General features: G+C 46.5%; 3 protein-coding genes across 3 annotated transcripts; 2 read left to right on the top strand and 1 right to left on the bottom strand.

Annotated features, from left to right (window-relative positions):
• The first annotated feature begins 18674 nt into the window (after nucleotides 1–18674).
• On the top strand, nucleotides 18675–31025 carry LOC139272758 (transcription factor Ovo-like 2). Its single transcript, XM_070888871.1, has 4 exons — nucleotides 18675–19274; nucleotides 20458–20660; nucleotides 21840–22026; nucleotides 30075–31025. The coding sequence occupies exons 1-4, from the start codon at nucleotides 19175–19177 to the stop codon at nucleotides 30380–30382; spliced, it is 798 nt and encodes a 265-aa protein (XP_070744972.1). The 5' UTR covers nucleotides 18675–19174; the 3' UTR covers nucleotides 30383–31025.
• Nucleotides 31026–59168: 28143 nt separating this feature from the next.
• Nucleotides 59169–101407, bottom strand: mgme1 (mitochondrial genome maintenance exonuclease 1). Its single transcript, XM_070888869.1, has 5 exons — nucleotides 101322–101407; nucleotides 72380–72972; nucleotides 67697–67910; nucleotides 65225–65357; nucleotides 59169–60210 (listed from the first exon to the last, which is right to left on the bottom strand). Exons 2-5 carry the CDS (start codon nucleotides 72936–72938, stop codon nucleotides 60064–60066), a joined length of 1053 nt encoding a protein of 350 aa, XP_070744970.1. The 5' UTR covers nucleotides 72939–72972; nucleotides 101322–101407; the 3' UTR covers nucleotides 59169–60063.
• A 467-nt stretch (nucleotides 101408–101874) lies between these two features.
• Nucleotides 101875–182042, top strand: LOC139272756 (sorting nexin-5-like). Its single transcript, XM_070888868.1, has 14 exons — nucleotides 101875–101892; nucleotides 101989–102027; nucleotides 117373–117471; nucleotides 135154–135264; nucleotides 135858–135979; nucleotides 136417–136540; nucleotides 146101–146196; nucleotides 148936–149041; nucleotides 149189–149264; nucleotides 151105–151144; nucleotides 155937–156023; nucleotides 163512–163671; nucleotides 175381–175466; nucleotides 179889–182042. The coding sequence occupies exons 2-14, from the start codon at nucleotides 101998–102000 to the stop codon at nucleotides 179937–179939; spliced, it is 1188 nt and encodes a 395-aa protein (XP_070744969.1). The 5' UTR covers nucleotides 101875–101892; nucleotides 101989–101997; the 3' UTR covers nucleotides 179940–182042.
• The last annotated feature ends 51677 nt before the right edge of the window (nucleotides 182043–233719 follow it).

The raw sequence follows: 233719 nt of genomic DNA, 5'->3' as shown, positions 1-233719 counted from the left end.
CTGTTATCCTTGAAAGACACCAAATAGACCAGCTATCTCCCCACAGAGAAGTAAAATCTGAGAAGAAGCTGTATATTTATTAGCTTCCCAACTTCAAAATCACCCTCCAACTAGACCTATCAGCAGATCTGGCAAGAGTCGCTCACGAGGAGTGACACTCATTGGCTTATTTTGACAAGAGCTAGTTTCACGATTCTGAAGGTTAATAAAGTCGCATGCATTTTGACAGACTTATAAGTTTCACATCGATTGTGATAAAATTGCTTGGAACAATGTGAAGGGCAGTGTGAGGAATCATTTTGAGTGCCATTGATAGGAGCTAGCCAGCATGCTTTCGGGGCAAGAAGTCATGTTTGACAAATCTATTAGCTGCTTGTGATTAAATAGACCTTTCATTCGTATGGTACCTTTCATGACCTTAGGATGCCCCAAAGCAATGAAGTAATGTAGCAACCAATTTGTGCACAGCAAGCTCCCACTAACAGTGGTGTGATAATGATCAGATAATCCTTTGTGAAGTTGGTTGAAGGATAAAAATTGGGCAGGACACCAGCTCCCTGCTTTTCTTTGAAATAGTACCATGGGATCTTTTATGTCCATTGAAAGACAGCACCTCCAACAGTGCAGCACTCCCACAGTGTACTTGGAGCATTAGCCCAGATTCTGCTTTTAGTCTCTGAAGTGGGACTTGAACCCACAACCTTCTGATGCATAGACGAGAGTGCTACCAGTTGAGCCACAACTGACACTTGACACTAAATTACTAAACCTGTGTGTGAAGATAAGGCAATGGATGCTATTTATTTGGATTTTAAACAGGGACCTGACATGCTCCAAATAAAAAAACTGTCCCAAAGGAAAGGCCCTTGGAATTGCTAAATGTACTGAATTGGCTGAAAGAATGACTAATTGAAAGAAAGCAATGAATTGCAGTAAATGAGAAGACATCTTGTTATGTATGTAACTGTGTAATACTTGCCACCAGAGGGCGCAACATAGAAACATAGAAACATAGAAAATAGGTGCAGGAGCAGGCCATTCAGCCCTTCTAGCCTGCACCGCCATTCAATGAGTTCATGGCTGAACATGAAACTTCAGTACCCCCTTCCTGCTTTCTCGCCATAACCCTTGATCCCCCGAGTAGTAAGGACTTCATCTAACTCCCTTTTGAATATATTTAGTGAATTGGCCTCAACTACTTTCTGTGGTAGAGAATTCCACAGGTTCACCACTCTCTGGGTGAAGAAGTTTCTCCTCATCTCGGTCCTAAATGGCTTACCCTTTATCCTCAGACTGTGACCCCTGGTTCTGGACTTCCCCAACATTGGGAACATTCTTTCTGCATCTAACCTGTCTAAACCCGTCAGAATTTTAAACGTTTCTATGAGGTCCCCTCTCATTCTTCTGAACTCCAGTGAATACAAGCCCAATTGATCCAATCTTTCTTGATAGGTCAGTCCCGCCATCCCGGGAATCAGTCTGGTGAACCTTCGCTGCACTCCCTCAATAGCAAGAATGTCCTTCCTCAAGTTAGGAGACCAAAACTGTACACAATACTCCAGGTGTGGCCTCACCAAGGCCCTGTACAACTGTAGCAACACCTCCCTGCCCCTGTATTCAAATCCCCTCGCTATGAAGGCCAACATGCCATTTGCTTTCTTAACCGCCTGCTGTACCTGCATGCCAACCTTCAATGACTGATGTACCATGGAGTCCTAATGATCACCTGCACACACGTGCAGGGCCAGTATAAAAGGTTGGCTGCAATGTTGTTTAGGCACTCTGGAGTTGTAATAAAGAAGACTAAGGTCACACTAGTTTTAGCTCACAGTACACAGCCTCGTAGAGTTCTTCTATACATAATACATCTGACTGGACACCATTGTTAGTTGCCACAATGCCAATCAAATCTTTGCGTACGGTACTCTAGATGATATCTCAACAAGAGCACGTACAATTTTAAAACGAGATCTTTCAATAGCAACTTGTATTTATATTGTGCCTTTAACGTAGAATACAATGTTCCAAGCTGTTTCACAGGAGCGTAATCAGAACAAAAATTGATGCCTAATAAATGTCTTCTCATTTACTACAAGTCATTGCTTTCTTTCAATTATTTGGGACAGTCTATTATTTTGAGCGTGTCCGTTCCCTGTATAAAATCCAAGTAAATAGTATTCATTGCCTTACCTTTACACACCAGTTCAGTCATTTAGTATCAAGTGTCAGCTGTGATTCAATTGGTGTTGGAACTGCTGCTGGGATTTAAGGAGCTCTGTTTAAAGCTGTCGAAATTTGCATTTGATAGTTGTAAATGTTGAGAACCAGTGTAAACAAATTTGGACGGGTTTGGAGAGACTGAGTGTGCAGGAGGAGAGGGGGAAGGGAGAATAGCAGGTGCAGTTTAATGCAGCTAAATATACTGATGAGATTTGACAAAGGAAAAAGTAACGTGGAATATGCACTCAATGGGTACATGCTGGACATATCCGGGGATTTCCAAATATTAATGTAGCATTTATTAATGCCCAATGTCTAGTCTTCCTCGGTGATGGTAAAGAAAGGAAACAAAACATTGGGATGCACAGTAAAGGATGTAACATGTAACTTGCAAGTTATATTACATTGGTGCCCAGTCCACCAACGACTCAATTATAAGATTCTCATCCTCGTGTTCAAAGCCCTCCATGGCCTCAACCCTCCCTACATTTGTAACCTTCCAAGAACTCTACGTTCCTCCAACTTTGGCCTCTTGTGCACACGTCCTTCTCCCCACCATTGGTGGCTGTGCCTTCAGCTGTTTTAGCATTAGGCTCTAGAATTCCCTCTACAAACCTTTCAACCGGACTCTCCTCCTTTAAGATGCTCCTTAAAACCTACTTCTTTGACCAAGCTTTTGGTCACCATGTCCTAATATCTACTTCTTTGGCTCGGTGTCAATTTTTTGTCTGATTATGCTCCTGTGAAGGTGCTTGGAACATTGTATTCTACGTTAACGGCACTATATAAATACAGGTTGCTGTTGAAGGACCTCATTTTAAAATTGTACATGCTCTTGTTGAGACAACATCTGGAGTAGCACGCACAAAGATTTGCTTGGCATTGTTAGGGTGTTGAAGGGACTGATGTGTTGGAAGCAGATACATTTTTCTGCTGTTATACAGAGTTTCAGAAGAAGGGATAGTAGATTCAAGGTAAGCGAAAATAAATGGACAGTTCGGGAAAAAAATGCTTTAGCAAAAGAATGACCATCCAGTGAAACAAGGTGCCAGTACAGGTGATTGCACAGGAAACTTTTAAGAGATTTTGTAAAGGAAATTGACACGTTCCCAGCATCTGTAAGGAATTGTAGTGATTAGATGTTTGAAATGGCATGGATAGGAAAGGCAGGGACAATTCAATAGGCAAACTAGGTGGACCTGATGATCTACTCCTGCCATTAATAGAACAAATATAAATCCATTGGTTTGCAATGTGTCTCACTCATGGATAACAAATATGACTCCCTATGTTGCCCTGATGTAGACAGCCCAGGGAATTATGGATTTTTTTCATCTTCCTGTGTTGGCATCTCTTAGCCTTACTTCAATACAATTTACACTCCACTTTTAACCACGTAAACATTAATTTGACTTTACAGTGATCCTAATCTATTGTCCTCCTCCAATTCTCCCCTGAGGGAGCTGGCATGTGCCAACGTGGTACAGCTCCACAAGATTCAGCAGCCTTCTGGGAGGCCATCAAGTGGGGTTTCTGCATGAGGCAGCCTAGATGGTGTTGGTAGGCTATTCAACTGTGGGAGGGGCATTACAGCCAAGCTTCATCCTGTCTTTACCCAATACATAATGCTCTACTGCCTGAGATAGCACAACCTCAGGACGTCCCAAAACGCTTTAATTCCAATGAAGTATTTTTGAACTTCTCTGGAATGGGACTTGAATCCACAACTTGTTAACTCAGAGGTGAGCATGCTACAACTGAGCCATAGCTGATACTTGACTCCTTTAATTCTTCTTTTTACTCAGTCCCTTCCCCAATTTTCTGCCTACAGGCCCTTTCAGAAGAGGCCAATATTTACACACCCACATTATCCAGCAGGAGTCACTGAACGGCGATGTGAGCAGGAACCCTGTCTGATTCTGCCCCGTCTGCCCAGCCCTGGGACACCAAGGTCAATTGTACCTGCTTGGCTGAGATCAGCAGAGACCGGGGGTTTAAACCTGGGGCCTTGCCTCAGTAGCACATCACATGGTGACTGTCTACAGAAAAAGTTACAAAATGGAAGTCCAAAAAGAGTGACGCTGCAATTCAATCTAGGAGTACAGAGCCGCCCTGACCTGTGTGAGAACACCACCGCAGGGCAGGGCTATAAATAGAGCTGGAGCGCCGGGCCTTGGAACATCGTGGTGAAGGTGCGGTGAATGAGGGTAAGGGGCCCAGAAGAGCCGAGGGCCCAGGGGCAGCACGGGCCAGCTCACACTGCGATATGTGTGTGCACTAGGTCCGTGCAGCAGAGCAGGTCTCCGGTCATCCTGGTTAATCCTTGCCACTGGATAAAGGCCTAGCTCTGTTAAGCCCGTGTGGTGGCTGATGTGCAACAGTCACCACACGTTAAAAAAATCCCCGCACAGGCATCTTCCACCCCCTCAATTGGAGTTCAGGACTGGAATATCGGGTTCTTCATTGAAACATCTGTGAACTCATGTGGAAGCAAGTCATCCTCGTTCGAGGGACCGCCTATGATGATTACAGTCAACATTCATAAACTACCCGATTTCTCCACTCATGATTTGTGACATCTTTGCACGTTCAATTGAAATTAAATTACAATCTTATGACTCAGTCTTAGACAGCCATTATTCTAAATATTAGGAGTTGCTCCTAGTACTATAGGAATTACAACACCAAAATAGGCCATTGGGCCCCACCAGTCTGTGTGGTGTTTATCCTTCAAGTATGCTGTAATTCTGCCCTGTTCCCACACCCCTTTATCCCCCTTTCCTTCAACCATCGATCTAACCTATTCTTAAATGTTGACATGGTCTCTGCTTCAGTCATTAACTCTGGTTTTGCATTCCACAGACTCACAACTCTCTGTGGAAAATAGTTTCTCCTGCTCTCTGTCCTAAGTCTCATATCCAAGCCCACTGCTATGTATGTAAACACTACCAATGTGTAAGACTTGCCACCAGGGGGCGCACCTGTGGGAGACCCAAGGGTCACCTGCACACCCTGGGCAAGCAGGTATAAAAGGCAGACTACCATGCTGCTTCCTCACTCTGGAGTCACAATAAAGAGACCAAGAGCTTAAGATGTACAGTCTTGTAGAGTTATTCCAAATGTAACAATTGGCGACGAGTAACAGATCACGAGCTTTCATGCAGTTATGGCTGCTGTTGGTATTCTTGAGAGATTTGTTGAGGGTGATGATTGGGAAGCCTTCGTTGAGCGTCTTGACCAGTACTTTGTGGCCAACGAGCTGGAAAAGGAAGAAACTGCGGTCAAGCGCAGAGGGATTCTCCTCACCATTTGCGGGTCCCCGATATACGGCCTCATCAAAAATCTGCTAGCACCGATGAAACCAACGGAGAAGACATATGAAGAGCTGTCTGGTTCGGGAACATGTCAAGCCGAAGGAGAGCATCTTGATGGCCAGGAATTGCTTTTATACGCACCACTGCTCCGAGGGCCAGGACGTGGCGAGCTATGTCGCCCATCTAAGACGCCTTGCAGGACCGTGCGTATTTGCTGGATTTTTGGGGGAAGTGTTGCGGGACTTTTTCGTGCTTGGAATCGGCCACGAGGTCATTCTTCGCAAACTGCTGTCTGCCAAATCCCTAGATCTGAGCAAGGTCATCACGATAACCCAGGCTTTTATGTCCACGAACGATAATACTAAACTGATATCTTCTCAGCATCAAAGCTCACCGGCAAGTACTGTGCATAAAATAACGCCATTAGCAGGCAGAACTGTACATGGCAGGGCCTACACACCCGCAGAGGCCAGACCTAGGATGACTCAGAGCCCATCGTGGGGCGTGAATGCGAATTAATTAGCACCATGTTAGCGCTGAGGGGGTAATCATAGAGCCCATCAATGTCGATTCAAGCACTCCGTGTACAAGGGCTGTGGAACAATGGGGCACCTCCAGCGACTGTGCAGACATGCTGCGACTCACCACATGGCAGAGTCGGCAGAAGATGACCAATCCAGCGCGGATCACGCTGAACGAGTAAGAGAGGCAACTCAACCCGAGGCTGAAGAGGCAGTGTATGGGGTACACACCTTCACCACCATAATGTTAAAGTCAAATTAAACGGCATTCCAGTTTCCATGGAATTGGACACGGGGCGAGTCAGTTAATTATGAGCCAGAAGGCTTTTGAGAAACTGTGGGGCAACAAGGCACAAAGACCAAAACTAAGCCCGATCCACACCAAGCTGCGCACTTACACCAAAGAGCTCATACCAGTCATTGGTAGTGCGGCAGTGAAGATATTGTACGATGGAGCTGTGCATGATTTACCACTATGGATTGTACCAGGCGATGGGCCAACACTGTTCGGCAGAAGCTGGTTAGGAAAGATCCGATGGAACTGGGACGACAAGCGCTGTCTTCAAAGGATGACACCTCGTGCGCCCAAGTGCTAAAAACAATTCCCGTCGTTATTCGAGCCAGGAATCGGCAACTTCACAAGTGCCAAAGTGCAGATCCATCTAGTCCCTGATGCATGACCCATTCATCACAAGGCCCGAGCGATTCCATACATGATGTGAGAGAAAGTCAAGATCGAGCTGGATAGACTTCAACGAGAGAGGATCATATCGCCAATCGAGTTCAACGAGTGGGCCAGTCCAATTGTTCCGGTGTTGATAAGCGATGGAACGGTCAGAATCTGCGGGCACTACAAGGTCGCGATCAACCGAGTGTCGTTACAGGACCAGTACCCACTACCCAAAGCGGATGACCTGTTTGCAACACTAGCAGGGGGGAAGTCATTACCAAGCTGGATCTAACCTCTGCTTACATGACACAGGAGCTGGCTGAACCGTCGGAAAAATTGACGTGCATCAACACGCACAGAGGACTGTTCATATATCACAGGTGCCCCTTTGGGATTCGCTTGGCTGCGGCCATCTTCCAGAGAAACATGGAGAGTCTGCTGAAATCGGTTCCACACACCATGGTGTTCCAAGATGACATCTTGATCACTGGCTGCAACACCACCAAACACTTACACAACCTGGAAGAGGTTCTCAAGCGACTGGACAGAGTGGGACTCATGCTGAAATGCTCCAAGTGTGTTTTCCTGGTGCCAGAGGCAGAATTTCTGGGGAGAAAGATTGCGGCGGACGGCATCAGACCCATGGACTCCAAGACGGAGGCCATTCAAGAATGCACCCAGACCACAGAATGTAACGGAGCTGCGTTCGTTCCTGGGACTCCTCTACTATTTTGGTAACTTTCTACCAGGGTTGAGCACCATTGCATTTATTGCTATGCAAGGGTGACAACTGGTTTGGGGGTAAATCTCAAGAGACAGCCTTTAACAAGGCCAGAAACCTGCTATGTTCTAACATGTTACTTGTATTGTATAACCCGTGTAAACGTTTAGTACTAGCTTGTGATGTATCTTCATACTGGGCCAGTTGTGTGTTATAGCAAGCCAATGGGTCAGGCAAACTGCAACCGGTTGCATATGCATCCAGAAGCTTATCTAAGGCTGAAAGAGCTTACAGTATGGTTGAGAAAGAAGCATTAGCATGCGTGTACGGGGTTAAGAAAATGCACCAATACCTATTTGGGCTCCGGTTCGAGCTCGAAACCGACCACAAGCCGCTCATTTCATTGTTCTCAGAAAGCAAAGATATTAACACCAATGCTTCATCCCGCATCCAAAGATGGGCACTAACGTTATCTGCGTATGACTATGTAATCTGCCACAGACCAGGCACTGAGAACTGTGCCCTCAGTCGGCTACCATTTCCCACCACCGGGGTGGAAATGGTGCAACCCACAGACTTGCTCCTTGTAATGGATGCTTTTGAGAGTGAGGGGTCACCCATCACGGCTCGCCAGATCAGGACCTGGACTAGCCAGGACCCGGTGCTATCACTAGTAAAAAGCTGCGTCCTTAATGGGAGCTGGTCAGCGATCCCAGAGGAAATGCAAGACGAAATTAAGCCGTTCCACTGAGGCAAGAACAAAATGTCCATCCATTTGGACTGCCTCCTACGGGGGAATCGTGTAATTTTGCCAAAAAAAGGCAGGGAAATGTTTATACGCGACCTTCACAGTACCGACCCAGGCATAGTCATGATGAAGGCCATCGCCAGGTTGCATGTTTGGTGGCCCGGTATTGACTCGGAATTGGAGTCATGCATACACCAATGTAACACTTGCTCACAGTTGAGCAACGCACCAAGGGAGGCCCCACTGAGTCTGTGGTCATGACCCTCCAAACTGTGGTCAAGGGTCCATGTAGATTTCGCTGGTCCCTTTCTAGGAAAGATGTTCCTAGTAGCAGTGGACGCTTACTCTAAATGGATTGAATGTATAATAATGTCGTCATGTACATTCACTGTCACCATTGAAAGCCTCCGGGCCATGTTCGCCACCCATGGTTTGCCCAACGTCCTTGTTAGTGACAATGGACCATGCTTCACCAGCTCAGAATTCAACGAGTTCATGATCCGCAATGGCATCAAGCATGTCAGATCTGCACCGTTTAAGCCCGCATCCAATGGTCAAGCAGAACTGGCAGTCCAAACCATCAAGCAGAGCTTGAAACGCATGACGGATGGTTCCCTGCAAACCCGGCTATCATGGGTTCTACTCAGCTACCGCACGTGACCCCACTCGCTTACCGGGGTTCCCCCTGCAGAATTGCTAATGAAGAGAGCACCGGGCTCTCCTTAGTCCACCCAGATCTCAATGATCATGTAGAAACCCGGCATCACCGGCATAACATGTACCATGATCGCGCGGCTGTATCACGTGACATTGAGGTTAATGACTCTGTGAGGTCAATTGTGGTCATGGTCCCAAATGGGCTGCTGGCACTGTGTTAGCCAAGGAAGGGAATAGAGTGCTTGTTGGCAAACTTTTGAATGGACAAATGTGCAGAAAGCACTTGGATCAGACCAAACTGTAGTTCACTGACAATCAAGAGCAGTTTGGAGAGGACATTACCATCAATCATCCACCCACACACACCCACCCAGCAATCGACCTCGCGGTCAACCACGAGGATGAACCCACCATGCCTGACAGTCCGATCAGACCAGCCACACCGCAGTGCAGCAATGATCCGACCGCCAGGACTTCAACTCAGGTGATCAACCCGGGAACACAGAGCCCCGGATCACCTCAACTTGTAAATAACTTGTATCTAAGACTTTGGGGGGGATGATGTTATGTATGTAAACATTACCAATTTGTAAGACTTGCCACAAGGGGGTGCACCTGTGGGAGACCCATGGTCACCTGCACAACCTGGGCAAGCAGGTATAAAAGGCAGTCTACAATGCTGCTTCCTCACTCTGGAGTTACAATAAAGAGACCAAGGTCACAATAGCTTGAGCTTAAGATATATTGTCTTGTGGAGTTATTCCAAACGTAACACCCACTTGTTCTCGACCTCTCAATTACTGGAAACATGTCTGCTTCTATCTACTCTGTCTCATCCCTTCATTATTTTAAATTACCCTATCAAATCACCTCCATACAAGGGAGCACCCCAGTGAACCAATGCTGTGCCCTTTCTATTGTCTCAACATCCCTCCTATTGTGTGGAGGCCAAACCTGCACAGCTGTGGCCTTACTAAGGTCCTAATAGTGAACAAAACATTCTATTTTAGCTCCTCCGACGACTCAGTTGGTGAATTCTTTGCCCAGTGTAGAATTGAATGATAGAGGCCATAAAAATACAAATCCAAGTTGGCTCTCTCAAAAGTGCTCAGTCACTCTGTCCCTAATTATAGGTTATAAATTTTTAAAATTCGTTCCGGGATGTGGGCATCGCTGGCAAGGCCGGCATTTATTGCCCATCCCTAATTGCCCCTTGAGAAGATGGTGGTGAGCTGCCTTCTTGAACCGCTGCAGTCCATGTGATGAAGGTACTCCCACAGTGCCTTTAGGGAGGGAGTTCTAAGATTTTGACCCAGCGACGATGAAGGAACAGTGATATATTTCCAAGTCAGGATGGTGTGTAACTTGGAGGGGAATGTGGAGGTAATGGTGCTGCCATGCAACTGCTGCCCTTGTCTTTCTAGGTGGTAGAGGTTGTGGGTTTAGGAGGTGCTGCCGAAGAAGCCTTGGCGAGTTGCTGCAGTGCATTTTGTAGATGGTACACTTTGCAGCCACGGTGCACCGGTGGTGGAGGGAGTGAATGTTGAAGTTGGTGGATGGGGTGCCAATGTACCCTCTCTATTGCCTCAACATCCCTCCTATTGTGTGGAGGCCAAACTAGCACAGGGTATTCCAACTACCCCACACTAAATGTTAGACTAACAGGTCTATAATATCTTGATTTCTCACTCTAACTTTTGTTAACTAATGGAGTTACATTTGCAATTTTCCAATCTAATGGGACAATTCCTGAATCAAGAGAGCTTTGGATTATGGCTAAAGCATCTGCAATTTCCTCACCCTATTCCTTTAAAACCCTGGGTTGGAAACCATCAGGTCCTGAGGATTTGTCAGTATTTAGTGCCATTACATTTTCTGATATTTTCTTGCTTACATTAATTTTAGTGAGTTCCAATCTTGGATTCATGATTAATTTCCCTGGAATGTCAGGTATATTATTCGCTTCCACTACTGTGAAGACTGACACCAAGTAATTATTCAATAAGTCTGCCATTTCCTTATTTTCATTTGCAATATTACCCACAGCTGTTTTTTAAAGGATCCACATTACCCTTCACTGCCCTTTTTCTTCTGATCTCATTGTAAAAACATTTATATCCCTTGTAAGTTTCTTTTTCTTTTCCTTTTTGCTGCTCTTACTATCTTTTTTGTCTTCCTTTGCTGTTCTTTATATCTCTCCCAGCTCTCTGGATTTGCACTATTCTTTGCACTTTGCTCTTTCCTTTCGTTTTGTGTTATCTCTCAGCTCTTTTGTCGACCATGGCTGTTTAATTTGGTAAGTAGAGCTCTTGTCCCTTAGTTGTATATACTGGTCCTGTACACCTTACACATCCCACTGTTCATCTGTAGTTTTACCCAATAAACAGTTTTCACCAGTTTGCTGTCGTCAGTCTCTGTCTCATCCCGTTAAAGTTAGCCTCACCCAGATCTAGAATCTTGGTAACTGTGTTACGTTGCTCTTTTTCAAACCCAACAATATTCTAACAATAAAGGAACATTTATCTAACAGCGATCATATTAGAATATTAACTAAGTTTGGCCCATTACACATTATTAAATCTAATATGGCCTGTCCTTGTGTTGGTTCTGGAAAATATTGTTCCAGAAAACCATTTTGAATGCACTCAAGAAATTCACTCCCTTTCTGACTTGAGCTACTCTGCTCTTCCCAATCGGCATGAAAATTAAACACTCCCATTAAAGCAACTCTGCTTTTGCTCCAAGCCTCTCCAATCTCTGAAGTAATACATTCTGCCACTTGTTTGCTGCTCTTAGGACAACTCCCATCACAGTTTTAAATCCTCTCATTTTCCTCAGTTCTAACCATAGAGTATCAGCGGATTGCTTTCCCTTACCTATATCCTAGGAACATAATAGGAGCAGGAGTAGGGCATTCGGCCCCTCAAGCCTGCTCCGCCATTCAATAAGACCATGGCTGATCATCGACCTCAATTCCACTTTCCCACTCGATCTCCACATCCCTTGATTCCCATAAGAACATAAGAAATAGGAGCAAAAGTAAGCCATCCTCTCTTACTAATGTTGTAATTGTACCTTTAATCAAGGCTACCCCTTCCCCTCTTCCAGTTTCCCCATCCTTTCTAAATACCTTGTAACCTGGACTATTTAACTCCCACCCATGACCAGCTTGCAGCCATGTCTCAGTAATGGCCGCCATGTCACACCCTCTAAGCTGTATTTGAGTCTCTTATATCCCATGAATTAGTATAAAACTCTTATTTGAGGAAAAGATTCTAACCTGTCCTTCTGCCCAGTTGTTGCCATTCTCACACCGTTTAACTTAACACGTTTCTTATTTGTCGCTCCTGCTGTAACTACTTTGGTTATTTTAATATTCCCTGCTGGAGAATCTGTATCACTGTTTGTGACCTGAACTCTGCTTTTATACTTTTAAAATTCTTTGAAGTATCATTTTTACTATTGTTTCTGAATGAGCCCTCTTCCCAACCATTTATTAGTTTATATTCCTACGTCCCTATCTGAAAGAATCTTCTAATTAATTGCCTACAATACTATCTGGGCAGCATTAGATTACCAAATTCTTTCACAATTTTATATGTTCAGAACAATCATTTCTGAGGCACAAATGAAATCCCAACATATTTGATTTTAGCTGGAACTTGCTGTACACTAACACTGATTAGAAATACTTGCTAATATTGAGGTCCAACTAACAGGGCTGCATTCTGACTATTGGTCCATTTTGCTAGTGTCTTACTATTCAGTAGCTCTGGTATTTCTTAGTCACACTACTAGTCTCTAGAAAAAAGATGGAGGGATGATCTAATTGAGATCTTTAAGATTATGAAAGGGTTTGATAGGATAGACGTAAGCAAGATGTTTCCACTTGCAGGCGAGACCAGAACTTGGGACCATAAATATAAAATAGTTACTTATACATTTAATATGAAATTCAGGAGAAACCTCTTTATCCAGAGAATGTCTATATTAATGATTTGGATGAAGGGACCGGGTGTAATGTAGCCAAATTTGCTGATGATACAAAGATAGGTGGGAAAGCAAATTGTGAGGAGGATGCAAAGAATCTGCAAAAGGATATAGACAGGCTAAGTGAGTGGGCAAAAATCTGGCAGATGGAGTATAATGTGGGAAAATGTAAGGTTATCCACTTTGGTAGAAAAAATAAAAAAGCAAATTATTATTTAAATGGGGAGAGATTACAAAATGCTGAGGTACAGAGGGATCTGGGGGTCCTTGTACATGAAACACAAAATGTTAGCATGCAGGTACAGCAAGTAATTAGGAAGGCAAATGGAATGTTGGTCTTTATTGCAAGGGGGATGGAGCATAAAAGCAGGGAAGTCCTGCTACAACTGTTGGTGAGACCACACCTGGAGAACTTCAAACAATTTTGGTCTTCTTATATACTTGCATTGGAGGCAGTTCAGAGAAGGTTCACTAGGTTAATTCCGGAGATGAAGGGGTTATCTATGAAGAAAGGTTGAGCAAATTGGGCCTATACTCATTGGTGTTTAAAAGAATGAGAGGTGATCTTATTGAAACGTATAAGATTCTGAGGGATCTTGACAGGGTAGATGCAGAGAGGATATTTCCCCTCGTGGGGGAATCTCAAACTAGGGGGCATAGTTTCAGAATAAGGGGCTGCCCATTTAAAACGGAGATGAGGAATTTCTTCTCTTAGAGGGTCGTGAATCTTTAGCATTCTCTACCACAGAGAGCTGTGGCGGCTCGGTTATTGAATTTATATAAGGTGGAGATAGGTAGATTTTTGAACAACATGAATGTCAAGGGTTATGGGGAGCGGGCAGGAAAGTGGAGTTGAGGCCAAGACCAGATCGGCCATGATCTTATTGAATGGCAGGGCAGATTCGAGGGGCCAAATTGCCTACTCCTGCTCCTATTTCTTATGTAATGTGGAACTCACTACCACAAAGAGTAGTTGAGGTAAATGGCGTAGATGCATTTAAGGGGATGCCAGATAAATACACGAAGGAGAAAGGAATAGAAGGATATGTTGATGGCGTTAGATGAAGTAGGGTGGGAGGAGGCTCGTGTGGAAAATAAACACCAGCACAGATCTGTTGGGCCGAATGGCCTGTTTCCATCGTGTAAATACTATGTAATACTATACCTTCAACTAAAATAGCCACAGAACTGATAAAGAATTGATTTCCAATCAATCATTTTATTCATTCTCGGATTTGGGACTTCACTGGCAAGGCCAGCATTTATTGCCCATGCCTAGTTGCCCTTGAGAAGGTGGGGTGAGCTTTCTTCTTGAACCGCTGCAGTCCGTGTGCTGAATGTGCTCCCACAGTGGTGTTAGGGAGGGAGTTCCAGGATTTTGAGCTAGCGACAATGAAGGATCGGCCGATATATGTCGAGATGATGTGTGACTTGGAGGGGAAGTTGGAGGTGCTGGTGTCCTCATGCACCTGCTGCTTTTGTCCATCTAGGTGTTGGAGATTATGGGTTTGGGAGGTGCTGCTGAATCTATTAATCCAACCATCCAGTATAATCACGGTTTGCAGGAACCTTTGGACACACTTCTGGAATTTAAAGATGACTAGTATTGGGGAACAAAATCTGCAGTAACACATTGAATTAGGCAAGGACACCATTTGACACTTCATACATACATGCACAGATGCTTGAGCACTAACGAAATAGTGCAGAGCAAACTACAAAACCATTTTGGCAACCTTTAAGATGGCCAATTAATGTGGAGTCATAAGAGATTGTTTATGGGTACTAGAACAACAACTTATAACGCCTTTAACGTAGTGAAAGATCCCAAGGAGCTTCATAGGCGTATGAGTTTTAAAAAATTGACACTGAGCCGCATAAGTAGAATTTAGCGCAGGTGACCAAAAGCTAGGTCAAAGAGGTATGTTTTAAGAAGCGTCTTGAAGGAGGAAAGAGGTAGAGAGGTGGAGAGGTTTAGGCAGGGTGTTCCAGAGCTTGGAGCCTAGACAACAGAAGGCACGACCACCGATGGTTGAGCGATTATAATCAGGGATGCTCAAGAGGGGCGCAGACATCTCGGGGGAGGATGGGGGGGTTGTGGGTCTGGTGGAGGTATCATCATCATCATAGGCAGTCCCTCAAAATCGAGGAAGACTTGCTTCCACTCTAAAAGTGAGTTCTCAGGGAACTCTACAGTCCAATACGGGGATTACAGTCTCTGTCACAGGTGGGACAGGCAGTGGTTGAAGGAAAGGGTGGGTGGGGAGTCTGGTTTGCTGTACACTCCTTCCGCTGTCTGCGCTTGATTTCTGCATGCTCTCGGCGACCACTGACCACATTCAACCAGCTCCGTTGGGCAGGCCACATTATCCGCATGCCCGACACGGACTCCCAAAGCAAGCGCTCTACTTGGAACTCCTACACGGCAAGCGAGTCCAAGGTGGGCAGAGGAAACATTTCAAGGACACCCTCAAAGCCTCCTTGGTAAAGTACAACATCCCCACCGACACCTGGGAATCCCTGGCCCATGACCGCCCTAAGTGAAGGAAGGGCATCCGGAAGATCGCTGAGCACCTCGAGTCTTGTCACCGAGAGCATGGTGGAGATAACAGAGCTAGGGAGGGGCGAGACCATGGAGGGATTTGAAAATAAGGATGAGAATTTTGAAATCAAGGCGTTGCTTAACCGGAAGCCTGTTATGTATTTAACCCTTTGTAACTTGCATTACACCTGGCCACCAGAGGGCCCACCTGTTGGAGTCCCAAGGGATCCCAGCATCCTTTGGGAGCACAGTATATAAGCAGACCACCCACGAGGTACCTGCACTCTGGAACCTTAATAAAGGAGCTACGGTCGCACTTGCTCATTACACACAGTACTCAGTCTCACCATTTATTATGAGTGTAACAAAGCTAATGTAGGTCAGCGAGCACAGGGGTGATGGGTGAGCGAGACTTGGTGCGATTAGGACACGGGCAGCCGAGTTTTGGATCACCTTCAGTTTACGTAGGGTAGAATGTGGGATGCCAGCCACGAGTGCGTTAGAATAGTCAAGTCTGGAGGTAACAAAGGCATGGATGAGGGCTTCAGCAGCAGATGAGTTGAGGTAGAGGCGGAGACAAGCGATGTTATGGAGGTGGAAAAAGGCGGTCTTAGTTATGCTGTGGATATATGGTCAAAAGCTCATTTCAGGGTCTAATATGACATCAAGGTTGCGAACAGTCTGGTTCAGCCTAAGACAAAAGTTGGGGAGAGGGATGGAATTAGTGGCTAGGGGATGGAGAAATCACTTAGTGGGAATAAAATGGTACATTAGAGTATCATGCACACATCAGTTGTACAGCAGTGGCTCAGTTGATAACACTCAGGACTCTGAGCCAAAGTTTTGGGTTCAAGTCCCACTCCAGAGACTGTCACATAATCAAGGCCAATGCTCCAGGTGAGACAATAAACCGAGGCCCCCTCTGTGCTCTCAGGTGGATGTTTTTTTCCCCAAAAATATACTTTGTTCATATAAAATTTTCATAATATATTGGAAAATAGCTCAGTATCTTGCGGTCAGCAATTCCATACAATTCGTTTGGATGCTGACAGCAGTTCCATACAATGCACTAACAATGCACTCGCGTGCATTTCATTTCAGGGTACAGTTTAGTACAATCCGTAAATCACATTACATGTAGTACTGTGCAAATAAGGGTATTACATGGAGCAGATGAGAACAGGTTTACATTAGATTCCAGGATACATTTCAATACCGATCACGAATCACGTTACATGTAGCACTATGCAGATGAAAGCAGTACATGGAACGGATGAGAATACATTTACATTTCTTTACAAGTTACTAAACGGTGCAGAGACTTTCATTATACATGGCACAACACAGGTGTTTTTCAGTACATGGTGCTCTATGTATACAAGCAGATTAACAAATACAGCCCGAGGGGGGTCTGATTCCATCCCCTAGGTTTACCGTGGCGGAAGGGCCTTAAACTGTGGCTCTTCCCCACCGTGCCTTTGTGGCGGCTGCACCAACCTCTCAGGTGGATGTAAAAGATCCCATTGCATTATTGGAAGTTGATGGGGGAGTTCTCCCCAGTGTCCTGGTCAACAGTTAGTGCTCAACCACCATCATACACAAAAAAAACAGATTATCTGTTCATTATCACATTGCTGCTTGTGGGACCTTGCTGAACACCACAAGTGACTACACGTCAAACATATTTCTTGGGTTGTAAAAGCGCTTCGAGACGTCCTGAAACGCGATATAAATGCAAATGATTTCTTATGGCAGTTTGCTAACCATCGCCTCGCTAGATTTATCACTCAATATCGCCATCGGGTCGAGCATTCTTCAGCAATTCCAATACAGTTTCGAAACATCAGGTTGTAACCCCGTTTACCACTTATCTGTATAGCACATTCCAAGGCTGTCCTTATTTTGCCATGCCAATTCACAACTCCAATCGTGCACTTTGTCAAAAAAAACTTACTTTGGAAGTGCACCAAATAGACGCTTTGTTTTACAACGCGAGAGGGAATTCAGCACACCGATACTGCTTTATACTCGACCCAATAAAATGGGCTTCTTTTCCATTCACTTTTTTAAATCACGAGTTCCAATAAAACTTCTCTGGGAAGACGCTTTCCTGCGCGCGGGAAGATTATTTTATTTGTGTGTTGAACCAAATGCAATGTTGCACTAACGGTTTATGCATTGCATTGTATTATTGTCTGTGTATTCGTTCAACACTTGCAAAAGTCTACCTTAGGTGAGCTATAAGAACAAAAGCCCAGGTCCCCAGCTACCTTTCACCCCGAAACAGATGAACAGCAGTGACGCGAGACAGTTATTGGTTGTCAGTTAGATTAAAAGACAATTCATGTGCAATGGCGTGTTGAAAAAGGAGGTATGCAAGTGGGAATTTTGGAACCCGTTACTAGGTGCTGGCGGTGTGTGGGGGCTATATATATTTTGCCATTAGTATGTCGAAACACCTATCAATCAAAAATGTTGGTGCAAATTTTACTGCACCGATTCAACAAAGAAACAGTTCGATTTTCGGAAATGTAGGGCAGGGGTCAAAAGCACACAGATACAAACTACCCAGCGTTTAGAAAACAATGAATGCACCTGAGTTAATTACAAGGGGAAACACGCCTTCTGCGCCTACAGGTCTGGAACTCGCACAATGCACGAACAAGCCATGTGCTTAGCTCCAGAGGAAGGAGAGCTCTGTTTCAGAGATAGTCTGAAATAAATACACGAGCGTCGACTCATCCTGTCTAACCGACATTTACCCAACACCCCAGCGTCGTGTAAAATGAGCTGCATTAAACGCGTGTATTTTATTCAGACACAAATGCCCACTCTTGAAAGAAAACTTTACACGCGATCCTATGTTTTAGAATTCGTTTTTTGGGAGGTGTATCGCGGGTTTAAGCTGGGGAGGGCTTTACAAACTTCTAATATCGTGTGTAATGGACCGTTTTGCTGCCTCATAGATGGGCCAGCCCTATTACAAGAGGTGATATGATCTCAGATTTCATCTTCACAGGAAGGCTGCAAACCCCTCCGAGGCATTTGTTTTATATCCAGGTATGCATCTCTAACCAGCACTCAACTCCAGTGCAACCCAGCTCTTGAAAATCCCCAGTGTTACCGCAAGTCGGTTAGCGAGCTCGCCTGGATTTGAAATAATTGCAGAGCACTTTATGGGAAAGTCGTGGACAGAGAGAAAGAGAGTGAGAGAACTTTGGAAAAAGGAGGGGAGGGGGGGGGGTGAGTTTAATGATTAATGTTAAGCATTGTGCAGTCGGTTTATGAGAATTCCTGCCCGATTCTGTGTCCGGAGAAGCATATTGTCATCTATATAATATGTGAAAGCAACAATGATCTTTGCAGAATTGGACGTTTCGCAAACATTGGTGTGTGAGAGGGGCAGGGAAGCAAGGCAGAGCTGCTCCAACCGGTCGGACAGGTACAGGGCTTGTTGACACCGTTATTTTCTCAGCACGCATGCGCCCTCCCAAATTTCCTGTTGTATTTTCAATTACTGGAGCAAACTTTTCCTGTTACCGCAAAGGTAGCTCGCCAGGTGAGAGTGGGTCTTCACTAAACACCCTTTCTTCCCTCACCCACCCCTACTAACAACAAAACCCCCAACAACTCGTTTGAGGGACTGAGAAGGTCTTAGCAACAGCCGCCTCTCCCCCAACACCTGGACCTTGGGACCTGGCTGAGGAAGGATCCGGTTTGCATGAAACAACAGGGGTCAGGTGGAATCAGGAGGGAATCCGGCACCTTCATCACCGCCCAGCGCCTCCACCATGCCCAGAGCCTTCCTGGTGAAGAGGAAGGAACCGTACCTGGAAGTCCGCGACTGGAATGAGCTGCCGGACGAGGAGCGAGCCGACACCTACATACCAGGTGAGAGCAAACAGCCAGAGTCTGCAAACCAACGGGTTTGGCCGCGGCTCAGTAGGTAAAGCGCTTGGCGATCTCAGAGGGAGGGAGAGAGGAGAGGGGGAAGAGAAAAAAGGAGGGAGATAGAGGGGGGGAGGGGAAAGGGAGGGAGAGAGAGGGGAGGCGAGAGGTAGGGAAAAAGGGAGGGAGGGAGAGAGAGAGGGAAAAGGGAGGGAGAGAGGGAAAAGGGAGAGAGGGAGGGAGCGAGGGGAGGGGAGAGAGGTAGGGAAAAGGGAGGGAGAGATAGAGAGAAAGAGTGGAGGTGAAAGAGGGAGGGAGAGAGGAGAGTGGGAGGGAGGGAGAGAGTGTGGGAGGGAGAGACGGTGGGAGGAAGCGAGAGTGGGAGGAGAAAATGAGGGGGTGGAAAGAGGAGGGAGCGAGGGAAAAGAGTGGGAGGAAGAGAGAAGGAGGGAGCGAGAGGGGGAGGAAGCGAGACAGTGGGAGGAAGGAGTCGGACAGAGATGGAGAGAGGGAGTGGGGGAGGGCAAAGGAAGGCAAGAAACTGGAACCAGGACCAAACAAAAAGCCCCTCCAATATGGAATGAGGGGGTGGGTTTGGAGTCACCTTTGCAGTTCCTCTCTCTCTCCCTCGAGGACTCGGGGCTTGAATGCAAGGTCCAACACTGCAATGCCACCCTGTGTCACCCTGAGCCAACATTACGGATCAGCCAACGATCCGTCCGCTCTAAACGTAGTCTTTGGGCAGGGGTTTCCTCTCTCTCTCCGGAGGGGAGAACGTCGTTTTTTAAAGGTCGCGTATTTTTAAAAAAAATGCTCCCGGATCCAGGAATCCCGTAATAGGGCAGGCAGTGTTTACATTACAGTGTGTACTCTGCTCTTTGATTCCATCAGTCAGCAACCTGTTGTGGGCAGCGCTGAGGCAGAGCTATACCCCTCCCCACCTTCTCCCTCCAGCTGCATCTTCCCAGTGTAAACATAACGGATCCCGGGAATCCGCTCCCTCCCCACCGCCGATTGCGGGGATCGCGCTGCATTCCTTGCAGTCAGACACTGATGAGAGCTGCAAAGGCAGACACCAGCCAAACCTCAAACCGGCCGGGAGGGGGAATACAAGCCATCGTGTATCTGCTCTAAGACACCAGCGGACCTTGCTGTGTAACAGGCCACTGTCATTTTCTATTTCCAGTCAATCTCAGCTGCCTCCTGAGTTACCAAGAAGAAGCGCAGACTGAGGATCCGGCCCCCGGAACAACTGGTTTGGACAGACTGCTCAACGATTCAGACGAGCGCCGCCTCTCTTACAAGACCGAACCGGACCCGCAGAATGCAGAGGAGCCAGTTCTGGGATCGGAATTCAAAAACCGCAGCGTCTTGCGAACGAAAATCAAGGTGAGCCGCCACCCCAGACTCCGGTTAATCATTACACTGCACTGGGCCGGATCAGCACAGAGACAGAGAGAGGGAAACCTTGGTTGGTGCCCTGAACGAGACCCCGGCACAGACAGGCTGGCTGGGACAGTGAGATGTGAGACAAGCCCCACACATGGAGCTGGAGACTCACACAGTTTAAGATCACCCACCATAAGTGTAGAATAAAGGGAACAGCGACCAGGACAAGGAAAAAGCCAGAAATATCTTCAAGACATTACATAATATTACATTTAATACACGTTACATGATTTCATATTATACATCATATTAAAATGCAACACGCATATTATTTCATATTATACATTAAATCAAATATAATACATTAATATAATAAATATAATACACATTAATATAATGTATAATCTGAAATAATGTGTATCATATTTAATGTATATGAAATAATATAAATATAATGCACATTGTATTGTTTCAGATTATATATTAAATTACATGTAATATATACTATATTATTTCAGATTAGATATTAAATGTAATACACATTATTTCAGTTTATATATTAAATTAAATGTAATACTCATTATTTCACATTATACATGTGCACCATTTGTACCACACCATACATTACAATTTCATATACCATATATATTGTTATACATTATATTTTCATATTCAATTATAAACGGTGTTATGTTACAGTATTATATTATACCAGCTCAACAGGCCCTGTACAATTTGCAATGTCATTGGACACACACTTTTTTGAATGATACAATAAATTAATCCTTTTAAAATGCATCATCAACATTGAAAAAAAAATTCAGATACTGACAACAGGACAAATGTATTTGTAGAAATATAAAAGTTTTTTTGGGGGGTGGGGGGAGGCAGAGAATAATTGATGCCGGACAAAGCTTGCAGCAACACGGCGTGCAGTCAGTCCCTTGTTACTAAAGGTATTGAAATCTAGAAGTGTTTGGTTGGGCATAGTGTGACATCGCCTGTGTACTGGAAGAACTTTACCAAGGTCACCACTGGATTAGTTGTACTGCTCTTTAGTTAGACACTCTTGCATTCATTTGAAACTTGTGGGGAAATGGTGGGGAGGATTTTGCGGTCCTTGTAACGGTGCTGAGATACTGAGACTAACGGTGTGCCTGATTTGTTGCTCTGTATCAGATCACAACGGGTGAGTGCAGCGAGGCCACCTTCCGCTGCCAGGTGTGCAGCAAGGGCTTCCGGCTCCAGCGCATGCTCAACCGGCACCTGAAGTGCCACAGCCAGGTGAAGCGCCACCTGTGCACGTACTGCGGAAAAGGCTTCAACGACACCTTCGACCTCAAGAGGCACGTCAGGACGCACACCGGTACGTCAGCCGTAAAGCCCAGCCACCCGCGGCAAGTCCTGCCTCCCTGTGGTCACAGGGAGCAGCATGGGAGTTGTAGTGCTTGTGCTCAGGTTTGATTGCTGGGGCAAAGCCAGGTTAATGGCGGCGGGCTGGGCTAGAATTCTTGCCACAGGATTGAAATAGCAGCTAGACATGATCAGTCGTGGTGCCAAATAGCGAGGAGAGAACATGCATTGATATAGTGCCATTCAACACCTCAGGCTGCCCAAAAGCACTTTACTGCACTTCAAAAGTACTTCACTGGCTGTAAAGAAAGACTTGCATTTCTGTAGCGCCTTTCATGACCACCAGACATCCCAAAGCGCTTTACAGCCAGTGAAGTATTTTTTTGAAGTGCAGTCACTGTTGTAGGTCTCCAGTCATCTTGGGTAACCCTTGCCACTGGAGCAAGACCTAGCTCTGTCAAGCCCGTGTGGTGGCTGGTGTGCACGTTAAAAAAATCCACGCACAGGCATCTTCCACCCTTCAGTATGTAGTTCGGGATCTGGAGTATTCGGTCCTTCATTGAAACACCTGTGAACTCATCCCTTTTTGGTGTGGAAGCAAGTCATCCTTGCTTCGAGGGACTGCCTATGATGATGATGAGTAGGAAATGCAGCAGCCAATTTGCTCACAGCAAGCTCCCACAAACAGCAATGTGATAACCTGTTTTAGTAATGTTGATTGAGGGATAAATATTTGCCAGTGTAATGCATTTGCTTCATGGGTTCTTTGCTTAAGAATTCATAGCAACACATTGCTATTAAGAACTAGTTGGTTTATTAGCAAAGGTTTAACAATCACACGACACATTACCAGTTCATCCACCGAGCTCACCACCACCTGTCTCATCGTGGATCTCCTGAACCCAACAAGACGTGAGTCTTTTGAACATCACGTGACTAGCTAAGCCACTCACAACTCAACAACTCTAGAAACCTGTGAGCATACATACATGTGCATACATTACATCCAGGACACCGGGGATAACTCCCCTGCTCTTCTTCAAATAGTGCCATAGGATCTTTTATGTCCACCTGAGAGAGCAGATGGGGCCTCGTTTTAACGCGTGATCCAAAAGACGGCACCTCTGACAGTGCAGCACTTCCTCAGCACCAGAGTGTCAGCCTAGAGTTTTGTGCTGAAGTCTCTGGAGTGGGACTTGAATGCACAACCTTCTGACACAGAGGTGAGGGCACTACCCAGTAAGCCACAGCTGACAACGGCTGTAATGTAGGAAAAGCGGCAGCCAATTTGCACACAGCAAGGGAAAAATTGGGCCAGCTTCTGAACCAATCAGCAACCCGTGCTGGAAATGCATGCGCGTGAACATTGCATACGGACGGGATTGGACTGGGCAGTAATGCACACTACTGGCCAACCTCACTTATCAAAGCTAACAAACGAATAATGGGCATAAGGAGTGTCATACCCGAGCCTGGCTTGTACTATGGTAACTGTGCTCCAATAAGGAGTCAACGCCTACAGGAAAGGAAGGGAGAAAATTGGTGAGGGAAAATGAAAAATAAAAACTCTTGGGATGTATATCGGTGATAAGCATGGAGTGTTTTATCAATGATGATGGATGAATATTTTACAGCAGCAGGTGAGTATTTTGTTACTTGGATAACAAGTGTTCCATCGAATTAAACATTTTTAAATTGGTTATATTGTGCCTTAAGGTATTCTTGCACTGTGGTTAAAAGGTGTTTAAAAATGCATGAGTTAATTTTCTAACTTGTTATTATAGTTTCACCCGACAATCCAGTATGCTGAGCTAGCCAGTCTGCCACATTGGCCCAGGCAAAGAATATCCTGTTCAATATTATCTAAATGGCTCCTTATACCAACAACAAGTGAGTTTTGCAGCCATTTGGGCCCTAGTTTACAGTGCCATGGAAATGAAAAACACAAATACAAACAAAAAGTAGCAATTGTACAACACGAGGAAAACTCTTGCAACAAAATTCAATAATACACAATACAAAAGAAAAGGTCGGTAACAAAATTAGCAATCTTATAACGCAAGCCAATTGATCTTCATGATATATTGGTTAGTCTTCATAATATATCAGTTAGACTGAATGGATTGCATTAGCCTGAATTAAATACCGGTCAGGCTGATGTGAATCACCAGTAAGTTTGCAACAAGCTCAAAGAATCAGTGGAAACCAAGTTAGGAGTGTGGTGGAATACTCACCACTCACCAGGATGGGTGCAGCTGTAGCTAGACTCATGCAGTCTGTTTGATCAGTGCCCCTGCTACTGAATGTAATATCCACCAGTGCACCGTGGCTGCAGTGTATACTGTCTACAGGTTGCACTGCCGCAATTCACCAAGCTGACTTTGAAAGACATTTCCAGTCCTGCAACCTCTACCATTGAGGATGAGAGCAGCAATGTTCCAGGAAACTTCAAGTTAAGAAAGAAAGAACTTGCATTTATATAGCACTTTTCATGACCTCAGAATATCTCACAGCACTTCACAGCCAATTAAGTACTTTTGAGGTATATTGTTATGTAGGAAACGTGGCAACCAATATGCGCATAGCAAGGTGCCACAAACAGCAATGTGATAATGAACAGATAACTGTTGGTTGAGGGATAAATAATGGACATAGTTCCATTGACCAGTCGTAGGAATATAGGAATGCCCAGGATCAGTAAAGACCATCTCAGTACAGAGGGATCTGGGGATCCTTGTGCATGAAACTCAAAAAGCTAGCATGCAGGTACAACAAGTAATCAGGAAGGCAAATGGAATGTTGGCATTTATTGCAAGGGGGATGGAGTGTAAAAGTAAGGAAGTCCTGCTACAACTGTACAGGGTATTGGTGAGGCCACACCTAGAGTACTGCTCCTATTTCTTATGTTCTTATCTCAGTCCACTGGGCTAGTCATCGAGTTCTAAAACAAAATACACAGTTCATGACCTGTATCCCTCAGTTGACTTTCTCACCAAATGACTCTCCAACTCGCCGGTCAAAGTACTGAAGTTATTAGCCTTGAGTGTCTCCCTGGGTAGAACATTGCAATCATTTTCCTACTTGTGCAGACAGTAGTTCTGCTTGATTAGCCCATTCACCTTCCGTCTTCTCAGCTTCACCCCACACCCCCTTGTCAGGGTTCAACTTGCCGATTGCTCTTTAGGATCTCAAGCACCTCAAAAAGCTACTCTCTCAGTCTTCCCTTCTCCAGTGCAAACAAACTCCGTTTCTGTAGTCTCTCCTTGGAGCTTAGATGCCAAGCATGAGATGGAGAGCTCTTTGTTCCAACTTTCCCATTGGCACAATGTTCTTTCAATATGGCGATTGGAACTGGCCATATTTCTCCAGGTGGGGATGATCAATGTTCAGTATCACATGCTGTGATTTTTGTTACGTTCTGTGCACTATACAACCCAAAATCCTATTTGTCTCATTTACTCCTGCCACACTGTGCCTGTGGTTTCAATGATCTGTTCATTAATACCCTCAAATCCTTTTCCTGTGCTGTATCTGCCCTTTAGATAAGACGTTAAACCGACGCCCCGTCTTCCCTTTCTGGTGGACGTAAAGGATTCCATGACACTGTTTCGAGGAAGAGCAGGGGAGTTCTCCTCAGTGCCTTGGCCAATATTTATCTCGCAACCTACGTTACTGAAAAGAGATTACCTGTTCATTATCTCATTGCTGGCTGTGCACAAATTGGCTGCTGTGCTTCCTACATTACAACAGTGACTATACTTCAAAAGTACTTCATTGGCTGAGCTGAAAGGCACAATATAAATACAAGTCTTTCTTTCTTATTATCTTGTAGACTGGCTCCATTTAGTTTATGGTTTGAATGTTTACGGTCCTTCTCATCACTTTGCACTTGCTCCATTTGGTGTTTCTCAGCCCAACCTCTCAATCTACCAACCTGCTGCTAACTGCCTTCAACCCCACCTGTCCATTCTTGGTGCCAACGTTTGTCTCTATCCTCACTTCCAAATCATCGCTGGACAACGTGAGTAGCACAGGTCACAGTACTGACCCTCGGGCACACCGACTGGCCACTTCCTGCTACCGGGACACAACTCTATGCATTACCACACTCGTTCTCCTTCGATACAGCCAGTTGTCCATTCATTTCAGTAACTGCCCGGCGGTTCTGTGCTTTTCTAACTTGTGGACCAGCTTCCTACGTGGCTTTGTATCAAAAGCCTTGCTGAAGTCTAGATAAGCAATGTCTCTGGAGTTCGCTATGTCCACAAGCTCCAATACCTCTTCAAAGAATCCTGACAGGTTTACCATGTATGGCCATTTGTCCATGAAGCCGTACTGATTGGCTCCAATGACTTCATACTTCTCTAGGTCTTTCATGACAGCTCACTGGCCTATAATTTCCAAGACAGTGCTAAGTGTTCTATCGCGTAGTCGTGTCAGCAGGTTTTGCTGCCTAGCTCTGGTAAAATATGGAATAGAGGAAAAAAACGGATGAGCACAGCAACAACTTGCATTTATATAGCGCCTTTAAGGTAGCAAAATGTCCCAAGGCACTTCACAGGAGCGATTATCGGACAAAATATGACACGAGCCACATAGTGAGATATTAGAAAAGTAAAATACTGCGGATTCTGGAATCTGGAATAAAAACAGAAAATGCTGGAAATCTCAGTGGGCCAGGCAGCATCTGTGGAGAGAGAAAGAGAGTTAACGTTTCGGGTCGATGACCCTTCATCATATATAATGAGATATTAGGACAGACTTGGTCACAGAGGTAGGTGTAATGTTTGCTCACAGGTTTGTAGAGCTGTTGCATTGTGAGTGGCTTAGCCAGTCACGTGATGTTCACAAGACTCAATAAAACCCCAGAAGATTGGGTCTAGATCATCCACGATGCAGTATGCGGTTGTGAACCTAGTGGATGAACAGGTAATGTGCAGTGTGATTGTTAAACTTTTGTTAATAAACCAACGAGTTCTTAATAGCAATGTGTTGCTATGAATTCTTAAGCAAAGAACCCATGAAGCAAATACATTACAGTAGGTTTTAAGGAGCGACTTAAAGGAGAATAGAGAGATAGAGAAGCAAAGAGGTTTAGGGAGGGAATTCCAGAACTTAGGGCCTAGGCAGCTGAAGGCATTCAGTATGTCACACATTATGCCTGGTATGTTAGAAACATTGAACTCGAAGGTGATGCATATGTGAAGCCAAAATTGAATCTTGTTTTAGAATCTTATTTTATAACTGCCTAGTTCAACCATTTTGAGGGCCATGAAGTAATTCCTGCAGTTTCTGACCTGTTTCTTAACTCCATGCAGATCTACTGATATTTCATTCAGATTAACTAGTATCTCATTCAATGATGTACTACATGTGGGCTGACTTCTTTATATCACAGGATTTTGGGCCTTTATTTGTGTTGTTAACCGTGAGGGTTTATGGGGCGTCCTCCATTTCGGCTGCCCCCAAAAGTTTGTCACCATCCTCCGCCTGCTCCACAATGACATGCAGGCTGTGATCCTGACCAACGGATCCACTACAGACCCAATCCACATCCGGACCGGGGTCAAGCAGGGCTGTGTCATCGCACCAACGCTCTTCTCGATCTTGCTGCAATGCTCCATCTTACACTCAACAAGCTCCCTGCTGGGGTGGAACTAAACTATAGAACCGATGGGAACCTGTTCAACCATCGCCGCCTCCAGGCTAGATCCAAGGTCGTCCCATCCTCTGTCGTCGAGCTACAGTACGCAGACGACACTTGCGTCTGCGCACACTCAGAGGCCGAACTCCAAGCCATCGTCAACATCTTCACCGAGGCGTACGAAAGAATGGGCTTTACACTAAACATCCGTAAAACAAATGTCCTCCACCAACCTGACCCCGCCACACAGCACTGCCTCCCAGTCATCAAAATCCACAGCCCAGCCCTGGACAACATGGACCATTTTCCATACCTCGGGAGCCGACAATCGACGATGAGGTCCAACACTGCCTCCAGTGTGCCAGTGCAGCATTCGGTCGCCTGATAAAGAGTGTGTTTGAAGATTAGGACCTCAAATCTGGCACCAAGCTTATGGTCTACAGGGCAGTAGTGATACCCGCCCTCCTGTATGGCTCAGAGACGTGGACCATATATAGTAAACACCTCAAAGTGCTGGAGAAGTACCACCAATGCTGCCTCTGCAAGATCTTAAAAATCCACTGGGAGGATAGACGCATCAACGGCAGTGTTCTCGCTCAGGCCAACATCCCCAGCATTGAAGCACTGACCACACTCGACCAGCTCCGTTGGGCAGGCCACATCGTCCGCATGTCCGACACAAGACTCCCTAACCAAGCGCTCTACTCAGAACTCCTACACGGCAAGCGAGCCCCAGGTGGGCAGAGGAAATGTTTCAAGGACATCCTCAAAGCCTCCTTGATCAAAGCCTTTGTCACAAAGCCTCTGCACAGAGATGCTCCTTGGAATCACACCTTAAGAAGATCCACGGAGCAACACAGAAGTACAGCTACAAGGAGAGGAGGGCAAAGTTTTATGTCTTTGAAGAATGTGGGTTCACAGCCATGAACCAAGAGGATCTCTACTTTCACATGAAGCAGAATCACCCAGAAAACCCACTGCTTAAGACTTCGAAAATGGAGGAAGAGCATCCGGGAGGGCGCTGAGCACCTCGAGTCTCGTCGCCGAGAGCATGCAGAAAACAAGCGCAGACAGCGGAAGGAGCATGTGGCAAACTAGGCTCTCTACTCACCCTTTCCTTCAACCACTGTCTGTCCCACCTGTGCCAGAGACTGTAAAACCTGTATTGGACTGTACAGCCACCTGAGAACTCACTTTTAGAGTGCAAGCAAGTCTTCCTCGATTTCGAGGGACTGCCTATGATGATGATGACAACATTGCATTTCATTACATAACTGAGTTTTACTGTGCAATATTATTTTTTTTTTCAAGTTTGGCTCAGTGAGGACTATTTGATTTGTACCATTCATATATATTGCTCATGTGGAGATAACACCACACACATACGATGGACTAAATGGCCTATTTCTGAGGTGTAATATTCTAGGATGTTCTTGTTTTATGTTTTTTGTTGCATTTCTCACTTTTTCTGTTTTATAAATCCAAGACAACATCATTTTAAGAGAGCTGGTATTTACATTTATGGGAGAAGTGGATTTGAGTTAAACAGAATTAGACGTACTTAAAAAAAACTAGATGTAGAGTTAAAGAGAATAGAAGTGCTGTCATTTGTTTATAGATTGTCACAGAAAATGTGTCATAATGCATCTTTGCAGCTGGCCAACTATGTCAATGTCAGCTAGCTATAGGTGAGGGATATTACCATTTACCACTCCAAATTATTTTTGTCTCATTTTTATCATTGCTTAATCACTTTTGGATTATAAGATCTTCCCTTTCATGCTCAAAATTATGTTTTTAACATGTTGTGGAATATAATATATTCAGATAGTCAATGAATCTTAAGAATGGAGCATTTTACTATACAGTTCATTGGATATTTTACTGTTGTACACACTCATTACTTTTTTATTATTCATATTTTCCTCAGGTTCATGCTTCACATATGTTCTTCATGAAAATATGTTTCAACATGTATATGAATGACTCAGTTCATAAAAGCATCACAAGGTGTGCTACTGAACCATTCAATGCAGACAATAGCAACCCAGAATTATTCCCTTATGTGGCTCGGTGTCAAATTTTGTTTGATAACGCTTCTGCGAAGTGCCTTGGGACATTTTACTAAGTTAAAGGTGCTATATAAATGCAAGTTGTTGTTGTGGATTTGAGTGAGGCTAGGATTCTTTGTGAAGCTTCCTCAAACAGCCTCGTGCTGCACATTTGCAGACTCAAACACGAAGAGTAGCACTTGCTTGAGATACTGGAGAGGAGGGCCAGTACTTTTTGTACTGCTTGATTAATACTTTCAGGAGGGTAGAGCATATATTTCTGAAGATGGGTCAGGCTTGTAGCATAAGACAATTAGCTAAAACAGCACATTATTAAAAATTGTACTATTTATATTTCTCGTTCAGGAATCCGCCCCTATAAATGCAGCCTTTGTCATAAAGCCTTTACACAGAGATGTTCCTTGGAATCACACCTGAAGAAGATCCACGGAGTGACACAGAAGTACAGCTACAAGGAGAGGAGGGCAAAGCTTTATGTCTGTGAAGAATGTGGGTTCACAGCCATGAACCAAGAGGATCTCTACCTTCACATGAAGCAGAATCACCCAGAAAACCCACTGCTTAAAAAGACTTCCAAGAAAATAGCTGCTGCTTTGCAGAACAAACTCAACTCTGTGCTGAGCAACAGCGATGAAAATAAGGATTCTGATTAGGAGCAAAAAGAGACATTAGTAACTGTGATGAAGTTTTGATCCTTACCCTGCTGTATAACTAAAACTTCTGGTCAGTATCACTGACATAGTAAACACAGCAGAAAGATTCACTTCAACTGCTAATGTAAACCAACTGTATTAGAAACTGTTCGCCAGATAAAGCAATCGGAGGCCAAAGGAAGTTTTCCAATACTGGTCCAGCCTCCTAAAATTAATTCTCGAGATGTGGGCATCGCTGTCAAGCCCAGAATTTATTGCCCATCTCTCGTTACCCTGAGAAGGTGGTGATGGACTGCTATTTTGTATACGATTTGACACAACCGATTGACTTGCTAGGCTGCTTTGGAAGACAGTTAACCAAAGGACTAAGTGTTTCGAAGGGTGTTTTGAGCTTTCCAACATTTCTCGGTAGGTTTTTTCTTTGAAGATACATTTTGCCTGCCAGTTTTCTTGCTCTTTTTTAAAATTTGTTGGTTCTGGGTACATTTTGCTCCACAGTGGAATATATTATATTCAGCTGTAGCCTTCTGAATTTGAAACAAACATGTGTACCAAGGAAAGATATTGTGAATTTCCAAAATTCAGTGCAGATTTTTTATTTTGGAAATATTAAATACAGATAATTTAAGGCATAACATTCCAAAAAGAGTCCTGTGTAAACTTTGTAAAAAAATACTTTATACTAATAAGAGTAATTGAGATTTATGGTCTGTTGTTTTCTATCTGTCCGTTTATTAAAGAAAAACTAGTTCCCTTGAGATTTTAACTTTCTTTTACCAGTTCTTAAGCAGATTTCAGAAATTACTTTGTTTCATGAAACAAAATGAGATTGTTTTATGAAAACTGGCTTGTCTTGCATGTTGCACAGCCTATCATTACAAACACCGCTAAAAATAGATGAGATTCCCACCTAAGTTCGGGCTTTCATTTATTTCTGTGGATGCTGGAGACCATCACTATATCTAACTTTGTAACTGTGCTACTTCTAAGTAGGTTCTGGAGTGGTATGATGGCACAGTGTGTCTTGGAAGTGAAAGAAAAGATGACTTGCATTTATATAGAATGTTTCATGACCTCGGGGTGTCCCAAATTGCTTTACAGCCAATGAAGTACTTTTGATGTGTAGTCACTGTTATTTTTTTTTTTCTTTTTTTTTCCACTGTTATAATGTAGGGAAACACGGCAGAGAATTTGCATACAGCAAGCTCCCATAAACAATGAAGAGATCATGATCAGATAATCTGTTTTAATGATGCTGGTTCTGCTGAGGTCCTGTTGAGCGAGTACCAGGAGTTAGGAACTAAATTTAAAAGCAGGACCTCGAGATTAATAATCTCTGGATTAGTGCCCAAGCCACATGCAAATTTGCATAGAGACAGGCAGATCAGGCGCGTTTACGCATAACTATAAGGCTGGTGTGCGAAAGAGGGGTTCCTTTTCATGGGACACTGGCACCAGTACTGGGACAGGAAAGCGCTGTACCGATGGGACGGGCTCCACCTGAACCGGGATGGGATCAGTGTCCTGGCGGAAAGGGTAAATAGGGAGGAGGCAAAGGCGTTAAACTAGAAAGACAGGGGGGAGGGCTCTACAAGAAATGAAACCAGCCTAAATTTAAACAAAACAGGAAAGGAGAGCATGGGACAGACTAAACTAAGGGAGGACATAAATAGCCAGGGAATAAATAGAATTATCGAACATGAGTGTAAAAACATGAGAGAGAAACCGCCATTAAAAATGAGTTAAACTGTCTGTACAGCAATGCACATATTGCCCGTAATAGAACAGGAGGTATTGGAGGCAATAATACATTGCGAGGAACCGGATATAGTCGGGATTACTGAGGCATGGCTACAAAAAATCAGGACTGGGAATTAAACATTGCAGGGTATAACATATTTAGAAACGATAGAGTGGGAAAAGGGAAGGTCACAAGTAACTACTTATTAGAGATAACATAATGGCAGTAGAAAAAAGTAACACAGCCATCAGTAAGGCAGAAATAGAATGCATGTGGATAGAGATAAGAGATACAAAAGGACCAATTACACTAAAGAAGGACTTGCATTTATATAGCACCCTTCAAGACCACCGGACATCTCAAAGCGCTTTACAGCCAATGAAGTACTTTAGAAGTTTAGTCACTGTTGTAATGTGGGAAATGTGGCAGCCAATTTGCGCACAGCAAGCTCCCACAAACAGCAATGTGATAATGAGCAGATAATCTGTTTTTGTTATGTTGATTGAGGGATAAATATTGACCAGGACACCAGAGAGAACTCCCCTGCTCTTCTTCGAAATAGTGCCATGGGATCTTTAGGTCCATTTCAGAGAGGGCAGACGGTTTAATGTCTCATCTGAAAGACGGCACCTCCGACAGTGCGCACTGTACTGAAGCCTAGATTTTTTGTGCTCTAGTCCCTGGAGTGGGATTTGAACCCACAACTTTCTGACCCAGAGGTGAGAGTGCTACCCACTGAGCCACAGCTGACACTCTCATAAGGATAGTCTACAGACCACCTAATAGTGGAAGGGAGTTGGAGAAAAACATATGCAAACAAATTAGGGAAATGTGTAACAAAAATAAAATAATCATGGGAGATTTCAACTATCCAGATATTAATTGGTCAGAAGAGGTAGGTAAAGGGGATAAGGGAATGGAGTTCCTACAATGTGCACAGAACCCCTTTCTAACCCAGTATATAAGTATCCCAACAAGGGAGGATTTGCTACTGGATCTGATAATGGGGGTTGAAACAAAGCATATAAGAGAAGTAAAATTAGGGGAACATCTTGGAAATAATAAGCATAATATGAAACATTTTAGAATAACAATTGAGAAGGACATAAGCATGGCAAAGACCAGGGTAATAGAATCATAGCATGGTTATAGCATGAAAGGCGGCCATTCGGCCCGTCGAGCTGTGGCGGCTCTATGCTAGAGCACCTCAGCTAATCCCCCCACCCCACTCCACACACTGCCCTTTCCCCGTAGCCCTGTAAATGTTTTTCTTTCAGATACTTATCCAACTCCCTCTTGAAAGTAGTGATTGAGTCTGCCTCCACCACCCTTTCAGGCTGTGTATTCCAGATCCTAACCACTTGCTGCGTAAAAAAGTTTTTTCTGATATTATCTTTGGTTCCTTTGCCAATCACCTTAAATCCGTGTCCTCTGATTCTCGACCCTTCTGCCAATGGAAACAGTTTCTCTCTCTCTACTCTGTCCAGACGCCTCATGATTTTCAACACCTCGGTCAAATCTCCTCTCAATCTTCTCTGCTCTAAGGAGAACAAACCCCAGCTTCTCCAGTCTATCCACATAACTGAAATCTCTCATCCCTGGAATCATTCTTGTAAACCTTTTCTATACCCTCTCTAAGTGTAGCTCCCAGAATTGGACATAATACTCGAGTTGAGGCCGAACCAGTGTTTTATACAGTTTCATCATAATTTCCACACCAAACTCTATACCTCACTTCATGAAGCCCATAAGCTTTTTTAACTGCTTTCTCAATCTGCCCTGCCACCTTCAACGATTTATGCACATATACCCCCAGGTCTCTCTGTTCCTGCACCTCCTTTAGGATTGTACCCTTTATATTGCCTCTCACTTTTCTGCATTAAATTTCATCTGTCACATGTTTGCCCATTCCACCAGCCTATGTTCCTGAAGTCTATCACTATCCTTCCCACCGTTCACTATACTTCCAAGTTTTGTGTCATCAGCAAAATGTGAAATACTGCCCTGTATTCCCAAGTCCAAGTGATTAATCTATATCAAGAAAAGCAGTGGTCCTAGTACCGAGCTTTGGGAAACACCACTGTATACCTTCCTCCAGTCCGAAAAACAACCGTTCACCACTACTCTCTGTTTCCTGTCACTGAGCCAATTTCATATCCATGCTGCCACTGTCCCTTTTATTCCACGGGCTTCAACCTTGCTGGCAAGCCTATTATGTGGCACTTTATCAAACGCCTTTTGGAAATCCATGTACACAACGTCAACTACATTGCCCTCATCAACCCTCATTGTTATCCTCTCAGATTGGAGAAAAGCTAATTTTGAGGGACATAGAATAGAACTTGGGATAATAAAATGGACAACAATATTGGCAAACAATGATATAGAACAACAATGGAAAACATTTAAAACAGTGTTCAACAGAGTCCAGGAAAAATATATTGCACTAAAAAACAAGAACAAACTAAATGTTAATGAGGCACCATGGATGAATAAAGACATAAGGGAAAAATTGAGGGTGAGGAAAGAGGCATACAATAAGTACATGGACAGCAGGGGAGAGCATGACAATGGAGAATACCAAGAGACTAGGAGAGAAGTGTAACGAACTGAGTGTAACGTAGCCAAGTTTGCTGATGATGCAAAGATGGGAGGAAAAGCAATGTGTGAGGAGGACACAAAAAATCTGCAAAAGGACATAGACAGGCTAAGTGAGTGGGCAAAAATTTGGCAGATGGAGTATAATGTTGGAAAGTGTGAGGTCATGCACTTTGGCAGAAAAAAATCAAAGAGCAAGTTATTATTTAAATGGAGAAAGATTGCAAAGTGCTGTAGTACAGCGGGAGCTGGGGGTACTTGTGCATGAAACACAATAGTATGCAGGTACAGCAAGTGAACGCCAATGGAAAGAGGATGGAGTATAAAAGCAGGGAAGTCTTGCTACAGTTGTACAGGGTATTGGCGAGGCCACACCTGGAACACTGCGTGCAGTTTTGGTTTCCATATTTACGAAAGGATATACTTGCTTTGGAGGCAGTTCAGAGAAGGTTCACTCGGTTGATTCCAGAGATGAGGGGGTTGACTTATGAGGAAAGGTTGAGTAGGTTGGGCCTCTACTCATTGGAATTCAGAAGAATGAGAGGTGATCTTATCGAAACGTATAAGATTATGAGGGGGCTTGACTAGGTGGACGCAGAGAGGATGTTTCCACTGATGGAGGTGACTAGAACTAGAGGGCATGATCTTAGAATATGGGGCCGCCCATTTAAAACTGAGATAAGGAGGAATGTCTTCTCTCAAAGGGTTGTGGAATTCACTGACTCAGAGAGCTGTGGAAGCTGGGACATCGAATATATTTAAGACAGAAATAGACAGTTTCTTAAACGATAAAGGGGATAAGGGGTTATGGGGAGCGGCAGGAAAGTGGAGCTGAGTCCATGATCGGATCAGTCATGATCTTATTGAATGGCAGAGCAGGCTCAAGGGGCCGTATTGGCCTACTCCTGCTCCTATTTCTTATGTTCTTATGTAAGTTAAAAAAACAATTAGGAAGGCAAAGAGGAACTATGAAATTAAACTATTAAGGAACATAAAACAAAATAGTAAAATATTCTAGACACACAAATAAAAAGAGGAAAGTTGGATGGGAATAGGGCTACTAAGGGATGGATAGAATAAAATCACAGGCAGCAATAGCAAAATGGCAGAAATATTAAATCATTATTTTGCTTCAGTATTTATCAGGGAGACAGATCAGGGACATGACATTGAACGATGAGATTAGAAGTGATAATGCTGCATTTAAAATACCACAAAATAGACTAATGAATAAGGTCAGAGCATGCTGAATCAGGGGACAAGTAGCAGAATGGATAGCTAGCTGGCTGAAAGACAGAAAGCAGAGAGTAGGGGTGAAGGGTAGCAGTGGCAGAAGGGACCACTGTTGTTCACAATTTATATCAACAATTTAGACTCTGGAATCAAAATTTCTAAATTTGCAGACAACACCAAATTGAGGGGATAGTCAATACTGAGAAGGATGGCAACAAATTACAGGAGGACATTAATAATCTTGAAGAATGGGCATATAATTGGCAAATTAACCAACATACATAAATGTGAGGTATTACATTTTGATAAGAAAATATGGAGGTCACATATCATTTAGAAAATAAGAATCTAAATGGGATAGCGGAGCAAAGGGATCTGGGCGTATAAACACAAATCACTATAAATAGCCACTCAGGTTAATTAGGCCATTAAAAAAAAAAGCAAACCAAGCTCTAAGGTTTATTTCTAAAGGCATAGAATTGAAAAGTAGAGAAGTTATGCAAAACTTGTATCAAACCTTGGTTCAACCACACTTTGAGTACTGCGTACAGTTCTGGTCACCATATTATAAAAAGGATATAGAGGCACGGGAGAGGGTGCAAAAAAGATTTACAAGGATGATACAAGAACTGCGAGGTTATACCTGTTATGGAAGGATGGACAGACCGAGTCTCTTTTCTCTTGAAACGAGAAGGCTGAGGGGGTAACTGAATAGAGGTCTTTAAAATTATGAAAGGTTTTGATAGAGTGGATAGAGAGAGAGAGAGCGAGGATGTTTCCACTTGTGGGGAAGAGCATAACTAGAGGCCATCAATATAAGATAGTCACCAAGAAATCCAATAGGGAATTCAGAAGAAACCTCTTTACCCAGAGAGTAGTGAGAATGTGGAACTTGCCACCACAGGGAGTGGTTGAGGTGAATAGTATCGATGCATTTAAGAGGAGGCTATATAAGCAAACGAGGGAGAAGGGAATAGAGGGTTATGCTGATAGAGTTAGAGGAGGAACCAAGGGAGGAGGCTCGAGTGGAACATAACCGGCACGGCCAAATGCCTGTTTCTGTGCGGTATATTCGGTGTAATTCTGTGCTTAAGGGTTAAATATTGGCCAGGACACTGGGAAGAACTCCCCTGCTGTTCTTTGAATAGTACCATGGGATCTTTTCATCATCATCATCATAAGCAGTCCCTCGGAATCGAGGAAGATTTGCTTCCACTCTTAAAATGAATTCTTAGGTGGCTAACAGTCCCATACGGGAACCACGATCTCCGTCACAGGTGGGACAGACAGTCGTTGAGGGAAAGAGAGGGTGGGACAGGTTTGCCGCACGCTCCTTCCGCTGCCTGCGCTTGATTTCTGCATGCTCTCGGCGATGAGACTTGAGGTGCTCAGTGCCCTCCCGGATGCACTTCCTCCACTAAGGGCAGTCTTTGGCCAGGGAACTTCCAGGTGTCAGTAGGGATGTTGCACTTTATCAGGGAGGCTTTGAGGGTGTCCTTGTAATGTTTTCTCTGCCCACCTTTGGCTCATTTGCCGTGAAGGAGTTCAGAGTAGAGCGCTTGCTTTGAGAGTCTTGTGTCAGGCATGCGAACAACGTGGCCTGCCCAGCGAAGCTGATCAAGTGTGGTCAGTGCTTCAATGCTGGGGATGTTGGCCTGGTCGAGGACGCTAATATTGGTGCGTCGGTCCTCCCAGGGGATTTGTAGGATCTTGCAGAGACATCGTTGGTGGTATTTCTCCAACGACTTGAGGTGTCTACTGTACATGATCCATCTCTCTGAGCCACACAGGAGGGCAGGTATTACTACAGCTCTGAGCTTGGTGGCAGTTTTGAGGGCCTGGTCTTCAAACACTCTTTTCCTCAGGCGGCCGAAGGCTGCACTGGAGGCGGTGTTGAATCTCGTTGTCAATGCCTGCTCTTGTTGATAAGAGGCTCCCGAGGTATGGGAAATGGTCTACGTTGTCCAGGGCCGCACCGTGGATCTTGATGGCTGGGGGGGCAGTGCGGTGCGGCAAGGACAGGCTGGCGGAGGACCTTTGTCTTACGGATGTTTAGTGTAAGGCCTATGCTTCAGTACGCCTCAGCAAATACGTCGACTATGTCCTGGAGTTCAGCCTCTGTATGTGCGCAGACGCAGGTGTCGTCTGTGTACTGTAGGTTGACGACAGAGGTTGGGGTGGTCTTGGACCTGACCTGGAGACGGCGAAGGTTGAACAAGGGATCTTTTACCATGGGATCTTTTACGTCCACCTGAAAGGCCTTGGTTTAACGTCTCATCTGAAAGACGGCACCTCCGACAGTGCAGCGCTTCCTCAGCTGCTCTGGAGTGTCAGCCTAGATTTATGTGCTCCCTGGAGTGAGACTTTATCCCACAACCTTGTGACTCAGAGGTGAGAATGCTGACGTCAGCGGTAACTCACCGACTCAAGCCTGTGATTCACTAGACAGTGAGGGTCCCGATCTTCAGCCCTGCTACTGTGGAAAGGCACTGGGCGGAGGCCAGGTACAGCTAGAGGGAAAATTAACAGCATGGTCACTCTTGGCTGTTCTTGAGTGCTTCCTTGTGTCAAGTATGGAGTGGCAATGTGTTAGAGAAGATCTCCAGCCCGATCCCTTGGCCAGGGGCAATGAATTGTCTGCTAAGGTATTGGGAATATTATAAAACAATAACTTAGAAAACAATCAAATCTTTTCTTGAGCATTCATCTGTCACATTGGAACTTAATCAAAGTAATGTCCCGAACCAATAGGACTGAACAATGACAGAAGACTTCATCAGATTAATAGGTAATGCTAGTGGTCTCGATTTAATCAAGCGATCACTGCCCCACTTCATTCTGTTGAGACACGGGCATTATCATCTCTAGATTTAGTTATTTTGTGGCCCAGAAAAGGCAATAATGTGTTTAAATCAGTGTCAAGCTTCCTATCCCATGGTCTGACGCTTGGATATTCTGTCGGGCTAACTACCTTGTCCCTAATCCCAAGAGTGTGCAGAAATCAAGCGCAGACAGTGGAAAGAGCGTGCGGCAAACCAGTCCCACCCAGCCCTCCCCTCAACAACTATCTGTCCCACCTGTGTCAGAGTCTGTGGCTCTCGTATTGGACTGTTCAGCCACCAAAGAACTCACTTCAGGAGTGGAAGCAAGTCTTCCTCGATTCCGAGGGACGGCCTATGAGGAACTTTGTTGCTGCTGATGAACTGAACCTGACCTCTTCAATTCCAGAGCAGCCACTATCCCAACTGTCTTTACTGTACACCTTGTTCTTTGATGTCCGATATTTGCCATCAAATGTCACCTGCTGTAACGTAATCCTGATTTTAACAACATAGAATTGTACAGCACAGAAGGAGGCCATTCAGCCCATCTACAATAACCAAGCCATGCCTTTCACACTGACCATTAGTGCTGGAGGTTCAGTTATGTCTCACCAGTCACTGCAACTCTCCAAGCGACTTCCAAACGTGCACACAAATGTGTCCAAATCGGCAAAGTGGTGAAAATAAAGATTTTAATGGTTGACAATACATTACCAGAATCTTGCCATTAACATTGACTAAAACACCCAAGTGGCTACAGTTGTGAATCTGCTTGTGTGTCATCTTTCTCTTCTGCCTGCTTCCACGTGGTGCTACCCCTGTGGCTTCAGCAGAGGTAGAGGCAGGCTGCTCACTTCCTTGCTGCGACTGCTTGGACACTCTTGGTGTACGCCCTCTGGGTTTTGGAGCCTGTGATGGACCCGCCAAAGTCTGCTCTTCCTGCGACGGGGCAGACTCTGCCATCGTGATCTAAGGAGCCATCTGGGGCTCTGACTGAGGGGGAGGCAACGGAGGGAGGAGTGTAAGCGCTTTGAGAGGAGCCTACACTTCCATGTCCCCTCTCACCATCATCTCTCTCATGGGCCACCTGCACTTCCCTGCTAGCAAGGAGCTGGAGAGCACCTTGCTGCACAGCAGTGGGGCCATGACGACTAATGTTGATGTGGACATCCCTGCTAGAGAGGAGGTCTATGAGCCTCTGCCATCGATGCTCCATAGATAGCCATTTATTCTCCATAGAGACCATGTGCTCCTGTAAATGGCACATTAGCCTCTCCAAGCAGGTGGCCATCCTTTCCATGGAAGACATACAGTCGCCATCGCCTGCAACACGGTGGTGCTCAAGGGGGATCAAGGGGTATGGCGAGAAAGCAGGAATGGGGTACTGAAGTTGCATGTTCAGCCATGAACTCATTGAATGGCAGTGCAGGCTCGAAGGGCCTACTCCTGCACCTTTTTTCTATGTTTCTATGTTGGAGATGGACTCCTCCATTCTCTGCACATTTGCAGACATCGCGATCACCAATCCCGTCAGAGCTCTCTGCACTTCCAGGATCGCCCTCTTTCTGGTTGGCCCCCAAGGCTCAGCGTCTGCCTGCAGCTGAGCAGAGCTGGGATTGTCCTGTGCTCTCCAGTGAGGAGTTTCCACTGCTGTCCCTGCCTCCACCATCTGCTCTTGCTCACTTGTGACTTGTGACACACCAGATGACAACACTACTCCATCTCACGTTAGAGGAGCTAAAGGCTCTTATTCCTGGATAGCGAGAGGGGAGGGGCTCTTGATGGACCCGTGGGAGAGTAAAAGGAGGAGTTAGATATGCCGTATGAAGAATGGGTACAGATACCATTATGCACATGATGACCATTCAGTGGCTGCTGATATCAGTGCCAATACGGTGACTGATGTACGCCATGTAACTGTATGATATGGTTGCTGAGATGTCCCCGTCTGTCAGTCTCCCACTTCCAGCTGCTCGGTCACTCCCGAGACTACCAACGCAGCCTCCTCTCCTGTTGTGAGGGTCGCAAGTGATGGAGGTCGACCTCCAGTTCTCGCCCTCTTATTGTGTGCTCTGCACTCCTGCAAGGAGGGAAAGAGAAGGTTGAGTGAAAGTGATGGAATGAGTGTAAGGAATGGATGAGTTATATCTTTAGAGGGAGACTATGATGGATTGGGATGGCAATGGCAAGTGGGTGTGTTGTTAGTTGGTATGATTGCATTAGGATGAGTGTGAGGGGTGGCTAGTAAGATGGGGATGTGATAATGTAGATTGGGATGGGTGGATGTGCAAGGTATGTTGGTGTGAGTAAGAATATGCAGGAGTAGGGTTAGGAAGACAGAGTGATGGGGACCTCCCTGCGTGCTCTCACTCCCTCCACAAGGACATGGAGGGAGTCATTGGTCCAAACAGTTGGAGAGGTGGCTCCAATGAAAACCTCCAGTATGCTGCCTGCACACTCCTGGATGACCCTTCAAATGCAATGTGGCCAAGGCACCTTTAAATATACCGGCTGAAAACGTGTCATGGATGATGTAATCAGACTCACACCATTTAATTGGGCTGGGTAACGCGCAGGACGGGCTTAATAGACCCCATTACCAGAAAGTCGTTTTCTGCAGCGGGATGGAAGCAGCAACGGGGTCGCGACCCGACACACCGACCGCCCGCACCCGACCAGGTACAGAAACTACGGGCCAGTAAGACTGAAACCAATCAAATTATTAAGGAAGTGGTAACAGGGCATTTAGAAAATCATAATATGATTAGGCAGAAAAGGAAATTGTGTTTAACAAATTTATTAGAGTTCTTTCAGATTGTAACTAGCAAGGTAGATAAAGGGAACCAGTGGATGTAGTATATTTGGATTTCCAATTGAAACTTGATAAGGTGCCACATAAAAGGTTGTTACATAGAAACATAGAAATTTACAGCACAGAAGGAGGCCATTTTGGCCCATCGTGTCCGCGCCGGCCGACAAAGAGCCGCACAGCCCTTGATCAGCAGCCCTAAAGGTTACATACAAACCCATGAACAATAACGGAAAGGCAAAGAGCACCCAGCCTAACCAGTCCATCCCACACCACTGAACACCCCTTATACTAAAAACATCTACACTCCACCCCAACTGGAGCCATGTGATCTCCTGGGAGAGGCAAAAACCAGATAAAAACCCAGGCCAATTTAGGGAGAAAAAGTCTGGGAAAATTCCTCTCCAACCCATCCAGGCGATCGAAACTAGTCCAGGAAATCACTCTCCCCGTATTCTATTCCCTGCAGTACTTACCATTATATTTGCGCCGACCAACAAAAGGTCATCTAGTCGAATCCCAATTACCAGCTCTAGGTCCGTAACCCTGCAGAAAAGAAACCCAACCTATCCAATCTGTCCTCATAACTAAGATTCTCCATTCCAGGCAGCATCCTAGTAAATCTCCTCTACACCCTCTCTAGTGCAATCACGTTCTTCCCATAATATGGCGACCAGAACTGCACGCAGTACTCCAGCTGTGGGCTAACCAGAGTATTATACAATTTAAGCATAATCTCCCTGCTCTTGTATTCTATGCCTCAGCCAATAAAAGCAAGCATTCCATATGCCTTCTTAACCACCTTATCCACCTGGCCTGCTACTTTCAGGGATCTGTGGACAAGCACTCCAAGGTCCCTTTGTTCATCTACAGTATTAAGTGGCCTACCACTTAATGTGTATACCCTTTCTTTATTAGCCCTCCAAAAGTGCATCACCTCACACTTCTCTGAATTAAAATTCCATTTGCCACTGCTCTGCCTACCTGACCAGTAGATTGATATCCTCCTGCAGCCTATGACTTTCCTCTTCATTATCAAGCACACAGCCAATTTTAGTGTCGTCTGCAAACTTCTTAATCATACTTCCTATATTCAAATCTAAATCGTTGATATATACCACAAAAAGCAAGGGACCCAGTGCTGAGCCCTGCGGAACCCCATTGGAAACATCCTTCCAGTCACAAAAACACCCATCAATCATTACCCTTTGCTTCCTACCTCCAAGCCAATTTTGGATCCAACTTGCCACTTTGCCCTGGATCCCATGGGCTTTAACCTTCATGACCAGTCTACCATGCGGGACCTTATCAAAAGCCTTGCTAAAGTATATATATATATACTACATCATACGCACTACCCTCATCGACCCTCTTGGTTACCTCCTCAAAAAATTAAATCAGGTTAGTCAAACACGATCTTCGCTTAACAAATCCGTGCTGACTGTCCCGAATTAATCCTTGCCTATCCAAATGCAGATATTTCCTGTCTTTCAGGATTTTTTCCAATAATTTTCCCACCACTGACGTTAGGCTGACAGGCCTGTAATTACTCGGCCTATCCCTTTTTCCCTTCTTAAAGAAGGGTACCACATTAGCAGTCCTCCAATCCTCTGGCACCATGCCCATATCCAAAGAGGACTGGAAAATGGTGGTCAAGGCCTCTGCTATTTCCTCTTTTACTTCGCTCAACAACCTGGGATGCATTTCATCCGGGCCTAGGGACTTATCTACTTTCAAAGCAGCTAAACCCCTTAATACTTCCTCTCTCACTATATTTATTTCATCCAGAATATCACACTCCTCCTCTATAGCAGTATCTGCATTGCCCCTTTCCTTTGTGAAAACAGATACAAAGTATTCGTTAAGAACCCTACCAACATCTTCCGCCTCCTCACAAAGATTACCCTCGTGGTCTCTAATAGGCCCTACCCTTTCCTTAGTTAACCCCTTACTCTTAATATATTTATCGAACATCTTAGGGTTTTCCTTAATTTTACTGGCCAAGAATTTCTCGTGCTCTCTCTTAGAATTCCTAATATCCTTTTTAATTTTACCTCTTATCTTTCTATATTCCTCTAAAGATTCTAAAGTATTTAGCCGTTGATATGTGACATAAGCGTCCCTTTTTTTCTTAATCCTCACCTGTAAGTCCTTAGACATCCAGGGGGCTCTAGAATTATTTTTCCCAGCTTTTTTGCTTAAGGTCACGTTTGGCCTGAACCTTTCGGATTTTCTCCTTGAATGCCTCCCACTGTTCCGACACTGATTTACCCACAAGTAGCTGTTTCCAGTCCACTATGGCCAAATCACTCCTTAACTTAGCAAAATTAGCTTTTCCCCAATTACGTAAGATAAGGGCTCATGGGGTTGGGGATAATACATTCGCATGGATAGAGGATTGATTAATGAACAAAAAACAGAGAGTAGGGATAAACGGGTAATTTTCAGATTGGCAGGCTGTAACTAGTGGGGTGCTACAAGGATCAGTGCTTTGATGAGAGGCTGCGTGATTGGGCCTATTCTCTCTGGAGTTTAGAAGAATGAGAGGTGATCTCATTGAAACATATAAGATTCTGCGGAGGGATTGACAGGGTAGATGCTGAGAGGTAGATGCTGAGAGGTTGTTTCCACTGGCTGGAGAGTCTAGAGCTAGGGGGGCACAGTCTCAGGGTAAGGGGTTGACCATTAAATACTGCGATAAGAAGGAATCTCTTCACCAAGAGGGTTGTGAATCTTTGGAATTCTCTACCCAAAAGGGCTCTGGAAGCTGAGTATATTCAAAGCTGAGATAGATTTTTGGACTCTGGGGGAATCAAGGGATATGGAGACCGGGCGGGAAAATGTTGAGGTCGCAGATCAGCCATGAATGGCGGAGTAGGCTCGAGGGGCCGATGCCTGCTCCTAATTCTTATGTTCTTTCAGGCAGTGAATTTCACATCATAACAAATTGCTGCTTATAAAATTTCTCTTCATCTTCCCTCTGGTTCTTTTGCCAATTATCTTAAATCGGTGTCCTCTGGTTACCGACTCCCCTGCCATTGGAATAAGTTTCTCCTTATTTACTCTTTCGAAACCCCTCTTAATTTTGAACATCACTATTAAATCTCCCCTTCACAGGGTTGGGGGTAATATATTAGCATGGATAGAGGATTGGCTAACTAACAGAAAACAGAGAGTTGGGATAAATGGTTCATTCCCGGGTTGGCAAGCAGTAACTAGTGGGGTGCCGCAGGGATCAGTGCTGGGACCCCAATTATTTACAATCTATATTAACGACTTGGAAGAAGGGACCGAGTGTAACGTAGCCAAGTTTGCTGATGATACAAAGATGGGAGGAAAAGCAATGTGCGAGGACACAAAAAAATCTGCAAAAGGACACAGGCAGGATAAGTGAGTGGGCAAAAATTTGGCAGAGGGAGTATAATGTTGGAAAGTGTGAGGTCATGCACTTTGGCAGAAAAAAATGGAAGAGCAAGTTATTATTTAAATGGAAAAAGATTGCAAAGTGCTGCAGTACAGCAGGACCTGGGGGTACTTGTGCATGAAACACAAAAGGTTAGTATGCAGGTATAGCAAGTGATCAGGAAGGTCAATGGAATCTTGGCCTTTATTGCAAAAGGGATGGAGTATAAAAGCAGGGAAGTCTTGCTACAGCTATATAAGGTATTGGTGAGGCCACACCTGGAGTACTGTGTGCAGTTTTGGTTTCCATATTTACGAAAGGATATACTTGCTTTGGAGGCAGTTCAGAGAAGGTTCACTCGGTTGATTACATAGAAACATAGAAAATAAGTGCAGGAGTAGGCCATTCGGCCCTTCGAGCCTACACCGCCATTCAATGAGTTCATGGCTGAACATGCAACTTCAGTACCCCGTTCCTGCTTTCTCGCCATACCCCTTGATCCCCCTAGTAGTAAGGACTACATCTAACTCCTTTTTGAATATATTTAGTGAATTGGCCTCAACAACTTTCTGTGGTAGAGAATTCCACAGGTTCACCACTCTCTGGGTGAAGAAGTTTCTCCTCATCTCGGTCCGAAATGGAGACTGTGACCCCTGGTTCTGGACTTCCCCAACATTGGGAACATTCTTCCTGCATCTAACCTGTCTAAACCTGTCAGAATTTTAAACGTTTCTATGAGATCCCCTCTCATTCTTCTGAACTCCAGTGAATACAAGCCCAGTTGATCCAGTCTTTCTTGATATGTCAGTCCCGTCATCCCGGGAATCAGTCTGGTGAACCTTCGCTGCACTCCCTCAATAGCAAAAATGTCCTTCCTAAAGTTAGGAGACCAAAACTGTACACAATACTCCAGGTGTGGTCTCGTTGCACCTCCCCTTTTCCTAATCTGTCACCATTCAGATAATAGTCTGTCTCTCTGTTTTTACCACCAAAGTGGATAACCTCACATTTATCCACATTATACTTCATCTGCCATGCATTTGCCCACTCACTTAACCTATCCAAGACACTCTGCAGCCTCATAGCATCCTCCCCGCAGCTCACACTGCCACGCAACTTAGTGTCATCCGCAAATTTGGCGATACTACATTTAATCCCCCCGTCCAAATCATTAATGTACAATGTAAACAGCTGGGGCCCCAGCACAGAATCTTGCGGTACCCCACTAGTCACTGCCTGCCATTCTGAAAAGTACCCATTTACTCCTACTCTTTGCTTCCTGTCTGACAACCAGTTCTCAATCCACGTCAGCACACTACCCCCAATCCCATGTGCTTTAACTTTGCACATTAATCTCTTGTGTGGGACCTTGTCGAAAGCCTTCTGAAAGTCCAAATATACCACATCAACTGGTTCTCCCTTGTCCACTCTACTGGAAACATCCTCAAAAAATTCCAGAAGATTTGTCAAGCATGATTTCCCCTTCACAAATCCATGCTGACTTGGACCTATCATGTCACCTCTTTCCAAATGTGCTGCTATGACATCCTTAATAATTGATTCCATCATTTTACCCACTACTGAGGTCAGGCTGACCGGTCTATAATTCCCTGTTTTCTCTCTCCCTCCTTTTTTAAAAAGTGGGGTTACATTGGCTACCCTCCACTCGATAGGAACTGATCCAGAGTCGATAGAATGTTGGAAAATGACTGTCAATGCATCCGCTATTTCCAAGGCCACCTCCTTAATTACTCTGGGATGCAGTCCATCAGGCCCTGGGGATTTATCGGCCTTCAATCCCATCAATTTCCCCAACACAATTTCCCGACTAATAAGGATTCCCCTCAGTTCCTCCTTCTTACTAGACCCTCCGACCCCTTTTATATCCAGAAGGTTGTTTGTATCCTGCTTAGTGAATACCTAACCAAAGTACTTGTTCAATTGGTCTGCCATTTCTTTGTTCCCCATTATGACTTCCCCTGATTCTGACTGCAGGGGACCTACGTTTGTCTTTACTAACCTTTTTCTCTTTACATATCTATAGAAACTTTTGCAGTCCGTCTTAATGTTCCCTGCAAGCTTCCTCTCGTACTCTATTTTCCCTACCCTAATCAAATCCTTTGTCCTCCTCTGCTGAGTTCTAAATTTCTCCCAGTCCCCAGGTTCACTGCTATTTCTGGCCAATTTGTATGCCACTTCCTTGGCTTTAATACTATCCCTGATTTCCCTTGATAGCCACGGTTGAGCCACCTTCCCTTTTTTATTTTTACGCCAGACAGGGATGTACAATTGTTGTAGTTCATCCATGCGGTCTCTAAATGTCTGCCATTGCCCATCCACTGTCAACCCCTTAAGTATCATTCGCCAATCTATCCTAGCCAATTCATACCTCATACCTTCAAAGTTACCCTTCTTTAAGTTCTGGACCATGGTCTCTGAATTAACTGTTTCATTCTCCATCCTAATGTAGAATTCCATCATATTATGGTCAATCTTCCCCAAGGGGCCTCGCACAACGAGATTGCTAATTAATCCTCTCTCATTACACAACACCCAGTCTAAGATGGCCTCCCCCCTAGTTGGATCCTCGACATATTGGTCTAGAAAACCATCCCTTATGCACTCCAGGAAATCGTCCTCCACTGTATTGCTTCCAGTTTTGTTAGCCCAATCTATATGCATATTAAAGTCACCCATGATAACTGCTGCACCTTTATTGCATGCACCCCTAATTTCTGGGGATGAGGGGGTTGACTTATGAGGAAAGGTTGTGTAGGTTGGACCTCTACTCATTGGAATTCAGAAGAATGAGAGGTGATCTTATCGAAATGTATAAGATTATGAGGGGGCTTGACAAGGTGGATGCAGAGATGATGTTTCCACTGATGGGGGAGGCTTAGAACTAGAGGGCATGATCTTAGAATAAGGGGCCGCCCATTTAAAACAGAGATGAGGAGGAATTTCTTCTCTTAAAGGGTTATAAATCTGTGGAATTCGCTGCCTCAGAGAGCTGTGGAAGCTGGGACATTGAATAAATTTAAGACAGAAATAGACAGTTTCTTAAACGATAAGGGGATAAGGAGTTATGGGGAGTGGGGAGGGAAGTGGAGCTGAGTCCATGATCAGATCAGCCATGATCTTATTGAATGGCGGAGCAGGCTTGAGGGGCCGTATGGCCTACTCCTGTTCCTATTTCTTATGTTCTTAATCTTCTCTACTCTAAGGAGAACAACCCCAGCTTCTCCAATTTCTGCCCATAGCTGAAGTCCCTCACGTTACTCCCTGCTGGCAGTGTCCAATCGCAGAATGGTTTGTAGTTTAATAACTTGCATTTATATAGCACCTTTTTCAGAAACGTCCCAAGGTGCTTCACAGGAGCGTTATCAAAGAGGAAACGTTACAAGGACACCCGCAAAGCCTCCCTGATAAAGTGGAACATCCCCACTGATACCTTGGAGTCCCTGGCCAGAGACCGCCCTAAGTGGAGGAAATGCATTTGGGAGGGCGCTGAGCACCGAGTCTCGTCACCGAGAGCATGCAGAAAACAAGCGCAGGCAGTGGAAGGAGGCAAACCAGGCTCCCTGCCCACCCTTCCCCTCAACCACTATCTGTCTCACCTGTGACAGACTGTGGTTCTCGTATTGGACTGTACAGCCACCTAAGAACTCATGCTAAGAGTGGAAGCAAGTCTTCCTCGATTCCGAGGGACTGCCTATGATGATGATGATGAAACAAAATATGGTACCGAGCCACATAAGAAGATATTTGGACAAATGACCAAAAGCTTGGTCAAAGAGCATCTTAAAGGAGGAAAGAGAGGTAGAGAGGCGGAGAGGTTTAGGGAGGGAATTTTCGGAGCCTAGGGCCTAGGCTGCAGAAGGCACTGCCGCCAATGGTGGAGCTATTAAAATCGTGGAAGCGCAAGGGGCCTGAATTGGAGGAGGGTAGAAACCTAGGAGCGTTGCAGGACTGGAGGAGATTACAGAGATATGGAAGGGCGAGGCCATGGAGGGAATTTAAAAACAAGGATGAGAATTAAAAAATTGACGTGTTGCTGAACCGGAAGCCAATGTCGGTCAGCGAGCACAGGGGTAATGGGTGAACGGGACTTGGTGAGTTAGGACATGGGCTGCCGAGTTTTGGATGAGCTCGCTGGCAACGACTCCCGCCACATTTGGCGGGGGCTTAACTGCGTCGCTACCGCTTTGTGCCCCGTTCTCCTGCGCACGGGGATCGTAACGTCATCGCCGCACGCATCGTCCCGGCCCCGAAATTCACTTCCGGCCCCTGCAGCAGCGCCGGGTGAAAACATCGGCAGCCGCAGGAGGCGTGGATTGGGATTGCCGGCCACTACCGGGGCGATGATTAAAGCGAGGTGGCCGGTGGAAATTACAAATAAAACGTGCCTTGGGTTTCCCGCTGCTGTTCCGTTTCCTTCCTTCGTGGGGTCCTGTCCATCGGGCGATGGCTCAGCCCTGCACACTGCTGATCGCGCGGCACCCCCTACTCCATGGCAGTCCAGATAGGTCCCTTTTCCATTCGCAGAGGATGTAGCCTTTCCCTTTAAGGGAGGGAAGAGTCCCTTGCACACGGCAGCGCTGCATGTGCCAGTGTGCATTGCTGCTGAGGCGTCCGTTCCGTTAGTGTTCCAAGAAGGACGTGGTGCACTTGATCCCCTTCCTTCTGGGGGCGATAACCCGAATTTCTGGAGGGGCGGGACTTCCATGCCTGGCGCTAAGTCTCACACCTTCCAACTGTTACCGTCCCCAAAATGGGCGATAATGAATTTCACCCCCCTATGTCTAGGCTTCAGCTAAAGCAGGGATAAAGGTCAGGGTTGACTGAACAAGGCCTTGCAGACATAATTCAGTCCCCATTATAAAGTCAAACACTCAGTTCTTCTTTATATATTTCCACTCTTTTTGGAATAGAAACTGCTGATGAGATCTTGTAAAGCAGTAATGACACCTTCCCACCCATATATCTATATTACTTACAATTGGCTTTCTGAAAAACAATTTTAAAAGCAATTTAAAACTCAGCCCACATATGCATGACTCAATCAATTATAAAGTGATCGTTACCGGTGAAGTCATTACCTGGCAGGTCATGTGACAGCTTGAACCACAATACCTCACAATGATCACATTAAACCTGCAAATACTGACACAATGGTTTCTTTTAAACAAATAAAGTTGTCAGCTGCTAGGATACGCAGCAGTTAAACTTTATATTTGACTGTGAAGCTCGGGTCTAAACAGAAATCTTTCAACAAAATCCTTTAACACATCCAAATAGTTTGGAGTGATCAAAATAGGAAACCTGTCTGCAAGGGACTGACAGCTCTGTGATTTGGGAACTGCTGTTCATAGAAGGAACAAAAGGAACTATTCAAAATGGAACCCGGCCAAATATATAAGCAATTCAGCAAAAGGAAATAAATCAACTAACTAAAGAGACATGTGATATTATGTAAAATGTACAGCACAGAAACAGGCCATCCAGCCCACGCCGCTGTCTCCTCCCACCCCACTTCATTTCATTTAACCCCTTCAGCATAACCTTCTATTTCTTTCTCTCTCATGTGCTTATCTATCTTCCCCTTAAATGCATCTGTGTTATTTGCCCAACTACTCCTTGTGGTAGTGAGTTCCATATTTTCACCACTCTCTGGGTAAAGAAGTTCGATACAGTGAATTGCAGTTGGATTTGTAGAAATTAAAAACGGAACCGATTCATTTCCCCCATCCCCGCTCCCTCAAACAAAGTTACCATTACTTTTGGGGAAAGTCAAGTTTTTAAGAAAAACAACTTTAGTAAAAATATCAATGACACAATCAACAATGAAAAAAAAGTCTGAAGAGAGTCTGAAAAGGATTGGAAACTTTGTGCTGTCCATCAAGGAAAAGAGGAGCTCTGCAATGTAACGTCAGATGTGGTCACAGACAAACATTTAAGGAGACAGTGCGAAGCATTATGAAAATGACGAAGATGACATTGATGGCTGGTACAGTCGCCAACCTTCCAGGATTATCCTCGAGTCTCCAGCAATTGAAGATTAACCTGCAGGTCACTGCTGGAGCAACCAGGAGAAAGGGCAATAATAACAAATCATTTTCTTTCAACATTTTTGTTTATTAGTTAGAAAACTGTTGGAGAAAGAAAAAGACTTGCATTTATATAGCACCTTTCATAACCACCGGATGTCTCACAAGCGCTTTACAACCAATGAAATACTTTTTTGGAGTATAGTCACTGTTGTAATGTGGGAAACGCAGCAGCCAATTTGGGCCCAGCAATGTGATAATGACCAGATAATCTGTTTTTGTTATGTTGTTTGAGGGATAAATATTGGCCAGGACACCGGGGATAACTTCCCTTCTCTTCTTCGAAATAGTGCCATGGGATCTTTTACATCCCCCTGAGAGAGCAGACTGGACCTCTGTTTACCGTCTCATCTGAAAGACAGCATTTTCGACAGTGCAGCACTCCCTCAGCACTGCGCTGGAGTGTCAGCTTCGATTTTTTTGTGTGCTCAAGTTCCTGGAGCAGGATTTGAACCCACAACCTTCTGACTCAGAGGCGAGTGTGCTACCCACTCAACCATGGCTGACACTGAAGTTGAGAAAGAAAAGGCTGTTTGACTGACAGTTGAGAATCATCCAATCGAGTAATGAAGAGCCTGTTCGCTTTCCGATTGGCGTAGGAAGAATGGACATGTTGGACAACCAATGGCAGGAGTGCAGGGGTGTGGGAGGGGATCATGTGATGAAACCTCAAGGATTACATACAGTCAGAGTAGGCAACCCTAATGACTGAGAATGTGTTCTGGCCATTCCTAAGCGAGCCTGTGCTGCCAATACAGTACATGGGCATCCTAGCAACTATCTGTGCACCCTGGAACACAGATAACCTTAACCGAGACTTTGCCTTCAGCACGAGTGTCCTCGACTCCGTCCCGCAGCCTGCTACCCGCCACCATCTCAGCAAAACCCCAGCCCTGCACGAGGTAGAAAAGGCCATCAGGAGCAGATGGAATCCCGCTGAGGCACTAAAGTATGGCGGAGAACCACTATTGGCACAAATGCATGACCCTCTCTCTTATCTGGAAGGAGAAGAGTATGCCGGGAGATCTCAGAGATGCAGTAATCGTGACCATCTTCAAAAAAGGGGACAAGTCTGACTGCGGCAACTACAGAGGAATCTCCCTGCTGTCGGCCACTGGGAAGGTCATTGCTATAATCCTTCTCAACTGTCTTCACCCTGTGGCTGAGAAGCTCCTCCCAGAGTCACAATGCAGATTCCGCCCACTAAGGGGTACAACAGACATGATCTTCATGGCGCGACAACTGCAAGTGAAATGCAGGGAACAGCATCACTCCTTCTACATGACCTTCTTTGACCTCACAAAGGCCTTTGACACGGTCAACCGTGAGGGACTATGGAGTGTCTTCCTCCGTTTCAGTTGTCCTCAAAAGTTTGTCACCATACTCCGCCTGCCCCACGATGATACGCAAGCCGTGATCCTGACCAACGGATCTACGACAGATCCAATCCACGTCCGGACCAGGGTCAATCAGGGCTGCGCCATCGCACCAACGCTCTTCTCGAACTTCCTCGCTGCAATGTTCCATCTCACTACCAACAAGCTCAACTGTTCAACCTATGTCGCCTCCAGGCTAGATCCAAAGTTGTCCCATCCTCTGTCATCGAACTACAGTACGTGGACGACGCTTGCGTCTGCGCACAATCAGAGGCCGAACTCCAAGCCATTGTCAACACCTTCACCGAGGCAAACGAAAGCATGGGCCTTACACTAAACATCCGTAAGACAAAGGTCCTCCACCAACCTGATCCTGCCACACAGCACTGCCGCCCCACCCATGGTTATCCAAATCCATGGTGTGGTCTTGGACAACGTGGATCACTTTCCATACCTCGGGAGCCTATCAGCAAGGGCAAACATCGCTGACGAGGTCCAATACCGCCTCCAGTATACCAGCGCAGCTTTCGGTCGCCTGAGGAATAATGTGTTTGAAGACCAGGACCTCAAACCTGGTACCAAGCTTATGGTCTACAGGGCAGTAGTGATACCCACCCTCCTATATGGCTAAGAGACGTGGACTATATACAGCAGACACCTCAAAGCGCTGGAGAAGTACCACCAGTGCTGCCTCTGCAAGATCCTGAAAATCCACTGGGAGGATAGACGCACCAATGTCAGTGTTCTCGATCAGGCCAACATCCCCAGCATCGAAGCGCTGACCACACTTGACTAGCTCCATTGGGGCGGGCCACATCGTCCGCATGCCCAACACGAGACTCCCTAATTCAAGTGCTCTACTTGGAACTCCTACACGCCAAGCAAGCCCCAGGTGGGCAGAGGAAATGCTTCAAGGACATCCTCAAAGCTTCCTTGATGAAGTGTAACATCCCCACCGGCACCTGGGAAACCCTGGCCCAAGACTGCACAAAGTGGACGAACAGCATCCGGGAGGGCGCTGAGCACCTCGAGTCTCGTCGCCGACAGCATGCAGAAACCAAGCGCAGACAGCGGAAGGAGTGTGCGGCAAACCAGGCTCCCCACCCACCCTTTCCTTTAACCATTGTCAGCCCCATCTGTGACAGAGATTGTAATTCCTGTATTGGACTGTACAGCCACCTGAGGACTCACTTTTAGAGTGGAAGCAAGTCTTCCTCGATTTCGAGGGACTGCCTATGATGACGACAACCCTGGAACAAAGAAAAGAGGAAAACAGGATGGTAGAATTTGTCCTCAAAATTGGAATGGTAGAGTGTGCCATCTTCTCTTTTACCATCCACCCAACAGCAGGGAAAGTTATGGGAATAGGAGGACATCCAATTTTAGTTGATTATCTATGGGAGATTTCAGAGAACCAGTATTCATTTATTGAGCAAACTGTGATTCTCTGCTTTGTCCTGGCACTGAGCAAGACTCCACACTGCTGGTGCTCAGGAAGCACCAATGAAAATAGGAGACACTGAACGTTGACCTGAACCAAGACACAGCTGTCGCTCAATTTCCATACTATTGGTGCATCTTAAGGTTTTGTTGTTACCTTTTTTTGTTTTTCCTTTAGGTCCATGCTGCCTATATAGCATTCTCTGATCCAGAACAAAGGTGGGCAACACGCTCTCTGGTTGCTGGCTCCACCATTCCACCCGGACTATGGTATCTCAATCTCCAATTTATTTCTTACCAGTGGACAAGTGCTCAGGGTGTTGCAATTCTGTGGCAAGACCTGATGGACCAGCTGGTCTTTTTCTTCCCGTCGATTTCATATCTTGTACTTGGCCTCCACCTTCCTCACAGCCCAGTGGAGACTTACTAGGTGAGGAATTATAGGCACAAAGCCGCACCTACCTTTCCTTGGTGCAGTTTGTTGATCCATCAACATACTATGCCACCTTTCTCAGTTAATTCCTATTTTCTTAAATTTTTGTTAAACTTCAGAAACTTGCTCCACAGCACCAGTTACTGATCAGAGTCTGTAACTGCATCATTATAGGCAAGTGTTCAACATTGACATAAAATTGTGACAACAGGAAGTTGGACAGGAAATGCGCACAAACAAAGATGTCCCACGGGGTTGCACACAGTGTCAGAGAATACGGTCTCTCTTACTTGTCTGCGCCGTCTTCTGTCTCACCTCCTCTTCCCTCTCCCGAACTCTTTTTGCTTTTTCTTTTCTTTCAGGTGGGAGCACTTGGGGTGGAGTTGCAGGGAACAAGTGGCCCTCTGCTGCTTCCTTCCCATTTCCTCTAGCACGTCTGCTTCTCCCCGTTCACTCTTATTGTATCCCCTATGTCATGTATATAGACCATGTATACTAACTGTATAGTCAGATAAGGTATACCACCAGAAGGCACTGCGGTGGGAGACCCGAGGGTCACCCGATAGGTGTGCAGGGCCCAGTATAAAAGGTTGCCCACCATGCTTGTGCCTCACTCTGGAGTTACAATAAAGGGGACTAAGGTCACAACACCTCAAGTACAATACTAGACCTCGTGGAGTCATTCAAGACATAACACCCTACCCCTTACCTTTCTCATCCACTTTCGACCATCGCCACTCCCATCCATACCCTTGCATCTCCCACTTTGAACCACCCGCTCAACCTATTCCCCCTTCTCTGTTGTCACCAAACTTACCTGTAGCCCTCCTTTCACTCACTCACTCCAATGGCAGAGGGCAAGATGTCTGAGGGTTCCTTGCTCTCAACATATTTTCCTCCTCCTCATTATATCTGTTTACCCTCAAAGATTGTTTTCAAAATTCAGCTGACATGGGTTTTTAAACAAATCAAATTAGAATGAGGAAAGACACAGCACCAGTTATAGGTTTTAGCAATTAGAATCTGTGTTTCACACGTGTAGGCAATTGGGCAATTTGCAGATGACACAAAGATTAGTGGGAAAGCGGGTTGTGTAGAGGTCACAGAGAGGCTGCAAAGAGATTTAGATAGGTTAAGCGAATGGGCTAAGGTTTGGCAGATGGAATACAATGTTGGAAAATGTGAGGTCATCCACCTTGGGAAAAAAACAGTAAAAGGGAATATTATTTGAATGGGGAGAAATTACAACATGCTGCGGTGCAGAGGGACCTGGGGGTCCTTGTGCATGAATCCCAAAAAGTTAGTTTGCAGGTGCAGCAGGTAATCAGGAAGGTGAATGGAATGTTGGCCTTCATTGCGAGGGGGATGGAATACAAAAGCCAGGAGACCCTGCTGCAACTGTATAGGGTATTGGTGAGGCCGCACCTAGAGTACTGCATGCAGTTTTGGTCACCTTACTTAAGGAAGGATATACTAGCCTTGGAGGGGGTACAGAGACGATTCACTCAGCTGATTCCGGAGATGAGGGGGTTACCTTATGATGATAGATTGAGTAGACTGGGTCTTTACTCGTTGGAGTTCAGTAGGATGAGGGGTGATCTTATAGAAACATTTAAAATAATGAAAGGGATAGACAAGATAGAGGCAGAGAGGTTGTTTCCACTGGTCGGGGAGACTAGAACTAGGAGGCATAGCCTCAAAATACGGGGGAGCCAATTTAAAACCGAGTTGAGAAGGAATTTCTTCTCCCAGAGGGTTGTGAATCTGTGGAATTCTCTGCCCAAGGAAGCAGTTGAGGCTAGCTCATTGAATGTATTCAAGTCACAGATAGATAGATTTTTAACCAATAAGGGAATTAAGGATTACGGGGAGCGGGCGGGTAAGTGGAGCTGAGTCCACGGCCAGATCAGCCATGATCTTGTTGAATGGCGGAGCAGGCTCGAGGGGCTAGATGGCCTACTCCTGTTCCTAATTCTTATGTTCTTATGTTCATTACCTTTTCTAACAGTTAACAAAACATAAGCAAGATCATTAGTTTGTACCTTAATATTATTAAAGTCCCAGATTTGATTCAAAAATATTTAACTGAACACCTAGCACAATCGGCTGGATTTTCTCTTTTCTTCCTTCAGTACCCATTTGGAATGGGGCTCTTAAAGTGGACTAGGCTTTGTGTAACTCTCCTTCTGCAATACCCGGTAAATTGTGAGTACAATGTGGTTTTTAATTAAACACTTCTTCCATATTTCTCCGGAGAATTTCTTTTGGTTCTTTAACTCAAGGCAAGTTTGTTTTAAAAGCAACTCAAAAAGATTAGTTCTTGTTTGAGATGGCATAAGATGAAAGAAGGAATGCCAGATAGATCAGCTAGTACCAGACCATTATTTGTGGATCTTGGCACACGTACCTGCCAATGACCAAGGACAACTACCTCAGCTTGCCCCAGGTCAGCAGGGAGCCAGTTAGGATTGCCACCAACTTACAATATATGGATGGCACTGCCAGTGGTAAAGTCATCACTGTCCTCAACTGTTATGCCTGTGACTCATTACTGGCTAGCACTGCAATATCAGCCAATGCGCTGCTCACATGTTTATCAATGGATGGCTGCTGTGTTGGCTAACATATTCATCTCCTTTCCCACTGGATAGTAACAAAAGACTGCCCACACTGGTGTATTTCCCAAAGTACTGGAGCTCACTGATGGCTGTCATATGTAGCCTGAAGTCCACTCTGGATGTCAGCCAGTGACCATGTCTGTGCTACTACGGCTCAATTGGTGAAGCTCTGGAAGCTTGAATGTGTCCCCTACAACATGGATATGCTTGAGATACAATGATGGCGCTGTTAGGTTGTATGAGGATATTGGCAAGTGTGAACGGTACATACGGAACAGTTTAGGAGAGAATATTTTGCAGCACAAAATCTTGGACCATCTACCAAGTACATAGTAATGTTGGAGTCTTACCTTGCCACGTTCATTAAGACGATCATCTCCAACATCTGTTCTCAGTGTTGAACATGGGCATCATCTCCCTGGTCTGGCGCACTGGCATCTTGTGGTGGGGCAGAGGTCCTGGAATGCCCAACAGGGCACACTTCCTTGCACCCACCTTATGCAGCAGCACTTCCATTTTGCCGGGCACCAAACAGGAGGCCCGGTGCTGCACATCTGCCAAAGCTGGAAGAAGTTTTGCCGACATATGCAGCCGTGTGACTGTGGTTGGTTACATTTTCCAAGCAGTCCACTTGGCATCCAAACATCCTCCCCCTCTCCACCAACGCAAACTCAGGCGAGCTTCATTCACCACATTACCAGTCTACGCGTGAAATGCAGTCACACAGCTGCCACCATCAGCCCCTTGATATAATAGTCTACTTTGTAGATGTCATAGTCTACTGCTTCAATATCTCCTGAGCACCAATCCCACCAAGTTATTGGATACTTACAGATCAATATTATTTTGTGATGCTACTCAGATAAACACATCTGCCACCCAAACTGTTAGGCTTCTGTATATCGATACGTGGGGGCGGCAGGGGGGAAGGAATGGAAAGTGTCAACATCATCCTCTAAGCTTACCTTGACAGTTCTTCATGTTAGATCTTTCTAGCTTACATGAGTGGAAGACATGGCACCCGCTGTTTGAGTAAGTGCCGTTTGCTCCTGCTGATCCTTCAGTTGATAAGTTCGAGAAGATATTTTGTTGTTCCTCCAAATTTCTCCATTAATCTGCCGGGGCTTGTCAGCAATACAACCATCTTATGTTTTCCACGTTCACTCCAGTGATGCTCAACATGGATGCACACTCCATATTTAGATGGCCAATGAACAATTCAATAACATTTATTGTCTCTCCTTTCTGATTAGGCTCCTTGCGTGTGTTAAATGCAACACAGCTGACCTTGCAGGAATTGCACAGAGCAAAGTATGCATTCGTGTGTTGCTAAAAGGGGTCTTTCACTACTTGCACTCAGTGCACTGAAATTCACCACAATTCAACCCCACAGGGCGACAGTGCGCCCCATGCCCACAGATTGGACATTTTAGGCTGTTTTTCAATTCTTGGTGGGGAGTACAATGACCAATGAATGGAGACCGACTAGCATCGACTGGGGGTGGGGAGGGGCACCTACGGTAAGATTGAAAAGTCCTAAATAAACTGAGACAGGCGGCGAGGTGATGCACCACAGTGCAGGAGTTCATAAGAGGGTAGGCACCGTGAACCCCATGTCGGGAGTTCTTCCTGGCACTATATAAATGCAAGATGCCGCTGACTGGGAAGCAGTGAGGCACCTCCCGAGTGACAGAAAATGAAACTGGTGAATTCGGGCTTCTCGTAACATGCTTCCTTCCCAGAGCACCGTCAGAGGAAGTAATAGCAGCTGGCTGCGTGCGCATGTTGTACGGGGAACGATGCACGGAGTCCATAGCACACCCTCGCAAAGATGCCAGTCTTTAATGGTCAGGGGAAAAGGGCACTGGATCAGAGGAACAAGCATTTGCCATTGAGCATTAATTAGTGAAATACAGGAGATCCATTTTCAGTGGACCCGCTTCCAAATTGCTACAATTCCATCCCAGGTGGCAAGATTGCACAGAGGAAAATTATAAAAGTTATTTTAAAAAATTGACACAGACATCTAGTTTATAGGAACGTCATCTACCTAAAACACAGACTTCCCTTCGAGTTTTGGCACAAGGTATGGTTTCTGTACTTGTATTATGAGCCAGTGGATGTAATATTACTGCACAACCAGTGTCACTGTATAGTGGAAAAACCCTGTGGGTCCCAGCAACAAAGTGGGTGAGGGAGCATCAGCTGATCGTAACCGTTCATTTATTAAATGCAAAATACTGGCTTCCAGTAAAAGATCGACTGTACGTGCAGGTAAATGGATACCTCAAATGTTTGGTAAACATCTGAAGAAAAGGAAAGATGCATTCAAAAACAAGAGGTAGCAGTTAAAACACTGTGCGCCTCAGACTGCTAAAACATGATGTCTGGGACGGTTGTAAGTGCCGCTTTGCAGCTACACAATTACAAAGGCTGATTCTACACATTTTTTTCATTTGCACAGGGCAGGTTTTCCACTTAATGGAAGCGCAGACATCAAATTACAGGTTTCCCTGCTTCAGTCAATCATATTCTTTTCAGTTCTTTTGCTGTTTTGACAACAGCTTATTGGGTGGAGCTCCAGTGGGTGGCGTAACTAAGACTTGCACTCCGGGATATCTCCACCAACGACGTTACGACGCCTCACACTTCCCGGGAAACGGTTTCCAAGGATACAGCGATACGAACAATACCGTGGGGAAGCTTTGCCGCTGTTGTAATAACAACATTGTAAACGGATAAAAAAAAAGAACTTGTATTTATATCGCACCTTTCACATCCTCAGGATGTCCCCAAAGCGCTTCTCAGCCAATGAAGTGCTTTGTAATGTGGGAAACGTGGCAGCCGATTTGCGCACAGCAAGCTCCCAAAATGGCAACGTGATAAATGTCCAGATAATACAAAGAACTTGTTTACAATTTTACTATAAACAACAGAGAAATCTTCCTCTTGCCTCTAGGACAGTACCTTTTTCAGAAATAAAAACAGTGATTACAGTCGGTAACCACCAGGAAGATTGTGCCGCGAGGTATTTTGGGGATCTAACCACGATGTGAAGTTTGCCGCAGTGTTCTTTCAGCCACCAGTAACTCTCAGGCTAGTCATGTGGAAGCACCGATCTTCTCCTTGTATTTCTCCAGCCGAAGCAGCCACCTCTGCCAGCAAGTGAGGAACAGGTCGGGGTCCATGAAATGAGCATGTGCAGGCGAGCCATCTCTGTAAGCCACCACGATTAGTCCTTGCTCAACCTGCCGGATTCAAAAAAATACTCTGTCACTTCCGTTCTGAAATCAGGCACAAACTCCAGCAGCAAACAGCACGAAGAAAGGCATTTAAAAAAAAAGAAGTACATTTTTTTAAATTCTTTTCGTTTTATAAATGTCCCCCAAGGGTTAAACGTCACTTCCCAGGTCACTGAATTTATAGAACATCATAGCACAGAGTAGTACTGAGCGAGTGCTGCACTGTCGGAGGTGCCTCCTATCGGATGAGACGTTAAACCGAGACACCGTCTGCTCTCTCAGGTGGATGTATTATTTCGAAGAGATGTGGAGTTCTCCCCAGTGTCCTGGTCAATATTTATCCCTCAACCAACAGCACTAAAACATATTATCTTGTCATTATCGCATTGCTGGGAGCTTACTGTTCTTTATTTATTTCCTCCCTGGTGCAAGGGTCAAGGATGTCTCGGAGCTGGTGCAGGACATTCTGAAAAGGGAGGGTGAACAGCCAGTTGTCGTGGTGCACATAGGTACCAATGATATAGGTAAAATAACGGGATGAGGTCCTACAAGACGAATTTAGGGAGCTAGGAGCTAAATTAAAATGTAGGATCTCAAAAGTAGTAATCTCAGGATGCTACCAGTGCCACGAGCTAGTCAGAGTAGGAATTGCAGGATGGCCCAGATGAATACGTGGCTTGAGGAGTGGTGCAGGCGGGAGGGATTCAAATTCCTGGGACATTGGAACCGGTTCTGGGGGAGGTGGGACCAGTACAAACCGGACGGTCTGCACCTGGGCAGGACCGGAACCAATGTCCTTGGGGGAGTGTTTGCTATTGCTGTTGGGGAGGGTTTAAACTAATATGGCAGGGGGATGGGAACCTATCCAGGGAGACAGAGGGAAGTAGAATGGGGGCAGAAGCAAAAGATAGAAAGGAGAATAGTAAAAGTGGAGGGCAGAGAAACCCAAGGCAAAAAACAAAAAGGGCCACATTACAGCAAAATTCTAAAGGGGCAAAGTGTGTTAAAAAGACAAGCCTGAAGGCTCTGTGCCTCAATGCGAGGAGTATTCTGAATAAGGTGGACGAATTAACTGCGCAAACAGCAATTAGCGGATATGATGTAATTGGCATCACGGAGACATGGCTCCAGGGTGACCATGGCTGGGAACTCAACATGCTGGGGTATTCAACATTTAGGAAGGATAGGCAGAGAGGAAAAGGAGGCGGGTATGGGTGGAGCTGCGGAATACCAAAGGGCAGAAAACGCTAGTGGGAGTTGTGTACAGACCACCAAACAGTAGTAGTGAGGTTGGGGACAGCATCAAACAAGAAATAAGGGATGTGTGCAATAAAGGTACAGCAGTTATCATGGGCAACTTTAATCTACATATTGATTGGGCTAACCAAATTGGTAGCAATGTGGTGGAGGAGGATTTCCTGGAGTGTATTAGGGATAGTTTTCTAGACCAATATGTCAAGGAACCAACTAGAGAGCTGGCCATCCTAGACTGGGTGATGTGTAATGAGAAAGGACTAATTAGCAATCTTGTTGTGCGAGACTCCTTGGGGAAGAGTTACCATAATATGGTAGAATTCTTTATTAAGATGGGGAGTGACAGAGTTAATTCAGAAACTAGGGTCCTGAACTTAAGGAAAGATAACTTTGACGGTATGAGGCGTGAATTGGCTAGAATGGTCTGGCAAAGGATACTTAAAGGGTTGATGGTGGATAAGCAATGGCAAACATTTAAAGATCACATGAATGAACTTCAGCAATTGTACATCCCTGTCTGGAATAAAAATAAAACGGGGAAGGTGGTTCAACCGTGGTTAACAAGGGAAATTAAGGATAGTGTTAAAACCAAGGAAGAGGCATATAAATTGGCTAGAGAAAGTAACAAACCTGAGGACTGGGAGAAATTTAAAATTCAACAGAGGAGGACTAAGGGTTTAATTAAGACGGGGAAAATAGAGTACGAGAGGAAGCTTGCAGGGAACATAAAAACTGACTGCAAAAGCTTCTATTAATATGTGAAGAGAAAACGATTAGTGAAGACAAATGTAGGTCCCTTGCAGTCGGATTCAGGTGAATTTATAATGGGGAACAAAGAAATGGCAGACCAACTGAACAAATACTTCGGTTCTGTCTTCACGAAGGAAGACACGAATAACCTTCCGAATGTACTAGGGGACAGTGGGTCTAGTGAGGAGGAACTGAAAGATATCCTTATTAGGCGTGAAATTTTGTTAGGGAAATTGATGGGATTGAAGGCCGATAAATCCCTGTGGCCTGATAGTCTGCATCCCAGAGTACTTAAGGAAGTGGCCCTAGAAATAGTGGATGCATTGGTGATCATTTTCCAACAGTCTATCGACTCTGGTTCAGTTCCTATGGACTGGAGGGTAGCTAATGTAATACCACTTTTTAAAAAAGAAGGGAGAGAGAAAATGGGTAATTATAGACCGGTTAGCCTGACATCAGTAGTGGGGAAAATGTTGGAATCAATCATTAAGGATGAAATAGCAACATATTTGGAAAGCAGTGACAGGATCGGTCCAAGTCAGCATGGATTTATGAAAGGGAAATCATGCTTGACGAATCTTCTGGAATTTTTTTGAGGTTGTAACTAGCAGAGTGGACAAGGGAGAACCAGTGGATGTGATGTATTTGGACTTTCAAAAGGCTTTTGACAAGATCCCGCACAAGATATTGGTGTGCAAAATCAAAGCGCATGGTATTGGGGGTAATGTACTGACGTGGATAGGGAACTGGTTGGCAGACAGGAAGCAGAGAGTCGGGATAAACGGGTCCTTTTCAGAATGGCAGGCAGTGATTAGTGGAGTGCCGCAGGGCTCAGTGCTGGGACCCCAGCTCTTTACAATATACATTAACGATTTGGATGAAGGAATTGAGTGTATTATCTCCAAGTTTGCAGATGACACTAAACTGGGTGGCGGTGAGAGCTGTGAGAGCTGTGAGGGGGACGCTATAGAGGCTGCAGGGTGACTTGGACAGGTTAGGTGAGTGGGCAAATGTATGGCAGATGCAGTATAATGTGGATAAATGTGAGGTTATCCATTTTGGGGGCAAAAACACGAAGGCAGAATATTATCTGAATGGCGGCAGATTAGGAAAAGGGGAGGTGCAACGAGACCTGGGTGTCATGGTTCATCAGCCATTGAAGGTTGGCATGCAGGTACAGCAGGCAGTGAAGGCAGCAAATGGCCTTCATTGCTAGGGGATTTGAGTATAGGAGCAGAAAGGTCTTACTGCAGTTGTACAGGGCCTTAGTGAGGCCTCACCTGGAATATTGTGTTCATTTTTGGTCTCCTAATCTGACGAAGGATGTTCTTGCTATTGAGGGAGTGCAGCGAAGGTTCACCAGACTGCTTCCAGGGATGGCTGGACTGTCATATGAGAGACTGGATCAACTGGGCCTTTATTCACTGGAGTTGAGAAGGATGAGCGGGGATCTCATAGAAACGTATAAGATTCTGACGGGGCTGGACAGGTTAGATGCGGGAAGAATGTTCCCGATGTTGGGGAAGTCCAGAACCAGGGGACACAGTCTTCGGATAAGGGGTAGGTCATTTAGGACTGAGATGAGGAGAAACTTCTTCACTCAGAGAATTGTTAACCTGTGGAATTCCCTGCCGTAGAAAGTTGTTGATGCCAGTTCATTGGATATATTCAAGAGGGAGTTAGATATGGCCCTTGCGGCTTAGGGGATCAAGGGGTATGGAGGGAAAGCAGGAAAGGGGTACCGAGGGAATGATCAGCCATGATCTTATTGAATGGCGGTGCAGGCTCGAAGGACCGAATGGCCTACTCCTGCACCTATTTTCTATGTTTCTCACACAAACATTTGGCCCATCAAGTCTGTGCTGTGCGGGTGATCTTCTGCAGGAATCACCTAATTTAATCCAATATTCTTCTTTTTTGAAAGCATCTAATTCCCTTTAAAATAATTTATGGACTCTGCTTGAACAACAGCTTGTAGCAGATAAATCCCCATTCTAACCACCTTCTGTGTAGGCATTGCTCTCTACCCTCTCCTTTAATGATTACCGTAACATTCCTGCCCTCTTGTTACCATTATGCCGACTCTGGAAGCTATCTATCACTCTTTGCCTTTTCCTAAGTTCTCAGAATCTTGCAAGATCTCAATTGGATTACCTCTTAGCCTTCTTGGCTCAAATGGAAAAAAAAACCCTAACTTCTCTCGTCGCTCTTCAGAACTGTATCCCCCTCACTCCCAGCAACATCCTAATGGATCAACACTTTCCAACCCTTCAATTACTGGTGCCCTAAGCCTGGACAGTTCTCCATTTGTGGCCTCAACTTCAAACAAGCTCCTGCGCAAGGTCAAAGGTCAGAGTCACCACCTTGCTCTTGTATTCTATGCCTCCAAGTAGAAAGCTAAGGATTGCATTTGCCTTTTTAATATTCTTATCTGCTTGTGCTGTCACCTTTAATGACCGGTGTGCATGACCGAGGTCCCTCTGTTAAAATCTTAGGCCGCACACCTTTTCTTTCTTCCTTTGTACAAGTGCACAAAGAAAAAGACTTGCATTTATATAGCGCCTTTCACGACCTCAAGACGTCCCAAAACACTTTACAGCGAATTAAGTACTTCTGAAGTGTAGTCACTGTTCTAATGTAGGAAATGCAGCAGCCAATATGCGCACAGCAAGCTCCCATAAATAGCAATGTGATAATATCCAGATCATCTGTTTTAATGGTGTTGGTTGAGGGATAAATATTGGCCAGGACACCAGGGAGAGCTCCCCTACTCTTCTTTCAATAGAGCCGTGGGATATTTTACATTTTCCTGAAAGGGCAGATGGGGCCTCGGTTTACCATCTTATCTGAAAGTACCCTTGACAGTGTAGCGTTCCCTCAGTACTGCACTGGAGCTAAATCTTGTGCTCACGTCCGGAGTGGGGCTTGAACCCGCAACCTTCTGACTTGGAGGAGAGCGTGCTGCCCACTGAGCCACAGCTGACATCCAATGGAAAAAGAGATGAAGTTTACTGACCTGAAAGTTATAGTTGTCATCATGGTTAAGGGCACCGGCGTATGCTGCCACCTGCAGCGGGTTATCAAAGGTGTTTCGAAAATAAGGCTTGGGTTTTTCAGAGGTTTTCCAGTCAATAACACACAACTCGCCCCTGCACAAAATATAAGTAAATAAAAGCATCAGGTGGGCTGGTATTAACCCCTCCCCCCTCCCCAAATTGTAGCCCAGAACTCCTTTAGAAAATGCCTGTACATCCGAGAATTCCTCTTGCTGAGGAAAATCCACTTACTTATGGTGAGGGCAAAGTTAGCTCACTGACCCACTGCTTCCCGCAATGCTTCTACAAAGGAATTTACCAGCATCCGCCATTACAACTCCTTGAAAGGTCCAGCCGGACAAATCATTAAAAGAGGCAGCGTCCTTAGTTGGCCAAGACAGCCTGCGACTGAGCGTCATTGATTGCGAGGTCCCAGGTTCAATTCTCCTCCTGCGCCGAGTTAGCTGATGATAGTTAGGGCATCAGGCTGGGCCGTTGCAATTTGCCTCAGCACCCCAAGATTAGAAAAGGGGAAGCCCAGCCAGGGTACTGCTCCCGATTGCTATCCAATGATCCCAGGTAGAAAGTGCACATTGAGCAGGTATAGATCCAGGGCTTGGTTCCTACCATGACCAAGTTGCAAAGAGACAAGCAGCTGTCGCTGAAGCTTTGCACCTCCAACGGATGGAATCCCTGCCGAGGCACTGAAGTATGGCGGAGAGGCGCTGTTGGTGCGGATACATGACCTCATCTCTCTCATCTGGAGGGAGGAGAGCATGCCGGAGGATCTCAGAGATGCTGTAATCGTGACTATCTTTAAAAAAAGGGGACAAGTCCGACTGTGGCAACACAAAGGAATCTCCCAGCTATCAGCCTCTGGGAAAGTAGTCGCTAGAGTCCTCCTCAACCGTCTTCTCCCTGTGGCTGAGGAGCTCCTCCCGGAATCACAGTGCGGATTTCGTCCCCTATGGGGCACAACGGATATGATTTTTACAGCGCGACAGCTGCAGGAAAAATGCAGGGAGCAGCACCAGCCCTTATACATGGCCTTCTTCGACCTTATAAAGGCCTTTGACACTGTCAACCGCAGGAGTCTATGGAGCGTCCGCCTCCGTTTCGGATGCCCCCAAACGTTCTTCAACATCCTTCGCCTGCTCCACGATGACATGCAGGCGGTGATCCTTACCAACAGATCCATCACAGACCCAATCCACGTATGGACCGGGGTCAAACAGGGCTGCATCATCGCCCCAACCCTCTTAATCTTCCTCGCTGCCATGCTCCACCCCACAGTCACAAGCTCCCCGCTGGAGTGGAACTAAACCACAGAACCAGTGGGAACTTGTTCAACCTTCGCCGTTTCCAGGCCAGGCCCAAGACCACCCCAACCTCTGTCGTCGAGCTACAGTACGCGGACGATGCCTGCGTCTGCGCACATAAGAGGCTGAACTTCAGGACATAGTCAACGTATTTACTGAGGTGTATGAAAGCATAGGCCTTACGCTGGACAAAGCTCCTCCACCAGCCTGTCCTCGCTGCAAAGCACTGCCCCCCAGTCATCAAGATCCACGGCGCGGCCCTGGACAATGTGGACCATTTCCCATACCTCGGGAGCCTTTTATTAACAAAAGCAGACATTGATGAGGAGATTCAACACCGCCTCCAGTGCGCCAGCGCAGCCTTTGGCCGCCTGAGGAAAAGTGTTCGAAAATCAGGCCCTCAAATCTACCACCAAGCTCATGGTCTACAGGACTGTAGTGATACCCGCCCTTCTGTATGGCTCAGAGACATAGACCATGTACAGTAGACACCTCAAGTCTGGCCAAAGACTGCCCTAAGTGGAGGGCGCTGAGCACCTCGAGTCTCATCGCCGAGTGCATGCAGAAATCAAGCGCAGGTAGCGGAAGGAGCGTGCGGCAGACCAGTCCCACCCTCCCTTACCCTCAACGACTATCTGTCCCACCTGTGGCAGGGACTGTAGCTCTTGTATTGGACTGTTCAGCCACCTAAGGACTCATTCTAAGAGTGGAAGCAAGTCCTCCTCGATTCCGAGGGACTGCCTATGATGATGATGGTGGTGTGAGCACTGATAGCTGGGGTGCGCTGTGTCCTAGCTGTGGATCGTAATTCACAGAATCGTACACCATAGGAGGTCGTCCATCGAGCTTGTGCCAGCTCTTTCAGCAATTAGACCAACTCCCTTGCTCTTTCACCATAGCCTTGCAAATTTTTCCAAGTATAGATCCAATTCCCTTTGAAAGTTACCATTGAAACTGCAGAGAACAATCCCAGCTTCCGAACTCCCTCATCCCTGGTACCATTCTAGCAAATCTCCTCGGCACCTTCTCCAACAAAACATCCTTTCCACTTTCAATAGGTTTTATGAGCAGAAAAGGTACCGTTTATAATTATACAGCCTGCAATTTAAGTGTTAGATTAGTGGACTATCTTACCGATATTCTGCAACGCAGTCTACTAGCCCCATGTACTGCAATGGCAGATGACTCACAGCACTCTCCAAGACTCGAGTTCCTCCAACGTCTGCCAAGATGTCCTGCACACTGTGCAAGTACCCTGCAGTTTCTTCGTCGTCAGTTTTTGGAATTTGGCCCGAGAGAAGAGTCTCCTCCAAAGCAGAATGGAAGAGCTTTCCTCGATTCAGAATATCTGGAGGAAATATTGAAAGAAAGCCCTTACTTTTACCGTCTAAAGCCACTAGCAGGAATGGTCATGAAAATGGACAGCACATTTAAAACTTGCTCTAGTCACCGGGATTACACAGTCTTCGGCATTGTAGGAACCTCCCATGTGGAGCGAGGGGAAATCCAGATAGTTACTGGTGGACTGCTGTGCTGTCAACCTTGACATGACTGGAATAAAACAGCACCAACAGAAACCTGGGGGCAGACTGGGGGAAGGTAGGTGTGGGTGCGAGAGTGAGTTGGGGGCAGGGTGAGCAAAAGAGAGAGAAGAAAGGGGAAAAAGAAGCAACTTAAAGGCTGCCCAGAGATATAATCATTTCTGTGAGGACCATCTGGTCAGTTGGTCTCCACACAGGTAGTCGGAGGAGCAGCAGCCGGAGGAGGAGCAGCGGTGGCCTATAAAGGCCCAGCGGGAGTCCGGGGGTCGGTGGCAGGTCGGGAGCAGGGCCGGAGGAGGAGCAGCTAGCTGCAGCAGGGTCAAAAGTAAGAAAGAAGTAAAAAGTAATCGAAGGGTGACATCACAGCCAAGAGGGTGAGTAGTTTTCTTTTTCTTTTTTCTTGTTCTTAGCAGTAAGAAACCTTCAGCATTGTTGCCAAATTAAGTAATTTAAGGGTTAAGTCATGGCAGGGAACCCAGACCCGTGTCATGCTCCTCCTGTGCTATGAGAGAAATCGGGGACCCTTCCAGTGTTCCTGACAACTACATGTAGAGGAAGTGTATCCAGCTGCAGCTCCTGACAAACCGCATTGCGGCACTGGAGCTGCGCATGGATTCACTCTGGAGCATCCGCGATGCTGAGGATGTCGTGAATAGCACGTTTAGTGAGTTGGTCACACTGCAGGTAAAGGTTACTCAGGCAGATAGAGAATAGGTGACCATCAGGCAGAGCAGTGGAAGGAAGGTAGCGCAGCGATCCCCTGTGGTCATTCCCCTCCAAAACAGGTACACCACCTTGGGTATTATTGAGGGGGATGACTCATCAGGGGAAGGCAGCAGCAGCCAAGTCGATGGCATTGTGGGTGGCTCTGCTGCACAGGAGGGCAGGAAAAAGAGTGGGAGAGCTATAGTGGTAGGGGATTCTATTGTAAGGGGAATAGATAGACGTTTCTGCGGCCGCAATTGAGACTCCAGGATGGTATATTGTCTCCCTGGTGCAAGGGTCAAGGATGTCTCGGAGCGGCTGCAGGACATTTTGGAGGGGGAGGGTGGACAGCCAGTTGTCGTGGTGCATATAGGTACCAACGATATAGGTAAAAAACGGGATGAGGTCCTACAAGCTGAATTTAGGGAGCTAGGAGTTAAATTAAAAAGCAGGACCTCAAAGGTAGTAATCTCAGGATTGCTACCAGTGCCACGTGCTAGTCAGAGTAGAAATAGCAGGATAGCTAAGATGAATACGTGGCCTGAGGAGTGGTGCAGGAGGGAGGGATTCAAATTCCTGGGACATTGAACCGGTTCTGGGGGAGGTGGAACCAGTACAAACCGGACGGTCTGCACCTGGGCAGGACTGGAACCAATGTCCTAGGGGGGAGTGTTTGCTAGTGCTGTTGGGGAGAGGTTAAACTAATATGGCAGGGGGAGTGCGAACCTATGCAGGGAGACAGAGGGAAGTAAAAATGGGGGCAGAAGCAAAAGATAGAAAGAAGAAAAGTAAAAGTGGAGGGCAGAGAAACTCAAGGCAAAAATCAAAAAGGGCCACATTACAGCAAAATTCCAAAGCGACAAAGTGTGTTAAAAAGACAAACCTGAAGGCTCTGTGCCTCAATGCGAGGAGTATTCGTAATAAGGTGGACGAATTAACTGCGCAGGCAGCTATTAACGAATATGATATAATTGGGATTATGGAGACATGGCTCCAGGGTGATCAAGGCTGGGAACTCAACATCCAGGTGTATTCAAAATTCAGGAAGGATAGACAGAAAGGAAAAGGAGTGGGGTAGCACTGCTGGTTAAAGAGGAAATTAATAGTAAGGAAAGACATTAGCTTGGATGATGTGGAATCTGTATGGGTAGAGCTACGGAATACCAAAGGGCAGAAAACGCTAGTAGGAGTTGTGTACAGACCACCAAACAGTAGCAGTGAGATTGGGGACAGCATAAAATAAGAAATTAGGGATTCGTGCAATAAAGGTACAGCAGTTATCATGGGCGACTTTAATCTACATATAGATTGGTCTAACCAAATTGGTAGCAATACTGTGGAGGAGGATTTCCTGTAGTGTATGTAGTGTATCAAGACCAATATGTTGAGGAACCAACTAGAGAGCTGGCCATCCTCGACTGGGTGATGTGTAATGAGAAAGGACTAATTAGCAATCTTGTTGTGCGAGGCTCCTTGGGGAAGAGTAACCATAATATGGTAGAATTCTTTATTAAGATGGAGAGTGACACAGTTAATTCAGAGACTAGGGTCCTGAGCTTAAGGAAAGGTAACTTCGATGGTTTGAGGCGTGAATTGGCTAGAATAGACTGGCGAATGATACTTAAAGGGTTGACGGTGGATAGGCAATGGCAAACATTTAAAGATCACATGGATGAACTTCAACAATTGTACATCCCTGTCTGGAGTAAAAATAAAACGGGGAAGGTGGCTCAACTGTGGCTAACAAGGGAAATTAGGGATAGTGTTAAATCTAAGGAAGAGGCATATAAATTGGCCAGAAAAAGCAGCAAACCTGAGGACTGGGAGAAATTTAGAATTCAGCAGAGGAGGACAAAGGGTTTAATTAGGAGGGGGAAAATAGAGTGAGGGGAAGCTTGCTGCGAATATAAAAACTAACAGCAAAAGCTTCTATATATATGTGAAGAGAAAAAGATTAGTGAAGATAAATGTTGGTCCCTTGCAGTCAGAATCATGTGAATTTATAATGGGGAACAAAGAAATGGCAGACCAATTGAACAAATACTTTGGTTCTGCTTTCATGAAGGAAGACACAAATAATGTTCCGGAAATACTAGGAGACCGAAAGTCTAGCGAGGAGGATGAACTGAAGGAAATCCTTATTAGTCATGAAAATGTGTTAGGAAAATTGATGGGATTGAAGGCCGATAAATCCCCAGGGCCTGATAGTCTGCATCCCAGAATACTTAAGGAAGTGGCCCTATAAATAGTGGATGCATTGGTGATCATTTTCCAACAGTCTATCGACTCTGGGTCAGTTCCTATGGACTGGAGGATAGCTAATGTAACACCACTTTTTAAAAAAGGAGAGAGAAAATGGGGAATTATTGACCGGTTAGTCTGACATCAGTAGTGGGGAAAATGTTGGAATCAATTATTAAAGATGAAATAGCAGAGCATTTGGAAAGCAGCGACAGAATTCGTCCAAGTCAGCATGGATTTATGAAAGGGAAATCATGCTTGACAAATCTTCTACATTTTTTGAGGATGTAACCAGTAGAGTGGACAAGGGAGAACCAGTGGATGTGGTGTATTTGGACTTTCAAAAGGCTTTTGACAAGGTCCCATACAAGAGATTGATGTGCAAAATTAAAGCACATGGTATTGGGGGTGATGTACTGACGTGGATAGAGAACACGTTGGCAGGCAGGAAGCAGAGAGTCGGGATAAACGGGTCCTTTTCAGAATGGCAGGCAGTGACTAGTGGGGTGCCGCAGGGCTCAGTGCTGGGACCCCAGCTATTTACAATATACATCAATGATTTAGATGAAGGAATTGAGTTAATATCTCCAAATTTTCAGATGTCACTCAGCTGGGTGGCGGTGTGAGCTGTGAGGAGGATGCTAAGAGGCTGCAGGGTGATTTGGACAGGTTAGCTGAATGGGCAAATTGTGGGAGCTTGCTGTGCACAAATTGGCTGCCGCGTTTCCTACATTCCAACAGTGACTACTCCAATAGTACTTTATTGGCTGTTAAGTGCTTTGAGACGTCCAGTGGTCGTGAAAGGTGCTATATAAATCCAAGTCTTTCTTTCTTTTGTGTGATTGATCCTTTTGTATCTCTTATCTCTTATCACATGCATTCTATTTCTGTCTTACTTTTTTCTATAAATCCAAGTTTTTTTGGTCAACAACCACCTGGTTTAAGTAACCGTAGACATAGAGAAGAGGTTTCCAAAACTAGGAGTCATAAACCTAAGCTAGTCATTAATAAATCCAATACGGAATTCAGGAGAACCTTCTTTACCCAAAGAACGGTAAGAACATGGAACTCGGACCCACAGGGAGTGGTTGAGGTGAATAACATAGATGCTTTTAAGGGGAAACTCGATAAGTACAAAGGAGAAAGGAATAGAAGGAGAAGCAGATAGGGTGAGATGAAGTCGGATGGGAGGAGGCTCATGTTGAGCAGAAACACCAGCTGGGCCAAATGGTCTGATCTTGTGTTGTGAATTCTATGTAAACAGGCCAGCCCTGATAGGGGTCAATTAACCACAGGTTTCCTTATATTCAGTCCCACAGAATGCACTTACTTTTAGTGTACTCTTTGAAGCCATCGTGGCCGAGCTCGGTTATCATTCTCCGTTTCCACCTCTCCAAGTAAAATGCTTGCTGCAAACTCATAGTCAGCTGCAGGATGCGTGTCACGCTGGGCAGATTGGCCTTCGACTGGTCCCTCCGTGACGCGATCTGCAGCGGTGGCTTGAGCGTGGGCCCTGACTCGTGGCTGGCATTCCGACGTCCGGAGTTGAGGAGCGGAGCTGGATTCAGGGGGCTTTCGGGTCCCGGCTCTTGGCTGGCCGGCTTCGATCTGATGATCGGCCCATACAAGAGGCCGTCCTCTCCCAGCAGGGTCTCGGGGGTCTGGGGGCCGACCTTTGTCGAGACAACGGAGCGGACCAAGGAGGCATATTTCTCACTGTCTACCTGCTCGTATTTGCTTAGGACCTTTCTCCGGCAATTAAGGGACGGGAAGGTAGAAACTTTGCGACACTGGCAGACCAGCTCTTTACGTACTGTGCCCCAGTGTTGTTCGAAAGAGTTCTTAAGCGCTCTGCAGGTCGTGGGATTCAGCACGCTGAAGTAATTCATTCCCTCGGGAGGCACGGGTCAATTCCTCTTCATTCTGCAACAGAATACATGATGAGCCTTTTTCCTCTTGCTACAATGCTCTGATCATCTCCTCGGCAAGCTGCACACAGTTTCATAAAGGGGAAGGGAACGATCCAACCAGTGAATCATCCCGGCATTATCACCCAGTGTGTAGTATAGAGGTACAATGAAAGAAGAACATGCATTTCTATAGCGCCTTTCAGGACCTGAGGATGTCCCCGAGTGTTTTACAGCCAATTAAGTACTTCTGAAGTGTAATCACTGTTGCAATGTAGAAAATGTGGCAGCCAATTTGCATACAGCAAGCTCCCACAAACAGCAATGTGATAATGAGCAGTTTTTTGATAATTATTTTTTTTAGTGATAGTTGAACGATAAATGTTGGCCACGACACCAGGGAGAACTCCCCTGCTCTTCCCTGAAATAGTGCCTTGGGATGTTTTACGTCCACCTGAGAGAGCAGATGGGGCCTCGATTTAGCGCCTCATCCGAGACTGTGTTCCCTCAGCACTGCACTGTCAGCCTAGATTTTGTGCTCAAGTCTCTGGAGTGGGACTTGAACCCACAACCTTCTGACCCAGAGGTGAGAGTGCCCACCGAGCCACAGCTGACACGAGAAAGATAAAGAAAAACCTTGCATTTATATAGCACCTTCCACAAAGCGCATCCCTTCCAGCTGAGGTTAAACTAAAACTACACCAGATATCAGGGGTTCAGATGAGATATAGATCACTTAACATTGACTCGCACCGTAAATAATATATGCAGCATACATAATATTCTAGTTAAAACTCATGGCATCATCGGAACCCACAATTCAATTTTGGTCCTTAAAATAAAATTTCTATTTAATATAATGGCGATTCTGCAAAGCAACGATGAATACTGAATGAAAAATTACTAATTTTAACATGCGTTATTAATTTTCTGTTGCAGTTTGGTGCATCTTTAATTCCAGTAGCTAAAACAGCATGTGATCATGTGATCCAGTGCACTAGGTAATCTGTTGCAGTGTGCAACCAGTTCATTTAGATAATATATGCAACATACACAAAGAAAAATATTTTGGCAGTCCCCAGATCGGTTGTGGTCCCTTCTTCCTTCTTCACTCACGCACACACAAGCCTCAACTCAACTCAGCATTTTCAGTAGTTTATCCCGAGGACATGTGCTGTTTTCTGAAAGTGAGGTTAATATTGCGTTAGGGGTTGAGTCACCTGCACAGGTGGTTTATAATGAGCGCTATCAATCACATTACCATCAGCCAATCACTGCACCTCTTTTCAGAACATAAGGCACTTTATAGTTCTCCAGAGAGTAGCTAATTTTTGGATGATTTTTACTGTTCAACTCACGAGAGGTAGGCAGCTCTGTAAGTGCACTTTGCACATTAGAAACCGAGGAATTTCTGGTTAACAGCTCACGAGAAAATCACCATTATTAACCATTCATTAAGCTCTATCTCTCTAATTGAGTTACAGTACCACATATCTGCAACAACTTGTATTTATATAGGACTTTTAACATTGTAAATTGTTCCAAGGCCCTTCACAGGAGTGTTATAAAACTAAATTTGACACCAAGCCACACAGGGAGAAATTAGGGCAGGTGACCAAAAGCTTAGTCAGAGGGATAGGTTTTAAGGAGCATCTTAAAGGAGGAAAGAGAGGTAGAGAGGTGGAGAGGTTTAGGGAGGGAATTCCAGAGCTTAGGGCCCAGGCAGCTGAAGGCACGGCCACCAATGGTGGAGCGATTATAATCAGCGATGCTCAAGAGGCCAGAATTAGAGGACCGCACATACCTCGGGGGGTTGTAGGGCTGGAGGAGATTACAGAGATAGGGAGGGGCGAGGCCATGGATGGACTTTGAGAATTTTAAAATCGAGGTGTTGCTTAAATCGGGAACCAATGTAAGTCAGTGTGCGTGAAAGGGACTTGGTGCGAGTTACGACATGGGCATTTATCTCGTATTAGATATGTATGGTGTTTCATAACATGATTATTGGTGGTAAACCTTGATCCAGCAAGAGAGAAGGTGCAGTAGAGTTATCAACACAAGCAGCTAAGGCATAGGGTTCAAAGTTTGCTCACAATATATCAAATAATTGTGCTTTCCCATCGCTACTAGCCATTGGACTTTCAAGCCTAGCATGACATTGGTCAGAAGAATAAAGCAGCTAGAAAAAGAGCAACATCATGAATTGACATGACTGTAGTGTTTAAGCAGATTGTGATTAGCTTAATATCACACATCAAATTAACAAAGACGACAAGATAGTTTCAGTGAAGATAATGAAGGTTACAAGAACACTGTGGTGCATCAAGGATCCCCTGGTCTCCCTGCTCTCAGGGCTCTTGCTGCCTTACATGTATTCATTCCCTCGAGGACAGAAGATTAAGAGGTGATCTAATTGAGGTGTTTAAGATGCTTAAAAGAATTTAATAGGGTAGATAGAGAGAAACTATTTCTTCTGGTGGGATAAGTCCAGAACAAGGGGGCATAACCTTAAAATTAGAGCCAGGCCATTAAGAAGTGATGTCAGAAAGCACTTCTTCACACAAAGGGCAATGGGATTCTGGAAACCTGGAAACCTCTGCCCAAAATGCTGTCGAGGCTAGGTTAATTGAAAATTTCATCGCTGAGGTTGATAGAATATTGATAAGCAAGGATATTAAGGGTTATGGAACTAAGGCGGGTCGGTGGAGTTAGGATACAGATCAGTCATGATCTAATTGAATGGCAGAACAGGCTCAAGCGGCTGAATGGTCTCCTCATGTTCCTTTCTTCCTGTTATTCAATCTTGGGGAGTGGGAAGTAAAGGAAGCAGCCAAGGCTGCGGCTACCCGCATGTTTTCCAGCGCAGAGCACGGGGTAGCGAGCAGCAGCTCGGGCTTGGGTTGGTTTCTCCCCTCTCTACTCCACAGGCACCGGTGGAAATGGGTGCACTTGTAAGTTGTATCACAGTCCCAGCTTCCATCAGCTATCCCAGCACAGAATGCAGCAGGGAGGTGAGCCTAGAATTCTATCATGTTATAGGTCTATGTATCACATCACAACATACTTACCCCACCTGTACTTCATTCAAAGCTACTCCAGTTTATGCGTGGCAGGACCTCAGGCTTGTGTGCGCGAGTGTGAGAACGACAGAGACACACACATCACATGGCAGGTTCAGAGCTGCTCCATACTTTACAACGCTCTAAGCAGCAACATCCTTGCAGCTCAGAGACAACATCTCAGTCTCTGAGCCATACAGACCAGACATGACCCAGTTGGTTGGTCTCAGCCAGGTTGCCAGCAGGAGCGTTACAATCGTCTGCAATGTTATCTGGCTATGGTAGGGGTCGGGGAAATCAACCAGAGGTCCATTACTGGAAGTGGATGAGTGCTGGCGAAGACAACATTGGGTGAGATACGAGCACCTGTGGGAACTTACTGCAGTGAGGAAGTTAAAATCTTCAGAAGAGCAGCGGGGAAAGGGTAGAGAGAGAGAGCGAGGGGAGCAATGAAGGAAGAGAGAAAGGGTGGGCAAGGGAGAGAGGGGAAAGGGAGAGAGAGAGGTGGGAGAAAGGGAGGAGCGACCACATTTTGTTTTAATTTTATTTTTCCAAAGTTTTGATTAAGGAGTATGACCAGACTATATACTGTGGTCCCATTAACGTGTACATAGATCACCAACCCCTGCTGGTAAACTCAACACGTTTTGAGTACATGCGCGAGAGTATCAGCTTTCTCAAAACATTAAATAGACTGCTCAGCAACTTTATAATACACCCATTGAACACTTTTTAAATCCATCTCGACACGGCACTGGAGCGATGCTTCAGGATGACGAGTCCGAGCAATGCAAGGTGGTCGCCCCGAGATGCTCTCTCACCAGTGAGATCCAGAGTAGGTTCGGGACCTGTGCTGACCAAGTGGAAACTGCCTCACAGCACCGTAAGTTGGCACGATAACTGCACCCTTGAATGTACTGCACCACATGTACTACTGGAGTATCTGGTTTCACTTGCTCTACGGTCACAGGCTCAGGTTTACAGGCTGCTGAGTTTACATCACATGCCGCGATGTTGAAAGTCTTTAGCTAAACTGGTCTTAGAAATGCACAAAGCTTCTCACGAGCAATGACATTTGGGGCATGTTATACACACACATTTCTGAAGGCGAGTGAAACGTACGCTGTAAACAAAACAATTTTCTTCTGTGTCTACCATTATAGTTTTTGGCTTTCAAAGTCTGAGCATGTGAAGATTTGAAGTACATACATGGGAGTGAGTATATTGTAGTTCTAGCAAGGGGTTGAGATATTTTATCTTGTCTGAACCCTTTACATAAGAACATAAGAAATAGGAGCAGGAGTAGGCCATTTGGCCCCTCGAGCCTGCTCCACCTTTCAATAAGATCTTGGCTGATCTGATCTTGGCCTCAACTCCATTTCCCCGCCCGCTCCCCATAACCCTTGACTCCCTTATCTTTCAAAAATCTGTCTATCTTAACCTTAAATACATTCAATGACCCAGTCTCCACAGCTCTCTGGCCAAGATCAGATCAGCCAAGATCTTATTGAAAGGTGGAGCAGGCTCGAGGGGCCAAATGGCCTACTCCTGCTCCTATTTCTTATGTTCTTATGTAAAGGGTTCAGACAAGACAAAATATCTCAACCCCTTGCTAGAACTACAATATACTCACTCCCATGTATGTACTTCAAATCTTCACATGCTCAGACTTTGAAAGCCAAAAACTATCATGGCAGACGCAGAAGAAAATTGTTTTGTTTACAGCGTACGTTTCGTAGTAGAGAATTCCAAATATTCACGACCCTCAGAGAAGAAATTCCTCCTTTAACACAAATTATTTCTGTGCATCTATTTAATGTTTTGAGAAAACTGATACTCTCGCGCATTTACTCAAAACACGTTGAGTTTACCAGCAGGGGTTGGTGATCTATGTACACATTAATGGGACCACAGTACATAGTCTGGTTATACTCAATTAATTTTCTATCTGCACATTGTATTTATTCATTTTTAGAAAAGAGAATAACTTTGGCTGTTAACATCCGATTAAGTAAAGGACGTAGCTAGTTGCATTAGAAGAATGCTGTGATTGGGTCTCTGTGATCACATGACCTGATTGCTGATTGGTCTCCTTGGAGGATAAGACACACCCAGCAGTTTCTCTGGAATGTGTAATTAGAACTGCCCTGCCCAAGTTCTCAGTGACTTTGCAAAGTGTAATTCGAGCCATTCTGACTTCGGACCCCCGACAGGATAGAGCTCCCCAACCCAGAAAGGGGGCGGAGTCCAATGCGCGTATGCGCGGAAGGACACACAAAAACCTAGTGCAAATAGTCATTCTGTTAAGTAAATGCTTTTGTTTGGGCTCAGATTACACAACCACCACCCACATTAAATGCTCATCTTCAGCATAGATTCACTGCACGATTTCTCTCATTTTAATAATCACTAAATTACAGCAAGTGAAAATGTACAAGGAGTGACAGTCAGAAACAGCTGACATTTTGGGAAAATCTCCATTACAGTAGCCAAGAAATTGAACAATATGAATCACTGTTCATATTTCACTGCTGTCTTCCAATTGTGAATTCCAAAATGAGTGAGTGAGAAATCAAATATTCACAAACGGAGAACGTGCTAGGAATACACAACTGGTCTGGCCTGTTAGTATCTGGGAAGATAGGTTAAAGAAAGAAGAATTAACTTGAATTTATATATCATGATCTCAGGGCATCCCAAAGCGCTTTACAACCAATGTACTTTTGAAGTGTAGTCACTGTTGTAATGTAGGAAAATGCTGCAGCCAATTTTCACACAGCAAGGTCCCACAAACAGCAATGCAATAAAAGACTAATCTGCTTTAGAGTTGTTGGTTGAGGAATAAACATTGATCAAAACACCAGAGAGAACTCCCCTACTCTTTAAAATAGTGCCATGGGATCTTTGACGTCCACCCGAGAGGGCAGACAAAACCTCGGTTTAATGTCTCATCCGAAAGACGGCACCTCCGACAGTGCAGCACTCCCTCAGGCTCAGCACTGCACTGGGAGTGTCAGCCGAGATTTTTGTGCTCAAGTCTCTGGAGTGTGACTTGAACCCACAACCTTCTGACTCAGAGGCAAGAAGGGTTCCAGGTACAGATCCTTGTTAGAACATGGAGGGGGGGGTCTATAAATAGCTCTTTTTTTTAAAAGAGAGATAAGCTGTGTGTTTTCAACATTTCTGTTTTTATTTAAAGAGTTTGCTGGGTTTTTCCCCTAGCTACTTTTCACAAGAGGAGTTACATTAAAGCGCTGCAGACTTCAAACCCTGCTTGTTACAGTGACGGCTTCACACCGAGGTGCTGATCCCAGGGGGGGTATGTCACACAAATACATCCATCGCTCACAGCTGGGAGGACACACTGCTGCGCTCGGCTGGGTTGACAGGGAGGAAGGCCGATGGAGGCAGAGCAATCCACCCTAGCAAACGAGGATAAAGGAATGAGACCAGAGAGGTGGTCATAGAAAGGAAACTGTGGGGGCTGCAGATTACACCAAAGCAGCAGGGAGCTGTGTGGGGGGGAAAGAGGCAGAATGCTGAGAAAAAGGAGCAAGAGAATGAAAATCAGAAATTTGAAGAGCAAAAAAAAGACTCTTTCTCTAGTTCAAGCGTACTATAGACTCTTCAATAACTTTTAACAAAAATGCACCCAAAACATTAACTTGTCTTTTCTCTTTACAGATGCTGACTGTATTTGCAGCATATTCTGCTCTTTGTTTAAAGGTGATGTGTTCGGTCCATCTACTTCATAATACAAACACTACACCTGGGGAGAGGGTTGATGTCCAGTTATACTTTTGCTTACATGTGAAACAAATAAGGCATCTTTTTTAAAAAATTGTATGGTCCCTTATAGAATAGAACCATAGAAAGAGACATTAATGGCACAGAAGGACTATAAAAAGAATCCATATTCCTCAACTATTAGTCACCATGTGTGATAGAATCTCTGATTCTGATTATGGACTCAACATGAAAACAACCGATGAAACTTTTCCTCCATCTAGAGATATCTTTTGGAAGTGGTTGGTCAGTCCTCCAAGTTTTAAGATGGAAACCTTGCGTGTTTCACATTCAATAGCCACTCTGTTACAGATCCACACGGGAGAGGATGCAAAGAAGATGCGAGGGTATACATATCAGGAAAAGATGAACAGGCTGAGTCTCTTTTCTCTTGAAAAAAGGCTGAGGGGTGACCTAATAGAGGTCTTTAAAATTCTGAAAGGGTTTTGATAGAGTGGACACAGAGAGAATGTTTCCACTTGTGGGGAAGAGCATAACTAGAGGCCATCAATATAAGATAGCCACCAAGAAATCCAATAGGGAATTCAGAAGAAACTTCTTTACCGAAAGAATGGTGAGAATGTGGAACTCACTACCACAGGGAGTGGTTGAAGCAAATAGTATCGATGCATTTAAGGGGAGACAAGACAAACATATGAGGGAGCAGGGAGTAGAGGGTTATGCTGATAGAATTAGATGAGGAATGATGGGAGGCTCGAGTGGAGCATAAACGCCAGCATGGACTGGTTGGGCTGAAAGGATATACAACACAGATATAGACCAATGTAATCCAAGTCTTTCTATAAATGCAAGTTCTTCTTTGAACTATATATCCACTTCCCTTTTGAAGTTACTATTGAATCTGCTTCCACAACCCTTTCAAGTAGTGCATTACAGATCATAACTCGCTGTGTAAAAATATTTCTCATCCCTCCCCCTGGATTTTTTGCCAATTATCATAAATTTGTCTCCTTTGGTTTACATATCTATAATCAAAAAGTATACAAGAGCCCTTGAATATTAAATCATCAATGCAACACTATTTTTTTTCCACACGGTTTACAGGGTCAGTGATCAAACTAAAGATTAAGTGGGCATTTCTGTCTTTGATATAATCATATATACAAGTATATAGTATGCAAGTATTTAGTGCACTAAAGATTAAGTGGGCATTTCAGTCTTTGATATAATCATATATACAAGTATATAGTATACAAGTATTTAGTGTACTAAAGATTAAGTGGGCATTTCAATCTTTGATATAATCATATATACAAGTATTTAGTGATATAATCATATATACATATATACAAATATTTAGTGATATAATCATATATACATATAGAAGTATTTAGTGATATAATCATGTTTATATGTATATAAGTATTTAGTGTACAGGCCCACACAAGTTGACCTTTTACCTTTTACCTTTTCTGTTAATCACCACAGCTTGAATCAATATCACCCTCAGTGCTCCCTGTAATGGAGAAGCTTCAAATCAACAACTGGAGGATTGTCTAGGTCAGTTGTCGAGTGGAGTTTTTTTTTTAAGGAAACACATCTCAACACTATTATTCAGGAAAGCCTAAAAGGATTGAGAGAAAAGCAGTCAGGATCATTTACAGCAACACAACATACACTCTCAGTACACAAAAAAGACTTGGATTTATATAGCGCCTTTCACGACTACTGGATGTCTCAAAGCGCTTTACAGCCGATGAAGTACTTTTGAAGCGTAGTCACTGTTGTAATGTGGGAAACACGGCAGCCAATTTATGCTCAGCAAGCTCCCACAAACAGCAATGTGATAATCTATTTTAGTGATGTTGATTGAGGGATAACTCCCCTGCTCCTCTTCAAAGGGATCTTTTACGCTGACTTGAGAGCAGACGGGGCCTCGGTTTTACGTTTCATCCAAAAGACGGTACCTCAGTCAGTGCAGTGCTCCCTCAGCACTAGAGTGTCAGCCTAGATTTGGTACTCCACTAATGGAGTATGTCAGTGAGCGGAAGATGATGGTTTAAAACAGCTGGGAATGGAGACACTGCGGCCCCAGGAGCAAAATTCTTCAACCAGCCAGAACAAACGTGAGCTTTTGTCCACCCGGAACACAAGGAACAGTGCAGGCAGCCCCTTCTCACACACAGCCCAACCTGCTCAACCTTTCTTCATAGGACAACCCCCTCATCTCAGGAATCAACCTCGTGAATCTTCACTGAACTGCCTCCAATGAAAGTATTAGAGGGAGCAGCGTGCGGCGGCATGCCACTTCAGGGGGCAGCGCGTGCTGCTGCAGGATGGCGATGGTTGATTGCAGTGCGGGCATGTGCGGCAGGAGCGGCGAGGTCGGGGCGAAGGAGCAGCGAGAGATTGTAGAGGGATGTGATCGGGGCCCAGGGGAGGCGAGGGCCCAGGGACAGCACGGGCCAGCCCACACTGCGATATGTGTGCGCACTAGGCCCGTGCAGCAGAGCTGGTCTCCAGTCGTCTTGGGTAATCCTTGCCACTGGACCAAGACCTAGCTCTGTCAAGCCCGTGTGGTGGCTGGTGTGCAACGATCACCCCACGTTAAAAAAATCCACGCACAGGCATCTTCCACCCTTCAGGATGTAGTTCGGGATCCGGAATATCATTGAAACACCGTGGAAGCAAGTCATCCTCGTTTCGAGGGACAGCCTATGATGATGATGATGATGTCTGGAAAACACAGTTACCTGGTCTTTGATGAAACACGCTGAACAAAGTTCTCAACATCTGACAGTGCATTATAAACAAAGACCTTCACTTCCCGAGTCCGCACGAACGACCTCATAGTTGCCAAATGCAACCAGGGCTCCGGCTTGTGTTGGAAGAGGCAGTTGAGATTAAGGCGAGGTATCTTCCGCGAATAGTCGATAGCAGCTTGTTTATCGGGCTACTCTCTCTTCACCTCGTGAGTGGTGTCTTCGTCCGTTGGGGTCTCGGTGCTGAGATCCCCGTCCAGCTCTGCGTAGCTCTCCAAGGACACGTTGACCTCTGGCGGCGCGGGACACCCGGCCTCACCGTGCCTTTGAACCATCCCAGCCTGCCGTTGCTGCACTTCAACTCCTCCTAACCCATCGGCCGTGCGGCCTCGCCGGCTCTGGTGGTTAGGAGCCAGTACCGTTCACCGGCACGGGCCGTCTTTGCACCACCACCAACTGCCTCAGCAAAGGCTGGCTTGTGAGGCGGGCTCCGCAGACACTTCCGGTACCGATCAAACCGAAGGGTTCAAGATCTTCTTCTGTTTTATGATGGTAGAAAGGGCTCACTTCGGCGATGTCCGATTTCCTTGCTGCATCTTTAACGAGAATTTCTAATCTGATTTCAATAAGAACTTGCATTTATTAGCGTCTTTCCCAACCTCAGGACATCCAAAAGCGCTTCACAGCCAATGACGTCCTTTTGAAGAGTCGTCACTGTTGTAATGTGGGAAACGCGGCAGGCAACTTGCACACAGCAAGCTCCCACAAACAGTAATGAGGATAATGACCAGACAATCTGTTTTAGTGACAGATAAACATTGGCCAGGATGCAATGGACAATTTGTGTGCGCGCTGCAAGGCGGAAAGCTCCAATGGTGCAGTGTCGGTGCGTAAATCTCTTGCAGTCCATCACGCTTTACATCCTGCTCATTAGTTCTTTGTCCTGTTACTCTATGTAGTCACGCTCCCCTTAGGAGGTATCCCGTTGTTTCAGACTGCTTTTCCCTCTACTGTTACGACTACTCATGCGTTGCCACAGGTCAGTGCTAAAGCATTTGTGAGATCACATGTAGCTAGGTACTGCAGAGAACAGAGAAGATGTGGTGTCAAAACCTTCAGTACAGGGGATTGGATGACAGTCAGAAGGGGGGAAAGTCCCCTCTCACTTGCCTTGGTCCGTAGCCCTGTAGGTTACAAGTGCACATCCAAGTACTTTTTAAATGTGGGGAGGGTTTCTGTCTCTACTACCCTTTCAGACAGTGAGTTCCAGACCCCCACCACCCTCTGGGTGAAGAAATTTCCCCTCAAATCCCCTCTAAACCTCCTACCAATTACTTTAAATCTATGTCCCCTGGCTGTTGACCCTCTGCTAAGGGAAATAGGCCCTTTCTATCCAGGCCCCTCATAATTTTATACACCTCAATAGGGTCTCCCCTCAGTCTCCTCCGTTCCAAAGAAAACCAACCCCGGCCTATCCAATTTTTCCTCAAAGCTACAATTCTCCAGTTCATACAACATCCTCGTAAATCTCCTCTGTACTCTCTCGAGTGCAATCACATATTTCCTGTAATGTGGTGACCAGAACTGTACTCCAGCTGTGGCCTAGCTAGTGTTTTATATTTGCACTCAGTTTGTTGTGCATGCACAGCCATTGAGTTTCACTTCCACCTTGTCTGTGCAAACTCGATAAACAGTACAGATGGTTTCATTTAGAAGAGTTTGCACTAATGCCAACCCACATAGACTTCTCTGGTGTAAAGTCACCACACGTCATCTTTGGCTATAGAGAAACTCAGTGCCTTTCTGTGACAGGACTTGTACACTATGTTAGTTTTTCTTGCAAAAGAAACAGCGCACAAACTGAATTACTAACTTACAGCTCCTATTTAAACAACATTCATACATTCAGATATTGGAGTCACAGAGCTCAAGTTTCCCCAATGCTGTTTTTTGGCGCACTGCCAGAGTTACACCTGTCCCTTTTGGCCCTGACTACTCAAACAAAACCGAGCAAGTTTCCACGTTCTATTTTTTGAATTTGGCGCCGTCCTTTAGCTTCGGGGGGGAGGGGGGGTCGGGGTGGGGTTGGGGTGTGAAGCCTAATATCTGCACCGAAAAAGTGATTCCCCCCCCCCACCCCGTGAATGCGTGAAAAAAAAGGGACGTATTTGACGTGAACTGCTATGGGTGCGCATGCCCAGTACAGCTCCCGGTCTGAAAAATCGGAGCTGCAATACAAGATGCAACGTGGCTCAAGGACCAAGAGTTTCTTACAGGATGAAGTGGAGGCACTAGTTACTGCGACTGAGGGCAGATGACAGGAGCTGGACACCAGCAGAGGTCACATAAAGGTTTCACCAAAAGAAATGAAGAAACGCTGGAACCAACTTGCAGAAGGGTGGATGGGTCGGAGAGGAATTTTCCCAGATTTTTTCTCCCTAAATTGGCCTGGGTTTTTAATCTGGTTTTTGCCTCTCCCATGGCTCCGGTTGGGGCGGAGTGTAGAATGTTTCAGTATAAAGGGTGTCGCAGTTGTGGGAGGCGGACTGGTTGGGCTGGGTGCTCTTTGCCTTTCCGTCATTGTTCATAGGTTTATCTGAAACTTTTAATGCTGCTGACCAAGGGCCGTGCGGCTCTTTGTCGGCCGGCGAGGACACTATGGGCCGAAATGGCCTCCTTCTGCGTTGTAAATTTCTATGTTTCTAAGATTACTGTGCAGTGGTGACATCCCGGAGGTCTGGAGGCCAGTGCAAAAAGAGGCAGTACGTTGATCAAGTAGTTAGTGTAAGTAATATTTTTGTTTATTCAATGGAATTGCAATTGCAAATGTGACCATCTGTATATGTCCCACCCAGCAAAAAGACACCATAGACATAGAAACATAGAAAATAGGTGCAGGAGTAGGCCATTCGGCCCTTCAATCCTGCACCGCCATTCAATGAGTTCATGGCTGAACATGCAACTTCAGTACCCCATTCCTGCTTTCTCGCCATACCCCTTGATCCCCCGAGTAGTAAGGACTTCATCTAACTCCTTTTTGAATATATTTAGTGAATTGGCCTCAACAACTTTCTGTGGTAGAGAATTCCACAGGTTCACCACTCTCTGGGTGAAGAAGTTTCTCCTCATCTCGGTCCTAAATGGCTTACCCCTTATCCTTAGACTGTGACCCCTGGTTCTGGACTTCCCCAACATTGGGAACATTCTTCCTGCATCTAACCTGTCTGGACCCATCAGAATTTTAAACGTTTCTATGAGGTCCCCTCTCATTCTTCTGAACTCCAGTGAATACAAGCCCAGTTGATCCAGTCTTTCTTGATAGGTCAGTCCCGCCATCCCGGGAATCAGTCTGGTGAACCTTCGCTGTACTCCCTCAATAGCAAGAATGTCCTTCTTCAAGTTAGGAGACCAAAACTGTACACAATACTCCAGGTGTGGCGTCACCAAGGCCCTGTACAACTGTAGCAACACCTCCCTGTCCCTGTACTCAAATCCCCTCGCTATGAAGGCCAACATGCCATTTGCCTTCTTAACCGCCTGCTGTACCTGCATGCCAACCTTCAATGACTGATGTACCATGACACCCAGGTCTCGTTGTACCTCCCTTTTTCCTAATCTGTCACCATTCAGATAATAGTCTGTCTCTCTGTTTTTACCACCAAAGTTCTATTTTCATCTTTGCAGAGGAAGGTGGAACACAACAAAAGGGAAAGAACCCGAACAGGAGGAGGCCCAGCAAATCTGCACCCACTGACACCCTTGGAAGACAGGGTCGCTGCTTTGATGGATCCTGCCTGGAGAAAAGCAACCAACACTGCAGAATCTGGGCCCACACTCGAGGGAGAGGGTAAGTCCTGCAAATTCCACATTCTGGCTTTACTTAAAGTTAAGTACTACGTGGGCTAGCCATGCTTCGGTTCATGGGGATGTCTCCTTCAGCTACGCTTCGGTTGATGCAATGTGCTATCATTCATCGTGGTCCTTCAAATGAGCCTGCTGCCTGCGCTGTGTGAGCCTATTCATGCCACCCTGTCCCCTCTTCTGCTGCTAACCATTTGTCTGTTATATTTTGCAGAACTTGAGGCCAACCCTGACGAGGCAGAAGATTCAGACGCGGACGAGCCTGAAGAGGAGAACCTCTTCCAATCCCACCTTCCAGACTAAGAGCATGGGGGTGAGGGTGAGGGGATGGATGAAGCCCACACTGTTGTACTCATTCCGGAGAAGGTGCAGGTGCTGCCCATTGAGGTGCCAGCCCCTTTCTCACAGTCCGAGGCTGGGGATTCCAGTGGGGTACAGCGAGGCACACCCAGGGCCCCACCGGCCGAGGCTACGGGTCCCAGTGGGGTACAGCGAGGCACACCCAGGGCCCCACCGGCTGAGGCTACGGGTCCCAGTGGGGTACAGCGAGGCACACCCAGGGCCCCACCGGCCGAGGCTACGGGTCCCAGTGGGGTACAGCGAGGCACACCCAGGGCCCCACCGGCCGAGGCTACGGGTCCCAGTGGGGTACAGCGAGGCACACCCAGGGCCCCACCGCCCGAGGCTACGGATCCCAGTGGGATGCAGCGAGGCACACTCAGGGCCCCACCGTCCGAGGCTACGGGTCCCAGTGGGGTGCAGCGAGACACACCCAGAGCCCCACCGTCCAAGGCGGCACGTCCCTGTGAGATGCAGCGAGTCACACCCAGAGCCCCACCGCCCAAGGCGGCAGGTCCCAGTGCGATGCAGCGAGGCGCACCCAGGGCCCTACCATCTGAGGCTGCGGGTCCGAGATCACAGCGCGAGATCGAGTACGAAGGTAAAACAAGGAAGTTAAAAAAAATCGACGTCACAGCCAAGCGGGTAAGTGATTGGCTGGTGGATTGGTGAGTATTTTATCTTTTTCTTTTCTTATCAGTAGGAAACCCTTGGCATTGTTGCCAAATTAAGTTAATTTAAGGGTTAAGTCATGGCAGGAGAGCCCAGACCCGTGTCATGCTCCTCCTGTGCTATGTGGGAAGTCAGGGACGCTTCCAGTGTCCCTGACAACTACATGTGCAGGAAGTGTATCCAGCTGCAGCTCCTGACAGACTGCATTGCGGCACTGGAGCTGCATATGGATTCACTCTGGAGCATCCGCGATGCTGAGGATGTTGTGACTAGCACGTTTAGTGAGTTGGTCACACCGCAGGTAAAGGTTACACAGCCAGATAGGGAATGGGTGACCATTAAGCAGAGCAGTGGAAGGAAGGTAGTGCAGGGGTCCCCTGCGGTCATCTCCCTCCAAAACAGATACACCACCTTGGGTACTGTTGAGGGAGATGGATCATCAGGGGAAGGCAGCAGCAGCCAAGTCGATGGCACCAGGGGTGGCTCTGCTGCACAGGAGGGCAGGAAAAAGAATCGGAGAGCTATAGTGATAGGGGATTCGATTGTAAGGGGAATAGATAGGCGTTTCTGCGGCTGCAAGCGAGACTCCAGGCTAGTATGTTGCCTCCCTGGTGCAAGGGTCAAGGATGTCTCTGAACAATTGCAGCGCATTCTGGAGGGGGAGGGTGAACAGCCAGCTGTCGTGGTACATAGAGGTACCAATGATATAAGTAAAAAAAAAAACAGGATGAGGTCCTACAAGCTGAATTTAGGGAGCTAGGAGTTAAATTAAAAAGTAGGACCTCAAAGGTAGTAATCTCAGGATTGCTACCAGTGCCACATGCTAGTCAGAGTAGGAATTGCAGGATAGCTCAGTTGAATACGTGGCTTGAGGAATGGTGCAGAAGGGAGGGATTCAAATTCCTGGGACATTGGAACCGGTTCTGGGGGAGGTGGGACCAGTACAAACCGGATGGTCTGCACCTGGGCAGGACCGGAACCAATGTCCGAGGTGGAGTGTTTGCTAGTGCTGTTGGGGAGGGTTTAAACTAAAATGGCAGAGGGATGGGAATCTATGCAGGGAGGCAGAGGGAAGTAAAAAGGCTGCAGAAACAAAGAGTAAGAAGGAGAAAAGCAAGATTGGAGGGCAGAGAAATCAAGGGCAAAAATCAAAAAGGGCCACATTACAATATAATTCTAAAAGGACAAAGAGTGTTAAAAAAAACAAGCCTGAAGGCTCTGAGTCTCAATGCGAGGAGCATTCGTAATAAGGTGGATGAATTGACTGCGCAGATAGCTGTTAACGGATATGATGTAATTGGGATTAGGGAGACATGGCTCCAAGGTAACCAAGGCTGGGAACTCAACATCCAGGGATATTCAATATTCAGGAAAGACAGACAGGAAGGAAAAGGAGGTGGTTAAAGAGGAGATTAGCGCAATAGTAAGGAAGGACATTAGCTTGGATGATGTGGGATCTATATGGGTAGAGCTGCGAAATACCAAAGGGCAGAAAACGTTAGTGGGAGTTGTGTACAGACCACCAAACAGTAGTAGGGAGGTTGGGGATGGCATCAAACAGGAAATTAGGGACGCGTGCAATAAAGCTACAGCAGTTATCATGGGTGACTTTAATCGACATATTGATTGGGCTAACTAAACTGGTGGCAAACTGTGGAGCAGGATTTCCTGGAGAATATAAGGGACGGTTTTCGAGACCAATATGTCGAGGAAGCAACTTGAGAGCAGGCCATTCTAGACTGGGTCTTGTGTAATGAGAGAGAATTAATTAGCAATCTGTTCATGCGGGGCCCCTTGGGAAAGAGTGACCATAATATGGTAGAATTCTCCATTAAGATGGAGAGTGACACAGTTAATTCAGAAACTCGAGTCCTGAACTTAAAGAAAGGAAACTTCGACGGTATGAGACGTGAATTGGCTAGGATAGACTGGAGAATGATACTTAAAGGGTTGACGGTGGATAGGCAATGGCAGACATTTAAAGATCACATGGATGAACGACAACAATTGTAAGTCCCTGTGTGGCATAAGAATAAAAAAGGGAAGGTGGCTCAACCGTGGCTAACAAGGGAAATTAGGGACAGTGTTAAGTCCAAGGAAGAGGCATATAAATTGGCCAGAAAAAGCAGCAAACCTGAGGACTGGGAGAAATTTAGAATTCACCAGAGGAGGACTAAGGATTTAATTAGGAGGGGGAAAATAGAGTACGAGAGTAAGCTTGCAGGGAACATAAAAACTGACCGCAAAAGCTTCTATAGATATGTGAAGAGAAAAAAATTAGTGAAGACTAATGTAGGTCCCTTGCAGTCAGAATCCGGTGAATTCATAATGGGGAACAAGGAAATGGCAGACCAATTGAACAAATACTTTGGTTCTGTCTTCACTAAGGAAGACACGAATAACCTCCCGAAATTACTAGGGGACCGAGGGTCTAGCGAGAAGGGGGAACTGAGGGAAATCCTTATTAGTCAGGAAATGGTGTTAGGGAAATTGAAGGGACTGAAGGCCGATAAATCCCCAGGGCCTGATAATCTGCATTCCAGAGTACTTAAGGAAGTGGCCCTAGAAATAGTAGATGCGTGGTGGTCATTTTCCAACATTCCATTGGCTCTGGATCAGTATCTATGGATTGGAGGGTAGCTAATATAACCCCACTTTTTAAAAAAGGAAGGAGAGAGAAAACAGGGAATTATAGACCAGTTAGCCTGACATCGGTGGTGGGGAAAATGCTGGAATCAATTATTAAAGATGAAATAGCAGCGCATTTGGAAAGCAGTGACAGGATCGGTCCAAGTCAGCATGGATTTATGAAAGGGAAATCATGCTTGACAAATCTTCAAGTTTTTTGAGGATGTAACTAGTAGAGTGGATAAGGGAGAACCAGTGGATGTGGTGTATTTGGACTTTGAAAAGGTTTTGACAACATCCCACACAGGAGATTAGTGTGCAAAATTAAAGCACATGGTATTGGGGGTAATGCATTGACGTGGATAGAGAACACGTTGGCAGACAGGAAGCAAAGAGTGGAAATAAACAGGTCCTTTTCAGGATGACAGGCAGTGACTAGTGGGGTACCGCAGGGTTCAGTGCTGGGAGCCCAGCTATTTACAATATACATTAACGATTTAGACAAAGGAAATGAATGTAATATCTCCGATTTGCAGATGGCACTAAGCTGGGTGGCAGTGTGAGCTGTGAGGAGGATGCTAGGAGGCTGCAGGGGGACTTGGGCAGGTTAGGTGAATGGGCAAATGCATGGCAGATACAGTATAATGTGGATAAGTGTGAGGTTATCCACTTTGGTGGCAAAAACAGAAAGGCTGATTATTATCTGAATGGTGACAAATTAGTAAAAGCGGAAGTGCACTGAGACCTGGATAAGGGGTAAGCCATTTAGGACCGAGATGAGGGGAAACTTCTTCACTCAGAGAATTGTGAACCTGTGGAATTCTCTACCACAGAAAGTTGTTGAGGCCAGTTCATTAGATATATTCAAAAGGGAGTTAGATGTGGCCCTTACGGCTAAAGGGATCAAGGGGTATGGAGAGAAAACAGGAATGGGGTACTGAGGTGAAGTGCCCATCCACTAAGCTGGGTGGCGGTGTGAGCTGCGAGGAGGACGCCAAGAGAGTGACTGGACAGGTTAGGTGAGTGGGCAAATGCATGGCAGATGCAGTATAATGTGGATAAATGTGAGGTTATCCACTTTGGTGGAAAAAACATGGGCAGAATATTATCTGAATGGCGGCAGATTAGGAAAAGGGGAGGTGCAACGAGACCTGGGTATCATGGTACATCAGTCATTGAAAGTTGGCATGCAGGTATAGCAGGCGGTGAAGAAGGCAAATGGTATGTTGGCCTTCATGGCTAGGTGATTTGAGTATAGGAGCAGGGAGGTCTTACTACAGTTGTACAGGGCCTTGGTGAGGCCTCACCTGGAATATTGTGTTCATTTTTGGTCTCCTAATCTGAGGAAGGACATTCTTGCTATTGAGGGAATGCAGCGAAGGTTCATCAGACCGATTCCCGGGATGGCAGGACTGACATATGAGGAGAGACTGGATCGACTGGGCCTGTATTCACTGGAGTTTAGAAGGATGAGAGGGGATCTCATAGAAACATATAAGATTCTGACGGGACTGGACAGGTTAGATGCTGGAAGAATGTTCCCGATGTTTGGGAAGTCCAGAACCAGGGGACACAGTCTAAGGATAAGGGGTAAGCCATTTAGGACTGAGATGAGGAGAAACCTCTTCACTCAGAGAGTTGTTAACCTGTGGAATTCTCTACCACAGAGAGTTGTTGATGCCAGTTCATTGGATATATTCAAGAGGGAGTTAGATATGGCCCTTACGGCTAAATGGATCAAGGGGTATGGAGAGAAAGCAGGAAAGGGATACTGAGGTGAATGATCAGCCATGATCTTATTGAACGGTGGTGCAGGCTCGAAGGGTCGAATGGCCGACTCCTGCACCTATTTTCTATGTTTCTATGTTTTATGGGAGTGGTCACATACGCCGTCCCAGGAAAAATGTAAGTTGGCCAAACCTGCATAACTGTGAAAAATCGGCGCAGACGCAAAAAAAAAAACCCTAACCTAAAAAAATCATAACTGAGTTACGCTGGCGCACAATCTTTGGAGAAACTTGGATATTTTAATTTAGGCCAAAAAATGCGGCGCGCGCCAAAAAAATGGCGCAGATCACTGGGGAAAAGTGAGCCAAGAGTCAGTTTATTGTAAACTATCAACCATGACAGTGAAAAAGGAAAGTCTCTTTCCTATTTTTATGATATGGATTCTTTTGGACATAAGAACATAAGAATTAGGAGCAGGAGTAGGCCATTTGACCCTTAAAGCCTGCTCCGCTATTCAATAAGATCTTCAACCTAAACTCCACTTTCCTGCCCGATCCCCATATTCCTTGATTCCCCGAGAGTCCAAAAATCTGTGTCAACCTTGAATATACTCAAACATGAGTATATGAGCATCCACAGCCCTTTGAGGTAGAGAATTCCAAAGATTCACAGCCCTCTGAGTGAAGAAATTTCTCCTCATCTCAGCCTAAAATGGCCTACCCCTATTCTGAGATTGTGACCCCTGGTTCTAGACACTCCAGCCAGGGAAACAACCTCTCGGCATCTACCCTGTCAATCCTCCTCAGGATCTTGTATGTTTCAATGAGATCACCTCTCATTCTTCTAAACTCCAGAGTATAGAAGTTTCTCCAGACAGTTTCAAAATCTTTATCATTCATAAATGATTAGGTCTGCCCACTTGTGGAATATACATCAAATCTCACAGCTCGTCTTCATGTATTTTCTATCGAGCCCCAGTAAGAATCGATGGCCATCTTACAACTTACACCCATTACTAGATAACCAAACTGCTGACACTATTCCTAGATATCTTTGAAAATATGGTGTTTACAGCAATTCCAATGGCTGACCAAGCTTGTTCAACGAGTGGCTGCACCATACAGAGCAGGAAGGTGTTGGGTTCAAACACCGGTCTGTGGTGATTTAGGTAATCAAAGCCAGGGTGCAAGTACAGCTGGTCTCACCACCCCCTAGGTCACAGAGGGAAAATTACCTCGGGTTTTTGTCCAACTGTGGAGGGCAGAATCAGGCTGTGAAGCCCTCCGCAGTCAAAGAACCTGCTGACACAATCAAGGGCGACATACGAACAATATTCAGCAAGAGGGTCAATGACTTCAGACCAGGAGAGAACATCACCAGAGAAAAACTAGCAAGCAAAAATAGAGAGTAGATTTGAAAGGCCCATAATCTCAATTGCTTTTTGGAGAATAAAGCTACGTTGGTGTGGGATTGGAGTCACGTATAGGCCAGACGGCGTAAGGATGGCAGGTTTTCTTCCCTAAAGGGCATTAGTGAACCAGGTGGATTTTTCCGACAATCCAACAGCCTGCTCACATTTTATTGATAGCAGCTTTTTTATTTCCAGCTTTTTAAAACTATATTCAACTTTGCAAACTGCCATGGGGGCATGTGAACTCGCATTGTCTGAATTATCCATCTAGGCCTCTGGATTACTAGAGCAGTAACAAAACCATGACACTATCGTACCCCAAGTGACTGACTGTCGAGGACATCACAGCTCCAACATGTCAGAGGGCAGGATACTCTCTGACCTCACAGCATACCGATGCCCCGATTTTGGAAAAGATTCCTTCAAATAGGCAAAAGATCAATAATCTCGAGTAGGCGGCCAGTCTCTTGGCATATTGGGAGTAAGGGAGGAAATAACGGAGAAAAAATTATATTACTACAGCTGCCCCCCCCCCCCCCATAGAATAGTGGGTTAAAAAAAAAATAGGTCACATCGTTTCACTAAAGCACTCGGATTCAATACTTGGTTTGTGTTGGGTTAGCTGATTCCAGCCGAGGCACAACAGGCCACTATGTGCAGGGAAACCAAAAACGACAGGCGCGGTTCTGTGCTTAATCCAGTGTGTGCGCTTATCTCGGACAAGGACAGGATCATGTCTGACGGTGTTACCATCCCACCCAGCATTCCCCAACCCCTTCCGACGCCCCTCTGTAAAGCAGCTAACGCTCACTGTTCAGAGACACCCATGAAGAAGGCTGGCACCAACTGCGAATATCTCATTTAGTGTATATTCATTTTACAAAGCACCTTGTAATTTCAGGACATTGCAATGTACAAGCGCGTGTAGGAAGAGGTCACTTCAGCAAGAGTTGATGTGGAGCCTCTCAGCTTTTACAGGATGCTTGCGAGGTGCCACAGCAAGACAACTCGACAATTAGTTGCTTAAACACCTGTCGGAATTTAGCATTTGAAATGTGCTTCATTTTAAACTTCATATCTGGGCCTGCACAGAAATACTGAATGATACAACTGAAGAGGAGGCCAGTGTTGAGAGAACAAATCTGCTTCTGGCATCAACTGTTCAGATCTGTTCCCAACAAGAGACGTGATATGGGGGGGACTGACTACAACAGAAAATAAATAAGATTTCTCCTAACGGATAAGAGAAACACTTTGTGATTTTTTAAAAATGACATGGGACAAGTGCTTTACTTTGGCAGTACACTCACTCACTATAATGTTCCTCCTTAATACAACTGACTGTGCAGAAATGCCACGCATGGCAGCAGCACAAGTTTTAGCATGTTCATAAATGCAGGTTACATAAAGGACTGGTTTTAGCTGGTAGTAAGTCACAAAATGAGGCTGTAGTTTAAAACAATTGCCATGACAACGTTGAAGTCAAAATATCAAGTAAAAAGATATTTTGTTTATTTGTTAAAGTTGATTTATAATGGTGATAATATCTTAAAATTAGTGTTCAGTGAGAAGGTAAATTACTTTAAGTTAGAAGAGGTACTATCAGTAAGTACACTTTTTTATTGAAACTGCGGAAAACATTGCAGCCTGTTATCTGTAATCAGTAGAGGAACCTCAATATCCAAGGCAGCAAAAGGTTCTATGGTGCCTGAAATAGCACGAAATAGCACAATGACATCTCCAAAGCCTTTCACCGAAGCTGTGTTCATGGTCACCCCCAGTCTCTCAGTTACCTTTCTGTGCTGCAGCCGTCTCAACATCTCCTCATAACTGAAGCCCCTCATCCCTGACACCATGCTGGTAAACCTCCTCTGCATCCTTTCTAAAGGTCTTTACATCTTTCCTGGTTTGGAGCCCAGAATTGTCCGCAATACTCCAGCTGAGGCCTAACCAGTGATTTATAAAGAGATACACAGGTACTTGAGGATGAGACGGCAATGAGCTGCAGTGGGACATGGAGTTCCCTTCACAAAATTATGCCTCATTTTACTTACAAGTGGAACAAAAAAAGAAAGATTTATATAGTGCCTTTCACAACCACCAGACATCTCAAAGCGCTTTACAGCCAATGATGTACTTTTGAAGTGTGGTCACTGTTGTAATGAGAGAGGATATTTTTCACAGAACACCATTTTATCCAACAGATGACCAATGAGTCTTTAAGGTGTTCCTTTCGTGGGATGAACACAGCATTCTGCCCATACTTCATTTAACCAGCTCGGTGCAATGATGCAAAATTGTTCAGTACTAAATGTAATCACCATGGAATGACCTTTGAACGTTGAGTGCGTGGGGTCAAGGGGCTAGTTATCCAGTATCAGCAGGGTTGGTAATTGCCCATAAAGCTGTCCTGCTCTTGAACAGGGTGATGCGATTGCTGCAGCAAGCACACGTGCTGGAGCAGTTCCATTTCATGGAATGATCGAAACTTACCACACAGGCCATTCGGTCCGTCGTGCCTGTGCCGGCTCTCTGAAACAACAGTCGTGCTTAGTCCCACATCCCCGCTTTTTGTCCATAACCTGTAAGTGCCTCATCCTCAACTACCTGACCAGCTCTCCTTTAAACTTATTTACAGAAGCCGCTTCCACCACCATTTCAGGTCGAGCATTGCAGATCCTGACAACTCTCAGTGAAAACATTTTTCCACATCTCCCCTCTAGATCTCTCGTCAATGATTTTGAGTCTATTACCTCCAGTTATTGATCCACTCATCAGAGGGAATGGTTTTCTCAATCTACTCTATTGAAACCTCTCATCATCTTGAAAACCTCTATTAGGTCACCTCTTACCCTGCTCTGTTCCAAGGAGAACAGTTCTAACTTTCCCGACCTCTCCTCATAACTGGTCCCTCATCCCTGATACCATGCTGGTCAACCTCCTCTGTACCCTTTCTAAAGGTCTTTACATCTTTCCTGGTGTGGAGCCCAGAATTGTCCACAATACTCCAGCTGAGGCCTAACCAGTGATTTATAAAGTTCTAGTAAGATCTCTTCGCTTTTATATTCAATGCCTCTATTTATAAACCCAAGTAACCCATATGCTTTTTAACTACCTCACCAACTTGCCATGCCACCTTTAAGGATTTGAGTATATGGACACCAAGGTCTCTCTGCTCATCTACACTTTACAAAGTCGTGCCATTTATAGCATAAAATTGTGCCATTTACAGCATAAAATGGGCCATTTATAGTATAAATGGGGAGCTTTGGTGATATGACTGGAAGAGATCCTACAACGAAGAATGCACACCTTTCGGAGCCAAGAACCACCCTCCAGTGAACACTGGAGCGGTGGACTGAAGATAGTGGGAACGTGTATCACCTGTGCATCAAACGTAGGAGCGACAGAGGAGAAAACACACTAGCCTCCGGGAAGGTTGGCAAGCTAAGATCGGTTTACGATTCACTTTATTTTATAAATGTAGCCTTAAGGCACCTTAACAATACTTCAGTTTGGGACAGCATCGCAGAGGGGCAATACATAGCACTCGGGTAAATCCATATTCATGCACAGATATGCTTACGATTTACCAGAGAACTGTGCATTGCTATTACGTTTGAGGAGCAGTTATAGGGAAGACAATGTGCAGTAGTGCACAACCACAGAGAATGTGGAAACTCCAGCTGTATGTACAGCTGAGCCCCTCGGCTAAGATCATACACTCAGCCATAGCCCATGTCCTAACTCACACCAAGTCCCGCTCACCCATCATCCCTGTGCTCGCTCACCTACATTGGCTCCCAGTTGAGCAGCGCCTCAATTTCAAAATTCTCATCCTTATTTACAAATCCCTCCATGGCTTCGCCCCCTCCCTATCTCTGTAATCTTCCCATATATTTTCTCCCTAAATTGGCCTGGGTTTTTAATCTGGTTTTTGCCTCTCCCAGGAGATCACATGGCTCCGGTTGGGGTGGAGTGTAGAATGTTTCAGTATAAGGGGTGTCGCAGTTGTGTGAGGCGGACTGGTTGGGCTGGGTGCTCTTTGCCTTTCCGCCACTGTTCATAGGTTTATATGTAACCTTTAGGGTTGCTGACCAAGGGCCGTGCGGCTCTTTGTCGGCCGGAGCGGACACGATGGACCGAGATGACCTGAGCTGTAAATTTCTGTGTTTCTATTTCATCCAGCCAGCCCCCCCCCCCCCCCCCGCCCAGATGTCTGCGCTCCTCTAATTCTGCCCTCCTGAGCATCCCTGATCTTAATCATTCAACCATTGGTGGCTATGCCATCCATTGCCTAGGCCCCAAGCTCTGGAACTCGCTCCCTAAACCTTTCTGCCTCTTTCCTCCTTTAAGACGCTCCTTAAAACCTACCTCTTTGACCAATCTGCTGTAATTTCCCCTTATGTGGCTCGGTGTCAGATCCTTGTTTTATAACACTCCTGTGAAGCGTCCTGGGATGTTTTATTATGTTAAAGGCGCTATATAAATACAAGTTGCTCTTGATGTTGTCTTGTCCACACACACCACAATAGGGGGAATTAGGCATGGCAGAGGGCTCAAAAACCTCACTGCCCAGTGGTCCACTTCCACACAGAGTCGGGCCACAGCGAGGGGTGTCCATCAACAGGGGAAGAGCAGGAACCAGCATGAATAATGAAGATGCCCCTCAGTTCATATAGGGCGAGAGGGTGAAAGAGCAAGCACCCGTCCCATAAATAACCATGGTGCCTGTTGTTGCAAGGCCAGCGACTGATGCAGCATGAGGAGGTACTGGGCCACTTCCATTCCCAGAGTTAGACACTGCCGTACACCTTGGTTCCTCATTCCACTGGGGGAAACCCTTTGAAAACCCTTTGTAAACGCACTTGGTTAGAAGTAGACAGCTATTCATGAAATATACACCGGCAAGCCTGCCTGAAATTATCCAAAAGCTCAGTAATAATTAAACTCCTTAAGTTTCAATTCAAACATGCATGAATACACATGCCAAGCATGTTGGTGCACTATAAATCTCTTGCATCGCAGCTGCCAAAACTCAGGAGTTATGTGGCGAGCAATGCCTTATATTGCATTAGGTACCCTCCCTAATATGTATAGTGTTCATAAAAACAGAATCCAAAATAGTACAATATGCAATATAATCTTTAAAATCTTTTTGTGAACTATAACATTGTACACAAACTTTGGCGGCGGCAACATCATATTCTATGTATCAAATTGAACACGTGAGTTACTGGTAGGCCTTTTATGGTAGTACGGTACACCTGCCATTGCTGCAACATGATTTCCACATTGCAGGATGAGTATAACTTGTCCAAAACTTCCAACAAGCGCACCAACTGCACTATCCAGCGGTACCGCAACTACTGCAAAGTTAACGCGATCATTTCAAGAGTTCATGCTGCCATGTGAACTTCATTTAAACTTCCAATAAGAGGAATGAGCTAGCTACCACGGAATCACACGGCACAGGGACTTTTCACAAAGTGTCCATTGTCGATGGGGAGTCGCTACAAGCAGTTACATTATAGCGGACCCACTGTGTACCGTGTGCTCGCTATATATCCCCATACAGAAGAACAGGAGGCTCTGCCATTCAGTTAGATCATGGTTGGTCTGTACCACTTACCCGTCTCTGCTCCGTATCGCAACACCCTCATCCAACAAAAATATGTCAATCTCAGTCTTGAAAGCTCCAACTGACCTCTAGCATCCACAGCCTTTTTTTTGGGGGGGGGGGCAGGGAAAGAGTGTTCCAGATTTCCACTACCCTTTGTGGGGATAAAGCGCTTTCTGATTTCATGCCTGAATGGCCTGGGTCTAATTTAAAGATTGTGCCCCCTTGTTCTGGATTTCCCCCACCAGAGAAAAGTTTATCAGTATCTACCCTAGTGAATCCCTTTATTATTTCAAACACCTCTAAACTCAAGGGAATACAAGCCTGGTCTATGACAGCGGTTCTCAAACTGGGATCCGTAGAGACTTTCCAGGGGGGTCCACAAAATAACACGAGTACCGAGCAGGGCCGGCCTGACAGGTGGGCGACATGATCAATAGTAAGCAAATGAGCAAGCGGCTGAAGGCTGGCTTGGTGCGCGCTGGGAGGAAGGAGTGGAATGCAGCCACCACATGTGCAGCGCAGTGGGCTGGTTGTCTCACCTCGGAGGGGAGAACGCATGGAGGAATGCTGACATGAAGATCGCCAAGTAGCCCCGTAGTTACCACTGCTGGTGGTGGGTGCCAGGTGAGTGTAGCCTTGTTCAAAAGAGGGGAGTTTAAAAAAAATTACTTCCTGGGATGTGGGCGTCGCTGGCAAGGCCAGAATGTATTGCCCATGAGGAGATGGTGCCAAGCCTCTTTCTTGAACCACCGCTGTAGTCCTTCTGGTGAAGGTACTCCCACAATGCTGTAAGGGAAGGAGTTTTCATGCAGCACTTTCATATTATGTGCATTATATAGTATTATAATATAGATGTGGGGGCCCGTGATTACTAATCCATTTGAAAAGGGGTCCTTCAACCAAAAAAGTTTGAGAACCACTTTTCTCACCTTATCTGAGAATTATCATATTTGCCTTAGAGGCGGTGCAACGAAGGTTCACTAGATTGTTCCTGGGATGAGAGGCTTGTCCTATGAGGAGAGATTGAGTAGATTGGGCCATAACTCTCTGGAATTTAGAAGAATGAGAGGTGATCTCATTGAAACATATAAGATTCTGAGGGGGATTGACAGGATAGGTGCTGAGAGGTTCTTACTCCTGGCTGGTGTGTCTAGAACTGGGGGGGGGGGGGGGGGGGACGGGACACAGTCTGAGGATAAAGGGTCAGCCAGTTAAGACAGAGATGAGAAGGAATTTCTTCACTCAGAAGATTGTGAATCTTTGCAATTCTTTGCCCAAGTGCAGTGGATACTGCGTCGTTGAGCATTTTCAAGATAGAGATTGATAGATTTTTGGAATCTCGGGAAATCAAGGGATATGGGGAGCGGGCAAGAAACTAGAGTTGAGGTAGATCAGCCATGATCTCATTGAATAGTGACAACCCCAGCATTGAAGCACTGGCCACACTCGACCAGCTCCGCTGGACGGGCCACATTGTCCACATGCCCGACACAAGACTCCCTTAGCAAGCACTCTATGCGGAACTCTGACATGGCAAGCGAGCCCCAGGTGGGCAGAGGAAACGTTTCAAGGACACCCTCAAAGCCTCCTTGATAAAGTGCACTGACACCTCGGAGTCCTTGGCCAAAGACCGCACTAAGTGGAGGAAGTGCATCCGGTAGGGCGCTGAGCACCTCGAGCCTCGTCACCGAGAGCATGCAGAAATCAAGTGCAGGCAACGGAAGGAGCGTGCAGCAAACAGTCCCACCCTCCCTTTCCCTCAACCACTGTCTGTCCCACCTGTGACAGAGACTGTAATTCCCATATTGGACTGTTCAGTCACCTGAGTACTCACTTTTAGAGTGGAAGCAAGTCTTCCTCGATTCCGAGGGACTGCCTATGATAGGCTAGGATTATACTCACTGGAATTTAGAAGGATAAGAGGGGATCTCATAGAAACGCATAAGATTCTGACGGGACTGGACAGGTCAGAGGCAGGAAGAATGTTCCCGATGTTGGGGAAGTCCAGAACCAGGGGTCATAGTTTTAGGATAAGGGTTAAGCCATTTAGGACTGAGATGAAGAGAAACTTCTTCACTCAGTGTTGTTAACCTGTGGAATTCCCTGCCGCAGAGAGTTGTTGATGCCAGTTCATTGGATATATTCAAGAGGGAGTTAGATATGGCCCTTACGGCTAAAGAGATCAAGGGGTATGGAGAGAAAGCAGGAAAGGGGTACTGAGGGAATGATCAGCCATGATATTGAATGGTGGTGCAGGCTCGAGGGCCGAAGGGCCGAAGGGCCTCCTGCTCCTCTGTTCTGATACAACTTTCCCTCATCATTGAACCCTTGAGGCCCCGGGCGGACGGCAGGAGTTGCCCTGAGGTGGAGCCGTGTCCGGACACCGGGCTCTGTCCGAAATGCCGCTGTCCCACTGACCGTCAGCCATGAAGCGCCGGTGCAGCCGCTCGCCGCTGAATTGGCCCTGAGGCTGGGGGGCACCGGGCCCTGATGGGAGCCGCCCCCGCTCATGAACTACCAACAGGCCGTACTTACTTCCCAACCGGTGCTGCTCGCCCGCCGGTAACGGTAACCCGGCCGCCAGAAGGCGCGGAGACACCGACTGCCCGCGAGCGGCGAGAGATGGGGGGGAAAGCGGTGCAGGCTGGGAATTGTAGTTCGCGCCACCGCCGCGCGGCATGGACAGACCGGCCCGAGACACTACAACTCCCACAATGCACTGCACGACACAGACACGATAACCCCTCCCACAATGTACGGCGCGGCACGGCCAGAGACACTACAGCCCCCACAATGCATCGCGCGGCACGCCCAGAGACAATACAACCCCCACAATGCACCGCGCGGCACGCCCAGAGACACTACAACCCCCACAATGCACGGCGCCGGCCGAGCGCGGAGCGTGCGCCGTGACGGAACGAGTGTGGGCGGAGCCGCTCCCCATTGTGGATTTTTTTTCGCCCTCTCGGGCACGCTGATTGATTGACAGGCCTCAGGACCAATGGCCGTGCAAGACGGCGGCGAGGCGAGGCCGCCGCACCAATGGGAAGGCGGTAAGGGCGGGACGGCTGAGCAGAGTGCAGCGCAGCGCAGGCAGGCTGTGTGGGTGAGTGGCCGCGCGTTCAGGGCTATAGATAGGAGCTGGGTTTGGGAGAGGGAGCGCGCCGCTTGGTCTAACATTGCTGTGTTTGGTGTTTTGCAGAAGGGAGATATGTCTGATGAGCCGAGTGAGTGTAACAAGGTAAGTGAGCTGTGGTTTACACAGCAGTCTCTGCGCTCCTTCCTGTTTGCTGCAACTTCTGGGGATTGCTGCAATCTGCCCTGGCTCCCCCTAAACCTGGGGCTGTGGGCTATGGGCGGAGGCAGTCCTGTGTCATTGCACTTCTTTTTTTTGCAGTTCTCTTTAAATAATAAAAAAACAACTGGTAAGGAAGGAAGATAGACTTGCATTTATGTAGCGCCTTTCACTGACCACAAACGTCTGAGAGCGCTTTACAGCCAATGAAGTGCTCTTGGAGTGTAGTCACTGTGGGACATTAAGCATCTTTGCAGCAGATACGACGAGCTGTACAAGTGCTGGGTCTGATATGCCTTGTGTTGGAGAACTCTTACTGTGTTTTTAGCAGTGGGGATCTGGCTAATTGTTTTTTGCATTGCTATGCAGGTCGAATCTGGAGTTGCTTTCTGTCTCCTTCCTACACTCCACATTCTCTTCTCCCCTTCATCCCAGTTCACCGGATGATGAGAAAGAATGACTTTCATTTTCTACATTACAACTATGACTACACTTCTAAAAAAAATACTTCATTAGCTGTAAAGAGCTTTGAGATATCTTGAGGTTGTGAAAGTTGCTACCCTGTATATAAATGTAAGCATATCTTTCTTTTATAATGCCTTTCATGACCATCGGATGTCCCAAAGTGCTTCACACACAATTAAGTACTTTTGAAATGTAGTCATTGTTGTAATGTAGGAAATATTGCAAGATGGAGAGCAAACAACGGTTATCAATACTCACATCTTTTGAAAGCAGCTGAGCTCTGCTCATTTGAGTGGTGTGTAGCTGTGCTCAATTCCCTTGACTTTCCCTTTGCTATGGCCTGTAAATAATACAGCAAATAAGTTTGGTCCACTTCTAATTTTGTAAACTCAGAAATGAGTCCCTTTTCTGTGGATGCGCATGCAATAACACCAACTTGCATTTATATAGAGCCTTTAACGTAGTGAAACGCCTCCAAAAAATAAAAATTTAACACCGAGCTGCATAAGTAGAAATTAGTGCAGGTGGCAGAGGTATGTTTTGAGGAGTGTCTTGAAGGTGGAAAGAGAGGTGGGGAGGTTTAGGCAGGAAGTTCCAGAGCTTAGGGCCGAGGTAACAGAAGGCACAGCCACCAATGGTTGAGCGATTACAATCAGGGATGCTTAGGAGGGCAGAATTAGAGGAGTGCAGACATCTCTGGGGGTGGGGGTTATGGGGCTAGAGGAGATTCGAGATGGGGAGGAACGAGGCCATGGAGGCTTTTGAAAATAAAGGTAAGAATTTTAAAATCGAGGCATTGCTTAACCGGGAGCCCATGTCGGTCAGCGAACACAGGGGTGAGTGGGACTTGGTGTGAGTTAGCACATGGGCTGCCGAGTTTTGGATCACCTCTAGTTTATGTAGCGTAGAATGTGGGAGGCCAGCCAGGAGTACATTGGAATAGTCAAGTCTAGAGTAACAAAGGCATGGATGAGGGCTTTATCAGCAGATGAGCTGAAGCAAGGGCAGAGACGGGCGATGTTACCGAGGTGGAAATAGGCGGTCTTAGTTATGCTGCGGATGTGTGGTTGAAAGCTCATTTCAGGGTCTAATATGACACCAAAGTTGCAAACAGTCTGGTTCCACCTCAGATAAGAGTTGGAACGAGGGATGGAGTCAGTGGCTTGGGAACAGAGTTCGTGGCGGGGACAGAAAACGATGACCTTCGGTCTTCCCAATAATTTGGAGAAAATTTCTGCTCATCCAGAACTGGTTATCGGACAAGCAGTCTGACAATTTAGAGATCGTGGAGGGGTCGAGAGAAGTAGTGGTGAGATAGAGCTGGGTGTCGTCAGTGTACATGTGGAAACTGACTGTGTTTTTGGATGTCGCCAAGGGGCAACATGTAGATGAGAAATAGGAGGGGGCCAAGGATAGATCCTTGGGGGATACCAGAGGTAACGATGTGGGGATGGGAAGAGAAGCCTTTGCTGGTGATTCTCTGGCTACGATGAGAGAGATAAGAATGGAACCAGGCGAGTGCAGTCCCACCCAGCTGGACGATGGTGGAGAGGCGTTGGAGGAGGATGGAGTGGTCAACCGTGTCAGAGGCTGCAGACAGGTCCAGAAGGACGATGAGGGATAGCTTGCCTTTGTCACAGACACAAAGGATCTCATTGAGAGATGTTTTGGTACTGTGGCAGGCATGGCAACTGGATTGGAGGGATTCAAACATTGGATTGGAGGGATTCAAACATTGAATTGCAGGAAAGATGGGCACGGATTTGGAAGGTGACAGTAAGTTCAAGGTCTTTGGAGAGAAAAGGGAGGTTATAGATGGGGCGGTAGTTTGCAAGGACAGAGGGGCGAGGGTTGTTTTTTTGAGGAGAGGGGTGATGACGGTAGATTTGAGAGAGAGTGGGACAGTATCTGAGGGGAGAGAACTGTTAACAATGTCAGCTTACGTGGGAGCCAGAAAAGGAAGTTGGGTGGTCAGCAGTTTGGTGGGAATAGGGTCAAGGGAACAGGAAGTGGGCTTCATGGACAGGATGAGCTCGGATAGGTCAAGAGGGGAGATTGGAGAAAGATGTGTGGCCAGGGCTGGGTGGGGGCAGTGTGAGGTCATGCACTTTGGCAGAAAAAAATCAAAGAGCAAGTTATTATTTCAATGGAGTAAGATTGCAAAGTGCTGCAGTACAGTGGGACCTGGAGGTACTTGTGCATGAAACACAAGGATAGAATGCAGCTACAGCAAGTGATCAGGAAGGCCAATGGAATCTTGGCCTTTATTGCAAAGGGGATGGAGTATAAAAGCAGGGAAATCTTGTTACAGTTATACAGGGTATTGGTGAGGCCACACCTGGAATACTGTGTGCAGTTTTGGTTTCCATATTTACGAAAGGATATACTTGCTTTGGAGGCAGTTCAGAGAAGGTTCACTAGGTTGATTTCCGGGGATGAGGGGGTTAATTTATGAGGAAAGGTTGAGTAGGTTGGACCTCTACTCATTGGAATTCAGAAGAATGAGAGGTGATCTTATTGAAACGTATATGAGGGGGCTTGACAAGATGGATGCAGAGAGGATGTTTCCACTGATGGGGGAATGATCTTAGAATAAGGGGTCGCCCATTTGAAACAGATGAGGAGAAATTTCTTCTGAGGGTTGTAAATCTGTGGAATTTGCTGCCTCAGAGCTGTGGAAGCTGGGACATTGAATAAATTTAAGATCGAAATAGACAGTTTCTTAAACAGTAAAGGGTTATGGGGAGCGGGTGGGGAAGTGGACCTGAGTCCATGATCAGATCAGCCATGATCTTATTGATGGCGGAGCAGGCTCGAGGGGCCGTATGGCCTACTCCTGTTACTATTATGTTGTTCAGAGGAAGTTGGGCCCGGTGGGCTAGGGGAAGGAAAGGCAGAGGCAGCTGAACGGATGGTCTCAATCTTGAAGACAAAGAACTCCATGAGCTCCTCACACGTATTGTCAAAGGTGAGAGTGGTTTAAAAAGATAGTTAGTGGTGGAGAATCGGAGCCAGGGTTTATCTTTACATTCCAGAATGATTATGGAATGGTGAGCGATTTTGGCAGACGAGAGCAGGAGCCGATAGTGGTCCAGCCAGATCTGGCGGTGAATGGCTAAACCAGTTGTCCACCACATCCGTTCAATTCTGCGTCCCTTGGACTTAAGGTTGTACCAGGGGGAACAGCCAGGGTGAGAGAGAGTAATGGTCTTAACAGGGACTAGGGCATCAAAGGTGGTGATGAGGGTGTGATTGAGCAGGTCGGTAACTGCAGAAATGTCGTGGTGAATGGAGGGCCAAAGGTTGGACAGTTGGGAGTTGATAAGTGCTGTTGTGATCGAGTCGGGAGAGAGTTTTTTCTAGGGGAGGACACAGAAGTAGGTAGGGGTGGGGGTTGGATGTGGATGGAGAACGATACGAGGAAGTGGGCAGAGATGGCCTTATCTGCGATTGACACGATGGGAGTAGTGAGGCCACGAGAGCTGGCAAGGTCGAAGGGCTTCAGGTATATCTCAGATCTTAAAACTATTTGTAATGAGTGCTTTGTTATGTGACTTTTGTAGTTTTAAAATGCTTTGTAGAATCACAGAATGATGCAGCATAGCATGAGGCCATTTGGCCCACCATGCCTGTGAACTCTTTAAAAGAGCTCTCCAATTAGTCCCACTCCCCCGCTCTCTCCCCAGAGCTCTGCAAATTTTTCTTCTTCAAGTATTTATCCAATTCCTTGTTGAAAGTTACTATTGAATCTGCTCCCACTGCTCTTTCAGGCTGTGCATTCCAGATCACAACAACTCGCTGTTTTTAAGTTTCCTCATGTTGCCTCTGGTTCTTTTGCCAATCATCTTAAATCTATTTCTGGTTTCTGACCCTTCTGCCACTGACATTGAACACTCTTCAAATCTCCTCTTAACATTCTCTGCTGTAAGGAGATCAACCCTGCCTTCTCCAGTCTATCCACATAAGTTCCTCATCCCTGGAACCAATCCAGTAAATCTCTTCTGTACCCTCTCTAGAGCCCTGACATGCTTCCTAAAGTGTGGTGTCTGGAATTGAACACACTAATCTAGCTGAGGCTGAACCAGTATTTTATAAATGTTTAGCATAACTTCCTTGCTTTTGTACTCTATGCCTCTTAAAGCCAATAATCCCCGTTGCTTTTTTTAAGCAGCCTTCTCAACTTGCCCTGCCACCTTCGTAGGTTTGTGTACCTACGCCCCCAGGTCTCTCTGTTCCTGCAACCCCTTTAAAATTGTACTCTTCAGTTTAGATTCCCTCTCCTCATTCTCCCGACCAAAATGTATCACTTCACACTTATCTACGTTAAATTTCTTCTGCCCATTTCACCAGTTTGTTCATGTCCTCCTTAAGTCTGTTTCTATCCTCATTGTTTACGACATTTGAGTTTCGTGTCATCTGAAAACTTTGAAATTATGCCCTGTATGTCCAAGTCTAGGTCATATCAAAAAGAGCAATGGTGTGAATACCAACCCGTGGGAAACACCAGTGTATACTTCCTTCCAGTCACCACTACTCTCGCTGCTTTCTGTCACGTAGCCAATTTTCTATCCAAGCTGCCGCTGGGAGGAAAAACAATGTGTGAGGAGGACACAAAATCTGCAAAAGGACATATACAGGCTCAGTGAGTGGCCAAAAATTTGGCAGATGGAGTATAATGTTGGAAAGTGTGAGGTCATGCACTTTGGCAGAAAGAATCAAAGAGCAAGTTATTATTTAAATGGAGAAAGATTGCAAAGTGCCGCAGTACAGCGGGACCTGGGGTTACTTGTGCATGAAACACAAGGTTAGTATGCAGGTACAGTAAGTGATCAGGAAGGCCAGTGGTATCTTGGCCTTTATTGCAAAGGGGATGGAGTATAAAAGCAGGGAAGTCTTGCTACAGCTATATAAGGTTTTGGTGAGGCCACACCTGGAATACTGCGTGCGGTTTTGGTTTCCATATTTACGAAAGGATATACTTGCTTTGGAGGCAGTTCAGAGAAGGTTCACTAGGTTGATTTCCGGGGATGAGGGGGTTAATTTATGAGGAAAGGTTGAGTAGGTTGGACCTCTACTCATTGGAATTCAGAAGAATGAGAGGTGATCTTATTGAAACGTATATGAGGGGGCTTGACAAGATGGATGCAGAGAGGATGTTTCCACTGATGGGGGAATGATCTTAGAATAAGGGGTCGCCCATTTGAAACAGATGAGGAGAAATTTCTTCTGAGGGTTGTAAATCTGTGGAATTTGCTGCCTCAGAGCTGTGGAAGCTGGGACATTGAATAAATTTAAGACCGAAATAGACAGTTTCTTAAACAGTAAAGGGTTATGGGGAGCGGGTGGGGAAGTGGACCTGAGTCCATGATCAGATCAGCCATGATCTTATTGATGGCGGAGCAGGCTCGAGGGGCCGTATGGCCTACTCCTGTTACTATTATGTTGTTCAGAGGAAGTTGGGCCCGGTGGGCTAGGGGAAGGAAAGGCAGAGGCAGCTGAACGGATGGTCTCAATCTTGGAGACAAAGAACTCCATGAGCTCCTCACACGTATTGTCAAAGGTGAGAGTGGTTTAAAAAGATAGTTAGTGGTGGAGAATCGGAGCCAGGGTTTATCTTTACATTCCAGAATGATTATGGAATGGTGAGCGATTTTGGCAGACGAGAGCAGGAGCCGATAGTGGTCCAGCCAGATCTGGCGGTGAATGGCTAAACCAGTTGTCCACCACATCCGTTCAATTCTGCGTCCCTTGGACTTAAGGTTGTACCAGGGGGAACGGCCAGGGTGAGAGAGAGTAATGGTCTTAACAGGGACTAGGGCATCAAAGGTGGTGATGAGGGTGTGATTGAGCAGGTCGGTAACTGCAGAAATGTCGTGGTGAATGGAGGGTCAAAGGTTGGACAGTTCTGGAGATGAGGAGGTTGACTTATGAGGAAAGGTTGAGTAGGTTGGGCCTCTACTCATTGGAATTCAGAAGAATGAGAGGTGATCTTATCGAAATGTATAAGATTATGAGGGGGCTTGACAAGGTGGATGCAGCGAGGATGTTTCCACTGATGGGGGAGACTAGAACTAGAGAGCATAATCAGACGGTTGTAAATATCTGGAATTTGCTGCCTACGAGAGCAATGGAAGCTGGCACATTGTCTATTTCTGTCTTAAATGTATTCAGTTTCTTAAACGATAAGGGGTTATGGGGAGCGGGCGGGGAAGTGGAGCTGAGTCCATGATCAGATCAGCCATGATCGTATTGAATGGCGAAGCAGGCTCAAGGGTCGGTATGGCTGACTCCTGCTCCTATTTCTTATGTTCTTATGTCCCTTTAATCCCATAGGCTTTTAATTTTGTTAACTAATCTATTATCTGGTACTTTATCAAACACCTTTTTGAAAGTTCATATACACAACATCAACCCTCTCCGTTACTTCAGCGAAGAACTCAATCAAGTTAGTCAAATGTGATTTGCCTTTATCAATTCTGTGCTGGCTTTCATTTACGAACCCATATTTTTCCAAATGCCAATGAATTTTGTCCTGGATTTTTGGGCCCAACTTGCCATGACTTGCATCAATTTTTTTGGAATAAGTTTTTTCTGGTGTAAGTTAGAAAATGCCATTTTCCCCCTAAAAAATGCTCCAGAGTAAGTCAGTTAGGTACGATTTTTTTTAAGGTCAGTTTTTTTTCTTTCCAAAAGGGGGCGTTCCCAGATACTTCTGCCAGTTTTGGCCATTTATGTCACTTTGGTCAGCAAAAACGTACTCCAAATCCACTTAGGTCAGCATATGTAGCCAGCTCTGGAAAAGCCTTGCGGGCAGTGAAGCAAAAGCAGCGTACGTTAGGGGAGGGAAGGGCACTGGAGAGGACCTCAACAACCAAGCACCAAACATTGCAGGGAAAAGCTCAAACCATTAAAATACTAATTAAAAAAAAAAGTAAATCCTACCTTATCTTTAAAGTGTGCCCGGGAAAGGCAGCGAGCGGGCGGGCCTGTGCGTGAGGCCATTCGGCCTGGGATAGGGAGGGAAGACGTGCACCGGAGAAGTCACAGCTGCTGGGCCGGGGCATCTCGGGGAGGGGAGGGGGGTGGGGGGCATGCGCCAAGCAACCAGAGGAATCACAGCTCGTGGGTCTCTCTCCTCCCTCTCGCTCGCTCTTCCTCTTCCTCAAAAGTTTAAAGCACAGCCGCTAATAAAAAAAAAAAATAAAAGCAAAGTCCTTACCTGCCCGGGAACTCAGCAAGCCGGCCGGCCGGAGATAGGCTGCGTCAAGATCGGGGCGTCCCTTCGGCCAAGGATAGGGGCTGCGAGCATCGGGTCCTGCTCGCAGCCCGCAGAACATGCTGGGAGGGCAGGAGCATGCGCGCAGCTTCTGGCAGTGCTTTCTGCACTGGCCTGTTGCTCCGCCCGCCCCACCCCTTCAGCCTCCACACCACGACTCCGGGGACTGTACGCAGCGGCCAGGATGGGGTGAATCTTTTTTTGCCGGCGCCGTTTCCAGCGCGCAAAGTCGGCGCGCTTGAGGTCACTGCGGCAACAAAACTGCTTGGGGGAAATCTAGCCCATTATCTCTCCGTTTCCCTACCACTGACATTAAGCTGACTGGCCTGTTGTTGCCGTGTTTCTCCCTCACCCCCTTTTTTAAACAGGGTGTAATACTTGCAATCCTCCAGTCCTCTGGCACCGCTCCCATATCCAAGGAGGATTGGAAGATTGTGGTGCGAGCCTTGGCAATTTCCACATAATGACCCAGAATTTGTGGTCAGGATGACGATGAACTGGCAATGTTGGCCGTCATTCCGCCGTTGAAACTGACTGCAACTTTGGGATTTGGAAATGCTGAAGTTGTGGTCTGTCACTCACTGCTCTGACCACTGGCTGCACTGTGCCCCCCCACCCCCCCACCAACACCCAGCAATCCGTGTAATCACTCAAATCAGGGAAAGTGACAAACGTCGGCTCCTCGGTAATTACACTGTCCAATTCCGTTAGACCCAAAGGGATTTGGTGTAACTGGGATTTTAAGAGTATTGACTGCTGATCCGAGGTAATGGTCCTGAAAAACTAATTTTAATTTTGTGCAGTGTGAAATTTATCCATTTTAATAAGTTTAAAATTAAGAAACTTATTAAAAATATATATTTTAAGTTTGTTCATTTATTTCAGGTTTGCTGTTTCCCATGTGGGAGCCCCAATCTATGTTTACTCATTTTCTTAAAGTTTGAATTTTATGAGCTTACCCATTTCCTTGTTTGCTGTCTGAGAATTCTGTGTTTTGATTGGCTGCTTAGACAGCCTATTGACGTCACAGCAGCTCGCACTAGGAGATCCCCACTATACTCTGTTGATTTGAAGTGAATGTCAGAAAACCCAAACTTCTCAACACACACAGATCGCGAGATCCTTGTACGAAGCTTCTTCAGGGCCAGGGGCTAACACCTTTTGCTTTGCTGCTGACCTCAAATTGCAGGCTATTGTAGTGAAATGTTACTTTCAATGGTTCTAGTATTAACATTTACTGCAGTGTCTGTGTGAAGTGGTTTTGCTGCAGCAATAGTGTAAAAATGCAGTCTAAATCCAGAGTCAGGCCTCAAAACTGTTGCTATAACTTCAGAGCCTTAACATGGGGTTTACGCAAGACTGCAACAGCTCCGTGTTTGTGCAGAGCCAAAACTGCTTTGCACCAACCCCAACCGTGAAGTGTAAATGAACAATTAGTCACAATTTCATAAATGCTTCTAAAACTGGGAAAATTGAGATGCTCTTTTGGGTCATTTTAAGACTATTTCTCGATAATTAATTGGCTAAAGAACCATATTTTCTAGTTATAGAAATGTGCAGATTCCTTCAGTCCCTCGGACTGCATTCATCATCATAGGCAGTCCCTCGGAATCGAGGAAGACTTGCTTCCACTCTTAAAATGAGTCCTTGGGTGACTGAACAGTCCAATACGAGAACCACAGTTTCTGTCACAGGTGAAACGGACAGTGGTTGAGGGAAGGGGTGGGTGGGACAGGTTTGCCGCACGCTCCTTCCACTGCCTGCGCTTGATTTCTGCATGCTCTCGGCGATGAGACTCGAGGTGCTCAGCGCCCTCCCGGATGCACTTCCTCCACTTAGGGTGGTCTTTGGCCAGGGACTCCCAGGTGTTGGTGGGATGTTGCACTTTATCAGGGAGGCTTTGAGGGTGTCCTTGTAACGCTTCCTCTGCCCACCTTTGGCTCGTTTGCCGTGAAGGAGCTCTGAGTAGAGTGCTTGCCAGTGAGCGAATGTACAGACCAAGAGGATTCCAGGTTTGATTCCAGGTCTGTGCTGACTTCAGCCTGGGTGGTAACAGAAACACGAAGACTGGCCAGAAGGGGTAAATTGGCCAAGGATATCCACTCCTGATCACTGTCGAGCAAACCATCCTGCGGGGAAGGACGGGGTTGGATTTGTCCATGGTGCTCACTGATCCAAAAAATAATTCAAGAGAAACCTAGCACTGAGTGGTGCGAATGTGGATCTCTCATAGCTGCCTTTTGGGGGCAGCTCTAAGTACTTGAGGGAGAAAGGAATGGAAGGATATATTGAAGGAGCTGGATGAAGAGGGGTGGGAGGAGCTTGTGCGGAGCGTAAACACCGGTGTGGACCAGCTGGGACTGTTTCTGTGCTGTAGATTTTATATAACCAAGGGAGGAGGTGCTGTACGATTATGTGCTACTTGTGTGGAGTGTTTTAACTTCACTCTTGCTCTTTTGCCTTGTTCTCCCTCAGGCCCCCCAAATTAACCTTACTCTTAAAGGAATTATTCTAGTTCTGATAAATATTTGAGCTAAATGTCAACTTGGCTCAGTTGGTGAAGTACACATCTCTGAGTCAGAAGGAGGAGGCTGGGTCATCAAATATATTTAAGGTGGAGATAGATTTCTGAACGATAAGGGAGTCCAGGGTGATGGGGAGCGGGCAGGGAAGTGGAGTTGAGGCCAGGATCAGATCAGCCATGATATTGAATGGCGGAGCAGGCTCGAGGGGCCAGGTGGCCGACTCCTGCTCCTATTTCTTATGTTCTTGTGTAAGGCTAGTTTTAAGCCCCACACGATCAAGGTTGACCGTTTAGCACAGTACTGCGGGAGTACTGCATTGTGGGAGATGCCATCTTTTGGATGTGATGTTAACCCCAGGCCCTGTTTGCTTGTTCAGGTGAATGTTTTTAAAAAAAAACCAATGATCCTGTTTGCAGAGGAGCAAGAAGTTCTGTGTTCTGGCCGACATTCATCCTCAACCAACGCCACTATAAATAGATTATCTGTTTATTCATTCATTCACTGAGTGTAGATTATTTACTGTTTGCCTATCGTGACTGGAATTCAAAAGTAATTCACTGGTTGGTTGGTAGAATGCTTTGGGATATCCTGACGATGTGATGTGTTTCTATAAAACTGCTAGTTCATTCTTTTTACAAAGCGGACTTGCGGATCCTGAAACAGCCTCGTGGAGCTGTAGGTTGATTATTCGGGCTACTTCTGCAACATGTTTTTAAAAAAAAAAATAAAATTTTAAAAAAAAATGTACAAAATTAAACTCTGAATTTGTTAATGCAACTTTCAGCCATCATCAGTTCAGTGCATGCTTGACCTCATGGCAAATCATACTACACCTTACCCGGCACTCTCGGGACTTGGCCTGTGCCGGATGAGGGATTTTGCCGGATGAGGGGAAGTCAGCGGCCCGAGGTCTGGGATTGGGGGGGGGTGGAGGGGGGAGGTCGGTGTTCCGGGCAGGCCCGAAGTGTCGGTAGGCCCTTGGCGGGGTCCGAGTGTCTGAGCGGCCCCAAAGTCGGGATGGAGGTCGGTCGGGTTCTGCGCATGCGTCCACTGCCACCGGAATCATTCCGAACGAGGGATGGTGCCGGATAAGGGAGATCCAACCTGTAGTGTTGTTGCTGTGGACTAATAAAAGGAGGGCATTTATAATTAAACTAAATCCAAGTTTTACACAGTCCCCACCACTTAAAACTTCCACGTTTAAAATGAAGAGTCACTTATTTTGGCCTAAGCGCAATAACCATTAGCCATTTGCATTAGTGTTATCGTGCCTTGAGTGCTCAGTTTATTTCGGGCAGAAATGGATGTGCTAACCTGCCTGCGATAGTGAGTGAAATACACATGGAAAACTGATACGTGAAAACACTTCATGCCCAGTAATCTCAGCAGCCAAAAGGTCTCTGCCCTGATGGGTGTTTGGGTGGTTTAAATGGTTGTTCGGTGAAGGAGTTTAATGCTTGGACTGAGGCACGTCACCAGATGAAGTGCCAGCCTTTAGGTGCGTGGGCTGCTGTTAATTCCCACCTGCTCCCGAGTGCGGAGCGTAGTCCAATTTCAGGCTGCATTTATTCTGCAACTGTGGCATCCATGCAAGGCCACTTCACTTCATATCAACGCTCATCAAAAGTTGTAAAACAAACCCAGCCATTGGCTCCGGAGCAAATTGGACTGAGATCTCTTGGGAGGAAGGATCATTGAGATTTGTACGAGAAACCTATTCAAATGAGTAATGTGTTATAGGCAATGTGTTTTGAATGGATTCTCTGCTACTGAGGGAGTTGGAACCGACGTGTAGCATACAGAGTGAAGCATTAAAAGCAGCGGGTGCTTTGCAGCAAATTACATGTTCTTGTTAGTGAGGGAACCATAAAAAATGTGCATTGACTAAATCTTGTTATAACAAGCTCATTTAAAAAAAAAAAAAACGACTTGCATTTATATAGTGCCTTTCCCGACCTTGGGACGTCCCAAAGCACTTGACAGTCAATGAAGTACTTTGAGTGCAGTCACTGTTGTAATGTGGGAAACGCAGCAGCCAATTTGCATCCGAAAGACAGCACCTCTGACAGTGCAGTACCCCCTCAGCATTGCATTGGAGTGTCAGCTTAGATTTTTATGCTCAAGTCCCTGGAGTGGGACTTGAACACACAACCTTTTGACTGACGAGAGCGCAACCCACTCTTGTGTAAGGCTGATTTCAAGCCCCACACGATCTAGGTTGACCGTTTAACACAGTACTGCTTGAGTACTGCATTGTGGGAGATGCCATCTTTTGGATGAGATGTTAACCCCATGAGATGCCTGTTCAAGTGAATGTTTGTTTTTAAAAAGAAAAGAGCAAGACGTTCTCGGTGTCCTGGCCGATATTCATCCTTAACCAACACCACTATAAGCAGATTATCTGGGTCATTCATTCATTTGCTGTTTGTGGGGGCCTTGCTGTGCGTAGATTGGTTACTGTGAGTGTCATCACTGTTGTAATGTAGGAAATACGGCAGCCAATTTGTGCACAGCAAGCTCCCACAAACAGCAGTGTGGTCGTGATCAGATTTAGTGAGGGATAAATATTGGGCAGGACACCGGGGAAAACATCGTCTGTAAGAGGACTGGGGGGGGAGGGGGGGCGGTTGTTTAATGCTGATGAGAATGCAAGCGGACTCCCTCGGTTCTAGAGGCTCGTGAATTCGACTTTGTAATGTTTTATTCCAAAAGATGCACTCGACTATAGGCTGCTGAAGGGGAAAAAAATAGACCTTGTTGGCACTCAAAAACTTCTTTGATGAATCAAGAAGCTTTCTGGAGATGGTGCATTAACCTCATTGACCGATCTCTCAAGTACTTGTACTCTTTAGTACTTTGCCCATCTTTTTGATTGATTCTATGCGTTACTTTGTGTGGATAAACTTTTGTTCTGTGAATGGGTAACTACAGCTGTGCGTGCATTTGAAGGTTTTACCTCCGGGGAATACATGTTGAAGTGGGTTGTTCTTTCTCTTAGATTTCTGGGTTCACATCCAACTGATGGGATTAAAAAGGTAATACATGTGGGGAGGGCTAAAGAGGCAAGGGAATACACATTAAATGGTAGGACACTCAGAAGTGTGGAGGAACAAAGGGACTTTGGCGTGCATGTCCACAGATTCCTGAAGGTAACAGGCCAGCGAGATAAGGTGGTTAAGAAGGCACACGGAATGCTTGCCTTTATTTGCCGAGGCATGGAATACAAGAGCAGGGTGGTTATGCTTGAACTATATAAAACACTCATTGGGCCACAGCTGGAGTACTGCGTGCAGTTCTGGTCACCACATTACAGGAAGGATGTGATTGCACTAGAGGGTACAGAGGAGATTTACCAGGATGCTGCCTGGACTGGAGAATTTTAGCTCGGAGGAAAGATTGGATAGGCTGGGTTTGTTTTCTTTGGAACAGAGGGGAGACCTAATTGAGGTGTATAAAATTATGAGGGGCCTGTATAGAGTGGGATAGCAGAGGTGTCAATAAACAGGGGGCATAGATTTAAAGTAATTGGTAGGAGGTTTCGAGGAAATTTTAAGAGCAATTTCTTCACCCAGAGGGTGGTGGGGGTCTGGAACTCACTGCCTGAAACCGTGGTAGAGGCAGAAACCCTCACTACATTTAAAAAGTACTTGGATGTGCACTTGAAGTGCCGTAACCTACAGGGCTACGGACCCAGAGCTGGAAAATGGGATTGGGCCAGATAGCTCTGTCGGCCGGCACGGACACGATGGGCCGAAATGGCCTCCTTCGGTGCTGCAAATGTCTATGATTCTATGAAAAAGGTTGCCCGTTTCTGGTTGTAAGGATCCTGCATGATTGTAATTTGGTCAGTCTCTCTGCAGTTCCTCATGGGTTAGTTTCCACATCACACAACTTCCCACCATTCAATAAATTCGCACTGAATTGCAATATCACTGTGCCCACATCGTTGGTTGGCTGGTATGTGAGGAGTGGGGAGGGAGCACAGTGCGGGGGCTACAGGATGCTCTGGTCTCTTGTCCAGCCCCTACTCCCTTTGCTTCACCATTGGTGACCCTTCCTGCAACTACTGAGACCCTGAGCTCTGCAATTCTCTCCCTAACTCTCAATCTTTCCTCCTTTTCAGAGATTCCTTCATAGAAACATAGAAAATAGGAGTAGGAGTAGGCCATTCGGCCCTTCGAGCCTGCACCGCCATTCAATGAGTTCATGGCTGATCATGCAACTTAAGTACCCCATTCCTGCTTTCTCGCCATACCCCTTGATCCCCCCAGTAGTAAGGACTTCATCTAACTCCTTTTTGAATATATTTAGTGAATTGGCCTCAACCACTTTCTGTGGTAGAGAATTCCACAGGTTCACCACTCTCTGGGTGAAGAAGTTTCTCCTCATCTCGGTCCTAAATGGCTTACCCCTTATCCTTAGACTGTGACCCCTGGTTCTGGACTTCCCCAACATCGGGAACATTCTTCCTGCATCTAACCTGTCTAAACCCGTCAGAATTTTAAACGTTTCTATTTGGCCACCTGTCCTATTATTGCTATGTGGCTCGGTGTCATTTTGTTAATGGTCCTGTGAAGCGTTGGGACATTTTACGATGCTAAAGGCACTATATAAATGCAAGTTGTGGTGATCTTCTGATATTTGGAGTTGATGCACATTGTTGGAACATAACAGATGTTTCTAACTTGCCCATGCTATACCTGACCCGGGAATGCTTGGTGGTGCTTGATGCAAAGAATATCTTTCCCCATCATCAACCACAGCTCTCATCTTGAAGTAGTTAAGTACAATAGGGAGGATGTGTCACCATTTTCTAATGGTTAAAGCTGTTACTATTGATTCAGTGTGGTTAAAGATTGGAGGACATTTAATATTGCTGTGACCGCAAAAAGTATTTGAATTCTACTTTTCATATGAACGGTGCTGAGCCAATAAATTACCATTTGGTAACCCCGATGGGAGTTATCCTACACTATCATGTATTAACTTGCCTCGTGCTGAACGATGTTTCCTGTTTAATTTCAGCTAGCTTCAGTATCCATGGAGGCTGATCCCGCGCTGGTGGTCGATATTCCCGATGCTCTCAGTGAGAGAGAGAAAGTTAAATTCACAGTTCACACCAAGGTAGGTCTGCCCCTCAGTACAAGATGTCTAGCTTCCACCAATGAAATCATCATAGACAGTTCCTCGGAATCGAGGGAGACTTGCTTCCACTCTTAAAATGAGTCCTTAGGTGGCTGAACAGTCCAGTACGAGAGCCACAGTCCCTGTCACAGGTGGGACAGATAGTGGTTGAAGGAAAGGGAGGGTGGGACTGGTTTGCCGCACGCTCTTTCCGCTGCCTGCGCTTGATTTCTGCATGCTTTCGGTGACGAGACTCTAGGTGCTCTGCGCCCTCCCGGATGCTCTTCCTCCACTTAGGGCGGTCATTGGCCAGGGACTCCCAGGTGTCGGTGGGGATGTTGCACTTTATCAGGGAGGCTTTGAGGGTGTCCTTGTAATGTTTCCTCTGCCCACCTGGGGCTTGTTTGCCGTGTAGGAGTTCCAAGTAGACCAGTGAAAGGCATCGTAATAGCGAGGATTATCGAGGTTAAAAAATAATTGGCTGCACTATGTGTCTAGAACTTTCATGAAGTAAATCTTATTATTTAATTGAGTAGAGAATACAGTTTGCAGTTTGTAACATGTTAATTGTTTTCTGCCCTATGATACTTGGGGGGGGGGGCGATGGGGCGATGGCTCTTTAGTGTTTAGTGGCATTTCCAGTCGGTTTATATGTTCACCCGTCGCACTCAACTCTGTGTCGCACTTCAAAACAACAAAAATAACTTGACACACGAGCCAGAACATCTGTGACCTCACCATTATACTTTTGAAGAAGCAAGCCAGCATGTTGATGTTTGTGATCAAGAGTCTGGAGAGCTGTCAAACTGTGAGCTTGCCTGCTATTTAGGCTGTGCGGCCTTGCGGGGACACTGTTTAGCCTTAGTGGAGGGAACAATACATGGTGCATTACAGAGTATTATGCCATGTCCTGATAGTCATGCACTGGTTAACTTGCTGCGAGCAATGCCAGAGGAAACTGAGAGGTTTTCTATTGGCATTTGGTATGGGGAGAATGGGTAACTCACAGGGCTACTTTGGGATCACCGCACCATTGTTCATTGTGTCTTTAGTTCCTTCACGTGCATTGTGTTGTATACAAGGCATGGTTCCGGCCTGCAAGACCATCAGCAGGCCGGGGCCATTCGAGGGAGCAGCGTGCGGTGGCACACCACTGCAGGGAGCAGCGCGAGCTGCTGCAGGAGGGCGACGGCTGACTGCAGTGGGGCAGGTACAGCAGAAACGGCGAGGTCGGGGCTAAGGAGCAGCAAGAGTTCATAGAGGGATGTGTTCGGGGCCCAGGAGAGGCGAGAGTTCGGGGCCCAGGGGCAGCACGGGCCAGCCACACTGCGCTATGTGTGCGCACTAGGTCCGTGCAGCAGAGCTGGTCTCCAGTTGTCTTGGGTAATCCTTGCCACTGGACCAAGACCTAGCTCTGTCAAGCCCGTGTGGTGGCTGGTGTGCAACGGTCACCCCACGTTAAAAAAAATCCACGCACAGGCATCTTCCACCCTTCAAGATGTAGTTCGGGATCGGCATATTCGGTTCTTCATTGAAACACCTGTGAACTCATCTCTTTGGCGTGGAAGCAAGTCATCCTCGCTTTGAGGGACCGCCTATGATGATTATATACTGAACCTATCCATTGTGCAAATAATTCATTCATAGTCCGTTAATAAAAGTTATCGCTATAGTTTTACTTGTGGCCTTTCCCTACTTTCTGTTACCCGCCAAAATTATTCCAAATTACTTTTCCATTAACACACACAAGCAACGTAAATAAATACAAGTGTGTGATGAGTCTTGCTTTTATATTTCTTTATACCTTATCCTTGCTGCATTCTATCTGGTGTCCAATTCTCTTGAACCTAGTTCTGTTCTCTCTCTGCTGTGTGGAGCTTTTTTGCTCGTCATCTCTACTGCTCAGTTGGTATCTTTGCTAAATTATTTCTCGCAATGTCTGATCTGTTTGCTTAATTTTACTATCCCTTTCTGTCCATTTTGTGTGTGACCACAAACGTGCCTTCCCCCCCCCACCCTCAAAGTAACATTGCAAGTTCTGTTTTTGTCATGTTAAGACAACCAGCTGAATATCTTGATTCAGTATGTGTGAAAAAAACCACAAGACCTGGTGTCGCGATCTCTTTTTGGTTTTGAAAGGGGAGGGGGAAATGAACTGCCACTGCTGCTAATTTCCAGATTTCCTCCCATTTTCTGGCCCTTATCTCGAATCTCAAAAGTGCAGATGCCGACCAAACCCTTCCTTGAAGACAAGTGCTTTCAGCTGTTCTGATAAATGCAGTACAACAAGGGAGTTACAGTACCTTCGTGGCAACGGGTGAAATGCTGACTCGGGCAAAAACTCTGCACATTTTGTAAATGGCTCCAAATGCTTTTGAAAAGTTCCTTGTGATTTTGTTGACGTTTGGGGAAGGTATTGAGAATTAACTTTGGGAAGATGAATATTTGTGATGACTGTGGTAAATATAACTCCAAACCTGTTGATTTCTCCCCCTCCCCCTCCCCCCCTCCATTCACAGTGCAGGATACTAAAGGTTAAAAAACGTGAGTGAGGGTGAGATCAGTAAGAAGTAGTGACTGAAGTGACGCCTAGAGGAAGGGAAGACCAGATTCCCACAGTTTTGCAGTTCTGAGAACTGAGCTCGAGACTTGAGTTGTCATCTCAAATGACGAATGCCGGGAGGAATTCCGGCAGCATATTTGGAGTGAGAGGAAAGATCAGAGGAGCAATGGCCACTGTACAATTCCCTTAGAGACACAAGGTTGTGACTGTGTGAGGACTTGGAGACCAGCAGTGAGAGAACAGAGAAAGACAGATTTGTGTTTATCATCATCATAGGCAGTCCCTTGGAATCGAGGAAGACTTGCTTCCACTCTTGGAATGAGTCCTTAGGTGGCTGAACAGTCCAATACAAGAGCCACAGTCCCTGTCACAGGTGGGACAGACAGTGGTTGAGGGAAGGGGTGGGTGGGACTGGTCTGCCGCAGGCTCTTTCCACTGCCTGTGCTTGATTTCTGCATGCTCTTGGCAACGAGACCCGAGGTGCTCAGCGCCCTCTCGGATGCACTTCCTCCACTTGGGACGGTCTTTGGCCAGGGACTCCCAGGTGTCGGTGGGGATGTTGCACTTTATCAGAGAGGCTTTGAGGGTGTCCCTGTAATGTTTCCTCTGCCCACCTTGGGCTTGTTTGCCATGAAGGAGTTCTGAGTAGAGCGCTTGCTTTGGGAGTCTCGTGTCTGGCATTGGGACAATGTGGCCCGCCCAGCAGAGCTGGTTAAGTGTGTTCAATGCTGGTGATGTTGACCTGGCCAAGGACGCTAACGTTGGTGCGTCTGTCCTCCCAGAGGATTTGTAGGGTCTTGCGGAGACATCGTTGGTGGTATTTCTCCAGCGACTTGGTGTCTGCTGTATACCTTTTTTTTTTATAGTGCCTTTCATGACCACTGGACGTCTGAGTTTGGCAGCCAATGAAGTACTTTTGGAGTGTAGTCACTGTTGTAATGTGGAAATGCAGCAGCCAACTTGCGCACAGCTAGTTCCCACAAACAATGACCAGATAATCTATTTTTTAATGTTGATTTGAGGGATAAATATTGGCCAGGACACCGGGGATAACTCCCCTGTACTTCTTCGAAATAGTGCCATGGGATATTTTACATCCACCTGAGAGAGCAGACGGGGCCTTGGTTTAATGTCTCATCCGAAAGACGGCACCTCCGACTGTAAGGTGTACCCTCAGCACTGCACTGGGAGTGTCAGCCTAGATTTATGTGCTAAGTCCCTGGAGTGGGACTTGAGCCCACAACCTTCTGACTCAGAGGAGAGGGTGCTGCCCACTGAGCCACAGCTTGACCGAAGGATTGGTTAACCGATAAACTGTTTTTTGTATCTGGTTGGAGACGAGGGGGGGCGAGAAGGCGTTCCCAGATCTGGGAGATGTATTCAAGCCTGAGAGTTAGGAGTCTTGGAGGGAGCAATACATTCTTGGCATGAAAGAGGACACGAATGATTTGGAAGTGCATGATGCCAGAGCCTGTCAAGAGCTTTGGGGATGTGGTGATCATAAGAACATAAGAACGTAAGAATTAAGAACAGGAGTAGGCCATCTAGCCCCTCGAGCCTGCTCCGCCATTCAATAAGATCATGGCTGATCTGGTCGTGGACTCAGCTCCACTTACCCGCCCTCTCCCCGTAACCCTTAATTCCCTTATTGGTTAAAAATCTATCTATCTTTGACTTGAAAACATTCAATGAGCTAGCCTCAACTGCTTCCTTGGGCAGAGAATTCCACAGGTTCACAACCCTCTGGGAGAAGAAATTCTTTCTCAACTTGATTTTAAATTGTCTCCTGTATTTTGAGGCTGTGCCCCCTAGTTCTAGTCTCCCTTACCAGTGGAAACAACCTCTCTGCCTCTATCTTGTCTATCCCTTTCATGATTTTAAGTGTTTCTATAAGATCACCCCTCATCCTTCTGAACTCCCAACGAGTAAAGACCCAGTCTACTCAATCTATCATCATAAGGTAACCCCCTCATTTCCGGAATCAGTCTAGTGAATCGTCTCTGTACCCCTTCCAAAGCTAGTATATCCTTCCTTAAGTAAGGTGACCAAAACTGCACGCAGTACTCCAGGTGCGGCCTTACCAATACCCTGTACAGTTGCAGCAAGACCTCCTTGCTTTTGCACTCCATCCCTCTCGCAATGAAGGCCAACATTCCATTCGCTTTCCTGATTACCTGCTGTACCTGCAAACTAACCTTTTGGGATTCATGCACAAGGACCCCCAGGTCCCTCTGCACCACAGCATGTTGTAATTTCTCCCCATTCAAAAAATAATCCCTTTTACTGTTTTTATTCCCAAGGTGGATGACCTCACACTTTCCGACATTGTATTCCGTCTGCCAAACCTTAGCCCATTCGCTTAACCTATCCAAATCTCCTTGCAGCCTCTCTGAGTCCTCTACACAACCCGCTTTCCCGCTAATCTTAGTGTCATCTGCAAATTTTGTTGCACTACACTCTGTCCCCTCTTCTAGGTCATCTATGTATATTGTAAACAGTTGTGGTCCCAGCACTGATCCCTGTGGCACGGCACACCACTAACCACTGATTCCCAACCGGAAAAGGACCCATTTATCCCGACTCTCTGCTTTCTGTTCGCCAGCCAATTCTCTATCCATGCTAATACATTTCCTCTGACTCCGCGCACCTTTATCTTCTGCAGTAATCTTTTGTGTGGCACCTTATCGAATGCCTTTTGGAAATCTAAATACACCACATCCATCGGTACACCTCTATCCACCATGCTCGTTATATCCTCAAAGAATTCCAGTAAGTTAGTTAAACATGATTTCCCTTTCATGAATCCATGCTGCGTCTGTTTGATTGCACTATTCCTATCTAGATGTCCCGCTATTTTTTCCTTAATAGTTTCAAGCATTTTCCCCACTACAGATGTTAAACTAACCGGCCTATAGTTACCTGCCTTTTGCCTGCTCCCTTTTTTTAAACAGAGGCGTTACATTAGCTGCTTTCCAATCCGCTGGTACCTCCCCAGAGTCCAGAGAATTTTGGTAGATTATAACGAATGCATCTGCTATAACTTCCGCCATCTCTTTTAATACCCTGGGATGCATTTCATCAGGACCAGGGGACTTGTCTACCTTGAGTCCCATTCGCCTGTCCAGCACTACCCCACCTAGTGATCGTGATTGTCTCAAGGTCCTCCCTTCCCACATTCCTGTGGCCTGCAAATTTTGGCATGGTTTTTGTGTCTTCCACTGTGAAGACGGAAGCAAAATAATTGTTTAAGGTCTCAGCCATTTCCACATTTCCCATTATTAAATCCCCCTTTTCATCTTCTAAGGGACCAACATTTACTTTAGTCACTCTTTTCCGTTTTATATATCTATAAAAGCTTTTACTATCTGTTTTTATGTTTTGTGCAAGTTTACCTTCGGAACCTATCTTCCCTTTCTTTATTGCTTTTTTAGTCATTCTTTGCTGTTGCTTAAAATTTTCCCAATCCTCTAGTTTCCCTTTAATCTTGGCCACCTTATATGCATTGGTCTTTGATTTGATACTCTCCTTTATTTCCTTGGTTATCCACGGCTGGTTATCCCTTCTTTTGCCGCCCTTTTTCACTGGAATATATTTTTGTTGCGCACTATGAAAGAGCTCCTTAAAAGTCCTCCACTGTTCCTCAATTGTGCCACCGTTTAGTCCTTGTTTCCAGTCTACTTTAGCCAACTCTGCCGTCATCCCACTGTAGTCCCCTTTGTTTAAACATAGTATGCTCGTTTCTGACACAACCTCCTCATCCTCAATCTGTATTACAAATTCAACCATATTGTGATCACTCATTCCGAGAGGATCTTTTACAAGGAGATCGTTTATTTTTCCTGTCTCATTACACAGGACCAGATCTAAGATGGCTTGCTCCCTTGTAGGTTCTGTTGCATACTGTTCTAAGAAACAATCGCGTTTGCATTCCATGAATTCCTCCTCCAGGCTACCCCGTGCGATTTGATTTGACCAATCGATATGTCGGTTAAAATCCCTAAATCGATAAATCACCAACTGCAATGATATAGGGCCCTGGTGAGGCCAAACCTAGAGTATTGAATACAGTTTTGGTATCGTTATCTAAGGAAGAATATACTTGCCATAGAGGGAGTGCAACGAAGGTTCACCAGACTGATTCCTGGGATGGGGGGATTGTCCTATGAGGAGAGAGTGAGTAGACTAGGCCTATATTAAGTTTAGAAGGAGAGGTGATCTCATTGAAATATACAAAATTCTTACAGGGCTTTACCGGGCAGATACAGGGAGGATGTTTCCCCCGGGCTGGGGAGTCTAGAACCAGGGGTCACAGTCTCAGAATAAGGGGTCGGCCATTTAGGACATTGATGAGGAGAAATTTCTTCACTCAGAGGGTAGTGAATGTTTGGAATTCTCTACCCCAGAGGGTTGTGGAGGCTCAGTTGTTGAGTATATTCAAGACAGGGATCGATAGATTTTTGGATATGAAGGGATATGGGGATAATGTGAGAAAGTGGAGTTGGGGTAGAAGATCAGCCATGATATTGAATGGCGGAGCAGACTCGAGGGGCCGAATGGCCTACTCCTGCTCCTAATTCCTATGTCGAGCTGCAGCAATGTCGGCAAGGAGGTCACCAATACAACTGGTGTGGTGTGAACCATACTGGTGATCGTGGCTTAGATAGATAGGTTTTCAAGGTGAAGTATAGCTGCGTTTTTCAGAATTTAGGTTCTGCTCAAAACTCTTGGTGCTGCTCCTGTCTCAGTTGATAGAACCGTTGCCAAACCTGTTTTCCTCCTCGAGGCAACCCACAGGCATCCCTTTCAAAGCCTGCAACTGGACGTGTCGGCAGACAATCCACCTCTGAGCGACCGAGCACGTTATAAGTCACGGAGTCCGCCGATTGGGCTGTACGGAATCAAAATTGCACTCCGTGAAAATTATGGTCTAAAACGCAGCCCTCACCAGGGGTCTCAGCGGGACTCTTCCACTGATGAGCGTCTTCTCTACATTCCAACACCAACAGGGCTCCTCGCTGCAGCTACCGTACCTGTCTGAGCTCTAGGAAGACCCAGTGGAAAACAGGTCTCCCTTGGTGAAATCGCAGCAGACCCGTGTGGCTGATGGCCAAAGGATGTCCGAGTGCCTCGAGAAGGGTGCCAGAACTCCATTCTGATCATTCTGTGTGGCACAATCTTCCAAGGGAGCAGCGTTGAGGAAGAAAGCTCATGCTAGTACCCAAGAAACACACAGCGCAGAAGGAGGCCATTTGGCTCCTTGTACCTGTGCTGGCTCTTTGAAAGGGCAGTCGAGTTAGTCACCCTTCCCCGCTCTTTCCTCATAGCCCTGCAAATTTTTCCTTTTTCAAGGATTAATCCAATTCCTTTTTGAAAGTTACTGTTGGATCTGCTTCCACTGCCCTTACTGGTGAACATTTACCTACGGGTGAGTTTAAAAAAAAATTCATTCGTGGATGTGGCTGTCGCTGGCAAGACCAGCATTTATTGCCCATCCCTAATTGTCCCTTGAGAAGGTGGTGGTGAGCCGCCGCCTTGAACTGCTGCAGTCCGTGTACTCCCACAGTGCTGTTGGGAGGGAGTTCCAGGATTTTGACCCAATGACTGATGGAAGGGCCGATATATTTCCAAGTGGAGGTGGTGGTGTTCCCATGCACCTGCTGCCCTTGTCCTTCTAGGCGGTAGAGGTCATGGGTTTGGGAGGTGCTGCCGAAGAAGCCTTGGCGAGTTGCTGCAGTGACCCTCAGGATGTTGATGGTGAGGGATTCAGCGATGGTAATGCTGTTGAATATCAAGGAGCAGTGGTTAGACTCTCGCTTGTGCAAGATGGTCATTGCTTGGCACTTGTGTGGCATGAATGTTACTTGCCACTTCTCAGCCCCAGCCTGAATGTTGTCCAGTTCTTGCTGTATGCGGGCATGGACTGCTCCATTATCTGAGGAGTTGCGAATGGAACTGAACATCCTCACTTCTGACCTTATAAGAACATGGGGCTAGACTTTCCACTTCACATCGCCCAAAACGGACCTCTCTCGCCCATTTTGTGCAAAAAGTGGAAACTAGGCCCAAAACATCGCCGGAAAAACAGGTGCCTAAGTTTCCACTTTGATTGCCGAGATGATCGCCCACACAAGGCCCATCCCAAGGTTCGGCACCTAGCATGCACTTCGCTGGGCCGATGCAAGGCCCAAGAGTGCTGAGAAATAGTTGCTGTTACTGGGCCGAAGAGAAGGAAATGGGCACTACGGACGCCATTTTGAACTTCAGAAGAAGGGTGGAGTTGAGTTATTTAGAGTTAATTTAAAGATAATTGTACACAGAATATTGGGACAGGGAATATAAATAGGTATTAAGTTATTTTTGGTAAATAGCTTTTATATATTGAAATTATTTTGTAAATAGCTTTTACATAGTGAAGTTATTTACTGATATTGTTGGGGCCTATCAAACTGACTGGTATACAGCGTAGAGAGTACGGAGAGTGCAGAGTGCAGTGATTAGAGAGTATAGAGTATAGAGTAGAGAGATTATTAAAATTGGTGAAAGTAATTATCGATAGTGATATGGGGCCTATGCTTGCCCTGCCTTTAATTGCAACTGCTCACACACTGGTTACTGAAAGGATCAATCAAAGAGGTGGCAGAATAATGTATAGATGGAGACGAAGACAGAGGAGGAGACCGTACAGCCAATGAAGGTACTTGGAAAAGCAATCTTACCTGAACTTGTCTGAAAGCGCTTATCTTAGGAGGCTGCGATTCTGGAAGGAGGTCATCGATGAGATATGTCAACTCGTCATGGATGATCTGCAGCCTTCCAGCACCATCAGAACCACACTGTCCGTTGAGGTGAAGGTTACTGCTGCCCTAGCCTTCTACGCATCGGGATCTTTTCAGGCTTCAGCTGACGACATCTGCCATATCTCTCAGCACGCTACACACTGCTGCATTCGACAGGTGACTGAAGCTCTTTACGCTCGCAGGATGGACTTCATAAGCTTCCCAATGACCAGGGAGGCACAGACCGAGAGGGCTTTGGGTTTCTCAAGAATAGCAGACTTCCCCAAGGTATAGGGAGCAATAGACTGCACGCACATTGCCCTGAAAGCACCCTTAAAGAATGTGGAGGTGTTACGTTAAAGAAAGGGGTTCCACTCACTAAATGTGCAGCTTGTTGTTGACCACAATTAAACAATTATGACAGTAAATGCTACACTTCCTGGCAGTATCCAAGATGCGCACATCCTACGTGAAAGTGCTATCCCTGACCTGTTTGTCAATCAGCCAGAAGGTCACGGTTGGATGCTGGGGGATAAAGGGTATGGCCTTGCAAGTTGGCTGATGATCCCTCTGCGTAATCCCGTCACTGAAGCACAGAAATGTTAGAATGAAAGTCACATAACGACTCGCAACATCGTTGAAAAGACAGTTGGAGTCCTAAAGCAGCGCTTCAGATGCCTGGATCATTCTGGAGGCAGCCTACAGTAGCACCCTGACCAGGTTGAAGAGTTTATTGTGGTGTGTTGCATGCTGCATAACCTAGCTATAAGGAGAGGACAAGTAATGCCAGATCGGGCTGCAGGTCCACCTCCAGAAGGAGGGGAGACAGAAGAACCAGCCGGCGAGGATGAAGAGGCGGAAGAGGACGGGGGCGAGGACATAGGGGAGCTCAATCAGCCTGGCGATCTAGCACTGGTACCACCACACCCCTCCCGAAGACCAGTCGCCAGGGGCAGTTACACGGCCACTAAGCTGTTGTGTCAGCAGCTCATTAATGAACGCTTTGCATGAACTATCATTGTGGATATTCAAATGTTCAATTACAGTTAGGGTTAATCAAAACTTTCATTTGCGTGGGGTTTCCTTGTTGTCTTTCCTGCACTGGCCTATCATCTGAATTAGTTTAAGTAAAGTTAAAAGTACTGGTATAATAACAATAAACAAACATATGCATGAAAAACTGTACGTTTGAAAACTAATGTAAACTGAGAGAAGGCACAAAAGTTGTTGAATGAATAATTTTTTTTTATGAAGAGAATTTTTTTAATAAACTAATTAACAACACCCTCCCTCCAACCCACCCTTCCCTCAAATCCCCAAAACGTTACAACATGAAATTGAACATTTAAGTAACAACATTTATGGACCTATTGAAAAACACTCCTCCCTCCCACCGCCCCCCAACCTGCGGCCACGTTTCCCTCCAGATCCTGTCCCACCCCGTGTTCGCACCCGACCCGCCCGTTCTGGTCTACGCAGTTGTGCAGTCTGTGACCGCAAGATTTCCTGCCGTGGTGGAGGTGACGGAGCGGCAGCAGAAGCCTCAGGCTCTACCTCCGAGTCAAGAGGAACTGTGTCCTCCGTACTCGCTTGTGTGCTTGGGGTCTCTCTGCGAGCGGACACGACATCTTGGGGTGCAGCGCCGTGTCCAGCCAACAACGTGTGCCGTAGGGCATTTGTTGTGGCTGTCTGCAGTCTGACTGTTCAGAAGACCAGCTGGAGAAGCGCGAGCAGAACTCGCTCCAGGTTGTGGAGAACTGGCTCCAATTTGATGAGAAACCCGTGAAACTCTTGGCGATCGCGACCGACTCCCTGCACAGGGATAGTAAACTCTGTCTGGTCCTCCGTGGTAGGCGATTGCATAGCATGCTGACCGGACCTCCGTGGGGTTGGCGTTTGCAATGTCACGCGCCTTGGTGTCACCACCTGCACACCGCTTGGTCCGCTTCCTCCTGCGAAGTTCCTGAAGGGTCAGTGGACGTGCTCCATGGACACTTGTTGATCTTTGAAAGACAAATTAAATTTATAAACAACGTTTAACAATTCAAATCAATACATCTCAATTTTTCAAGAACTCAAAACATTACAATGCTTTCCATTACCCCATATACACAAGGGCTCACCAGGCCGAACATGACCTCATTCGAAGATCAATAGTACATCTCAATTATATATCAGATTACAATATATGTAGTATTTACTATTGATTCACACATTACACGGTTCTCATTACTCATGTGACTCGAGGGTGGGTTTGGCCACACCACGGGTTGTGACCGAACGGCTTTCTGGCCCCAAGGCCACCGCAAGCTCCTTGTAAGCACTTAAAAACTGGAGCATGGCAGAGCCCGTCCTACATTGCTCGCGGTGGTTGATAGATACCTTCTGCTGTAAATGATAAGATAACATTGCACGGCATAAGTAAGTGGATTTGGCAATAAACATTTAAGACTGACAGATTTAAATGTTCAATTAAAAATTTGCATTGCATTGCATCGGAATAAAATATTTCATACTATAAACATTCAACTTTATGTTGGGGTATATAAATTTAATAATTTACTTTTGTTTAAGAATAACATTGCAGATTCTAGTTACAATTTCCATTCATTAAATAATACATATGGATGATTTCAAATATAAATTTCAACTTACTCTGGCAGCTGCCAGCAGTGTGTGCGCTTCATTCGATGCTGACGTGACCACGTCGACAATCTCAGCCCATATTCTCCTATATGCCCACCCCGTGTCAGATCCTCCCACCTCGTGCTGACTATATTCACGAGGGCCTCATTGGCCTCCTCGCTGAAGGGCTTGGCCCTTCGCCTTTCAATTGATCCCTCCATTTTCAAAGAATAAAATGCTGTTAACTTAGAATTTAATTAAAACATTTAACAGTATTTAAAATTTGTTAAAATGCAAAATAATTCAAAATACGTGTAATATTAGCAGATAAATTCAAACAATCCAGAAAATTCATGCTCTCGCTTTCTTCCTCCCTCCCCCCCCCCCAGAGCTTCTGAGCATGTGATGACCCCTGACCCTGCAAATGCGACAAAAAAAAACTCAAGCCACACATGTGCAGTATTGCGTTGCTAGGGAAGCTTTTTTTTTATTTGGGCAATCATGATCGCCGGGATAAGGCCGAGTGGAAAATCGTGAAAAAAATGGGCCTTGTGCCGGTGATCAGCACGAGAGATACATCCCACATCGCTGGAATAAGGCCCATTTTTTGGGGCCTTAGCCACCTAGTGGAAAGTCTAACCCATAAGAAATAGGAGCAGACCATACGGACCCTGAGCCTGCTCCGCCATTCAATTCGATCATGGCTTATCTGACCATGGACTTGGACTCTGACTCGACTCGGCTCCACTTCCCTGCCCTCTCCCCATATCATTTAAGAAACTGTCTCTTTCTGTCTTCAATTTATTCAATGCCCCAGCTTCCACAGCTCTCTGATGCAGCAAATTCTACAGATTTATAACCCTCTGATTATGCCCTGTAGCTCTAGTCTCCCCTATCAGTGGAAACATCCTCTCTGCATCCGCCTCGTCAAGCCCCCTCATCATCTTTTATGTTTTGATAAGATCACCTCTCATTCTTCTGAATTCCAATGAGTAGAAGCCCAACCTACTCAACCTTTTCTCATAAGTCAACCCCCTCATCCCTGGAATCAACCTAGTGAACCTTCTCTGAACTGCCTCCAAAGCAAGTATATCCTTTCATAAATATGGAAACCAAAACTGCACACAGTATTCCAGGTGTGGCCTCACCAATACCTTATAGAGCTGTAGCAAGACTTCCCTGCTTTTATACTCCATCCCCTTTGCATTGGCCTTCCTGATCGCTTCCTGTACCTGCATACAATCCTTTTGTGTTTCATGCACAAGTACCCCCAGGTACTTGGAGGGCAGGTCATTGATGAAGCAGCTGAAAGATGGTTGGGCCTAGGACACTGCCCTGAGGAACTCGTGCAGCGATGTCCTGGGGCCGTGATGATTGACCTCCAACGACCACAACCATCTTCCTTTGTGCTTTGTATGACTCCAGCCAGTGGAGAGTTTTCCCCCTGATTCCCATTGACTTCAGTTTTACTCGGGCTCCTTGATGCCACGCTCAGTCAAATGCTGCCTTGATGTCAAGGGCAGTCACTCTCACCTCACCTCTGGAATTCAGCTCTTTTGTCGATGTTTGGACCAAGGCTGTAATGAGGTTGGGAGCTGAGTGGTCCTGGCAGAACCCAAACTGAGCATCGGTGAGCAGGTTATTGGTGAGTAAGTGCCACTTGATAGCACTGTCAATGACACCTTCCATCACTTTGCTGATGATTGAGAGTAGACTGATGGGGCGGTAATTGGCCGGATTGGATTTGTCCTGCTTTTTGTGGACAGGACATACCTGGGTAGTTTTCCACATTGTCAAGTAGATGCCAGTGTTGTAGCTGTACTGGAACAGCTTGTCTAGAGGCGCGGCTAGTTCTGGAGCACAAATCTTCAGCACAACAGCCAGGATGTTGTCGTGGCCCATAGCCTTTGCTGTATCCAGTGCGCTCAGCCGTTCTTGATATCGCATGGAGTGAATCGAATTGTGTGATGGTGGGGACCTCACAATGTCTTTCCCTCTCCAGAAATGTTTTTGGGCTGGGTCTACTTTATCTGTACAGCTGCAGGAACCAATGGTGGAGTTGCCTCATTGGCTTCAAGCCATCCCGTCTTGTGCAGGGGGATAAGTTGGGTGTGTGAGCGCAACTTGTCTCGAGGTTTCCAGGACAATGGTCAAGATGCTTGAGATTTTTCCACTGCTGGGTGGACTCCATACAGCACGTGCTCTAATTGGTGCAAGCTCCACTCTGGGCCGAATCCACGGATTTGTGATGGGAGGGTAGAGTTTGCCCATGGTAGGGGCAAGGAATGCACCAGCCTCCAATTAACGGTAATAAATGTGCTTTATGGGTAGCTATCCCGTCACCAGTGAGTGACCTAGCAGAAAGGTGTAGAGCTGAGGGGACATCCGTCCTGGTCGTGACCTTTTGTGACATCCCTGATTGGTTTGAGGGGCAAGACCAGAAAGTGAGTACAAGTGTGTGTCATTCTCGCCTGCAAACTTCACACACGCAGGGTCAGAATCTATGAAGCTTGTGCAGGATATTTGATGCAGGGTGAGAGTTGATCCCTGTGTTCAATTGAAGCAGGGCTTCATTTCTAGAATCACTTTGTCCTTTTTTTAGGCCTTCAGTGAGTGCTGTCAATCAGCTCTTTTAATTCTCTGGTAAACTTGAGTAATGGTCGGAAATAAATTGCGACACTATTTAAGCAGTTGAAGCTCGAGACTGGGTTGTGTTATTGAATTCACTACCAGCTGCTAATGCAAAGTCCTGTCACTACTGTACTACAATTGCATTGAGAGCAATGTTACCCGACTCCGGGCGCAGACTTTGTAGGAGAGAATCTCACCAGTTGGTGTTTCTGTAAGATTTCGGGTTTGGGATGATCAGTTCAGGATTGGATCACGGCCACGATCCAGATACATTGCATCGTGGCTGTATTACTATAATCTTGTACTGACGAATCATTCTGTCTCTAGACTTTATCCACTTGTTTTAGTGAACCACATTGGTAGAGGGTCAGAATTTGAAATCGTTGCCCAAAGTTTCTGCTTCTCAATCACCAACCCAGTTTTCCACTCATTCAACTTTGTGCTAAAACTGAGTGCAAAAATGGTCAAAAAATGTGCCTTTTGATCACCCATTTGTTCATTTAATCACAGCTACAGAGTGGATTTCCAAATGATAAAACGATGTCCATAAAGTAATGTAGAACAGATATTGTGATCAATTGTATGACAGTAAATGTGAGTAAGAGTTTGCTAACTGGTCCAATGCAACAGTGTTGATGCCCAGGATTGTAAGAACTGTACTGCCAATCACCAAGGTGTATGCTTTCCACAAAGGGTGATTTATTTATTTTGTTTGTGTGTGTGTGTGTGTGTGTCCCTGTCGCCCTTCATTGAGTTTTGCAGAGGACGTCCCACTGCATTTGCATAGGTGGGGGAAGTCAGTGACTCGTGAAAACTTTCTTCACCACCCAGAGGATGGTGGTGGTCTGGAACTCATTGTCTGAAAGGGTGTTGGAGGCAGAAACCCTCCACACATTTTTAAAAACTACTTGGATGTGCACCTGAAGTTCTGTACCTACACGGCTACGGACCAAGAGCTGCAAAGTGGGATTAGGCTGGATAGCTCTTTGTCGGCTGACGTGGACACGATGGGCCGAAATGGCCTAGAATGGTTACAGTGCAGAAGGAGGCCATTTGGCCTATCAAGCCTGTGCCGGCGCTCTGCAAGAGCACTTCAGCTAGTCTCACCCTTGTCCTTTCCCCATAGCCCTGTAAAACCTATCCAATTACTTTTTGAAAGCCATGGTTGAATCTGCCTCCACCACCCTTTCAGGCAGTACATTCCAGATCTTAACCACTCTCTGCGTAAAAATGTTTTCCCTCATGTCGCCTTTGGTTTTTCTGCCAATCACCTTAACTCTGTGTGCTCTGGTTCTCGACCGTTCCGCCAAAAGGAACAGTTTCTCTATCTGCTGAGTAGATCCTTCATGTTTTGAACACTTATCAGATCTCCTCTTGACTTTCTCTGCTCTAAGAACAACTCCAGCTTCTCCAGTCTATCCACGTAGCTGAAGTCCCTCATCCCTGGAACCATTCTTGTAATACTTTTTAAGCACCCTCTCTAAGGCCTTCACATCCTTCCTAAAGTGCAGTGACAATAATTGTGCGCAATACTCCAGTTGAGGTGGGAGCAGTGTTTTATGAAGGTTCATCGTAACTTCCTTGCTCGCACCCTTCAAGTAATAAGTGACCTCCCTATATTCTTCCTACCAAACTGTAATACCTCATTTATCTGTGTTGAACTTAATTTGCCAATTATATGCCCATTCTGCAAGTTTATTAATGTCCTCCTGTAATTTATTGCAGTCCTCCTCAGTATTGACTATCTCTTTCCAAAATTAGAAATTGTGTTTTTGATTCCAAAGTCTAAAATCATTAATATAAATAGTGAACAACAGAGGTCCCAGCACTGCTCCTTGTGGAACACCACTACCCACCTTCTGCCATTGTTCTTCTGCCACCAGTACTCTCTGCTTTCTGTCTTGAAACCAGCTAGCGATCCATTCTGCTACTTGTCCCCTGGCTCTGCATTCTCTGACCTTGTTCATCAGTCTATTATGGGGTATCTTATCGAAAGCCTTTTGAAAATCTAGATAAATTACAAGTACTGCATTACCATTGTCTACTTTCTCTATTACCTCTTCAGAAAATTCAATATGGTTGGTCAAGCAAGACTTTCCCATTTGAAATCCATGCTGACTATTATATTTTTGGTTTCTAGATGTTTTTCTATTTTCTCCTTTTGGTAGGGATTCCATTATTTTCCCTACCACCGATGCTAAGCTAACTGGTCTATAATTCCCTTGCACCGGGCCCTGGAACATCATGGGCCACCCTGACCAGTGTGAGAACACCACCGCAGGTCTCGGCTATAAATAGAGCTCGAGGGCCCAGGGGCAGCACGGGCCAGCCCACACTGCGATATGTGTGCGCACCAGGTCTGTGCAGCAGAGCAGGTCTCCAGTTGTCTTGGTTAATCCTTGCCACTGGACCAAGACCTAGCTCTGTCAAGCCCGTGTGGTGGCTGGTGTGCAACGGTCACCACACGTTAAAATCCACGCACAGGTATCTTCCACCCCCTCAATTGGAGTTCAGGATCTGGAACATCGGGTCCTTCATTGAAACATCTGTGAACTCTCGTGGAAGCAAGTCATCCTCGTTCGAGGGACCGCCTATGATGATGACTCTGTGCCTCCTATTTCTAAAGCACAGGATTCCGTATGTATTTTTAACCGCTTTAGCAACCTGCCCTTCAATGATTTGTGCACATATACATATACCCCCAGGTCACTCTGTTCATGCAGCCCCTTTAGTTTATATTACCTCTCCTCGTTCTTCCGACCAAAATGTATCATTTCACAGTTACTGAATTAGATTTAATCTGCCACGTGTTTGTCTATTCCACCAGTCTGTGTGTCCTTAGTCTGTCACTGTCCTCCTCATTGTTCACTATACTTGCCCTGTACAGCTAAACCCAAGTCATTAATATCCATCAAGCCTCCTTCCATGATGTAATTTCCTATGATTGTAAAGCAGGGGCACCCCAATCGCTGCTCAGTGCTGGCGGTCACTTAGTTATCGAGGGATGAGCTTGTGCCCGGACTGGAGGTGGGAACGGGGAACGTGTCACTGATATTAGGAGGCATTAATGTTTGACTTCTCACTCAGAGCACCCTGCCTTCCTTCAAGAAATGCGACGTCTCCGTGATCCGTCAGCACGAGGACTTTGTCTGGTTGCACGACACCTTGGTTGAAAACGAGGACTATGCGGGAATTATTGTGAGTAGTCGAAAGCCCGTTCAGCAGTTGCCAACCACAACGGCTGCTTGTTCGGGGCAGAGAATCCATGATTCTGCGGCCTGCGGTGGAATCTGCTGTTTTCTTTAATGGTGCGACAGCCGGGAGCTTTGGAGGAGCTCCAGGTGCACATCACTCAATGCTGGTAGGCAGGTACACCAGCTGATCAAAACAGCCAAAGGAATTGGGAGCCTTTCTCTCCAGGGGGCCACAATAAAAATGGGGGCGGGGAGGAAGCAAGGGTTCAGTTGTATGGAGTCTTGGTCAGACCCCACCTGGAGCACAGCATCCTGGTCTGGGCACCTCCTCTCTGGGTGGGGGGAGCTAAAGGGTACTCGGCCGTGGCTGGATGTTTATTTGGTGGGGGGTGGAATGAGGGGGGAAGGTTACTTGGCTTTGGGTAGACGCGGATTGGGATTGGTGGGGCAGAGGAGAAAAGAGTTTGTGGCTTTGGGTAGATGTGTATTGGCGTGGGGGAGGTGGTAGAGAAAACATGTGATGAAACTCTGGTTTTGTTTAAGTTAACTTTTCAAAAATTCCTTTCCCCACCCCCCACTGCTCCTCCCACCATTTAGATCCCTCCAGCACCTGCCAAACCTGACTTCGACGTGGCGCGAGAGAAAATGCAGAAGCTTGGCGAAGGTGAAGGTTCCATGTCGAAAGAAGAGTTTAATAAGATGAAGCAAGAACTCGAAGCGTAAGCTGATGACCGATTTCCGTCCGCCTTAAACTCCAGCTTGTTGGGGAGGTGGGCTGCGAGTATGGAAGGTGTTGGTTCAAGGAGCACCTTGCGGGAGCTCGGGATGCAGAAGTCGAGCGCGGGTTTTTAAGCTGTTTTAAAGTCAGAACCTACCCAGAATTTGGTGATTTGTGAATTTAATATTTAGGCTTTTTCCGAATGTATTTTGGTTTAGTATATCATTTAATAACACTTGCTGTTGGCATTTACAAACTAATTCGATGCATTAATTACCGGGGGAGGGAACTAATGTTGCACGTGTGACCGAGACATGGTTTTCAGTCACCGTTTAAACATCACCGATTCTGCTCTCTGCATAATACATTCAATAATCTGCAGTAATAAATGAATATCGCTGATAATACTCACATTTCCCTTCCCGTTTTATTGTTTAGGGAGTACCTGGCTGTCTTTAAGAAGACGGTGTCCATCCACGAGGTCTTCCTTCAGCGACTTGCGGTTCACACCGTGTTGGGCAAAGACCACAACTTCCACGTGTTCCTGGAATATGACCAGGATGTAAGGCAATCTTCTTCCTTCCTTAAAAGCTCCCGGGTCGGGGACATTATTGGGTCGGGAGGGGGCTGGTTGGCGGGGTTATTGAGTTGGTCGTGGAAAGGGCTGGGTGGGCGTTATTTGGTTGGGGGGAGGGTGGCATTATTGGGTCGGGGTCAGGGGGGAGGGATGGCTGTTGTTCAGTCAGTGGGGGGGGAGGGGTGGTGGAGGAGGAGGAGGAGGAGGAGGGAGATGGGGGGGTTATTGGGTTGGGGGAGAGATTGGCGGCGTTCATTCGGGGGGGGTGTTATTGGATTGGTTGGGAACAGGACAGGGGTGTTGAGTCTGGGGGGTTGCTTAATTGGGTTGGGCGGGGGGGCGTTAATTGGTCGGGAGTGTAGGGGGAGGAATCGGGACGTTAATGGGTTAGTCAGTGCAGGGGGGATTGAGTTGGTTGGTTGGGAGTGGGGGGGGAGTTTATTGGGTTTGTCAGGCCACTTCCCTGCCCGGCTTCAGGAAATAAAGCCAGTGCTTGCTTTGCCGTTTCCTACTCGTTTATCTCTCCTTGCCTTCGAATGAGGTTAAAAATTCGATGAGCCAAGTTTCATATTGCAAACTTACTCAATCTGAAGGTAATGAAGAGGCTTTAATTTAAACCTGGCATGTTTTTGACCAGTGTGCCGGATTGCTCCTTTTAAACGTTCTTGCTCAATGTGGTCCTTTCCACTTCCTAGCTGCTCCATTAATATCCCTCCTATTCACGGATGTCCCCCTCTCCTCATACAATCTCTGAATAATACAGCACGGAAAGAGGCCGATTGTACCTGTCTTTGAAAGAGCTTTCCAGTTAGTCCCACTCCCCGCTCTTTCTCCATAATGCTGCATATCTTTCTTTTTCAAGTATTTATCCAATTCTTTGTTGAAAGTTACTATTGAATCTGCTTCCACGCACTTTTAGGTCGTGCGTTCCAGATCATCATAACTCACTGCGTTTATATAAAAACATTCTCCTCATCTACCCTCCCGGTTCCTTTTCCAATTGTCTATTCGAAGTCTGTGTTGTGAAAAGTGATATTTTTTGTTGATGCATGTGTAGCTTTTGTTGGGACAGGAGAAGAAACAACATTTAAATCTGCCCACCAGTACAAACTGGCTAGCTCCACTGATGGAGCTAATCCAGCTGATGATCTGGAGTGAAGGGGAACTGGATTACTGCACGAACTAGTGTAAAACTTGAAGTTCTGTGCTTTTCGAGAGGACACTGGACTGTGCATGCAAGCTCCCATCTGTTGGAGTACTTGCGCACGCATCATTTCCTTCACATCACTGTTGCCTTCAGCTGCCTCGGCCCGTAGGTCTGGGATTCTCTCTCTGCTCCCCACTCTCTTTTTTTTTTAAGACGCTCCTTAAAACTCTCTCCTTGAGCAAGCTTTTGGTTACCTCTGCTAATATCTTCCTATATGGCTCAGTGCCAACTGTTTGATAACGCTCCTGTGAAGCGCCTTGGGATGTTTTACTCCGTTAAAGGCACCATATAAATGCAAGTTCTTGTGCGTGGAATTAATGATGGTGTCAAGTCGGGGTGGAGTGGCCCAGGGGCAGCACGGGCCAGCCCACATTGCGATATGTGTGCGCACTAGGTCCGTGCAGCAGAGCTGGTTTCCAGTCGTCTCGGGTAATCCTTGCCATTGGACCAAGACCTGGCTCTTTCAAGCCCGTGTGGTGGCTGGTATGCAACGGTCACCCCACGTTTTTAAAAAAAAAATAAATAAAAATCCACGCAGACACATCTTCCACCCTTCAGGATGTAGTTCGTGTCCTTCATTGAAACACCTGTGAACGTGTCCTTTTTTGGCGTGGAAGCAAGTCATCCTCATTTCGAGGGACCGCCTATGATGACGACTACCTGTGATTGGTCAACACTGAGTGCCAGGCTGCGGTTAAGTGATCCATCCACTCCCAGAAAGGGCCATGGCTTTGGGTGGCTGAGGATGGGGAGAGAGAAACCTGTCAAAAGGCCGATAAGCTAATCCTTGAATTGTTCCACCTCGTCCACCGCCTGCACGCAACGCCAATGAAAGAGCAAGGACCCTCCTCCCAATCCCCTGGCATTCTTCCTCCGCAGCTGGCCCGCTTAAAGAAGTGTGTTAAGAGTTTTGCGTTTGACTTGCATGCCAGGGGAGAACCTCGGTCTGACTGGATAGTTGAGACTAGGATCTTAATGTGTGGTCTATCTCTACGCACCTGTCTGAGACTAGCCTTTATAATCTATCAGACGGGTATCCTCGGCGCTGGGAGGCGAGGAAACATTTATTTGAAGCTTAACCGTAATGAGTGACATTGATGTGGTCGAGTCCTCTGTTGCTGAGCCAATCGCAAAGTAAAGGAGAAGATTGAGAAGCTAGCTAATAATTAAGGCAAAATTAATGAGCAATTACTCTTCACTTGCTGAATCAGCGCCAACTTGGCACAGTGAGTGCAGCTCAGTGAAAGCTGATCGTTTAGCACCACTGCACAGCAAGTGATTGCAACTGTTTAATCCAACAATCAAATGGTATCCGCAAGAGCTTTACACTTGGTGCCAAGAATAGGGTATTACAGCATTTTTTAAATGCTGTTCTCCGGATGTGTGCGATGGCAGCAAGACTAACGTTTACCCATCCCTCATCACTCCTTCAGAAGGTGCTGATGGGTCACCTCCTTCAGCAGTTATATTTTTTTTAGTAACCCAGTGGATCATTGGGTCCCTTTCGGAGAGAAAAAAAACTTGCATTTATATAGCGCCTTTCGCCACCACTGGACGTCTGAAAGCGCTTTAGAGCCAATGAAGTACTTTTAGGGTGTAGTCACTGTTGTAATGTGGGAGAAAAACCAAGCATCATCCATGCAGTGTGGGACAGGGTGTGAGCCAGACCAGGGGTGGGTGGTGAGTCCCATTCCTATGGCTCTGTGGTAGCCGTTTTGCCTCCGAGTCAGACGGTTGCACATAATGCAGGCTGACACTTCAGTAGAGCACTGAGGGAATGCAGCACTGTCTGGGGTGCTGTCTTTCAATTTGAGGCGTTCAACCCGTCTGCTCTTTTCGGTGCATGTAAAAGATCCATCAGGATTATTCTAAGAAGGGCAGGGGAGTTCTCCCGTGGTGTCCAGGCCAATATTTATCCCTCAACCAACATCACTAAAAACAGATTATCTGGTCATTATCTCATTGCTGTTTTGTGGGAGCTTGCTGTGCGCAAATTGGCTGCCGTGTTTCCCACATTACAACAGTGACTACACTCCAAAATTACCTCATTGGTTGAAAAGTGCTTTGGGACGTCCTGAGAGCATGAAAGGCGCTATAGAAATGCAAGTTCTTTCTTTCCCTGATGGATATTTGGGGTCCGACAATACGACAACGTTCCTGGTGCAAACCCATAATTACTGACTTCAGTTTCATAACTTGACTACTGCGAGGTTTGAACTCTTGACCTCTGGGTCACTGGTCCAGGACCATAACCACGACACCACTTGTTACGAGTGGGCTTTTTTTTAAAAACATATCTGCTTGAAACAAAACAATTTAGGAAGGGTGGAGAAAACCAGGGAAATAGAGGGGGAAAAATGTCTGAGATTTGCAGGCAACGTTCCCTGTTTAAAAACAAAATGTTTGCACGCGTGGCCCATTGAAATTTTCGCGCATGCACAGCTATTCCGATTGAAAAGCCAGCGAGGAAGCCCCAAACCACCACACCACCACACTGCCACACAACGTGAACATTGGTCCCAAGATCAGGCTTTTAGAAAGCATTTGACAGAGTGCCACATAATAGACTTGTTGGCAAAATGAAAAAAGCTTGGTATTGAAGGGACAGGGGCAGTATGAATGCAAAATTGGTTAAGGGACAGGAAACAGTGTTGAACGGTTGTTTTTCAGACTGGAAGGAGTGGTGTTCCTCAGAGCTCAGTATTAGGACCACTTTTTTTTAATGTAAATTAATGACCTGGACTTGGTTGTATTGGGCTCAATTTTCCCCAGCGATTTGTGTTTTTTTTTGGCCCGCTTTTTTTTTGGCCTAAGTTTCCCCAATCTTTGTGTGCCAGCGTAACTCAGTTACAATTTTTTAGGTTAGTTTTTTTTTTTTGCGTCCTAGGGTGCGTAACCTGATGGCCAAGGCAGTTTTTCGCATTTATGGAAGTTTGGCCAATTTAAATTTCTCCTCGGACGGCGTATGTGACCACTCCCGAAAAACCTTCTGGGCGCTTAAGAGAAACCAGCGCACATTAAAAAAATCGGTGCAGAAAGACGCCATTGTTTTTAGACAAAGTTTTGGAGTGGGGTTAAGAACACGCACATATCCATAACCAAGCTTAAATTTTTAAAACTTAACGCAGAAAATGGAAGTTTAATGGAATTCTTTAAGTTTTTAACTTTTTAAAAACTGCACCACCACCACCACCACTGAACGTCTCCAAACCGGGCTCGAGGGTCGGAGCGTCAGCAAGCAGAATTCTTCTCTCCCCCGGACATGGGCTCAGGGCTCGGCTTGAAAAGAAGCCCGGGGGGTGGGGGCTGTGGAAGATGAACGGAAGACATGAGAAGCCTACACCATGCTTCAAATGAAGCCCGGGGGGCAGGGGGAGGTTCCTAATCATTGTGCTTGCTCAGACCTGGGTGTGGTCGATACTAGGGTATCGACCTTGGGGAGTAGAACAGAGAACCTTGTCCTGCTTGCCATGTTAAGCTTTTTGCAAAGGTACAATTTAATCATGGGAGCAATACTGACACTGCCATACCTTGTGCAAGCCTTCTGCAGCTCTGATTTTTTTTCCAATGAGAATTGAAGTTCTCATGTACAACTGGATCTTTAACAATGGGCGAATGACTGGGAGTGTACTGGGCATGCTCGTCCATAGCAATCACGTCAAAAACCTCCTTTTTTTTTTTTCCCCTGCGCATGCGCAGAAGAGCATTGTTTTTTCGGTGCAGATATTTGGCCACAGGACAGGCTGCGCGGCACCAGTTCAAAAAATAGAACGGGGAAACTTGCTACTTTTATTTTTTTTGGAGTAATTGGGGCCAAGAAAAACAGGTGTAACTCTGGCAGTACGCCAAAAAACGGCATTGGGGAAAATGGAGCCCAATTATTATTTCAAAGTTTGCAGATGACATGAAACTCTGAAATGTAAGCAACAGTGAGGAGGATAGTAACCGTCTTCAGAAGGAGTTAGACTGGTAAAATGGGCAGGCATATGGCAGATAAAATTTAAAGCACAGAAATGTGATGCATTTTGATAGGAAGAATGAGGAGAGACAATATAAACAAAATGGTACAATGTTTAAAGGGGGGCAGGAACAGACATCTAGGGGATTAGGTACACTTTTTTTGAAGAGGGCAGGGCAAATTACATAACATAAGAAATAGGAGCAGGAGTAGGCCATACGGCCCCTCGAGCCTGCTCCGCCATTCAATATCATGGCTGATCCGATCATGGACTCAGCTCCACTCCCCTGCTGCTCCTCATAACCCCTTATCCCCTTATCGTTTAAGAATCTGTCTATCTCTGACTTAAATTTATTCAATGTCCCAGCTTCCATAGCTCTGAGGCAGCGAATTCCATAGATTTACAATCCTCAGGAAATTCCTCCTCATCTTGATTTTAAATGGGCGACCCCTTATTCTATCATGCCCTCTAGTTCTAGTCTCCCCCATCAGTGGAAACATCCTCTCTGCATCAACCTTGTCAAGCCCCCTCATAATCTTAATACGTTTTGGTAAGATCACCTCTCATTCTTCTGAATTCCAGTGAGTAGAGGCCCAACCTCCTCAACCTTTCCTCATAAGTCAACCTCCTCATCTCCGGAATCAATCTAGTGGACCTTCTCTGAACTGCCTCCAAAGCAAGTATATCCTTTCGTAAATATGGTAACCAAAACTGCACGCAGTATTCCAGGTGTGGCCTCACCAATACCCTGAATAGCTGTAGCAAGACTTCCCTGCTTTTATACTCCATCCCCTTTACAATAAAAGCCAAGATTCCATTGGCCTTCCTGATCACTTGCTGTACCTGCATACTAACCTTTTGTGTTTCATGCACAAGTACCCCCAGGTCCCACTGTACTGCAGCACTTTGCAATCTTTCTCCATTTAAATAATAACCTGCTCTTTGATTTTTTTTTTTCTGCCAAAGTGCATCACCTTACCCTTTCCAACATTTATACTCCATCTGCCAGATTTTTGCCCACTCACCTAGCCTGTCTCTGTCCTTTTGCAGATTTTTTGTGTCCTCCTCACACAGTGCTTTTCCTCCCATCTTTGCATCATCAGCAAACTTGGCTACGTTACACTCTGTCCCTTCCTGAAAGTCGTTAATATCGATTGTAAATAGTTGGAGTCCCAGCACTGATCACTGCGGCACCCCACTAGTTACTGATTGCCAACCTGAGAATGAACCATTTATCCCGACTCTCTGTTTTCTGTTAGCCAATCCACTATCCATGCTAATATATTACCCCCAAACCTGTGAACTTTTATCTTGTGCAGTAACCTTTTATGTGGCACCTTGTCAAATGCCTTCTGGAAATCCAAATACACCACATCCACCGGTTCCCCTTTATCCACCCTGTTCGTTACCTCCTCAAAGAACTCTAGCAAATTTGTCAAACATGACTTCCCCTTCATAAATCCATGCTGACTCTGCCTGACCGAATTTTGCTTTTCCAAATGTCCTGCTACTGCTTCTTTAATAATGGGCTCCAACATTTTCCCAACCACAGATGTTATGCTAACTGGTCTATGGTTTCCTGCTTTTTGTCTGCCTCCTTTTTTAAATAGGGGTGTTACATTTGCAGTTTTCCAATCTGCTGGGACTTTCCCAGAATCCAGGGAATTTTGGTAAATTACAAACAATGCATCCACTATCCCTGCTGCTACTTCTCAAGACCCTAGGATGCAAGCCATCGGGTCCAGGGGATTTATCCGTATTTAGTCCCATTATCTTACTGAGTACCACCTCCTTAGTGATTGTATTAAGTTCCGCCCCCCTATAGCCCCTTAACTGTCCACTGTCGGAATATTGTTAGTGTCCTCTACCGTAAAGACTGATACAAAATATTTGTTCAGAGTTTCTGCCATCTCCATGTTTCCCATTACTAATTCCCTGGTCTCGTCCTCTAAGGGATCAACATTTACTCTAGCCACTTTTTTTTTCCCTTTTTATATACCTATAGAAACTCTTGCTATCTGTTTTTATATTTTGTGCTAGTTTACTTTCATAGTCTATCTTCCCTTTCTTAATCATTTTTTTAGTTAGTCTTTGCTGGCTTTTAAAAGCTTCCCAATCTTCTGTCTTCTCTCTAGTTTTGGCCACTTTGTATCACCTTGTTTTTAATTGGATACCATCCTTTATTTCTTTAGTTAGCCACAGATGGCTATCTTTTCTCTTACACCCTTTCCTCCTCACTGGAATATATTTTTCTTGAGAGTTATGAAATATCTCCTTAAATGTACACCACTGTTCATCAACCGTCCTACACTTTAATCTATTATCTCAGTCCACTTTAGCCAACTCTGCCCTCATACCTTCATAGTCTCCTTTATTTAAGCTTAGTACGCTGGTTAGAGATCCAACTTTCTCATCCTCCATCTGAATTTGAAATTCAACCATGCTATGATCACTCATTCCGAGGGGATCCTTTACTAGGAGATTGTTTATTAATCCTGTCTCATTACACAGGACCAGATCTAAGATAGCCTGCTCCCTTGGTTGGTTCCATTACATACTGGTCCAGGAACCTGTCCCTTATGCACTCTGAATTCTTCCTCCGGGCTACCCAGACCAATTTGATTTGTCCAATCAATATGGAGGTTAAAATCACCCATGATTATTGCTGTTCCCTTTTTACAAGCCCCCACTATTTCCTGGTCTATGCTGCGACAAACAGAGTTGCTACTGTTAGAAGGTCTTATAGACTGCGCCCACCAGTGACTTTTTCCCCTTATTGTTCCTTCTCTCCACCCAAACTGTTTCAACATCCTGATCATTTGAGCCAATATCGTTTCTCTCTGTTGCAGTGATTCCATCCTTTATCAACAGAGCTATCCCACCTCCTTTTCCTTTCTGTCTGTCCTTCCGGATTGTCAAATACCCCTGAATGTTTAATGCCCAGTCCTGGTCACCTTGCAACCACGTCTCTGTTATGGCCATCAGATCATACCATTTGTATCTATTTGTGTCGGCAACTCATCTATTTTGTTACGAATGCTACGTGCATTTAGACATAGTGCCTTTAAATTTGTGTGTTTTTACTGTTTTTGTCACCCTTTTTTTTTCCTGCTTGTTTCCCCTCTCCTTCAAACTTTTTTTTTTGAGAAGGCTGTTGAAGCATATGGGATCCTTGGCTTTATAAATAGAGGCATAGAGCACAAAAACAAGGAAGTTATGCTATATCTTTATAAATCACTGGTTAAACCTCAGCAGGAGTAGTGTGTCCAATTCTGGCCACTCCTTCTTTTAGGAAGGATGTGAAGACCTTGGAGAGGGTGCAGAGGAGATTTACTAGAATGGTACCAGGGATCAGTTACATAGAGAAGCTGGGGTTATTCTCCCGAGTGCAGCGAAGGTTAATGGTCGATAAACCGAAGACGAAGATTTAAGGTGATTGGTAAAAGAACCAGAGGGATGATGAGGAAACTACACACCGTGTGTTATGATCTGGAATGCACGGCCTGAAAGGGCGGTGGGAGTAGATTCGAGAGTAACTTTCAAAAGAGAATTGGATAAATACTTGAAGGGAAAACATTTTATCGGGGCTATGGGGAAAGTGCAGGGAGTGGGACTAATTGGAGAGCTCTTTCAAAGAGCAGGCAGCAGAACGATGGGCCGAATGGCCTCTTTCTGTGCTGTATCATTCTATGAAACTATGGTTGATGCTTTTACTGTTGCTTTCGTGTGGAAAATCATAGAATAATTACAGCACAGAAGGGGGCCACCCAGCCCATCATGTTGTGCCGGCCCTTTGAAAGAGCAATCCAATTAGTCTCCCTCTACCTGTTCTCTTCCCATAGCACTGCAAATTTTTCCTTTTCTGGTATGCATTCAATTCCCTTTTGAAATAACTTGTCCGAGACACGTCCATTTAAAAATGCACTTCAGCACTGGAGTGCACTCCTGCATTAAAGAACTCTAAGTTGAAGGCAGCGTCACTGCCCGTTTATACATTCATGAGTTCGAGCTTTGGGCCTCCCGTTTCTAAGCACAGATATCCTGGCATAAAAGGACACCAGTAATGCCCGGCTCTCCCGGAAGCCAATGACTTCAACTTCCATCATTGGGGGGGGGGGGGGGGGAAAAACAGTAGCGCTCTCGCAAGGAACTCTGCAAAAAGTGGGGGAAATCTCAATCCGCTAGCATGGCAGCCTGACTTAAAGGGGCCAATGTTTCCAAGCACAGGGTCTAACTGAGCAGCGACTGCCTTCTGAGTAGCCTTTAGGAACCGGAGTCAGCCATTCAACCCCTCGAGCCTGTTCTGCCATTCAGCCAGATCCTGGCTGGTCTGTACTTGGTTCAACTGACTGACTGACTATCCTCTGTTTGTTTTTCAGCTAAGTGTCCGAAGGAAGAACACGAAGGAGATGTTTGGCGGGTTTTTGAAGAGCATGATGAAGAGCGCTGATGAAGTGCTCATCTCTGGGGCCAAGGTAATTTAGTCCTTTACATTTTTTTAAAAAATCTCTGGTAAATTGGGCACTAAACACCACATAGATTATGTGCAGTGGTGGAATATTGGAAGTGTTTCAGAGACCTGGGATGGGGGGGTGGGGGGGTTTGTCCTATGGGGAGAGATTGAGTAGATTGGGCCTATATTCTCTCGAATTTAGAAGAATGAGAGGTGATCTCATTGAAACATACAACATTCTCGCAGGGAGGATGTTTCCCCCTGGCTGGGGAGTCCAGAACCAGGGGCCACAGTCTCAGAATCAGGTGTCGGCCATTTAGGACTGAGATGAGGAGAAATGTCTTCACTCTGAGGTTGGTCAATATCTGGAATTCTCTACCCAAGAGGGCTGTGGAGGCTCAGTCCTTGAGTATATTCAAGATGGTGATCGATAAATTTTTGGATAATATGGGGATAGTGCAGTAAAGTGGAGTTGAGGTAGAAGATCAGCCATGATCTTATTGAATGGAGGAGCAGGTTCGAGGGGCCGAATGGCCTACTCCTGCTCCTAATTCTTATGTTCATATGTTGCCCTTGAGAAAGTCCAGTTGCATTGATGTCAAAGGTCGTTGTATCTGGCACCACATGGTCCATGGGTATCACTAAACCTTAATCTTCAGGTCCGAGCGTCTGGAGCCACGGGGCAAAGAGCAGAATGGATAACAAGCTGGCTACAGAACACAAAATACAGAGTAAGGATTGAGGGTAGCTATTCACACTGTCAAAAGGTGGAAATTGGTGTTCCACAAGGATCGGTGCTGGAGCCATTATTGTATCGCAATTTACATAAACAATTTGGACTCTGGAATCTGAAATAAAATGTCAAAATTTGCAGATGAATTGTGGAGTATAGTTAATACTGAGGGGAAACTGCACCAAGAAGGCACCAGAATGGGTGTGTAATTGGCCAATGAATGTAGAGGAGTGTGAGGTGGTGCATTTTGGGAGGAAGAACAAGGAGACCACATACTCTAAATGGTGTCTAAATAGAGGAGCAAAAGGATCTAAGGTTGCAGACACGTCGCTAAATGCAGCGACCTGGGTTAATAACACCATTTCAATCATTTTTTTTTTAAAAAGCGAGCAAAATATTTCTAGAGGGATAGAGCTGAAAAGCAAAGACATGCTAAACTTGTATGGAACCTTGGTTAGACCACACTTGGAGTACTGTGTACAATTATGGCCTCTCATGAAAAGGATATCAAGGCACTGGAGAAGGTGGAAAATCGATTTACCAGGATGATACCAGAATAGAGAGGTTATACTTATCAGGAAAGGATGAACAGGCTCACTTTCTCTCAAAGGCAAGGCTGAGGGGTGACCTGATAGAAGTCTTCAAAATTATGAAGGGGTTTGATGGGGCAGATGTCGGCGAGACCAAAACTCGGGGCCGTAAATACAAGATCGTTACCAATAAATCTTAAAAGGAATTCAGGAGAAACTTCTTTACCCAGAGAGAGGCGAGTGTGGCATTTACTACCACAGGGAGTAGTTGAGACAAATAGCACCGATGCATTTAAGGGTAAACTACATAAACACGCGAGGGAGAAAGGAATGGAAGGATATGGTGATGCGGTGAGATGAAAAGGGGAGGGAGGAGGCTGGTGTGGAACATAAACACCAGCACGGAGCGGTTGGGCTGAATGGCCTGTTTCTGCGCTATAAATGCAATGTAATTTAATCTTGCTTTCGGCTGGGTCGTGATTTGCAGTGATTTGGCGATGAGACTGTGCCAGAGCTGCCTGACACTGGACATCTATGGCAGACTGATGTCCAGTTTGGTTTCTAATGAAGCCCAGTTTCCCAGATCAGCTCTCTGCTTACTGCCTGCATTCCAGGCTGCTAGTTCAGATGTGCGCTGGTTTGGATATGGGTCATGTGAACAGGAGGAGGCCATTCAGTCCCTTGAGCCTGTTCTGCATTCCGTTAGATAATGGCTGATCTGTATCTTCACTCTTGTTACCTACCTTGGTGCCATATCCCTTCATATCTGCGCTCCTCCAATTTGTGCCCTCCTGAGCATTCCTCATTACAATCGCTCAACCATCGGTGGCCATGCCTTCTGTTGCCTCGGCCCCAAGCTCTGGAATTCCTTCTCGACCTCTCTTTCCTCCTTCAAGACGCTCCTTATAACCTACCTCTTTTTGACTAATATTTTGGTCACCTGCCCTAATTTCTACTTGTGTGACTCGGTGCTATTTTTTTGTCTTGCAACACTCCTGTGAAGCACCTTGGGACATTTCACTATGTTGCTGAGACCCTTGTCTAACAAAAGTCGTTTCAATCAAGTTTTGAAATATTAATTGACCTAACCTCAACAACATTTTGGGGAGAGAATTCCAGATTTACTCTACTGTTTCTGAAGAAATGCTTCCCGACATCACCCCTGAATGGCCTAGCTCCAATTTTGACGTCAAAATCTAGTGCCTTAAATATAAGGTGGTCCCGAATTAATCCAACAAGGAATTTCTGAGAAACTCTGATCAGAATGCGGAACACGTTACCACACGGAGCCATTGAGGCGAATGGCATCCTGCATTTAAAGGGGAAAACGAGACACGTACATGAGGGAGAAAGAAATGGAAGGCTATGGGGCTAGGGTGAGATGTAACAAGGTGGGAGGAGGCTTATGGGAGCATAAAACCGACCTGTTGGGCGAATGCCCTGAAACTGTGCTGTACATTCTTTGTATATTTTAAAAAAAACCTCCTTTCTTGTGCAGGATGTTGATGAATTCTTTGAACACGAGAAGACATTCCTTATAGAATATGGCACCAAAATTAAAGACTCTGCAACAAAAGCGGAAAAAATGACTCGAACTCACAAAAGTATGTGCGGATTGGCCTGAGGCACTCGCTGTATAAAGAACTAACGGTGGCTTTTTATATATTTTTTAAAAAGAATTGTAAGTACAAATTTTTGAGCTGACTGCCAAACCTCCTTGTTTTGATGGGCGCCGTCTCTCTTATTTCCAGATGTTTCCGACGATTACATTCATTTATCCACTTCCTTGAATGAGCTTGGGATGGAGGAGTGCGCTCCGCTGAAGAAGTGAGTCCTTGCATCATTGTCTGCGCGGTAACACCCCGCCCGGGGTTGAGCCCTCTGCGTCACGTGTCCCGACGTTGTGGAATTCCCGCAGCGCGTGTGTACAACAACTTTAATAATATAATTCTCTGGTTGTGGGCGCTGCCGACGAGGCCGATGTTTGTTGCCCGTTCCGAGTTGCCCTTCAGGGCGTGATGGTGAGCCTTGAACCGCTGCGCTCTGTCCGTGTGGTGAAGGTGCTCCCACACTGCTGTTGGGGAGGGAGTTCCAGGACTTTGAGCCAGTGATGGTGAAGCAATGGCGATTTATAGAAAGAAAGGCTTGCATTTATATAGCGCCTTTCACGACCACCGGGCGTCTCGAAGCAGTTTACAACTAATTAAGTACTTTTGGAGTGTAGTCACTGTTGTAATGTGGGGAAAAGGTGGCAGCCAATTTGCACACAGCAAGCTCCCACAAACAGCAATGTTATAATGACCAGATAATCTGTTTTTGTGTTATGTTGATTGAGGGATAAATATTGGCCAGGACACCGGGGATAACTTCCCCCCCCCGCTCTTCGAAATAGTGCCGTGGGATCTTTTACGGCCACTTGAGAGAGCAGAAGGAGTCTCAGTTTAACAGCACCTCTGACGGTGCAGCACTCCCTCAGCACTGCATTGGAGTGTCAGCCTAGATTTATTTATTTTTTTGTGCTCAACTCCCTGGAGTGAATTGAACCCACAACCTTCTGACTCCGAGGAAAAAGTGATACCCACGTAGCCAGGGGCTGATACTGTCCAAGTCTGGATAGCACGGGACTTGGGAGCACGTTGACCACCTGGGTGTTGGAGGCTTGGGAGGTGCTGTCGAAGAAGCTTCGGTGAGTTGCTACAGTGCATCCTGTAGATAGTACGCACTGCAGCCATGGTATACTGGTGATGGAGGAGGTGGGTGTGCAAGGTGGTGGATGGGCTGTCAATCAAGCGGACTGCTTGGCCCTAACTAAAACTTGCACTTTATATACAGGTTGAGCATCCAAAATCCCAAACCCTCGGGACAGAGGCCATTCCGGATTCCGTGTTTTTCCAGATTTTCAGTTTTGTTTTCTGACTTCTCGAATCCGGAAACACCTGAGCCTAGGTTCGGGTATTTTCGAATTTCGGAACATTAGAAAGCCCGTTGCGGGGGTGGGGGGGGGGAGGAGAAGAGAGAATTCCCGCAGAAGAACTGTTTGGACTGTCCAGCCCCGCCAAGGAGGTCATCGTCGAGCGAGGGGGCCCCACCAAGGTGGTGTTCGGGCAGGCTGGCGAGCAGGCCCGGAGGTCAGGCAGCGGCGAGGCCCCGAGGTTGGCGGGGTTGTCCGGTCCGGAGTCCGGAACGTTTTATGGATTCATGACGACCCTGCCGTGGATCGTCCCGGAGTCCGGAACTCCAGATTTTTGGATGCTGCACCGATATCTTTTTTTTCAAAAGTGCCTTTTGTGCGACGGGACATCTGGAGGAGCTGCAGAGGCCGGGGGACCTGAGCGGGGAAGAGTGAGCGAGGTTAAGAGGAGGTGTCCCAAATAAATGCATGATGAGGGGTGAGCTGGAGGGTTGAGCATGGCCATTGCAGAGAGCAGGGTGTGGGGGTTGAAAGCTGTGCCCCGATGGTGGGAGGAAGGAGGGGGGAGCGGGGAGATGAGGACACGCTTGGCCAGAGTTGGAAGGATAGAGTCTGCAGTACAGCCGAACCCCCATTTAGTTTCTATGTTTGTCCCCAATACTGCGTCCAGCCCCTGTTCCAAACAAAATCCAGGTTAGGGAAGAGAAGAAGAATGTGTAGTTCTTGAAGATGTGTGACTACTTTTTCTTTTTCCAGCTACTACATCAAACTTTCCGAGATGTTTGAAAAGCTTAGGGTAAGTGTGGATTATTTTACTGCTAAATGAAAAATCCTGGAATGCAGGAAAGTCCTTTTTCAATCAAAGCCAAATTATATCCCGCTATCGGCGAAGATTCATTCAGTGTTGTTCATCTTTGTTAAACATAGAAACATAGAAAATAGGTGCAGGAGTAGGCCATTCGGCCCTTCGAGCCTGCACTGCCATTCAATGAGTTCATTGCTGAACATGCAACTTCAGTACCCCATTCCTGCTTTCTCGCCATACCCCTTGATCCCCGAGTAGTAAGGACTACATCGAACTCCTTTTTGAATATATTTAGTGAATTGGCCTCAACAACTTTCTGTAGTAGAGAATTCCACAGGTTCACCACTCTCTGGGTGAAGAAGTTTCTCCTCATCTCGGTCCTAAATGGCTTACCCCTTATCCTTAGACTGTGACCCCTGGTTCTGGACTTCCCCAACATTAATAACATAAGAACAACAAGATCACGGCTGATCTGGCCGTGGACTCAGCTCCACTTACCCGCCCGCTCCCCAAAACCCTTAATTCCCTTATTGGTTAAAAATCTATCTGAATATATTCAAATCACAGATAATGAGCTAGCCTCAACTGCTTCCTTGGGCAGAGAATTCCACAGATTCACAACCCTCTGGGAGAAGAAATTCCTTCTCAACTCGGTTTTAAATTGGCTCCCCCTTATTTTGAGGCTGTGCCCCCTAGTTCTAGTCTCCCCGACCAGTGGAAACAACCTCTTTGCCTCTATCTTGTCTATCCCTTTCATGATTTTAAATGTTTCTATAAGATCACCCCTCATCCTTCTGAACTCCAAAGAGTAAAGACTCAGTCTACTCAATCTATCATCATAAGGTAACCCCTTATTTATTAAGAACAGATGGAGGCCGTTCAGCCTCTCAAGCCTGTCCCACCATTCAATTAGCTCACGGATGGTCTGTATCTCGATCCCATTTACTGCCCTGGCTCCATATCTATTGATGCCCTTATCTATCTGTCCGTCTACTATATATTGGTACCTTGGATGAAGTCTCCCTCCAGCATCTTGTATGTTTGCTCGGAGCCGATGGAAGTGGGCTGGATGGTGAATCGAAATTGGGCTCACGCATTCATGTCTTTCGCGATCGAGTAACTCCTTCCAGCTAGATCATTTGATACTTGTTTGAATGAAAATCTTACTAAAATTCACCAGGACGCACGCGGAGATTTATATTTAATCTGAACTTGCACATGTGTGATGCCCTTGGGCCGCGTTTTGCTGCAGTAGCTTTTGATTCTCTCAACTAGACCGTTCCATTTAAGTGGGACAGTTTCCTGACCGATGGTTTGAGAGGGTTCATTCTCTGGCTAGCTTACTCCTGTCCCCTTTGCAAGTCAGTGGGCAGTTGCTGCAATGAGGGGGTGTGAGGTGACCTAAAAGAGCCGGAGATACTGAGGTCCTGGAAGGAGAGAGTCAGTTCGCTATCTTCCCCCGCCCCCTTCGCAAGTCAACAAGTAGGAATATCTGAGGGAGCTTCATGGCATCTGGTGAGGGACGCCCAAGGAAATTATTCCCCACAATATGGAAGAGATTGTTGGAAAGTAGATTGCATTTTAAGCTGAAAAGTTTATTACTCCCTGTTACCGTGTGGCTGGTATTGGGAAGGACTGTTGAGGGAATATAAACATGGTCAATGTAGTCTCCGGGACTAGTTTCTATCTCCTGAGGGGACCTGAAGAATTATCCAGATGATTTTTTTTCCCCCTTTAATTATCCTTGCTTTTCAATTGGTTTGTTTTGCCTCTCCCGGGAAGTTACGTCGGCTGCTGGTGGGTAGTGGGGTATCTGTCACGATGCTTCAGGAGTCACGACTCTGTGGGGCAGGCCCCATGGGCTTTTCCTGCCCCTCGTTTTTTTTGTCATTTGAAAGAAAAAGCTTTGGTGTTTCCCGATGGGAAGAAAAACTGAGGAAAAATGCAAAGCAATTGGCCAGAGCCATGGGAGATGGGCCGAGATCGTTCGGAACTTTGATCAGCTGGCTTGAACGCGTGTGGTATTTATCGCACCGTTTTGATCCGGATGCTGTCGAAGCAGGAATTTGGGAGGGAAGGGAAGAAGAGAGTGGAAACCTTAATTTGATGTCCCTCACTAAGTTGCCGATCACCATTAAATGCTGGCACAATCTTCAAGTCAGAACTCTGCCGTTCAGGAGCGAGACCAGGAAATGCAAAGGGTGTCGTGGAAGTTTCTCTCATTTTCTTCCCTTAAAAAGGCTGTGAAACAGAGAAAATAGGTGCAGGAGTAGGCCATTCGGTCCTTCGAGCCTGCACCACCATTCTATATGATCATGGCTGATCATTCACCTCAGTACCCCACCCAGCCTTCTCTCCATACCCCTTGATCCCTTTAGCCGTAAGGGCCACATCTAACTCCCTTTTGAATATATCTAACGAACTGGCCTCAACTACTTTCTATGGTAGAGAATTCCACAGGATCACAATTCTCTGGGTGAAGAAGTTTCTCCTCATCTCGGTCCTAAATGGCTTACCCCTTATCCTTAGACTGTGACCCTTGGTTCTGGACTTCCCCAACATCGGGAACAATCTTCCTGCAACTAACCTGTCCAATCCTGTCAGAATTTTATGTTTCTGAGATCCCCTCTCATTCTTCTAAATTCCAGTGAATATAAGCCTAGTTGATCCAATCTTTCTTCATATGTTAATTCTGCCATCCCGGGAATCAGTCTGGTGAACCTTCGCTGCACTCCCTCAATAGCAAGCACGTCCTTCCTCATATTAGGAGACAAAACTGTACACTATACTCAAGGTACACAATATTCAAGAAATGCTCGGCCAATTTCAAGACTGAGAAAGATGGCTTTTTGTTGGCTAATAATCTTAAGGGACGTGGAGCAAAGACGGGTAGATGGAGTTACGATGCAGATCGACTGGATCTTGTTGACTGGTGTTACAGACTCAAAGGGCTGAATGGCCTCCTCCTTTTCCTGTGTCTTTAATCCAGAGAGGTATTGGCACTTGTATTAAGCATTTTTGTGTAGCCTCGTCTTTTTATCCCCTGCAGTCCCCAACTTAATGTCTTGTATTTCTGGCTCTGGTACACGCAAAGTAGGATAAAGCACCACCTCGTTCTCTGCCCACTTTATGCCCATCACACAATAGTTTTCCTTAACACAAGTGTTGCTTTTCGATGTCTCAAGTTAGACAAATAAAACTCCTGCCCGATGTGTGTAACCCATTCCTTCTCGGGTACACTGGTGTGGAAGTCTGTCTCTCTGTCTCTCTGTCTCTCTGTCTCTCTGTCTCTCTGTCTCTCTGTCTCTCTGTCTCTCTGTCTCTCTGTCTCTCTGTCTCTCTGTCTCTCTGTCTCTCTGTCTCTCTGTCTCTCTGTCTCTCTGTCTCTCTGTCTCTCTGTCTCTCTGTCTCTCTGTCTCTCTGTCTCTCTGGAGAGAGAGAGTGAGTACTGGGCCAAGTTTTTGCGGGGGTGGTGGGTGGGGGTGGAGCTGGCGGTCAGGTCGGTGTGTAGGTGGTTTCCGGGCACGTCCTGATTCGCACTAGTTTCTGGCGCACTCACTGTGTTCCAGATGTTGCGATGGAGTTGACACAACACAATGCAACACATCAGTCAAGTGCTCAGCTGTCGATTTGGGTCAGGATCTGTAGGCAGCACTCCCAAATGGGACAACTATTTTTGCTTGTTGGAGAATTTTTAAAAATGAATTTGTGGGATGTGGGTGTAGCCGGCAGATATTGCACATCCCCATTTGCCCTTGAGAAGGTGGTAGTGGACCTCCTTGAAATGCAACGCGTGTGTTAATGAAAACTATTGTGCGATGGGCATAAACTGGAGAGCGAGGTGGTGCCCCTTCTACTTTGTGTGTACCAGAGCCAGACACGCAAGACATTAAGTTGGGGATTGCAGGGGATAAAAAGCGGCTACACAAACTCTTAAAACACAGGTCAAGATACAAGTGGCAGGTAGCCGAGACCCAATGCAGCCATGGTATACCGGTGTTGGATGTTCAAGCTCATGACCATTGGGTGACTTGAGGTGATCCAAAACTCGGCAGCCTGTGTCCTAACTCGCACCAAGTCCTGCTCGCCCATCACCCCCTGTGCTCGCTGACTGACATTGGCTCCCAGTTAAACAACGCCTCGATTTCAAAATTCTCATCCTTTGTTTATAAATCCCTCCGTGGCCTCGCCCCTCCCTATCTCTGTAATCTCCTGCAGCCCCACAACCCCCCCCCCCCCCCCCAAGATATCTACACTCCTCTAATCTGCCCTTTTGAGCATCCCTGATACTAATTGCTCAACCATTGGTGGCTGTGCCTTCCGTTGCCTGGGCCCCAAGCTCTTGAACTCCCTGCCTCAACCTCTCTGCCTCACTACCTTTCTCCTTTTAAGACGCTCCTTGAAACCTACCTATTTGGCTGAGCCTTTGGTCATCTGCCTTAATTTCTCCTTTTGTGGTTCGGTGTTAAATTTTGTTTTGACTCCTGTGAAGCACCTTACGACGTTTTACTACATTGAAGGTGCTGGATAATTAAAAGTTGTTGGATGAAGTGTTGGTCACGCCACAGTTCGAAGCGAGTGGTGACTTAGAACCTGCTCGTGCTGTGGCCTATACTAGGCAATTCTCCTTGTTGGGAAGTGTTACTATTGCTTGAGAAGACTTTGTATTATAGCAAGTGTTTATACTTCTGGTTAAAATTAACTCAACTGTTGTTGGCTTCATTACAAAGCAGCCTTTCCTTTTACTGATCTCTCTTTTTTTTTTTCCCCTCTACTTCTGCAGAAAGTAGAAGGAAGAGTATCCAGTGATGAAGACCTGAAATTGACTGAACTGTTAAAATACTACATGCGCGATATACAGGCAGCAAAGGTAATGTCACTGAGGCATTTTACTTTCCAATGTTGCCCCTTTCGATTTGCAATCTCGGATGTCGCTGTGAGATTTCGGGATTCACTCATTGGCCTCATTCGGTAAAATTCCATTCAGCCCATTGCAGCTGTGCTGACTCTCAGCTGTCCACTTAGTCCCACAATAAGCACGTAAGAAATAGGAGCAGGAGTAGGCCATACGGCCCCTCGAGCCTGCTCCGTCATTTAATATGATCTTGGCTGATCCGATCATGGACTCGGCTCCAATTCCCTGCTCGCTCCCCATAACCCCTCATCCCTTTATCGTTTAAGAAACTGTCTCTTTCTGTCTTAAATTTATTCAATGTCCCAACTTCCACAGCTCTCTGAGGCAGCGAATTCCACAGATTTACAACCCTCAGAGGAAATTTCTCCATCTCCGTTTTAAACTATTTATTCTAAGGTCATGCCCTCTAGTTCTAGTCTCCCCCATCTGTGGAAACATCCTCTCTGCATCCACCTTGTCCAGCCCCCTAATAATCTTACACGTTGTGATAAGATCACCTCTCATTCTTCTGAATTCCAATGAGTAGAGGCCCAACCTCCTCACCCTTTCCTCATAAGTCAACCCCCTCATCCCTGGAATCAACCGAGTGAACCTTCTCTGAACTGCATCCAAGGCAAGTATATCCTTTCGTAAATATGGAAACCAAAACTGCACGCAGTATTCCAGGTGTGGCCTTCGCATCTAAATAATGCCAGCAGCATCTGTTCAGATCAAATCCATTCACAGTTTCCCCCCAATAAACCAGCCTATCAGGTGTTTCTGGAAACAGACGTCAATGGAGGACTAGCAATTCCAGGATCCTTAAATGGCCCCGATATCCTGGGATTCACAGCCCAAAGATTCCAGGATTGCATTTAAATGAAGCAAGCTGTCTGAATTATATTGGACACCGTAATCCACAAATATCTGCATATCCCTGGGATGTCCCCAAGGCCGATTAAAAGTGCCTTTGGTGCAGGGAGCAGAGAGGAACCTCAGAGCATTCTACACAAGAATGGCTCAAGGGCAAGTCCTCTTGTCACTCAGGTCCCCAAATCTCTGAAAAACAATTGCATGCACGTAGAGTGTTTGACGAGAACAGAGGTTTGTTGTTGTGTAAATGGACCGATGATCGATCAGTTAGGAACAGATAGATGACCACCACTCTATCTCAGAACACAAGAACATAAGAAATAGGAACAGGAGTAGGCCATTCGGCCCCTTGAGCCTGCTCCGCCATTCAATAAAATCATGGCTGATCTTCGACCTCAACTCCACTATCTCCATATCCCTTGATTTCTTCAATATCCAAAAATCTATCGATCTCTGTCTTGAATGTACTCAAAGACTGAGCATCCACAGTCCTCTGGGGTAGAGAATTCCACAGATTTACAACCCTCTGAGTGAAGAAATTTCTTCTCATCTTAGACCTAAATGGCCGACCCCTTATTCTGAGACTCTGACCCCTGGTTCTCGACTTTCCAGCCAGGGAAAACATCCTCCCTGCATCTACCCTGTCAATCCCTCATCTGAGGAAATCGGTCTGATGTACCTTTGTTGCACTCCCTCTTGGGCAAGTATATCCTTCCTTCGGTAAGGAGACTAAAACTGTACACGATACACCAGGGCCCGATATAATTGCAGTAAGACATCTTTACTTTTGTACTCAAATCCTCTTGTAATAAAGGCCAATATACCATTTGCTTTTCTAATTGCTTGCTGTACCTGCATGTTAACTTTCAGTGATGTGTGTACAAGGACACCCAGGTCCCTCTGAACACCAACATTTCCCAATCTCGCAACATTTAAAAAATACTCTACTTTTCTATTTTTCCTACCAATGTGGCTAACTTCACAAAGTTAAAGCACGGGGAGAAGAGCAGATGAATTGATTCTTATTGCATGATTTGGGTTCAGATCAACATCAAATGGTATAATCCAAAAATCAAGACTAGAAGATCATTGGCTAACAATTGTGGAAAGATCAGGACTATAATTACAAAAGGAGTGTCTAGAGCAGGAAGATAAAATTGTCATCCAAATCCCTACCTACAATAACAAACACAACATCTTGCTACAGCCATACGGGGTATTGGTGAGGCCACACCTGGAGTACTGTGTGCAGTTTTGGTTTCCATATTTACGAAAGGATATACTTGCTTTGGAGGCAGTTCAGAGAAGGTTCACTAGGTTGATTCCGGGGATGAGGGAGTTGATTTATGAGGAAAGGTTGAGTAGGTTGGACCTCTACTCATTGGAATTCAGAAGAATGAGAGGTGATCTTACCAAAACGTATAAGATTATGAGGGGGCTTGACAAGGTGGATGCAGAGAGGATGTTTGCACTGATGGAGACTAGAACTCGAGGGCATGATCTTAGAATAAAGGGCCGCCCATTTAAAACAGATGAGAAATTTCCTCAGAGGGTTGTAAATCTGTGGAATTCTCTGTCCAGAGTGCTGTGGAAGCTGGGACATTGAATAAATTTAAGACCGCAATAGACAGTTTCTGAAACGGTAAGGGGTTATGGGAAGCGGGCAGGGAAGTGGAGCTGAGTCCATGATCAGATCAGCCATGATCTTATTGAATGGTGGAGCAGGCTCAAGGGGCCATATGGCCTATTCCTGATCCTAATTCTTATGTTCTCATGTTCTTCTATTTATATATGCCTGAGCATTTCATTCTTTAGTATCAAAGAAATGTTTGTTTTGTTGTTTTTTATGATCAGCTGGTACAAAAATAACCACCAAATAGCCTGGAGCAGGCATGCCCCAGATACTGACTCTGCAGCACACAAGATCTGTTCATCTTTCTCTACGCAAAGTGGACTTTATAACCTACACTGCAGTGCATTGCTCTCTTCCTGTTAGTTACGTATTAAACCAACTCTGGTTTCTGGGAGCCTTGTGACGGCAAACTGGTTCATGTATGTTCTCTCATGAATGTAGTCACAAGATGATATTTTCCCTTCCTTGGTGGTATCTTCACCGAATCATGCAGCATTAGGAGGAGACTGTTCTGCCCATTGTGCCGGCTCTGTGAAAGAGCTATCCAATTAGTCCCATTCTCCGTAGCCCTGCAAATGTTTCCTTTTCAACTACATCTTTGTCTCTAAGATTGAGACCATCCGTTCGGCTGCCTCTGCCACATCCCCTTGCCCACCTCCCCTGTCCTAGCCCTGACCCCTCATCTTTCTCCATTTTCTCTCCGATCTCCCCTTGTGCTCTCCGCTCTCATCTTGCTCGTGAGACCCACTTCCTGCTCCCTTGACCCTATTCCCACCAAACTGCTGACAACCCAACTTCCTTTTCTAGCTCCCATGTTAACGGTTCTCTCTCCTCAGGCACTGTCCCCCTCTCCCTCAAATCTGCCGTCATCACCCCTCTCCTCAAAAACCAACCCTCGACCCCTCTATCCTTGCAAACTTAACACCCCACCTCCACCCTCCCTTTCCTCTTCAAACCTCTTCAAAGCCCTTGAACATGTTGTCTCCTCCCAAATCCGTGCCCATCTTTTCTTTGTGACCGTGACAAAAACAAACTATCCCCCCTCGTCCTTCTGGACCTGTCTGCAGCCTTTGACACGGTTGACCACTCCATCCTCCTCCAGCGCCTATCCACCATCGTCCAGCTGGGTGGGACTGCACTCGCCTGGTTCCATTCTTATCGATCTAATCGTAGCCAGAAAATCACCTGCAAAGGCTTCTCTTCCCATCCCTGCATCGTTACCTCTGGTGTCCCCCCAAGGATCTATCCTTGGCCCCCTCCTATTTCTCATCTACATGTTGCCCTGAAAACACAGCGTCAGTTTCCACATGTACGCTGACGACACCCAGCTCTACCTCACCACCACTGCTCTCGACCCCTCCACGGTCTCTAAATTGTCAGACTGCTTGTCCGATAACCAGTTCTGGATGAGCAGAAATTTTCTCCAGTTGAATATTAAGACCGACGCCATTGTTTTCAGTCCCTGCCACAAACTGCGTTCCCTAGCCACTGACACTATGCCTCTCCCCAACTCCTGTCTGAGGCTGAACCACACTGTTCACAACCTAGGTGTCATATTTGAAATTAGTTTCTAACCACATATCCGCAGCATAACTAAGACCGCCTATTTCCACCTCCGTAACATCGCCCGTCTCTGCCCCTGCCTCAACTCATCAGCTGCTGAAGCCCTCATCCATGCCTTTGCTACCTCTAGACTCAACTATTGCAACGCACTCCTGGCTGGCCTCCCACATTCTACCCTACATAAATTAGAGGTGATCCAAAACTCGGCAGCCCATGTCTGAACTCTCACCAAGTCCCACTCGCCCATCACCCCTGTACTCGCTGACCTACATTGGCTTCCGGTTAAGCAACACCTCTGTTTCAAAATTCTCATCCTTGTTTTCAAATCCCACCATGGCCTCGCCCCTCCCTATCTCGAATCTCCCCCAGAGATATGTGAGCTCCTCTAATTCTGCCCTCTTGAGCATCCCTGATTATAATCGCTCAACCATCGGTGGTCGTGCCTTTTGTTGCCTAGTCCCCAAGCTCTGGAACTCCCTCTCTAAACCTCTCCGCCAAGACGCTCCTTAAAACCTACCTCTTCGGCCAAACATTTGGTCACCTGCCCTCATTTCTCCTTATGTGGCTCGGTGCCAAATTTTTTGTCTTACGACACTCCTGTGAAGCACCATGGGACGTTTTACTATGTTACAGGCACTATATAAATACAAGTTGTAGTAGCAGTATATCCAATTCCCTTTTTGAAAGTTACCATTGAAGCTGCTTCAGGCGGTGAATTCCAGATCTCAACAAACTGCATTAATCATTGTATTTAAATTCCTCATTTCAGCTCTGGTCTTTTTGTGAATGCTGACTTTTATAGACAGTCCTTGTTGGATTATCTTTCCTGAACCGGTTTGCTCTGCCAAAACCCCCAGTGGGTCTGGTGCTCGTGTCCTCCTCGAGTGGACTTTGCTCCTACCTGTGGTGTGATCCTGACGGTGGGACGGTGCCGAGACCAGTTTGGGTTGAGTTTATATCTGCACTGCACAGCATCCTCAACACTTTCCGCTGTACAGCATTTCCAGCAATGGTGGTCCTCTGTTCCGTTTCCGCACAACTTGAGCAGCCCGATGGTCTCCCCTCGGCTGCCACGTGGTTTAAGATTAAAGACAAAATCATGAGAGGTTTGGACAGAGTAGAGAGAAACTGTTCCCATTGGCGGAAGGGTCGAGAACCAGAGGACACAGATTTAAGGCGATTGGCAAAAGAACCCAAGTGGGAAATAAATGTTACGCAGCGAGTGGTCATGATCTGGAATGCATGGCCTGAAAGGGTGGTGGAGGCAGACTCGATCACTGCTTTCAAAAGGGAATTAGATAAGTACCTGAAGGAAAAATATTTGTCGAGATGCAGGGACTGGGACTAGCTGAAGTACTCTTGCGGAGAGCCGACACAGGCTCGACGGGCCAAATGGCCTCCGTCTGTGCTTTATCCATTCTATGATTCTGCGAAAGACTGGAAGGTTATCCTCAAGAAGAGGATGCTTTTGACTTGGTGGGTACCACTCTCTCCTGAGTCAGAAGGTTGTGGGTTCAAGTCCCACTCCAGAGACTTGGGCACAAAAATCTAGGCTGACACTCCAGTGCAGTGCTGAGGGAGTGCTGCACTGCCAGAGGTGCCATCTTTCAGATGAGACGTTAAACCGAGGTCCTGTCTGCTCTCTCCGGTGGATGTAAAAGATCCCATTTTGTAGAAGAGCAGGGGAGCTCTCCCCGGTGTCATGGCCAATATTCATCCCTCAACTAACATCATGAAAACCGATTTACCTGGTCATTATCACAGCACAGTTTGTGGGAGCTTGCTCCGCACAAGTTGGCAGTTTGTAAGTTCCAGGTGGATTTATAATGTCTCTCTTTTTTCCCCCCCCACTCGTGCTGAGAGCAGCGTTGGGATTGGACTGATCTCAGCCCCTACAATTCAAGCGGGCAGATGCAGCACTAAGGAGTATAATGGCAGCTTTTCAGGCCAGTGAGCAGTGGTTTCAGAGACACAGTGTGGACCAGAGGTGGCTGGTCGGATACCCTGACCTTCCCGCAAAGACTTCTAACGTCTGGCTCTCTGCGCTACGTGTCACTGGCACAAGTCGCTGCACCTGTAGCTCCAACTCGCAGATCTGCTCCTTGACAAAACATCAGGTTCAACCAAGAGTCGTTTTGTTAACCCCGCCCCTTAGTTTGAAAAAAGAAAGACTTGCATCTATGTAGCGCCTTTCATGACCACCGGGTGTCTCAAAGCGCTTTACAGCCAATTGAGTACTCTTGGAGTGTAGTCACTGTTGTAATGTGGGAAACGCAGCAGCCATTTTGCGCACAGCAAGCTCCCACAAACAATGTGATAATGACCAGATAATCTGTTTTTTTTTTTTGTTGTGTTGATTGAAGGATAAATATTGGTCAGTGCACAGGGGATAACTCCCCTGCTCTTCTTCGAAAAAGTGCCGCGGGATCTTTTACGTCCACCTGAGAGAGCAGACGGGACCTCTGTTTAACGTCTCATCTGAAAGACAGCACCTCCGACAATGCAGCACTCCCTCAGCACCGCACTGGGAGTGTCGGCCTGGATTTTTGTGTTCAAGTCCCTGGAGTGGGACTTGGAGTCAGAAGGTTGTGGGGTTCGAGGTAAGTGTGCTGCCCACTGAGCCACAGCTGAAGGACCTATTCCAAGCTGGGTATGTGGGTAAAGAAGCCAAACTTGGACAAGGCAGAATATGCCTTCTAATCCCTCCTCTGATTTGGGGAGTGGGGGGGAAATCCAGAACAAGGGGCCATAACCTTAAAGTTAGCGCAAGGACATTCAGGAGGAAAATAAAGAAGCACATTTTCACACAGCAGGTAGTAGGAAACTGGAACTCTCTGCCCCCCAAAGGTTGTGAATGCTGGGCGACAATTGGAGCTTTCAAAACTGGGATCGCTCAGTTTGTTTTTTGTTGGGTGAGAGTGTGAAGGACATTGAGCAAGGGCAGGTAACTGGAGTTGTGGAACAGATCAGCCTTACATAGGACCACACGGGATATACGGCACAGTAACAGGCCATTCGGCCCAACCAGTCCATGCCAGCGTTTATGTTCCATTCCAGCCTCCCGTCTTTCCTCATCTAAATCTATCAGCATAACCCTCTATTCCCTTCTCCCCTATACGCTTGTCCAGCCTCCCCTTAAATGCATTGATACTATTCGCTTCAAGCACTCCGTGTTGGTGAGTTCCACATTCTCACCCCGCTCTGGGTAAGGAAGTTTCTGATTGATTGCCTTGACCTGATTGAATGGTCTGCTGCAACCTTCTGTTGCACAGTGTTGTACGCAGTTTAATTTGAAGTTGGGTTGTGCAAGTGACAGAGTGGATTTGAGCCGGTGTCGCTGTTTAAATATATTTTAATGTGGGATTTGAAACTTTTTTTTTTTTGTATTAATTCAGGATCTTCTGTACAGGAGAGCCAGGGCTCTTGTTGATTATGAGAATGCCAACAAGGCTCTGGACAAGGCTCGGATGAAGGGTAAAGATGTGAAACAGGCAGAGCTTCAACATCAGCTGTGCAGCCAGAAATTTGAAAAGCTTTCCGACTCTGCAAAGCAAGGTATGAACCTTTAATTTCCAGGAAAACAACAACCTGTACTTATATAGCACCTTTGACGTAGTGAAATGTCCCAAGGTGCTTCACAGGAGTATTATGTGATAAAAGATTTGACACCGAGCCGACTAAGGAGAAATTAGTGCAGGAAAGAGGTAGGTTTTAAGGAGCGTGTTGGAGGATAGAGAGGCAGAGAGGTTTAGGGAGGGAGTTCCAGAGCTTGGGTCCTAGGCAACAGAAGGCACGGCCACCGATGGTTGAACAATTATAATCAGGGATGCTCAAGAGGGCAGAATTAGAGGGGCGCAGACATCTCTGGGGGTAGGGAGGGGGGTTGTGGGGCTGGAGAAGATTAGAGATGGGGAGGAATTGAAAATAAGGATTTTGAAATCGAGGTGTTGCTTAACCGGAAGCCAATGTCGGTCAGCGAGCATGGGGATGGGTGAGCAGGACTTGGTGCGAGTTAGAATATTGTCAACTGAGTTTTAAATCACCTGTTTACATAGGGTAGAATGTGGGAGGCCAGCCAGGAGTGCGCTGGCATAGTCAAGTCTAGAGGTAACAAAGGCATGGATGAGGGTTTCAGCAGCAGATGAGCTGAAGCAAGGGCAGAGACGGGCGATGTTACGGAGGTGGAAATAGGCGGTCTTCGTTATGCTACGGATATGTGGTCGGAAGCTTATTTCAGGGTCAAATATGATACCAAGGTAACACAGTGTGATTCGGCCTCAGACAGAAGTTGGGGAGAGGGATAGTGACAGTGGCAGGGACTGAAAATAATGGCTTCGAGCTTCGCAATAGGAGAAATAGGACCAACGATAGACCCTTGGGGGACACCAGAAGTAACGATGTGGGGGTGGGAAGAGAAGCCATTGCAGGAGATTCTCTGACTATGATTAGATCGATAAGAATGGAACCAGGCGAGTGCAGACCCACCCAGCTGGACGATGGCAGAGAGGCGTTGGAGGAGCATGGAGTGGTCAACCGTGTCAAAGGCTGCAGACAAGTCGAGAAGGACTAGGGGGGATAGTTTCCCTTTGTAACAATCACTAACCCTAGTCCTAATTTGTGACAGAGCCATTTCGATACTGTGGTAGGCGCAGAAACCGGATTCGAGGGATTCACACATGGAATTGCAGGAAAGATGGGCACGGATTTGGGAGCCGACAACACGTTCAAGGACTTTGGAGAGGAAAGGGAGGTTGGGGATATTGTGTTTCGAACACAGATGAGGCTGCACACCGGGAGGTTAAAGTAACAGTGACCTCAGTCTTTTAATAAGACACTCAAGAGTCGGGAACAGGCTTTAGGGGCCGGCTTATATACAGTGCTCCCAAGGGATGCTGGATCCCTTGGGACTTCAGGGGATGAGCTCCCTGGTGGCGGAACATGGGAGTGCATGCTTTACAGACACACAACATCATTCCCCCCCCCCCCCCCCCCCCCAAAGTCAAAGTGAAAACTATTTACAAGGTGAGGTGGTCGGGAGCCTTTCTTTCCCTGGTGGACTGCCTCGGTACAAATGTCTGTTCTGGTGTGTTGGCTGTGCCCTCGCTGGGCTGGCGTGTTGTTGGCCCTGCAGGGCTGCTAGGTGAGCCTGGCCTTGCTGGGCTGTTGGGCGTGATGGGGTTGATTTCCTGCTCCGGCGTGGTGTCATTGATCCTTTGGGTGTGTGTTGTGGGCTCGAAAAAGGTGGTGTCTGCTGTGGGTTGTTCAGGGCAGTCTGTGAACCGCAGCCTCGTTTGGTCCAGGTGCTTTCTGCAAATTTGTCCATTGTCTAGTTTGACTACAAACACCCTACTCCCTCCTTTAGCTATCACCGTGCCCGCGATCCACTTGGGACCATGTCCATAGTTTAGCGCATACACAGGGTCATTCAGATCAATTTCCCGTGACAGTGGCGCGACCATCGTTTACATTTTGTTGCTGCCGCCTGCTCTCTACCTGATCATGCAGGTTGGGGTGAACCAGCGAGAGTCTGGTTTTAAGTGTCCTTTTCATGAGTAGCTCAGCCGGGGGCACCCACCTGTGAGCGAGTGGGATCTCGTGCGGAAGCTGAGCAGGACTCTGGACAGGCGGGTTTGGAGTGAGCCTTCTGTGACTCGTTTAAGGTTCTGTTTGATGGTTTGTATCGCCCACTCTGCCTGCCCATTGGAGGCTGGTTTAAACGGGGTCGAGGTGACATGTCTGATCCCATTGCAGGTCATGAATTCTTTAAATTCGGCACTGGTGAAACATGGCCCGTTGTCACTGACCAGTATGTCAGGCAGGCTGTGGTTGGCAAACATGGCCCTCAGGCTTTCAATGGTGACTGTGGCTGTGCTTCCCGACATTATTTCACATTCAATCCATTTTGAAAATGCATCCACCACCACCAGGAACATTTTACCGAGAAACGGGCCTGCATAGTCGACATGGATCCTTGACCATGGTCTGGAGGGCCAGGACCACAAACTTAGTGGTGCCTCTCTGGGCGCGTTGCTCAACTGAGCACACACGCTGCATTGCCGTACACAGGACTCTAAGTCAGAGTCAATACCGGGCCACCACACGTGGGTTCTGGCTATCGATTTCTTCATTTCTATACCCGGGTGTGTGCTGTGGAGATCCGAGATGAACGTCTCCCTGCAGGTTAGTAAAGACAAACGTAGGTTCCCTGCAGTCAGAATCAGGGGAAGTCATAACGGGGAACAAAGAAATGGCGGACCAATTGAACAAGTACTTTGGTTCGGTATTCACTAAGGAGGACACAAACAACCTTCCGGATAGAAAAGTGGTCAGAGGGTCTAGTAAGGAGGAGGAACTGAGGGAAATCCTTATTAGTCGGGAAATTGATGGGATTGAAGGCCGATAAATCCCCAGGGTCTGATGGACTGCATCCCAGAGTACTTAAGGAGGTGGCCTTGGAAATAGCGGAAGCATTGACAGTCATTTTCCAACATTCCATTGACTCTGGATCAGTTCCTATCGAGTGGAGGGTAGCCAATGTAACCCCACTTTTTAAAAAAGGAGGGAGAGAGAAAACTGAATTATAGACCGGTCAGCCTGACCTCAGTAGTGGGTAAAATGATGGAATCAATTATTAAGGATGTCATAGCGCATTTGGAAAGAGGTGACATGATTGGTCCAAGTCAGCATGGATTTGTGAAAGGGAAATCATGCTTGACAAATCTTCTGGAATTTTTTGAGGATGTTTCCAGTAAAGTGGACAAAGGAGAACCAGTTGATGTGGTGTATTTGGACTTTCAGAAGGCTTTCGACAAGGTCCCACACAAGAGATTGATGTGCAAAGTTAGAGCACATGGGATTGGGGGTAATGTGCTGACATGGATTGAGAACTGGTTGTCAGACAGGAAGCAAAGAGTAGGAGCAAATGGGTACTTTTCAGAATGGCAGGCGGTGACTAGTGGAGTGCCGCAAGGTTCTGTGCTGGGGCCCCAGCTGTTTACATTGTACACTAATGATTTGGACGAGGGGATTAAATGTTGTATCTCCAAATTTGCGGATGACACTAAGTTAGGTGGCAGTGTAAGCTGCGAGGAGGATGGTATGAGGCTGCAGAGTGACTTGGATAGGTTAGGTGAGTGGGCAAATGCATGGCAGATGAAGTATAATGTGGATAAATGTGAGGTTATCCACTTTGGTGGTAAAAACAGAGAGAGACTATTATCTGAATGGTGACAGATTAGGAAAAGGGAAGGTGCAACGAGACCTGGGTGTCATGGTACATCAGTCATTGAAGGTTGGCATGCAGGTACAGCAGGCAGTTAAGAAAGCAAATGGCATGTTGGCCTTCATAGCGAGGGGATTTGAGTACAGGGGCAGGGAGGTGTTGCTACAGTTGTACAGGGCCTTGGTGAGGCCACACCTGGAGTATTGTGTACAGTTTTGGTCTCCTAACTTGAGGAAGGACATTCTTGCTATTGAGCGAGTGCAGCGAAGATTCACCAGACTGATTCCCGGGATGGTGGGACTGACCTATCAAGAAAGACTGGATCAACTGGGCTTGTATTCACTGGAGTTCAGAAGAATGAGAGGGGACCTCATAGAAACGTTTAAAATTCTGATGGGTTTAGACAGGTAAGATGCAGGAAGAATGTTCCCAATGTTGGGGAAGTCCAGAACCAGGGGTCACAGTCGAAGGATAAGGGGTAAGCCATTTAGGACTGAGATGAGGAGAAACTTCTTCACCCAGAGAGTGGTGAACCTGTGGAATTCTCTACCACAGAAAGTTGTTGAGGCCAATTCACTAAATAAATATATTCAAAAAGGAGTTAGATGTAGTCCTTACTACTAGGGGGATCAAGGGGTATGGCAAGAAAGCAGGAATGGGGTACTGAAGTTGCATGTTCAGCCATGAACTCATTGAATGGCGGTGCAGGCTAGAAGGGCCGAATGGCCTACTCCATCTATTTTCTATGTTTCTATGCCCTTTTTGGGTAGCACTACGCGGTTACCCCACAACAAGCAGTCTGCCTGAATGGACAGCTCGTCCTTTCGCCGCTGGAACGGCTTGATTAGCTCTTGCATTTCAATGGGGATGCTGGCCCAGCTCCCATGCAGTATACAGTTTTTTACTAGGGACAGCAGAGGATCTTGGTTGGTCCAAGTCCTAATCTGGCGGGCCGTGACAGGTGATTTATCATTTTCAAACGCTTCCATGACCATCAACAAGTCTGCGGGCTGCGCCACCATCAACAAGTTTGCAGGCTGCGCCATTTCCACCCCCGTGGTGGGCAATGGTAGCCGACTGAGAGCATCCGCACAGTTCTCGGTGCCTGGCCTGTGGCGGATGGTATAGTTATACACTGATAGCGCGAGTGCCCACCTTTGTATGCGGGCTGAGGCATTAGTATTTATCCCCTTGTTTTCAGCGAACAGGGATGTGAGGGGCTTGTGATCGGTTTCCAGCTCAAATTTGAGGCCAAACAGGTACTGATGCATTTTCTTTACCCCGAACACACACGCTAATGCCTCTTTCTCAATCATGCTGTAGGCCCTCTCGGCCTTAGACAAGCTCCTGGAAGCACAGGCGACAGGTTGCAACTTCCCCGCAACGTTAGCTTGTTGTAATACACACCCGACTCCGTACGACGATGCATCACATGCTAGCACAAGTCTTTTACGGGTTATACAATACAAGCAGCTTGTTGGAGCATAAAATGTTTCTGGCTTTCTCAAAAGCAATTACTTGTTTTTTTTCCCCATACCCAGTTCTCACCTTTGTGCAATAACACATGTAGGGGCTCTAAAAGGGTGCTTAACCCCGGTAGGAAGTTACCAAAATAGTTGCGTCCCAGAAATGACCGCAGCTCCGTGACGTTCTGTGGCCTGGGCGTGTTCCTGATAGCCTCTGTGTTGGTGTCTGTGGGCCGAATGCCGTCCGCCGCGATCTTTCTCCCCAAAAACTCTCCTCCTTTTGCCATGAAGACTCATTTCGATCTCTTCAGCTGTAGCCCTACGTGATCGAGTCGCTGGAGGACCTCCTCCAGGTTTTGTAGGTGTTCGGCGGTGTCCCGACCCGTGATCAATATGTCATCCTGAAAGACCACCGTGTGTGGTACCGACTTGAGTAGGCTCTCCATGTTTCTCTGGAAGATCGCTGCAGCCGACCGAATTCCAAACAGGCATGTGTTGTAGATGAACAGTCCCTTGTGCGTGTTGATGCAGGTGAGGCCCTTCGTAGACTCCTCCAGCTCCTGCGTCATGTAGGCCGAAGTCAGGTCGAGCTTGGTGAATGTCTTGCCTCCTGCCAGCGTTGCAAATAGGTTGTCTGTCTTAGATAGCGGGTATTAGTCCTAGCGAGAAATGATTTAATAGTTACTTTTATAATCGCCACAAATCCTGACCGTGTCATCACTTTTGAGTACTGGAACAATCGAGCTGGCCCATTCGTTGAATTCCACTGGGGAGATGATGCCCTCATGTTGCAGCCTGTCCAGCTCGATTTCCACTCTCTCCCTCATCATGTGAGGTACCGCTCGCGCCTTGTGGTGAATGGGTCATGTCTCTGGGACCAATTGGATCCGCACCTTCGCCCCGGAAAACTTTCCAATGTCTGGCTCAAAAAGGGAAGGAAATTTGTTAAGAACCTGGGTACATGAGGCCTCATTGCCATGTGATAGCGCTCGGATGTCATCCCAGTTCCAGCGGATTTTGCCAGCCAGTTCCTTCCAAGCAGTGTGGGGCCATCACCTGGGACAATCCAGAGTGGCAGTTTGTGCACCGTGCCCTTGTAGGTGACCTTGACCATGGCGCTGCCCAGGACAGTGATGAGCTCTTTGGTGTACATTCTCAGTTTCGTGTGGATGGGGCTCAGGGCTGGTCTGAATGCCTTGTTGCACCACAGTCTCGCAAACATCTTTTTACTCATGATGGATTGGCTAGCGCCAGTGGCCAGTTCCATGGCTACGGGTAAGCCATTCAATTTTACATTTAGCATTATAGGTGGACATTTCGTCTCAAATGTATGTACCACGTGTACTTCAGCATCTACCTCTTCTCTCTGAGACTCTAAATTGCTTTGATCCACCATGGACTGAACTTCCTCTGCCACGTGGTGGTGAGGAGGTTTTGCAGAGCCTGCAGCTCATTTGCAAGCTTGTTGGAGGTGCCCCATTTTTCCACAGCTCTTGCAAACATACCCTTTGAAGCGGCATGAATAGGCTGAATGGAAGCCTCCACAACGCTTGAGCAGTGGTGCATTCATCCTTTGTTGGGGACTCTGAGTCATCTGGGTCACCTGAGGCCTGCTGGCAGTTGCAGACTCGTGGGTTCTGCCCTGTACATTTCTGCTCGCAAACACAGTTCCAGTTAATTTATGAACATTGCTAGCACTTGTGTGCTGAGAGATTTGTTTGGTGTTATCACTGGTGGACATAAACGCCTGTGCTAGCGCAATAGCCTTACTGAGGGTCGGTGTCTCTACAGTCAAAAGTTTTCGTAGGATGGTCAATGCCCAGTACAAAAAAGTCTGAGCATTTGCTTCAGGTAGCCATTAAACTCACATTGTCCTGCAAGTCGCCTTAGCTCAGCGATGCAGCTCTCCACTTCCTGACCTTCAGATCACTGGCACGTGTAGAACCGATACCTCGCCATCAGCACGCTCTTCCCTCGGGTTAAGATGCTCCCGAACCAGTGTACACAGCTCCTCCTACAACTTATCTGTGGGTTTCACCGGAGCCAGAAGATTCTTCATGAGGCTGTAGGTCGGTGCCCCACAGACTGAGGAGGACCGCTCTCCTTTTTGCAGCACTTCCTTCTCTGTTTAAGGAGCTAGGAGCTAAAATTAAAAAGTAAGACCTCAAAAGTAGTAATCTCGGGATTGCTACCAGTGCCACGTGCTAGTCAGAGTAGGAATCGCAGGATAGCGCAGATGAATACGTGGCTTGAGCAGTGGTGCAGCAGGGAGGGATTCAAATTCCTGGGGCATTGGAACCGGTTCTGGGGGAGGTGGGACCAGTACTGTTGGAGAGGAGTTAAACTAATATGGCAGGGGGATGGGAACCAGTGCAGGGAAACAGAGGGAGACAAAAAGGAGGCAAAAGCAAAAGACAGAAAGGAGATGAGGAAAAGTGGAGGGCAGAGAAACCCAAGGCAAAGAACAAAAAGGGCCATTGTACAGCAAAATTCTAAAAGGACAAAGGGTGTTAAAAAAAATAAGCCTGAAGGCTCTGCGTCTTAATGCAAGGAGTATCCGCAATAAGGTGGATGAATTAACTGTGCAAATAGATATTAACAAATATGATGTGATTGGGATTACGGAGACGTGGCTCCAGGATGATCAGGGCTGGGAACTCAACATCCAGTGGTATTCAACATTCAGGAAGGATAGAATAAAAGGAAAAGGAGGTGGGGTAGCATTGCTGGTTAAGGAGGAGATTAATGCAATAGTTAGGAAAGACATTAGCTTGGATGATGTGGAATCTATATGGGTAGAACTGCAGAACACCAAAGGGCAAAAAACGTTAGTGGGAGTTGTGTACAGACCTCCAAACAGTAGTGATGTTGGGGAGGACATCAAACAGGAAATTAGGGGTGCATGCAATAAAAGTGCAGCAGTTATAATGGGTGACTTTAATATGCACATAGATTGGGCTAGCCAAACTGGAAGCAATATGGTGGAGGAGGATTTCCTGGAGTGCATAAGGGATGGTTTTCTAGACCAATATGTCGAGGAACCAACTAGGGGGGAGGCCATTTAAGACTGGGTGTTGTGTAATGAGAGAGGATTAATTAGCAATTTCATTGTGCGAGGCCCCTTGGGGAAGAGTGACCATAATATGGTGGAATTCTGCATTAGGATGGAGAATGAAACAGTTAATTCAGAGACCATGGTCCAGAACTTAAAGAAGGGTAACTTTGAAGGTATGAGGCGTGAATTGGCTAGGATAGATTGGCGAATGATACTTAAGGGGTTGACTGTGGATGGGCAATGGCAGACATTTCGAGACCGCATGGATGAACTACAACAATTGTACATTCCTGTCTGGCGTAAAAATAAAATGAAGGTGGCTCAACCGTGGCTATCAAGGGAAATCAGGGATAGTATTAAAGCCAAGGAAGTGGCATACAAATTGGCCAGAAATAGCAGCGAACCTGGGGACTGGGAGAGATTTAGAACTCGGCAGAGGAGGACAAAGGGTTTGATTAGGGCAGGGAAAATGGAGTACGAGAAGAAGCTTGCAGGGAACATTAAGGCGGATTGCAAAAGCTTCTATAGGTATGTAAAGAGAAAAAGGTTAGTAAAGACAAACGTAGGTCCCCTGCAGTCAGAATCAGGAGAAGTCATAACGGGGAACAAAGAAATGGCAGACCAATTGAAAAGTACTTTGGTTCGGTATTCACTAAGGAGGACACAAACAACCTTCCGGATATAAAAGGGGTCAGAGGGTCTAGTAAGGAGGAGGAACTGAGGGAAATATTTATTAGTCGGGAAATTGTGTTGGGGAAATTGATGGGGTTGAAGGCCGATAAATCCCCAGGGCCTGATGGACTGCATCCCAGAGTACTTAAGGAGGTGGCCTTGGAAATAGCAGATGCATTGACAGTCATTTTCCAACATTCCATAGACTCTGGATCAGTTCCTATCGAGTGGAGGGTAGCCAATGTAACTCCACTTTTTTAAAAAAGGAGGGAGAGAGAAAACAGGGAATTATAGACCGGTCAGCCTGATCTCATTAGTGGGTAAAATGATGGAATCAATTATTAAGGATGTCGTCATAGCGCATTTGGAAAATGGTGACATGATAGGTCCAAGTCAGCATGGGTTTGTGAAAGGGAAATCATGCTTGACAAATCTTCTGGAATTTTTTGAGGATGTTTCCAGTAAAGTGGACAAAGGAGAACCAGTTGATGTGGTATATTTGGACTTTCAGAAGGCTTTCGACAAGGTCCCACACAAGAGATTAATGTGCAAAGTTAAAGCACATGGGATTGGGGGTAGTGTGCTGACGTGGATTGAGAACTGGTTGTCAGACAGGAAGCAAAGAGTAGGAGTAAATGGGTACTTTTCAGAATGGCAGGCAGTGACTAGTGGGGTACCGCAAGGTTCTGTGCTGGGGCCCCAGCTGTTTACATTGTGCATTAATGATTTAGACGAGGGGATTAAATGTAGTATCTCCAAATTTGTGGATGACACTAAATTGGGTGGCAGTGTGAGCTGCGAGGAGGATGCTATGAGGCTGCAGAGTGACTTGGATCGGTTCGGTGAGTGGGCAAATGCATGGCAGATGAAGTATAATGTGGATAAATGTGAGGTTATCCACTTTGGTGGTAAAAACAGAGAGACAGACTATTATCTGAATGGTGACAGATTAGGAAAAGGGGAGGTGCAAAGAGACCTGGGTGTCATGGTACATCAGTCATTGAAGGTTGGCATGCAGGTACAGCAGGCGGTTAAGAAAACAAATGGCATGTTGGCCTTCATAGCGAGGAGATTTGAGTACAGGGGCAGGGAGGTGTTGCTACAGTTGTACAGGGCCTTGGTGAGGCCACACCTGGAGTATTGTGTACAGTTTTGGTCTCCTAACTTGAGGAAGGACATTCTTGCTATTGAGGGAGTGCAGCGAAGATTCACCAGACTGATTCCCGGGATGGTGGGACTGACCTATCAAGAAAGATTGGATCAACTGGGTTTGTATTCACTGGAGTTCAGAAGAATGAGAGGGGACCTCATAGAAACGTTTAAAATTCTGATGGGTTTAGACAGGTTAGATGCAGGAAGAATGTTCCCAATGTTGGGGAAGTCCAGAACCAGGGGTCACAGTCTAAGGATAAGGGGTAAGCCATTTAGGACCGAGATGAGGAGAAACTTCTTCACCCAGAGAGTGGTGAACCTGTGGAATTCTCTACCACAGAAAGTAGTTGAGGCCAATTCACTAAATATATTCAAAAGGGAGTTAGGTGAAGTCCTTACTACTCGAGGGATCAAGGGGTATGGTGAGAAAGCAGGAATGGGGTACTGAAGTTGCATGTTCAGCCATGAACTCATTGAATGGCGGTGCAGGCTCGAAGGGCTGAATGGCCTACTCCTGCACCTATTTTCTATGTTTCTATGTCCAGCTCGTTGGCTACAAAGTACTGGTCTAGCCGTTCGACATAGGCTTCCCAGTCTTCACCCTCCGTGAACTTCTCCAGGATGCCCACAGTTTGCTGCATCTTTCCGTTGGATTCGTATACTCGTCGTCAGTTATTGTGTTCCTAACACAGATGAGGATGCACACAGGGATGTTAAAGTAACAGTGACGTCAGTCTTTAATAAGACACTCCAGAGTGAGGAACAGGCCTTGGGGGCCGGCTTATATTCAGTGCTCCCAAGGGATGCTGGGATCCCTTGGGACTTCAGGGGATGAGCTCCCTGGTGGCAGAACATGGGAGTGCATGCTTTACAGATACACAACAGGGGATGGCGCGGTAGTTTCGCAGGACGGAGGGGTCCAGGTTCGGGTTTTTGAGGAGAGGGGTGACGACGGCAGATTTGAGGGAGAGGGGGACATTACCTGAGGGGAGAGAACCTTTAACAATGTCGGCTAACCTGGGAGCCAGAAAAGGCAGGTCTCGTGAGTGGTCGGCAGTTTGGTGGGAATAGGGTCAAGGGAGCAGGAAATGGGTCTCATGGACAGGATGAGCTCTCAAAAGTCATGAGGGGAGATCAGAGAGAAGCTGGAGAAAGATGAGTGGTCAGGGCTATGGATTAAGGGATATGGGGATAGTGCAGGAACAATCTTCTTGAAGGGCCAATTGGCCGCCTCCTATTGTGTAACTGGGTGGCTTGCTTCAGGGGCCAAGTAAGTGTTTTCTGCCACATTGGTGTGTAGGACTGGAGTCACGTATAGGCCAGACCAGGTAAGGACTGCAGGCTTCCTTCCCTAAAGGACATTAGTGAACCAGTTGTGTTTTTTATCCAAGGTCACTTTTTCATTAAACTGATTTTTATACAACTGGACTCAAATTCTCAGAATCCCATGGTGGGAATCGAGCTCTCGTTCTCGGGATTATAAGTCCAGGCCTCTGGATTACTCGTCTCGTAACATAACCACTCTGCTACCGTGCCCAAACAATCATCAGTCTCATTGGTTGTTTGTGGGACCTTGCTGTGCACACATTGGTTACTACATAAATGATTATATCTTGTGCCCTTATTATTTAACCTTGTTGTCTATCCATTTTATTGTACTGTTGATTTAAGCTTTGTGTTCTTGCTGCTGTTTTCAGAGCTGATTGCTTTCAGAGCCAGGCGCGTGGGAGCGTTCCGTAAAAACCTGATTGAAATGACAGAGCTGGAGCTGAAGCATGCCAGGGTGAGTGGGCCACATTCAGGTTATGTGCAGCAGTACGTCCTGGAACTGTCCCAGCCTGTTGTTTGTGTCCACACCTGTAGTTTGCCCCATCCCGTCCAAACGATATGTATGTGGGCACATCCCTAACATGACACACAGAATTCTTAACTGTTACCAAGCACTCAGAGCTCGGGTTCCACTCTGTGCAGCTAATGGTAGTGTGTGAATCTACACACCAGGGGGGGGCGATGTTGCAGTGTGTGAAACTGCACACTAGGGGGCGATGTTGCAGTGTGTGAAACTGCACACTAGGGGGCGATGTTGCAGTGTGTGAAACTGCACACCAGGGGGGCGATGTTGCAGTGTGTGAAACTGCACACCAGGGGGGGACGATGTTGCAGTGTGTGAAACTGCACACTAGGGGGCGATGTTGCAGTGTGTGAAACTGCACACTAGGGGGCGATGTTGCAGTGTGTGAAACTGCACACTAGGGGGCGATGTTGCAGTGTGTGAAACTGCACACTAGGGGGCGATGTTGCAGTGTGTGAAACTGCACACTAGGGGGTGATGTTGCAGTGTGTGAAACTGCACACCAGGGGGGCGATGTTGCAGTGTGTGAAACTGCACACCAGGGGGGCGATGTTGCAGTGTGTGAAACTGCACACCAGGGGGGCGATGTGTGTAATTTACCATTTTTGCTCGTATCATCATAAGCGACACCATCTAATTATATCTCTAATGCTTGGTTTTGGCCCACCCTCCCTATCCTCCTTGCATTGAGAATCGTTCTCCGACATTTGTCCCATGTATTATTTGTATTGACCTCCTCATGGGCATTGTTTTGCATGTTTTTTTGGTATCTGCCCCCCTCACCGCCCACCCCCAATGCTGCCTGCCTTCCCCCAGCAACCCAAGCAAAGGTGCTAATTTACAGGACACAGGGCTGCACACTGCAGCACATCACATGTGGCTATTCTACCATGAGAGTTCTGTGGTCACCAAGCTAAGCGAGGTGGGTCTGTTCCCATCGCAGAATCCACACAGGCTCATTTACCAGAAGGTAAAAAAATTTGCAGATATAAAAATCGGCTGCGTGGTAATGAAGAAAGCTGTAGACTGCAGGAAGATATCACTAAACTGGTCAGGTGGGCAGAACAGTGCCAAATGGAATTCAATCCAGAGAAGTGTGAGGTAATGCATTTGGGGAGGTCTAACTGGGCAAGGGAATACACATTAAATGGTAGGACACTGAGAAGTGTAGAGGAACAAAGGGACCTTGGAGTGCAGATTCACAGATCCCTGAAGATAGCAGGCCAGGTGGATAAGATGGTTAAAAAGGCATTCCTTTTATTAGCTGAGGCATAGAATACAAGCTCAGCAGGGGGAGGTTATGCTTGAACTGTATAAAACACTAGTTAGGCCACAGCTAGAGTACTGCATGCAGTTCTGGTCACCACATTACAAGAAGGACGTGATTGCACTAGAGAGGGTACAGGGGCGATTTACGAGGATGTTGCCTGGACTGGAGAATTTTAGTTATGAGGAAAGATTGGATTGGCTAGGTTTGTTTTCTTTGGCACAGAGGAGGCTGAGGGGAGACCTTATTGAGGTGTATACAATTATGAGGGGCCTAGATAGAGTGGATAGAAAGGGCTGATTTCCCTTAGCAGAGGGGTCAACAACCAGGGGACATAGATTTAAAGTAGTTGGTAGAAGGTTTAGAGGGGATTTATGGGGAAATTTCTTCACCCAGAGTGTGATGGAGGTCTGGAACTCATTGCCTGAAAGTGTGGTCGAGGCAGAAACCCTCACCACATTAAGTGCACATCCAAGTCCTTTTTCAAAAGAGCCGTAACCTACAGGGCTACAGACCTAGAGCTGGAAGGTGGGATTAGGCTGGATGGCTCTTTGTCGGCCGGCACGGACATGATGGGCTGAATGGCCTCCTTCTGTGTTGTAATTTTCTGTGATCCAAGGAGTTATTGGATAGCGATTGGGAATCCTGGCTGCTCTTTTCCCCCCCCCCCAACCCCTGCCTCCCAGTCCCGCATTTATTATAAATAAGAACATTTATAAATGCTGGAAACGTTCAGGTTAGGCAGCATCTGTGGAGAGAGAGAAACAGAGTTAAGCGTTTCAGGTTGGTGATCTTCTGTCAGAACCGGAAAAAGGTTGTAACATAGTTTTTAAGCAAGTGTAGAGGCAGGGAAAGGGGGAGGGGAGGAATGAACAAAAGGGAAGGTCTGTGATTGGGTGGAAGGCAGGAGAGATTAGAGAGACAAAAGGGTAGGGGGCAGCTTGGCCTTGTAGGGGAGGGTAGGGGGCAGCTTGGCCCTGGAGGGGAGGGTAGGGGGCAGCTTGGCCCTGGAGGGGAGGGGAGGGTAGGGGGCAGCTTGGCCCTGGAGGGGAGGGGAGGGGGCAGCTTGGCCCTGGAGGGGAGGGGACGGGGATGGTGCAAGGCAGAAGGAGATGGTAATGGGATAAGTGAAGAAACAAAGGATGAGTCTAGAGGGGGTGTAAATGGGAATGGCAGAATCAACAGGTGCCGTGAAAAGAAAAATATGGGCAGAGGTTACGCTCTGAAATTGTTGAACTCGATATGGAGTCCAGAAGGCTGTAAAGTGCCGAAACGAAAGATGAAGTTTGCACGTTTATTAACCTCGAGTGCAGAGGTCAGTTGGCACATCTGTATATTCTGCCTGCCTGAAGTAGAATCATAGAATAGTTTGCACGTTTATTAACCCGGAAGGAGGCTATTCGGCTCATTGAGGCTGCACCGGCTCGATCGAAGGTGTGATTGGGCAATGTGGGCCTGGGCTTCTTTCGGTCTATAGGGCCCAGTTGTACACTGGGCCGAGCAGGTTACTCACTTAGCACCAGCACCCTGGCTGGTTTTATATGTAACTAGAATCATACGGCACAGGAGGAGTTCATCGTGCCTGTGCCACCTCTTAGAGAGTTATCCAGTTAGTCCCATTCTCCTGTTCTTTCCCCACAGCCCTGAATTTTTTTCAACTATTTATCCAGTTCTCAAGTTTCTATTGAATCTGCTTCCCATGCCCTTACAGGTCGTGCTTCCAGATCATCATAACTCACTGCATTTATATTTTTAAAATTCTCATCTCCCCCTGGTTCTTTTACCAATTTTCTTAAATCTGTGTCCTCTGGTCAACGACCCTTCTGCCAGCTTCTCCCCATCTACTCAAATCCCCTTGTGATTTTGAACACCACAATTAAACCACCTCTGCTCTAAGGAGAACAATTCCAGCTTTTCTGCCATGTCCATCTAACCGAAGTCCCTCATCCCTGGTCCATTCTGGTAAATCTCTGCAAGGCCTTCACATCCTTCCAAAACTCTGATGCCCAAAATTGGACACCATACTCCAGCTGGGGCCTAACCCCAGAGATTGCTGCCAGTTTAGCGTAACTTCTTTGCATTTGTGCTCTCTGCCTCTATTTCTAAATGGAGTGATTGTGTGACTGAACATGTCTGTGATTCTGTGCATGCGGTAGACCCCGCCCCTATTTACGCACGCGTGCTTGATCCGGTCGCGCATGCGCAGTGCGATGTACGAGGGAGCAGGAAGTGGGGCCTTGCCACGTGGCTCAGCCTGGGGCTCACTGCTAGTCGAGCCTGAGCCTGCTACTGGGACTTGTGGGTTGTCTTTCCAAAATCAATGACCGTACCAAAGGAGCCTCCAGGACTTTTGCCTAGAATATCTGAGATTATCTACACTAACATTTTCGAGCAAAGTGAGCGAGAGAGAGGACTAGGAGAAGAGGTCACGAACTCAGTTGGTGGGGTGGGGGTGAAGAGCACAGTGGGGATGGGGGAAGACAGTGATCCAGGTCTAAAGGGGGAGGGGGGGCGTTGAGAACGTGATTCAGATGGTAAGACATGTTCCTCCAAGTCCACCCCCTTTACATCTACACCACATTCCCCTCTCCTCCCCTACACCTGATTGATTTCACTTCATAAACCTGTTAACAAGCAATGACCCCAACACACCGGGGGGGGGGGGGGGGGGGAGGAGAAAGTTATGAATCTGTGGGGGTGGTCGGCAGGGGAAGGTGGTCAGACACTTGGGTGGGGGGAGAAGATCAGAAACATGTTTGGGGGGGGGGGGTCAGGAACTTGTTTGGGGAGTGGGACAAGGTCTTAACCCTTGAGAGTGATCCCTGTCTGCTCCAAGTGAGCTCTCTCCTGTCTGGAGTCAGCAGTCAGAATGGCTCGAATTACACTTTGCGAAGTCACTGATTACGTAGGTAGGACGGTTCCAATTACACATTCCAGAGAAACTGCTGGGTCTGCCTCATCCTCCAAGGGGACCAATCAGAGCTTTAGGTGTTACAAATAAACTCCAAAGAATAATTTTTTTTTAAACTGCTTTTATCAAGTTGTCCTATCTCCTTCAAAGATTTGCGTATTTGTGTTTGTTTTAGAACAATGTGCAGATGCTACAAAACTGCCTGGCTGCGTTGATGAGCAATTAGTGGTGTGTGTCTGGACATGGCCGAGGATGCTTAGACTGACCTTGGTTCCACCCGCTGGAGACGAGTTGATAAATCTGCGGCCTGAAATGAGTGCACGCCCAGTTACCGCTGCAGTAACTCTGGTCACGGGAGAGGCCATGTGTTCCTTTCTATATCCTTTACACTTTGTGCCTCCGCTGCTGCATAACTCCTGAAAGCTTGGATTAAGCGTAAAGTAATATTTTCTTTTCTTTTTAAATCTAACCTTTGTCCTACACAAGTGCCTGCTGATAGAACCTCACAAACAGTGACTTCCAAAATGAGCTGGACCAAATTTTGTATGTTCATATTCCTTGCACGTTTAGTCTTGTATATCGAAGTATAATGGGACCCTTCACAATAATTGCAACTGCACTTGTATTTAAATTCCGATTGGCTAAACGACGCTTCAAATCATCTTGTGTGAAACCTGTTTGGGGTTTTAACAAATCTTCCATTCAATTATGTGCGTGTTGACCGAATTGACATTGTTGGTTTCAACTGATGAACTGAATCCACCCAGTCTTAACCCCACAGCTCTCTCATGGCCTTCTGAATTAACGTTTCTTTCAACGGTTTATGATGATCCTAATTATTGTATCAAATGGGCCGCTCTTCGAGTTGGAGCGATGTAATGAGACGCAAGTTGCGCTTTTGGTTCTCGTGTAATTTGCCAAAAGAATTCAAATTGTGATCCGAGCCATGGCAAGAGAGCATGTCCTTGCAGCGAGAACCCAGCGATCCCCAATGCTCACGGCCTCTCTCCTGGATTGTACTGGTTGCTGTCTGTCACTTGTAGGGTTATGAGCCCTACCCCTGATGTCACTTTCCTCCGGCCTCTAAAATACAAAGTCTTGTAATCGTTGCTTCGTATTTTACATCAAACCCTCAAACTGCAGAACACTCAGAGTGGCCTCATTTCACCTGTGACCGTTGTGATTTCTGCACGTACCCTAAAACCAATCGCAGCAACATCAGCACGCGCATTTGATTAGAGTTACTATCTTGGATTGCGTTGTGCAAATAAAATTGGAAATGCGCGATGGGGAAAGGTGTTGGTAAATTGACAACTCATCTCGTTTTGATGACTTTGTCCGAATTTCACTCTATCTCCGAATCCATTCAGTTTCTCACTCTTTTTCTCTCGCCCCAATCTGTGCAGGGGTTGGTTTTGTTCAGGGCGGAGGGCACAATGTAGGAGATGCCGGGCTGGCTGGATGGCCAATTCCTGCTCATGTTCCCTCTCGGGGAAATTCCATTTCCAAAGTAATGAGATGAGGGAATTAGCAAAATGTGAATGCCATTTCTATAATTTTATTTGGGAAGGAGCAAGATAAGGGATAGGGTTCAGGTAATTCATGAACGTTGTGTTGGGAGGTGAAAATGGAAATTTTGTTAAAGCTCTTAACTCTGTTTAAAAAGTGTTTCGCATTGAAATATGTCTTGTATGTGATGTCTGCCATTTCAACTATTAGTGGCCAGCAGAAGAAAGCCCAGTGTAAAAATATATATATTATTTTTCCTGATAAAATTGAGATTCTGTTACATTTGGGGGTATTCTGGTTTATAAGTATTGACGTCCATGTATGTATAAATAAATGTTCATAGTACATTGGCTTCGGGACATGGCTTAAAGGTGCCCACAGTGAAATTCTGTCAGATTTGGGATCACTTTTTTTTTTTTTCTCCACCCGCCACCCCCCCCTCCCAAGCCCCCTTGTGAGTTGGTCTCTTCCTCCCTCCCTTCGCCCCCCCGGTGAGTGATTCGCTTGTCCACTCACGCTCTGCTGTCAGTTTCTGGACTCTATTTAACAATCCTAGAAGAGGAACTGAAGTCGGTGAGCAAATGGCAGACATGAGGTGTGTGTGGATGGGTGGAATCTCTCTCTCTCTCTCTCTCTCTCTCTCTCTCTCTCCAGATGTTACAGCCTCTACCAATTGTTGACGGATCCTGTTGGGTTTGTAGTGTGTCTATAAATGACCGTGATGGGTTTGCCTGTATTCGGTGGTGCTTTCTCACTGCAAGACTTACTTTTTGTGCCTTTTTTGGAAGGAATTTGAACAGTAAAGATGGTTTGAAACTGCTTTGTGATGTTTTATATTTTATCGAGGTCAAACAAATACTCTCGCGCACTTATTCCGGGGATTTATCGGCCTTCAATCCCATCAATTTCCCTAACACAATTTCCCGCTTAATAAGGATATCTTTCAGTTCCTCCTTCCCACTGTCCCCTCGTCCATTCGGAAGGTTATTTGTGTCCTCCTTCATGAAGACAGAACCAAAGTATTTGTTCAATTGGTCTGCCATTTCTTTGTTCCCCATTATAAATTCACTTGAATCTGATTGCAAGGGACCTACATTTGTCTTCACTAATCTTTTTCTCTTCACATATTTATAGAAGCTTTTGCAGTCCATTTTTATGTTCCCTGCAAGCTTCCTCTCATACTCTCTTCCCCCTCTTAATTAAACCCTTAGTCCTCCTCTGTTGAATTCTAAATTTCTCCCAGTCCTCCGGTTTGCTGCTTTTTCTGGCCAATTTATATGCCTCTTCCTTGGCTTTAACACTATCCTTAATTTCCCATGTTAGCCATGGTTGAGCCACCTTCCCTGTTTTATTTTTACTCCAGACAGGGATGTACAATTGCTGAAGTTCATCCATGTGATCTTTAAATGTTTGCCATTGCTTATCCACCGTCAACCCTTTAAGTATCATTTGCCAGTCTATTCTAGCCAATTCACACATCATACGTCGAAGTTACCTTTCCTTAAGTTCAGGACCCTAGTTTCGGAATTAACTCTATCACTCCCCATCTTAATAAAGAATTCTACCATATTATGGTCACTCTTTCCCAGGGGGCCTTGCATAACAAGATTGCTAATTAGTCCTCTCTCATTACACATTACTCAGTCTCGGATGGCCTGCTCTCTAGTTGGTTCCTCGACATATTGGTCTAGAAAACCATCCCTAATACACTCCAGGAAATCCTCTTCCACCGCATTGCTACCAGTTTGGTTTACCCAATCTATATGTAGATTAAAGTCACCCATGATAACTGCTGTACCTTTATTGCACACATCCCTTATTTCTTGTTTGATGCTGTCCCCAACCTCACTACTACTGTTTGGTGGTCTGTACACAACTCCCACTAGAGTTTTCTGCCTTTTGGAATTCTGCAGCTCCACCCATACCGATTCCACATCATCCAGGCTAATGTCCCTCCTTACTATTGCATTAATTTCCTCTAACCAGCAATGCCACCCGTCATCTTTTCCTCTCTGCCATTCCTTCCTAAATGTTGAATACCCCTGGATGTTGAGTTCCCAGCCTTGGTCACCCTGGAGCCATGTCTCCGTGATGCCAATTATATCATATCCGTTAACTGCTATCTGCGCAGTTAATTTGTCCACCTTATTCCAAATACTCCTCGCATTGAGGCACAGAGCCTTCAGGTTTGTCTTTTTAACACACTTTGCCCCTTTAGAATTTTGCTGTAATGTGGCCCTTTTTGTTTTTTGCCTTGGGTTTATCTGCCCTCCACTTTTACTATTTTCCTTTCTATCTTTTTTGCTTCTGCCTTCATTTTATTTCCCCCTCTCTCCCTGCATTGGTTCCCATCCCCCTGCCATATTAGTTTAACTCCTCCCCAACAGCACTAGCAAACACTCCCCCTAGGACATTGGTTCTGGTCCTGCCCAGGTGCAGAATGTCCGGTTTGTTCTGGTCCCACCTCCCTCAGAACCGGTTCCAATGTCCCAGGGATTTGAATCCCTCCCTGCTGCACCACTCCTCAAGCCACGTATTCATCTGAGCTATCCTGTGATTCCTACTCTGACCAGCACGCCTCATCCAAAAGGCGGCACCTATCACAGTGCAGTACTTCCTCAGTACTGCACTGGAGTGCCTAGATTGTGGGCTTGAAGGCAGGACCACTGAGCCACGTCTAGTGAAGTCAATGGGGAGTAATAATGGGTAGGGTATAAAACCAGAGATCCTGCGTTTCTGCACCCCCCCCCCCCCCCCACCGGGGTTCTGTTAAAAATGGTCCTCTTGGTCTTTTGAAGGGCGTGTTGCATATTTTCAAGTGACCACACTCGAAGCTGTTTTGGCAAAGTACAGCATGTGAATGGTTCACTGGTTTGGCTGTGGTAGTGACACGTAGAAGTATGACTTAGACAGAAGAAATAAGAACAGGAGTAGGCCATACGGCTCCTCAAACCTGCTCCTCCATTCAGTAAGATCGTGGCTAGTCATCGACCTCCACTCCACTTTCCCAAAAATCCAAGGATCTCTCAGCCTTGAATGTACTCTGAGACTTGGCATCCACAGCCCTCTGGGGCAGAGAATTCCAAAGATTCACAACCCTCTGCAGAAATTTCTCACCTTAGTCCTAAATGGACTACCCCTTAACGTGAGATTGTGCCCCCTGGTTCCAGACACTCCAGCCCGGCGGAAACTTCTTCCCTGCATCTACCCTGTCAATTCCCCTCAGAATCTTGTATGTTTCAATATGATCACCTCTCATTCTTCTAATCTGCAGAGAATATAGGCCCAATCTCTCCTCATAGGACAACCCTCTCATCCCAGGAATCAATCTAGTGAACCTCCGTTCTACCACCTCCAAGGCAAGTATATCCTTCCTTGGATAAGGAGACCAAAAACTATGCACAGTACTCTAGGTGCGGTCTCACCAAGGCCCTGTACAACTGTATCGGTTGCACAGATCTCAAACAGCAGTGATGGACGCAAACTGTTTCAGTGCCATCTGGAAATGTAGATAATATAATTATCTGCCTAACCGCCTTTAATTGATGGGTACTAACACTGTTAGCACTGTGGCACATTGCCGGGAGGGCGAGGGTCTGCCAGGCTAACACGTTGGTATAAAGCAGCAAATGTTTATATGCAGCAATTTCCCCCTGGGGCAGGTTCCTGACTTGTCGGGCAGTTTGTACTCCCCGCCCAGAAAGCCGGCATGGTTTGGCCAGGCGGCCACAAGCTGCTGCCGGAGGAATCTGCCCGTCAGTGGGCATGGCAGCTGCAGGCTTCCCACCTGCCCCGCACACCCAAAACAAAATATCCAAGTATTGAACCCAATACCAATTTACTGACTATTGAAATAAAATAATCACCAGTAAGAGCTGTTGAGAGGCTGAGCATGTTCACATTTGGCACATTACTGGCCTGAAAATTGCGATCGAAGGCTGGGAAAATGCTGGAGTCCATTATTAAGGAAGCAGTAGCAGGACATTGAACTTTTCCAAATCAAGCAGAGTCAGCATGGTTTTATGAAAGGGAAATCACGTTTGACAAATTTGCTGGAGTTCTTTGAGGATGTAACGAGCAGGGTGGATAAGGGGGAACCAGTGGATGTGGTGTATTTGGATTTCCAGAAGACATTTGACAAGGTGCCACATTAAAAGGTTACTGTACAAGATAAAAGTTCACGGGGTTGGGGGTAATATATTAGCATGGATGAGGATTGGCTAACGAACAGAGAACAGAGAGTCAGGATAAATGGTTCATTCTCTGGTTGGCAAACAGTAACTAGTGGGGTGCTGCAGGGATCAGTGCTGGGGCCTCAACTATTTACAATCTATATTAATGACTTGGATGAAGGGACTGAGTGTAATGTAGCCAAATTTGCTGATACAAAGATGGGTGGGAAAGCAAATTGTGAGGAGGACACACAAAATCTGCAAAAGGATATAGACAGGCTAAGTGAGTGGGCAAAAATTTGGCAGATGGAGTATAATGTGGGAAAATGTGAGATTATCCACTTTGGCAGAAAAAATAGAAAAACAAATAATTTAAATGGAGAAAAATTGCAAAGTGCTGCAGTACAGAGGGACCTGGGGGTCCTTGTGCATGAAACACAAAAAGTTAGTACGCAGGTGCAACAAGTAATCAGGAAGGCCAATGGAATGTTGGCCTTTATTGCAAGAGGGATGGAGTATAAAAGCAGAGAAGTCTTGCTACAACTGTACATGGTATTGATGAGGACACACCTGGAGTACTGCGTACAGCTTTGGTCTCCGTATTTAAGGAGGGATATAATTGCATTGGAGGCTGTTCAGAGAAGGTTCACTAGGTTGATTCCGGAGATGAGGGGGTTGACTTATGAAGATAGGTTGGGCCTATACTCATTGGAGTTCAGAAGAATGAGAGGTGAACTTATCGAAACATATAAGATAATGAGGGGGCTCGACAAGGTGGATGCAGAGAGGATGTTTCCACTCATGGGGGAAACTAAAACTAGGGGACAAAGTCTCAGAATAAGGGGCCGCTCATTTAAAACTGAGATGAGAAGGAATTTCTTCTCTGAGGGTTGTAAATCTATGGAATTCTCTGCCCCAGAGAGCTGTGGAGGCTGGGTCATTGAATATATTTAAGGTGGAGGTAGACAGATTTTTGAGCGATTTAAGGGAGTAAAGGGTTATGGGGAGCAGACAGGGAAGTGGAGCTGAGTCCATGATCAGATCAGCCAAGATCTTATTAAATAGCGGAGCAGGCTCGAGGGGCCGAATGGCCTACTCCTGCTCCTATTTCTTATGTTGTTCCTGCGGGCGAACGCCTCTAACCGAAAACATTTTTGCAAAAATACCTAAATACCTGGTGGTCCCAGAGGAACGTAGACTTGCACTCTGAGGTCTAGTTTCACAGTCCATCATAAGGGAACATGTCTTCTGGGATTGTATGCCTATCCTGGGATCACGTAGGCCTAGACCACTAATCACTATGTACTATTCTCATTCATAGTAATGGGAGCTCCGAGACTAGCCTGAGAATCAAATAAAATACCAACAAAAATAGAAAAACACCACTTTTTTAAAAAAAAAAACAGGAATTGCATTAAATTAAATATTTTAGAGAAAATAGTTTTTTTAATTAAAAAAATGTTAAATAAACTTAACTTTCTAGATAGGGTAAATAAGTAATAACATTTAATTTTTCTATGTTTTAAAACTCTTACGCTGGTAAAAGTAGCATATATGCCTGCTTTTACCAGGCATGAATCTGAAGGATATTTGCTGGGCCGGAGTGGGCCAACTCTCCGCCTGCGAAGGCCCTTCGCCCGGGGATGCATGCGATCCGTCAAAAGACATTTTGCCAGATTGCAAAAGCCGGTTTTCGGTGCATACGCATCGCGTGGCGGGAACCGGCATTTGTGAGGTCTCTTCGGGTGCGTTTGCACCCAGGGAGGCCGCAACGTTCGGGCCAATGTTTGCGTGTAAACTTCACCCTGTTTCAGGAGTCAATGTGCCACTTTCCTCACTTCAATGTTTGGACCAGGGAGCCAGGCTCCTTAACGTGGGGTCGGGTTCTGGTGGGGGTGTGGGGAGCTGGTCTGGGGCAGAGTGCCAGGTCTCGTGCTTTCGCCAAATGATCATGGGCCTATCGGGACAGCTTCTCGGTCAAGATCCTGGAACTCGCTCCCTAACAGCACTGTGGGAGCATCTTCACCACATGGACTGCAACGGTTCAAGAAGGCGGCTCACCACCACCTTCTCGAGGGCAATTAGGGATGAGCAATAAAATGGTGGCCTTGCCAGCGACATCCCAATGGATGGAAAGGAATGCATTGAGGCTTGTCCCATAATGCACCTCTTCTGGCCTGGCCAGGCAGGCTATAGTTCTCGTTAGTTTAGGCCATCTTGTATTCCTTATGCCACCCACCACCCAGTTTGGAAACCTCTGCCCCTGAGTTTGTGTAAGGAGAAATGATTTTAAATGGAGGCAGAATACTGTAACGTTTCGCTAAAATTGAACAGGCGTTCCCTCTTCTGAGTACCCCGAACTGATGGAGTTGGTTCAGATACTATCATTAGATGGACCCTTTTGATTTTTATTAAAATCCATTTAAATCCATGTGGGTGTTGCTGACAAGGCTGGTGGCATTTACTACAGTGAGCCGCTGCCTTGAACAGCGGCAGTCCATGTGGTGAAGGTCCTCCCACAATGCTGTTCGGGAGGGAGTTCCAGGATTGTGACCCAACGACTAAGAAGGAACAGCCGATTATATTTCCAGGTCAGGATGGTGTGTGACTTGGAGGGGCACGTGCTCTCCATGAAAGTGAAACTGGATGTTATAGGGAGAAAAGGTAAGCCGTTGGTCGAACATTCTGGAAATTGAGAGAACCTGTTAGGATGACCCTCTGAGATCTCTGCGCTCCTCCAACTCTGGCCTTGAGCATTCCCGATTTTAATCGCTTCACCATTGGTGGCCGTGCCTTCAGCTACCTGGGCCCCAAGCTCTGGAATTCCCTCCCTCAACCTCTCCGCCTCTCTACCTCTCCTTTAAGCTACTCCTTATAAGCTATCTCCTTGACCAAGCCTGCTCTAATATCTCCTTATGTGGCTCAGTGTCAAATGTTGTTTGATGATGCTCCTGTGAAGCGCCTTGGGATGTTTTACTACGTTAAAGGCGCAATATAAATATAAGCTGTTGGTGTTTGGGTTTACAGTGAGAGTTTCACAATTCCCGCTGTGCTGGAAATTCCTCCATCTGCTGGTAGATGGCGCTGGCGGGCTTCATAAATACTTGCAGGTCGGGACTTAGCTGTCGTCCTCAGATTCCCAGAACGCAGGGCATCAATCTCTGCCTGGATAGTTAAAAGGTGTTTCACCCGTTGCATCTCCCACTTCCCTTCCCCACAAGGAAGGCATTGATTCATCAATGTGGGTGGGCATGTGCTGTGATCGGTTACACTGGAGCAAAATTATTATAATAGCAAATCGCAGCGGACAGAAAATGATTTTGTATCTGAGAATTTATCTTAAGTTCAAGAAGAAGGTTGTCTTAAGAAAGGTTGAGCAGGTTGGGCCTATACTCATTTGGAGTTTAGAAGAATGAGAGGTGATCTTATTGAAACATACAAGATTCTGAGGGGGCTTGACAGGGTAGATGCAGAGAGAATGTTTCCCCTCGTGGGGGAATCTAGAACTAGGGGGCATAGTTTCAGAATAAGGGGCCGCCTATTTAGAACTGAGATGAGGAGGAATTTCTTCAGAGGGTTGTAAACCTATGGAATTCTCTGCCCCAGGAAGCTGTGGAGGTTGGGTCATTGAATATATTTAAGGCGGAGATAGACAGATTTTTGAATGATAAGGGAGTGAAGGGTTATGGGGAGCGGGCAGGGAAGTGGAGCTGAGTCCATGATCAGATCAGCCATGATCTTATTGAATGGCGGAGCAGGCTCGAGGGGCCAAATGACCTACTCCTGTTCCTAATTCTTATGTTCTCCTCTCCCCTAAAATTTACCCTTTCACCTTTCACCTTTCACCTTTCACCCTTTGGTTCACAAGCACCTGAACAAAAATGACCCAGAGTATTTCTGAAGTTTGTGCACCTGAACAGATGTAACTGTTCCTCACCTCGCACGCTACGGAAAGCTGTATCACCATATCCTGAAAGATGTGTGTGTTTACATCCTGGTTCAACAGGACGTGGCTGCTCCACGCACACTGCTGCCAAGATCTAATCGTCTGACTCAGTCCTTTGTGAAGGAGTGCTACGTACTCTCACTGTGGGGGGGGAAAAACAGATCCGGGTTCGAAATATCAGAGTTATCACTCAGAGCACTAAATACAGAAACACTGGGACCTAATCGTGGGCTGCCTTTATGTGTTATATTTGTCTTTGGATTTATAAACACAACACCCTTAAAGATAGTACGTCAACTTTTTAAACTCCACAGAAGTGCTAAGAATGTGGAACTCGCAAGGGAGTAGTTGAGGCAAATAACACAGATGCATTTAACAGGAAGCTCGATAAGTACAGGAGGGAGAAAGGAATAGAAGGATATGGCAATAGGGTGAGATGGAGAGGGGCGGGAGGAGACTCGTGTGGAGCATAAACCCCAGCACGGACCCGATGAGCCGAATGGCCTGTTTCTGTGTTGTACGTTCTATAATTTTATGTTGAAGCAGCGGTCTGCGTATAATGGAAACTTTTCAGCCTTGGATAGGGGCAGAGGTTGACAAGACACAGGGGAAAGTCGGGAGAGTTCCTGGGTGCTGTCGTGAATGGTTCTGTAGTGCTCCCTCTTTTCCTTAAGAATCCCAGGCATGCCAGAGCTTGGGGCCCGGGCAGCTGAAGGCACGGCCACCAATGATGGAGCGATGGAAATCAGGCAAGAGGTCAGAATTGGAGGAACGCAGAGATCTCTGAGGGATTCGACCACAAGGCTGAGAATTTTAAAACCAAGGCGTTGCTGGACCGGGAGCCAGTGTCGGTCAGCGAGCACAGGGGGTGGTGTGTGAGCAGAGTTTTGGATCAGCATAAGTTTAAGGCCTGAATTTCCCTGCAGTGGTTTTGTCCTAAAACAAGACCGTTCTCAAACACGAAGGCATCTGGAATGTGGCTTCCGGGGTTAATGCCTTAAAAAAGGACACACCCAGAAGAATCATGCTTGAACTTTAATGTTCAAAATGTGTATAGTGCATTCAGGGACTGTTGCTTCAATTACTTACTCCTAATGCCTTTGCTGTGGATTTAACCTTTAGGCCTCGCCAGGCTGTTTCTTTACTTGCATTGCATTCCTTCAACAGAAGATATGGAATAGTGGGTGGGCAGCTAACTTCCTCGAGTTCTTCCAGCCTCGACCCAAGAGACACATTAATGAGATGGGACGCTCAAAAGATAAAGGGAAGTGGCTGCTGAAGGCAGAGGGGTTGTAATGGATACTGGACCCCCCCCCCCCCCCCCCCAAAGGATTTCCTGAAGTGGAGAGAAATGCAAGCTGGATCACAACGTTCATTACCATTTAAGCCGTGAACATAGGGACAGAACGAGGCCATTCAACCTCGAGCCTGTTCCACCATTCCATCTGATCTCGGCTGATCTGTACCTCAACCCCATTACCTGAGCAAACATGAGCTGATTGGAGAGAAGTCATTTGTTAGAGGGAAGTCATTTTTGGCTAATCTGGTTGAATTTTTTTGAAGAGGTCATTAATAAAGTAGACAAAGTAGTGTCTACGGATGTTGTCTATATGGGCTTCTCGAAGGCATTCGATATGGTTCCCCACACAAGCTTATTGGCAAAAAATGAGATGCACAGAATTGTCCAACATGACTTCCCTTAAACTCTTCATGGTATTTATAAATGACTTGAATGAAGGAATAGAAAGTTGTATATCCAAGTTTGAAGGTTCAGCTGTTGCTCAGTGGGTAGCACCCTTGCCTCTGAGTCAGAAGGTTGTGGGTTCAAAGTCCCACTCCAGGGACTTGAGCACAAAAATCCAGACTGACACTCCCAGTGCAGTGCTGAGGGAGTGCTGCACTGTTGGAGTGCTGTCTTTCGGATGAGACATTAAACCGAGGCCCCGTCTGCTCTCTCAGGTGGTCGTAAAAGATCCCAGGGCACTATTTTCAAGAAGTGGTGTTATCCTCGGCGTCCTGGGGCCAATATTTATCCCTCAATCATATAAACATCGCTGAAACAGATTATCTGAACATTATCACCTTGCTGTGTGTGGGAGCTGGCTGCCGTGTTTCCCACATTACAACAGTGACTACACGCCATAAAGTATTTCATTGGCTGTAAAGTGCTTTGGGACGTCTGGTGGTTATGAAAGGTGCTATATAAATCCAAGTCTCTCTTTCCCTTTGCAGGTGACACTAAATTAGTTGGCCCTGTAAGTTGTGCAGATGGGAGCAGGAAGTTGCACAGGGAGATTACTTGTGTGGGCACAATTGTGGGAGATGCTGGTCAATGTGAGCAAGTGTGAGGTCATCCACTTTGGACCTAAAAAGAGAAATGGAAGTATTTTCCAAATAGTGAATCGAGGGGGCTGAAATTCATCACTGCCCCGTCCACTCCCGCTAACATTCCTCCTCTGGATCCGCCCAGTGCCACTTTCGAGGTGGCCTGGAGCGGGTGGGAGGGGAGAGCCATGGGGAACCCCCTGCTGATGTCAGCGGACAACCGAGTGGCTGAGCTCCGGCCCGCCCAGCTCCCAGATTCCTGCGGGCGGGGCAGGAGTCGGCGGCAGAACGGGGGAGTGCTGGTTGGAGGCTGGTCTGTTCCCGACGGTGAGTCTGAAGCTCCTGGGAAAAAAAGGTAAGTGAACATTTTTTTTGAACATATTTTCAACAGCGACTTACCTGGATGGGGTCCCCTGAAGGTCTTCCGATTAGTTTTTGTATTTTTTTATTGGTGACTTTTTTTAATCCCCCCCCCCCCCATGGGCCCGCCTCCATCCTGGCGGTACTTGGGCAGAAAGCGCCTTTGCCGCCGAGAATGAGAGCTGTCGCCCAGATTGGCGACGTACGTCGTCCAATTGCCGCCCTTCGAGGGACCTCGGCCAGGAATATCCCGCTCAAAGTACCGCCCGGTACGTTGGGTGGCACCTGGATGGGTGGAGGCCTTGCTGAAAATCGCCCCCTAGCAACTGTAGAATAGCAAAGGGACACAGATCACTAAAACACGAGTGCACTGGCACAAAAGACAATCAAAAAGGCTAATGGAATATTGGCCTGTATCTCCAGGGGGCTGGAATACCAAGGGGAGGGAGTTATGCTTCAGTTGTACAGAGCTTTGCTCAGACCCCACCTGTAGTAACTGTTCAGTTCTGCGCCTCCCACCTCAGGAAGGAAATATCGGCTTGAAGACCAAATTCACCAGAATGATACCAAGCCTAAAGGGGTTAAATTATGGCAACAGGTTGCTTAAGCTTAGTCTGTGCTCGGTTGAGTTTAGAAGAGGGAGGGGTAATCTGATCGCGGTGTTTAAAATGTTAATTGGATTTGATAGGGTAGATAGAGAGAAACTATTTCCTCAGGTGGGGAAATCAAGAATGAGGGGACATGACCTTAAAATGAGAGCTCGGCTGTGTGGGAGGGGAATTGGGAAGCACATTTATCACACAAGGCTAGTTGAAATCTGGAACTCTCTTTCCCCCAAATGGCGGTGGAGCTTAAGGGTTTGAAATTCGGTCCCGCCGGTTTTGAGGTGGTGTCACCGCCTGAGGGCTGATTTTACCGCCGGGAATTAGGTGCAGGCTCCAACGGCTAAATTGAGTTTTTCCGCCTAAAGATGAGAGAGCAGCGCTAAAAAGTGGAGTTGTACACTCACCCTCCAGCGGGAGCTCAGGAGGCCAACTGAATTTCCCCAGTGGGAGGCTGCTGTCATGCTGGGGGAAAACAGGAGGAATAAACAACCTAAAATTTTTCCCCACACACACACGCACACACTTCTCCGGTATTGGAACCAATGACAATATGCAGAAATAAATAAAGAGAACAACTTACCTTGCCCTCTGGGCTATTCCACCCCAGCTCCGCTATATACTCACCATTTTGTTCAGGCTGTACGAACGCCTGCCGGGACGGACGCCGTGGAGAACAAATATTGCGGGAGCAGCCACAAGGGGGTGTTGCACGCTGGATGACGTCGCCACCCGGGTGGCATCAGAGGACGCAGCGTTACCTCTTAGCGCCTCCACCAAAGACCCAACTAAATCTCTCCGGAGGCATGGACGCCGCTTGCTGCCAACGTTAGGACTTTGCCGCTGGCTAGCCACCTCCCGCTGGCAGTAACAGCTAGCGTTCAAAATGGAATTTCAACTCCTACGTTTATGGAGGGTTCAGGATGGGAGGCCTTGGAATAATCAAGGCTGGAGATAACTAAGGCACGGATGAGGGTTTCAGCAGCAGGCGGCAGGATGGTATGTTGCCTCCCTGGTGCCAGGGTCAAGGATGTCACTGAGCGGCTGCAGGGCATTCTGGGGGGAGAGGGTGAACAGCCAGAGGTCGTGGTCCACGTCGGTACCAATGACAGAGGTAGGAAGAGGGATGAGGTCCTGCAGGCAGAGTTTAGGGAGTTAGGAGAGAGATTAAAAAGCAGGACCTCAAAGGTAGCAATCTCCGGATTACTCCCGGTGCCACGAGCCAGTGAGTACAGAAATAGGAGGATAGAGCAGATGACTGCGTGGCTGGAGAGATGGTGCAGGTGGAGGGCTTTAGTTTCCTGAGGCATTGGGACCACTTCTGGGGGAGGTGGGACCTGTACAAGCCGGACGGGTTGCACCTCAACAGAGCTGGGATCAATATCCTCACGGTGGGGTTTGCTAGTGCCATTGGGAGTACGTTGCGGAACCAAACAGGGAGCAGGCTATCTTAGCTCTAGTACTGTGTAACGAGGCAGGATTAATAAATGATCTCCTAGTAAAGGATCCTCTAGGAATGAATGACCATAATATGGTTGAATTTCAAATTAAGTTGGAGGGTGAGAAAGTTGGTTCTCAAACCAGGTTCCAAAGCTTAAATAAAGGAGACTACAAAGGTATAAGGGCAGAGTTGGCTAAAGTGGACTGGAACAATAGATTACAGAGTGGGACGGTTAATGAGCAGTGGCAGACATTTAAGGAGATATTTCATAACTCGCAACAGACATATATCCCAATGAGAAGGAAAGACTGTAAGAGAAAGGATAACTATCCGTGGCTAACTAAGAAAATAAGGGAGGGTATCAAATTGAAAACAAAGGCATACAATGTGGACAAGACTAGTGGGAGGCTAGAGGATTGGGAAACTTTTAAAAGCCAGCAGAGAACAATTAAAAAAATGATTAAAAGAGGGAAGATAGATTATGAAAGTAAACTAGCATGAAATACAAAAACAGATAGTATGAGTTTCTACAGGTGTTTCTACTTAAGAAGGAAAAGAGTGGCTAAAGTAAATGTTGGTCCCCTGGTGGATGAGACTGGGGAATTAATAATGGGGAACAGGGAAATGGCAGAGACGTTGAACAAATATTTTGTATCGGTCTTCACGATAGAAGACACAAAAACATCCCAATAGTGGATAATCAAGGGGCTATAGGTAGGGAGGAACTTAATACAATCACTATCACTAATGAAGTAGTACTCGGTAAAATAATGGGACTAAAGGCAGACAAGTTCCCTGGACCTGATGCCTTACATCCTAGGGTCTTAAGAGAAGTGGCTGCAGACATAGTGAATGCATTGGTTGTTATCTACCAAAATTCCCTGGATTCTGGTGCAGTCCCAGCGGATTGGAAAACCGCAAATGTAACGCCCCTATTTAAAAAAGGAGGCAGACAAAAAGCAGGAAACTATAGACCAGTTAGCCTAACATCTGTCGTTGGGAAAATGCTGGAGTCCATTAAGGAAGCAGTAGCAGGACATTTGGAAAAGCATGATTCAATCAAGCAGAGTCAGCATGGTTTTATGAAAGGGAGATCATGTTTGACAAATTTGCTGGATTTCTTTGAGGATGTAACGAGCAGGGTGGATCAGGGGGAACCAGTGGATGTGGTGTATTTGGATTTCCAGAAGGCATTCGATAAGGTGCCACATAAAAGGTTACCACACAAGATAAAAGATCATGGGGTTGGGGGTAATATATTAGCATGGATAGAGGATTGGCTAACTAACAGAAAACAGAGAGTCGGGAAAAATGGGTCATTTTCCGGTTGGCAAACAGTAACTAGTCGGGTGCCGCAGGGATCGATGCTGGGGCCTCAACTATTTACAATCTATATTAATGATTTGGATGAAGGGACCGAGTGTAATGTAGTCAAGTTTGCTGATGATACAAAGATGGGTGGGAAAGCAAGTTGTGAGGAGGACACAAAAAAATCTGCAAAGGGATATAGACAGGCTAAGTGAGTGGGCAAAAATTTTGGCAGATGGAGTATAATGTGGGAAAATGTGAGATTATCAACTTTGGCAGAAAAAATAGAAAAGCAAATTATTAATTAAATGGAGAAAAATTGCAAAGTGCTGCAGTTAAGAGGGACCTGGGGGTCCTTGTGCATGAAACACAAAAAGTTAGTATGCAGGTACAGCAAGTAATCAGGAAGGCCAATGGAATCTTGGCCTTTATTACAAGGGGGAGAGAGTATAAAAGTAGGGAAGTCCTGCTACAACTGTACAGGGTATTGGTGAGGCCACACCTGGAGTACTGCGTACAGTTTTGGTCTCCGTATTTAAGGAAGGATATACTTGCATTGGAGGCTGTTCAGAGAAGGTTCACTCGGTTGATTCCGGAGTTGAGGGGGTTGACTTATGAGGATAGGTTGAGTAGGTTGGGCCTATACACATTGGAGTTCAGAAGAATGAGAGGTGATCTTATTGAAACTTATAAGATAATGAGGGGCTCGACAAGGTGGATGCAGAGAGGATGTTTCCATTGATGGGGGAAACTAAAACTAGGGGACATAGTCTCAGAATAAGGGGCCGCCCATTTAAAACTGAGATGAGGTGAAATTTCTTCTCTCAGAGGGTTGTAAATCTATGGAATTCTCTGCCCCAGAGAGCTGTGGAGGCTGGGTCATTGAATATATTTAAGGCTGAGACAGACAGATTTTTGAGCGATAAGGGAATAAAGGGTTATGGGGAGCGGGCGGGGAAGTGGAGCTGAGTCCATGATCAGATCAGCCATGATCTTATTAAATGGCAGAGCAGGCTCGAGGGGCCGTATGACCTTCTCCTGCTCCTATTTCTTATGTTCTTATGAGCTAAGGCGGGGGTGATATTATGGAGGTGGAAGTCGGAGGTATTGGTGATTAGATTAGGCTACATGCAATACTGAGGTTTATTTTACGAGGTGTGACAATGGAATATTACACCTTACACTGTTACTGACGCACAGTGACAGGTAAGAAAATAAACTAGAAGTGGTTGCTTGGCAACGATGTAGTTTCATTTTGCTGCACCGGATTCTGGGTAGCCTATTTAACGGGAGTCGCTTGGCCCTCCCCACAACAAGTTAGATACCTTCACTCAACCAATGGTGAATGCTCATGATCTTGATGCAGCTTTCATTCAGACAAACGTGTGGCATCAGTAACCTGAAATTACTTGACATTGATCTGCGCTCTTTATTGTTGTGAGTCAGTCTGTGTTGGCAGAGTCGAGCTGCACAAGCCTTTTCCTTGCTTCTCGCAAAATAGTGAACGGGATTTGTGTCTGTTTTGTCTTTTGATTCGGGGACTTGCTCCGACCCTGCTGCTCGTGACCTGTCGGATCCGTTTGCCTGTTGTCTGCTCCCCAGCTATTCATAACGTGCCCATCGACATGAAAATTGGGTCCCCACGGTCGTGAGGTGAAGTCCCGCCCACTGACATGGTTGCCATGGAGACGGCGACTAATTGCATGGACTGTTACCAACTCTTTGATGATGAAAGCAGACTAAAATCACCACTTCTGCCCGGATACAATGTCCCCACGCCCCCTGCCCCAGGGTGTCAGTGTTGAAGTTACCTTTGCCCAATGAGTAACTCAGCCAGACGGGTACTATCAGCAGGGTCTTCAACAGTTTGCCTCAGGACTCTTGATGCACGGGGGGGGGGGGGAAATGATCAGTCTGTTTCCCCCTTGGCAGACTCTTGCACCAAAGCGAGCGTGCGTGGAAGCCAGGTGAGGATAGGAGTGATGCCCCCACAGTCAAACAGCATGATGTATCTTACTGTCTGGGCTCGCACATGGAGAATCACCAATAGGATGGGGCACTGGTGCAAGAGTGGCGCTGTGGCAGCAATATTGGGCACAGTAACACCCGTTATTTGGGCGCTACAAGGCCCCTTAAAGTTCTAAAATGACATCCACGGTGCGCACACACAATTCTGAAATGATGTGCGCCGGACGCCATTTTGGGAAAATGTCTACTGTCCATTTGAAGTGTGCAGAGCAGGCAGATCATGACAACACCAGCGCTGCCATTTTGGAGTTCCACGCCCCAGCCTATTAACCTTGCACAGCTGAACACGTGTTCAGCAGCAGGAAGGACCCAGCACCAACGTTATTTAACAGGATCATCAACTCCTCACAGCTTAGGTGCTGCTTTACTTCTTCTGGCTGTTGCTGCAAACCTATGCATTTTGAGTGCTTCCTGTCGTTGGTTAAAGTTTCAGTCGTCTGAAGTGAGGGAGCTGGCAGCTGCTGAAGTACTTTTTTGATGGCTTGCGGGCCTGTGCACAGACCGGTCGCTCCGAGACATGGGTGGACCAGTAGGCCTTCCCCTTGGCGTTGAGCATACCTGGGAGAATGAGCAGAGGCCACGCAGAGCAGGACAAGCTGCTAGAAGAGGGAGGAGGGGGAGTAGGAGGAGGGGGAGAAGGGCTCTCATCGGGAGGCCACAGACGTGTGCTCCAGAACTAGCCGAGCCTCTAGCCAAGTTGTTCCAGTACAGCTACAACACTGGCATCTACTCGACAATGGGGAAAACTACCCAGGTATGTCCTGTCCACAAAAAGCAGGACAAATCCAATTCGGCCAGTTACTGCCCCATCAGTCTACTCTCAATCATCAGCAAAGTGATAAAAGGTGTTGTCGACAGTGCTATCAAGCGGCACTTACTCACCAATAACCTGTTCTGGCAGGACCACTCAGCTCCAGACCTCATTACAGCCTTGGTCCAAACATGGACTGAAGAGCTGCATTCCAGAGGTGAGGTGAGAGTGACTGCCCTCGACATCAAGGCAGCATTTGATCGAGTGTGGCAGCAAGGAGCCCGAGTAAAACTGGTCAATGGGAATCAGGGGGAAAACTCTCCACTGGCTGGAGTCATATCCAGCACAAAGGAAGATGGTTGTGGTGGTTGGAGGTCAATCATCTCAGCCCCAGGACATCGCTGCAGGAGTTCCTCGGGTCAGTGTCCTGGGCCCAACTATCTTCAGGGGTCTGCCGTCCCTGTTAGTGCCCCGGAGGGGTGGCAATGGCGGTGGTAAGCACTTCCGGGGTGAGCAGCCAGCCTCCAGCACCCTGCCGGGACATTCGGTGCCGGTTTCGGCGGGGCATGGAACATTACCACCTGGGAGAGGCGAGCCGGTGTGCAACGCCCCTGGTTGTGACACCGGCTCGATTGTTGGCTGCCGCCCGACCCCAAGCGCCCCGTAGAGCGCCCCCTGCTGGGACCGCCTGTGGAAACTGGCGGGTCCGAGCTGTAGCGGCTGCAGTGAGGTCAGTAGTGTCCACCTCAGGTAAGTGTGATTGTTTTTTTTGTGACTTATGTTGTGGTGGCCTGGACTATGTAATGGGAATGTTCTTGGTATTTCTGTTCAGGTTTGTTTTTCTCCCCAGGCCTCCCTCAGGGCGCTCCGAGGCTGGCCGTTTAGCTCGGGATTGTCCCATGCTCAGCCGGCCTAGCGCCCCGAGAGAGATGTACAACGCCTCCCTTAGCTCTCCGCCCCACACTCGGGGCCCAGCTGCCCAATTTTGCTAACTGAGGCGCAAACTGTTCCCGGGCGCAAACTTTACTGCCCCACCGCCATTACCGCCCCGAAATCAGCAAAGCCGAATATCCAGCCCAGTATCTCAGCTGGTGGCATCGAGTGTAAAACCGAGGGGCGGTGTGCCTTCATCATCACTGTCTTCCCTCATAAAAACATAAGAACATAAGAAATAGGAGCAGGCGTAGGCCACACAGCCCCTCGAGCCCGCTCCACCATTCAATAAGATCTTAGCTGATCTGATCATGGACTCAGCTCCACTTCCCCGCCCGTTCCCCATAACCCCTTATCCCCTTATCGTTTAAGAAACTGTCTATTTCTGTCTTAAATTTATTTAATGTCCCAGCTTCCACAACTCCCTGAGGCAGCAAATTCCACAGATTTACAACCCTCTGAGAGAAGAAATTTCTCCTCATCTCAGTTTTAAATGGGCGGCCCCTTATTCTAAGATCGTGCCCCCTAGTTCTAGTCTCTCCCATCAGTGGAAACATCCTCTCTGCATCCACCTTGTCAAGCCCCCTCATAATCTTATACATTTCGATAAGATCACCTCTCATTCTTCTGAATTCCAATGAGTAAAGGCCCAACCTACTCAACCTTTCCTCATGAGTCAAACATAGAAACATAGAAAATAGGTGCAGGCGTAGGCCATTCGGCCCTTCAAGCCTGCACAGCCATTCAATAAGATTATGGCTAATCATTCCCTCAGTACCCCTTTCCTGTTTTCTCTCCATACCCCTTGATCCCCTTAGCTGTAACTCCCTCTTGAATATACCCAATGAACTGGCATCAACAACTCTCTGCAGCAGGGAATTCCACAGGTTAACAACTCTCTGAGTGACGAAGTTTCTCCTCATCTCAGTCCTAAATGGCTTACCTCTTATCCTAAGACTATGTCCCCTGGTTCTGGACTTCCCCAACATCGAGAACATTCTTCCCGCATCTAACCTGTCCAGTCCTGTCAGAATGTTATACATTTCTATGAGATCCCCTCTCATCCTTCTAAACTCCAGTGAATAAAGGCCCAGTTGATCCAGTCTCTCCTCACATGTCAGTCCAGCCATCCCGGGAATCAGTCTGGTGAACCTTCGCTGCACTCCCTCAATAGCAAGAACGTCCTTCCTCAGATTAGGTCAACCCCCTCACCTCCAGAATCAACCTAGTGAACCTTCTCTGAACTGCCTCCAAAGCAAGTATATCCTTTCGTAAATATGGAAACCAAAACAGTACACAGTATTCCAGGTGTGGCCTCACCAATACCCTGTATAACTGCAGCAAGGCTTCCCTGCTTTTATAGTCCATCCCCTTTGCAATAAAGGCCAAGATACCATTGGCCTTCCTGATCACTTGCTGTACCTGCACAGCCCGGGCGGGTTGCAGCTCTTCCGTATGTGAAAGGAAAGAGGGACAAGGGCAGGGTTGTGGTGAGGGGGAATGTAAGAAGTGCTTGCTTGCACCATCAGCAGCTTCTCTGTCAGCAAAGATAGTGGGATAAGGGAGAAGTGGGATGTGAGGAGGATTAGGTACAAGGCTACTATCGTCTCAGCAATGGCCGTCCCAATATGGCCAGCAGCAGCTCCTCCATGGGGGTTAGAGCGTTCCCCATCTGACTCGTCCCTGCTGTCTCTGGTGGTGCACCACCGTCTCCTGTAAGAGAGAAGGAAGTGTGTCACTGAGTGTCGGGCATTCTGAGTGATGTGTCTGTCATGGTAGAATAGCTGGCAGTGTGTGCAAGCTGTGAGATATGGGTGTGAGGCTTTCAGCAGTGCTCAGTGTGTGAGGGTGAGGTGAAGCTATGAATGTTAGGTATGAGTCCTGATTGATCGAGATTGTTGGGAGGTGAGTGATGGGGGTGTGGCGAATTGAGCAGTCATCGAATTACAGTACACAGACGACGCTTGCGTCTGTGCACACTCGGAGGCCAAACTCCAAGCTGTTGTGTATCTGTAAAGCATGCTCTCCCATGTTCCGCCACCAGGGAGCGCATCCCCTGAAGTCCCAAGGGATCCCAGCATCCCTTGGGAGCACTGTATATAAGCCGGCCCCTAAGGCCTGTTCCTCACTCTGGAGTGTCTTAATAAAGACTGAGGTCACTATTACTTTAACCTCCCTGTGTGCAGTCTCATCTGTGTTAGGAACACAATAACTGGCGACGCGAATACGAATCCAACGCAATGATGCAGCAAACTGTGGGCATCCTGGAGAAGTTCTCGGAGGGTGAGGACTGGGAAGCCTATGTCGAACGGCTAGACCAGTACTTTGTAGCCAATGAGCTGGATGGAGAAGGAAGCGCTGCAAAAAGGAGAGCGGTCCTCCTCACGGTCTGCGGGGCACCGACCTACAGCCTCATGCAGAATCTTCTGGCTCTGGTGAAACCCACAAATAAGTCATATGAGGAGCTGTGTACACTGGTTCGGGAGCATCTTAACCCGAGGGAGAGCGTACTGATGGCGAGGTATCGGTTCTATATGTGCCAGCGATCTGAAGGTCAGGAAGTGGTGAGCTACGTCGCCGAGCTAAGGCGACTTGCAGGACAATGTGAGTTTGATGGCTACCTGGAGCAAATGCTCAGAGAATTTTTTGAACTGGGCATTGGCCACGAGACCATCCTACAAAAACTTTTGACTGTAGAGACACCGACCCTCAGTAAGGCCATTGCGATAGCACAGGTGTTTATGTCCACCAGTGATAACACCAAACAAATCTCTCAGCAAACAAGTGCTAGCAATGTTCATAAATTAACTGGAACTGTGTTTGCAAGCAGAAATGTATAGGGCAGAACCCACGAGTCTGCAACTGCCAGCAGGCCTCAAGTGATCCAGATGACTCAGAGTCCCCAACAAAGGATGACAATTCATTCACACCTTGTTGGTGTTGTGGAGGCTTCCATTCAGCCTATTCATGCCGCTTCAAAGGGTAGGTTTGCAAGAGCTGTGGAACAATGGGGCACCTCTAATGAGCTTGCAGACGAGCTGCAAGCTCTGCAAAGCATGCTAACCACCACGTGGCAGAGGAAGATCGGTCCATGGTGGATCAAAGCAATTTCGAGCCTCAGAGACAGGAGGCAGATGCTGAAGTACATGGGGTGCACACATTTTCGATTAAATGTCAATCTATAATGCTCAATGTAAGATTGAATGGCTTACCCGTAGCCATGGAACTGGACACTAGCGCTAGCCAATCCATCATGAGCAAAAAGATTTTTGAGAGACTGTGGTGCAACAAGGCACTCAGACCAGCCCTGAGCCCCATCCACATGAAACTGAGAACGTACACCAAAGAGCTCATCACTGTCCTGGGCAGTGCCATGGTCAAGGTCACCTACGAGGGCAACGTGCACAAACTGCCACTTTGGATTGTCCCGGGCGATGGCCCCACACTGCTTGGAAGAAGCTGGCTGGGCAAAATCCGCTGGAACTGGGATGACATCCAAGTGCTATCACATGTCGATGAGGCCTCATGTACCCAGGTTCTTAACAAATTTCCTTCCGTTTTTGAGCCAGGCAGTGGAAACTTTTCCAGGGTGAAGGTGCGGATCCACTTGGTCCCAGAGGCACGACCCATTCACCACAAGGCGCGAGCGGTACCTCACATGATGAGGGAGAGAGTGGAAATCGAGCTGGACAGGCTGCAACGCGAAGGCATCATCTCCCCAGTGGGATTCAGCGAGTGGGCCAGCCCGATTGTTCCAGTACTCAAAAATGATGGCGCGGTCAGGATTGGCGGCGTTTATAAAGTAACTATTAATCGTTTCTCGCTACAGGACCAATACCCGCTACCTAAGGCAGACGACCTATTTGCGACACTGGCGGGAGGCAAGACGTTCACCAAGCTTGACCTGACTTCGGCCTACATGACGCAGGAGCTGGAGGAGTCTTCGAAGGGCCTCACCTGCATCAACACGCACAAGGGACTGTTCATCTACAACAGATGCCCGTTTGGAATTCGGTCGGCTGCAGCGATCTTCCAGAGAAACATGGAGAGCCTACTCAAGTCGGTACCACACACAGTGGTCTTTCAGGACGACATATTGGTCACAGGTCGGGACACCATCGAGCACCTACAAAACCTGGAGGACTTCAGCGACTGGATCGCGTAGGGCTGCGGCTGAAGAGGTCGAAATGCATCTTCAGGCAACAGAAGTGGAGTTTTTGGGGAGAAAGATCGCGGCGGGCGACATTCGGCCCACAGACGCCAAGACAGAGGCTATCAGGAATGCGCCCAGGCCACAGAACGTCATGCAGCTGTGGTCTTTCCTAGGACTCCTCAACTATTTTGGTAACTTCCTACCGGGGTTAAGCGCCCTTTTAGAGCCCCTACATGTGTTATTGCGCAAAGGTGAGAACTGGGTATGGGGAAAAAAAACAAGTAATTGCTTTTGAGAAAGCCAGAAACATTTTATGCTCCAACAAGCTGCTTGTATTGTATAACCCGTGTAAAAGACCTGTGCTAGCATGTGACGCATCGTCGTACGGAGTCAGGTGTGTATTACAACAAGCTAACATTGCCGGGAAGTTGCAACCTGTCGCCTATGCTTCCAGGAGCTTGTCTAAGGCTGAGAGGGCCTACAGCATGATTGAGAAAGAGGCATTAGCGCGTGTGTTCGGGGTAAAGAAAATGCATCAGTACCTGTTTGGCCTCAAATTTGAGCTGGAAACCGATCACAAGCCCCTCATATCCCTGTTCGCTGAAAACAAGGGGATAAATACCAATGCCTCAGCCCGCATACAAAGGTGGGCACTCGTGTCATCAGCGTATAACTATACCATCCGCCACAGGCCAGGCACCGAGAACTGTGCGGATGCTCTCAGTCGGCTACCATTGCCCACCACGGGGTTGGAAATGGCGCAGCCTGCAAACTTGTTGATGTTGGCGCAGCCCGCAGACTTGTTGATGGTCATGGAAGCATTTGAAAATGATAAATCACCTATCACGGCCCGCCAGATTAGGACTTGGACCAGCCAAGATCCTCTGCTGTCCCTAGTAAAACAACTGTGTATTGCATGGGAGCTGGGCCAGCATCCCCGTTGAAATGCAAGAGCTAATCAAGCCGTTCCAGGGTCGAAAGGACGAGCTGTCCATTCAGGCAGACTGCCTGTTGTGGGGTAACCACGTAGTGCTACTCAAAAAGGACAGCGAGACGTTCATCTCGGATCTCCACACCCGGGTATAGTAATGATGAAAGCGATAGCCAGATCCCACGTGTGGTGGCCCGGTATCGACTCTGACTTAGATTCCTGTGTATGGCAATGCAGCGTATGTGCTCAGTTGAGCAACGCGCCCAGAGAGGCACCACTAAGTTTGTGGTCCTGGCCCTCCAGACCATGGTCGAGGATCCATGTCGACTATGCGGGCCCGTTTCTCGGTAAAATGTTCCTGGTGGTGGTGGGATTGAATGTGAAATGGATTGAATGTGAAATAACATCGGGAAGCACCGCCACCACCACCATTGAAAGCCTGAGGGCCATGTTTGCCACCCACGGCCTGCCTGACATACTGGTCAGTGACAACGGGCCATGTTTCACCAGTGCCGAATTTAAAGAATTCATGACCCGCAATGGGATCAAACATGTTACCTTGGCCCCGTTTAAACCAGCCTCCAATGGGCAGGCAGAGCAGGCAGTACAAACAGAACCTTAAACGAATCACAGAAGGTTCACTCCAAACCCGCCTGTCCCGAGTACTGCTCAGCTACTGCACGAGACCCCTACCACTCACAGGGGTGCCCCTGGCTGAGCTACTCATTAAAAGGACACTTAAAACCAGACTCTCGCTAGTTCACCCCAAACTGCATGATCAGGTAGAGAGCAGGCGGCAGCAAAAAAATGTAAACGATGGTCGCGCCACTGTCACGGGAAATTGATCTGAATGACCCTGTATATGTGCTAAACTATGGACATGGTCCCAAGTGGATCACGGGCACGGTGATAGCTAAAGAAGGGAATAGGGTGTTTGTAGTCAAACTAGACAATGGGCAAATTTGCAGAAAGCACTGGACCAAACGAGGCTGCGGTTCACAGACTGCCCTGAACAACCCACAGCAGACACCACCTTTTTCGAGCCCACAACACACACCCAAAGGATCAACGACACCATCCCAGACCAGGAAATCGAACCCATCACGCCCAACAGCCCAGCAAGGCCAGGCTCACCTAGCAGCCCTGCAGGGCCAACAACACGCCAGCCCAGCGAGGGCACAGCCAACACATCAGAACAGACATTTGTACCGAGGCGGTCCACCAGGGAAAGAAAGGCTCCCGACCACCTCACCTTGTAAATAGTTTTCACTTTGACTTTGGCGGGAGCGTGATGTTGTGTATCTGTAAAGCATGCACTCCCATGTTCCATCACCAGGGAGCGCATCCCCTGAAGTCCCAAGGGATCCCAGCATCCCTTGGGAGCACTCGATATAAGCCGGCCCGTAAGGCCTGTTCCTCACTCTGGAGTGTCTTATTAAAGACTGAGGTCACTGTTACTTTAACCTCCCTGTGTGCAGCCTCATCTGTGTTCGGAACACAATACAAGCCATCGTCAACACCTTCACCGAGGCGTACGAGAGCAAGGGCCTTACACTAAACATCTGTAAGACAAATGTCCTCTACCAACCTGCCCCCACCACACAGCACTGCCCCCCCGGTTATCAAAATCCACAACGAGGCCTTGGACAACGTGGACCATTTTCCATACCTCGGGAGCCTACTGTCAACAAGGGCAGGCATCAATGATGAGGTCCAACACCGCCTTCAGTGTGCCAGTGCAGCCTTCGGTCACCTGAGGAAGAGAGTGTTTGAAGATCCGGACCTCAAACCCGGCACCAAGGTCTACAGAGCAGTGGTGATACCCGCCCTCCTATATGTTTCAGAGACATGGACTATGTACAGCAGGCACCTCAAAACACTGGAGAAGTACCACCAATGTTGCCTCCGTAAGATCCTGCAAATCCATTGGCAGGATAGGCGCACGGTCAGTGTTCTCGCTCAGGCTAATATCTCCAGCGTTGCCCACACTCGATCAGCTCCGTAGGGCAGGCCACATTGTCCGCATGCCTGACACGAGACTCCCAAAGCAAGTGCACTACTCGGAACTCCTGCACAGCAAGCGAGCTCCAGGTGGGCAGAGGAAATGCTTCAAGGGCACCCTCAAAGCCTACTTGAAAATGTAACATCCCCACCGACACCTGGGAATCCCTGGCCCAAGACCACAATGTGGAGGAAGAGCATCCGGGAGGGTGCTGAACACCTCGAGTCTCTTCGCCGGGAGCAAGCTGAAGCCAAGCGTCGACAGCGGAAGAAGCGCACGGTAACCCAGGCCCCCCACCCACCCGTTCCTCCAACCACCATCTGCCCCACCTGTGACAGAGACTGTAGGTCCCACATTGGACTCTTCAGTCACCTGAGGACTCATTTTTAGTGTGGAAGCAAGTCATCCTCGACTCCGAGGGACTGCCTATGATGATGATGACGCTGATGAACTGAGCAGTGGTTGAGGCTGGTGGTGCAGTTGGTGGGGTGTGGCATTTGAAGATGCATTCACTGACCTGAACCCCTCGTGTGAGATCATTAAACTTGCTCCTGCACTGCATCCTGGTCCAAAGAGCTATATTCCTGGGATTGACTTCCTCCACTATCTCTACCACTGCCTTCTGAGCAAGTGTCTGTAAGGACTCCTGTCCCCATGAGGATACAGTACATTTCTCCTCTGTTCCACCTCTTCCACGAAGACCTGCAGTGCAGCGTTCGAAAACCTTGTTACCCACTCTTCCCCCATGGTCAGTCAGAGCTGGTTGTTTCACAGCACTCTATTCCCAATGATCTCAGAACCTGCGGCAGCCACAATGCACCTTCCCTTCAAAAGATGCAGGCTGGCTTTAAGAGGTGCAGGCTAGCTTTAAATATTGCAGGGAAGTAACCATATTGGGCCCCCTGCTGATGCGACAGCCGATGAACAGTGTGGTTAGCGCTGGCTGCAGGCAGAAATCTTTATCGTGAGCAGGCAACACAAAGTCGACATCCTGCCTGCATGCCACTGAACGGGCGTGGGTTAATGGCGCATCGCGATCCCCACTCCCGTTTTCAGGGACTAACCAATTTAACCCCCTGTGCCTCTGGAGAAGGGGGAAGCAAGAAAGGACAGAAAAATAGAATTTCAAGTAAAAAATAATCTCAGATCCGAATGGGTTAAATCAAACTTGTTAAACAGCAACAACTGGCATTTATAGACATGTTTAATGTAGAAAAACTTCCCAAGGCAATTCACAGGAGCGGAATCAGACCGAAGCCGAGCCAAAGAAGGAGACATTAGGAGGTGTGACCCAAACCTTAGCGATAGGTAGGTTTTAAGGAGGGTCTTACAGGAGGCCAGAGAGGTGGAGAGGCAGAAGAATTGGGATTCCCAGAATTTTATCATTATCATAGGCAGTCCCTCGAAGCTTCCCCGCCAAAATGGGGTGAATTCACAGGTGTTCCAATGAAGGACCTAATATTCCAGATCCCAAACTACATCCTGAAGGGTGGAAGATGCCTGTGCGTGGATTTTTTTAACGTGGGGTGGCCGTTGCACACCAGCCACCACACGGGCTTGACAGAGCTAGGTCTTGGTCCAGTGGCTTTGCCCAGAGTTTCGAGTCTAGATTGCTGAAAGCACGGCCACCAATGATGAGGTGGAGGGAGGGGAGATGAACAAAAGGTCAGAGTCAGAGGGATAGAGATCGGGGAGGGTTGGGGGGCTGGAGGATGTCACAGAGATAGGGAGGGGCAAGGCCATAAATGGATTTCAACACGAGGATGAGAATTTTAAAATGGGCACGTTGGAGGACCAAGAGCTAACGTCAGTCATCAAAGACCAGGGTGATGTGAGAACGGGACTTGGTGCGAGTTATGATACTGGCAGAAGAGGTTTGGAAGTTTACGGAGGGTGCAAGATGGAGGGCAGCCAGGAGAGGATCGAAATAGTCAAGTCTGGTGATGACAAAGACATGAAACAGTTTCTGCAACAGATGGGCGGAGGCAGGAATGGTGACAGGTGATGTTAGGGAGGTGGATGTAGCTGGTCTTGGTGGTGGAGCTCAGCTCAGGGTTGAATAGGACGCCAAGGCTGAGAACAGTCTGATTCAGCCTGAGGCAGTGGTCAGGGAGGAGAATAGAATCAGTAGCGAGGGTACGGAGTTTGCAGCAGGGGATCGAAGACGATGGCTTTCATTTCCGCAATGTTTAATCTTCCGCAACGGGTGAAAATTGTGGCATATGCAGAATGGGATGTTGGGCAAGGAGAGGTGATGGAGGGGCCAATAGAGGAGATTCTCTGGTAATGACTAGATGGGTAAGAGTGGAACCAGGTGAGGTGAGTCCACCGAGTCTGGACAACGGAGGAGAGGCGCTGGAGGAGGGCGAAACATAGATAGATAGGAACAGGAGTAGGCCATTCAGCCCCTCGAGCCTGTTCCGCCCATTCAACCGTTGCCCCATATCATAAGAAAGAACATAAGAAATAGGAGCAGGAGTAGGCCATTCGGCCCCTTGAGGCTGCTCCTCCATTCAATGAGATCTTCTACCTCAACTCCACTTTCCTGCACTATCCCCATAATCCCTGGATTCCGTTAATATCCAAAAATCTATCGATCTCTGTCTTGAATATACTCAACGACTGAGCCTCCACAGCCCTCTGGGGTAGAGAATTCCAAAGATTCACCACCCTCTGAGTGAAGAAGTTTCTCTTCATCTCAGTCCTAAATGACCGACCCCTTATTCTGAGATTGTGACCCCTGGTCCTAGACTCCCCAGCTCGGGGAAACATCCTCCCTGCATCTACCCTGTCGAGCTCTGTAAAAATTGTGTATGTTTCAATGAGATCACCTTTCATTCTTCTAAACTGTAGAGAATATATCTCTTTTAACAAAAATCTATCAATCTTAGATTTAAAATGAACAATTGACCCAGCATCAATTGTCATTTGCGGAAGAGTTCCAAACTTCCAGCACCTTTTATGTGCAGAAGTGTTCCCTAACTTCACTCCTGAAAGGTCTGGCTCTAATACTATGACCGCTATGGCCCAAAAATGGGCGATATTTCCAGCCTTAGTCTTTTTTTATTTTTCAGGATCGCTGGAATATCGCCCATTTTAAAGATCGCTAGTTTCGGCTTTTTATTTTGGTCGATAGCCTTAGCGATGTGAAATGGGCCTTAGCGATGTGAAATGGGCCTTAGCGATGTATTCAATCGTGCAAGGCTGACGTCCACAGCAACGGCCGTTCTGCGCATGCGCGTTTTTTTTTAGCAAAGCAGTTTTCCCGCGATTCGGGGGTTCAGGGGTCATCTGCACATGCTCAGAAGAGTCAAAGAGAGGGAGAGAGAGAAGGAGAGAGAAACAAGCAGTCATCTGAGTTGATCGTTGATTTAGATGTAATTTGAGTATTGTCTCTGTTCTTTAAACTTTAGTCTTAAATCTTGGAGGTGTGTACATTATTTTTACTCAAAAACGTCGAGCGATACAAGTGTGCAGCAGGAAGAGCTGTCAAGGAGAAGGAGGGAGAAAGCCTTTTCCGATGAAGCGAATGAGACCCTCGTAAATGAGGTGGAAAGTGGGTGGGGACAATTAACCTGGGGTGGGCGTGGGGAACCTCTTCCCCCCCCCCCCCCCCCCGCCCGGACCTATCAATAATATGGGGCGATATAGGCGTGAGGTGAGGCAGACCAGTGCCACAAGAGGTGGAACAGCCTGGTTGCTTTGGCAAGAGTAAGTATTAAACTATTACATTTTAAATTGTAATGATCCACTGAATTAATTAGAATGTAAATCTGCTGGATTGTAATTACCTGGGTAATCTTGGCTAGCTTCCCTGCTAAGATTTGGACTGGGGTCGAAACCTGTGCCCTTTAAGTCTAACGTTGCTCAGATGCCTTACATTTAATCAACGATTATAATTATTATTATTTAAAGGAATGACTGGAAACAGACAGACTGCAAACATTTGGCATTTGTACCAAGTTAGTTTAGAAGGAGAATTTTTGTATGCTGTGAGCAAGTCTTTAACTTGGGCACTGTCTCCTTTTTGGTTAGGTTGGTGGATGGGGACGACTGAGCACTGAGGGGTCCGGTCACCTTTACGCTGACTGTGAGTATCTCCGGCTGCTGTCAGACACACAGTGACCCAGCCTGGACTGGGGGAGAGCTGTCCTGGCTCACTGTCTGCCCTGGGACACTTTGGGACATTAGCTCTGCCCACACGGAGGTCTCCAAGCACAGCCCATGGACACTGTGCCCCCTCCCATTTCACTCCTGTCATTGCCGAGCTCACCAGCCGTCCTGATTTCCCCCACCCCTCGGGGACCTCCATCGATTCAAATAAACCCTCAGGCGCCGAATGGCACGGCCCATGGATGGACCCTTCCTGGAGATTGTACGCGAGATGTTTGGTGTCGAGCATTAGTTCCTAAACACGATCTCTGAACGTAGATGTTATAACCATGCATCTATTGTGGATACAAACCGTATTAGCATTTCACGTTAAAGTTTTGGATGAATAGAACTTGGGGTGACTAATTGTGGATTACAATCTCTGTTGCCTTTCCATGATAGTACCTCGTCAATTAGCTTATGCCATGCTCTTGTCACATTTGCAGAGGAAGATATCTAAGAATCGGGCGGAGCAGAGAAGGCCCTGCTGAGCTGCACCCGCTCACGGACTTAGAGGAACATGCAGCAACACTAGTGGGTACCCACAACCGTTCTGCCACCCGTGGTGGTGCAGATCCCGTTGTTACGCCACGTGAGTAATGTGTAAAGCAGTGGTAAACCAGCGGTAATTTAAAGTAATTTAATGGCATTTCATTATAATATATGAATGATGTAATATTTTTTGCATGCAGCTTCTGTACTCTCAGGTTAATCATATGTAACGTCTCCCGTTCACATTTATTGCAGTAGTGTTGCTCCTCGTACGTATGCCAGCGCAGCGCAAGCATTCTCATGTCTACCCTTCTCTTCGAATAACCTCAATTATGTTTTGCAGCTCCCCAGACTCCCGAGGCGCAGAGGGAGGCCCCTGCACCAACATCTTTGCTGCAGGTGGTCATCACCACGGGTGCGGAAGAAGAAACCGAGGAGGAGGAAGATGAGCAGCTGTCATCTGTGGTACCCGCGGCCATGTCTTCGTCTACAGATAAAGTAGTGGGGCCAAGCGGCTTGCAGCAGGCCACTCCAAGGCGTCGAGTGCCCACACCGACCCCGCGGAGGTTGAGTCGGCGAGGTAGGCATGTGCTGCGATGGGCAGATCCAAATGAGGACATAGTCTCACTGTCGAGAGCTTGGTAGGTTGACCGGGAACATTGCCACACTGTCCGCATGAATAACGGAGGGCATGGAGCGGGTAGTTGTGGCAACGGGGCGAGCGACCGACTCTGTCGATGCCTTGCGGCTTGCGATAGTTTCGGGAGATGGCACTGCACCCCAAGGTGCCGTCCCACCAAACACCACGACAGATGCGAGACAGGAGGACGATCTCCTCCAGCCACTGAGGTGATTCTGCTGACGTCACCCACCCCCGTCCCCCCCCCAGCAGCAGGCCTTGAGGTGCCCTGATGCAAGACGCCTTGGTCCCATTACTCGTGGAGTTACTGGGTAACAGGAGGTTGCTACAGGAGGGGGGGGTCAAGGTACAGGAGGGAAGCGTGGTCGCAGGTAGCGGGGGTGGGGGGTGTTGTATATTGTTATTGTTGTTGTTAAAAATACATTTTTGTTGAATGCTCAATGTTTGGGATGGTGGGGGGGTGCTGTGTTACAAATATTATTGACTTGGGGGGGGGGATGGTGTTATATATGTTTGTTTAAAAAATGTTCACATTCGTCTTCAATTATTAAACATTTTTATTTAACTTTACAATTGTCCTGAAGTGTCTTCTAATAACGTAAGGTAAAACATCAATACAAGGATTGGAAACAATGGCCATGGCCAGGCCAGGATGAAACGTAACACAACTGTAACTGTCACCAATGTAAGTTCACACAAAGCGTTCATTTATGAGCTGCTGACGCAAGCATCTTACAGCTGCGTAATTACCACGGGGCTTTTCCAGTCTTGTGGGGCGGGGGCGTGGGGCCATGGGTTCATCGCTCGGCTGATTGTCCTCCCCGAGATCCTCGTCATCCTCCTCCTCATCCTCCTCTTCTGCCTCCCCTCTCTCCTGAGGTGGACCGGAGGTCCCATCCAGCAATAGTTGTCCTCTCCTCATAGCTAGGTTATGCAACATGCACACACCACAATGAACACAGCGACCTGCTCAGGGTGGTATTGTAGGTTGCCTCCTGAGCGGTCCAGGCATCTGAAGCACTGCTTAAGAACTCCAATTGTCTTTTCCACGACATTGCGTGTAGCTATGTGGCTTTCATTGTAGCGCTTCTCGGCTTCCGTCTGGGGCTTACACAGGGGGGTCATGAGCCAGCTGGCAAGGCCATATCCTTTATCCCCCAGCATCCAACCGTGACCTTGTGGCTGACTCTTAAACAGGTCAGAGACAGCGCTCTCATGCAGGATGTGCACATCATGGATGCTGCCTGGAAAATTTGCATTGCCTGCCATGATTATTTGCTTGTGGTCGACCACAAGCTGCACGTACAGGGAGTGGAATCCCTTTTGGTTCCGAAACACCTCTGCATCCTGTAAAGGTGCTCGCAGGGCGATGTGCGTACAATCTATTGCTCCCTGCACCTTGGGGAAGCTTGCTATTCGCGAGAAACTCAAAGCCCTCTCAGTCTGTGCCTCCTTGGTCATAAGGAAGCTTATAAAGTCTATCCTGCGAGCGTAAAGGGCTTCAGTCACCTGTCGAATGGAGCAATGTGGCGTGCTGAGAGGTACCGCAAATGTCGCCAGCTGAGGCCTGAAAGGAGCCCGATGCATAGAAGGAAAGTGCCACAGTAACCTTAACCTCAACGGGCAGTGGGTCCTGATGGTGCTGGTAAGCTGCAGATCTCCCTTAATGAGCTGGTATATCTCAGCGATGACCTCCTTTCGGAAGTGTAGCCTCCTAACGCACGTGTTACATAGAATCATAGAAACATAGAAAATAGGTGCAGGAGCAGGCCATTCAGCCCTTCAAGCCTGCACCATCATTCAATAAGATCAAGCTGATCATTCCCTCAGTACCCCTTTCTTGCTTTCTCTCCATACCCCTTGATTCCTTTAGCCGTAAGGGCCATATCTAACTCCCTCTTGAATATATCCAATGAACTGGCATCAACAACTCTCTGCGGTAGAGAATTCCACAGGTTAACAACTCGCTGAGTGAAGAAGTTTCTCCTCATCTTGGTCCTAAATGGCTTACCCCTTACCCTTAGACTGTGTCCCCTGGTTCTGGACTTCCCCAACATCGGGAACATTCTTCCTGCATCTAACCTGTCCAGTCCCGTCTGTATTTTATTTGTTTCTATGAGATCCCCTCTCATTCTTCTAAACTCCAATGAATACAGGCCCAGTCGATCCAGTCTCTCCTCATATGTCAGTCCTGCCATCCCGGGAATCAGTCTGGTGAACCTTCGCTGCACTCATTCAATAGCAAGAACGTCCTTTCTCAGATTAGGAGACCAAAACTGAACACAATATTCCAGGCGAGGCCTCACCAAGGCGCTGTACAACTGCAGTAAGACTTCCCTGCTCCTATACTCAAATCCCCTAGCTATGAAGGCCAACATACTATTTGCCTTCTTCACTGCCTGCTGTACCTGCATACCAAACTTCGATGACTGATGAACCATGACACCCAGGTCTTGTTGCACCTCCCCGTTTCCTAATCTGCCGCCATTCAGATAATATTCTGCCCTCGTGTTTTTGCCACCAAAGTGGATAACCTCACATTTATCCACATTATATTGCATCTGTCATGCAATTGCCCACTCACCTAACCTGTCCAAGTCACCCTGCAGCCTCTTAGCATCCTCCTCACAGCTCACACCACCAACCAGCTTAGTATCATCTGCAAATTTGGAGATATTACACTCAATTCCTTCATCTAAATCATTGATGTATATTGTAAATAGCTGGGGTCCCAGCACTGAGCCCTGCGGCACCCCACTAGTCACTGCCTGCCATTCTGAAAAGGACCCGTTTATCCTGACTCTCTGCTTCCTGTCTGCCAACGAGTTTTCTATACATGTCAATACCTTACCCCAATACCATGTGCTTTAATTTTGCGCACCAATCTCTTGTGTGGGACCTTGTCAAAAGCTTTTTGAAAGTCCAAATACACCACATCCACTGGTTCTCCCCTGTCCACTCTTCTAGTTACATCCTCAAAAATTTTTTCGAAGATTTGTCAAGCATGATTTCCCTTTCATATATCCATGCTGACTTGGACCGATCCTGTCACTGCTTTCCAAATGCGCTGCTATTTCATCTTTAATAATTGATTCCAACATTTTCCCCAGTACTGATGTCAGGCTAACCAGTCTATAATTACCCGTTTTCTCTCTCCCTCCTTTTTTAAAAAGTGGTGTTACATTAGCAACCCTCCAGTCCATAGGAACTGATCCAGAGTCGATAGACTGTTGGAAAATGATCACCAATTCATCCACTATTTCTAGGGCCCCTTCCTTAAGTACTCTGGGATGCAGACTATCAGGCCCCAGGGATTTATCGGCCTTCAATCCCATCAATTTCCCTAACACAATTTCCCGCCTAAAAAGGATGTCCTTCAGTTCCTCCTTTTCACTAGACCCTCGGTCCCCTAGTATTTCCGGAAGGTTATTTGTGTCTTCTTTCGTGACGACAGAACCAAAGTAATTGTTCAACTGTCTGCCATTTCTTTGTTCCCCATTATAAATTCACTTGAATCTGACTGCAAGGGACCTACATTTGTCTTCACTAATCTTTTTCTCTTCACATATCTATAGAAGCTTTTTCAGTCAGTTTTTATGTTCTCAGCAAGCTTCCTCTCATACTCTATTTTCCCCTCCTAATTGGACCCTTTGTCCTCCTCTGCTGTATTACAAAATTCTCCCAGTCCTCAGGTATGCTGCTTTTTCTGGCCAATTTATATGCCTCTTCCTTGGATTTAACACTATTCTTAATTTGCCTTGTTAGCCACGGTTGAGCCACCTTCCCTGTTTTATTTTTACTCCACACCGGGATGTACAATTGTTGAAGTTCATCCATGCCTATCCACCGTTAACCCTTTAAGTATCATTCGCCAGTCTATTCCAGCCAGTTATCGGACAAGTCCAGGTATGATCGCTGATCCCTGTAAATGTGTTGGGTGTAACGTCTCCTCCGCAGAAGTCTGTCATCTCTTAGATTTGGCACATAATGCTCTTCAATATACCTTCTTCCATCTCTAATCTGCAGCATGTGATTAGTGACCAATACTGGTTGAGAAATTACAGGCCCCATCACTATAAATCGATATAAATGCCCTTAATTTGTCCTCAACAGATACAAATGTGATTAAATGATTGGCAAGAGTCAAAAAGGCCCTTAAAATCACTCACAAATTGATTCTCCTCACAAGCACTTCAAACAGACTTTCAGTATAGATCCTCCGAGTTTCAAAATGGCATCTGTAGTGCTGATTTAAGGTCAGGTGATTGCAGCTTTTCTCCAGTGTCTTTTTGGGCCAGTGATCATTTAGGCGAATTGTGGGCGAAATGCCGAAAGTAGCGCTCGGCGATAATCTGGGCCATAATCTATGCCCCCTAGTCCTAGACTCTCGAACCAGCGGGAATAGTGTCTCTCTATCTGCCCTGTCTGTTCCCTATAATATCTTGAAAATTTCGGTCAGATCACCCCTTAAACTCCTAAATTCCAGGGAATACAACCCTAATTTGTGTAATCTCGCCTCATAATTTAACCCTTGGGGTGCGGGTATCATTCTGGTAAACCTACACTGCACCCCTTGAAGGCCAATATACCCTCCCTAAGGTGTGGGGCCCAGAACTGCTCACATTCTCCAGGTGTGGGCTAACCTGGGCTTTGTACAGCTGCAGCATAACTTCTATCCCCTGGTATTGTAGTCCTCTAGACATAAAGGCCAGCATCCCATTAGCCTTTTCATTGTTATCCCTACCTATTCATAACATTTTAATGATCTATATACATGAACCCCCAGGTCTCTTTCGACCTCCACTGTTTTTAGCCTTTCACCATTTAGAAGGTACCCTGTTCTATCCTTTTTAGATCCAAAGTGGATGACCTCACACTTGCCTGCATTTAAATTCATTTGCCACAGTTTTGCCCATTCACTTAATCTATTAATATCTCTCTGTAATTTTATGCTTCCATCTACACTGCTTAAAATGCCGCCTATCTTTGTGTCATCAGCAAATTTGGATATCTATGTGGCTCTCTATCCCGTCATCCAAGTTGTTAATAAATAAGGTGAATAGTTGAGGCCCCAGCACAGATCCCTGCAGGACACCATGAGTCACCTCCTGCCAATGAGAGAACCTGCCCATTATCCTTACCGCCTGTCTCCTGCCACTTAACCAATCTCCTCACCAGGTCAATCATTTGCCTTCACTTCCATGGGCTTCAACTTTCGTTAATAGTCTCTTATGGGGACTTTATCAAATGCCTTCTGCAAGCCCATATAAATACCATCCATGGATATTCCCCTGTTCACTATTTTAGTCACTTTAGATGGAGTGTTCAACCGTGCCAAAGGCTGCAGACAAGTTGACGAGGATGAGGAAGGGTTATGCACCATGGGATGTCATTTGTGACTTTGGTTAGGGTCATTTGGGTGTTGTGGCAGGGGCAGAAATCTGATTGGAAGGGTCCACACATGAAGATGTGGAAGAGATGGGCACGGAACTGGGAGGCGACAACACGTTCGGAACAATGGAGAAGAAAGGGAGATTGGAGGGTTGTGCAAGGGCAGAGTGGTCGAAAGTGGGTTATTGAGGGTGATGCTGCTGGTTTTGAAAGGGAGGAGATGGAATAATTAGAATTTCAGCTAACATAGGGACCAGGAAGGCAAGTTGGGTGGGTAGCAGTTTAGAGGAAATGGGGTCAAGGGAACAGGAAGAAGGTCTCATGATCAAGATGAGTTCAGAGAGGGCATGAGGGAAGATGGGAGAGAAACTGGAGAAAGATGTGGGTTCAGGGCTGGGGTAGGGGAACCTTAGGGGAAATTTGGCCCAGTGGGCTGGGGGAAGAGAGGGAAGAGGCAGCTGAATGGGTGGTCTCAATCTTAGTGACAAAGAAGTCCATGAGCCCCCTCGCACTTGTTGGAGGCGAGGGTGGAGGGGGCGGGGAGAGGGTTTAAGGAGAGGGTTGGTAGTGGAGAAAAGAAGTCTAGGGTTATCTGTGCATTCCAGGATGATCCCGGTATAATGAGCAGTTTTGGTAGTGGAGAGTGAGACCAGATGGTGCTTGATGTGGTCCAAACCGGTCTGGAAATGGATGACGAAACTAGTTGTGTGCCAGATATGCTCAAGTCTATGGCCTTTGGACATACCTGTACCAAAGGAAACAACAGAGAGTGAAGGTTTTGCCAGAGATAAGGACATCAGAGGTGGAGGTGTGAGAATGGTTGAGCAGATAGACAGCTGTAGAGGTATTGTGGCAAATGGAGGACCAAAGGCTGGACCATTGGGAGTTTGAAAGTGCAGTTGTAAGTGACTTGGAGGGAAAGGTTTTTCTAGGAAATGGGGTTGGAAGAGGATGTGGGTGGAGAGGGGTTCAAGAGGGCCGCAGATTGTCTTCAATTCTCAGAGACAAAAATTCATTTGCTTAGCCCCACCCGAGGGGCACGAACGGGGCGCTCAGCTCTTACTGCCCGAGAGCTGGGCTAGCAGTACCTCCCCCGATCTTCCGTGGGGGTTTACTGCCGGCACTAAGCTGTTACCGCCCGAGAGCTGGGCTGGCAGTACCTCCCGCGATCTTCCGTGGGGGTTTAGCGCCGGCACTAAGTGTTAGTGCTGCGCACTCTAGCACCACCTACTGGGCAACATCACCGAGTGTGCAACACCCGCGCAAAGCCGCGGTCGCGAATTACAATGCTACCGCCTGCTGTAGTGCCCGGCACTAATTCGACAGGGAAAGCAGGCATTATGAAGAAGCTGCCGGGGCGATATTTCCGCGGGTGAGCAGGTGGGTGGGTAAAATGTCATTTATTTGCACCAATGTATCTCTCTTAGGGGTTCAGCATTGTTGCTAATCTCCCTCGCATTTTCTGTCCGTTTCCGGCTGGTCCAGCTGACCTCCCGTTTCGGCGCTGGGATAGCAGTATCCTTACGCCAGAACATCAGCAGCGCTCCCGCGATAGCGCCCCAGGAATCAGGGATAGCGCCCGGAGAGGGGTATGGAACGCTTCCCTTAATGCTCCACTCCCCCCTTGGGGCACTAAACACCAATATTCCGGTTGGAAGTGGTAAACATCGCCCGGGGCTAAAGTTAGTGACCAAGGGGTATCACCGCCTCAAACCGGGCCATAACGAATTTTTAGCCCTCAGGAATTAAATGTAAACAGTGATAGAGAATTCAAACAGGCTGCATTTAGACAGACTGTGAAAATTCACAGACCCCCAAGTCAAGGCTGCTACATGCAGTTCAGCATGTTGCATTAAGTCATCAATCAACTAGACATTTTAGGACCCTTGGGTAGCGAGCCAATTAAAAGGTGAAAAGACTATTAATTGAGCCAATAAGGTCAAAGAAGGCGAGTTCTTTTCTGTAAATTGATCCAGGTATAAGTACAGCCATTTTGACCATGTGGTCTCAGAAGGACAAAGACCTGGCTTAAAGCCAAGAGCTTGTTACTGCTGTCTGCCAAAATAAAGTGACATTAAAACTACAATCGGAGTTCATATTTAATTGGAAATTAAGAGATCTAACAATTTTGGCGTCACGAACAGGATCGCTGAGGAAAGAAACTGAATTTCGGACATCGGACCTACATACTGAGGTAAGGACACCTCTTTTTTTAAAAAAAAGTCCTCGGTCAAAAGTCTAAATTCGCCTCTCCTACGCGATTCCGAAAGCCTCCGGTTTGCGAACCCTCCGGTTGGTAGTCGGCTCGAGGTCCCATAGACATCTAAACTTCGGCAGTGTGTTAGTTAATTAATCACCGACCTATTGACCGGCTGGAAAGCCTACGACTCGAGACCCCAGTAAAGAAATCAGTATTATGGCAGCAGGAGATAACAGCAAAGAATTACCTACAACTGTTAAAGGTGGGCACCACCTGAAGTTTCGCTAGATTTAATTCTCAAACAATTGAAAGAATACATAGAGCAACAATTCAACTTATCTAAAACCTGTATTAAGATCGAACAAAAGTACGGAACCTCCAAAGGACAATGGTCCTTGGACAAGATTAAAAAGGTCTGGGTAAAAACGACCAGTATGAAAAATAAAGAGTGAACTAGATGGTCCCTAGCGGTTATGGGAAAGATCCGAAACTGGAATGAAATTATAATGTGTTCCCAACATGATCGAGAACTGACCAGTACAAAGGACCAATTGCAAGCAGTTTGTGCACAGCTGCAACAGAAAAAACTTGAACTTGAAAAGCTGGAAGCGGAAGTTAAAGATCTTAAAGGTGAAATTAAAGAATGGAAAAAATCATTAGGTCAAGAGACAGTAATAGGAAAAGGAAAATGTATCGGTCAATTCCCAGGGTACCCATGTTTGGATAAATTAAACGTGCAAACCTGAAGACACGACCGAGGAATAGATACGAATTCTGAATCCTCTGACGATACTGGGTCGGAGGATGATGAAGAATTAGGGGTGCGCTTTGCCCCGTTTAAAAAAAGACGAGTTGTAGTCAAATCAGAAGAGACTGCGGATGAGGGCAGAACCAAAAAAACAAAGAAAAGGCTGTATGCAGAATACTTAATTCATGATCCGGCAAACCCAGAGAAAATTGATAAATGGTCCAAGGAATTGCCCAATCCAAAGAAAGGGGGAGTAAAAACGTGGGACCATTTGGACCGCTTAAGAAATATATATCAACTTCATCCCTGGGACGGAGTGCAAATTTTGACCATAATAGTGCCAAAAACACAGGGAAGAAAATTGCACGACAAGGTAGATGAAGCTTTGGGGCAGAATGAGCAAGATTTAGATGCAGAATGGAAGGCGATTAAACACTGGCTGCAAGCCTTCAGTCCAGCTAAGACAGACTGGGGAAAAATTGCAGCCTGCCAACAGAAAGGAACAGAGGAGGTCCTGGAGTATGACGAGCGGTTTAGATGCTTGTGGCTAGAACATTCAGGTATGAATAATACGGATGAGGAAATGGATGAACAAGTGTTTGGACCCCTGAAAGAAGCTTTCGTGGCAGGTCTAAAGCCAGAACTGTCCAAAATGCTTAAGGTAGTGTTACCGGACTGGGAAGGTAGAGGAACTACCTTTGCAGCATTGGTGGATCGATGTAACCAATTAGATCGGGAAATGGGAGCTAAAGTCCAAGCTCTGCAGGCTATGGGATGGAAATCCCAGGATTCCGATAAACAGTCATTAGGAAAATTACCCGGAAAATGTCATTATTGTGGGAAAGAAGGTCACTGGGCCAAGGCGTGCAGGGCAAAACTGCAAGGTCGTGGCTGGGGAAGAGGACGCAGCCAGGGATACAATTCAGCCAACAAACCAGGCTTGTCACCAGATAACGACCTCATAGAAACATTTAAGCGACTGACAATACAACAACAGAAGGAGTTACTTGGGATAGCAAAAAACGGTTAGCGCCCACCCTGGCCCCCCTCCTCGCACTAATACAACAAAGGGGAGATGGGCTATATATAACTGTGAGGGTGGGCGATAAGGATGTGGACTGTCTTTTAGACACAGGGGCGGAATTAACATGCTTACCCCTACAATATGGAGACTTTTTGTCATTGGATGGTAAGGCACGTACAGCCTATGGAGTTGGGGGCCATAAAATGGAAATTAAAAGGACAACACCAGTACTTATAGGGCTGGGTCAACATGAACTAACCACACCGGTCTGGATAGATCCAGTAGATCAACCCCTTTTGGGAATGGACGTTCTAATCCAAATAGATTCATCGTTGCATTTCGAGGATGGTCGGGTGACATGGTCAATTAGAACTTTGAAGAAAGAAGAATTGAAGGAACACTCGATATGGGCTAAAGATAAGAACGATTGTGGCCTACTCCAGATGGAGCCTGCGTCATTTACTGGGACCAAGCCTCCATGCACTAAACAGTATCTCATCAGTCCAACTGCCATCGCGGGAATCTTACCGGTTATTCAGCAATTGGAGAAACAAGGGGTGCTTATTAAAACGCATAGCTCCTCCAATAGCCCCGTGTGGCCGGTACAGAAATCTAATGAGACTTGGCGTTTGACTGTCGATTATAGGAAAGCTAACAGTGTATTGATCAAAAAGCTCCTTTGGTCGCAGATCCCTCCACCATTTTTAATGCCCTCAAACCGGAACATAAATATTTCTCGGTTATAGATATGGCCAACAGATTTTGGTCGGTGCCTCTGGCACCGGAGGTTCGACAGTGGTTTGCTTTCACGGTCCAAGGACAACAGTACACTTGGACCTGGTTACCGCAGGGTTTCCACAACAGCCCTACGGTATTCCACATGGCTTTACAAAGCCATTTGTGAGAATTACCTTCCCTGTCATCCACAGTCATCCAATATGTAAACGATATCCTGCTAGCTTCAAACACGGAAGAACAGCATGAACAAGATTTACGAGCTTTGCTGGACCACCTTCGGCTGAAAGGACCTAAAGCCAGCATCGACAAAGCACAAATATCCCAAGAAGAGGTTGTATACCAGGGACAAAAGATTTCACAAGGAAAGAGAGAACTTACCCAGGATAGAACTGCAGCCATTCGTGCTGCTAAAAACCCCACCACTATTCAGGAACTAAGGTCTTTTTTGGGATTGTGTAACTTTAACAGAAATTGGATTGACTCCTTCACACAGCTTGCTCAGCCATTGAATGATATTTTAAAGGGGAAACGTGCCTCTAAAGAAGCCATCACCCTCACTAAGGAACAGCAAGAGGCCTTCCTGAGTTTGAAAAAGGCTTTGTATTCGGCACCGGCTCTGGGAATCCCCGACAGTGGTAAGCCATTTACCCTGTTTGTCCATGAGAAAGAAGGATATATGACAGCTATACTGACACAAGAACATGGGGATCGGCAAAGACCTATTGGCTATTATTCGGCAAAACTGGATGCGGTAGCCCTCGGATGGGGAAGTTGCCTAAGGGCTATGGAAGCTACATGTCGAGTGGTAATGATCACTGCGGGTCTAGTCCTCGACCAAAAGCTGATTGTCAAGTGTCCCCACACCGTATACGCTTTGCTGTTTATGACTAGAATGTCTCAGGTGATGGCAGTAAGATGGATCCGCTGGACAGCAGTTTTGGAAGCTCTTAATCTCCTTTTCGTTCGGGCCAGCCCGGTTAATCCTGTAACTATGCTCCCGATGTCAGAATCGAGGGAGCAAGATGGGGGAGAATGTGAAGAGCATGACTGCGTGGAGATTTTAAAAGAAACAGAAGAAGCAGCCTTAGCAGCAGAGGAGCCTCTGCACAACCCAGACCTCATCCTGTTTACAGATGGTTCCTCCTTTGTTGACAATGGTACCAGAAAAGCAGGATGGGCAGTTACAACCTTATATGAGGTAGTGGCAAAAGGATGTTTACCCTCAGGAACGTCAGCACAACAGGTCGAGTTACGGGCCCTGTCAGAAGCATGTCGAATAGCAGAAGGACAGACAGCTAATGTCTACACAGATTTGCGTTATGCTTTTGGAGTCGCTCACGACTTTGGTCTGTTATGGCGTAAAAGAGGATTCCTCACTGCTGCTGGTACACTTATCCAAAATGGAAAAGAAGTCCGAGACTTACTGGAGGCCATACAATTACCTCAGGAAGTGTCCATCCTGAAGTGTAAGGCGCATACCAAGGAAAATACCACAGAAGCACAGGGAAATGCCCTAGCCGACCAGGCAGCTAAAGATGCCGCCTCACAGGGCGTTCCTCCAGAAGAACCAACACAGATGTGCAGACTGAAAGCACTCAGGACTCTGACACGAGACCTTCAAACAATGCAAGGCGAGTACTCCCGAGAGGAAAAATGGACATGGATTGAGGCAGGAATTAAGCTATGTGAAGATGGTGTCTGGAGACAAAGAGTTACCGACAAGCCAGTCGCGCCACAAGCACTTATTCTTTTTTTAGCCCAACAGATCCACTCGTGGGGACACTTGGCCTCACAACAGATGACGGCACGGTTCCAGAAAAGCTGGTGGGGTCGGGGATTTAAAAAACATGCCCAGCTGGTAACAGACCGCTGTGCGGTCTGCCAGAAAAATAATTCTGGATCCATCACGGTAATGCCCCAACTGAGGCCCCCTGCCCCTGTCGGACCATTCCAGCATCTGCAGGTTGATTATATATCTCTCCCTCTGTGCCAAGGATACACTAACATTCTTGTCATGGTCGACAGATTCTCTAGATGGGTAGAAGCTGTCCCAACTAAAAGACCCACAGCCAATCACACTGCAAAGGTCTTGTGTAAGGATTACATTCCCCGATGGGGAGTCCCGAGTAGCATTGACTCAGATCAGGGAACACACTTCACAGGTGCTGTCTGCCAAGAAGTCTGTAGGTTACTGCACATTACGTGGGATTTACACTGTCCTTATCATCCACAATCATCAGGACAAGTAGAGCGAATGAATCGAACTCTGAAACAACGGCTTGCCAAATATCACCAAGAAGGAACACCATGGCCCCAGGCACTACCAATAGGGCTATGTAGCATTAGGGAAACCTCGAACAGAACTACAGGTCTAAGCCCATTTGAAATTATAACAGGAAGACCCATGTCGCTGCCAGGAACTATCGATTTACGGAAAGCTGATGTTGACTTAATGAGTGACACTTTGTTATCATACTGTCAGAACTTAACCAATGCTATTAGTTCTGTTTCCCGACAGGTATCGGCAGCTTGGGGTAATCCACCCGAAGGAGGACACGACATCATCCCAGGAGTCTGGGTGTATGTGAAAAAGTTGCATAAAGAACCTTTGGGTGCCAAGTGGGAGGGACCTTATCAAGTGTTATTGACCACCCAGGCAGTTGTTAAAGTCCAAGGAAAGAAAGCCTGGATCCACGCTTCACACGTTAAACAAGCACCCGTAACTGAAGCTGAAATCTAATAAGGAAAATTACTTTTTGCGAAAATATATAAATTTACTGTATTATTGATTGTAGGTATTATAGGCATAGGCCTACTTCTTACTAGCCGATCCTCTGCACCAAAGGGAAATAGTAGAGTAGCAAGGGAATTACATGTAAATACCTTTTTATATATGTCATACATTTATGCCAAACAAGGTAACATTTCGAGTTGTTGGGTGTGTGCGCATATTCCTATTCACTCAAAGGGAGGGATTCCCTTGAGGCCAGTTCCCTTGAATATCTCGGAAATGGCTGAGTGGATAATTAATCAAAACAAAACAGGCAATGCGTTTCAGGATACGGAAAACTGGGTACGTAAATGGAAGTCAGCAGGTTACAATCTGACTACCTTTGAAGGGGGATACCAACCGTGCTACAATAATTCCAAACGGCCCCCATTTTTTGTGATCACTAATACAACGGGAATAGGAAGACCGGGGGAATTGGTCTGTCTGATTAGAAACATCAAAGGAGGCCAAAATATGGGGTATAGTAACTGCTCCCGGAATTATAATATAATCAAGCCACGGAACCGTCCAAACTGGGCCGATGTGGGAATTTTTAACGTAACGGGGATTCTGAATAAAACAGATGGAAAAGCCTGGACAGGCCCTGGAGTGTTGCTGACAAAGAAACAGCTAACATTCATTGCATATAATGGCACCTATTGGGTGTGTGGCCACAAGGCCTACCCTTGGCTGCCCCAGAATTGGACGGGATCCTGCTATTTAGCCTACATTGTGCCTTATATGTATCATATAAAGTCACTGTCGGAACATTTACACCATCCTAAGAGAGCTATCACAGAAACAGAGAGGTTCTTTGCCATTCTGATCCCCAGGTATGGGACCGCCAGACTGGCAAGGGAATCCATTAACATGGCATCCGTTGTGGAACGGGTAGCCAATGATACCTCAGAGGCCCTAGTTAAAATCAATGCAGAAATGGTAGCAATCTGCACAGTAGCCCTACAGAATAGACTGGCCCTTGATTACATCCTGGCTGAAAAAGGAGGTACTTGCATCCTACTTGGAACTGAGTGTTGCACATATAGCCCAGATAGCTCCGAAGAAATTACCCACTTAGCGGAGCATATCCAAAAGGAGGTAGAAAAACTTAAGCAACCCCCATCATTCACTTTGTGGAGCGGAGCCACTGGATGGCTAGGTTCAATAGGAACTTCATTGGTGGAAGGTTTAATTCTATTTGTTGTAATTATTTTACTTTTATATTGTTTGTTTATGTTGATTAAATGTTGTTGCGACCAGGCGGCTATAGCTGCTGTCCCGCAGGTGAGACACCTTGCAGGTCCCAGCAGACCGTCTGTACATGGCACAGGGATATGTTATGCTTAAGGGAAGGTTGTTTACTGGTTGAACTAAGATATTGATTTGGATTAAATTGGAATAAGGTTAATTAATCTACTAAAACCAGACTTCCATTGTGGCCACGATGGAACTCGGGTTGGTGTAAATTTGTATGGAAGCTACTAGTCCGGACATGTGGCGAAACACATCAACAAATTTTAGAAGGAAACTCTATTAACATGTATGAAATTATTTTGTAGAATGTTTAACCAGTGATACCTGATGTTTTATGATTCAGTTTGTGAAAGAATCAAAGGGGGGATTGATAGAGAATTCAAACAGGCTGCATTTAGACAGACTGTGAAAATTCACAGACCCCCAAGTCAAGGCTGCTACATGCAGTTCAGCATGTTGCATTAAGTCATCAATCAACTTGACATTCTAGGACCCCTTGGGTAGCGAGCCAATTAAAAGGTGAAAAGACTATTAATTGAGCCAATAAGGTCAAAGAAGGCGAGTTCTTTTCTGTAAATTGATCCAGGTATAAGTACAGCCATTTTGACCATGTGGTCTCAGAAGGACAAAGACCTGGCTTAAAGCCAAGAGCTTGTTACTGCTGTCTGCCAAAATAAAGTGACATTAAAACTACAATCGGAGTTCATATTTCATTGGAAATTAAGAGATCTAACAACAGCAACTACTGCCAACTTCCTGGGCGATGAATAATAAAATACATATTAAAACCAGTGCCCTGTAACTTTGAAAGGTGTTCCGGACTCATTTCTCCACTGTTATGGATAATATAAATTTGTGCATTACATCAAACTGCGATTTTAAGGAAATACTTTAACTGGGACGTTTTTGACAATTGGAATATTTGCTCATTTTGCAAAGCAGCTTCAATAGACAGACCAGACTGCTGCCTCCTGTAGCACGATGTTTCAGTGCACATAATGTTATACAGCAGCCGTAATGAGCTGCTGGTGATAGCGTGCCCACAGGGAAAGCTCTCACCCGTATGTGCAGGTTGTAATGTATGTTGCTCGCATTCAGTCAGATGGAAACATGTCAGTGCAATTATGCACATGTTTAAGTGTTTTCACTGTGGACACATTGCCCTGAATTACAGGAAATCTCTCCCGCAGACAGACTGGGAGTGCCCTGCTAGGTTTCTGATCTTAAGTAACACTGAAGTGAAGTTTCGTTTCACTACTCTGATGCCTAAGTGTGTGTCAGGCTAACCCTGGCCTGGCTATGTTGCTGTCTGATTAGTTTCAGAATGGATTAGTTTCGGTTTATATCTGAACACGGTTGCACTCTCAGGGGGGTGTAGTGCTGGGGGGTGGGGGGGGGGAGGTGATGATGCTTTTTACATCCACTGTCAGCATTGAGCACCTCTGGGTTCGGTCCAGCACTGGACAGGTGGAGAACTCAAAGGCCACTTTGTGCAGCCCTTAAAAAACATTTTGATCTCAGTCGAGCACGTCCTACCCTTACAAAGTTTTGTTTTCCATTTCCTGGTGGAGATATCCTCATGGCCTCTCCGAGGAAGCTTGTCGATTTGTACAGAATGATTGCTGTGGGTTAATGTTCACTCGATACTGGACTGGCACTGCGCCAATTAAATACATGTAGGAATCTGACAGCCAACAACAAGTACAACAACAACTTGTATTTATACAGCACCTCCAATGGAGTAAAACGTCCCAAGTTGCTTCACAGGAGCAAACAACATTTGACACCAGCAACTTAAGGAGATATTAGGACAGGTCACCAAAAGCTTGCTCCAAGGTGTAGGTTTTTAGGATTGTCTTAAAGGAGGAGAGAAGCGGAGAGGTGGTTCCAGCAGTTCGGACTGGATTCAAACCCCACAGATCAAACACCACTGACTCCGCCATAGTGCTCTTTTCAAATTTCTTCCTTTTTAAATCTTGTTAGAGTAGGATCTGGCGTCTACTGTGGGTCATCCGCGAGGCTGAGAGCTACGTGGCTAGCACGTTTCAGGAGGGGGTAACCCTGCAGCTTAAGGGTGTGCAGGCAGAGAGAGAGTGAGTGACGGCCAGGCAGGTAGTGCAGGAGCCCCCAGAGCGCATCTCGCTCTCCAACCAGCACTCTCGTCTGAATATTTATCCTATTCAGATGGTGCCTCTGGGGAGTGCAGCCAGAGCCAAGTCCACGGCACCACGGGTGGCTCAGATGCACAGGGGGGGAGGAAGAAGAGTGGAAGATCTATAGTGGTTGGGGATTCGATAGTTAGGGGAGCAGACAGGCGTTTCTGCGGCCGCAGATGTGACTCCAGAATGTATGTTGTCTCCCTGGTGCCAGGGTCAAGGATGTCACTGAGCGGCTGCAGGGCATTCTGGGGGGAGGGTTAACAGCCAGAGATCGTAGTCCATATTGGTATCAATGATATCGATAGAAAGAGGATTGAGGTCCTGCAGGCAGAGTTTAGGGAGCTAGGAGAGAGATTAAAAAGCAGGACTTCAAAGGTAGTAATCTCTGGAGCCACGCGCGAGTGAGTACAGAAATAGGAGGATAGAGCAGATGAATACATGGCTGGAGAGATGGTACAGGAGGGAGGGCTTCAGATTCCTGGGGCATTGGGCCCACTTCTGGAGGAGGTGGGACCTGTACAGGCCGGACGAGTTGCACATCAACAGAGCCGGGACCAATATCCTCGTGGGGGGGGGGGGGGTTTGCTAGTGCTGTTGGGGAGGGTTTAAACTAGCTTGGCAGGGGCATGGGCACCAGGTGGTAACATTAGAAATCAGAAACAAAATGTACAAAGGATTGGGACAGACAGATAATACTAGAGTAAGAAATAGTACGGTATTAGGTGGGTCAGACTAAGAGAGAACACAGGATGGTCTAAGATAGGTTTACAGTGCATGTGTGTGAATGAACACAGTATGGTAAACAAGGTTGGTGAGCTGCTTGCACAAATAGACACATGGAGATATGTTGCTGTAGCAGTAATGGAGACCTGACTCAAAAGAGGGCAGGATTGGGTACTAAATATTCCTGGATATCGTGTTCAGGAAAGATAGGGATGGAAAGATAGGAGATGGTGTGGCAGTATTGGTTAAGGAGAATATTACAGTCCTGGAGGGGTCAAGGACAGAATCTATTTGGTTAGAGTTAAGAAACAATAGAGGTGACATTACACCACTCGGTGTATTCTATAGACCACCAACTAGTGGGAAAAATATGGAGGAGCACACTTGCAGGGAAATTACAGAGAGATGCAAGAAGTATAGAGTAGTGATAATGGGGGACTTCAACTATCCTAATATAGACTGGGATCGTAATAGTATAAAGGGCAGAGAGGGGGAAGAATTTCTGAAGTGTGTTCAGGAGACTTTATTGATCAGTACATTCCTGGCCCAACAAGGAAGGAGGCATTGCTGGATCTGGTTCTGGGGAATGAGGTAGGTCAAGAGGACCAGTTTGAGTGGGATGAGAACGGATCTGGCCCGGGTAAATTGGAATCCAAAGATTGACAGGCAAATCTGTAGCGGAACAATGGACTGCCTTTAAAGAGGAAATAGTTTGGGTACAGTCATGGTGCATTCCCACTAGGGGGAAAAGTAGGGAAAGTAAAGTCAGGGATCACTGGATGACGAAAGAGAGTAAGATAAAGCAGAAAAAGAGCACGTACGACAGATGTCAGGTCGAGAATACATGCGAGAATCAGGCTAAATATAGAAAGTTCAGAGGAGCAGTGAAAAATTAAATAAGAGGTGCAAAGAGAGGGTCTAAGAATAGATTGGCAGCTAACATAAAAGGGAATCCAAAAGTGTATAGGTATATAGGGCCCAAATTTCCCCATGAGTTGCACCGTGTTTTTTGGTGTAACTTGATTTTTCGGGTGTATCGTTTTAGTTGCAAATATGGCCATTTAATTTGCGCCAGTGTAAGTGAGTTAGTTAGGTTTTTTGTTAGGGTCAGTTTTTTTTTCAAAAAGGGGCGTTTCCAGCCACCTACACCATTTATGCCAATTTGGCCAGAAAAAAGTTGTACTAAACTAACTTAGGGCAGCATATGTGTCCACTTTTGTTCGCACAGAAAGACCTTACTTACAGTTAAGGAATCGATGCAAGTAACTACATTTAAAGCACCACCAAGCACCAAACAAAGCACAAAAAGTAATAAGCAATTAATTAACAAATAAAATAGAAGGAACCCTGCACCTAAAGCACCAAAATCAATCAGTAAATAACAAATAAAAAATAGAAATCCTACGTTAGGGAATGCAGCGGGCCGCCGATGAGGAAACCCATTCGGCCAGGGCTACTGATGGCGTGCTTTGGCCCCTCCCACACAGCCTGCAGAGCAGGTTTGCCGTAACGGCCTGCCAGGAGCTACTGCACATGTGCGCAGATTCTAGCGCTCATGTGTAGAGGTCCCGGCACTGTTTTCAGCGCCGGGACCTAGCTCCGCCCCCCTCTCTTCATTGTATGCCATGCCAGCTCCACAGACAGCCCGAGAATCGACCATCATCGCACTGAGTTTTTTTGGCGCTGCTTCTGAGGTAAAATGTCGGTGGGGGTGCGGCAACAAAACCGGAGGGCCAAATTTGGGCCCATAAATAGTAAACGGGTAGTAAGAGGAGGGATGGGGCCAATTAGGGACCAAAAAGGAGACCTACGCATGGAGGCAGAGGGCATGATTGAGGTACGAAATGATACTTTGCATCTGCCTTCACCAAGGAAGAAGATGTAGCCATAGACATAGTAAAGGAGGAGGTAGTGGAGATACTGAATGGGATGATAAAGACCAGGTACTAGAAAGGCTGGCTGTACTTAAAGTAGATAAGTCATCAGAACCGGATGGGATGCATCCTAGGATGCTGAGGGAAGTGAAGGAAAGAAATTGCAGAGGTACTGGCCATAATCTTCCAATCCTCCTTAGAAACGGGAGTGATGCCAGAGGACTGGAGAATTGCAAATGTTATATCCTTGTTCAAAAAAGGGTGTAAAGATAAACCCAGCCACTATAGGCTGGTCAGTTTAATCTCGGTAGTAGGGAAGCTTTTAGTAACAATAATCAGGGACAACATTAACAGTCACTTGGACAAGTGTGGATTAATTAAGCAAAGCCAACATGAATTTGTTAAAAGCAAATCGTGTTTAACTAACTTGATTGAGTTTTTTGATGAGGTAACAGAGAGGGTTGATGAGGGCTGCGCAGTTGACGTAGTGTACATGGATTTCCAAAAGGCGTTCGACAAAGTTCCACATAATAGGCTTGCCAGCAAAGTTGAAGCCCATGGAATAAAAGGGACAGTGGCAGCATGCATACGGAATTGGCTCAGTGACAGGAAACAGAGAAGTTGGGCTAACAAGGGAAATTAAGGATAGTGTTAAATCCAAGGAAGAGGCATATAAATTGGCCAGAAAAAGCAGCAAACTTGAGGACTGGGAGAATTTTGTAATATAGCAGAGAAGGACAAAGGGTTTAATTAGGAGGGGGAAAATAGAGTTTGAGAGGAAGCTTGCTGGGAACATAAAAACTGACTGCAATAGCTTCTATAGTTATGTGAAGAGAAAAACATTAGTGAAAACAAACGTAGGTCCCTTTCAGTCAGATTCAGGTGAATTTATAATGGGAAACTTGTTTTCACAACTAACATAGAAACAAAGAAACATAGAAAATAGGTGCAGGAGCAGACTATTCAGCCCTTTGAGTCTGCACCGCCATTCAATAAGATCATGGCTGATCATTCAACCTCAGTACCCCTTTCCTGCTTTCTCTCCATACCCCTTGATCCCTTTGGCCGTAAGGGCCATATCTAACTCCCTTTTGAATATATCTAACGAACTGGCCTCAACAACTTTCTGCGGTAGAGAATTCCACAGGTTAACCACTCTCTGAGTGAAGAAGTTTCTCCTCATCTCGGTCCTAAATGGCTTACCCCTTATTCTTAGACCGTGACCCTTGGTTCTGGAACTCCCCAGCAACGGGAACGTTCTTCCTGCCTCTAACCTGTCCAGTCATGTTAGAATTTTATATGTTTCTATGAGATCCCCTCTCATTCTTCTAAACTCCAGTGGATACAAGCCCATTTGATCCAGTCTTTCCTCAAATGTCAGTCCTGCCATCCCAGGAATTAATCTGGTGAACCATTGCTGTACTCACTCAATAGCAAGAACATCCTTCCTCAGATTAGGAGACCAAAACTGAACACAATATTCCAGGTGAGGCCTCACCAAGGCCCTGTACAACTGCAGTAAGACCTCCCTGCTCCTATACTCAAATCCCCTAGCTACGAAGGCCAACATGCCATTTGCCTTCTTCACCGCCTGCTGTACCTGCATGCCAAACTTCAATGACTGATGTACCATGACACCCAGGTCTTGTTGCACCTCCTCTTTTCCTAATATGTCACCATTCAGATAATATTCTGTCTTCCTGTTTTTGCCACCAAAGTGGATAACCTCACATTTATCCACATTATACTGCATCTGCCATGCATTTGCCCACTCACTTAACCTGTCCAAGTCACCCTGCAGCCTCTTAACATCCTCCTCACAGCTCACACCGCCACCCAGCTTAGTGTCATCTGGAAACTTGGAGATATTACATTTAATTCCTTCATCTAAATCATTGATGTAGATTGTAAATAGCTGAGGTCCCAGCACTGAGCCCTGCGACACCCCACTTGTCACTGCCTGCCATTCTGAAAAGGACTCGTTTATTCCGACTCTCTGCTTCCTGTCTGCCAACCAGTTCTCTATCCACGTCAGTACATTACCCCCAATACCATGTGCTTTAATTTTGCACACGAATCTCTTGTCGGGGACCTTGTCAAAAGCCTTTTGAAAGTCCAAATACATCCACTGGTTCTCCCTTGTCCACTCTACTAGTTACATCCTCAAAAAATTCTAGGAGATTTGTCAAGCATGATTTCCCTTTCATAAATCCATGCTGACTAGGACCGATCCTGTCACTGCTTTCCAAATGGGCTGCTATTTCATCTTTAATAATTGATTCCAACATTTTCCCCACTCCCGATGTCAGGCTAACCGGTCTATAATTCCCTATTTTCTCTCTCCCTCCTTTTTTTAAAAGTGGTGTTACATTAGCTACCTTCCAGTCCATAGGAACTGATCCAGAGTCGATAGACTGTTGGAAAATGATCACCAATGCATCCACTATTTCTAGGGCCACTTCCTTAAGTACTCTGGGATGCAGACTATCAAGCCCCGGGGATTTATCGGCCTTCAATCCCATCAATTTCCCTAACACAATTTCCTGATTAATAAGGATTTCCTTCAGTTCCTCCTTTTCGCTAGACCCTCGAACCCTAGTATTTTCAGAAGGTTATTTGTGTCTTCCTTATTGAAGACAGATCCAAAGTATTTGTTCAATTGGTCTGCCATTTCTTTGTTCCCCATTATAGTGGTGAACGGTTGTTTTTCGGACTGAAGGAACATATGCAGTGGTGTTCCCCAGGGTCGGTACTGGGACCATGGCTTTTCTTGATATGTATTAATGACTTAGACTTGGGTGTACAGGGCACAATTTCAAAATTTTCAGATGACACAAAACTTGGAGTATAGTGAACAGTGAGGAGGATAGTGATAGACTTCAAGAGGACATAGACAGGCTGGTGGAATGTGCGGACACGTGAGAGATGGAATTTAACGCAGAAAAGTGTGAAGTGATACATTTTGGTAGGAATAATGAGAAGAGGCAATATAAACCAAAGGTACAATTCTAAAGAGGGTGCTTGAACAGAGAGACCTGGGGGTATATGGGCACAAATCGTTGAAGGTGGCAGGGCAGGTTGAGAACGCGGTTAAAGAAGCTTACGGGATCCTGGGCTTCATAAATAAAGGTATGGAGAGATTTTCCCCTTCATTTGCGGCGGTTTTCTAGGTAGTACAGCTGTTTTTGGGAGAGAAACCGCCCGGCGAAAGTTTCCCCCTTACTGTTTGAATGGTACGGCCCACATCTCGAAACACCCTCGGGGACCAAACCGCCGACGTGCACCGCCGAGAAAATCGCCAGGGAATAAGTTTGGCCTCAACGGAACCCGTCCCGATCACCGAGGGAACTGTCCTGTTAAAGCTGCTTAAACCGGGCAGC

This window comes from Pristiophorus japonicus, chromosome 9 (genome assembly GCF_044704955.1).
Source record: "Pristiophorus japonicus isolate sPriJap1 chromosome 9, sPriJap1.hap1, whole genome shotgun sequence".
In the NCBI taxonomy this organism is placed as follows: Eukaryota; Metazoa; Chordata; class Chondrichthyes; family Pristiophoridae; genus Pristiophorus; species Pristiophorus japonicus.
The sequence above is the reverse complement of the archived record's forward strand: the minus strand, read 5'-3'. Positions and strand labels throughout refer to the sequence as shown.

Bases quoted from the DNA above. Each gene is read 5' to 3' on its own strand.
- mgme1 (XM_070888869.1), bottom strand. From the start codon at position 72,938: ATGAATTACTTCAGCGTGCTGAATCCCACGACCTGCAGAGCGCTTAAG. The intron at 67,911-72,379 runs GTAAGTGCATTC...TATTTCCTCCAG, and splicing joins CTTCAAAGAGTACACTAAAA to ATATTCTGAATCGAGGAAAG. The intron at 65,358-67,696 runs GTAAGATAGTCC...TATTTTGTGCAG, and splicing joins GACTGCGTTGCAGAATATCG to GGGCGAGTTGTGTGTTATTG.
- LOC139272756 (XM_070888868.1), top strand. From the start codon at position 101,998: ATGTCTGATGAGCCGAGTGAGTGTAACAAG. The intron at 136,541-146,100 runs GTAAGGCAATCT...TTTGTTTTTCAG, and splicing joins TCCTGGAATATGACCAGGAT to CTAAGTGTCCGAAGGAAGAA. The intron at 146,197-148,935 runs GTAATTTAGTCC...TTTCTTGTGCAG, and splicing joins TGCTCATCTCTGGGGCCAAG to GATGTTGATGAATTCTTTGA.
- LOC139272758 (XM_070888871.1), top strand. From the start codon at position 19,175: ATGCCCAGAGCCTTCCTGGTGAAGAGGAAGGAACCGTACCTGGAAGTC. The intron at 20,661-21,839 runs GTGAGCCGCCAC...GCTCTGTATCAG, and splicing joins TCTTGCGAACGAAAATCAAG to ATCACAACGGGTGAGTGCAG. The intron at 22,027-30,074 runs GTACGTCAGCCG...TTTCTCGTTCAG, and splicing joins GCACGTCAGGACGCACACCG to GAATCCGCCCCTATAAATGC.